At 42.3% G+C, this 236371-nt stretch overlaps 14 protein-coding genes across 20 annotated transcripts; 1 reads left to right on the plus strand and 13 right to left on the minus strand.

Moving 5' to 3' along the window:
* The first annotated feature begins 101676 nt into the window (after window positions 1–101676).
* On the plus strand, window positions 101677–128654 carry WRNIP1 (WRN helicase interacting protein 1). Its single transcript, XM_058036082.1, has 7 exons — window positions 101677–102387; window positions 111248–111439; window positions 112453–112697; window positions 119361–119593; window positions 124644–124799; window positions 125687–125766; window positions 126231–128654. The coding sequence occupies exons 1-7, from the start codon at window positions 101677–101679 to the stop codon at window positions 126504–126506; spliced, it is 1893 nt and encodes a 630-aa protein (XP_057892065.1). The 3' UTR covers window positions 126507–128654.
* Window positions 128655–131345: 2691 nt separating this feature from the next.
* Window positions 131346–139641, minus strand: LOC131084150 (leukocyte elastase inhibitor-like). 2 transcript variants are annotated; one of them, XM_058025336.1, is made up of 7 exons: window positions 139619–139641; window positions 138113–138288; window positions 136047–136184; window positions 135137–135254; window positions 134385–134527; window positions 133534–133701; window positions 131346–132806 (listed from the first exon to the last, which is right to left on the minus strand). In XM_058025336.1, exons 2-7 carry the CDS (start codon window positions 138278–138280, stop codon window positions 132405–132407), a joined length of 1137 nt encoding a protein of 378 aa, XP_057881319.1. In that variant the 5' UTR covers window positions 138281–138288; window positions 139619–139641; the 3' UTR covers window positions 131346–132404. The 2 variants fall into 2 exon arrangements, with proteins under 2 accessions (XP_057881319.1, XP_057881311.1); XM_058025328.1 differs by lacking the exon at window positions 139619–139641 and adding an exon at window positions 139340–139401.
* A 1648-nt stretch (window positions 139642–141289) lies between these two features.
* LOC131093346 (serpin B6-like) lies at window positions 141290–146995 on the minus strand. Its single transcript, XM_058040527.1, has 7 exons — window positions 146276–146995; window positions 145722–145899; window positions 144711–144848; window positions 143975–144092; window positions 143596–143738; window positions 142398–142565; window positions 141290–141721 (listed from the first exon to the last, which is right to left on the minus strand). The coding sequence occupies exons 2-7, from the start codon at window positions 145887–145889 to the stop codon at window positions 141320–141322; spliced, it is 1137 nt and encodes a 378-aa protein (XP_057896510.1). The 5' UTR covers window positions 145890–145899; window positions 146276–146995; the 3' UTR covers window positions 141290–141319.
* A 559-nt stretch (window positions 146996–147554) lies between these two features.
* LOC131093262 (serpin B6-like) lies at window positions 147555–153163 on the minus strand. The gene is made up of 7 exons (XM_058040437.1): window positions 153128–153163; window positions 152571–152748; window positions 151567–151704; window positions 150883–151000; window positions 150510–150652; window positions 149378–149545; window positions 147555–148703 (listed from the first exon to the last, which is right to left on the minus strand). Exons 2-7 carry the CDS (start codon window positions 152736–152738, stop codon window positions 148281–148283), a joined length of 1158 nt encoding a protein of 385 aa, XP_057896420.1. The 5' UTR covers window positions 152739–152748; window positions 153128–153163; the 3' UTR covers window positions 147555–148280.
* Window positions 153164–154520: 1357 nt separating this feature from the next.
* On the minus strand, window positions 154521–159659 carry LOC131093436 (serpin B6-like). Its single transcript, XM_058040628.1, has 6 exons — window positions 159492–159659; window positions 158492–158629; window positions 157809–157926; window positions 157436–157578; window positions 156253–156420; window positions 154521–155576 (listed from the first exon to the last, which is right to left on the minus strand). The coding sequence occupies exons 1-6, from the start codon at window positions 159657–159659 to the stop codon at window positions 155160–155162; spliced, it is 1152 nt and encodes a 383-aa protein (XP_057896611.1). The 3' UTR covers window positions 154521–155159.
* Window positions 159660–161218: 1559 nt separating this feature from the next.
* On the minus strand, window positions 161219–166535 carry LOC131093521 (serpin B6-like). Its single transcript, XM_058040749.1, has 6 exons — window positions 166368–166535; window positions 165358–165495; window positions 164675–164792; window positions 164302–164444; window positions 163107–163274; window positions 161219–162430 (listed from the first exon to the last, which is right to left on the minus strand). Exons 1-6 carry the CDS (start codon window positions 166533–166535, stop codon window positions 162014–162016), a joined length of 1152 nt encoding a protein of 383 aa, XP_057896732.1. The 3' UTR covers window positions 161219–162013.
* A 2352-nt stretch (window positions 166536–168887) lies between these two features.
* On the minus strand, window positions 168888–174452 carry LOC131093680 (serpin B6-like). Its single transcript, XM_058040990.1, has 8 exons — window positions 174384–174452; window positions 173879–173988; window positions 173311–173488; window positions 172300–172437; window positions 171564–171681; window positions 171185–171327; window positions 169987–170154; window positions 168888–169310 (listed from the first exon to the last, which is right to left on the minus strand). The coding sequence occupies exons 3-8, from the start codon at window positions 173476–173478 to the stop codon at window positions 168888–168890; spliced, it is 1158 nt and encodes a 385-aa protein (XP_057896973.1). The 5' UTR covers window positions 173479–173488; window positions 173879–173988; window positions 174384–174452.
* A 1160-nt stretch (window positions 174453–175612) lies between these two features.
* Window positions 175613–181371, minus strand: LOC131093595 (serpin B6-like). Its single transcript, XM_058040871.1, has 7 exons — window positions 181339–181371; window positions 180770–180947; window positions 179767–179904; window positions 179031–179148; window positions 178659–178801; window positions 177464–177631; window positions 175613–176787 (listed from the first exon to the last, which is right to left on the minus strand). Exons 2-7 carry the CDS (start codon window positions 180935–180937, stop codon window positions 176377–176379), a joined length of 1146 nt encoding a protein of 381 aa, XP_057896854.1. The 5' UTR covers window positions 180938–180947; window positions 181339–181371; the 3' UTR covers window positions 175613–176376.
* A 1942-nt stretch (window positions 181372–183313) lies between these two features.
* Window positions 183314–188262, minus strand: LOC131093757 (serpin B6-like). Its single transcript, XM_058041116.1, has 7 exons — window positions 188238–188262; window positions 187677–187854; window positions 186669–186806; window positions 185986–186103; window positions 185607–185749; window positions 184412–184579; window positions 183314–183736 (listed from the first exon to the last, which is right to left on the minus strand). Exons 2-7 carry the CDS (start codon window positions 187842–187844, stop codon window positions 183314–183316), a joined length of 1158 nt encoding a protein of 385 aa, XP_057897099.1. The 5' UTR covers window positions 187845–187854; window positions 188238–188262.
* Window positions 188263–189532: 1270 nt separating this feature from the next.
* Window positions 189533–220485, minus strand: LOC131093844 (serpin B6-like). 4 transcript variants are annotated; one of them, XR_009115638.1, is made up of 9 exons: window positions 220357–220485; window positions 218089–218201; window positions 217523–217700; window positions 216499–216636; window positions 215814–215931; window positions 215442–215584; window positions 213695–213862; window positions 211677–212752; window positions 189533–189556 (listed from the first exon to the last, which is right to left on the minus strand). XR_009115638.1 is itself a non-coding variant. In XM_058041276.1 (8 exons), the coding sequence occupies exons 3-8, from the start codon at window positions 217688–217690 to the stop codon at window positions 212348–212350; spliced, it is 1140 nt and encodes a 379-aa protein (XP_057897259.1). In that variant the 5' UTR covers window positions 217691–217700; window positions 218089–218201; window positions 220357–220485; the 3' UTR covers window positions 211474–212347. The 4 variants fall into 4 exon arrangements, 1 of the variants encoding a protein (XP_057897259.1); XR_009115641.1 differs by lacking the exon at window positions 189533–189556 and adding an exon at window positions 204692–204747 and having other exon boundaries at window positions 218108–218201; XR_009115625.1 differs by lacking the exon at window positions 189533–189556 and adding an exon at window positions 204692–204747.
* On the minus strand, window positions 189777–196077 carry LOC131093980 (serpin B6-like). The gene is made up of 7 exons (XM_058041477.1): window positions 195974–196077; window positions 195420–195597; window positions 194409–194546; window positions 193674–193791; window positions 193302–193444; window positions 191556–191723; window positions 189777–190605 (listed from the first exon to the last, which is right to left on the minus strand). The coding sequence occupies exons 2-7, from the start codon at window positions 195585–195587 to the stop codon at window positions 190201–190203; spliced, it is 1140 nt and encodes a 379-aa protein (XP_057897460.1). The 5' UTR covers window positions 195588–195597; window positions 195974–196077; the 3' UTR covers window positions 189777–190200.
* On the minus strand, window positions 198009–203970 carry LOC131094156 (serpin B6-like). The gene is made up of 8 exons (XM_058041683.1): window positions 203868–203970; window positions 203419–203528; window positions 202865–203042; window positions 201854–201991; window positions 201123–201240; window positions 200755–200897; window positions 199557–199724; window positions 198009–198880 (listed from the first exon to the last, which is right to left on the minus strand). Exons 3-8 carry the CDS (start codon window positions 203030–203032, stop codon window positions 198470–198472), a joined length of 1146 nt encoding a protein of 381 aa, XP_057897666.1. The 5' UTR covers window positions 203033–203042; window positions 203419–203528; window positions 203868–203970; the 3' UTR covers window positions 198009–198469.
* On the minus strand, window positions 205394–210916 carry LOC131094072 (serpin B6-like). Its single transcript, XM_058041566.1, has 8 exons — window positions 210817–210916; window positions 210378–210486; window positions 209810–209987; window positions 208798–208935; window positions 208062–208179; window positions 207690–207832; window positions 206492–206659; window positions 205394–205816 (listed from the first exon to the last, which is right to left on the minus strand). Exons 3-8 carry the CDS (start codon window positions 209975–209977, stop codon window positions 205394–205396), a joined length of 1158 nt encoding a protein of 385 aa, XP_057897549.1. The 5' UTR covers window positions 209978–209987; window positions 210378–210486; window positions 210817–210916.
* Window positions 220486–221429: 944 nt separating the features above from the next.
* On the minus strand, window positions 221430–231232 carry LOC131085567 (heterochromatin-associated protein MENT-like). Of its 3 annotated transcripts, XM_058027938.1 has the most exons (7): window positions 231065–231232; window positions 229926–230012; window positions 228160–228297; window positions 226091–226208; window positions 225180–225322; window positions 222690–222857; window positions 221430–221831 (listed from the first exon to the last, which is right to left on the minus strand). In XM_058027938.1, the coding sequence occupies exons 1-7, from the start codon at window positions 231230–231232 to the stop codon at window positions 221430–221432; spliced, it is 1224 nt and encodes a 407-aa protein (XP_057883921.1). The 3 variants fall into 3 exon arrangements, with proteins under 3 accessions (XP_057883921.1, XP_057883937.1, XP_057883929.1); XM_058027954.1 differs by lacking the exon at window positions 229926–230012; XM_058027946.1 differs by lacking the exon at window positions 229926–230012 and having other exon boundaries at window positions 228160–228282; window positions 231044–231232.
* Window positions 231233–236371: the final 5139 nt, after the last annotated feature.

The following is a 236371-nucleotide window of genomic DNA, read 5'->3' on the forward strand; positions in this document are numbered from 1 at the left end:
CCAATCATTCTTCCTTGCAGCGGCATCTCTTATGTCTCATTTTATAAGAAGTTTCACCTGCAATGAAGATTAACAAATTACATTTGTGACTCATATTTGTCATTCCATCTAAATGTAGATAGCCTTACCTTAACAAAATTAACCAATTGTCTTTGGATAAAATAATAATCCTCACAGAGATATCTTTAAATTGCATCAAAGCAACTCCCTAACCTAGATCTGAAAAAATGAATAAAAGAATGATACTGTTGGCATTTCTCATAAGTATTTCTACGTATTTTCCAAAACTATAATGATATAAAACATCTGTATATTTTCTTGCAAAAAGGGTGTCTTACTTGAGGAAAAAAATTACTGAATTTCCCTTAGAATGTTTAATATGTTAGCATGTAGAAAAAAAAAAGCTGAATGTTCCCTCTCCTAAACCTATAACACAAGAGAACTGTCTGCTTTCTGATATGAAAGGTCAAGAAAATGCTAATAGCTATGACCACCCATTTCCTCCAATATTCAATAGCTAATTTTTAACACACTAATTCATGTGCTCTTTGGGGTTCTCAAAAGAGACACCCTATTTGCAGGCTCCATCTGTGTACTCCTGAGAGGAATTCACTTTTGAAGTGCTGTGCAATGTAGATATCACACCTTACCATTCTGACTGCTCCTGTGGAGCGAGCATTTCCCACTGTTCCCGGCTGCATGAGAGACCTCCTGACAAAGGATGCTGGCATGAACACTGGCCATAAATCAGAGCAGCTCAATGCTAAAGCCAAAGTCTTTCTGTCCATCCAAACCAATTATTTTGGGAGCTATTTCTGTGAGTGTCACATTCTCAGGCAAGCCGAGGGAGATGGAAAGCCATGGAGTATTTTTGTTTCTCCTTCAGTCACTTCTAGGGCCCTTGGGTGCTTTAGAGCATCTGAAGAACCTCTTGTCAGGGTCTGCACAGATTTATGGGGTTTCCTCTGTTTGACAAATGGAGTCTCTGACGTCTTTGTGGGATCCTCAGCCTCCTAAATGCAATTTCCTGTGGATGAGAGTAAGGCATGGGCTCCCATCTGTAGGATGGCAAGAATCATGACAGCATTCTTTGTGACTGGTAGTACAAAACTGATTGCTGATCTCTACACTTGCTGCTCTGAATGCCTCCTCCCAGTTGTTCCTCAGACTTCCAGTCCAACTTTCCCAAAGTCTAAGCAAATGCAGCTTCTTATCTTTCACCCACTTCTGACATCCTGCCTTGCCTTTGCACCCGACCTATCGAGATTCTCCTCATTCTTGCGGTGTTTCTCTAGGCTGCGAATCACAGAAAAGAATGGGAAAAATCGAAAAAGAAAACAGTCCTAAGTCCTACTGGTGGGATGCTCCCCTCCACCCACACTGGGCCTGTTTAGGTGGCTGTGCACACAGCAAGGCTCTTTCTAAGCTGACGAAGTTCGCACAGGGTAGCAAAGCCAGCTCACCACAAGGTCACCGTCAAATTCGCATCACCAGTGTTCCTTGGCCCCTCTGCATGATCTTTAGGGAATAGTCAGAGCAAAGAGAAAATCATCCAGTTTGCTGATTTTTGCCTTCCAAGTCATGGGTACAAGTGTCCCTGGCTGAAGAGCAGCAGGGGGAAGATCAGAGCATTGGTCACCGTGGGCAGGCTGTGGACACAAGGAAAGGATAAAGCCCTGCAAGCAAGTCCGTGCCCCTACACTGTGGGATCTGGGGATCACGGCAGCAGAGTAACATGGGGTGGTTCGTTCAGCCTTTGTGCTGCAGCTGACACAACTCCACCATCCACAGTTTGTCACCTGCCTTCTCTCATTCTAATGCTCACATCGGTTCAGAACTATTTTTCCTAACTCCTTTCTGTTTTCTCAGCTAACTTATAAGAAGTCAGAACTCATTTAAAAACCAAAATCTCAGTACTTCGCTGTTTTTTCAGTAAGCTGTTTTACAGCGATGTATGCTTTTCCTCTTTACCTTTCTCATCTTTCTTTCCACCAAATATTTTCCAACAGCCACAGTCTAAAAACAAAGGCAAAATATTTAAAGTACCAAGTAAAAATCCCCAGCTCAACTTATTTAAACTGGTTGAAATAGATCACATCCACAGATAGGACCTATAAGCAGTAAGAACATAAAAACTTCAGTAGAAACACACTTTAAAAACTAAAGAATTGAACAGGTTGGAAGAAAGTCTTTTTTAGAGGTTCTGTTTTCTAGGGCTTCTCTCTACGAAATAGTGTGCTGTTATCTTTTGCTCTTTATATATGACACAAGTTTTTGTGTGTAATTCTGTCAATTTTGAATATATATATTATTTTATATATATTACTTTTTATTTTGTACACATTTTTTGTTCAATAAAATCAAAACCGGAAAAGAAAAAAATCTGGTTTAATACATCAGAAAGATAATGGAAACGGCAGGATACATGATAAGTGCAGAAAGAGTGAAAAATATATTTGCTTATTCTATGGAGGAATCCATGTCAGTAGTATTACACAGATGTTTTTTGAGTAGTTTTAATTCCACAAAGTGGAAAAAACCTCCTTTCTTTAGAAAAATTCCTTCTCTCCCCCCCTCCCCCGAAAATCCACAGAATTTAAACCTCCACAGTGATTTTACTCCATTTTTAAAACAGAACTTTAGGGTAAACACAAACATAATTACTTTTTGAAATAGGATTGGTGTTCAAGGGATTTATAATATTTAAAAGGTATGAAGTAAATCAGAAGTGAGTTTTGGGAAGAAATTACCTATTTGTACAACACTAGATTGCTAGAAAGTCAGAATATGATTGTTTGTTTACCATACATCTCTTTCTGTAGAAAAAATGGCAATGAATAATTTCATATTTTTAAGTTAGACAACACTGCTACAACAAAAAGCACTTATTCAAAAGGTAGCAAATTTTAAGGTATAACAGAGAAGAAAAACCTGGAAGGAAACGGATTTTAGAATGCATTTTGTTTGGTTTTTTCAAGAATGGTGCAATCTTGTGGTCTGAGGAATTTCACAATCTGTCAGCTGATTTAATTGCCTATTTCCTTTTCTTAAACCTCAAATCACCACAGACTGTGATTCAGTATGTATTTTGTTTATGGATTATGGTAGAAAATATCATCCTATCACTTCTAGAGACTTTTATTAGTATAGATCCCTTTTTTGTCCAAACCAGGTCATCTTCACAAATGTTTGGTTTTTGCCATTGACCTGGATAAGATGCACAGCCAATTAGCAACCTTGGTCCCCTAGTTTTGTGCTCAGAAACAGCTACCATTGCTGGAGAGCTCTGTGAAAAAATTGTTAAGACTGTTCAGGTATTTGACTGATCCATATGAATACACTAAATCAGAAATGTTTGTGTGAGATACTGAGCTATTTATCACCACTTCTCATAAAGGGGAGCAGCCTTATCAACCTGAGAAGCATAGGTGAGAGTGAAACCAGGGTATCCCAATCTCTCCTATGTTCTTTGTGAAAGGCATGGAAAAGATGCACTGCAGATACACAAATATTATCCAGTTCCTAACACTGACCCCTGCTTTAGTCCTTTCTTGCTGTTGCTTTGACTTAAAAGATATATATGTGTGTATTTTTCTCCCTACTCTGTCCTTTGCATGCCCTCTATTCTATCTGTGCTGAAGTATTCCATGAAAGCCCCAACCAAAACCAGGCTTCCTCTCTGAGGACTCACAGATTACCTGGAGTAAGCTCCTGGGTATTGGTGTGAGATTTTTTTTCCACACTTGGGAATGTGCATCATTCAGAGAAACCATCAAGGAACATCTGCATATTTACCCTGTAAGCTACATCTGAAGGTTTCACTGGTCAGCCTTGGGACTCTAATTCACGTAGGGCTGGCATGCCTGTTGCAAATGAGAAGAAAATAATCTCAGAATGTTTTTGTCATCCTATGTGCTGGGTGGGGTTTGTCTTTGCACAAGCAAACTTTCTAGAGGGGCACTGAAAGGCAAAGTGGGATTGGTGAGGGTTTACCTTAAAATACCATGCTGTAAAGTGTTCAGCATCTCCTCCATCTGCCAGGCAGAGGGTGAATGGAGGATTCAGCCTCTCCCAGTCTGAAAGCCCCATCTCCACTTTGTGAATCAGGACACAGGAAAATTTATAAATCCCAGATTTAAAGCCAGACAGAACATCGCTGCCGTTGTAGCCTGACCTTATATTTATGTCACAGGACAACCTGACTCAGCAGAGTTACTACAATGAACAATTACTCTTTTTCATTACATCTAGGACACTCCTCCCTCCCCTCCAGAAGAAAGTTAAGCACATTGAAATGGCTGGTGCTCTCACAAGTCCTTACACTGAGCGCACAGAGTAAAGTGCAGTACAGGCTGGAGAGAGTTATAGATAGAGAAGTTTCTTACCATTCATGTGTTCAAACAAAAAATATCTGCTGATGCTTTTTTTGTGGCACTCAGCTCTTTACACTGTCATTTTTGCAATCTCAAAGTGCTACAAAAATCAAGCATAGAGAGACCAATAGTGAAAATAGTCAGTGACATACATACTTTGAAGCAATAAAGAGCCCCTTGAAGTTAGTGACTTGAGTAAGCCCAGAGATATAGCAACTGAGGGTTTAAAGTTGAAAACTTAGTCCTAAGAAAGTTTGGTAGATTTTAAATCCAAACCAGTTCCAACCAGATTCCAACCAACCAATCTACAAAAACCTGACTATCATCTGGAGGCAGCCAGAAGAGGAGTAGTGGAATAGTTTAATTTGTGCCCTATAAACCTGTCTGGGTATTTCTGGCACTATTGATAAATTAAATTTATATTAAAATGAAACACTTCACCATTTAGCTTTCTGTCTGCCTGGCAGGTTTTGCACAATAAACCCAGTTGGAGAAAATTGGCCCGTTTAAATTGGTCATTGGATATGGCATTTCTGCACCATCAAGAAAATGGCTGCACATTTTTTTAATTGTTTCCCTTGCATATAATTTTTAAGCAGTCTTGTAAAAATGTTTTCCTTGTTTCACTCTCCGCTGAATTAAGAATGCAGATGAATCGCTGCCAGTTGGCCTATGTGATAGTCATTCCAGCAGGCCGCAGTGAGAAAGTATGAAGTGGTTTTTGGAAGAACTACCTTTTTTTGCAAAATGCACTAGACTGCATAGCTTGAAAGAGATGCCTCTTATTCCCTGCAGACCACTTCCTCCAGTTTGGGAAGAAGAATTTCCTAACTGATGAGCATAAAGGATAAACAATGCGACATCTTGCATGTACTCTTGTGATCTGCTCTGCAAGTAAAAAAATTTTGCTATTTTGTTGGAATTTAAGTGACTTAAGTTCTCCAAAACCCTTAGCTGTGCAGTAAGACAGAAGTCTCTTGTTGCTGCAGGCATGTATGGTATTTAATCCTCTCCCCATCCCCTCCAAATTCTGCCTGCCTCACCAGCACACACTTGCTCACACAAATACATTAAGATAATGATGATTGCCATGTCACTGCTTGGTTGTAGTATTTTCTTAGGGGACCGAGGGGAGTCACAGCTTCCTGGAAGACTTCATCATGCTGACACACACAAAAAGGTATGAGATGTATGGAAAGTAAGAACAGCAACCAAAACACTTTGTGCTGCCAGTTTATCAGATAAAATCTGCACGAAAAGGTACCAGTGCTTCTGTTCTGTCGCTGGAAGAGAAAGAAGGGAATTACATTTCCACTGGAACTGCACTCCCTGCTGATGTCTCTAGAGCTGTAGAAAGTGAACAGATAAGGAGACAGCTATTTTATTGTTTTATTAAAACTAAATAGTTTTCAAAATGCAAAGTTAAAAAAAAAGTTTTGTCAGATGAAACCGAGAATTTTAAAAAAAAGGATGACCAGAAGTGAGTGGAAGCAGGACAGTGACACAGTGTGACTGAAGGCAGTGCCTTTAGAAAGGGGGGTGCAGGAGCCCCTGCCCTGCTCCACCCACCCCCTGCCTGTGGGGCACAGAGGCTCCCTGGGGCCCCCAGGGCCACCAAACAATTGCTGGCTTGTTGCAGGGAATGGCTGCTCAGGCTGCCAGGCCCAGCTGGATCAACACTCCCCGCTCCCAGACTGGCCTGGTGAGCTCCTCTGCTGGGTAACACCAGGCAAACCTACAGGAAACATGAATAAATGAAGGGTTTAGCAAAAAAAAAAAAAAAAAAAAAAAAAAAGCCTCACAACTAGCTTTCCACTGTGGTGCTCGCTCAATGCTTTCAGCTCTCAGCCAGCCCAAAAGTCGCACACCTGGGAATCTCAATCCTGACCCCAGCAGAAAAGCAGAGACCTCAAACTGAGTTTTAGGAGACACTACCACATAGGAATGTCTCCCTGCTCTGCCCAGCTCCTTCCCCAGTGAAGTGGATGGATTGGTGGGCAGCACACCAGGGTGAGCACAGAGGACACCTCTGTCCCAGGGCTCTGGCTGGACTTTGCTCAGGAACTCCCAGCCTGTGGAATAGGCACTCTCAATTTGATCCACATTTCATGAACTCTCACATTGCAGTTGCAAGAGGTTCCGCAGAAACACCAGGGAAATCTGGAAAAGACACCTTTTTATAACAATCTTCTCTTGCTTCTGCTTTTGAGGATTAGGTTTCTTTTAGTGTGCTCTGGACTGTGTCATCTGGCAAAAGCTGGCTTTATCTAGATCTAATTGTTTTCTCAATCAAGCCCAGAGAGAGAGACTTTGCCTCTTGGATTACCAGGCTCATTTTAAGAAGATAATTTAGTGGCTTAATTTGGTGACATTAAAATTAAATTTTAACTTCAGTTTTTGCCCCCATGCTGAGTCGTGTAATTAGTAAGTTGCCTCCTGGGAGGAGTAAATTTCTCTCCTGCTTTTCCTTAGTGGAAAAGACACTAGGGAGAAGGGAAGTAAGAGGTGAGTTGAAAAAAATTAATCTTTTTATCTTTGGACTCTAATTTATAGAATTAAGACTAGGCTAAGAAAAATACAGGGTAGTCTTGACACCCCAGCATGTAATCAAGTGCAAGATCTTCCTGCTACCACCAGGCTTCTAGTGCCCAAAGAGTGCTGTGAGGAATAAAACAAGTGGTGAAGGTATCTCTTACCAGTTTGGGAAACACAGCAGCCTGGAACCCTTATAGGGTTAAATTAGGTAGACTGAGGCATGGGCAGCACATTCCCCTTCCCTGGCTTCACCTTTGAAGGTCCAAGAGGAAAGGCAGGTCTGCTTGCTCCCTGTCACACCAATGGCCTCCAAACACAGAATAACATCAGTTAGCTGCCTTGGGGTATTCAGCTTTACCTCATTCTTCTTTATGTCCTGTCACCTGCTCTCCTTGCAGGCTCTCCTCCCTCCCTTTCAGTGTTCTCAGAATTGCCAGCTTCCCAGCAAGCCTCCACACAGCAGAAAACAGAGAAGTCCTGCCCCCAGCATCCCTACCACTACAGAGAAATCCCATGGGCAACTGGGCAGCCTTGCACAAATTCTGCTCCTCCAGACAGGCCTGGTCAGTAGTCATTTGAAGTTAATAATTCCACTTTGCATGATGTCCTGGAAGTTTCCAGTCTCAAGATGCTGCTAAGCATCCAAATCTTATGTTAATCTCTGCTGTGGTAGATGGGTTTTAACCTTTCTGAAAATCAGGGTCTGGGTGAGGCAGGCAGAGGTCTGGGGGAGCAAGCCAAGAGAGCAGCAGACCCATCTGCTTTTCACAGAGTGTTTTAAGGGGACTTATCCTCTTATAAGTCACTTTTCTGGATCTAATTTAGAGCCCATTCCTTGTGCTTTTCACAGAAACGTCTGTTGACAGCAGCTGAAGTCAATATGAAATTTGTTTCACAAGAATGTTAGGAATATTGAATAGGGCCTTTTGTTCTCATATTAATTTTTATTTTTCAAGACATACAGTGATATTTTATAAAAAAAAAGACAATTTATCTTTAGAAAAAGCTGGTGAAGTGCCAAAAAAATTTGTTGAAACCTCTTAAAGAATGGCAATTACCTCAATAAAACTAACACCTGAAATTAAGTAATGTGTTTCTATTAGCACTGCTATCAAAGGATTAGTAAACATGGAAGAGATAATTACTCTATGAAGCACACATTGTTCTCCAAGTTTGTAAATAGAAGATTGGAGCAATGATAGATTGGGGAATGATAATTTTTTTAAAAGCAATTCAGAAAGTTTAAATTATTCACTTCTTTCCTATTCCTAGCTGAATATTTACATATATTTTTAAAATAATAAGACTACTCTCGATGCCTGCCTTACAGAACTACTAGCAATTTTGTCTTCCTAAAAAGCTTTGCCTTTAAAATATGTGCCTTATCACATACTCATTTATTCCTCACTCTCAGTCATACACAAATGTTCCTTTTCACACCTCATGTCTCCTATAAGCAACCCCTCACTTGTAACTCAGACATTGATACAGAGAACAACAGAGCAATGACAAAGCAGGTTTTTCTTGATGTCAAGAGCAAAAAGCATTTTAAAAATTCCATGTGACGAATATAATAAATTTGGTCATTTATATGTTCTAATATTTTAGAAATAAAGACAATTAATATATTCACATTTATGTGAATATCTGAATACTAACTGAGATTTTTAGTATTTTCTAGTTGAATAATTCAAAAATGAAATCTTTCAGGACAAAATCTATTTTTTTTTACTAAGATGTTAAGACTTTCCTTCATATTTCTGCATCTCATCCTCGTCCTACTTAGGACCAATTGTACTTTTTCCCTAGGCATGCTTCTAGAAATTATACCCATAAACGCAAAAGTTACCCTTTAAAACTGAGAGTCTGATGCTCTTTGCTAATTTAAGGCTTCACTGTGTAGGCTGAGCCCTTTTCATGTTGAGTGCTGCACAGAAAAAAAGCAGGCAAAAATTTCATCTCGGGTGTGAGTCTTCAAAGGAGCCCCAAAATGATTCTGTCCCATAAGTGCGGCTGTCGAATCAGTGTTGGTGGTTGAGAGGTGCAGTGAGGCCTCTGAAATGCTTTTCAAATATTTTTACAAGAAATGGAGAGATTATGTCCTTAAGAATTCCATGTGCCTTGCGGAGGGCTCATAAATAAACAGCTTTCAGGATAATGTTTCACACTTCAGCAAACTCAAGAAAGGAGAATATGTTACTCCAATGATTTCTATGGAAAAGTGTTCCTCACAGAGTCCTTTAAAATACAGCAGTGCTTTCTGTCAAATTTTGCCTCCATATGGCTGTGTTTCCTTTGGTGTGGATTAATTATCTGTATTTTTCTGTCTCTTCGGCCACTCTAGACACATATGTACCTATGATTTTATTACTGAGTTTTCAGTGCTTGCTGGTTTCACCCTCAATCTTCTCCCAAAGTGTTTCTCAAAACTCTCAACACTTCTTTTCTGGTTTTTGCTTGGTTTGGGGATTTTTTGGCTTTTTGGATTTGTGTTTTTTAAAAACATTTACGATTTTTCTCAAGTTTGAATTTGCAGCTCCATCAGAGGCAAAATATGCACCATAGACTTGCAGATATCTGTTCCCACTGGGTATGAACAGGAATATTCCAATGAAATTGGTACCTTCTTGTTAACCTAGTTTAAGCAGCATTTACAGCGAACACCACAGAATCTGCCGATTGTCTGCTTAGGTTTTGTCCCAGCTATTTGATTTATCCAGTAACAAGATAAAAAGGGTTTAAGTCTCACCTTGCTGTATAATTTGAGAAACTTCTGTGCTGGGCATGATGATCTCTTTCAGTGCAGTGGGGGCTCTTCTTAGGGCTCTCAGCTATGACTTCTGAGTGACTTCTATCAACTTTATCAGACTCTAAATCAGGTTGAAGTTATGAGTCCTGCTTTTCTTCGCTGCATACTGCTGCTCCTAAGTGGGATTTCCTGACAGCTTCTCAGCTCCTCATTCAGGCTACCTGTGAAACACACGAAAGCATGCAGTAGGGATCAGCTGGCCTCTCTTTCCCCTTAAGATGAAAATTAGCAAAAAATATGAACATTTCCAACTGAAACCAAATGCTTCATCTATAAAGAGGAAAGTCCACAGCAAATAAATGTGACAACATGTGACAATATGCTGTTTTGTCTTAGTCTCTCTCTTCTGCGCTTCCAGTTTTACCTCCTAGAATTTCAAATCTAGTTAAACTATGCTGTCCCATTCCTGTGCCTGTGTCATAGGGTGATAAATGCATATTACAAGCATCTGCTTACTTCTTTACATTAAGGTACAAATTTTTGATTCATACTTATGCTAGTGCAGATATAACAATCCTAATTAACAAGGAATGATAGAGCTATTTGGTTTTTCAGATCATTGGTAAAATACAGTACTTCTTTCATCATTTTCACCGTATCCTGAAAATGGCCTTGTGCCCATTGAAATTCAATTTCAGTAAAATGTATCTTGAAATAGTTTTATTTTTAAAAGAAAAACTGAGCTGTTTTAGTTCAAGAGTGCCAACTCAGTGTTATAAAGTTCATTTATATTCTATAGAGGATTTTGGATTTTTCCCAGTCAAGATCCTTCACCAATATCAGGAAACAGACTGAACACCAAGGATGTGGAACTTGAACACAGAAGTACTTTTAAGTTGTGGTTAAACTATCCTGCAAGATTTTTTGCAGTACTCCTGCCTCTATAATTCTTAGTGCTTGTGAGTTGAAAGAAGAATATTAGAAGAAAGAAAAAATTGTTTGAATTGAAGAACAAAATTACAAAACCACTGGCATCTCAGAGGGATGGAGTGGGGCATTGCAGGGATGACAGCAATGACAGTGAATATTAAAATTGAAATGGTGATTTTAGTAACCTGTCAGCTTGCCTGGCTGTTTTCTAAATGACAGCTATATCCATAGGTCATTTTGCAGGCGTGATAAGATTGCTTGCAAGCACCAAGCCTGCAGCAGAATTTGGAAAACCTTCCTGAAGCTCCGTTTCTCCCTTAACCTGCAGGCGCGGCACTTGGGAAGGAGCTGGGGACACTGGGGACTGTGCGGTGGCAGATGTGGCCGTCACTTGTCCCAAGGCATGGAGAAGGCCTGCTGGAGCTGCAGTGGCCTCGGCTGGCTGGCTGACCTCCCCCTGACTCGGGGCAGGCAGAAACAGAAAGATTTTGTGCTCCGGCGGAGCTGGGCCTTCCCGTGACCCAGGCGAAACCCTCCAGCCGCTTTCCCACAACGCCGCGCCGAAGCCTGGCTGCAGCTCTCTGTTTATTTTTTCAGGTGAGTAGAGGCTGTATCAAGTACTGGTTTCTCAGTTGCTTTTAATTAGGCTTCTGGAAGCCGCTCTTTCATCTCAGGCGAAGCCTGCGTCACTTCGCTCCAGCTATTTTCAGTCCTAAAGCCGCGGGTTCACTTTCATGCGGCTAATTGAAGGCACACGGGAAAGCAGAAAAGGGCTAATCCCAATGATTGGAGATATTTTATGGTTAGGGTGAAACCACACGTTTTTTAGCTGCAGAGAACCACTCTCTAAATTTTAACCTCCCAACTGCTTCCCTGAGGGCAAGGAGGTGGCTCCCAGGAGACACCGGCTGTAATGACACAAGATCCCCACCGGGTCCCCCACACTGTGAGGGGAGGTTCAGCAGGTGATGGAGACCTGATGTGCCATAATAGACTGTCTTTGATTTTAGACTCCTGCCCCTCTGGTCTTCTCCTCATCTCCCAGGTACGCTGTTGAAGTCCAACAAATTGCCAACCAAACTTCCAAGGCATAGAGGAGTTCAAGGCATGTGACTGCCATTAACATTGGCTGGATTCCTACCATGGGAGTGAGTTTGAAAATGAAGCAATTAAAGGCATTTCATGGTCTCACAGGGGAAATTCATAATTACTGTCTAGGATTGTCCACTACAATGGCTGTGCCTGGGCATGCATCAGTCTGTCCTGCTCAAATCTGCTGCATGACAACATCACCTTAAGGTGGCAGAAGGACATCAGGACTCCATAGCTGGTCTGTGTTGTGGTGTGTTGCTGCATGTGTTGCTGTCTGTGTTGTGTGCTGCTGGTATTCCCCCACTCCTGCCTGCCTGCTCCCTCACACCATCCCTGCTGCAGCTGCCAGCGACTGCTCTGCTGCTGAAGTGCTGCATGCAGCCCACCTTATGGACTGCTATCAGAACAAGGTGTCTCACAATCTCTGTGTTTCTCAACACATGAAGAAATCACTGCAACGACAGCTTTGGAGCCATGCTTATAGACACATACACTTTAGAGGCAACTGGGTGAGAGCTGGTGCAAATTCAATGAAAATGACTGTACTGGTAAGTGATTTTATCTGCTGTGAACCCAGCCCACGGTGTGATATACCTGAAATACTTTCTCAACCAAAACACTGTTTGCAATAAAGGTCTTTGACCCCATGATAAAGTCACTCCTTTTCTCAGTAGTGCCACTGAAGTGTGTGAGAGTCAGGTATTTCTCATGTAATATCAGTGTCTGACACTTAACACCTTATTGAATTTTTAGGTAGATAACCCAGAGCAATCCTCTTGCATTGATTTTTGAAGACATACACCCTGTATATATATGTGTGTGTATATATATACATTTATATACATTTATACACACACACCAGCTTGCAATCATCTATTTTCCTGAATGTGTAGCAGTGTGTTTGTGCAGCAGTTGAATGAATAGCACAATCAGAGTTAGGAGCAGAAATCCTTTCACCCCAAAATATGGCACTGCAATTGTCAGACCCACAAAAGGTTGAAGAAACAACCCTTTTCTGCCCTGGCTGTTCCATAGGCCTTTGATAGCTTTTTTGTCTTTCATATTCTTGAATTTTCTTTTCCTGACTACTCAGTTCAGTGCTCAACACATCAAGCATGTGAGCAGCAGTGAAGAAACGTGATGAACCAGAGAGATCAAGAACACCACTGGTGTGCTGGGCTGTCCTAAGGACTCCAGGTCTGGCCACCTTTCCTCTTCTGGCAGTTCAGAAACCTGTAGGGATTAATTTAAAAAGGAAAAAAGTTTTTGGTCCTTGCACCTTGATTAAGTTATCCAGGTGAATGGACAAAGCCTTGCTGCTTGTTTAATTTATCTGTGTACTCCCCACATATCATAAGACAGTTTTCCTCCCCAGAACATGGGTGTAACCTCTTGATTCATGGTGCTGTGTGCCAGTATCTGGTGGAAATACAGTTGTCTGCTCAGACATTGGTGCTGGGAATACCCGTGGAGTGATGGTTGTGCTCTGGGCTGACGAAACCAGCACAACCCCAAAGGGTGCAAATGGGTGGATGGTGCAGGGCAGAAAGACAGCAAGGAGGCAGAGGGGTCAGAGTAATAGATGGCAGCAAACACAGTGCTCTACTTTTGGTCTTTTCTTTCTTCTTCTGGAATAGAGTTTGGATAAAAAAATGCATTTCTGGGGAAAAAAAAATAATGTGCTTATGGGAAGATTTTAAATTCATGAAGAAGTTTGCCCTGATAATGTTATAAAGCAATAAGTTTGGGAAGCCAAACTTCTCTGTTTGAAGGCTGAAGTGACACCGTGACTTTTCACTCTGAAATGACGTTTTTCATTTCACAGGCAATCTACAGCTTCTAAAGCATTTTAAAGGGATTAAGTAATTTGAAACAGAAAATAAATAATTCTTGTCTTACATTTCAAGAAAATCTGAAAAATTCTGCTTTGGTTTTAACCAAATGTTTTTCCTCTGATAATTCTGTTCAGCAACTGAACTGAAAACCCACTATTCATTCAGTCCCTACACAGGTAATTGCAGTTTGAAAATGTGAAAGGTTACATAAATTATGCTCAGCAGTCCTTCTACTTAATTATTTGCTGGCTATTTTCTCATAGCTTCAAAGCACAAGTGGTTCTCTAAGCAAGATTTGAACGATGTGAAGGTAGAGAGCTAGCTTACAGTGGTTATGGCTTCATATTTTGCATATGGAGCCATTATTCCAACTAATAGATCACCACCGAGAGAAGCCATTTAAAATATCTTTATGGCCTATATCCTGACAGGGAAGGAGTTGTAAAAAGGTCATAAACTGTGCCAAGAACCATAAAAAGAAGTTGGTGTTCTGCATTACAAGAAATGCAAGATAAGGTACTTGCACGTTCCAGGCATGGTGGGTGGGTGGGCACGGGGCCTAACAATATCCAGATGGAGCAGGGACTGCAGGAAGGCTCTGCAGGGCCGATCCTTCTCATCTGCCATTTCTTACCCATGTCACTACTGGGTTTCAGCCTTTGCCTTGTGTAGCCTGCAGGCTCTTAGCCCTGCTGGGCTCTCTGCCTCGTGTCCCTCGAGCTCCTGCTCGGGTGCCCGTGCCTCTCCTCTCCATGCCCACCTAGCCAGAAGGTTGCACCCTCCAGGGCCCTGCTCCTCTGGCTGTGCTGTGCTGAAAAAAGCATCACAATCTCAGTCAGCCTTGTCAGAGGAGGCTCCTGCTGTTCAGGGATTCCTTCAGGGGTGGGATAGGGGCGCAGGAAGATAAATGGATTGTCTGGTTCTGCCGGAGTTTCCAGTGTCCAGTCTTGTCCCCTGACAGCAGTGGGGTCAGGGATTCAGTAACTCTGTCTAAATCTTTTGCCCACATCCTCTCCCACTTTCCCCAGGGAGCCTTTTGTGAAGAATGTGGTTGCTGGGGGCTGGATGGGGCTTGTCTGCTGTCCACAGATTTCCAGGCAGGACACACTTAGGTCCGTGCAGGATTTAGCTCTTATGCATGCTGTCTTGTGCATTCCTGCTTTGAATCTTGCCCTCTCTCCTTCAAACAGAATCTCAGTTTTGAGATTCTGAGCTGACTAATATTCGGATGTTTGGAGAAAGCTTCAGTGCCCTTAAAATTATTTTTTATTTCCCTGAAGGAATATTCTTTTTCCTGTCTTCTTAACTAAATCTATGAAAAAAAATAAACCTGCAAAGGAACAGAACGTCATTTATGCTATGCCTGTTTTATCTTATGCTGTTATATATATATATATATATATATATATGTGTGTGTTTGTGTGTGTGTGTGTGTGTGTGTGAATGATATCTGTAGATCTACCATATGCAGAGTAAGTTGGGTCCCAGCTTCTTCTGAGGTATCACAACTATGGAAAAGACTATTAGTGCAAATATAAGGAACAGGCTGTAACAACCAAACGGTTGGGTACTAATTCAGTCTTTGGCAAAAGTCTCCCATTGCCTTCACTGGGAATTTCCATACATGAGAACAGAGTGGATGCTATATTCCAGTTTTCATAACCTTTGTACATGCTCATGGTCACTTATGGAGATGCTTAGTCACACTGGGATGAGTGTGATGAGGGACTGCCAACCTATCTTGCTGTTGGTGGCACAGTCCGCTGCTGAGGAAAACCCACAAAGACCTTTAACTCAGAAATAACATTTCCATGACTGGGGACACTCAGGGCTTCCCTGAGAAATTTGGTCTCCTATAGATAGCTACAGCAGATCTCTGATTATAGCTGTGTTTGCATAACTCCTGCAACTAAAATTCACTGAATCCAAAGTTGTCAGCATTATGCTGGCACATCACATGTTAACCCTGTGCTGCAAACAGACTCACAAACCCACTGGTGCTAATAATCACTCCCTTTCAGTCTCTTCCCTTGCACCACTCCTTGCCAGACTCAGAAGAGGTGCCTTAGCCAGCCTTGAACTCTGCAGGAGAGCAGGAGCCTCAATACCAACATTTGTTTCTGACAGACCTCAGCCAATGCACCTCTCTTTTTCCATCAGGAGGGAAAAACATACTTTACTGCTTCTGGTTCTGCTCCCTGCTATGCTGCCTTATGAGCTCTTTGTCTAGCCTGTATATTATGTAGCTATCATCCTTAGGTAATGGCTCTAATGAAACCAGGGTCAGACTAAGCTAATCCAGGGATTTAGGTTCGTTATGGTACGGGATTGCCTGGAGCCTCTCCTTTCACTTGCAGCAGAGATGGCCAGAAAATTCCCTCACTCCAGAAAAGGTGGGCATCGTAGCCAGAACAACAGCCTTTCTCCAAATGCACACCAAACATTGCTAACTTCACTTGTGAAGCGGATCTTGGCCAATCCAACTGGATTGGTGCCTACAGAAAACACAGCCAGGGAAGGTGATGCCCCTTCACCAACTTCCCCCAGGGGCTGAAAGGTTAAAGTACTCACAAGGAGACCTGGGAGACCTTGGTTCAGATCTTTCCTCTGTCTGCAGTAATTTGAACCTGCATAAATAGCCAGTGTGCCCGAAGGAGTGTGAGTGATAGTGTCACAGGCCACACACAAAGCCTCCCCTTGGGATGAATGATGCAGATCTCCGTATTCCCACAAAAATGCTCTGACCTCAAGATTTCACCTTCTCCAATCTGGTGAAGAGTTATTACCAACAAAGCAAAACAACCTCACTGGTGAGAAAGTCTGGGCCTGGGACACCGTGTACAGCCTGCTCATGACTCAAATACACCTTCATGGGAGGTACACTCAGATCCCCTCAAACAGAAGCAAGAATTAAGCTGAGATTTGACATACCCCAGAGTGCTCCTCAGTGATGATATCTGTACCTCCAGACCATGGCTGGGACACTCATCACAACTTTTTTTGTCAAGGATGCCCATAGAAGCCATGTAACAAATGCCCTGGCTCACCAGCCATTGACTGCCCAACAAGCAGGCAGGTACAGCCACTCTCACAGCTGTAAGGAAATCCTGGCTTAGGTAGCTGTGGTCACACCTGCAAATCTCAAACAGGAGGAACATGCTTTTCTAGACTGCATGAAATGTAAATTTTACTGTCCTGAATGCTATGGCAAGGAAATCTTTTGGAGGATCCTTTGGATGTACCAAGAACACAAAAGGAAACAGTTTCTGGAAGGTCCTCTTATAGAAAAGGAAGAAGTAAAAAGGTGGAGCCATTTACATTTCTGATCCTCTTCAAATTTTCCTCTTTTGTGTGTGTGATCCTAGAAATACTGTTACCCCAGTCTGAGTCTTCTGTGCATGCCTATGCCCAGCTATATCCATTCTGTGTGAGCATCCAGCACCTCCTGATGAGGGGCAGATCTCAATAAAGCCATAGACCTTCCTGATTATGAGGAAAACCCTGTAGTTCAAGAGTGTTTGTCCATAATTTTATGGATGAATGCAAAATAACAAACAAATTCCCACATGAAAACAGGTAACCTGAGTGAACTTCAACAAACTGAAATCCAAAGGCTTGAGTTTTACTTCAAATTTTTCTCCTAAAAATTTTTGCTCCTTTTGTGTTTGCTGTTCCTGGTAAGCAAGGTAGCTCTCAGCAAACAGAAAAGGTTAATGGTTTCCCTGAGCTAATTACCAGCTGTGAGTTCCAACCTCAGAATCCTTAACTTTCATCCAATTTAGCTACAATACCTTCAGAGCAAGAAGACTGCACTAGCAAGTGCAGCCATTCTTTACCCTTCATCTCCTTAGGCACCCTCTAAAGAACCAAACTTAGGCCAAACTCCAAGGAACATAGTCCCAGAGACTGCAGTCAGTGAAAAAAAGGATCAAACAAACACTGAGAACAACCTCCAGGACCAATCCATCAAGTCAGACATCACAGTTGTATCAGGGACTACATTTGCGCTCTCCAGATGGAAGCACATTCCTGTATAGCAAGATGTAGGAGCAAGCAAAGGGTCTCATTCCTGCCTTCATACCAGCACATGTTCCTTGAAGAGAGTGCCTATGGCAAATATATGGGTAAAACAGCACCCTAATGTTGCTGAGGCAGTTCAGAGCCCTGGAAATTAGATTGTGGATGAGCAGTAACAGGGTGTTAAACTTCGTGGTCATGGAGAGTTAATCTAATGTCTCTTCAATAATCTGTAACTACTTTCTATTCCTGACAATATTCCTGAGACTTCATGCACCTCCAGAAGAATGACCTACGGTCGTGACCTACGGAACATCATCTGGTTCTTACATCACCAACAGAATTTCCACGTTCAGTCAAAAAGACCAAACTGCTCCTTCAGTTATCTTTGGAATTGGAGGATGTAACAGAAAACAGAGTGCAGAAGTTGATTTTCAGAATCTGTTTTATTAATAGTGTCTTAGAAACCAGCAAGAGCTTACTTTGATTTTTTTTAGATCTAAAGGTGAAGCTAAAGCAAATTAACTTCCTATTTGTTCATCAATACACTTAATTCCACATTTATTTCAGCTTTCAGTGTGCAAAGCCACGTCTTACTTTTCAGGGTATAATTGTGCTTTCCAAATCCTTAGAAACATGCCTTTTCTTTTACTGTCACCCCAGTGCATTAAGTAACAGTTTTCAGGCAGAGAAAATGCCATAAAATATAGCATTCTGTTCTGCTAAATATTTTGGTGATTATCTCAGATCTAAAAGCAGCTTTGGCTTCAAGCTTTAGTTATAGACTGCTCTCTATTGCCTGTGTTGTAGAAACAACATTTGCACTGTTCCCTAGATAAATAGCAGTTTCTGTAGTTTTGTCCCATTGCATTTTAACCATTTGCAGGTTATAGAGTTAGCAGAAATGACTGAGAAAGGAACATTTCTTAAGAGCTTCTTATATGACAGACTTGGAAAATAACTCTTCACATGTTGCCAAGACTGGAAGGTAAAGAGAGAAAGGGCATGTTTTGGGCAAGCTCCTTCAGCAGGATGGGAATATTTTGTGGTAAACTGTCATTTTAATCTGAGGTATTTTAGGCCAGACAGCTACAGCTGCTGTCAAAGAGAACAGCTCCTCATTTCTGCTGGTCTTGCAACTTTGGAAAACATGCATTTTCTGCTGCCAGTAAAGCCAAGGGTTCTTCCAGAGGGCACTGCTGATCCAGAGGGCAAAGCTATATATAATGTTTTTTGGTATGTCATGATATGTTGGTCCTAAGGGAACCCAAGCATCCAGGAAAGACTGAAGTTAGAAACGTGGGTGGAAGCTTTGCAGCCCACAGATATTTGTAAGTCCAAACGACATCCTGAGGAAGTGAGTCTGGAAAGGGGCTTTCTCATGCTGTTCTCTTTCTCAGCTATTAACAGCATTATGTACTTCGCAGTACCATTCATGCACCAGAAATGCAATCACTTATCAGAGATGAAGGCTATTTAATCTACTAAGGAATGCAGCCTTCGGATTAATGCACAGCACGCTGCTGATACTCCCTCTCCAAACATAATGTATTGCTGCCATAAATGGTGAAATTGGACAAGACAGATTGAGACGTGCAGCGTAACTCCTGCCAGACGGGTTTGGGGTTTGTGTAGCCACCCACACTGAAAAGAGCATCCTTGGCCCCTCAGATGTTTTAGGTACAGTTGGAGCAGTCAAAACTTGAAAGAAATAATCCGTTTGCAAGAGGTACTGACGAAATTGGGCACTTAGAATGAGATATGCAAAAGTATAAGGAATATGCTTTTATGGTGTCCTGTGCGTGCTGTTTGTGCATTTCTCATCACAGTTTTGACCCAAGCCTACTCTACTAGAAATTGGGCTGCCCGAAATACATGTTAATAAGCTGGCTGGAGCAGCAGTCATTTGGCTGTTTGGTGGAAATTTCTTTGGGACTCTCTTTCTTTAGTCAACACCAGTCTGTCCAAATGACAACATCTCTGTCATTGTTCCAGATATCCTAGACGTGGGACCATTTACAGATTTGTATGTTATTGTCTCATGTCTCTGCCCACCAGGGAGATGAATGAACAGTTGAAAGTAACAAAATGAGGGAAAAGGCAAAAATAGCATCGGCAGCAGAATGAGTGGTGAAACATACTCATACCCTTTTTAAAGTTACTGTGTTGAGAGGGGTCTGCAGCTATGCAGTTCCAGTCTGCAGAGGAGTGGACCTGTGAGACTACGAGAAAAACATGGCTAGCACACATTCTACCTGGAAGACTTGGAATTATTTCAGATTAAAAGATTCAGAGCCAGTAACCCTGGTGAACTGGGGGCAGGTTAACATAAGAGGGCTGGGTCTGAACACCTCACCAACAACTGTGGTGAGGTACTCAGACATCTACAAAGCTGAGTCTTTTTGCAGCCCAGATAACACCTGTCCTAATTCACTGCTGACAGCTTCATTAGAAAGAGTAAGGACTTAAGAAAACTGGAAAATAAACTATCCCTTCTCCATTTTAGAGACCTCCAAAACTGAGATGAAACCTCTTGGAAGGGCAGATGTATATGATGCTACGTGAGTTTTATTAAGATTTTTTCAGTGCTTACATTTTTCTCAGCAGGGTTGTATCTTCAAAGAAAGGATCATCTGCAAATGACTTAGTAACCTGTAAAAAATTAGCACTTCAGAAACTCTTGTAGGAAAAGGGCAGATTTTCTGATATCACAAAGAGAAACTCTGTATCAGAACAGCATCTTGTCATTACAGATGCTTTGTGACAAGTAGCTCACTCAGCTGCTGCAGATTTCAAAATGTTCTGACCATAAATTGTGTATCTTTTAAAAGGTTATCCAGCTGGTGCATTAACCCTTTACATTCCTTTAGGTGCACTATTCTCCCACCTATTGTGGTCATTCTCCATCCTCCTGTTATCCTATGGTAGCATCTGCTGGTGGGAAAGTCTCTACTACAGCAAGCGATTCTCAAATACCAAGCAACCGCTGAGCAACATCTAGAGTCAAGTTTAGCAAGCTACTTTAAAAAATAGTTCTACTAAATGCTTTTAGGTAGTGTAGATTTCAAACAAAAAATTAGTTCAGATCATACAAATAAACAACAGGGTAGGAAGGTCAGTATGTTCCAGCAGAGGGACAGAATTTATTTCCCCAGCCTCAGAGTTACAATAATATTCAGGGTTCAAAAGATTTTTCTTATCAAATATTAAAACTCTCCTCTTTACAAAGCAGAATAGGCCTTTTTTTTTTTTTTTTTCTTTAAATAATGTACAGGAGCAAGGCTAGAGACCTGGGAAGAAAGGAGAGTGGCATGTTAGTGCTGGAGCTGGGTGGCCAGGAAATTTCTTTCGGGACACACGATTTTCTATTTCTCACAAATGTGCCATTCTAGAAGGTGATGCTCACAGAAACAACTTTGTGGATGTAAGTGTGTCAGTATGAAATCCAGATTTCTTGCATCTGAAATTCAGACATATGTATGACTTAAGACATGAAGGGCTGTGTTCAGGTCAGGTACCTTTGCAATTCAGAAAACATCAAACTGTGTAAAAACAGAGGGTCCATGAATTTCCCTTCAGCAGACCTCATGCCAAGGAGTACACTAAGGAACAAACCTGTAAGGAGCAGAAGTGATTTCTGGACATGATGCAGACCTCTCCATCAGGCAAGGTGTGGCTCGGCTGCAGACCAGTTTCTCCAGCTTGTCTTTGCTCAGGCTTTTCTGGCAGCCAAACTGAGGTGGCATCAAAGGGCTCTTTCACACATCAGCACCTGCAGCTCTGAAGGCAGTGGGGATTATTTCTTTTCTTCCCACATGCATCAGACCCTCAGTGCCTCTGGTGCATCCCAAAGTCCCCAGGGGATTATTTCCCATGCCTCCTACAAGTAGCTTTAAACGGAAAAAGAAGGAAAGCATTTTTCTGTGTTGCAGAAATGACAAAGGGAGCAGCTCTCACACGTGCCCAAGGGCTCCTACTGTAAAGACTGATTTGGTACTATCTCCCAGCCACAGGTGTGGGTGGGTCTTTAGCAGAGAGGTGAGGCAGGGGGAACTCAACAAACTCATCTGACTTCCTTTGGTTCAAACATTTCTTGTCAGGACTTACTGAGGGAAAAATAAGTATTAAAAGAGCAAAAGCAGGAAAGGGCCATTTGGCTTATCTTGTTCACTTCCTGAAATCCAAACAAACTTTCAAAAAAATCCATATCACACCCTATCCATTCACCCTGTTTCCCTCCACTGAGGATGGGAGAGTCTAGACAAATCTGGGCTTTGGAAAACCTTTGGAACTCTTTGGAAAATAGGTTCCAAATGTTTTGTTAAAGGCTGCGAACATGTTGGAAAACACTTGCTGGGGGGTTGAGGGAGGTTTTTTTGGATTGTTTGTTTGTTTTCACTCCGAGCACCATTGCCAAGAGCACAGGAGAGAGAGCCTGGGAGGTCTGAGCTGACAAGTGATTACTCACACGAGGCAGTCTCAGTGACCTCCCTGGGACACCATTTGTCAGCAGTGACTCAGACAGTGTCACCAAAAGCCAGGAGCCAGCCCCAGTTGTTTGTGGTAGCTCTGCTGGCTCTTCCATGTCAGGTGCTTTGCAGGAGCTCCTGCCCTTGTAACTCTCACTCCAAGGTCAGGAGCGTGGTGTTCCGGTGTTTACCCACCTGGCTGTGCCCCGTGGCTTCTTGTTTACTGTGAAGTTCATCTGTGTGGCTTCACTTTTTGGCAGGAGATGTCTGGTCCCTGGGTGAGGAGCAGCAGCTCCCATGTCTGCTTGCACTGCCTGGAAGCCAGCTCTGCAGGCACACACAGGTACTTCATTTTAAAAGAGATGCCTCAAAGCCTGTGTGAACCCGGGATTTACTCTCTGGTGACCCAGGGTGCATTTAATTAGTGGATGGCAGTTTCTAAACCAGTGAGCATCCAATTCTTCTTTACAATTCAGATTAAACAACAACAACAACAGCAAAAACATTAAAAAAAAAAGGAAATAAAAAAAAGAATCCATGTCAGAGTTATCCACAGCAATACTGGAGAGGTGAATTTCCTCAGAGTGTATGCCAAGCTCCTCTCCCTGCTCACTCCTCTGGCCTTCTGCTGTGGTTGCCAGCTAATAAATATATTTTCCTCTTCTTGAATCCCGCCCTTCACAAATATTCTGTTCTTTCTCATGGCCTGAGGGAAGAAATGCTTCAGAATGAGCCTGCCTTGTTGGGTCTCCTGGAACACTTGTGGCTGCTAACTTTATGCCATAAAGTAGAAGCAATCAGGGGAGTCCCTTCAGTGCATGGAGATTTAATTGACAGTTCATGTAGGCAAGTGATGAAAGCTGGGAGCGTTCGTCACAGCTCTGACTTGTTAATGTCTTAAGCCCTTCTTGCAAGAACCAGGCAATGACCATGTTCAATCCTAGCTGGTTTAGATGCTTTATCTAATCAGTCTTTTTTGGTTAAACACCACAAAAATGAATAGGAGGATTTCAGAACACTATTACTCCTTGTAAAACTTGCAAATCCTGATGCTGTAAGACATTTTTTGACCAGCTCCATAAGGTAATTCACAACTTGAGAAAAACTATCAGAAAAAACTCATGAAGCAGTATATCTGGGAGGCCGCCAGGATTTAAGGGAAAGTGTCACCAAAAGGCAACATGAAGGAAGTTTTGAGCAGTTTCCAGTTAATATGAAAATCAACAATCAAAACACCACATTGTGAGACCCTGAAGAAGCCCAACTCCTTCTTCTACATTGTTTAGCCAAGGCTAGATGGCTTTGTGGAAAAGTTAGCTTACGTGTTCCCCTGGAATACAGGCTGGGCTTTGGGAAAGTGTGGGAAATGCATGTAAATGTTTTTCACACACCAGCATCTTTTACATTTAGAAGTGGAAGAAGAGAGAGTGAAACCACAGTGGGTGAATAGATTTTGCTGGATCTGTGCTTCTCAGAGATCCAAAACCAAGGCATCCTGGGGAACTTGCAAGGAATCTCTTTCTCCAAAGAAACAAGGCCTAATATCTAGTTTGGTCGTACAAAGTAACAAGTTTGGCCAATTGCCCAAAAGTTTTGATTAAACTGTTAATAAATTAAGCCTAAAGAGCAGCCAAAAATCACATCTTGCTGCTGAAATTCATATTTGATTGAAAAATCCTGTGGTTTGAAAGAGAAAGGAATGCTGTGCCAATTTAACGTTGTTCTTTGGAGTGACACTTAATTGTCTCTTCAGGTGAGCGTTTTCTGTCACCTGCCCCTCACTAGGGCAGAGTGGAAGGGGACACAGAGCTCCCTGTCCTCCCCCAGCCCCTCACCTGGCTCGTGCCCTGCCACTTTTTTCATTAGCAAGCCACAACCCCGAGTGGACCATGCCTCATTTCAGACAGAGGAGGACAAATCCAAGGCTCTCAGCCAGTTTCTAGGGATTAACAGGCATAAATAGCCCTGGAAATGCCTGAAGCTCAACTGACTCCTAAAAAGGAATGAAAAAATGCAATCAAAGTCCCAATCCACCCTGTAAATTGCAGCACTAGCACAGAACTTACTTCAAGTTTCAAATTTGTGGTCCTCGTGTTTAAAAAGAGGTCTTCCACTGAGCAAAAAATATAGGAGAAGTTTTTCACATCTTGTAATATATTCTTGACAGGAACAGAGATAGGATTATAGAACAGAGCAGTCCAATACAAACTGTGGTCTCCAAAAAACCAAATCCCCAAACCTTGCACTGTGGGCCTTTCCTCTTTCCTGGCCAAAAATCCCTTTAGATGGATTAGCTTCTGAATGCCCTTCATCTGGTAACAGAGATTTGGTCAGGTAGAGCTCACGGAACACCACAGAGACAGAGGTGCCTTTTGACCTTTTGACAGTTTAAGAAAGAGAGGGCTGGGGGAAAAGGGAAAAACCCAGTTTTTGCAAGCTGGCAGAGGCAACCTGCCCCCTTCTGTACACCACCACTTTTCACCTCTGAGCCAATCCTCTTGCATAAATATGACCATCCAAAAAAAGGTCAGGCTGGCAGAGCTTTAACGTTGGGACAAAGCGACACACTGGCGTTATGTTTTGCTGTTTTCTTTGGTTTCTTTGTTGAGAGGGTGGGTTATTTTGTTCCTCCTAGTTTGAGCTCCAGTGATTCATCCATCTCCAAATGTTGACATTTTAACCTGATACAAATCCCCCTGCCTAGCTTTCTGTCTTTTCCATTTTCAGTTCAGATTTCCCTTGTGGACTTGCAGTTCACTCTCAGATCATTAATATCCTCTGCTGGCAAATCCCTCTCTATGTACAGAGCAGGAGCATTTGCTGCCAACTGATCTTCCTTCACCTTTTACTTCCAATGAGGAATGTAACCTCAGCTGCCTTTCAACATTTCCGGCTTCTATTTTTCTACCTATCATTCCTAGTTGCATAATGACCACTTTACCTCAGTTATCAAGGTTCTTTATTGCTGCTCACTCATTGCTGATGCTTGTCTGTAACCTCACTTTTCTAGAGGGTTTGCAGACAGGAGGCAAGACAGGCTCAGGCCGCTGAGCACAGGCTTTTCTGAGGATCCAGGATGTGGCATAAGCCAAGAAAGCTCCCCCTCCTTCTGAAGAAATACGGACGGGGGGAAAAAGGAAAAAAAATGAAGCAGCAAGCGACTCTCAAGACCAATTTAAGCAGAATGAATAGGTCTTTGTTCTCTAGGGCAGGGTTTGCATTTATATTTGCTGTGTTAGCCACGGTTGTGATTTAATTGCACATCTTAATGACTTTTGGTGTTTCCCTTAAAGACCCAGAAGCTGGAATCAAGGGACTCCATAAGGCCCTTTGCATTCATTCAGAGCAGAAGGTAAACCTTACTTTTACAACAAAGAGGAAGAAAATTCTCCCCAAAAGGCTCCAAAACCCAAAGGAAAATAAAAGGAAATTGACATTTGTTGTTTTTAAGAAGTCTCAGGATCTTTAGGCCACTCTGAGGATTTTGGAAGGCATGATGCTTTGATGCTCAAGGTTGACAATGCTGCCTTTATATTGAGTGTGCCACCATGCACAAATTTGCTCAAGAAATTAGGAGTAAAGGCTCATTCCATATGCTACACCAGCCCTTTCAACTTGTTCCTTGTTCTCTTGATGCAAGTGGCAGCAAGGAGAAAAAAACACTGCCCATCTCACCTTTGCTGCCTTTGGCAACTTTGCTAGTCAGACCTGCATGACCTCTCACCACATACAAGAGAGCTGGTGTAAGCACACGCTGTATAGTGTGAGATGTTTTAGCATTTAAATAGGAAGACACAACACAGGGCTGGGGTTCACAGGAGAATGAGGCCGATGTCCCTGGGCGAGATCCTTCCCTGCAAACCAGTGCAGCCAAAGGCCCTGACCCTGTTGAGGCGAATCACCAGAAATGCTGCTGTAATTTCAGTGGTGATCACTGGGGCAGGAAGCAGAGTGTAAGTGGATCACCTGTGTCCCCCACCTTCTGCATCTAGTTTGGCACATTTGTAACTATCTTCATCCTTTTGCTGTCCTTTTCCCATTAATCTTCAACCAGATTCACCCCTGACCCACTGGGTTGCTGGGAAAAAGGCTCACATTCACCTTTTTCCAGGGAACTGGTCTCATTCCCTGTCCATGCCACAGATTTATGGTGGTCTCTGCCAGCTTGAGCTGGATTGGCAGTGACCTACTGCCCAAGATCAGGTTCTGCTTGGAAAAGGATGGGAAATGCTCACAGTGGTGATGAAGCAGCACACCTGGCAGGTGTGGCAGGGGCATGTGACAGTGTAGATGTGTTGTGGTCAGCATCAGGGAATGTAGATTGTTGAGACAGGACTGGAGAGGAGATGTGTGACCAAATCTGCAAGAGGAGCGGACTCAGGTCAAGAACTTTGCGCGTCTGCTCTCCTGCTGCCTTTGGCTTGTTTGGAAGACCAGAATGAATGACAGCAGATGAATTTGATCTCAGTTCTTTTATGATCTTACTTCTAAAAATTCTGCTAAATCCTCAGGGCAAATATGATACTGGTGGGAGTCTTTGCTCATACCTCCATCAGCATTATGTGCCAAAGTCAGATTACTTTAGCTGACACTGAAGTGACAGTCCTGGTTGGCTATATTGCATTAGTGCCTGCAGAATATAAATGGTTTTGGAAAACCAGCATACACATAACATAGAGACTTATGAGAACACATTTTATGTTCTGTGATGAAGGACACAAAGAGGCAACCCTATGTTTTGTAAAGAGAAGGTGGAGTGAGGGCTTGGACAGTCAGTCTAGAAGTACAAAGGTGAGGAGGCATTTGCTAGCAGGGATTTGTTCAGTCTGGCAAATGTAAAGCAAGAACCAATGGCTAGAAGGTGAACAAAATCAGACAAGAAGTAAGATTTTTTTTTTTTAATGTGCCGTAGTGCAAGAAGAAATTGATTGGGGGGGGTCTTATGTCACTGAAGATCAGATGAATCCATCACAAAGATCTCTGACCATGTAATTTCTGGTTCTAATTAATGAATAATCATTCTGCTTCCATATGAATAAAAAAATGGTAACATTATGGAATTTGGGACCTCCATTCTTGCTTTTTCAAGACAGAAACAGGACTTCTGTGCACAGGCCAAAGAAGAAATGAGTATTTTAGTACACAGAGAACTAACCCTAGTAGTTGCCTAATTCTCTCACACCCCATTCAAGGCAGCAGAGAAGTATCCATGGTCTCACTTGATGTGTTCAGCTTCTTAGGAAGGATCTCTTTCAGGATCTCTTTCTCAACACAGAAATAAAATCCTATGTAAATTTCTATTTATAGCAGAAGTGTGCAAGTTTCTTCATGTTTCTCTTCTCCTGTCTGCTGATTTACAGGCAAATCCTGAACCACACCAATTTTCTGTTTGTGTTCTGGAAGCGACCTGAAGCAGTGCTATTGCCAGAGGGAGAATGATGTGAAATGGCAGCAAGGAAGGAGCACTCCCAGCTGCCCTGTGCATTTGCCCACAGTCCCCACGGCCAGCCTCACATGGTGCAAGCTCTCCAACCTTTTCCCGATACCCTACCTCAGGCACTTCCCTGTGTCCTTCTGCTTGGCGTGCTAAGGGCAGGCTAAGGATGGGGAGAGGTTAAAAGCTATGTTTAGCGCAGTTTTCCCCTGCAAATAAATAGCGGTTTATTAGTCAGAGGTGTTTTAAAGGTCACCCGCCCCCGCACGCGTTGGTTGGCACGGTGGTCCCTGGGTGGGATTTGGGAGCGCCACTGCGCTGCATGACGCAGCCGGCAGCTCGGCGTGTCACTCTCCTTCCCAAAGCATCCCCTCCCGAGACGGGGCAGGGGCCGCTGTCGCAGCTCCCGAACGGCAATGCTGGCCTCTGGTGGCCGTGCCCGCCCTGCGCAGCGCCGTGTCCCCAGCCCGGCACGGCCACCGCCAGCCCCCAGCTCCCGGGCCTGGGCACGGCTGCCTGCAACAGGCGCCAGAGCCACACAGCATCCCTGCAAACGCTCCCCGTGATGGGGACATCGCCCTCCCACTGGTACCGGCTCCCCCCGGTGGTACTGGGGGCTGACTGACTGACTGACTGACTGACGGACTGACGGACTGACAGCTGTGACCCCAGCTCAGGAAGGCGTCCACGATCAGGACACAACTCGCTGCTGTTGCAGCAGTCGCTATTGCTTTTTGCTCTGACCACAAATGTTAGACTAAGTCTAACATTTCAGGCCTGAATAGCTCTGGGACAGCACTTTCACTGGGGCAAAAAAAGAAAAAAAATCAACAAACTGCTACTATTAGAAAGCTTCTTCCAGTCCATGGAACATGGGCATCAGCAGGGATTAAGAGCAGAGTAGATGAAAGCTCCTTGCAATGGTTATTTCTTAAGTCTGCACAAGTGAACCATAACAAAAAAAAATAAAGCTAAAAGCAAAATGAAGAAACTTAGCAAATGTCAGGGCCAGTTAAATATCTCCTTTCAGCAATCTGGTGGTTTGGCTTCCCCAGTGTTATCCATGACATGAGCTTTGTCAATGAGGGATTAAAAACCCATTATGGACTGCCTGACAAAGCAGAGGGGTACAAGCAGCAGGTGACACAGCAATACAGCAGGAATGCTCAGTTGACATAATGGGGCCACCGCATTTTTACGAGGCAAGACCCTGCCACCTGTCTCTAAATTATCCCCGACCCCTGAGACCACACAGACTGAAATGGGGTGAAGACATTCAAGGTTCAGAGCAGGGGTGTCTCAGTACCCTCTCCATGAAAGTATTCCTGGGATTCCTCTTATTATGGGAGGACTGAGGTCATCCTGAAAGTTGTTTGCCCTGATCTGTTTACAGCGGTCAGATGTCACACCTACATAAGTCACAGAGATGGACAAGGATCAGAGCTCATGGAACAGTGACTGGGCACCTAAAACAAAGAGAGGAGAGATCAGCTGGTGAGGAGTGGACAGCTCTGGAAAAGAATAACTTTCACCCTCCCTTCCTCATCTCTGCCACAGTCACAGCTCTGTGTCCCCAAGAGGGGACAGTATGCTGAGCCCCGGGGACAGCCTGACATCTGTGCTGGCAGTGCAGGTGTTCACAGTGCAGCCACTGAAGATGGGCACAGGCTGGAAGCCTGGGGTGGACACAGCCCACCCAGCTCAGGAGAGGTGCTGGCACAAGCTGGAAGCCTGGGGGTGGACACAGCCCACCCAGCACAGGAGAGGTGCTGCTGGGGCTGGTGGCCCTGCTGTTGCACCCAGAAGAGCCTGCACTCCAAATACAAGATGGCTCTGCTCCTGGATGAATTCCCACTTGCATGCAAGAGATGTGAGTCACCAGATGAAGTGATTTCCCCCCGCCCACTTCTTTTTGGATGAGGAGGCTTCAAGAGAGGAATTTTGAAATATCCAGTCCCTTTTCCAAAAGCTTTCATTAAAACAGCCCATAAAGTTTCTCTGGAAAGTTTAGGAGGCCTTTAAAGAAAAAAAAAAATTAAAATTAAAATTCAGTTTTATGGAATGAATGGGCAGCACTGAAAATATTCAGAAAATTAAAATTAATTTGAAAATAATTAAAAATAAGAGAAGCTTAGTGTATGTTTCCAAGTTCTGGGTAATATTAAAATAGCATTAAAAAACTGCAAAGGAAATTTACTGTGAGCAGGTGTTTGAAATAATTGGGGGAGAAAAAGGGTTGACTATTAATTAATGAAGAATTATGAATGTCCCTTGTTGGATTTTTTTCCTATAGTCAACATATTTTTAACCACATGAACTTAGGGAACACATTTTTAAAGTGTGGAGCTGCTTTGCAGACACATATAGGGAGCTGAGCCCCATTTATTTTATTTTTGCCAGCGGCATGCATTTAGCAGGAGCTGTTGAGAGGACCAAGGTACAACAGCAAAGTCTTCCTCATCAGTTTTAAGGCTCAGATGTTAATATTTTCTGAACAAAACTCCTATATCAGGGTCAAAGGCACTGAAAACTAAAACACAGCAACGGGTTTCAAGACAGGCACATGAAGAGCAAAGGTGTAAGGCCTGGTCATGCACAGGAGCTCACCCTGGGTTGTCACCCTGAAAGACTTTCAGACACCTACTGAACTCGCCAGGGTCCTTTGTGGACAGATGCCACAGCACAGGTTGTGCCTGGGCTCACCAGCCAGCCTGGGCTCCTGTTGAAATGGCTGGGGCTGCCTTGGGCAGCTGTAAAGGGGCAGCAGCTGCATGTCCTGTGCTTGGCTACTGTAAAATTGTTCTCTTGTTGAGTCCTTCAGCCCCCAAGCGCTGCCAGCCGGATGGTGATGGCTTTGTTCCACATCACCCAGCTCTCTGGGGAACAAATGCAACCCTTTGGTTGATTTAACGCACAGCTTCATCAGGAGGGTGTACACTTAAATCTTATATCTGAAAACCTCAGGTTTATCAAATACAGGCTGGTGTTAAATGAGAATCTTCCAGTGTAAGAAGCCAAAGTTGTTTCTCAAGTATGGTGCATGTCTCAAGTGCTGCAACCAGAGCTGTGGGTGAACCAGCCAGAAACATTTCTACTTACTGAATACAGGCCAGTGTTCACCAGAGGTTGCTTTCTGATTTCTTACCCTGTAACCTTTTTCTCAGTTTTTACTCTCGCTCTTTATTTTTTCACTAGCTAGCCCACTTGAAGTTTGATTTAACTCTGCAGGAAACAATAATTCTGATTCCAGACTGTTTTAGTAGTCGATGAACTCCTAGATGGAGTAAGGTTAAAGTGCAGCTCCCAGACGGCAACACTGAATAGGCCAGTGGTGCAAGTGTGACAAATTAGGGAGAAAAGTACACCAGGTCTCTGGAGTGACCGAACACAAGAAATTTCAGTAATTTCTAATTTCCTCCTTAGTAACCTGGTCTGAAGGACTTCCAGCAAGACTGCAGTCAAAAGCACCTCAAGTCCCAGTTACTTCCAGAGAGCACTGAGCTTTTCTTACAAGGAGTGAGTACAAACTGTGAGCCTGAGTCAACCTTTGACGTAGGCACATTTCTTTCAATGGAAATTACTTTTCTCTTCATGTATCTAGAGGCAGCAGTTGGGAAAAAGGCCGTACTTCTTTCTGTCACTAATATAAATGACAGGCACATTAAATACAGCAAACAAAAACCCTGGAGTAAACAAAATCAGCATTTATTCCTTATTCATCTTTTTACAAGATTGCTTCATGGTTTTCACAAAAGAACACATACCAGAGATACATGAGTTAATCTACAAAACCAGATAGGCAAACCAAAGTGATAAGGTACATGAAAATCCGCATGCTTAATGATTTAGTTGCCACATGCCTGTCCTCTAAATTCAAGGGAAGTTGCTGTGGGGTACACAAACATTAGTTCTGCCACACCAAAATGAGATCGCCAACTCTACAGATGCAGCTACACAACATATTTACAAAGCACCATCTCTACCAGTCTTCATCTAAGTTTGAAACAGGTAGTTAGTTGTTCAGCTACCAAGCCTTCATGGAAGGTGAAACAGTCTAGCATTCCTAAACAGATCCATGCAGTGCTTAGTTTTATTCACAGGAGACACAAGAACAAGTATGTGTCAGTGATAAAAGTAGTATGTGAAGATGCATCATCCTCCTGGAAGGAGTTTGGAGCAACAGTGCTCATTCATTCATCCATTCTCTGGGTGCAGAACTGCATCCATTACCGCATAGCAGAAGTCCAAATGCTAAGAATTGCCCTGCTCACTGGATCCAGAGGAATGGAATCCAATGTTTCCAGGTTTCCATTAGTGTAGGAGAGCTGACAAACACCTTTATTTCTCACAGCTTCTGGTGGGGGCCATTTTGCTGAAAGAGGCTGTCAGTGATTTATAGTGTCAGCATTAAACTGAAAATGCTAAAATAACCTGACTTTTACTGCAGCAATTTAACAACTGCAGAAAACCTGTTTCTTGATTGAGATTCCTTCACTGTTAAAAAGATTAAGATTCCTTTCATTTTTACTGATCAGGACTGGTGCAAAATAGACACTTTTGGCAGGAAGGCGGAGTGGTTAAAACTGGGCTCTTCTACTACTCACATCACAAAAGGTGGATCTAGCACTTCCCTCATTTATTTCTGTGACCTACCCTGTCATTCCTGGTTAGAATCAAGAATTTAGCTTGGCTTTAACTTTATTCATCTCCTGATATTAGAGGTAATATAAAAACAAAATTAAAAATCAGCTGCTCTTGTAATCTCCAGAGTGGATTGTCCAGGTTTCCAACTGCTTATGCTGCGAGGGTACCCAGAGGAGTGACTAGCTGCAGGTGTATACAAACATGGACATGATAGCATGGAGATCTTTCTGCATAACTTTTTACCCATTTCATAACCTTCAAGATGTACAACATATAAAAGCAGTTGGAAAACCACTGGTGTCCCATATTGTGCCAAGTATATTTGCTTCTAATCTTGATGTCAGACTACTCCAGTATATCTGGCATCCAGTTTACCTGCTGCATCTATAGGAGTGGGAATGACAGTGTCCTGATTCTTACGAGTGTCAGGTGATACTTGTCATGTTCCCAGGATTTCATTTTTTAATTTTTACATTGTCAGGAAGAATGCACAAGACAAGTACTGCATCTGGGCACTTCATCCCTCCCACTGCAACTGATGTTTCTATACCACTGTTGAGGTACCTGCAGTCACCCCTGTCTGTCCATGAAAATACAGTGAAATGGAATAAAAGCAGCTAGAACAGTGCTTTTCACAACCAAACCTGCTCATAAGCACAGCAATTCACAGTTTCCAAATGCAGTCACATAAGCCAATATGGAGCAAAAATTATAAGCAGACTCACACGGATATAGGTGGCTTATTAGACCCTAGTAGCCTTGGTATTATTATGACCTAGTAGAAAATAAATGATTGATGTGTCAAAATAATGATTTAACACAGCAGGACTTAGCTATTAGTCATTACAGAGCATACTTAAATCATAAAATCATAGAATCATAGTATAGTTTGAGTTGGACTGAACCTTTAAAGGTCACCTAGTCCAACCTTCCAGCAATGAGGTCTCCCACTTGACCAGGTTGATTACAAGCCTGTCCAACTCTCCCTAGAATGTTTCCAGAGGTAGGGCAAAGTAAAACAGAATGCAAATCAAACTTGCATATGTGAGCACACACACAAAACAGCATGCTGCTCAACGTGAAATGAGACACAATTAGGAAGCCACTGAAAAGAATCTGTCTCAAGCTATTATTTACTAAAATTACAACATCCAGGAAAGATCCCAGAATCACAGAATTACATAATTTTTAGGGTTGAAAGGGACTTCTGGAGATCATCCAGTCCAACCCCCTTGCCAAGGCAGGGTCACCTAAGGCAGATGACACAGGAACACATCAAGGGGGGTTTGGAACATCTCCAGAGGGAGACCCCATGATCTCCCTGGGCAGCCTGTTCCAGTGCTCTGCCACCCTCAGTGTAAAGAAGCTCTTTCTCATGTTGAGGTGGATACAAGACACAAAGGAACACCTCTGAGACATTTTTCTCAGGCACATTGCTATACACAGCAGTGATGATTACACAGCAGTATAATTTTTTACCCTTGGTGACAGTGAGGCCCTAGGTAAAGCACCTCCCTTTTGACTCGGTGCTGCAGATCCAGCACCACTGGAGCAAAAAGCAGAAGTGCACTTGGGATTCTTTCCTCCTCCACTGAACACCTGCAGGCCCACTTGGGGTTAACCCTGGGCACCAAATGGCACCTTCAGTCACTGCAGAGACTTGCTCAGTCCAACCTCCTCTGACTGGCCCTCCCTCAAATTCAGCCCCTACTGCAGGAGCTGTTCTAAGAATGAAACAGTGGGACAATTTACAGACAGGACTCCAGCTTGGGACCACCACTATCAAGAAGAATGGAAGATAAATGCCTTGTGTTAGCACACTGCCCAGTAGCACAAGCCAAAGACTGCTGAGGTGTCCCCTCCTCAACTCATGCCTAAATTCTAAAAGGAGGGGAAATATGTCCAGCTCTTCTATCCTCCCATGCGTTCCTATTTCTGACAGAGCAGTGTACAAATGAACTTGGGGGATGTGCTCAACAGAGGCCACATTTTCCTACAGCTCCTGGAGGATTTGTGGTTCATTCAGTGCAACACACTCTAACACTGGGCTAATCTTCATGGCACTAGGCTCTTAATTAATACTCAGATGGATATATCAACAAATAATAAATCCTCTTAATTCAACTGAGCAACAAAGCAGAAAAGACTGTAGTCACACTATTATTTTAGTATAGTTAATAAGATTCTAAATTACATGCAATTTATCCATGTAAAATCTACCAAAGGAAAAACAAAACCCTGATCCAATTCTACAGTGGCACTAAAGTGCATAATGAGATCCTGTCATTCCAAACGGAATTGCATTTTATTCTGATCATTGAGTTGTGTGCTGTACAAGAAGCTACAATATCTTGAAGACAGTCAGAACAGGAGTGGGAACTCCAACCCTAACAGAAAGGAAACTTTTCTATTCATTTTGACCAGACAAATATAAATGGTGACTGAAAACAAGCCCAGCTTCTACCTAGAAGTCATATGCTCATTTTCCTACTTTGAGACCACTCAGTCTTTTCCCAAAGAAACTTCCATTTCTGCTTGGCAAAGTTTACTTTAGTAAAGACTACAAATGAGGATTTGAAGGTGGCAGTGCTCTATATCATATAAAATCTACATGGTGTGTCAGTGTGTGATAGCAGTATTTGCAACCTCTGGTGCAACACATCAGTATTCCTAAGATGTCCCAGTTTTAAGAAGCCCAGTTCATTTACAGGAGCAGTCTTAAGGGATGTCCTACAATAATTTTAAAACATTGGATCAAACTGACTGCAGAGAGTGTGATGGCCATGATGTCCCATTAATGGGCCCCTTCTCATTTCAAAATTAATGCCATCCAGAAAGGACAAAGGTGTGAGAAGCAATTCATTGCGTGGTGGCGATAATATTGTTTTGTCTTTATGTTGATCCCTTTTTTAAAAAGACAGAACTTAAATATATGAACATATGAAATGCATAGATAAATATATACCTATGTTAATATGTGGTTTGATCAGAACTGGATTAAGCAAAGACAATGTAAAGACACCACAACAGCATGATTAAATAAAATACTCATTACAATTTGCATTTCTGTAGTTCTGAAACAAAGCAGTAAGAAAGCCATATACAGCAGAAAGTCTCATTATTTTAAGTTCAGAGCCTTGGCAACTTAGATTCATTCAATGATGAGCCATAATCAAAAAAATTTAGTTGAAGAATTCAACTATTCTGACTCCTTTTTTTTTTTTTTACCTAGTTAAGAATCAGAAAGGTTTGGGAGCAAGATAAGAAAACTAGAAATACAGAGGATTTTTACTTGAGCCTGTACTCAGAGGTTATAATGAGCAAAGCACTGACTCCCCTCTTTGCCAGTGGTCCTAATCAGTTAAATTAGCATTAAACAGATTAGCTGATATAAAATCACTCTCTGTTAAAATAACTCTGAATTATATTTGCATTTTGGAGAACAGGGTCTGCACGGGTACAAGTGAATAGTGCCTTGTTCTCTTTCTTGTTTAATTAATCCAAGTGTATTTACAGCGAGCAGTAATTCATCAGGCCAAAAAATCCTGAAATGTACTGTACCACAGTCACAGCAAATTCACCTGTACACAAGGAAAGCCACATTTCTCCCTTCCACTGGTGTTACATTAACATGGCTTTAACATGGGCTGAGCTAATCTTTAACTCATTTTAGTGTGACAGGAAAAACAAACTTCAAATCTTCTACCAAAGGCAGTTTTCAATTTGCTGCAATTTTTTGGGGTTGGTTTTTATTTTTTTTTAATTATTTGACTCTAGTGTCAAATGAACCTTGGCTAGAGATATAACATAGTGACAGATTGCCTTCTGGGCTCAAATGAGAAACAGTTAATTTTTCATGATAATTTAAACTTCAAGGAGCCTTTCATAAGTAAATGAGGACATAAGACTAGATAGAGAAAAGTTCATTATGAAACCAAGCTAATGTAGCACTTGCAGGCATGGAGAACATGCTGCTTCAGAAGAAACACGTTCCTGCAACACGGAGAAATACTTTCCTTCTTTTAACAGCTGAATAGAGAAGAAGCAGCTCCACAATGCTGGGACTTGTCCTGCAACTAAAGTGCTGTTGGTCCATTTAGTAGAAGTCTCAGTCATGGCAGGGGGTTAAAGCACCGAGACCACTGATATTTTCAAATCTCTTAGCAGCAGTAACCACACAGCAGCTTTTCTGCAAAATAAACAAAACAAGAATCCAGTTAATTCAGCAATATATTTTTTTCATTTGGTTAAGTGTTCTGGGATGACCACAGGGTGGTTTCTTTGTGCAAAAAAGCAGCACTGAAGCCTCTTGCTTACAAAGGATTCTTGCAGTCACCTTTTCTGTGAAATGTTTTATACAATATTAAAAAGACAAGGCTTCTTTGTTAAGTGGAGAATTGATCCTGGAGGTATCTCTTTAAATGCAGCTACTCTGCTTTTTTTACCTCTCTTGTCATACAGATCATGGTATGCAAAGGCATGCTGCAAACCTCTCCATTTATTTGTGTTACCACTGCAAGCATTTATAATGCCAGGTTTAAATCAACTGGCACTTGAGTGCATTATTTTGGGTTAAATGTGGTAACCATACCACTTGCCTGATAAAAATAGCTAAAGGGATTCTTTAAAAATAAAGCACAGCTATGACTTTAGATCCACTCATTAAGTAAACTCAAATAAACTCCAAAAAGAAAAACACACTCAGAGGAAATAACACTGCAAAAGCCAAAACCAGATTTTCCTGCAAGTTAGATCATGGGTAGGTTACTATGTTACAAAGCTATTAAAAGTTTATTTAAAAATAATTTTGACTGCTGTTGGACAGTCAATTTATCTTAAAGTTGACTTTGGTTGTAACAGAGAATTGTGTAATGCAGCGCTTCCTGCATTACAGAGGGAGAATTTTCACCATTTTGTTGTTGTGTTTGTTGCTGCAAGTTAGTGGCTTGAAATGGGAAACCCAGATACAAGCACTAATCTTGCAACAGGGCTGGAAAACCTGTATAGAAATGTACTGTGTAGAAGCACACAGGTGAGTGGACCAAAGCTCCATGAAATCTGTCTCAGCACCAGTAAAGTGAGGGTGCATACTGAGGATCACAAAGAAGTATAAATTCCCACTGGATTTCTTCTCCAGAAGCTGATGTTCAGATATTACCATGTCAGGAAGTTACATGGCTTCAGAGGGCAAGTGGGATGTGATAATGGTACCTTAGTGCTTATTGGCTTCCACTGTATGCACTGAAAGGCATCTTCATGTTTTTGAAATAGCTCATGTAAAGATCATTACCTTCTGTGTTATTCCACTACGCTGTATAAAATCCGCTCTAATCTTACTTAGAACAAAAATTTCAACCTCTCACAATACTCTGTTTTCAACATGTTCCTGGAAAAAACTTGTTGCAAAAAAAGCCAGTATATCACTTGTCCTACCAAGCAGATGATGGATGATGGCACCATTAAAAACTTGCCTTTTGGCAAGTGGTGAAAGGTGGACTACTTTTATTTTGGCATCCTGTTGTTACTTATGACGCACTACTAAAAGGAAGTGGTTTTACAGTGTATGTGTGTGTTCTCAGCCTAATTCACATCTTGGACCTCCACTGAGTTTTGCCCAGAGATGGCCTCCAGAACCTTTGAGCAGTTCCCCTGGTCCCTGAACAGAGGCACCAATTTTTGTGGTAATTGGTGAAAGTGGCGGTGGGAATTGGAGTACTGGTTTATGGAGACACTGCAGCGCCTGAGGCAGCGCGATTTCAAAGTGGCCGAGTGAGTCAAAGACCAGGGACAGAAAAAGAGAGCAGACTTGAGTCTGCCTCATCCCCCAGGGAGGCAACCAAGCCAGCCTGAGAACCACTAATGAACTGTTTGTTAATGAAAGGGCAAAGACAAGGAGCCAGGGAGAAAGGACAGAGAGATGCTCTGTCAGACTCGTTTGGGTTGCTAAAAGGGGAGGTAAGTGCCCTGTCAGAACTGCGTCCTCAGACGTGTGGAGCAGCTTCTTTTAGGGGTCACCTTGCTTTGATTTCACTGCAGTTAGTCCAGCTGCCCTGAGGGTCTGGCCCGTGCCTCTGCTAAAAAGTTATTATTTTTCATATTTCTACCCTTTTTAAAATTGTACTTATAACCACAGCATGAAAACCCGAAAGCTTTCAGCACTGAAAAATTATTGGGTGAAATCCCTGCCCCATGAGAGCCAGTGGGAGCATAACCATTCCCTCTAAAATGGCCAGGGTTTGCAACACATATGGCTCCATACCCATTAATTATTTTGCACATTGCTGTTACTTGGTATAAGTAATAGAAACAGTTTACATTTTGAATGCTTTCCAGACAGCAGCAGGGATGGTGGTGGTGAATACAGTTTGGACCACGCACTTTGTACTACCCAAGGTTTTCAGCTGTCCACTGATCCCTTCCACAGGGGCTACAGCTTTTACATTTGAGGGGACATTTGGGACCTGAAACAAACCTTCTGTTTGGCAGCTCTTTCCGAGAGGTTATTTAGCCAGGGGTGCTTGAGACATGCAGTCACCTTTAGCCTTTCTCTAAGGGGAAAAAAAAGAAAAGACACCGTTATTGGAGCACTAATTGAAGATCAATCACATCTTACTTCTACTTAAGGTAATGGCAGAAGAACACTGCAACATCAGCATGTTTAGTGAAGCTATTTTGCAAAGCACACGTATGAATAAAAAATATTGGGGAAGAAGATGCAAAGGACAACATAAGCTGTAAATTTTGCATTAGGGTAGGGTTTCCTGAGGGAAAAAAAAATGGTGATAGGAAGGACAGCAGTTTGTGTTCTTGCAGCATTTGGAAAAGACTGTCTGTTCTCCAGATTGCAGAAATCAGAGCCTCACTGGAGCCCAACTAAAGGAGTCAAATTATATCCTAAAAACCTCTGAAGATAACCATGACAAACTCCCATTTTTACTGTGCACACTAACTTACAAATCTTCTAATAATCTCATGGGGATTGCTGTTCTGGGAAATTACAACAAAAACTAAATTTAAGTGAAAATTAGAGTAATTTATTTGATTTTTTTGTTTCCTATTTTATATTAATTCTGGTATCCTTAGTCTATAATGGGAACATCTTGCAAGGACAGAGCTGACAAGATGCTGTTCAGTCCATCCCACTGCCTTACGAGTAGGGCTACCTCTGCTTGATTAGCATCATATTTTTTTATTGTAATAACATTATTTTGTTAATAATTAATATCATCTATTAATTCTTAATGATGGCTGTATATGAAAATGCATCTTGACATATACATCCTAGGCAATACTGCAGTCATTTTATTTAACACAGAAGTGCTTTGCCTTCAAAGGAAGAAGTGAATATTGCACTTTAAATGCTGTAAAAATTCTGAAAACTGCTTAAAATTATCCCCTTGTGAACCACTGAACCACAGAGTGGACTCACTTAGAAATAGCCAACAGAGGTGTCACCAACAGCATGAATCTCCAAAAATTACTGACACAGGAAAACCAAAATGATTTTAAATCTTGTTGCTCTTCCAACTCAGCCCAACTGAATTGTTTGCTTGAGCAAACAACTTATTTTGTGTTGGCCACTAAACTGGCTACCACTGAAGGGCAAGAAGGTGTTTAAGTACCAAGGTATGCACCAGGTGAAGTTCCAAGCTCTGTTGGGAAAGGTATCTCTTTGGAAGAGGTAGGATGAAACAGCACTCTTCAGGAGAGCCTGAAACAGATCTTCAGGAGAGCCTGAAAGGGTTTTCAAAGCAGGAACAAGAATCATCCCTAGCTGAAAAATTCTTTTCATATGGTGATTCAGTGCTCATTTTGTAAATACTTTCCTTTTGATGAGAAATTGATCCACCCAGAAACACACAGCATTGCAGGATCTTTTATTTCTTCCCAGACATGCAAGAACTGATGACCAAACGTGAGCATGCAAATTCTAACAGCTTAAAAAAAAGCAAAGGGACACACATGGCTCACAGTGGCAAGAAATGAATCAGCAGCAAAGACTCAAATGAAGTTAAGAAAAATGTCAAAGCAAAGTAATGTGGCAGCACAAGAGGGCAACAGTAGATGCACAAGGATATTTAAATGTAGGGACCTGGAGTCTGCAGTGGAGCCTGTGGTCTGTTAACCATGGGTGTTTTAAGGCAGCAGTTGCACTTAATCTCCAGCTAGAGGAAAACCAGAATGCTATTAAGAGTTTTTCCCAGAATCTTACAATTCAGCAATTATCTGCTACAGGTCATGTGTTCTGCCATCTTGCAACACTGTCATTTCAGAACAGTATGACAGACAGCAGACTAATTAAGTTTTGTTTCACAGCAAAAATGTATTCAGGTAATTTCAGAGCATTTGATGGATACAATGAACAACATCAATGAAGTGTCATTATAATACTGTATGTGGGTATAAAAATCTTATAAGTCATATTAGTTCTGCAGTGGAGCAGCACAAGTGACACAGATGTGTCATGATGGCATGAAATACACATTTCAAAGATACAGGATTATATACCATTTTTCCTTGATGAGAAGCTTTGATATGAAATCTTTGGCTTCATCAGAAACATCTCGAAATTCCTCATCTTCAAAATCCCAGTTACAGGCCAGGATGTTGTTGAGGGTCTCATTGTCATCATCACCCAAAAAAGGAGACAATCCAGTGAGGCTGAAATAAAAAGGAATATGTTCAGTCCTCCTGTCTTTCCCTCTTCCTGTACATGGTTCTCCAATATGCCAGCTAAGATTGTTCTGTCACTCTGGCCTAACTTACAAAATATTACTCTCTAAGAAGGTCTCCAGACCATTCCCATTTTCTCATCTATTTACATGTTTAATCACCCCTCTTCTCTAACACACCAAGCATTATTGTCTTTCATGGAAATACTGTCTTTCATATTTTCTAGACCTCTGACCAGTCTTGTACTAACCACTGGGAATTTACCAAGCAGCTTACATTATTCTGGAAGTGTGATGCCCAAACACTCCTGAGATATGTGCAAAAAAACCAAGACAAAAAGTTCATGGCAATTGGAAAAGAGGAGAGATTTCTCAATATGGAACTTGGAAAGAAGTCTAAATTTCCTATTTTGGGTACACAGTTTTTCACTCTTCCAGTATAACACCAAACTTGGATGACTGACACAGTTCAACCCAGAAACAGCTTCCAAAGCAGATACTGAATCCTACTTACAGCATATAAGCAATGACTCCTAAACTCCACATGTCTGTAGGAAAAGAGACAAACTCATAATTCACAACTTCAGGAGCAAGAAATTCTGGAGTCCCAAAGTTAACTCGAAGTTTTTCCCTGGGTTTATATCTAGGAAATGGAAACATTAACAAAGGACATCAATTCTAGTTCTTATTAAAGTTGCATCATCAATTGTCTAGCACTTAGAGGAATTCCAGAAGCATACAGAAAATTCAGTAGGAAAACAAGGACAGACAGAGGCACAAACTAAAAAAAATATATACCCACATATAGAACAAAAAGTATTTTCAAGCTTTGTATCCTACTAGGACAAAATGCAATTGCTACAAAAAGGAAGAAATTTGTAATTCAAGGACTTCTCAGAGCCTGTCTTACCATCCTTTTGGGACTTCTCCATATCATAGGCATGAAATTTTTAACCAGTAAATCCTTCACTGAGGTTATAGCACCTAATTAAACTAGAAAGGGTTATAGCATTGGATATACTGTAAGAGCCCTCAATGGTATCTTACACTCTCTTTTGAAGAATCTCATAATACTGGAGAAAAGAGACTAGAAAAGATGCTCCACTGGTTTTGTCCATTTTAGCTGTTCCAAGATACTTATAAGCATTCTTAGTAAAAATCAGCCCCCTTTCAACCATCCACCTGAAAAGAAGGTTTCAGGACAAATCTTTTTCATTCAGCTCCAAACATTCCATATTATAAGATATCCCTGGTTAAAAGAAACAAATTTGTCCTAAGAACAGTAGAAGACCATTACGTATCAAATACATCATTGCAGGGGTGCAACACTCTTTTCATTGTTTCCTAATTCATTTATGGTTAGTGAGAACACATGCTTGTACCTTCTTGCCAATCCAAAATCAATAATTTTTATTTGATTTGCCTCTCGATTCACACACAGGATATTCTCAGGCTGCCAAGAGAAACAAAAAAAGGAAAAAAAAAAAAAAACTTGAATGAGAAACAAATATGAAAAACTGGGCTTTCAGTAACTATAGGGAGAAAAACACTAATAACAGTGCAAATATCTCATAACCACCTTCTGCTTTCCTCCTTGTTCAGATCTCTCTGCATGGATACCCCTCTTGCTGCCACACACAGCAATCAGAGCCATGCACTTTGTGCCTTCCAACTGCTTTTTATACTCCACAGCTTTTCACTTTGACATAAGGCAGCAGTTCAGATAAAGAACTAACTAGGGGGAGGGGGACAGGGAACGCAGACTTCCAAGAAGGGGTTTCAGGATGCTTTCACTGTGACTTTACAGACCTTAATAAGCTCACACTGATTTTTTTTTTTTAAATTAAATTTCTTGGGCTATGAAATTTATCTTGCAGCTTTACATTTCTGAGTGCTCAAATGTTCTGTCAGATTGAACATTAATATATTAAGCCAGTCACATCAACTTTATGTTTTTTTCAGATGTTTTAGCAAAAAATAGGATTCACAGGTTAAATCTCTCTGGATTTTCATAGGGCCAAATGTTACTCTTCACTTTCCTGGCAGGAATACATTAACTTCCAAGAATTACTCCAAATTCTTACAGAAGGAACTGAGAGAAGGATTTGGCCAATTGTCTTTGAAATGTAAATACCTAAAGCACAGTCCTATATTCACTGCCAGCACTTTTATAGCTACTCTGTCTTGTTGCTCAGTGAGTCCTCTTTGAAACAAAACAGCCCTCAACACTTAAAACATTAGTTAACCTTTGTCACCATTACTAATTCATTTTACATGTAGGACTTTTAAACACCATCTGTCCATAGTTTCTGAGGTCCTGGATGATTATGGTCAAGATGATTTTCTTTCAATTTCAAGCTTTCTTTCCCAAACTCATTTGTTACTGACAGCAACCTATGAACAAGCAAAACAGAAGGGAGAAGCCATAGCTGGCGAGCACATGAAAAGAGGTCTTTGGGATTAATTTCTTGGATTGTATATGTATCTTTTTGTCAGCAGTTTGACCTCATATTAAAACTGTGCCATCTCAAGATCATAATTAATGTGTCCCAAAGAACTGTGTGAACTTCTGTTTGACAGGTTTCTAGGTAACTGGATGTTTATAGAGAAAGAGAAAAGTAAGTCTGGTCATTGATCGGCTACAGAAGCAGGTCCCAACAAGCATCTGCTCATTTCCTTAACCACTGCAATAATATGCATGCTAACAACATTAAAGATGTACTATATTAACTCAGTCATTACAAGCCAAAACCAGCAGCTGTTATAAAAATCTCAATGAAGAGAAAACCATCTTGTGCACTCCCTGCTTCTTTTTATTGTATTGTAAAGCTCAGGGATCACTAGGAAGATTTCTAAAACTAAAGACATCATCCCATTTTATTCCTGACCTAATTAGAGGTAAGAAACAAGTCCATTATTTAATAAAAAAAATTGGGCTGAGGGAAAAGGATCCAGCTCAAGTGTACACTTTAATGAAAAACAATAACAAATGTTTTCTAAGGGGTAGCAGTTGACCATTTGCAGTTGACCAGAGTGAGAATGTGCAAGTCCATGGTAGAGAATCTGCCACCTTTCTCTGGGCTTTCAGCTACACTAGCCATATTTGTTGCATTAACCACTGACTTTTTTTATTCCTTTCATTTCAGAAAGTACTTTTTAATGTACTTTCCCTTAATCTGGCTATCTATTGATGCCTTTTCATGTCAACAGCAGTTGAGTGTAGTCCTCATAATATTGTGTGGGCTTACATTGATCTTGAATGACTCTTGAATTTAGTTCTACTCACTCATGCCTTTCTGCATAGTAAAAAACAGGGACAATTGCTACCCCTCAGCTGATGTGTAAAACATGCATCTTGTGCAGATGAATTAAATAATATTTGCACAATACCTTGGGATCTAAGTATTGAAATTAAAAATAGAAACATATTTGTAGTCAACTGCTGGTTTTCTATGAAATCACTCTGTGGAAAATTTAAGCACTATGAAGCTTGATGACATATGACCACAATTTTCATCTAATTTACTTAGTCCTGTAGTAATTTAACTGATCTCAATGTGGTTAAAGTAAATATGCATTGAAATAAGGAAAGCAGAATAAGGCTCTTTGTTGTTTCTGCCACGGGAATCTGCTAAGCTTTATGTCCTACCATTAAGAATGGAATTTCCACATCTGTCATTGCACAAAACATATATCTCAAAACTCTACCTTGAGATCCAAATGAAGAATGTACATTTGGTGCATGTACTGAATTCCCTTGCAGATCTGTTTTATGAACGAGATTGTATCCATCTCTGTCAAATTGTAGTTCTCATCAATAATTCGGTCAAATAACTCTCCTCCTTCCACGCTGAGGAGAAAAAGACAATAAAGCAGTGGCCAAGTTCAAATCCCATCCCATACAGTAAGACTAATGCAGAAAATACACTATTGACTATTTTTATCATTCACAGTCAGGTTCAGTAAGATGAGCTTGTACTTTAATCTGAACTTTCTGAAATCTGAGTTCTGATGCATACTGGCCTGAACCTCTTCAAGGCCTAAGAGTTCAGTGTCTCATCCACTGAAAACCATGAACATCTTGAAATTTAATATTATGCTGTCTTGAGTTCTCATCTTGGACCAGTGAAATTAATGACGTTCCACGGAAAACCAAGACAACATGATGGAGAATCTGCATTTAAATCTGTGGTCTCTCCCCTCTGAGTTTAAGAGGGACAGGATCCAAAAGGTCTATCTCAAACAATCTAAAGTCAACAAAATTTACTTAATTTATCTTCACATTTCAGTATGCCTCTAGCTTATCTGTTCATAGGTGCACAGATACTTTTCTGATATGTTAATCATATAGACCAAATTCAGAGTACTATCTGAGAATGTCCAGAATAGTCAAATTCACCTAACATTGAACCCTTCTGCCACACATTTCAATGTTTTAGTTTTGGCCTTTTTGGCTTCCTTAAGACAACATCTGTTTAACCTGAGCTTAAGGCAGGTATTTTGTGCCTAATTAGCCTGATAACCCAGCATAAAAAGCAGGTTTATCCTTTCAGGCACCCAATAGAAGGACTAGGGATACATCTGGCTCCTCTTTGGTGCAAGATGTCTTCTTCTTTGCCTCCCAGAATAGGAGATATTCTAAGAGGTTTGTTTCTTGGCTGACACAAATTAAAGTATTAAATTAAAGATATGTAACACAGCTCTATCTTCAATTGGAGCAGCTGCTTTACAGCACCAGGAGTGTGGCAGACTCCTAGAAAAAAATGGCTGCATGGGAAAACTTTTCTCTTAAAATCCCTTTTTTTCCTGTTGTTCATGAGAACATATATATGTTTTCTATCTGTAAGAAGTTCTATTTCTCATTTCAGGAGAAAGCAAGGAAATTGACAATTCTAGCTAAAGTAGTAAACACAGAAAGGAAAAGAACACACTTACTATTCCATGACAAGTACAATATCATTTTTAGATTCAAAGGCATCATATAGCTGGATGAGGTTGACGTGATTCAGCTGGTTCATGACATTGATTTCATTTTTTACTTCATCCTGTAAAGAGCCATGAATATTGCTTCAGATACTATTTTCCTGAGAAAGCTACATTTGAAGCAAATCTACATTATCTTCACGTTTTCTCTTGTGGCAACCAAACTCAGGGCTCCTGCAGCAGTAGATGTCAAAGCTATAGGAACTAACAGACTGAACTCAGAGCTTGATTGGGGTGTTTCCTAAGGTATTTAGGTATCCTAACGTATTTACTGGAAAAGGAAGAACAGAGCCCACATGGACAAGAGGCAGGCTCCCAGAGATGTAAAGGAAAAAAGAAGCAGAAGACAATTTTGTTCCAACAGCTGTAGGTGTACAAAATCAAGCTGAGAAAAGTCCAGGACAGCTCTCAAAACCTAACTTTACAGTCAGAGGACAGAGACTGGTACTTCCATTCAGCCCAACTATTTTAGACATGCTGAATGATGATGTCAGTCTCTCTCTATTCACCATAAAGGGATTCTTAGAGATCAGCTTGGCCACAGCTATGCCTTAGCAACCCCAGTTACCTGAGACAAATCCCACTCTTGAATGCCCTTGATGACACCCATGTCACACAAAGGATGTCATGCATGTCTTTCCAGTGAAATCCAGTCCCAGATGGCCAAGAGGTTTGCAAAACAGCCCAGACTAATTCCTCTCATCTGTATTTGTGTTGATGTCACGTGCCCACATCATGTCTGCTATCAGCATCGCCCCCACTGACATCAAGTCATTGCAGCAAAGGCCTCATTGTGCTTGGGAGGGAGCACACTATGTCACAGGCCTGACAAATGCTTTTAGCATTAAAGAAAACACTAATAGAATTAGCAACAGAAAGGAAAAAAATAATATCATATTTAAAAGAAGCAGAAAACACTCCCAAAATAGTACTTTCATGAGTCATTGGAAGTTTTGGAGGAGAAGGGAAATAGAACTGGAATTAATGGTATTGAAGCAGGTCCTATGAGTGTGATGGCTTGTGAGATACTTGGTCATGGCCTGATGTGTAGCTGAAGAACAGTGTGTGATCCACTGGGGAACAAAAGACTAATATCATTCTCCACCAACCTTCTGTTTTGGACCTTGTGCTTTTATAATTTTGGCCGCCAGCTTGAGACCTGTTGCTTTCTCTTCACATTTGTGCACTTGCCCAAAACGCCCTCTAGAAAAAAAGGAGAAACAAACATCATTCAGTGGTACAGGTATCAACTCCGAGTGTAAACTTCACTATAAACAACCATAAATCTTCCTCTCCCTACTGGCTTTCATTTCAATCACTCTGTTGTTGCTATTTTGTTGTGTAGATTGTACTTACTACTACTCATTTAGGCACATCAGCATCACACAGTGTTCTATCTGGTACTACTCCACTTGTATATGATTCACTATACTCACATCATAACCTGCAACTACTAATCCCAGGAAAGTTAAGGATATACTGTAAGGATAATGGCTCACTTCTATGCACCATCTGCCCCTCTCCATCGCATCATTCTCCTCCTCCATGGGAGGGTTGTGTTTTCTTGATGATACAAAGCCTTATCCAAGAATATGCTGCCATGAAAATTACAATATCCCACTCTCCTAAAAAATGACAGCACAAGAGATAAGTAACTCCTGCTAATCTATGTGAAAATAAGAATGCGTTTTCAAGGATGAGACTCACTGAGAGGAAGAAGACTACAATATTTGTCTACATACTGCGGTCTGTAATTTGAGGTAAAGTATTTCAGCATCCTGGGAGCCCTGTCATAGAGCCTGAGGGCATCTGGCTGGCCTAGAACAATGCCAAATGCAGGCCAAGACTGCTGGTGCCAAATAGCAAGCCAAAATTCACTCTCACTATAAAACCAGCCTCCTCTTTTCATCCCTCTATAAAGCACTTTAAGAGCTTAGACTTTCATGACTTCAGCTCTAGTGGGGCATGTTGACTCCATTCACCTCCCAGGGTTCTTGGCTGTAAATTTGTGCCTTGCTTTCCAAGCTGATTTACTACACCTGACTTACCCTCCCAGAATTTCATCCTCGTTGACATTATAGTAATTGCTGATCCCCACCCTTTTGGCTGAGACAATCCGGTGATCAAACGGTGCTGGTGGAGTAGGAATATCATCTAAAAAAGACAAAACCGACAGAGAGCATATGAGCGGTCACAGACAGTCCTTGTCTATCCCATATTTTAGTTCCTCTTTTCCCCAGATAAGTTCATTTAAGAACTGAATACACTTACTGTAAGCTTTATAGAGAGGTCTTTCTCTGTTATTGAACAAGGGTTTTATTCCATAAGCTCTGGCTCAGAAATGAGGTGGTTGTTGGGGAGCTACATCACCGAGACAGGGACTCTTTTTTTAAGTTATCATGTTTCATACAACAGTTGGGAGAGGCAAAGTGAAGACCACTAGACTATACCAACGTAGCTTCATACCCACAAGGGGCCTCTGCAATTCAGCCTAATCTCTGATTTTTTTAAATATTATTTCCTCCTCAGGGGCTGTTAATAGATAAGTATGCACTGTAACTCTCTGGTGGAGTAGGAAGAGAAGCAATTGTCCTGCAGGCCCAGGTAAGAGAGGCTATTTCCTGGCTTTTGGTGTTGACAGTGATTCCCCTTCTCAACTGACTGACAAAACTCACAAAACTGACAAAACTCTCCACAGTCTGGTCATCACCTTTAAAGATTACATTTAGAGCTTGTGCACATGAGGGAGTTTCACCCTGGTGGACACTTGGGGTTTCCAGTATGCCTCAGGACACAAGGAAACTCTCATATGCTGCTCTGAAGAATTTCTGCCCTTAAAAAAAGATGGCAGATAAAAGGTAAAGAGGAGCACAGAGGAGGGATGGTTCCCAACATTGCACTGCAGCAGCTATGGAGTTTTGGCAGGTCTCGGGTGTGACTTTCTGGACCTCCACATGCTGGACCTTTCTACCATCCTGATGTCAAAATCCCTGCTGGAGACCGGCCCTCCATGCCTAATTTGGACTTTTTGCAGGCAGTTGTGACTTCAATTTCATACCCAAGTTGTTTTTCATTTGATTGATACTCCTGAGAGTGACCTTTGGCTGACCAAGGTGACAAATACTTCTTCAACCATTTGGGAGGGCTACAGCCCCAGTGTTTCAATATGAGCTCTCTGGTTTGGAATGCCAGCTCCTTTTTGTGTGAGGCTTGTTGAGCAATTTTGAAACCATTCATTACTCGAGTGAAAATGATCAAAAACACAAACAAGAAACCCCATGACAGCATGTAGCTGGCAGGAACACTTTGGTCATTAATGTGGCAGTAGATTGTCCTTATTCACAGTGAATGTCCATTTTTCCAGGACACCAGCTGTGTACCTAGATTTTTTCTTGACAGTGTTAATAACTTACATGGTCAGGAAGTTAGTTCATGGTCAAGGAATTGTGAAAAGCTGGGGCTTCTGGAAGTTTGCCACCTGCTTGGGATTCTGCAGAGTTTGACTTGCACTACTGTAAGTATGGGTCTTTGCACGTTACTGAGACCCAAAAAATGCCAAGAAAACCTCTAACCTAAGGCAAAATTTGACTCTAACAACACAAACTCCATCAGCACCAGCGTGTAAGTGACAGAAGAAAATGTAGTTCTGAAAGCTCAGCTAAAAACATTACCAAACTTTGGGCAAGGAAATATTCTTTTAAAGACTCCAGACTGCTTTTCCAAACTATGTTTGAGTTTTTGCCTTCAAGATGTTCCCTATGACAGACACTCTATTATTCTTTTCCTGCAAACCAAAGATGTTTCCCTGTTCAAGAACAATTTCCTATTGCAGATCAAAGATGCTCCAACAGAGATACTATAACCTTAACATCATCCATAAAAATCTCCCAGATCTCACAACAGTTTATGGATTTTAAAGTTTTAGTGTGTTATGTCCTGTTTTCTGCTACAAAAACCTAGCATAAACCTGTAATAAATGTTTCCCTCCCACACTCTCCCCCCTTTCCCAAAGCAGATAAATTCATCTTGAGTCTTGTGTATGCACATGGACACTCATATATTTCAAAGTCTTTCAGGCCACCTCCTCAACATGCCACAATTTCATTTACAGGAATAGCCACTGAAATTCTCAAGATGGAGGTCTAATATTAGAAATCTCTGCCTCACCATGGTGAGCACTGCTTCAAAGATTGGTGCATGAGCACCATTTATCTGACTGTTTAACTGCATAATTCAGGCTCACACAGAAAAGTCTACATTTCTTTACTTTGTAGCCTGCAGTTGTTCTCACTTCAGATTACAATGGTATGAAAATGAGCAAGCTGGTTTTTCAGGCTATGTCCATAGCATTGCAGATTCCCTGTAAACATACATTCTCAACACTTCCTCAGGCTGACCAAGTTTGCCACACCTGATATAATTTCTCCCTCCACTCTACACTTAGGGATTTTAGCTCTTTTGTTAAAAGAAGAGGGAGAGACAATAGTGTTAGTGGAGTAGTTGTGGCGGAAGCAAATTAATTTTGAATAATTTCTGACAGAGCAGAAGCCTCTAATATGAAAGCAAGCAGAATCATGTTACTTCTCATCAGCTTAAGATGCAGCCCATGAAAAACTTTTTCCCATCAGAGCTATCACACACATCTTTTTCTCCTACTAATTAGAATCACAAAATCCTTCTTTTCTACAGATCTCTGTCTCTGTTCATCGCTGTAATACCAGGGGAATCAAATGCTTTGCCTTTAAGATACTTCCTTTAAGAGCTTTTTTTAGTTTTACATATGCCATCAGCGCTTTCTGCAACTACTCTGCTCTTTTTGTTGTCATCCTTGACAAGACTTTCATCATGCACTTGATGCTCACTTCTACTACTATGCTCAAACTAGCAGGTCTGCCCAGGGATTGAACTAGAATTTCCTGTACCTTTTTCGCAGCGTTTACACCTGCAAGGACAAAACATGGTATTAGTGCAGAGTACACTTAAAGCAGAGCAACTTTAGAAACATAGGTGAAAAATGCCTACACAGATATTGCATTCAAATAACATTAAGCTATTTTGTTTCATGGTGTAAAATTAACTGGTTTAATATTCATGTTGAGAAATAAAAATGGCCCTTAAATTAATCATGACAGCAAAATGTTTCTCAGCTACTGAAAACCTCACCTGAGGTCTTCTAAACTTGACATTAGGCTATCAATCTTGCCTTTAAAGGAAAGGGAGAGCACTGAAATTCCCCTTTGTTCATACAGGTTCCTGAGGGCTTAAACCTGTTTTTCCATGAAAGGCTATATATTGAACCCAGCAAAGATAGAATTGCAGTACACAAATTTATCAGGTCAATTGCCTGGGCAAATTTTAATTTTTTTTTTTATTTAAACATTTTTATGCTGTCCTTTATATTACTACGTTTGCAGTAAGTTAATTCCCAGTTGGCACATGGCCTGATCTATTTTGCTGATGTTACATGACATTGCAGTACATAAACATAACCATGGGAGAATTCTCAGAGAAAAAGAATAGCATAATGTAATTCTAGTGTTCCTAACATATTCCCCAAGCAAACAACCACAGCACAATGCTAATACCATGTGTGGTGGATTGTTTGCCTGGCTTTTTTAAGAGTATAATTTCACTTAGATCAGAGACATAAACAAATTTTTCACTTTTGTATTAGGCTAAATTTTCACCAATATTTGTATTAATTAGCCACTTTGACTTGAAACTTGAACTACACATTTTTCTGAAGCAAAAGTCTCTTAGAATGTGTAGTTTCAGTTTCAGGCCTTACCTTCCCTCTGATACCTCTTCATCATAAATTTGTTCTGCCTCATCTTCCTTTTGGGAAGGAGCTGGTGGTTCCTCAGCACCTTTTTCACTCTTATCAGCATTTTCCTTCCCTTCACTCTCTTTCTCCTCTTGTTGTTCCTCAAGTGTATCTTCAGGCACCTGAAGTTCCTTCTTCTCCTCAGCTGCTGGGGACTCACTCTCTGTCTCCTGCACAGTTATTTTTTGACAAGCATCATCAACAGCATCTTCTTCCTGCTGCTTTTCTGGAGTGAAGGATTCCTGAAAAGAGTTTCTCCTATATTCATAATGGCTTTCTAAAGACAAACTTTCTTGTTTCTCCTCTGACTCTTCAGGATAAAATTTGGGAGGATCCACTTCAAGCAGAAGGGAACTTTCCCTCTTGGCATTTTCCTTGTTGAGTTTATCAACTTCTTCTTCCTGAGGGCAGGATTGACTCTGCTGGATGTCCCCATCTATAAGAGATTGCAAAGTAATATGTCAGTGGTTTTCTGATAGTCAGTAACAGTATTAAAGTAGGGCTGCACACTTAGCATAAAATCTGTTGAATTTTGAACTAGGTATTTGTTTTCCTCTCTGACTTTCAAGGTCAGTACAAGTGTCTCCTAAGCAAGAGAAGACTACTTATTTAAAACTGGGATTTCATGTGTCCCAAATGCTTTCTTTGAGACACAGCACTAGAAAATGTTTCTCTCACTCGAAGTTATTGTCAGCCAAGTCAAGGTTAATGAACTCCTCATGCAAAGCACCTTATTGAGCAGTTGGATACCCTGTGCTCACTCATGCTGATGAACACACGCATAAGCCAAGCAACTTCACTGCAGTTGCTCAGGAAAAGTCATGGTTATTTCTGTGTTATTTCTTAGGAACTAGAAGCTGATCAGAGAAAAAAAATAGTCTAACCTGTTGAATCTGGTGGCTTCTTTTCTTTTGTTTCTGTTTCATTGAAATGTGACTTTTCTTTGATGACCTGTGAAAAAGGCAATTGACACATTAGTCAATTTATACAGTGCACATGTTGTATTAGTCCTCATAAAATTGCAGCCTGATTTTTTTTTTTTATCAAATGCAAATACTCTGTGTTCTAACTCACACATTTCCTATAAATGATTGTCCTTATTTTAATCACTACAAGCTAATTGAATTGATACCAGTGCAAAGCAAGAGAAATTATCTTGGTTGTAATCAGCATCAGTGTTGCCATAAAACAGCCTAGAAAGGATTAGCACTGAACCTCAGAGACTAAACCAAAGAAGCACCCTGGAATCAGCTGGATGCTTCAGGCATCACCTGCCCTAGCTTTTGTTGTTAAAAAACTAGGTTAAACCAAATCTCAGAAAATTTAATATTCTAGGAAGATGCTCAGTAACAATCTTACTGGCACTTATCAAAAAGTTCCTTGCTGTTTAATCAACATCTGGTAATGACTTCTTTAATGATGCAACGATTTATTAAGGGATGACTGAGACAGTAACCAGGAATATAAAAGCCGTAACTTCAGCTTTGTGGCCTTCATTTACTTACATTTTACAATGTTGCAGTGACATCTAGAGGTGCTTCATACCAATCCAGGTCCTCATAAAACCTCGGCAATTCCTGTTACCTTTGTGGATATTAACTCCTGTTTCTGTGCTATGTGCTCCATGTGTTTTTGTCCTGGCCACTCCTAGCCTTGCCAGAAGGTGACCACAGTACAACATGGTAGCTGCTGTTGCTCGGTGCTCCTTTTTTCACCTTCTTCCTCTCACACTGCTATGAAACTGCCACCGTTATTACTATGATTAGATCCACATGGTGTGAAAAATGCTTTCACCTCAAAATATTTTCCAGAGGGGCTACCAGCTAAAGCAGTATTGTATATATCCCAACAAAATATACAAGTTCAGGCATTTAATTTTGAGTGTCAACCATGTGATCAGTCCCACAGCCCTGGGCACCAACCAGTCATATTACTAAACATTTGTTCTGGTAGGTCCTCCACATTTTTAATGCTTTATTTTTTTATTTTAATTTCATCAGGCTATATAGAAAATAGGCATGAAATCAAAGCAATGTGTAACCTCTATAAACAGAGTTAAAGGGAAAGGAAATTCCACGAGAAGCCAAAAGAGTTGAGACAAACTGTATGTAACTGCATGGAGGGATTTCAACAGGGATTGTTCAGAAAATCTTGATTCACAAGGGACAAGGAAAATGTAATACAAGCAGAAGACCTGAGACCGACAAGTATTTTGGATGCAGTTTGTCCCAGGAAGTTGCAGGCCATAAAATGAGTAAGGCCACAATACAACAAGGTAAATACCTTTGAAATATAAATCAGAGCCTTGTTCCCACAGAACTTAAATATAATGTAATGCTGCCAGATGGCACACAGGGAATCAACCAATGCTCTAAAAAGCACTAAAAAAAAATAAAATAGGGAAAAGCCGCAGACTTATTTATTCTGCACTGTGTTGGCAATTAGCAATGCACTCGCATTCCTGTAAGTATGTCAGCCTCTCTGTGCCACTGAGAACATCAGCTCTGATCAAACACAGTCAGCTGAGCAAATAACCAGAGAAATGGCCTCCAAGCTCTTTGATGCATGAGGCCAGATTTCACTTCTGCATTCAGAATTAATTGCAGACACACAGCACTTCCAACTAAATATTGCTGTAGTTTGCAGGTGTGAAATACAGAAGCCAGCTTTTGAAAATCCATCTAGTGGAAGGAACACTGGACAGTGCTGAATACCTGAGACTGCCAAGGCATTACATAAATTACTGCTGTGTTTATTCAAGCACCATTTTTGATCTCCAACATTTCAAAAGCAGATGGGGACTTCATACTAATTTAAATTTTTAAAAAATAATACAAATTAAATATTTACTGATATCCGTCAGAATCAATTTGCAATAAATATGGGGGCAAGAGTGCTCTAGAGTAAGAAATACAGATATAAGGACTAGATATTGAAATAACTAAATACATGAGCAGTCTATACATGAACAACCCAATTTTCTCCACATTTTGCCCTTTGTAGAAACATGTGACTTCAACTTGTCAAATCTTGACCTGGCAATAAAAACAAGACCTTTTGCCCATTATTTCTTCCCTCTAAACGGTGGGGGCTCACCAAGTTCTCTGGAGCTGCCAGAAGTCAATGTATCCTTCCTATGCCAGCCACAGGCTGTACAAAGACCTCCTTGTGGTTTGTCAGGGGCGTGCGTGACGTCCAGCCCCAGGCAGCTGAGCAGCTGCTCCGAGAGCCCACAATTCCCAAAGGCCATCACACTCTTTGAAAATCTCATCTGAAAGGTGTGGTGGCTTGTTAAAGACATCTATCCCACCTAATTACTCTTCATACCATGCCTCATCCCTCAGTCTGTTAGAACTTTCTTAAGGGTCTTTATAACTTCATCCCTAATAATATTGTATTTATTTATGCATTATTCTTTGCAAACTTATGTTACATGACTGTTTTTCAGTCTGTAATTTCTAAAATTACAGTAATCAATATTTCTTAGTAGAAAACATTTTTCCCTTTCTTTAATGACTTGAATATGCAAAATCAGGTAAATGGCACTACAGTAATTTTTCCAAGTCATACAAGCCAAAAGCTTCAAGAAAAGATTTGTGAAGTACACTTTTTTTTTGTAGGGGGGAGGAATAAGCTTTTATTTCACAAAAGCTTAAACATCAAAGTTAGTGTTGTGACCCTGTAAAGTATACCACAGCAAAAATGTGTCTGTATCTACATAATTTTGTATTGTGTCTTCAAAAATATGTTTTCTAGACTTAAACATATTATTTCATAGAGTATTGCCAGACCCTAAGTAAGAGAGACAGAATAAAAGCCCAGGTGAAGATACAGAACAATGTGAGATAGTCCAGAGGCTGAAATTTCAGTACAGACCATTGGGGAAAAAAAAAAAAAAAAGCATTTGGAAATTATTTAAATTGACTTTAGAAACCTGCAGAAATCAAGAAAAAGCAGTAATATATATAAATATAATATATTCTAATTGAAATTTCAAATGCAGCAAGAAATTAATGTCTTTTATAGACATCTGACTCCTTTTTAATGAGCCCTACATGGTTAAATTCCTTCTTTATACTGCAGCAGTCCCACCTTTGGAATGTTTTTTTAGCTAACTTTCAGATTTTTTTATTCACCTAATAAAACTCTTCGATTCTTTTTTTCCTACTGCAAAAATTTTTGTAATGAATGGCCTCATAAAGCAACCCCAACCATTCAGTTAGAGGTCCTTTATCACCCCACCACATTTCATTTTATACCAAGACATTATCCTCAGCTTCCATCTCCCAATACCAAGACACAAACCTTTGCATGAGCCTAAACTACATTTTAACTGTGTCACTTTCTCATATTTTGGATAGTTTGCAGAGCTGTATTAAGGCTAGATAACCTGGTTTGGTGTAAGATCTGATCACCATTCATTTATCAAATGAACTTGAGGTTTGCAATTAATCAGTTTCCTTAACAGCCAGAACTCAGCCATGGGTTTTGCCTCTAAAGGTGCTCCCAGTATCTCTGAGGGTGCTCCCAGTATCTCCTCACCAGTTCCCAGGAGAGTGCAGAACACAACACAGAGACCTTGGGACCACCACGAGCGTGGTGATGCCTCCTGTGCCATCCATCAAAGCTGGAGTCCATCCCCACCTGCCCTTTCATGTTCCTCTTCAATACACAGAATTTCCTCCCCCCAGCAGTGTAAAATGTTCAGTGAGAGCATTTTTGAAACAAACTTATAAATGCTAAAAACCACACACATGGGAATTCCGCTTGTATTGGCAGGTGGTGCATCTGCTTCCATGTCACTATATTTTTGGTACACAATAACAACTGCTGGCACCTGCAGGCAAAGATTTTGACTCTTGCATGATTTTTATAGAGCTCCTTGAACTAGATAAAGAAATTATTATTCTGTAAAATCTAAACTCACTCTACAAGCACCTTCTAATCACACACACACAAAAAAAAACTGTGAACCATGAGAATCATGATTCCTTCAATATGAAATACAAGAGAAGTTTTATGTGACCTGCTGCTTTGAAAATACAAAGGTAATGAGGCAACAACCTCTGCATGAAAAAATCCCTCAGAATAACATAATCCTAGAGAGGGAAGAAACTGAAAATCAGTGAAGACAAAGTGTTGCCCATTTCCCACTAAAGTTTGCTGAGTTCCCACCCACTGTGCTGGAGAAGCTGCAGCTATCCTGTTTCAAATGGATGCTTACTCCTGCCAGGCCATTCTTCTCAAAACAGGGGATCTTACACTGAGGAGGAGAAAAGGTTTTCATGCAACCAGGCTCCCAACAGAGCCTGTGGCCTCAGTGAAGATGCAACAGGTTGCACTAACAGTGACAGGCTGATTTCAAACGTCTTCACTTTTGTCTTGAGGTCCAGCCACAGTCACTTAACAGAGTCATTTTCAGGCCTAAGAAGGCCCTTGGAGGTAGATTGTTTAACTCAAATTGACTGGTTTACTTTTAATGTCTCTGGAATGCACAGAAGCCTGTAATAATCACCAACAAATCTGAGGCTACCAAGACACCCTTTAGGACCAGAGCACACAGCATTACCTGGCTATCAACCAGTCACTGCTGGTTTTGAGTTTTTCATCTGAAAAAAAAAGGGGCAACATCAGGCAAGCACAAGCACTGGAGAATTCAGTTGCTTTCCTCACCTGTGTGATGATTGAAAGGGTGCACATGTGCCTCATATGCACCTGTGCCATAACCCTAAAAGGCTTCCACACGCTACGCTTCACATTTTTACCATTACCGTGAAATAGGACACCCTCCTAAGTGGGTTCCACTATTGTCACAGTGTGACACAGGAGAAAAAATATCCATTTTGAAAGCCAAATCACTGGCAGATCTTTTTAACTGTGGGGATAAATCACCCACTTGTCAAACTACTCAGGCAATTTTTTAAAATTACAGTATCAGTTAAGTAGCCTCATTGTAAAAGGAGTATTTCTCAACTAACCCAGCTGATCTAAGCAGGCCTTGTATGGATGGCAAACACTTTCAGACTCCGTGAACTGCCCTTCCTAAGCTTTTCTCCAAAATCACACAGCTGGGAGATTTCCATCCAAAGGGTTATAAACTTAAGAAATCATCTCCTACAGCTTTGATGACTCACTTCGGACTCAAGAAATGCAAGTTTCCTAAAATTCATTTAACAAGAAAGGAGTTTGGGTTGTGGAGAAAGACCTGGATGGGGCTGTTTTTCATTTTCCCTTTATAGACAGACCATGGTTCTGTGGCACCTCACCATGCAGAACCCCGCTATTGGAATGTGGTGGGGCTCATTCCAGGCTCTGCTGGGGCTGCTGTCCAGCCACCCATCTCTGCTCCTTCTCACTGCTGCATGTGTATGTAAAACCCAGGGCGCTGCCAGGATGGCGCCAAATTAGTTGTGTTTCAGAGCAGTCACCCTTGTAATTAACACTCAGTGTGGTGCAGACCCCACATGTATTTGCAATGGCACTCTCCTGCCAGAGGAAACAGTCAGGTGTGGTACCCCTACACCTTCTGAAAGGGGCTGAGAGGAGTCATTACCAGAAAACTGCTTAAATGTCTAGGACATCTGATGACAAAAGGTGAATTTTAGATGGCTGCAGTGGACAAAGAATTCCTCCCTGAGCAACCCCTCCTACCACAGTCTCACCTCTTTGAGGAACTTTCTGCTTTTCCAGGACTGCTCTCTGATGAGATACCTTGCTTTGCTTCCCTGCACTTATCAGTTGTCTCTTTATCTTCATCTGAGGTCTCTCTAGTTTTGCAAAGGAATTGTAATGGATTCCTACAATGGTCACTCTAACATTTAGATTTAGGCATTCATGTCATACCCCAAAAGCTATCCAATGTGGCATGTAGTTATCTAGAAATTAGCTGTGTCTACTTGGATTTCACACATTTTCAGGGTTGTAGAGCAAAATCCCGGCAGTGTTCAGGGAGGGATCCTACACAGGGAACATTGTACAGCAGATAGCAAGTTCTGAGGGTAAATGGAAACAAAGTTAAACAGCATTATGAATTGAAAAGGCATGAAACAACTCCTGTGGCTGTCAGCAAGGGAGAGAAGAGGACAAAACAAGACGAAAACATTGTTCTAAGAAAACATGCCAGTTTTATGACTGGTACACAGACAGAGAGAGAATTTTAACTCTGATATACTGCAGTTCACTCAGAAGCTGAAAATCTTCTACCAAGAACATATTTAAGTAAAGGCATCAGTCCTGAGGGAAAGAAGAGCATTCCCAAGTGTAATGGCACCTGTGGGTGCTGACCAGCTGCATTGCCCAAGCGACAGACAACCCATCTGTTGAGATTCTGCAGAAATCTCTACCCTTGAAACCACCAGCCCAGCAGAAACTCTTTCAAATAAAGAAAAGAAAAGAAAAGAAAAGAAAAGAAAAGAAAAGAAAAGAAAAGAAAAGAAAAGAAAAGAAAAGAAAAGAAAAGAAAAGAAAAGAAAAGAAAAGAAAAGAAAAGAAAAGAAAAGAAAAGAAAAGAAAAGAAAAGAAAAACAAGAAAAGAAACATTTCCCACCTATTTGGCTGAAAGATGAAAAATACACAGAACATGGCCATTTTGGAGAGAATTTAAATAATACATAAGGGACCTGTTAGCATTTGTAGGCAAAATGAAGGAATCAGAACAGTTATAGACTGAGGCTGAATAGATCTTAAAACACATGTGGCAAACAGCAGTTTCATTGTGGGCTAAAGCAGCCAGAGACTTCAATTGCAGTGTGATACCTGCACAGGAGGTACAGAGGGTTCAAGCAGAAAACACAGCTCCCACCACTGGCGTGTCTTTAGTGTGGGAAACAGCCCCAAACTGCTGAAAGTTGTTATTCCTACAGCAAAGCCTGTAGAAATGTCAGGAAATCAAAGCTACAGTCACCTGCAGGCAACTGCAGGAAGTTCAACACTACTTTACGATGGCAAGAAAATGGACTTTCTGACTCTCCAGATAAGTATTTACAGGTTAATAGCATAGAATCTCTAAAGTCTTTAATTTGGAGGAAATAAGTGAAGTATTATTTTACCCTCTTTCTTTATAAGTGGAAGAAGTAGGACTGAAAATGGAGTTATAGACAGGAACATTTTGCAACAGGATTATCACAGGCTACTTAAAATGGTGAATTTGAGGAAAACCTCAAGGCTTTTAAAGGCGCTTACTGTAGAACTGCTGATTTCCCTGAGCTGCAATAGTGACAAAATAACTTGTAATTACTTGTGACAAGTAATACACACTACTCCTCTCAGCCATGTGGTGATAAGGTCACGCTGCCCTCAGTGGAAAACGGCTGGGAGACTTTTGGCAGCATTGACAAAGCATGAAGTGTCTCCAAGCTAGGCCGTATTATAACTTCAACCCAAACCAGAAATAAACTAAGCTCCTGTACGAGGCAGTGGAGGTATTTCAGGATGGCAATAAAAGGCAGGAAAGCAGAAATTTGCTTCAGAAGAGAGCAATCCCTACATTTTGCAAGAGCACAAAATGTGCCTGTGGAGCCTGTGATTAGCAAACTGTTACATCTGCTGCTGATGCTGGGAGAGCAATTACACACCCCAGCTGCTCATATCCCTTCTTTATCTCTCTCTCATTCCCCCTCTTCCCCTCTCTGTTCTGCCTCTTTCACAGCTCTCTACATAATATGGTTCTGTAAAAAGAGGCAGTTAGGAAAAATTTTTAAAAAATTACTACATTAGGCAAAGAGCAGCACCTCTCTAGAGAAGGAAGGATGGAAAGGCAGGTAAGCAGCACGTCAACACCATTCCCTGCCTTATCCAGTTGTACCCACGGCCACCTACTGCAGCACCTCCTAGTAATTCATTCATAAGTTGTGGCTGGATTATTTTGCAGAACCAGGCTGGGGACAGACAAACATTTTGCAGACTGCTCAGCTATTAGAATCAAGAGATGGCATCTACTCATAGCTGCAGTAGGGTGGATAACAAATAGGAACATCTTTCAAAATATCTGATCACCTCCAGCAGTGCATAGAAGTGGGTTCTGTCCTTCTGAGCTAACTGCAGTGAATGGATTGCCTTGTTCATGGCTGTACAAAAACAGAATAGGATTGTGCATGTCTAATGGGATTGAAGGGTTGCTCAGTGTTGCCACAAAAATTCCATCTATGATACAAGAGATGATGTTCTTGCTGCCTGGCAGCTTGCACTTCTACAGGGTCAGCACTGTTTAAAACTATCATTGTGTGGGACTAGAGATGGGAACAAAGATTCTGTTGAGAGAAGCAAGGATTGGTATGTTCACATTTGAATAAATGTGTTCATTGCTATATCACCAGATATTAGTGGTGCATTTCAGGTGTAAAACTCTGCAAGGGTGAAATCCCCTCTTTTTTTATTACTTTGCTTTTCTTTAATCACAACTATAGAAAACAGATAGATAAATATGTAGATCTAATTCAAATATGGAGGCATAAGCAACCAATGTCACAGTGTCTCATGCACCAGTATTTTGATGAACCTGCTCAGAGATTCTGTTCCTTCCCTCTCACCCAGAGGAGAGTCTGTTTGCCCTAAATGCTGGTACACACTGTCTCCTGCTAAGCTGATAGCTAAGCTCAGCAGTCTCTGCTGAAGGGTATCATTCCATGTTCTGTTACTCCTAATGCAGGGCTGACTTCAAGTCTGTTTTTACTTAAACCTAAGATGACTAAGTGTTTACCATAGCCATCTGTTGTTCATAGGATAGCTTGGTAATTTTATGATGGCCCTTTTCTAATAAATCACAGAGAGAGGAGGTAATGACAAGCTAACATATGTATGCTATCTCATAAAACAAACAAAATATAAACAACATAATAGTATCATCAGCACGATTCCAGACATGCTCATGCTGCCTTTCCTAAGCCCACATGCTAGGCAAGTTCCTACCAAGTCCACTCAACATCGCCAAGTGTCTGCCTAAACGAAAATGAATCAGTGAGGGAATTACAAATGTAGCTGCTGTTGGAAAAAAGACAGAGACTACACTTGCTCCTCTCTTTATTGGATCCTTGTCAGTAGGCTACCTGTGTTTCCATCATGTTCAAGGCCCCTTGCCTCTAATTCCAGGTATTTTATAGCCCTGAACTCTCCATGGGGGGCACGTGCATCTCTGCCATCCTGTCTCCCCTCTGACCTGTCATGAGAACAAGTTCCTCCTGTTCTGCTACACCTGTTGGTTCCCACAAAATCACTAGCAAAGCCCGCAAGGTCCTCTCCCTTCTCCAGCCCTGTGTTTCTACTGCAGAGGGCCTTGCACCTACTCCAGTCTCCAGGAGGTGCCCGTTCATTAATGTGCCAGGGCTGATTCAGTTTACATTTATAAATAGTTTAGATGAGTATGTACTTTCACTGAGATAAGTAGGTCTCTACCACAAACTGCAGTGACAGCAGCATTCCAGAGATGACCTGTGGGTCTCCCTCCAATGGGGCTTTTACAACAGATGTTTACATTGATGTTTTGAAAAGTAAAAGAAGCCCTTAACTCAGATGCTCAAAATAACTAATCTTTTCTTATCAAAGTAATCATATAAAACAAGAAAACTTCTCTCCTGTTGAAATTCCTTTTTTTAAACCAGTCCAGCCTGATGTATAAGAAGGGCCTGTAATGACAATTTTTGTTATCAGTCTTCTCTAGCAAGGAAAGTATTTTTCTCTTCAGTTAATGATGGTCTGGAAACAAGGTTGCACAATTTATATCCTTACATAGCAACAGATCAGTCAGTTCAGCTGATTGAGCTTTACAAGATGCTCCTCTGCTGCTACTCAGCACAGACTGATATTTTTATAGTTTCCTTTGAAGGCTCAAATGCTTCTTGTCTATCTATGAAGTGGGGTTGCTTTAGGGTAACCAAGCTGAAAAGCACATGGTTTGCTGACCAGGCCATTCTGAGTAATATTGGCCACAGAGCTTTTTTTCTTCAAGATATGCTGTTTTCAGTAACACCTTCACACGATGTTTTTCCTGGTCAAAAACTTTAGAAAAACAAACTGAAGAACTAGTCTTTAAATTATCAAAGGGTAAAGCCTGCATGTGACTTTTTGGGAAAAAAAAAATCAAGCAAAATGGAACAAAATATGAAAAGCAGCCTTTTTGGTTCACTGTGGTGAATTAAATACCAACATACTTTGTCAGAAGAAATTCCTTAATTTCCTTCCCCAAAAAAGAATATTCAAACTACCTTACAAAAACTTATTAGAGTCAAGAGAGTCCTTCATGAGATTTTGGCGTCTTTTCATCTGAACTTTAAAGAATATGATGAAACTCTCATTATGGTAACAGAGGCATTTTTTACCCAGGGAAGTTTACACAAGCCACAGCTCCAGTTACAGTAACCCTACCTCAGATCCCAGTTTAGAAGTGCCCTAGTCCTCACCAATGGAGAGAAATACCAGATAGGAAGAGCACACTTAAGATGTTCCTTGAAATTAAGAACAAACATATGTACATGCCCTGACCCAAGGAGGCTTTTTACCAGTTCCACTAATCTCTAGACCCTGGTGCTCATATCATGACTGATGCAACTTGATTCCCCCAGATAATTATAAATCCAGAAAAGATCATTGTAAAATTCATGGCCAGGACCCAAGACTCCTAAAGTCTGTCAATCTTTTTTATGTTCTTTGTTGTTATGTTTTACAGCTGCGAAGTAAAAATTAGGGAAAAAATGAATGTCTGTATAACAAGTAGATTTTTCTATATTTTTTCCACATAATTTGCTCAGCTTGTTCTTATACTTTTCGCTTTTAGAGCACATTGGCTATTCTTTCTTAAATGTCAACAAAACAAAAAAGCTGAGCATGTAGCAGAACGTATCCGTAGCTTGCAATGATTCCTGCCAAGATGAAACACAAACCTGGGCTCACCTTTTCATTTTTCTTCTTAAGCAGATCACCAGCTGTTGTCTCCGAGAAAATGTGCATCCTAAAGGGATGTCCAGCTCCTGCCTTGCAAACTTTACGTTTTTTAACATGATGTTTTACACTTGAATTATGAATTATTAATGTTTTCACCCTTTCTACCAGAGGTCCTACAAGTTTCTGTAGTCCAGAAACACTTTGTTCAAGTCCATCTAGCCTTTTAACCTGCTGCTCAGCTTTCTTGTTTATATCAGAAAGAGATTTTTTCATTTTAAGGCAAAGTCTCTTCATTTCATTATTTCTCATTTTTTTGTTTCTTTCCGTCTTTGATCCAGGTTCAGATGTTTCCGCCTTTACCATCTCCATGTCTTTTTCAATGAAACAGATTTCTTGGGAAAAACTGTTAAGCTTCTTAAGGACACTGTCTTGCAGAGTCAACAGTTTATCAATTTTCTCTTCAAGGGAGGCAAACTTCACATCCATGATGTTGAAACTTTCAGATGTGCTGACATCACTTCTCTCAACGTGAAGAATTTGAGGAGGTTCCATTCCATTACCTGGCCCTTGGTTTTGCAAAGTGTTTGGATCAAATCTTTTGGCCAAGTTGTTGACCATAGACGTAGAAGAGCTCTGCCTGCTGGATGTGGTCATTTTGCTGGCTTGGGTATGGGAAGGAAATGCTCTGATGATCAGCTGCTTGAGGACAATATCAGTTGCAAAGGCTTTCCATCCAGTCTGCTCAGATATACAGCCAAGTTTGGCAACTCCAGCTCAACTAATTTATAAACTACTCTCATGTATTTGACTAAAACAGAGAGAAGAGACACCCAAATTATTTAGCAGAAAAAAGCCTTTCATCCATTCTTTTCTTTACATCTATATTTAAATATCTATTTCCAAATGAAGTGAATATAGAGATGCATATCCTAAATGCACTCAGTTCAGTGACATCAGCCCTAGCAAGGACCAAACTATTTGCACTCCAATGGCATTTGACAGCAAAAAGGCTACACGACACATGAGAAGTCATTAAGGGTAGTGAGACTTTGGCAGTGGTGTTGCTGCTTTTCAAAAGCCTAGTATGTAATGTGATCCCTGCTCTGAAGAGAATAAGGGTCCTTACAGGGAACTTAAATGTGGCTGCTTGAAATTACTGTTTTAAGATAAACTTTTGAGACGAAAATTTCTATTCCTTGAAAAGCCTGTTATGCCAGGCAGGAAGTCAATAGAGTGGTTAAAAAACAAATACATTAAAGAAAATAAGAAGGAGATGCTGGAATGCAAATATTTTGAAAAAAAAATAGAGCCCTATCCAATGTCTCAGCTGCCACATAGCCACTATATGCACAATTAGTTCCATAGCTAATATCTTCATTTTGTTCTGTATTTAGTTCTGTACTTATCAAGACTGTTCTAATTTGTCACAAATTAAGAGGCTTATGTTTTACTATGATCTGGTCATCCAAATACAAAAATAGAACATTTGATAGAGACTCAGCTCTTTTCTTTGTTTGCCTGACAGTAAAAGTCTCATGATCAGTGATTAATATTCCTAGCTCAAATAGTACATTTAAGTTTTGCTTTTGCAAAAAAACTTTGTTTCTTTCAGAAAGACAACATTGAACAAAAAAGAAAGTTCATTACTGGGAACAGGTTTCTCCTAAGGGTAGGTCAGAATTGTTGAACATCTTTCATGCTGGTTAGAAAAATAAAAACAGAATTTAAAAGACAGTGTAAAACCAGAATTTCTCAAGTCAGCTATACTCCACAGGAGCAAGAAGTAAACCAGTATGAATCAGCTTGATGGAGACAGGCTGCCTGTGAAACAAAGAAAGAGCACCTCTTGACAAATGACTATCATAGATTGACAACACATAGGTCAGTCTGCACTGCTGCCACATCTTTTATAGAAATAAATGTATGAAGTTGGCCAGCTGGTTGAAAAACAGCCAGACTGTTGCTCTGCTCAAAGGATCAAGAGCTTCTTTTGTGATCCCTGTGAACTATTTCTTTTGCCAACCTCAGTTTCTTCATCCTTTAAACAAGGAGCATGAGGGATAATTAGGTAAGGGACATAGTGAGTTCTGAATACCTAACACACTAGATAGTCTTTCAAAATTGCATGGTCTTCTCTTCAGTTTTAGGTGGTAAACATGTCTTTTAGAGTCAGTCACAGCTGCAATTTCCAAAAGCTTCCAAAGGCATTCTCCCATAACCATTTGTGATTCAACATTTAGTCAGTGTTGATAAGGATAAGCTAATTCAGGAGCTTCTTCTCTGGTTACTGCAGGTTCATAAGCACATTTGTCACCTTCTGGGATCAGCATGTTACTGCAAGTGAAAGTGAACTGTGTTCATGCATGACCCTAAAATATGGACTGAAATCCCTTCTTTAAATAACAGACATTACCAAGAGGTGGCCATCATGTGTTACTGTGCACAGCATATTCACTGAGAAGGTTAACTATTTTTAAAATAGGAAACAGGATTTAAAAAAAAACAAAAGTGTTTAAAGATCTCTGTTTCATGGAGAGAATAATAATACAGGATAGTGGTTAAAAAAAGAGGAAGTAATAACAAAACAAAGAACATCACATCAGTACCAGCAAAGTAGTTATGTTTGAAGCCCTTTTTCTTACTCTGTTCATCTCTGCTAAAAACATGAACTAAACTCTCCTGACAGTTTCATATCTGCAGAAGCCCCTGCTAGACACAAACTTCCAGAAGCACTTGCATGTTGGTTAACTAGCCAGGTTTGAAAAGCCATTTATCTTGGATGAAACATCCTGCAGGAGTTCATGATCAGCTTCCCCCTGTCCCCTGCCCTCCCTGCACACACAAAAAAAATAGTTAAAGGTTTATTAGACCTTGCCACCCATTCAGCTAGGACTCCTGGTCTGGGGAATTTCATAGGCAAAGACAGGCACAAGGATCCTATTCAAAAGGAACACTTTGTTAAAGCAAGAAATTATTAAAAGAAAAAAGAAAAGGACATACAGATAACAATGGTAAAATCATGTGTTACATTACTGTGCACAGCCACATATGTTAAACATTAAAATCTCTCCTAACAGTTGCCCAGGGAAATACTATGTGAAATACCTCAAACCAGTACTATAAACACTAATAAAAATTTTAAGCTCTGTGAGGTAAGATCCTATTATCAAGTATCATCTATAAAGTCCTACTGATTTAATCTTTTACCATGACATACACTGAAAGGGTAGAAAGCAAACTATAAAAAAATGCTTCATTAAAAGCTCATCAGTATGTTAGCACTACTGTCTGAAGCTGAAGTGGAAGAGAGAACGCCTATGTAGAGGCTTGAAAATAGGAATAAATGAAAGAAAACTAACATCAGCTTGCTTTCTAGGCTCTGAAAGCTCTTGCTCAGAAAGCTTCTTCACAGCTGGGAATGGGTGATACCTGCCTCTAGGACTGTAAACTGCAAATAACCTTACACATCCAGATGCTTTTCAAGAGTCCAGTAAGAATTAATTACTTAAGGGAAATTGTTCTGTAAAAAATAGTGTGATTTAAAGTATTTGAATATTTCCTTCTTAGTGCTGTGAATTATTACTGCTAGATTATGAAATTCAATAATACTATATGCAAATAATTTGAGCCATTTATAATAAATACCTGAATTTCGTTTTCCTAGTAACTAAGATAATCTTTTAGAACCTGTACCTATCATTAATGCACAAAATAAGCCCATATAAGAGCATTCTTATTTTTATCTCACAAGTTTTAGTGATGACTGATTACTGGATTTGCACAGCACCAAAGATGCTTAAAAGTCTGTTCGAAATTAAGAGTATGAGCTGCAGGAATATTTACTTTTCTGTAATTGAAAAATTTTCTGTGAATTGAAAACAAAGAAACACAACTGATTGAAATACATTAGAAAGAAAGCAATTCCACTAGTTTTAAAGATGACATGATTCCCCATGTTCTCAATATTGCATAATGCTACAATTCAGAATATTAATACTAAGTCGCTTCACCATGGCAGTGACAATGTCAGCTCAAAGGCTGACACTGAACCCTGGGAATTTTGCATACAGGTGTAACAAACACCTGCAAATCAAATGAGAAAATGTATGGTTTTATTTTACTAAATCTGCCATACAGATTAATTTCTTCTATAGAATTGCTGCCCTGTTGATGATGAATTCTTTTGAGTGGCTTTTACATAAAAGAAAATTAACCTGCAGCTCTCTTTTACTTCAAGGTAAGTTGGAAAAGGCCTTAAAGCAGCATATACAATTTTCCAAGTTCATGGCACTGAAAATTTGAAAGAAATATCAATGAAGTACCAATGGATACATTGCTGCTACTGTGACTTTCACTTTTTTAACATGTCTGTGGACATGATACAATGAGCCTGTAAGAGATGCCATAAAATTCTGTACCTTACATAGACATAGTTAAACAGGCTATAGGTGAAGATTCGACAGACCAGAGAAGTAAATTTTTCCTTCTGATTTCTCTCTTGAACTCAAATTTCAGCCAGGGTTTTTTTCTCTGCACACACATATGTGGAAAGCTGGCTACCATTAGGAGATTATCGCAGCATCAAAGCTCTATTAGCTGTCTGCTTCTGAACAGCGATCCTCTAATTCAGAGATGCCCAGACCAAGCTTTCAGCACATTCTGCCCCAGAGCCTGTAAAAGGCAGGAGTGTAGCCACATTTCTCTTCACAGAGAAAAGCAAGGCACAATTCGTCCCAAGAATATTTCTGGGTTTCACATTCTCTGAACCTCAGAGAAAGAAAAAACAATCTTATCTTATTTACTGTGCCTTTGTGCCAAAATAGAATGCAATATGGAGATTGTTTACCCAAAGTGATGGTGTTTTGTTTCCTTGGCCTGTCAGGGCCAAGTGTGTGTGTGTGTCAGGACTGTCGGCTGACAGTCACGAGATGCTGTGCAGTTGTGTGCAGTTAAGTGCTTAGCAGATTCAGTTTAGATGTAATGTAATATAGTGTAATATAGTATAAAATAATACAGTATAATAAAGTAGTTAATTAGCCTTGTAACAAGATGGAGTCAGATACATCATTCCTCGTCCGTCAGGGGCAAAAATATCCACTATACAGGAGGACCTCAGTTCCACAGTGTTTGGCTCTCAGACTCATAGGCATTGGAGAATAAAACATTTAAAAAAAAATCATAGCCACAAAAAATGTAATATTTGTGGTTCTTTTAATTTCACATGACAACTTATCAGTCCAAAGAAAGCCTGCTTTCTGCCTAACAAAGTTGTTCACTAAGTTTTGATCAATTCTTGGTCCTCTGATCATACAGCCAAGCTGCTATTTACCCTGTCTTATCTTATCTTGTTCTGCTGGACCCAAGTTACCAGGAGTTACCCTCTTCCTCCATGCCTTTTTAGACTGAGTTTTCTCAATTTAGTTCAGTTCAGTTCTTCATTTTTCCTAACAATTAGAGGTCCAGACAGTCCACCTCATAAATTTATGTCTGCTGGCATCAAACATTATAAACAAAAACACAAGTGGAAATGTTTTACTTGTAGACTCTGATTCCAACTTTTTTGGGCTGTAAGCCATGTATCAGGGTATGGCATATTTTGTGGAAGACTGCTACAACTGAACTTCATCTGGAGAACACGGTACACCTTCAAAAATATTGACTTGTTCTAAACAAGGTATCTCCAAAACTCCCATGTCCAGTTTAATATTTTATTGCAATGGAGGATTGGGGTGTTCTTCCCTCAGAAATAACATGGGGCCACCTGCCATGCATGAGTTTGCAGCACGTGTGTGATGCATGCTCCACGTTCCAGCCATTCCTCACTCATGTTCTCCTCACATTTGTGTCTGTATCCTGGCAAGGATTGGGTTTACACAGGGAATATATTAAGGGGAGTGGGCTGCAGGTATGTGAACAATTAGCTCTGACTGACTTTTTGAGTTTCCAAAAAATATGATCTAAATTTCCCTTAGTGCAACTGAAGTTGATTTCTTCCTGTGCCTAGAATATTCTGTTCTCTTCTCTTTTACAAATACATTTGATGCATTTGAAGTTTATTATTACACCTCCTTCCCAGTGTTCTCTCAAATATATAGTTACATTGAACACAAAAATGTATTGCCATTTCCTGGAAGTGATCTGTATTGAGAAAAAATGGGGGGATTTTTTTCTTGAGTATTTTTCTGGAGAAGTTGCCTTCCTAGATGAAAAGAAATCAAAGATATTCTGTGTTTGTGGATTTTTAATAAATTCATTTGTGAAATTTGTACAGTTAACATTTTATGCTGTATCTCCCAGAAAATGTAAGATTTTGCTTTCCTTAGAAGATATGAACCTTCTTCTCTATTAAAAAAAAAAAGCTTAAATCTTTAAAATAAAACCTCAAGACAGAGAAGAGAAAAACTTCATAAACATACAGCTGGATGCTCTTCAGGACCCTACATAAAAAAATTATTATCCATTGTTTTACATTTCAATGAGTTAAAATAAGATCCTTGTAAGATTATCTACAATTATCTTACTTTTCTGCTGATTCTTCATTTATTTCTATTCTTTTAAATGTCTAGTTCATCCCTTATATATCCCTGCCCTACGTATCTGGAATTTCCATATTCTTTTTCCCTCCTTAAAATTAATTATCTTCTGCCATCCTGAACACTGTTTCGTCTTCAGCATTTATCCTATGGTTGATCTGAATTCACATTATGAAAACCCATTCATAAATTAATCAAGGTCAGGGAATATTTGTTATCCTACTTTTATAAAGTTCTAGTTCAAACTAACTATTCTAATGATCTATCTTCTACAAATTTTAAAAACAAATACCAAACACAACCAATTAACCACTCCTTTTTCTGAAACTCTGATCAAGAGAAATGCAGACCTTGTTCTTGGATTTTCACCAGCAATGCAGTTTGTGGCTGGACTGTCTACAGCACATACCAGAGGCGTTCCAATAGTATCTTTTATACCTGAATCACCAATTTTGCTTTAGAGATAAATCATATCTTTGTATTTTTCCCTATTGTGATAGTGGTCATAAATTGTAGACATCCCTAGCAAAAAAGTCTGTCTCCTTTAATCATTTGTAGATAAGGTGTCTTGAACAAGACCCTTATATCATGCACAGAATATTTGTGTAGAAGTCTCAGTAAGATCCATATCTCAGTAAGTCTCAAAGAAGGAACAACTTGAGACTTTGGGGAACAGGAAAGCCACTGTCCCAAATACTCAAAGATTTCTATGTGCTAGTGACAAAGCTGAGAATGCCTGTACACAGTAATGCACGTGAGAGCCAAAGCATGTCTGCTCTTTCTCTAGTGCACAAAAACATCTCCCTGAGAAACAGTATAAACTTACAGCTGCCCAGCTCTGAAACAGATTAGAAAGCAAGCATGAAAGCTATGAACCAGATTCAGAAAGTCATGCTGTTTACTGAAAGTTCACAGATGCCCCTGATGGTAGAACAGAAAAACCATTCTCTTCCCTCTGCCCCCATTTCTCCCACCCTTCCCAATCAAAAAAGATCCATCAAGATAGATGAAGAAATTTATCCAAGAGGATGCATTTCTACAATCAGCAGTCATGTTGGACTCCTTCACCATGGGGGCTGAAATAACTGCATGTCTAAGATAAGGTGACATACTGTATCATAAGTGATATACCTTTGTGGCTCCTCTGGGGCCTGCCCAAAACACTTGTTTGCAGCTCTGCTCAGGGTCAGAAAAGGAAACAGCTTCATACAGTGCAGGAGCATACAGCAGGAAAAGTCTGGCACTGAACTTCATGAGGTAGGACTAGGGATTTACTGCTCCACAGGGCTCTCTGCATGCAACTGCTCTACGACCTGTTAATTAATTATGAATTCTGACTTCCTGTGCTGTAATGACTCTGGTAACTAAGTACCCTGGAATATCCTAGGGATAAATGATGAGAGCAAGCCTCTGAAACAAACTACAGAGATCCCAACACAGTTCAGTGATCAATCTGCAGATATCTGGTACTGGTCTTTCAGATACACTACCACCTTCAAATTTTGAGCCTCTCTGTAAGAATTTATGTGACCTACTTTTGCAGAAAAATAAGTGTTAATTGACCTGTATATCCTTCTGTAGAAAATATCTCTGAAGATGAAAATGATAGCAGAAGGCACAATGCATATTCTTGGGGTGAAATCTCTTGTACTCTGTAACTCTGAAGATCTCCTTCATGTGGAAAAGCATTTTCACAGGAAATATAGTGCAACTGCAAGTTGCATGGTGCAGCATGCAACATTTATCCAGGTGAAGAACAACTAACTCATACATGGCATCCCAGTGTAATGGGTTTCTTTGGATTAATAAGAACTGCACAGCACATAAAAAAATGCCACCAAAATCAGCATCTGTCTGCTTAGCAGCAAAAGTTCAAAGCACTTCACCATCAAAGTGCACAGTGTTCTTTCGCTGAGGCTTGGTCTCCACTATCATCTCCTGCTGTCAAGATATCACATCAGGAGTCTCACCTTTGCTTAGCTGTCCCCAATTAGCTACACTAAAAACAAAACAAACCTCAAAACCCAGAGTTTCTTAAGGCTGAAAAATACTGTGTGATAAATTACCCATTAATAGCCTAAAACTCTATTTCCAGGAAGCCTGTTTAAAGGAAAATTCCTGACTTTCTGAGGCTAAAGCAGAGGTGTCATAACTCTGAAACAGAGCAATGAAAGAAGTACTGTCTCCAGGTGCAGCAGGAGCTATACCTCATTTCATCTGCTGGGTAGACTGGTTAAAATCTTTGGTTTCAGTCCAAAACTTTCTGGCAGCTAGCATCCTGTATTAAAATTTATAAACTACAAAAGGCCTTTTCTTACAAAAAAGTTAATTCAGGATGGATAGGCTGAAAAGACTTGAAAGGGACAGTCATCAGAAGTGGTTATATGGAAAATTGGATGTAAGTAACACCTTCTGCTTCATCAGAACATACTAAAAATACAGTGAATGCAATTTCAGTGAGAAAGGGAAAGTGTACTGATTAAAAGATCTTTAAAAGAGCTGCAGAGAAGAGTCCCATGTGTGCCTTGGGCTGACACTCTGTGGTCAGCCGGCTTCACAAGCTAACCCTTACAATGCAGAGTCAATCATCTTCTGATTCCCTCAGAGTTAACCCATGTTCTCTGCTCTAAGAACACTCCAAAAGATAACACCAGCAGCCTAGTGGAGATCCCAGTGTGGCAAAGAGGGGAACGTAGTGCTCTTCTGGTGAATTACTAGTGATACATTTTCACTCGTGGTGGTTTGTTCCCTGCTGCCTTCTCCTGTGAGACCTGCTATGGCAGTGCAGAAGTGGGAAGGAAATTTTATGGATTTTTGCTTGTTTGTATCTTTAACATAACACTAAACACTACCCACAACTACTATTAGCCCAATTCTGTATCATACACTTACTGCACCAAAAACCAGGAATTCACTCACTCTGTAAGCAAGCCAGGGCACTCATTATTTATCCAAGCAGACTCTGCTGAAGCAAACATTTTTTTACCAGTATGATTGCAGCCAGATTTTGAATTAAACAGACTTTAACTAGGTAAATCAGCATAAAAAGCTGCATGCAGAAAATGCCTTGAATCATCTCCTGAAAATCTAGCATCAGAAAAGGTGAAATAAATGACACATTCATATTAGGCATGGATTTCAGAATCCAGGACTGTGTAGAAGCAAAAAGAAAAAGCACCATAAGATGCATATAGTGGTGACCAGTGTTTTCAGGAAAAGGGCAATTTGAGCTTATTTTATCTCTAGAGTTGGCTAATTCTGGTCAATGTTGATATTGTAGCCTGATCCTGGCAAGTTTCCATAGCATTACTTTATGCTTTAGGGATGAAGAATTCAAAGGAAGGGTGTTACCTAAAATTTAACTTCTGATTTATATTAAAAAGCTCTAAAATCCAGGAAGCTAAGTATTAAAGTATTTCTGCCCTTTGATCTATTTACATCAATACAAATTACCCATTCTGCTCAATTTCAGGATAGATTGAATGGACATGAGGTAAATAAAGGTCACAGAAATCTTTTGCCTTGTCTTTCTGTCCTGCCCAGGGTGCACATGCTAATACCATTTTTCACAAGTGGATATTTTCAGCATCAGAAATGCCTTTTAGCAATGTCTTCTTTTTTAGCTATTTTCACCCCTAAATTGTTGATTCCAAAATGAAACATGGCAAGTTCCCAGCCTTACAGCTGAACTTTGAAAGCCATCAAAATCATCACCTATTTTTGTCTCCTTTAAACCCCACATATTTTGACTAAATGATCATTCCAGATGCCTGGCCACCTGGCTGCAAAGATTAGCCACATTCAGTGCCCAACCAAAGACATTCAGCAAATTAAGAATATCAACAGCTGTTAGAGAGACCCTGTGTGTCACTTCTTCAATTTTGCATTACTTGGTGAGTTCTAAAAGGTTCTCTGGTAGCTGGTAGGACACTGATATATAAAGAAAGCTGAGATTCACCAAATATCTTATATAATAAAGCTTTTTGATTTTAATTAGTCAGGTTTTGTTCAGCTTGAGAACTTCCAAATAAGAATATCAATCTTGGCCTTATTGTTCTGAGAAACTTCAAATTAAATTATATCCAAGGATAAAAATTTAAAAGATGCTTTGTGTGTACTAAATATACACTTATGATCATTTACACAAAATCCTAGGAGAGGACTCTCGCTGCCAAGTGTTTGCCTTTGCTAACAGAGGAGGACTTTCCTGGCAGATGCATGGAGTTTGAGCAGGATTTACCTTGCAGATGCTTCTTTCACATTCAAAACCCACAGTGGCCCTGGCAAATGCATCCCTGAGCACTGCTATTTTTTCTTCCCATGCTTTCACTTCTGTCTGTGACACCTTTCAGGCATTCTAGGGTAAGTAAAGAACCTGTTTAAATGGAGAAAAGTGAGTATCACAGGGAAGGATGCACTAAATAAGAAGAAACAAAAGTTCTGAAAGTCAAGTTGTTGTAAACAGGTTTCTGTTTACCATCCAGAAGGTCTCCAGAAAAGTAGTATGCTTCCAGATGTTAAGACAGTCCCTAAGAATTGGGGGAGAAACTCTGAGGCTGCACATTTGCCATTTTTCAACTTCAAGTGCTTTTCTTGGGAAGCAGTGTTCCCTAAGGCAGGCCAGAAATAAAGTAACAGCTGTGTCATTCAGGAAAGAAGAGCTAAGGTTTTAATTTGTGGTGATGCTGCAGGAAAACTGCTTTCAAAGGTCAGTTTGGACATCTGATGAGCACAGTGACCCAAAGCAAACAGAGCTGGATCACAGTGCCCACAACTGAAATGCTATTTCCCCACCTTAATGTACAGGTTAAGTAAAATCATGTCATAATTAAAGTGCTTGGCCTTTGGGCCAACTACCTAAGCAAAAACAGCACTTCCTTTGGCCAGCTGTAGCTTTTCCCAGACAGAAGTTTCTTTTCACAGAAGTTTTATCAATGTGTAACACTGGATAAGTCTGCTGTTTGAGTAAATAATAAAGTACACCAGTGCTACAGAAGCTGGCTAATTAAACAGAGGGTGCTATTACTCATTTATTAATGTTCCTTAATATTAATGTGTTTCAGCCTGTAAATACTGAGGAAATACTGTTTTTTTTCTTTTTAGGAAAAAAATATTTTATTAGTTCTGTGCTGCCTGATGAGAAGCCTCATCTTCGTACCACATTGTATCACTTCCACGCTTGCAGTCCTACCTCTTAAATCCCTGACCTCATGCAACTATCAGAGTTTAGTCTTTTTTCTTCCAGAAAGTCCGATGCAGTCTTTCATTAACCTTTCAAGAGCTCAGTAGTCAGATTATTAAGCTAGAGTCCAAAACGAAAGCCTTGTGTTAACAGAATGGCTTAAGTCAGAGCACAAGTGCTGAGGGCCAGATATTTTCTCTCAGTGAATTCAGAAGAACCAAACCAATGAACTCACCCCGTCTACCAAAGCTCAGCAGTTGTATTGCTTCTTTGCCAAAATGCACACATTGTGCTTTCCTGTTGACACCTGCTCCAAATTAAAACTCTCTCACAGTACACACCTGCAGGCCACCAAAGTGGAGGCTTTAAGCCATTGCTTGGTCCTTGCTGTGGGATTTACAATTAGTTTTATGAGGACAATTTTAAGCTACAGACACCAGAACTGAAGTATGAACCATTTAGGAGGGCCCATGTACGCAGGTGGTCAGAACAGGTGCAAGGTCACCTTTGCTGACAGAAGCCATGTTTCAGAGTTTCACCATCTGATGTCATCAGGTGCATCCAGAAGCATTTCTGACTGCTCTTTGAAAAGCCTTTGGGGAGAAGCTCTGCTTACTGTTCATACTTACTTGTATGAACTTCTGAATTCTAAAGCCTTCTGGAGTGTTCAGGTGGAAACAACTGTACTGCTGTGTGATAGGAGTGGGAACCCTTCAGAAGAAGAAAGGAGCATTCTGAACAATTCATGCAGGACACCAGCCACATGTACTGGTAAACAGGCCTGGCTTCTTAGTGAAGCAGAAGGTCAGAGCAGTGCTCTCCTAGAAACTTGACCAGCAAAAGGAAAGACAGGTGAGGACTTTGTACCCTTATTTTTCCCCACTTGCTCCATGTAGTTGCCCAATTACTATGTGGATTTCTTATGCTATCTGAGAACACAAAAGGGGTGATGATGTTTAGACAGCACAGTTTTCTTGCACCTGTAACTTCCCCACTTCTGCATAAGAGGGGCTATAGGCTCTCTAAATTTGAATGATTAAAATGCAAAGAAACACCAGCCAGAAAAGTCTGGGCTTTTGCTGCATTGCACAATTGACCATGGTGAACATCCTATGTTATGTAGGAGTATAATAGTTAATAAACCTCACAAATAGGAAATTCTGACTTGAAAATACAGCAGGAGTAAGAAACATCATACCTATGCACTACAAGAAAACTAACTCCTAGGAGCCAGACCTATTGCATTTTTCAGTGTTTTCAGGCTAATTTGTTACGGATTTTTGTATTGAAAAAAAGGAAACATAATATTACTTAGAATAGGTTTGTTGTATTTATGTTAATGAAAGATCAGATCTGGATTCCTGAGTGTCTAGTGACTGCTTCTGGGACAGAGAAACACGAGAAGAGCAGTCATGTTATGAAACAAACTCTCCTCTTACCTCAAAGTCACTTTCCTCTCTTCTCCTGACCTATCCTCATCTGTTCTCTGCTTCTATTTACAGAACTCCATTAATGTTACACACTCTAATTTGATCACAAGTTTTTGGGTTCCATACAGAAACCCCCTGGCCAATTTCCATGGCCTCTACAGCATGGAAGGGCAGACTGAGAGATAAAAATGGTCCTTTCTAATTTCATGCAACTGATGAAATCCTATGTTATGGGCTTTTTTACCTGTTAAACTCTGTGATATTTCTGGGATCACAGATACAAGTAGCATCCTCTTTCTCTCTCCTATTTGAAAGGAAAGCAGAGATAGATAAAGCCCTACTGATACCCTATGTGGCTTTCCTCCTCTCCTCAGCAGGATAGCCAGCTATTACACGGGTTAAAGCTGAGTATAAACACAAGGACAATGAAGTTACAGAACCTCTAAACCCTATAATATAACTCTAGTCATTTCAAAGATGTTTAGACTATGTTTAGCATTTTGTACAGTCAAGGCAGAGAAAAAGTGAGCAATGTCTAAGGACGTAACCCCAGATTACGATGGAGGACAAATGGAAAATGTCCTAGGTGGTATTACTCCCCTTCCTGACTTAAGGGGGAGACCTGCTACTGTTTCAAGGACTAGATGCAGAGAAAACTAATCTCTTTTGTCCTCACTTCCACAAAGCTCAGAAAAATGTCTGTCATCACAGTAACTTGAATCATGGCTTTCAGCATTGTTTAAGTTTTGTCTCTCCCTTTCCTGGGCAAGAGCCAGCCTTGTAACCTTCCTTCTACTGCACTGTTGTGTTAGGCTCTAATGAGAGAGCACAAAGAAACAGAACAGTCATTCTGAGTTCTCATCTCAGAACATCAAATAGTGGGTGTTTGATTTGGTGAGAAGATGGGGCAGATGGTATTTTTATCATGACTTCTATCATGTAACTCATGAATGTTGCTTGGAAAAATGTCATTGGCAGGAATCGTGGATTAACTCTTTTCCTAAGGGTAGGAAATACATGAGAACTGATCAGAAACCAAACATTAATTCATCACTCTGCCCACACAATAAAGAGCAGCACTGCAAAAAGGATTGTTCTTCTCAAAATACTAGATTTTCACTCTTTGGAAAGGCAATTTTTACAAGCAGGAAAAAAATCCACAGTCTTTGGAAAGGTGGGGCAATTTCACAGAGCAATCTCACTTCACAGTTAGGTTATATTGTTCAGTTTTTTATTAATCTGCTTAGCTGGTTTAATAGCTTCATAAAATAGTTTGTTCTTCTCTCAGTTGCTCTTTCTTCCCCCCTTTTTATTAATAAATACATGGTTTCTAACTAATCCTTATGCCTTCACTTCAGTACTCACTGAAGAGTCATACATCCACCTGTAAGAAGTACCATAGCTCTAGAAAATCATGATTGTAGTGACAAGATGAATAGGGAATGACTGACTGCCATTTCTCCCAGTGCAAGAGGATAAAGACACTCAAAACAAGTACTGCACATCAGTTTCAAATCAGAAACAGATTATCACACTAATTAATTGTGGAGGAGCTTACTGATGCAGGATATTAATGGGGTGGTGGAATAAGGGCAGGTAAAAAGGAATTGAACAAAATTATGGAGGACAGTTGCATTAGGGGCAATATTAAAGATTAACTACTGGCCATGGTCTGATGTCTGACTGAAGCTCACAAGGTCTCCCCAGGTAAGAATTTCATTTCATGTTCCCCAGTTTAGACACTGCTACTAGTCACCGGCAGCTGGGACGCTAGCCAACCTCTAACTCAAAAATACTCACATGAAAACCCCTGCTTTATTGCTTGTAAGCCTTTCTTTCTGCCTCTAGAACATAGTGCTTGCACCTGGAAACATTTGGAAGCCTTGCCATGACCTCACTCACCTTTCTGCCTCTGGGATTCAATTTCGTGACTGCTGCATTTGTTTTTACCTAAATTTTTCATCTGACACTATGGAAAATGAACTGTGATTACCCAGAGCACAAGCCTCTATTCCCTGACCAATTCATATGATCCAACATGAGAATTAAAAATAGTTGTCACTGGAGCTAAGCAAAGAGTTTTGAAACAAAACACTGGAATGTGTTGGAAAATGATGGCTCATGAAAACAGAAGACTGATCTACACATGATGTGCTAAGTAAAATTAACTAGGGAAGAAGGCAGAGCAATACTTGGAACCCTGCTGGAATGAAGCATGTCCATTTTTCATTTCAGTGCAGTTTTTCTTTTGCAGCCTTCTCTTCAAGGGTGTGAAATTATTACAATGAAATTCAAAACCTTATGAAATGAGCCAGATTATAAATTTCTTTGCAAACTAATTTCAGTCAGCTTGCTTAGTCAAAGGCTTTTTCTGTCTTCTGGAGACCCACTGAATTAACTGAAATGTACTTACTGTGAAATAGAATCAACTAGGCTTGACATAAAAAGACAATTTTACACAAACCTGAAGGAAGCTAATTTTGGTTTTAGATACTGCTAGTCTGAACACAGCATACAAAGACAGAGCATGAAGCCCTGACAACAGGTAGAAGTGCTGAGATCAGCACTGATTTTTTAATATTTCTTCTCCATTTTCTCCTTTTAACCTGCATCACTATTTCCTGCTATTTTCCTTAAAAGATGGCATTTCTTGAAATCAAGTTTCATCCATAGTATCTGCAGAGCACAGCAAAATTCTTCAATTCTTTGGTTCTGCTGTACTTGCTGGTTTGAGTTTACTTTCAGTGGTAAACATGCCACAATGGGGAACATCACCATATATCAAGTAGCTGTAATTGGGCAGATCAGGTACCAGTAATTTTCCTAATAGAGACCCAGTGTCAGAGATCAAGCACGAAGGCTCAGATGTCTGCACTGCCACCATCCAGAATCAAGTGTCAGGGATCAGGACTGTAACTGCCAGGAATGAAGAGTCACGTGTGGCAGAGCAGAGAGCAGATCCCACCCCAGACCTCAGTGGGAAGGCTGTGTCTCCAAAGCTTCATCACTGGGAGTTGAGGACTAATGCAGCAAAGGCAATGGAGATTAAATGCTTGTTCTCCGAGGGGAACCCAGTGCTTCTTTGCCAAGCATTGATTCGTTCATGCAGGTGTCTCTCTGGGCATGCAGCACCTGCAATTCTGTGTGTGCAGTTAATCTTTCCAGACACTGCTCTTTCTATGTTCAATACTTGTATGTTTTCTTAAGGAATACACCCTGAATGCATGTACTGTCAGGGGAACATCCCAAACTAGCACAGCACTGCTCCTGAAGGGAGCTGAAGAGGCATGATTTCTTGAAAAGGTCCATTTTCAATCTCAAGGACCTGTCAGTGCCCTCTACTCCTCTTGAACATATTATCAGTATGCCCAGTGCTGTAGGACTTAGCCAAAACTGTAGTAGAACATGAAATAAATAAGAAAAATAGGAAGGAAAAAAACCTAGGATTTTTTAAAAATAAAATATTTCCTCTCATTTTTATTATGTTTCAGGTTCAGATTTTTGAGATAAAGAGAAAATAACAGGGAACTAAAATTAGTCATTACTTACTTGCTTGCATCTCCCTAAGAAAGTTGTGTAATACCTTTCTGACTCAGTTTCTCCTTTTTTTCAAACAGAAACAATAATACAGAAATGTCATTCAGAGGACTCATAACATGTTGAGAGCTTTGAGATTGGAAGGAGCATCCAGCCACTAAAATGCACAGACTGTTACTCTGAAAGTTCTCCACAGGAGCAACTTCAACTGTCATAGACATAATTAGAGCTGGAGTGGAGTGGATAAGCATCACACCAACAGAAAGAATAATTATGCCTCTTTTGAGTAATAATAGTTAAAGTAAGCAACCTCTTTTAACCTTTCCATTTTATGAAGATGTGCTCAAATGTTTGCCTACTACTGTGGACACAAAGCAATAAGTAACAGACAAAGAGACATGATTCTTTGAAATTTCAAGACATTATTCTAACTTGAATATCAAGGACCAGTCAGCCATCTGCCCCTCTCAAACACATCATCACTGTGTTCATGTTGCTGTTTAAAAGTATTTTGTGCAAACGTGTTGAATCCTGTAACCTGGGTGTTTGGACATGACAGAACATCCACCAGCAGCATGCTCCCTGCCTCTCACTAACTCCATACACAGCAACACTTAGGTTCTCAAAGTATGCAGAAACATTCAAAGAATCATTGCCTTAATCCATGTCTTAATACTAGATATGTGAAGATTAAGCAGGGAGATCCTAGTAGGTTCTAAATCCACATCATTTCAGTGCACTAACACATGTTCACCTGCTTGAACACACTAATTCAAATCAAGGAAAAATTTCACCGTGCAGGGGCACTGAGGGAGCATGCAAGAAGCAATTTACATGAACCTTGAATACCCTACTCCACTGTGAGGTACAATAATTTATATGTCCCAAACAGAGACTTAGAGGTCTGTTTTAATATGAATAAACAATGCAATTTGTTCCTTGGGGTTTCAGAATTCATTAGAAATTGGAGAGACAGAGTTAAACCTGGTAGCAAAGTAAAAGTTTCAGATGTTTAATTAGTTCTGCAGTCCCTCCCACGGCACTGTAAGTTGGTCTGCCTAAGTTCAGGACAGACTATTTGAGTACAATTGTTTTAAAATTTAGTTTGTTTTTTTAAATACTTAGCAAAAGAATCTGAGGCAACAATGTACAAAGAAGAAAGATGGGGGTAGAATGAAAATTTAAATTTGAAAAAATTCCCTCTTTCATCTCTCCCCACCTCACCTCCCCCAACTAAGGGTAATATAATTGTCATTTGAAACATGAAACCCTGCAAATGCCTTCACATTGCAAACAGCTTCAGTGGCTTGCATCCCAGCTTTCCTTTATCCAAGGTGGGATAGATACAAGTTTCTAAGGAAGACATCAGAAATACTGTTTAGAGTGATATCATTCATTTCTTATCTGGAAGCACAAATCTTATTTCTGCCCTGCTTCATCTTGTGCTGGGAAGTAACATTGGTGCATGCAAGCAGCTTTACCTTATTTTTCCTTAAGCTAATACACAAAGCCACAGATCTGTAGATTTTAAGATAGGATGGGCAGCTTATAATTGTGTATTCTAATTAGTTTGCATTAGTTCTTAAAGATTATCTTGTGATTCTCAAGAATCACTCTGAAAACAATTCATTGTCAAGATGCCTACCACTGCTGAACCAAAAGAGGAAACACCATTGTCCTCAGGAAGCACTTCTGGAAAGTACTGGCACAAGTAGGTTCATGGAGAATATCCAAAAATATGGTTTGAAGCTATGACACATTTTCATAGTGCTCGGTATTAAGTCCTGGGCATATGAGCCATCTGTAAATCCCATCTATTATTAGCAGGGATAAAGAAATATGACTGGAACCATTTAAGGAACAGAAACAATTGAGGAGAGGTGGACTCATTATAGTTAACATTCATAGCACTGAACACCACAATTAGAAAGTCTCATAAGGCCACGGGATTCATCACCATCTGCAGGTACTTCAGTTCCCAATTTGTTTGATGTAAATGACTTATAAGCCAGAAGAGCAGAGCCAGCTACAGCCATTGCACCACCACGTTTCATGGCATAGGTCGGAACCTTTGTCACTACAACACCTGCTGTTCTGCTGACAACTACAGTCCTCTAACTTTTCAAGCCGCTGTGACACCATCAGCATCTCTTCAGCAGTCCATGTTCTCTCAGAAAGGCATGAAACCTGATGTCTGTGTTCCACTGCCCAGAGATTACCAGTGAAAAGTTACAGGGGGAGCAGCACATGCCTGCCACAGCAGAACTGTCCATTATTATGTCTATCACCAATTCTTCATCTCAACTCCAATCTGAGCCTTGCTTTTTTGCTGGCCTGGACAATAAGATGAATGGACTATTTTTATACATGTTTACTCCATAGCTATGAGAAATGTGCACTCCAATTCTAGGCATTTACAGGGCACATGAGGAGGAGGCTACAGGGAGATTCCCAGGAAGCTAGGAAGCACCTTGCCAGCATGACACCCAACCTCCTGCCCTACAGGATTTAAATATTCCCATGTACACATGGGAATATTTAAACAACATGTGCATAGTTGCCCCCTTGCAGCCCAGAGTAAGGAGTGCAGAAATGTGGTCAACACAACCTTTTCTTTTAAAATAACAACAGGATCTTTCACTGTCAGTCACTGGCGTTGTGGCAAAGGTACAGCAAACCTCTGTAAAGGAAATACAACAGCACCCAACTGATCTGTTTGGAAAGGATTTAGAAAAGACTTAGCTCAAGCACAGTTTGTAGTAGAATATTTTGTGCTCTATCGTTCAGTGACCTGCTCTGCTGTTTTATTGTTCAGTTTGTTTTCCAAATTCTATCCTATCCAGAGAAAGACAAGGAACTCCAACAACATCTCAAATACCATCTCAGAGTTCCAAAGAAAGTCCATGAGAATAAAAGATCCATAATAATCAGCAAAACTTGGTTCAGAAAATTAGCAAACAAGACTGTGCAAATTCTGAAACCTGATCTTCATGCCTGTTTGGGTTTTATTCTGTTTATATAGAAATTCCCAGGAAAAAGCAACTCCCAGTATAACCATATTGGCAACTCAGAATATGTCCACTCAAGTAATGCACATGTGGATTTACATTCACTGCAGCTGTCTTAGGCCTGCTGCAGTGATGGTGATTTCTGATCCCTTGCGTGTCTGGTACGGAGCACATTTACTTGGCATACAAAGCGCAAAAGAATAGAAATCATCTGGGAAAGGCAAGTGATTCCTGTGTCATATTAACTCTAAAAATTTCTTCCCCACCCCTGTAAAACCACAAATTACCTGACATCTTGACTGCTCTTTGTAGAATCCAGCTCCATTTTCATTCCTGAATATAGCTGTCTATTTTCTACAGGGAAAGGTCAGTAATGCTGAGAAGCAGAAGTAAAGAATTCAGGTTATTCTGTGCTGCCCATAGTACAGAAGCCGGTGTAGGCAAAGACAAATATTCCTCTATTAAAATTGCTATGAGGGACTCTAAAGCAAAAAGGTATATTCTGCCTTGAAAAATATGGAAATATTTTCCCTTCACTCTCAATGGCACATTCCAGCATCATCAATTCCAAAAATTTATTCCTTCATACTATTTGTGGGGTCTAGGCTATCCAGATGACTAAACCTTTGCAGAATCAACTCATAACAGGCCACTGAAGAAACCACCTTACACAAAATGGAAAAAGTCCTCCATGAATAACATATGTAAATACATGGAAAAGACAGAAAGAAAGATGTAGAAGAAGCTTTAATGAAATTAAGTGCAAGAGAAGACTATTTAAAAAAATCAAGATTTCTGAAGGAAAAAAGAACAGAACTGATCTCATGCCATTATACCAGGAGATACCTAATCAAGCAAAGCTTCATAGCTCATGTACAATATGGCTCCAGTAGGACCATTGTCAACTATTGTCAACCCAAAAAGTAAAAAGATTCTGAAACCAGAAAGAGAAGAAGGAAGAAAATTCCAAGGTTATTTTTTTTAAAAAGCAACAACAGAAACACAGCATAAAACATGATAAATCAGAATGTATTATGCTATATAGAAGTTGCATCACCTAAAACCTCTGAAGAATGACTTTCTGACAAAATTGGGTATTAGCTCTGTTCTTCTTCCAGAAGAGGGTTTTCACCACTGGAGGTCACTGTGAACTGTAGTTGCTCTTTATCAGCCTCTCAAAAGAAAAAAATACTGCAGGCAAGTTATCTAGAATGCAGGACCTGGGGAGAGACAGAAATGGAAGATCACTTGTAGAGTATTTTAAAAACACCCACAGCTAATTGGTGAGGAGGACTTGTCCTTGCTGGAGACAAACTTAGTCTTGTTTCAGCTCATTCCAAGCAGAGCAACTGGCAGGCTGCTGAGAGTTTAGACATGAGCCTGCCTACACACAAGAGCCTCATTTTGCATGTCAGCTTTCCTCTCTTACTGGTCTTGCCGACACTCCCTGAGCACTGGCAAGCTAATAAAAGCTATGGTGATAAGCACACAAAGGGAGACCCATCACTGCAACTCATGAAAATCCCAGGATTTTTTAGAAAACAAGGGTAGGATTACCTGCATTAGTATTAGGACCTGTTAAAATAGACAGAGGTTTGGCAAGGGTTCCTAATAAAAACAAAAGCCTCTAGGTCTGAAGGCTCACATCCTATGTAACCCATTAATCACCACTCATCTGAATGTAATTTTCTTCTCTCACTTCATTGCATTCAGAGAACCATTACTGGGAAAAATCTTTCAAACATTTTCTAGCCCACCACATTCAATCAGATAGCAGGGCATATATACTGTATTCATTGCTGATTTTAAACTGATGCTCAGACAGTGGAGGGATGTTTGTCTGAGTTCCTGTCTCCCATACTGTAGGAGTCCTACTGATATGAATATCAGAAGGACCAGCCAATGCTCACAAAACAGTGGTGGTGGGCCACTTTTGGGGGAAACAAGTATGAAAGCACTGGAAAAGAATAAACATAAATGAGCTCAGCTAATTCCCAATGTATTACAAAAAAATTTACCAGCTTCATAAACTAAAGAATTTACATTTCAAGTACACATCTGAGACTCCCACTTGACCACAATTTTGACAAAGAATCAGTGACAGCTGGGCAAGTTTTATCTGAAATACACCATTTTATACACTGAAGTTTTGTTTTTTTTGATATGGAAGGGGAATCATCCCAGTGGAGATTTCTGTATTTTCTGGTCAGTGAAACACAGCAGACCAATTCTTGGCTTGTATCAACCAGAATAACACCAAAGGAGTTTGGCCTTGTTTGACTCAAATTGAGAACTTCTGCAAAAGACAAGTAATAGAAGTGTCTGAGAAATTGAAAATAAATTGAAAAGGGACCAGCTTTTATTCACTTCTCTGATTTATCTTTTACTTTTCCCTTCATTCTCATGCAGTTTAACCTATTTCAAGGAATCAGCAATTGAAGGCTTATCAACACAATCCACGGTACAGCAAAATCCTAACAAAGACCAAACCCTGCAGAATGAAGATTGAAAAAATCCTCTGATATGATTAAAGCATCACCCTTGTCAAGCACAGGCCAGCTACAAAAACAAGTTCACTGAACAATAATGTACTGCGGTGTTGTGCCATTCTTTCATTTGCCTTTACACATAGAATATGAGCTCCTTGAAAATGCAACTTTTCTGTGGGTATATGCTCAGACAACCTCAATGTACATGAATACATGGTGCTGATTTAACAAATCATTTCAGCACATGCTTAACTTCAAGTATGTGAAGAGACTCACTGAAAATAATGTGTAATCTGAGACCACCCACTTAGTGAAGCATCTCTGGCTTTATCCTTCAGCATGTCATTTTAGCTTACTGGAAGGTAGAAAATCCCATCTTTCCTCTGGAACAAACAGTACTTGCTTATTTGCAATTATAATTGACAAACATAGAACAGGACATTAAATGTCTTACATAGTTCAGAAATCTATGCTTTAATTTCAGTTAGTTCTTTCTAATACTGGAGGAATCTTCTAAGCTACATGGAGTACCACAAATACCAAACAAAGCATTATTTTAAAAGTTGAGGGAAAAAGAAAACAAGGACAGATACTAAATAATAGATAAACAAATGCTCCAAGCAATGATTTTTGTAGGGTTTTTTTTGCAGAAAACATTTTTTTGGCATAAACTTCAGTGCTTCCTTTGACAAATTAATTCTCATTCTAAATTTATGCTGATAAAAGTTGTAACACTATAGAATCCCATTTTTCTTCTTCTTCACTTCTCTGGCATTGACGGGTCTTTATAAATTATTATGATTTCCAAGGTAAAGGATAAAATGCAGTTTCTAAAGTCAAATGTTATCAAAAGATAATGCCAAGGGGTGGTTAATTTTGAGAGTCTATTTTTTTTCTTTGGTGTCCGCTAAACATTTTGGAAAATTCATAGCTCCAGACACGGCATACATTAAAATTATGATTCCAGATGCAGGATTATTCTGGGAACTATAGGAGGATTGGCAGACATGGAAATAGAACTTAAATCATTATTACCAACCCATATTCCTTCAATTATGCATTCCACTGATTCTGGAAGTCAGAGACAGCTAAGAAGCCAATACTCTCTACCGCAGTCACATGATGCTGAAATGGAGATGACTGGATAATTCCTGAGGAAAAAAGAATCTCCCACATACTTGGCAAATGCTAGCTGACAACAGGAAGGCTTTCATACAATGCGTCTCAGAGAATACAGCTCCAAATATAAGAAACAGGTGTGATAAACAAGACATTTCTTTTATTGCAAGGGGGTCCTGCTGCAGTAGCAGCATGACTTGGGCCGCAGTCTGGAAGTCAGAAAGTCTGACTTTCAGCCCTGCCTCTGTAACAGATCTGTTGGGTGACCTTGGATGCTTATTTCCATCCTTCTAAGCCCCTGCTTCTCCAGTCAGTTTCATAACAGCCTGTCTGCTTAGACTGTTGTGCTTCTGATGTGACAACTGTCACTCACAGTGTCCATAAATAATCTCTGATACATTTAAACTTTGTGTTGTCTGGGGACATAAGGAGCAAATTCTCATCCTGAGCTGGCTTCTGAAATATCTAACCATCCATGAAGTTACTGCTAACAAAGCAGGGGGACCTTGTAAAGCACAGTGTGAGCCAGGAACAGTGCATGGCGCAAGCTTTCCTTACAAGTCCCATGCTGGCCCTCACACACTTTGAATCAATCTGTTGGCAGTCAGTGGCAGATAGAATTCCAGGCTAAAGATTTTCATGCCAATTCTCTGGAGTAGCTGCCTGATGAAAAAATCGTAGTGCAATTTTCATACAGCCTTTAGTATACAAGGTGTTTTCCTTAACTAAGAAAAGTGGTGCAAATACTGTGTTTAACAAGCCAAATAACTAAAAATGGCAGGAGAGGCAGTAGTTGCATGTGGAATCAGTAAAAGGAAGAGAAAATGCTTTCAAAACCTGCTCAGTTTAAGCTTTTGGATAAATTCATGCCTTTCCATGTTTCTCTATTTTAACAGACAGTGAATTATTCTACAACTCAAAATAAGTGCACACACAAGGGAGATTAAAGATACAGATCTTGGCTATAGTGCTGGAAAGATGCATTTTAGGGGCTAGAATATTGTCTTGAAAAAAAGGACAGCTTAAAGGATTAGAAGTGACTAAAACAGAAAATAAACTAATCATTTTAGTCAATTTTTCCTATTCATTTGTCCTAATCTTCTGAATTTTGTTCATTCTTCTGTTTTAGTAGTGCCATATGAAATTATGTTTAGATCCCCAAGCTCTTTAAAAACTCTCATCATCGAGTTATATTTCTATTCTTATAGAACAGGTTTCTTATGAAAGCATTATAAAATCCTGCTAAGATATGAGTTGGAGGAAATACATAGGGTAGGTATAAATAGGAGAATATAGGATTCCTCCATTATGGTCTAAAACATGCAGGATCAAGATGCTTTAGGCAATTGCTCCAGATTTAGAATTACCAAACATGGGTCTACTACGAGTTTCAGAAAGACAGCAGAATATGTTTGAGTTGATAAAAGCAGTAATTCCTTAAGTGAACATGTCCCTTAAAATGTAGTTATGATAATGACAGCTATGACAGCATCAAAGGTCAAGACAAAATCACCCCACAACTTGTTGTCTCCCTGCAAAATAGTTAACTTTAAAGGCTGAGATTTTCTCTATCATCTTCAACTCCAGTCCCTATTTAAGATGTGAGGTAAACTAGAGAGAGTCATAACTAGGTGGGATCATAACTGAAATTAAACCTATCTGCCCTCATATCTGCTCTATCACTGTTTAGTCCAGGCATGGTGTAGGGAGATCTCATGTACCAGAATGTCTGCTTAGTTAGCCTTGAAGACAGGGAATGATGGAAAAATACTCTTTTTCTATCGTCAATAACAAAATAAATTACGTGTATTATAACCACATCCCATGCATTTTCTTTAGCATGAAGTCATATTTTAAAGCCTCATTTTCATTTCTCTAAAGAATTTAATTTGCAAATGGCAAATAAGCACTTAAAAGTACCTGCCTACATAGCACTTGAAAAAATCCTCCCTTACATACTGTACAATGCATGTTTTCAATATAAGTAGTTCAGCAAATTCTTTAACTCGGGAGAGTTAAAAAAACATTTTCAGCAAACACAGAAGGATCAAACAGCAGGAATTACATCTGGTTGTCCATATAAGTGGAAAAATAAAGATACTGAACCCCTTAAAATGCTCCTTACATGTGAGGTTTCCGTTCAAGGTAACAGAAATGTGCCTCTCCCACGCAAGGGCCCTTGTTTGGAATTCTCACTCCACATTCAGTGCTGGAAAGTCACTTTTACTGCACCGTGACTTCTGCTACATGTGTCCACAAGACATTGCACAAGGATGCCAGAAGAGAAAGGTCACAGGGACAGGCTGAATGCCTCTCCCCGGACCTTCGTGTATATTACAAATTGGTTGGGTGGGTAATCTGTAACATGACACCTCTGAACAATCATGGCCAAAAGAATTCTTTGCTAAGCTGTGCACCCAGGGTCAAAAAGTTTTCAAGGGAAGATAGACAAGATGCAACATCTTTTACACAGAAATAAATATGTATGCCTTTGCTGTACTGAAACTGATCTTTCAGATGTTTTAACAATCATGTTTTCCAAAGGTTCAAATAAGACTTTAACCATGACATTCATAGGATCTAAATAAAAATCAAGCAGAATTAACAGGGAAAGGACAAAGTAAATTGTACGTAAATGAACACCAGAAAAATAAAGATATCTAGAAGATGCCATAGATTTTTGAAATGTTAGATCCTGGACCAAATGATGTATAGGAGCTTTGCAAAGTAATCAGCACTCACGAAATGGCTGGGATCCAGGAGGCTGAGGGTTCAGAGGCATGCCTCCCCTCAGATCTCAGCATATAGCCACGTAAAGAGGACACTGGACACTAGACAAAGAGTCAGCAATTTCATTTCCACATTGCAGATGTCTCTGCACAGATGTCACTGACTGAGAGCATGACCTTAGCACAGTCTTCATCCATGTCTGTACCTGTTTCTCATTTCACTTCTCCCTTATCCAGCTGTTCAGACAACGAATTCTGTGGAGTAGATCCAACCTGTGCTAAGCCTCGCACAGTCCCAGTTAGGGACTCTGCTTGCTCATAATAACACACTTTGGCAATTATTACCAAAGGCCCTTCACAACCTCCTGAACAAACACAGGGTCACCAACAGTCCAGCTACCTCCCACTGGCAGTAGTGTTCTGCTTTAGTATCACACGCAGAAACAAAATGGATTTGCTGCTAGTTATTTGCTATAATTCTAAACCTTATTTCTCAATTAGCACTTCTATGGGGAAGGAGTATCATGATCAAAGGGTAGAACTGTTCCCTTAAACTCTCTTAGGAAGCCAAACTCACATTTTCACCAGAACTGCAGAAAAATGAGCAAGACCCATAGAGTTCTCTTGATCCAATTCCCATTTTTCCTCATTTTGGGAGTTCCCTCTCCACAGGTCTGAGAGCCACGGGACACATATCAGCATGCACAGGGACAAGGGAGCTCGAGGAACTGCTTTCTTGCAGTTGACAACAATGCTTCTCCAGAAAGGAAGAGGGAAGGAATGGACATGCCATGGGGTCCTGAGATGACAACACAACAGTCTTGGTTTCAGGCAGCTGTTGCCTCATTTGCTCCCAAAGCTAAGGATTCCAATTACCCAGGAATCTCTGCATGAGCACAGCCCTACTGCCAGTTCCTGGAGAGGACACTCGCCCTGCCCTTGAAATACTTGTGAGTCCATGCCACCTTTCTATGTACGAGGACTTAGGAGACAGCCTGGGAAACTTGCACTTTATGAAGGACCTTTCAACTCAAAAGAACAAATGCAACATACACAGAGCAATAAAAAAAAGGGGGGGGAAGTCTGACAGATATTACCACTCTGAATTTCAAAAGTGAGTTAATTATGTGCAAGAAAACTGGCAAAGAGCTCTGACTTATGCAAAATTCAGGAAAAAACACTTTAATGCTAATAAGGACTAGAAAACAATCTCTGGTAGTCTTAATACAGGTTATTTTAAAATCTGTTTTCTTCACAGTGCAATGGATACAATTCTCTTGCTACCAAATACCATGTATTTTGTTGGCCTTAAGTCTTAAAAACTGAAAAATAGATTGACAGTAGCAAAACAGTAGAAGTGTAATACAAATTGAATGAAATTAAAAAGAACGACATTGGAATGAAACTAATTTCTTTTTAATTTCAAATTACAATTCACTCAAGAGAAAATGCAAAATTTTAATGAGCTAGGCATAAAGAAAAGAGTGGATCCTTTTCAAGCCCAGGTGCGAGTGCAGGAACAGTTTCAGACAAAATGCAAACTATGAACAACAGATTTGATTTTTTTATTTGCCAGGTGATTTCTTTGTGAATCGCATTAATCTTGCGTGCTGATATATGTAGCAATATTTCAATTGTTCTCCTTATCACTATTGTGTGAGGTCCTTATACTATGTGTGAAAAATTCTGTTATAAATTCACACAATATGTCATGACTCTTTTGGCTGATAACACTAGAAGAACATACAAGTGTAAGGTTGCAGACTTTTCAGACCTCAAACCTTTGTCATGAAAACACTTTTGAGATTCTGGAAGTGGCTGTATTCAAGGAAAGAAAAAAAAAATTCATTTGTAGCAAACTAATCAAAATCCTGAGCATTTTGGCAACCTACATCCTTGGGAATACTTTAGGAAAAAAGAGTCTTCCTTTTAGCCTTCCTAAACTCATCTATTTTTTTTAAGTAATGTTTTCTGTTAGGAATTCTGAAAACTCTCGAGTTACCACATGATGGGTAATACTTGCATTACTTTCTGGGAAACCACAGCAAATACGCATATTATCTTCGCCACGTGATGTAATAACAAGTGATGCCAATTCTTTGGGGAGATAACACCACATTCACTTGACCACAAATAAGGGGCTTACTAGGGATCTCTGAGTCCCTCAGGAAGAAGGGCTGGCAACCTTGCTCCCACCGTGGCCACGGAAAGTAACCTTGAGGCTCTCCCTTGTGCTGCACCCAGCAGAGGTCACTAGAGGATGTTTTAATGGCAAGACAAAGCCCTCCGAACGCAAGGGAAGAAGAGATGCACCTTCCTGAAAAGCACATCATCTGCCTAGGATTTACTGCCGTCCAGACCTAGACACTGCCAGTATGAAAGAGAGAAATAAATGCTGCTCCAGGAAAAAAAACAAAGAGGTTTAACCGGTTACATCCGAACACAAGCAGCATTCATCCAGTTAAACAATACTGACACTGAGCAGTGAAATGTATCTAATTTATTAAAAGTATATCTACTACCTGTGCATTTCCAGGTGCAGGGATCCCTTTCTTTCTTCCACAGCTTAACACAGTCCACAAGGTGTGCCAGAGATATGAAGCTAAAAGGCAGAAATTATCTACAATCCAGGCAGCATTTCTTTGCAGGATTAGATCCATCCCTTTAATTTTAATCATCTGATTAACTTGGTTCTCCTGCTCTAGCAGATGCAATTTGGCAGACACCCTCAAAACCCTCCCCAGCTCTCTAAGTACCACCTAGCTAGACAAAGTTCCGACACGCTGCAGGATCCCATCTCACACTTCAACGCATTCCCTGAACCTATAAGGAAAAGAAGTGATGGATCACTGACAAGCATGAAACAGGTGCAGGCATCTACACGGGATGTGTATTGCACGCACTTGAAGGCAATTACTCTGACATTCCAAAACTACTCCAATGAAAGCAAACTCTTAGCACAATCCATTTGCAGTTAATATTTCAGGCAATTGAGAATCTTTTTTTTTCCCCTTTCAATAGGCAAGAAATGGGGAAAAAGTTCAAAGCAATAACCTAACACGTGTCACGGTGCGTGTGCATAGAAAGGTCAGTTTGAAATGCCATAGTTTTACTGTCTTCAGTGCCTTCTGTTCCTGTCCTTGCAGTGTATTTCCATTGCTCCTATATCCAGACCAACACTGTGCAGAAAGGGAGTCCTAGCTGTCTGCCCTTTCATATCCAGCATCTGCTCACCTGCCGACCATCAATTCCTTGATCCAAAGGATGGAAGGTGCCAAATTATTTCAGTGACATGGATGTGAAACACTCAATATTATCATAAAAGTATCTTCTTTCCCCTAAAATTCCCAGAAGCTGATAGATTGTTTGAGTTGAATTTTCCCAAGCAATTCAAGGTGATGAAAAGTCTGCATGAAAAATATTTTCTTGAGCAGAATAAACCTAGGAAATTTCTAAACAACCAAAAAGAAGGTATTAAAACTGGAAATGGTAAGTAACTTTAACAACAACAACAAAAAAAGTCCTGCTACTAGGCCCATTGTAAGCCCTGAGATTTATTTCTAGAGATTAAAAAATGAAAATCTGAGCAACAAAGCATGTTTTAGCTTATTGTCTAATAAATAAACATACAAGGATATATGTAAGGATTGTGGAGAACCATTACATAAGGTCTCAGGTCTATATTTATGGAAGGAATCCTTATATATAAGGATCATACTTATTCCGTGCAATTCCTGCCCATAATTACAGTGCACTAAGAGTCATTGAAGAAGTAAGAAGAAATGGTGTAATTTCTTCTCTGCTTGGGTATTTACCTGATCAGAGGTGAATAAGCAAAAAATATTAACACCGTAAATCTCAACTGCTCAAAATTCACAAATCAACTTACAAATATCATGACATCATTGGGGAATAAAAGTCATGAGATTTAAAAAATTTAATGACTGTTGCCCTTTCCTTAGTCAGCTTCTGACTTCTGTGACTCCAGAGCGCTCTCAAGCCACTTTTGAGTTTGTACATAGCTGTTTATGCTAGGAAGGGTCAGTGTAATGATAGAGGCTTAATATTCCCTTCTTTCTTTCTAAGAAAGACAGGAAAATACTCTAACAAGCATGGGAGCCAGGAGCATTAGGTAAAACGAAGCTGCCTGAAGTCACAGAATCACACACACATTGCCACATGACAGGAGCACGCCATGAACTTGGGACGTGAAGAGGGCACCACAAAAAGGATACTCCATAAAGCTGCGCCAGGCTGAGCTTGGCAGCGCGGTATCTCATGACAGCATTCCAAGCAAGCTGAAAAGGTGCTTGGTAAAACAAAATGGACCCAAACTTGGCTAAAGGCCACTTCCAATTTCCTGACCATACCAAGGCAAGCTTTAGACGTGGTGCTTCAATTTCAAGGCTAAAGAAAGCCTTGAGAGTTTAAGAAGTTTTACTCCAAATGTACTGAGTCCCTTACAGGGTTTTGTTGAAAAGCCATTCTTCACTAAAACTGTAAAATCAGAAATAGGTTTCCGTCAAAATATATAGCTCGGTATCTTGAACAGTGTTAGGTGCCAGAGGAGAGCTATTTGGAGTTCATTGTGTGACAGTGATCATTTTTTCTCTGTACAAAATATTGCCATGACTCTGGTCTCCCCTGGAAAAAGGAACTTGTAAAAGTATCGTTACCACCACAGTCATTTCCAGCACAGAACCTGCAAGGAAACTAACTGCTAGATAAATGGTGATGGTGGTGAAGAAGGAGGTGACAGAAGGCTCAAAGGATAGGCTCATAGGGAATTAGAGGACAATTAGTTATCCCCAGGCCTAGTTTAACTGAACATCAAATACCAAGGGCATCCAACAGCTCTAGCTGAACTAAATACTTATAAATGAGTCCTTACACTGTTTACAGAATATCAGCAAAAGGACAGCTTTGTATAGAAAATGCTGTAAAAATATCTTCTTCAGGGTCAGTGACTTGTGTTTAAACCCCAGCTCCATGATTCACGAGTGCAACTTGGTTGTTTCACAATAGCGATGTTCAGAACTATAGAAGCTCCCAGGCTCCTCTTTACCCAATTAACTCACCCACACTTGATAATAATTTCATGGCCACTTTTTACAGATAACTCAAGATCAAACAACTTGAATTGCATTCTGACACCAAATATTACCCAAGTAAGAGCAGAGGGAAGAGACAGCAGGTTTGTGACCAACAGCACAAAGCTTTGGCTGGGCCATCAAAAGCAGTCCAGGTATAAAACATGGAGCTCATTGGGATCTAATACAGCTGGGTCAATTGTGTGGCAGTTTCACAATCAATTTACATTTGCATAAGCTGGTGCTGTTGTCAAAAGGAATTATTTCACCTTCTCACACCTGCTTGCTGATACCCTGCACCTTGGACCAGCACCTTCAGATATTTCCATGTGTCTGTTCAGTGTAATGGGTCAAGGACAGGTCTGCATTTTCAGTCTTTTTTTAATTTGGTCCTCACACATGAAAACAAAATGTCTCTTACTTGGCAATGTCTAACCTGAAGCAAAACTTCACAAAGTTCACTGAAGACAGAACCTAGCCAAGGTACAAAGACATGTGCTGCCAACAGTACAAATGGGGAACAGGAGGGCATTCTGAACAAAGCACAAGTAAAACACTGAGGGAGCAGTTTTATCACGAACTGTTTTGCCATCCTGTCCAAGAGGGAAGTGGTCAATGGAGAGCTGGAGTGGCAAAGGGTGCCATCTAGGGGGCACCGACAGCAGAACACTACATTGTGTTTGGGATTGAGCTTTTTTTACAAAAACATACTGTACCAAAAGACAAAAATTGTGTTTGCTTCTTTTATTAAAAAATAAAACCGAAAAGTAGAGAAATAGTTGTTTTAAGGAAGTAGATAATTTTCTTCTTTAGTTATAATTCAGTAGTTTCAGACAGAATTCTTTACTCCAGCAAGTACAGGCTTGACCACTGTCCTCTATTCAGTCTCTTGAGTTCCAACACACTCCCATTTAAGTGAATGGATGTGTTGTCATTGCTTTCACCTTCACCCACAGAAATTACATTCACAAGGAAATACATCTGGGTAAGGTTTACCACGTGTCCTGCCACCACACTCTTCTTTCCATCCTTTCCTGATCAATATAATAAAACTGTTAATCAGGCCAGCAGACTACACTAAGACCTTTTAAGGGAAGGTCTTGGTTTTCCTTTTATCAGTATTAACAGACAGTTAGGGCCCAGTTTTTTATCCCACTGAGAAATTAAAAAAAAAAAAAAAAACAAAAACAAAAACAAACAAAACCCCCCAAAACAAACAAACCAAAAAGCTGTGTGACAGGGAAATTTTAAAAGCCTAGGAGAAATATAACTAATGTTTATGTATCTGGAAGGTTCACTCTGGTGAGGTATATTACCAGAGTTCATTTAGATTGTCTTTCACCTTTGAAGTCTTGTTCCCAGGAGACTGACAAGCTAAAATGGGAATACAGAGCTATTTCTCCAGCTTGCAACTAGCCACCAGCTGTTCATCTTCTAAATGTATTCCTTTCTCCTCTACTGCACCACCAAAACCTCCCCACCCTTTCTTACAGCACTCTTAGCAAAGGGCCAGTTCCAACCATCAGACTAAAGAAGCAAACACCAAGACAATGAATTAAGAGACTCTGCAGCACAAACTAGCAAAAAAATCCCACCACCTTCAGTTACTATCTGCAACTCAGCATCAAACTAAGATACATTAATACAGGGAAAGCAGCACTCAGTCCTTTTGCTGATCTTTTGGATCACTGGAGAGTTACAGGGTAGAAACAGCAGTTTTTGCTGTCTCACTCATGCAACTTATTTTCACACTGGAAGTATACTCTCTTAAAAGAGCCAATAACATCTTCCAAACCCCAAACACCCAATTGTAGGGGATTTTTTTAGTTCTCATTTTCACTGTAACGCTAAATGAAACTCTCTAAAATAAACACGTCCTACTTATATATGATTTGTTTGTTTCAATATTAAGTCCTCTTTCTATGTCTACAAAGTAAAAAATTGCAGTACCTTCCTCAAGACTGGAATAATTTTGAACAAAAGTGACTCAACAGATTAAGGAGTTTCAAAAATTCAGTTTCTTGATTTGAAAATACAAATGGAAACTTTAATGGAAAAATACAAATGGAATTACTTTACACCAATGATCCAGGGTATCATCTGAATACAAAAATATTCAGAACCCTTAAAAAACTGCTCTGCCATATCAGCACAATCAGCATACAAACAACCACAGCATAATTTTTTCAAGTATTTTCACAAACTGGTATGTAAAATTAATCTCTCATTCTTCTACTGCAAGTGGATTTTCTCAGTTCTTATCTAAATGATGTGTCAGGAAAAATACTGCTTCCTTTAGATTCTTGCATAGGAAAAACCCATAACACAAGGAAATGTGATGTTATTTTTAAATATATTTTGGCTGATCACTGAGCCATTTTCCTACCAGAGACCCCATACCATGATGCCTAACACCATTTTTACTGGAGACAGGGGGAGAAAAGAGCCACACTGATAACACTCAGCCCTGCGAGTGTTACCACACTCTGCTCGCCAGGTAGTGGGGAGCAAAGCACAAAGCTGCCTCCGTTCCTCTGGAGAATCTGCTCTTTCCATGGGATTCATTCAGTCCCCACTAATTCCAGAGCTGTTAGACAGGACAGATGCTTCCAAAACATGAATCCAACAAAATCCATGTTTACCTTCTGATTTCGAAGGGTGTTAGAGCCACACAACCCTTTTACAATTTCTGAATTTTAAGTCCAGTAGTAATTAAACCCCAGAATAACAACACATGCTTGCTTCTGTGAACACAAAAGATTAAAAGATGCTAACCAGTCTGTAAGAACCCAAAGATCACAGCTGCCTGTCCCAAATCTGTTAGGGCCACAGAAGGACTTTGCCACAAGACAAGCACAGAACGGAGCAACAGTGTGGCACTAACTCCAGACCTAATGGAGGCGAGATCTGGTTAGCACACACTTGGTAATTCATCCAGACAAAAATTCCCAGCGTGGCAAACTCTGTAAAGAAGCAACTGCTTGTATGTATATCACCCCAAGTCAAAGACCACCCCAAGTTATGGGACAGATGGCATCTGCTACCACCATAGCCCTCCCCCAAATAGTTAAGCCACTGTGACAAGAACTTAAAATAAGATAACGATGTTACTCTTGTCCAGGTGTTATCTCAGACTGAGGAGGAGGTTAACAAAGCCGGAGGAGAAGAATGTATCACTGAAAATGGACACAAAGAATGCAGAATTTATGGGCCATGAGGAAAGCTTACTCAGCAACTGTGCTGAAATCAGCTCCAACTGGGTAAAAATTCGTTCCAGCAGGGGGAGATTGAAACCACCCACAACTCAAGAAACCCACGGATCCATAAGAAAAGACTCAGCATGTGCACTAATTAGTATTAAAAGTGAGACAATCATTTAACCGGTAGAATAAGAGAACTGTGTAGCCAATGAACATTAATTCCTTTTTCTGCTAAGAAATATAAATAGTGAAAAGTCTTGAATGACCTCAGGACCTCCACCACTGAGAAGCCATGGGTGAAAAAGGACCAGTGGGACATTATTTGATCCACAGGTAGTGACTAGCTTCTTCTTAGCCTCTCTCTCTCCCTCCTCTTTTCCATTTCTATCTCTCTACCTCAAATTAATTGTTAACCAAAATCCATACTTATTGACTTCGGCATGTGGTCTCATTTGCACCTTAATTTGGGCAGAGGAATCTCTCAATAATCAGATTTTAACACAGTCAGTCTCTCACAGCTGCAATACATTTTTGCAGATGAATGAAAAATTCAAGTTTACTGAGAAATAACACAAAGTAAACTCCTCAACTAGCTGAAAAAAAGAAAGAGGCAGTGCTTTTGGGAAAACAAAATTAATTATGCAGTTAGTTAGTTACCTTTTTCTCTTCTGTTCCAGGATCTGATTCACTGAATTTTTCTTCCTGAAAGCTTCTAGTCATCTTCATTTTCTCCACACTCTGAAAAAAGGCTGTTTTTTCTAGTCTGCTTGTGCTGAATTGTGTATTTATTTCTTCCAGCCTGTTAATCTTAAGTAGCTTCATACTATGTCCAGTTAATTTACTGTCTGTTCTCCTCTCCACCTTAGATTCATAAACCAGGGAACACTCGTAACTTCTGATTTCTCCTCTTTCTTGGCTGCACAAAAGAAAGACAAATAAGAAGTCTTAGTGTTATTCATGCATTTTAGCTTAGAAAATTACCATTGCAACACTTTATATTTCAACTCTCTCTCCTTATACTTGCTGAACCAAAACTCAGAGTATACAGCACTGCCTGTTCAAAGAGACCGTTCTACACTGAGCACCAGAGACAGTTCAAGAAGACTACAAGACCAATTATTGAATTTGTTCATAGAAACTATTTAGCTCAATGAAATCAAAACCTGCTGCTGTTGCTGCACACCTTGCTTATGGAGCACTCCTCACTATTTAGGCATCTCAGTGGTTCCCTGCTGCTCAACATGTTCTCCTTTCTGTTGCAGTTCCGGCAAATTGATATGCAAGGACCCTGATATTAAGTCCAGAAAGATTTTAGATACTAAAAAAGTAGTACAGGCCTGAACACAGGCCTTTTCTCTCTCTTACCACCATCCTGTACCACAAAAATAGGTAGTTGCCAAAATGGTGGCAATTTCTGGCCCTCTGTTGAAGGTTGCAGAAGAGCATAGTCCTCAGCTGGGTTCTTCTCTGCAGGCGCTTGTGATGTGCCTGGCAGGTACAGGATGTATGATCACCGAGGCTTGTTTAACAGTAGGATTGGTTGGAAGGCCACTGCAAGCCAAGCCTTCTCTCTAGAAGGCTTTTATTCCACAGCAAGGTCATGGGTTCCCACTTCAAGTAAGCACTTGGCTACACTCGGAATATATGTCCTTCTGAACAACTAATTTTTTTTAAGAGTACTCTAAAATTTCTGTTTTTGCAACCCTTCCTTCACTGTACTGGAAACCCAGCTACAAAAGAACAATGCTAATGCCTTAGCTCTAGAAGGCTGAATCTGTTAAATCTCATTACACAGCTCATAGTTCAACTTAACTTGCATAAGCACCATAAATTATACAGTGTAATTAAGAACTTATATACAACCTTACAGTCACTGGCAGCACAGAGAAACAGCTTTCAGAGCACAATCAAAGACCCAATTAAATCAGTTATTTTTTACCCAAACACCTTCCAGCAGAAAATGTTCCTCAGTGTTTTGATCCCACATCTGTGCACATGCAGCAGATCAAATGTGTACCTATACCAAGTAACTGCTCTGCCCACAGTTAGCCCTCCAAACTTCCCACATGGGAAAGATACCACATGCTATCCCATGTGACACAAGAGATGGTTGGATAATGGTGACATTTAAGGATGATGGACAGCAAAGAACCATGTAAGCTTGTCGTTTTGAAAAGAGCCTTCCAAAGAGATTCCTGCTACCACGTTGTTGTAGACTATGTTGTTAATATGGGAGATGCAGGCACACCACTGTGGCCCTGCAAGGCATTTGTCATCTGAAGAAGTCGTGCATCCAGTATGTAAAAATGTCCAGTCTGCTGCATCTAGCATCTCTCAACAACTTTCACAGCTCTGACATCCCTCCCTTTCCATCACCATCAGCTGAAAGAACACTTTATGAGATTTTTTTCCTCCATCTCTCAAAAGCAGGTTTGTGGGTTTTCTGAAAGGTTCTGACAATGGTAGGTGAAATACCCAACAGCTCAGTCTGACCTTTGAGCCATTATTCCATGGATCGTCTGATCTACTCCACAGCAAGGGATGATAGGATGTAATTGAAAGCTGTCAGGAAAAAACAGGACATGTTTCCAGATGCCCTTCTGCTACCTCCATGTCTACAGCTACTCAAATTCTACAGTGATTTAGAGTGGCCTGGCTGTGAAGACCTTGTGGCCTGACAGGACTTCAACCAAGGAAAGCTGATTCAGGCTCTCCATAGAGCACATCATCCTCTAAGCTTTGATCACCAAATGTGGCCATCTATCTTATGAAAATGACATGTCCTAATTAAAGGACATGTTTCTTCAAGCTAAACAGTGAGTTAGTTATCTGGGAAAATATTAATGGGATGGCAAACTCAAATGTCTTACTGGGCTCTGTTACCAAGCAGAGACTAGGATTGAGTCCAAACGTGATTGTGCTCTCCACCATTATTATCTTAATACATCCCTGAAATAAAAAGCTGAATAATAGAATGTGAAATTTGTTTGCAAGTGCCTCCACCAAAGTCCTAGAGAAGAAATCTCACCCTGGTCATGTGTCACTGAGCAATGGGAAACTGTGACCTTCACATGGTGTGAAGTTCCATTTTCCCCCAGACATCTACATTTCCCAGCTCTGGCCTGGGAGATACTTTCTTCTACTTTCTGGGTCATCTTTGGCAAGCCAATCACTCACTCCAAGCAAAATACCTTGCTTCATGAACCACAGCTTCACTTGCACACTCGGAGACCACACATGCCATAAAAGCACTGCTTAGCTGTAAGCACAGGCAGTGCACACCTATGGTCCTGCTGCTTTTTCTACCCTACAGCAGCAAATCATCAATATATTTGCATTATAAAAATATAAACAATATAGTAATTGTTTCTAATTCTGATCAGGAAAAGAAATGGGCAGACAAATAGGTATTAGCCGAAAAGTGGAACCCACAAACACCTCATTTCACTTTCAACATACGGGTTTAGATTGTAATCCCTTTAGTAAAAACTAGGTTTACATGATAGGCTGTAAAGTCCTTTGGTTTTCCATCATCAGTTCAAATACAAATTTTATTTCTGACCTGCTGGCCACTTTCTAACTAGCCACTTTCAAATTTTAAGCCTGGGGGTACTGTTAGCCAGTAGCCAGACTTGTTTACCTCCTAATACAGCTGACATTAGACTGACCTGAATTTTACAAGCTGGGAACTATTATGTCACAGTGTATAATTACAACTAAACATATACTTTAAGAAAGAAAACAAGATGTAATATGGAAAGAATTACCAGTGGGTCAAGTTCGGGTCGTAATTTAGGATGCGAATGGTACCGCTTACTGTGCCCATCTTTGAAATACAACCTGCCCTACATTCTGCACAATACAAGAGCTCGTTTTTGAACCTACTTTTTTAAAAAATAGCAATTTATTGATGGTTTTTCCCCAGAGAATGACGTTTTCACATATTTCAATGAAAAACCAGGTGGATCCCAAATCCAGAGCGCTCGGCGATGTTGCTCAGCAGCCGAGGGGCAGCAAAGCCCGGCTGCTGGGGCGGGGAGCGGGCCCTGGCGGACTACAGCTCCCGAAGGGCTGCGGGCGGCTCCGCTTCCTGCCCGGGCCGCGGGAGCCCATGGAGCCGACGGAGGGCGCCGAGGGGGAGCGGGTGGTGCAGTGCCCGGTGTGCCTGCGGGAGCTGCCGGGCGCCGACATCAACGCGCACCTGGACCGCTGCCTGCAGGCCGGCGGCGCCGAGGCCGAGCCCCCCAGCAAGCGGCCGCGCCTCGCCGCCGCCCCGCCGGGCGGCCAGGCCGAGGGGCAGCCGGAGGAGGCCCGCCCGCCCGCCGGGTCCCCCGTCTTCTCCCTCTTCCACAAGGGCCGCGGCGGCGGGCAGAGCCCGGCAGCCGCCGGTGAGAGGAGCGGCGCGGGGCGGGACGAGGCCGCCGTGCCGGGGGGCCATGGATGCGCGGCCGCGCTGTGCGGGGAGAGCCTGGCGCAGAAGCTGGAGGGGAAGCCCCTGGCCGAGCGGCTGCGGCCGGACACGCTGGGGAACTACGTGGGGCAGGAGCGGGTGCTGGGGGCGCAGACCCTGCTGCGGTCCCTGCTGGAGTCCCACGAAATCCCCTCGCTCATCCTCTGGGGGCCGCCGGGCTGCGGGAAGGTGAGTGCGGGCGGCCCCCTCGCAGCCGGCGGGGTCGGGCCGCCGCTGCTTCACGTGGCTTTTGAGGCCGCTGTACCTAAAACCTGCTAATTTTCGGACTCTCTCTTTTCTTCGCCCTTCTGTCTTCTTGGTTTCTTTTGTAGCTTCCTTACGTTGGCTGATGTCCATTAGTTTTCACTTAAGATTACAAAAAAAACACAACCTGCCTCGTGAATAAAATAGAATTGGTCCACCCCCATCAGCCCTGCTCCATGCAATTTGCTCTTTGGTTACACAAGGCCTCTCTTGCTTTCAGATAATTCAGATCTCATAACTCCAAAGTCTGTACCTAAAACATAAGCTATGGTTTAGTTAATGGCTGAGAAGCTGAAAAACAGCCACAACACAGAATCTCTAAATACGTCTAGGAAACCAGCAGGTTAATACAGCACAGTTTGCGAGTACTAGGTTTGTTTTAGCCAACGAATTCTTGCCCCTTAGAGAAGGCAGCACAGGTTTGGAAGCCAGGTAGCTTATGGCTAAGCACTCATCCACATTCAACCACTTTTAGGCTGGTGGGTCTTTGTGGGATCTGACCACTGCATCTTCATGTCCTGCCTCCTTTAGCGTACCAGGGGCCATCATGAATCCCCAGAGACCGTCCAGCACAGCAGTGAAGGGATTCACAGTTGTTGTGAGGGAAGGATCAAAGGAATGCCTCAGGTGTGGTTGAGCAGTGTTTAAGATCTCGCCTGAATTTTGTCCTGTTGTTCCACGTATTTCAGATTTGAGGTGTGGCAGGGCAAACAAAATACAGTTTTCTCTGTCAGTCTAATGTGTTCACAACATTTAGTTTCATGTATTATGTATTTATATAATTTGGTGTGTTGGCTGTGTGAGAGTATGTTTGAGAAATCTGGGATAGGGGAAGCAATTGATGCTTAGCAGAGAAGTTAAGGACAGAGCAGCAGCTTGCTCTTGTCAGCATACTTAATTGAAAATAAAAGAGACTTGCTGTGTGGTGGTTGAATAATAATGCTAGTCAATCACAGTAAATAAGGAGCGGGTGTTAGAATGAGATGAATACCATTAGCAGTGATGCAGCAGGTTTCTTAGGCTAGGTAACATACACCTCAAGAGAACCAACTACTGAACTTCAATAATTGCCACTTCCTTTAAAATAACAAAGTAATAGCAGAAAGTAAGAGCTCAGAATAGATGGGATGAAGAAGGGCTGTCTCTGAAAACTGATTAAAGGGGAGGTGGATTGACTGAAGTAAGATGGCCAGAGAGAGAAGTGGAATTCAGTTCTTTAATAAATAGGAATTCTTTCTGAATAACACATTCAGGGGCTTGCTTCTATATTTTTTGTGGCCTCCTGCCTTTTGTTTCTTGTTATCTCTGTCAGCAGCTTGCTTTTTCTTGAAGCCCTCTTTGCTCAGGAAAAAAAAGCTGTACAAGTGCAGTGGTGGCAATGCAAAGGCTGCAGAACAGTCTCTGCAAACTGGCACTGCTTCAGTGGTCTTTGAGTTGGGATCTGATGAATGCACCTGGCTTTGACCATGGAAGTGCTTTTTCATGAGCTTGTGAGAGCCTAACAGTTGTGTTCCAGGTCTCCTTTAGGAACCTTCTGTGGTAAGTGTCTTTGAGTAAAGGGTGATCTGTTTTATGCCTGTAATGTCACAGCTTTCGTTCTCCTTTCATACGGCACATCGTCCTCACCCATATGCTTTATGCGTAATTGTATTTAGTAAGCTTGCTTTTCACAGAGTTTAAATTCTGTTGTTCGTCAATTGTCTAACAGTTCCACTACTCATCTGTTACATTTTTACTCACTGAGCAAAAATACTATTGGGTAACTCTTCTGCTTTCTAGGTTATTCCTTCTCAGCAGAGTTTTGAGTCTATCTGCTTTCAGCTGGCTCCTGATGAAACACCCATTATTGGCTGAACCAGAAATTCCTTCTGCAAAAAGTTGAACTTTGCCCCTTCACCCATGTTTATCAATTTCTAGGATGGTGCTAGAGTAGAGTTTTATCTCAGGCCTTCTTCCCCATAAATCATAATGTCTGTCTGAGTTAAATAGCTAAAAGTTCTGTTCTTTTCTTGGATATGTCCTTATAAAATTCCTCTCCTGACAAAAGTAGTCGACCTGAAGATGAAAAAGGAGATCTGTTCTTGCCTGCCTATCCCTCTCACTGTTGGAGTTGGTTGTATATAATGTGTCTAAGAAGACATTCCATGAGAAAGCAATATTTGGCTTGAAAGCTTGAAAGATCTTGTAGAGGAGAAGTAAGCTCACTGCCTCAGGACCTGGTTGGACTGATCAGCAAAAACTGCTTCCATTAAGTACAGTGCTTTTCAGCAGTAACAAGGCCATAGGCTAAGCTCTGCCCATCAAAGAGCTAAAATAGCAGCATAATTAGATATGTTGGTCTAAATTCAGAAGTGCTGTGTAAGGTGGTCATACATTTCTTAAACCTCTACAGGCTCTTGCTACCCATGGAATCTGGTTGTTGCAGCCCATCTATGCCTTCTTCCATTTCTACAGCCAAATGCCATGGTAACTGATACTTTAGAAAGGGTAGAGCAGGACTAAGTAAAAAAACAAAAACTGAACATGGAATAAATCATTAGGGCCAAATTTCAAATCAATTTACATATTTTTCAGTCTGGATGTTTATGAAAAATTGTAGTTCAACAGCCTTTTTCTAAGCAAGAAGAAAATAATCTTGCTTGTTAAAGTGCTATAAATGTAATATTTCTTATTGTAGGTCAAGAGTATTTTTGGAGACTTTTTATCATGAGACAATAAAGCTAGGTACTAGAATAAAAACATGTGTGCTATGTAACTGCTCTGCCCAAGTCGATTTTGGCCTCAGCTGCACTTGAATATTGAAGGAAACATCCTCAAAATTGAAAAGACAAAATTGGGGTATTTCCGTTGCGATCCTTTTTTCTTTTGAGTTTCCATCTGTACTGAGTCCTCTTACTTTAAGGGAACATGATCTTTGTACCTTGAATCTGTCATCCTAATTACGTAGGAAGCCAAGGTGCTCTGATGAAAAGACTTTGACTTTTTGTTTGCACTTTTGTCACTCTGAAGTGTTGAACAGAAGAGCCAGTTTTCTTCTTTTAAGAAGCTGACCAGACTCAGGCCAGAAGAAACAGTGCTTCAAAGAGATGCCGTGGTTATTAACTTAGGAACAGTTAGCTTGTTCATACTGACTATGCAAATTTTTAAAGGCCTGTATAAATCCGAGTGTAATGTGAGTAAGCTGTGCTGTGATTTATGGCATCTTAATACAGGGATTTAGATTTTTGCATGTCTGCCATTGGGGCACCAATTTTAGTAAAGAGTTAGCGGGGGGACACAGCGTAACTTGAGCACCGAATAATTTTGCTGCCACAGATGAAGTTTAAGCCTTATAAACCTGAACATTCCGTATTTAAGTACAGTAAACATTCCCTCTTATGGCTGCCGTGTAACAAGAAAAAAATAGGTAGCAAGTGGCATGAACCCACTCCTTACAGAAGATAAGACAAAGAGCGTTCATGGATGATTTTTTGAGGTTCATGTGTGCACTCCTGTAATAAGATAAAATATGCAATGTTGGTATGAGTGCAAAACATTAAAAACCCCAGTAAGTGGTCTTTGAAGTTTCTATCAAATCTTCTCTGACATTATATTTTATTTCTAGGACTGCCTGTGTTTCTTTTCTTTCTTTACATTCGATAAATCACCTATTGAAACACAGAAAGTCCAGCACCTGTTTTGGTGCCCGCATATTTATCATCACTTCTCAGTGCTTCCTATTTTGCTGATTCAAGTGGTTACCTAATGGGCTGTTTGATTGCCTGAGTGTATTTTGTCTTCTCTTATTCATGCAGCTTGGGATGTGATTTGAACCATTTGAACTAATGAGTTCCTTCAATTGATTACCATGAAATTTTAAACTGAAAATGCATCATGTTTTTTACGGTAGTGTAAACTCAAAGTCCAGGACAGCTCTGAAAAATGGGTTAGCCATTGCAGTTACCTGTGTTTGCAACACTTCCTTTGCAGGGACCAGTGTTGTAATGCAGTGAGCTTGGTTTTGCTTATGCCAATCTAAATCAGGAATAACTTGGGGTGGCTCTCTAGGAAGAGAACGCTGGAAGAGAAAATACCATGGTATCCATAAAGCAGTTGGAATTTAAGTACACGATTCAGAATACAGCAAATGGAGATACAGCTCCATTTCAACAAACATTATGCAATGACCTTGCATCTGTTTATGCTTGGTTGGGCTTGGATTCTGGAAGTGCTGTAAAGCACATACTGTGTCTCTTGTTCAGTGACACTTACTCCTCCAGTAGTATCTCAGTGGGCTATTTGGGGTTTGAGGAACCAAACAAGATGGGTAAGAATAGCATCTGCCCTTATATAAACACCAACTGCTGCTACTTTTGATTGTGTTTATCTCTATAGACAGTGTCCCCGGGCCATGTTCACCTGCTGTGCTGCCAATTTCCTTTAGACACGGCCTGGCTTATCTCCTGTGACGCAGTGTGGCACAGAGAACATCCACAGAGCTACATCCCAGAGAGCTGCTGCCCTGTGTGGCATCCAAGGATGCTGTTGGTGTCTCCCTCAAGGCAGTGAAACAGAGCACGGCCTTTCATGATTGCTTGGCAGCCACAGTGTGGCCCTGCTGCCAGCAGAGGGAGGGTTGAAGGTGAGGGGAGACCATTGATGGCAACACCATGTAAACAAAGATTTGGAAATCCTAGCCAGAATAGAAGAAGAGCAAAAAATAGCTGCAAAGTCATGGTTAAACAGCAGCAAAGAAAATCAGGGTGCTAGTTCAGCACTCTGATAACATGGCTTAGACCCTACAGGTCTGTAGGTGTAACTAGCCTGTTGTGTTTTGCACTGGGCTTACCAGTCTCTTTTCATCCCTGCCACAAACATAATAAACATTGTGGTTTGCTCTGGAACAAACCAGCAAAGTCACTTGTTGGGGAAACCTACATGCCAACTAGATTATCCGTGCTCAGGAATAATCCATGCTGTGCTGCACTTGTGCTAGTCTGTGCCAGATCTGCTTTGGTCACCTAAACATGGCCTGGCAGAGCCTACAGCCTTCCAGACTTCCTGGGAGAACTGTGTAGGACCTTGGGTTTCACAGTATTCTTGATATGGTCTAATCCTGTGTTCTAAGCCCTTCCCAGGTTTTTCCAATTCCACTTGCTGAAGTGAGCTAGGCAGTACCACTCTTCATTCTTGTTAGGAACTTTGGTGAGCTAATGTGGTGAGCATAGTTTAATGGCCTGGTACAGGGCTGCAAAAATCAATAAGACCATCTTACTTCTGAGCAGGTAGCACTTGAACATCAGCATCAATAAGACTGGCTTAGCTTGTATGAGCTTTTAACTCTTTCTTCCAGCCGTGGATGTGAGGGAGCTTTGACTAGTGGCAGTGCAGAGAGGAGAGAAATACTTCATACTTAGGAGTGTTGCCCAGTCAGGGAAACTTCTGAGTATACAGAAAATTGTTGTCTCCTAGTACAAACACCCAGCTTACCAAACAACAAATCTGATTGACTTTTCTGCTCTGACAGTAGGAGGTGTGTGGAGCCAAGCATGCTTTGTGGGTTGCTTTTTTTCATCCATAACTTGTATCAAAGCCTTGAAAAATGAGTAGCATAGTTGCTGTGAGTGAGCTTGCTTGTTTGGGTTGGTTTTTCTTGGTTGGTTGGTTGCTGGCTATTTGTAAATCTGAGATAGTTTCAGCTGCTGGGAAAAGATATTCTCATTTGGGCTGACACAAAGCAATAGGTACAGGATGGTGAAGGAGAGTTTCAGTAGTTGAGTGCTTTTTCTGTGTGCAGTGGGTCAGGAAATAAATGGGCTGAAGTTAAGTGTTATTCATTGGAGAATAGCAGTTCGGAAGTTTCTTGGTAAATCTGTGTTTCAGAACAGCTTTTTATGATGTCACTGCTTTAGCTTGTCTAAACAGGTAGGTCAGTAAAGCCTCACAATATTCAGCATAAAAGTTGAGGTAATAGGTATGAGTTTGAATAGTTTGGTGTCATAGTAGAAGAGAACTAAGAATGGTTTCTGGAAGGGGCAAGGAGCTGTGAGCTCCTTGTAAGGTGTTATTTTTAGTGAAGTTAGCAAAACGTTAGTTTGCAGAATCACTGGATCACTCCTATTCTTAATTTGTGGGAAACAATATTCCTGCTCCTGCCCATAAAGAAAGAAACATGAACTAAATAAGAAACACCTGTATAATAAAAGGAGTATTACCAATTTTTTTAAATTTTCCTTTTGTGCCTGTTATGCAGGTTCTGATTCAGGGGTACTCACAGTAAATTGCAACATCAGTGTCACTATTTAAAAAGATTTGTTTTCCAGTGTAAGAATCAAACATCAAAATTTATTTTAGATTATGAAGGATAATCAGTGTATTTTCTACTGCCTTATTTCCATATCAGATTTCTAATTTTCTTCTTGTTCCTTAAATACATTGCCCATGGGGGAAAACTAGGAAATTAGATGTGAGTTATAGGTGTTTTGTGCTACTGCCTTCATACTTAAGCTACTTTGCTTACATGAATTCTCTACTAGGTTTTGTGTTCCTTTAGGTTGTAACCTGAAGTAACAAAGAGGGAGAAAACTGTAGCTTGTTCCTGACTTTTGCTTGAGATGGTGGGAAAAAAGCAGCATAAAAATCCTGAACTCATGGGAAGTCTTTCAGAGGACCAGGGAAAGTTTTGCATCTGTGTGATAGGCAGTTTGACTTGCTGAATGATTGATTGTGCAGAACAGAAGGAAGAGGCTGTGAACATGCCTGTCCTAGTCAAGCATTGCATTTGAAAAGCAATGTATGTTATTCTTATTGCAACCTTTGGTGACCCACAAGTTGGCAGAGGGAGAGAGGTATCTGCTGGCTGGGATCCGTGCAGCAGATTTCAAGTAGATTCTTGGTCTAACAGTAACTTTCACACAAATCTCTTTGATTTTTTTCCCTAAATTAGAGTTAAAAATATGGACTCCTGTGCATGTGTATAAAACAAAGTCTTTACTGCTTTTTTTATAAATAACAAAACTCTCTGAGTTACAGCCAGGGTGCAATGTGAGCTACCAGCCCAGGTGAAGCTACAAGAAGAATAGCTGCTTTATTTTTTTTTTCTTTGTTGTCTCACCACTGCCACTTTTAGAGAAGGAAAAGGTACGTTTTCCTTTTTCATCCTCAGATTTGATGTATTGGATGTTTGTGTGCTTTCAGAGATTTTTAAGGCATGGATATATCCTCTGAAGTTACATTCTGATTCAAGGCCCTTTTGTAAGGAAACATGAATTTTGGTTTTAACTTGATAACTCAGTTTCAAAGATATTTTTCTTTTGGTTTTGATGGGGTGGGGGTGGAATTTGATTGTTTATTTTCTCAGATCTTGCTAATATCTGTAGGCTTTGCTGCAAACACTTTCCAAGTGTTTTTCCAGTCTTGTCCTCTGCAATGATACAGCTTGGGGACGGGCTGGTGGATTGAGCTCCAGGAATCGAGGAAGGATCTGACATGGGATGTGAGTCTTATGTCAGGACCTGAAATGACACTGCTTCTGAAGGCAATCAGGAAGCCCTTACTAAAACTGAAGCAAGAATAAATAACAATATATCCTTCTCCTTAGCCTCCCGTTTTCTAACTTGGGCTGGTTGCGGTTTCAGGGACAAGGAAATCCATTAAATGGACAGAGCAGGGTACTGCAACACCGTTGGTAGCCAAGTGGTAGGTGCTTGTTTCTGCAGCCTCCCTGCAAGAGGATCAGGTTGACACCACCTGCTGCTTTAACCTCAGCACTTAGAATATCTTCTGAGGTGGTTTTGTTGGCACCTGTCCCTGTCCTCATCTGCTGAGGCTCTCCTGTCTTCGGTCTGCTTTGGATTCTTCTCTACTAGAACCGTGAGCTTGATGGAAGAATCACCTGTTTTCTCTAGCAGTACTTTCAAATAGAGATACACTCTCTTTGGGGCATACACCTGTGTTAACGAAGGGTTGTGAAGGAAAGTCTCAAAACCATGTCTGTGATATGTTCTGGTGTAGTAAATCTACCCAGGTTGGTGGAGGTTGTGTCTGTGCTTTGGTAGGCTAAGTGAAATTATAAATAAATTTAGATTTGAAGGGGTTGTTCATAAGGACAGAAAAACAACATAGCTGCTTACTAAAAACAGCCAGTTTGTTCAGTCAGCTACCTTTTGCTTCTCTGGGTCAGCATTTGATTACTGTTAACTATTTAGATTTAAGAGTTACATTTTTTGAAGTACACATGTCAATTTTTAATGCTATTGTTCTCATGCTTTTGTAGAAACTGCAGTCTGATTAATTTCATTTTTATGTGTATTTGAAATATAAAAGGGTTTAGTTAAAAACATTGTAGCTTTTTATTTCTCACATGCAGTTGCAGTGTAAGCTCTTAGGCAGGTGTCTTGGGGTAGTCCAGCATCTTTATCCACATGCTCCACAAAATAACTGCACAGGGAATTGCAGTCAGCCCGTCTTCTGTGACAGAAATGTATTTGGCAGAGAGTTCTTCCGTGACAAAGGAGACAGCTGTCAATGCTGTCCTTTTCAGTACTGAGGCTCACAGGGTCTGGTATGGAAAAGTGCAGGCATTGGAAATGCAGCAGAGGAATTGGCAGCTACCTCTAGCAGGAAGTTTTTAAGTCTTCTGTGCCCTAGAATAACGTGAGCTAAAAGCTAAATATTAACTCTGTAAACTGTCAACACTGCCCCTATGTCCAAAATCTATAGCTTTGTTCTTGACATATTTCCTTTAAATTGGTACTTTCTGTATCTGAAATGATTTTTACAAAGCTTTCTCCTATTGCTGTTTCAGACTACACTGGCACACATCATAGCCAACAGCAGCAAAAAGAATGGCATGAGGTTTGTGACGCTGTCAGCCACAAGTGCCAAGACAAATGATGTTCGAGATGTCATCAGCCAAGCCCAGAATGAAAAAAGACTCTTCAAGAGAAAAACTATCCTCTTTATTGATGAGATCCATCGTTTCAATAAATCTCAGCAGGTATTGTACTACACTGATTTTTTAAAGGAGCTTTTGTCAGCACTTCTGTAAAATCTCCCACTTTGCGTTAAGGTGATACCTTCCTCTGGGCTTTTGATTTCAGTGTTAATACTTGTAGTAGATGAATTTGGCAGAAACATAAAAATTAAATTCCTTAGCTGACTTCCAACCAACATTTAATTATTGTGATTCAGGGATTTAAATAAAAGACTGAGTTATATATAAATATGCCAGTCTTTATATGATACTTTTATGAAATTTTATTTTTTGCAAAGTCATGTTTGTAGTGTTTGCTGCACAAATCTTCATTTTAGCCTCCATCTGGGGGGATAGCATTCTGTATTACCTTTACAAAGGTCTGGAATGTGAATGTGCCAAAGGTGGGTATTTTAATGTTGTCCTCTCTTCTATGTAAGAAAAAAATAAGTCGTGGCATGGTACTTCAGGATAACACTGCAGCCATCACTTGGGCTTTTTTTCTTTTTTCTTTCCTAGGTATAAGGTTTTTCCAGTTGTGCCATGGAAAGCTTGAATTCTGTATGCTTGAATACTACAGGTTGCAGTTATTAAATTGAATTGTTCTGTAATCTTCCTGTAGTTTGCTGCATACAGAATTAAGCAGGGAATTGTAGCCCTAAAGGTTGATTCAATGTATTTAGGAGTAGCGTCACTATTTGTTATCCTTGATAAGGCAATTTCTTGATTTCTTGTGTTGCCATGCAATAAACCAAAGTCACACAAACCCAAAATTTGCAGATTTCTTTACCCTATTTCTTTTCACCTGGTAGGGTCATTCTCAGTGCAGTCATTTATTATTAAGGTGTTGTGTGCATGAAATTAAATCATTTCAATATCTGCAGATTAACTGCCTTGCCAGTGTGGTTATTTGTCTTATCAACAGGGAACCCAAAGTCTCACAAGACGCAAAAAAAAAAAAGGTAGCCTACTCACATGGGATGTTTCAGGTTGTCATTGATCGAGATCAGCTTTTTCTGCTTCCCTCCCATGCTCAGGACACTTTCCTTCCGCACGTCGAGTGTGGGACGGTGACCCTGATAGGAGCGACCACAGAAAACCCTTCCTTCCAAGTGAACGCCGCTCTCCTGAGCCGGTGCCGGGTGATCGTCCTGGAGAAGCTCTCGGCCGAAGCGATGGAGGCAATTCTGATGAGGGCTGTCAGGTTCTTAGGGCTCCAGGTTGTGGGCCAGGGCGACCAGCACGGCACCCCTGCCACTGGCAGCAGCAGCAAGAGCTCGGAGTGAGTACTTTATGGGCTGCGGGGTGTTAACGTGCACAGCCCGAGGAGCTGACTGCCTGCCAGGGAGAGAATGAAGCAGTTGGGGGTGGGAAGAGAAACCCTAGCCACTTCTGATAGTAAAGAAAAGAAGTGGCAGCATATGGCAGGGGCGGGGGTGACAGGAGAGAGAGAATTCAGAGCATTGGCTCTCTCCATCCAAAACATAATCTCACCGTCTGGATTAGGACAGAATTTTATACTTGGATCCATAACTCCTGACTCACCCTCTCAGGATATTTAAATCTGTTCTGCTGCTGAGGATTTGCTGTGGAAGCCTGTATCTGGGTCTTTGTCATGTCTTAATGTGTGTTGCTTCTTGCTATTGATTGTAAAAGCATCATGTTACCGTTAAGTGCTGAATGGGCTATCCCCTCTTAATTTGGAAGTGCCTGCCAGAAGTTTGTTGTTTTCCGAGAATTTGTTTTTAATGAGATCAGGGAGGGTGATGCTGCTTCTGTTCTTTGGTTGCGGGATAAGTCCTGTGCTGTGTTTTACGATACCCAGTGATGAGAGGAACTGTTGCTGTGAGACATTAATAGATTGTTTTAAGAGAGACTTTGTTTTTCTCTGCCCCTTGATGTCCAGACAGATAAATTCATATTAAACGCTTTCTAAAGTTTTGGAAAAAACAACATCCAGATTTGTCTACAAGAGATGTTATCTGCCTTCTGAAACAGGAGGCTGGCAAATAAGAGTAATGCGTGGTACTGTGGTACTCACATGCAAGCTACTACACTTCCTTCGTGTTGGTTCTTGGCTGCACTCCTCATGATTTACAGTGCATTGGCGTGGTGGTGATTGACAGACTATGAAATAAATGAGAGGGAACCCACTTGAACTTTGTCACAGAATGTAAGCACAAATAATTGCCAACCTGAATGCTGAGGTCAGGACAGGTAAGGAAAGGTATTCATTTTTTATTTTTAGGTTACCCGCCTCATAGTTTATTCATCTGTAGCTTTTATGTGTTGTAGTAATGTGAATTTTAGAAGAGAAGGCAGTACTGCATGTCAGCATTAATGTAGTGGCACAGCTGTGGTTGTGGCTACACCCTGACTGGGGTTCAGAGGCTTTCCTTTCTGTACAGGATTAAAGTACAAGGCATAGTTTCAGCTGCAGTTGTTTGGGTTTGGGTTTCACTGGACTCTCCATGTCTGTAACCTTCCAATAGCTATGGATGATTTAAACAGCGCGGTGCTTCATCAAACTGAAAGAAGTCTGGCAGGCAGACTGTCAGACTAACACAGTTTCAGAAATCTCTCCCTGGGGAGAGACGGCCACACTCCAAAGGCAGTCATGGGAGCCAAGCCTTTAAAAATAAAAATGGGGTTTGAATTGAGGAGGTTTTGTTGCAGCTGTGTCTTTCTTATCTTTCATTATGCAGTCTGGTGCTGAGCTACAATTCCTACACTCTGTTGCTGATAAGTTCAGATTTTAAGCCATCCACCCTCCCGTGGTTCTGGTTTGGATTTCTCATTGATTCCTGCTTCTTGCTTCAGTGTCCATACCATTTCCGCTTCTTCATTTCCTCTCCACTGCTCTGCAGGAGCAGCTGTCTCAGCTTTTTATGCCCTTGCCTCTATGGAACAGGACTGTCATTAGATGCAGGCAGATAACTGTTCATGCTGTCCTGAAGAATAAATGGAAATCACCAATTACAATTTATTTTATTGTTAATGGTGCTCACCTTTATACCAGAGTGAGAAAAGGAGCTGTAAGGCAGCATGTCCCCAAACTATGGGGTGTACCCACTTTGAAAATGCTGCAGGGGTCTAGCAGGAAGGCACAAGAGATGTGTACATTGAATTTTGGGTTTCATTTCCCATGTTAGTCTCGCTTTCCAAGCCACAGCAGTGTAGTATGAAGTACTACACTGCTGTGTAGTACTTGGCCACAGTTAATCAGATGGTTTTGTATCACATCAGTTGTCTGACAGGATGGCTTACCTAGGAGATTTTGAAGGAGAGGATGATTCTTTGTGGTCCCTCTTGTTACCTTGAGGAATATGGTGAGGGTGAATCTTCCTTAGCCTTTACAAGCATCTTATGTGCTTGGCAAGGATGCAGCCATCCCCTAGTGATTCAATGGATTTCATCATCTGCACTCCACAAGGAAAGTGTGCTCTATCCAAAACTGTTCCCTTAGATTTTCTTTGTGGATTTTTCTTATCTTACTTCCACCATTGGTGCAGGTTTCTGATAAGGTTAGATCACCTGGATTCTCTTTCACTCCACTGTGGCCTTTTTTTGCTCTAAAGCTGGAGCAACTAGCAGTGAGTTTTACTTCTTGGATGTCTTTCTGTTTGTTGTGTCATCATGGCTCACAAAGGTTCTTTGACAGTTTTTATGTTTATTACTGGATTTCTTTAGGATAATATGTGCTTTTTGTTACATTTGCATCAGCATTACTGCCATCAAACTGTGCCTCTGAAGTCTTGAGTAAATCTGAAGACTGTACTTTATTGAAGTCTTTACAATCTGAAGACTGTACTGAAGTATAGTCTTCAGTATACTGAAGATGGAGAAATGAGAAAGGAAGAAACATACTCATGATGAAGAAAAGTAAGAAGTCAATGTTAAAGATGTTTTTTATTGCTGCAACTGCTTGTGCTTTCTGCAGTTTATGCTGTGTCAGTAGTAGCACCAGCTGTTCCAGGTGTGCACTGATACATTACACTTGTACTGTGTCAGTGGTGGAAGAAACCAAATTCTTCTCTTGGCTCTTTATTTTTGCTATTCAAGTGCTGCCCTCAGAATGGTATCTCTAATTGAAGTCAGACAGTAAACTGGATGGTTGATTAATGTGTCTGAAGCTAGATAGCACAGAAGGCACACAGCTGAGGGAAATGGAAGGAACCCCAGGTTCCTGTTGGCAAGCCCAGACATCATGCAGTTCAGCTTGCTACTGGCTGTATTACAAAGTTCTGGCGTGTTTCGAATTCACTGGTTCGTAAATCACAACACTGAAGGTGGAATTCCTTTGGATCTTCAGTGTTCAATACTTTCTTGAAAATTTTTCCTTAGTTGAAATATCCATTCAATTTCCTTGCAGGAAATGAGTTGCTGAGGTGAGACAATGCTGCAAGGTAGTGAGAAGTGCATAACACACTGCAGTAGTTCAGTTGAAGAACTATATTTGCCTGTAAAAGTGTTGCAATCTGCCAAGGAGCGAACATAGTTTGAATAATTGCACTGAGAAAGTAAGGAAGTACTGATTTATGTGGGAAAGAAGCAATGAGTGCTTTATCTCGTTTTGCTCAGTAATTTTTTAAATCTTTGATCACACAGGTTCTCCTTGCTTGGGCTTCCTTATATTTACTCCCTGATACTGCTTATTCTCTCTTGTCATTGGCTCAAGTGCCGTGGTGCTGTGTAGGTTTAATGGGTTGTTCATCAGACATTTCATGTTGGTTCTTGGCACAAACTGTCTCAAGGGAATAGTGATAAAGTGGACCTGGAAGAAGGATTTATTATCTTGTAGTGGTAGTTTTCCATTCCTTGAGCTAGTATATCACCTTCAGCCCAGTGAGTGATGGATCCCAGCACGTCCCTTTTGGCTTGTTTATGTTTTGGTCTCCGTATCATTGGTTACAAGGTACCAACATTGACCATTGGCATCCAGTGGGTGTTCGGTGTTAATTTTGGAAGTTGAATAAAATATGGGATTGCCCTGCATATCAGGAGCTTGGAAAGAAGTCAGAAAGCATGGCAGTTATTCTGCCTTGTGGTTCTGATGGGTGCAGAAGTTGGATAAACTGGAGGGAGTAGGGCACTTGAGCTTCTGAAGACAGGATAGGCTTAAAAATGTAAAACACAACAGTGGGTTTTGGAAGCCAAGGTATTGAAATAATTGCCATCCTGATTTTGAAATTAGACTCCTGCCTAGTTTCCATCAGAAAATGGAATTTAATTGCTCAGAAAAAAAATCTCAATTCAGTTGTTCTGAGTATAACATTTTATTATTTTGAAATACCAAATGTGTATGGAGCTGAGATTATGCAACAGGAAAGCATTGTGTTATTTCCAGTCAGTGATTCTCATCAATGTGCTGTGCAAGCAGCTCGTATGTGGAAGTTTTCTCCATTCATTGTTGTTCTTTATCACATCCTGCATGTCATGCTATTGTAGGCATGGACTGCATCAGCCAATACATAATGCATTATTTGGATTGGAATTGCCATTACCCTTAGATTACAACTGAATTTCACCATGGAAATGGACAAAGCCACTGCTTGTAACCAGCTTTTTCATACTTTCTTGTGAATATTTGTTTCACTTCCTGTAATATAAATTGCTTACATTGAGTCAACAGGGCAGTTAGAGTCCTATAGTGAAACAAGAGACAGGAATTCAACTCAGCTTTAAATTAGCAGGCAAATGGCAAAAGTGCTCTTGAGGCCTCAGCTTTTTTTGGGAAAGACTGTACTTAACTTCTTCCAAGGTAGTACCTGCCTTTTACTGCTCTCAATGCTTCCCCTTTACTGGCATCACTGTCTGCAGTTGTGGTGTCTGTGCGAGGAAGCCTCAAGCACAGGATGTGTTTCTTTGTAACCAGCAGGCAAAGAGCTTCGTCCTTGAAGGTGAAATCTTCTCTCAAGTGTGCCCTGCTGGTGTGTGAGAAGTGTTTGCTCATCATGTTGTATATTTGGGGTTGTTTCTGCTGAAGGAAGCCTTAGCAGCAGGATGTCTGTGTGTAGTGCCTGCTGGTTTTTTAAAAAGAGCATTTGCTTTCCTTGCTGGCTTTTTTAATTTAATGCTTATGAGAGATATGGTACCCATCTGTAGTGCTGAAGGATGAATGTTGCTTCCTGGTTTTCAAGGAATTTGATGCTTGAGATAATTGACTAAGTCTCTGTGCACTTGCATTGTTCTGCTTCCTTGTTCAAAGATGGCGTTTGAAACACCCTGGCAAAAGTGCCACTCTGTGTGTGTTAATATTTTTTACTAGATTCATCAAATGCATGGGAAATAAGGAGGTGGAAAAAAGTCATGACGAGATGCATGTGATGCGTCTGTTTTTGCCAGGATGTCATTCCTACTGTCTACTCTCTGCAGCATGGGGTTTGCCCCTAGAAGACATTTGTCAGCTTTCACTTGCAGTGGTTGATTAGGATTGCAGCTCTACTAGTTCTTCCTTTTTATGTGTGGCCATGAGAGGACTCAAATATGAACTGCTAAATTTTTTCCAGAACCTACAGTCTCTTTCTTTTGTGTGACAAGTGCAGAGTGGGTTTCCAAGGAGGAGGAGATGGCAAGTAAAGAAAATCAATGGACACATCTGTCTGGGAATCCTGATGCTGCCTTTTTCTACACGACTGGTAGTAATAGTAACACATCTTTTGGTAAATGAAGATGCAGGGCTGTTGTGAATCCTTAATTATTTGACACACAAGAGCTTCATAAGAAACAGCCTCTCACACCAAGCCCTATGTGCTAATCCTACTGATACCTGTCACTCTTGATTTACAGTGCAGCTACTACAAGTGGCTCAGTTAGGGCCATTAATGTCATGTTTTAATTCCATTAGCTGCTGTCTCAAAATCAGATCAGTTACACCTTCTGCCTTAGATGTTACCTTTTCTACATAACTGACATTTGAGGGTTAAATCCCGAACTGGTTTGGATGTGTCCCAACAGTGAGGACTGCAGCCTAGCGGGTGAAGACCTAGAGACAAAACTTGAGGACTTCATTGTTCTCACAGATTTTTCATGGACTCACTAGAAGATCTCAAGAGATCCTGCTGGTGCATTTCTCAGGTCTTCTCATCTTCATAGAATCACTGAATATTCTGAGCTGGAAGGGACTCACAAGGATCATCAAATTCAACTCTTAACTGAATGGCCAATACAGGGATCAAACCTTTGATGTTATCAACACCGTGCTCCAACCAACTGAGCTAGTCTCAGTGATTTGTTAATTTAGAACGTGATTTCACTAGAATTTGGCCTTTTTCACATTTGTGAAACACTTGGAGCAGTAGATGGCAAGAAGAGTGATGGACATGTATTGGGATGCAGCTTCTTTCTAGTAAGATTTTTTTTTTACCCCAGTGACTAAGTTGCAATACGAAAAAAGTAGGATGCACTGTGTTTTACATTGTAAACAGCCTTTCCAGTTGTTGTTTTCTAAAGAACAACTGATAGCACCTCTTGCTGTTTTAGTAGTTAGTTCTAAACATCATGCTAATGACTTTATAACTCACTATATTCTCTTACCTGCATTTGGATAGCTTGCTGCCTTTTCACTGTTCTTCCACCAAGGAATTTGAACTGCCACCAGTGAAATGCTGATGGAGTAAAACCTTGTAAAGTTCAGCTAGCTGTATCAGAACTGGGCTGTGGTGAAAACCTAAACCTAGTTTTTGTTGAATTTATTGAGGTGAGGAAAAATAAGGGGGTTAAATAGATGAGAGCTCCCGCCCTACATTTTTTGTGTGCAATTGTATTTAGCAGGCACTGGAGCAGGAGGAAGAGGGTGGGCCCCTGGTTCTGCAGGACAAGTTAAGGCAGCTCTTAAACCCAGCTGTGCATCAAGAATCTTTGTAAAGAAACATCATTTCCCCAGCACAACAGGCAGGGAGAGGAGTGCCGTGGGGGCTAAGGGTGTGTGGTTATTCTGTTGCAGATTCCCGGTGTGCATAGAGGAGAAAGCTCTGAGCACGCTTGCCTATCTTTGTGATGGGGATGCCAGGACTGGGCTGAACGGACTCCAGCTGGCAGTTCAGGCCAGAGTAGCAGCGGGAAAGAACGCTCCTTTGAACACCTCTGCCAAAGGTGGTGCTGCACATAGCATTCTGGTAACAGAAGAGCATGTAAAGGAGGGGCTCCAGCGGTCTCACATCCTGTATGACCGAGCAGGTGAGTCACAGATGCAGTTTCTGAGATGCAATGTTCTCCAAATGTGATAGCTTCTCTAATTCCTCTTTCTTCTCCCTTTTTTGTTCCAGCTGCTCTACTGAAACAGTGGTTGTACTGAAGTTTGTCCCAAAAGTTACTTTTCCTCTACAGTGCAGTTCAGCTTGAAATTACTTCTCAACCAGGAAGTGTAGATTAGCTGAAAGACCCATTTGCTGTCCTGAGAACAGTTAGTTGCACGGTGAAATTATTTGTTATTTAAGGTCTATGAGGGTTTCAGTGAAAGGGGCAGAAGAATTTCATGAGGACATTTTTCTTGGAGGGCTGGATATCTTCCATTGCACTTTTACTCCTTTGAAAGTCTTGGGAGTGCTCAGATCCACAGCAATATGTTATGTCAAAACCTGAGCAGTTTGCTTTATTTTTAGAGTTGCTTTTTAAGGTAATGAATTCTGTAGCTTGCTTAGGGCAGGCCACATAAATCGCATTGCACTTAATGCTTCCTAGAGTGATAACCACTCTTGCTAAATTTGTGACTTGGCAATCTTAGGCATCACAGTAGCTGGCCACTAAACCATTTTATGTTAGAGGGTTAAAAATCAGTGAGTGTCAGATTAGGTGAATCCCCTTAAATGAATATGCTGGTTCTTCAGCAACACTTGAATGACTGTGCAAAATAGTATGAAATGATTATGCCAAGCAGTATTTGAAGAACTCATTTATTTTCTTTTTTATTTTTTTTTAGGCCATTGTTTCTGATATGCTGCATTAACTGCCACTATTCAAAATCTGTGATGAGAGCTTTCTTGAGGCTGGTTATAACATATGCCCGCCTGCAGCCTTCTTGCTACAAAGAAATAATGATGACTCACTGTCAGGGGAGAGGCAGCTGGGCAGATACTGATCTAATGGCAGCTGAGAAGTCGAGGGCAGGCAGGGGGAGGGAGAAGAAACATTTTATAGGGTCTGTGGCAGGAAGAGGTCATGATTAGAAGGAAGTGGAAAATCTGACTGGTTCACTGGTACAAGTCTCTTGCACAGCATAGGTCCCTTGTGTGTTTGCTGTCGCCTTGTGGTCACTGTCACACAGAACTCTTGGCTGTGTCACCTTCTTGCTCTGGTAGAGATGGCATCTTCCTGAGGCTTGCATCAAGTCTGGGTAGAGTGTGTCAGGCCCTTCTTTGTTTCAGTAATCTTTGTTGTGGTTTATTGTGGGGTTTTTGGTTAGAGATTTCAGAATGGTGAAAGCAGTGAAAACTGTTTTTCTGGGTTGTATAAATGCCAGAAATCCTGACACCGATATTGTCACAGTAGCAGGTTGCCCAAATACATGTCTTTTCAGAATTTCTTTTATGGAATGGTCTGTGTTGTCCACTGACTGTTGGCTGCAGGTTGACCACTTTTGTCCATAGTAGAGGTAGCCATTTGTCCTAAATACAAAAGACTTTCAGATGGCGGCTACTGCATAAATTTTATATTTTTTTTGGTAGCATGTTTTAGCTAACACCTTTTGAATCACAGCTGTGGTGGTGGGATCTACAGTCCTCTAAAATGAAATGCTTCAGTCTTTTAAAGTGGAGGGTCTAATCATGATAGAAACAACACACATGTGTTGCATGTTCATGTAGAAAACACAAAATAATTTATTAGTGTTCAAAGAGTAAATATGGACTTTTTATTTTACATTCTTTTTTGTTAACCTTCTGCAAAATTTGCCAAATACATGTAATTCGGCATTCTCTTCTGTATTTTCATCAAGTAATCTAGGAAAGAAATCATTCATAATGCAGTTGTTATGCTGTTGTTCTAATCTATGTGCAGACATATAAAGAAAAGGTTTTTGTGCAGATAGTTTATGCATTTTAGCTGGAAGGACAAAGAAACAACTTTAATCAAATTTCACTGCCAGCAGCTGCCTGAAACCCTTGCAGTTGGAGAGGAGACAAAAACTGTTAGTAATATTTTTGCTTTTAATTGCAGTTGGTAAAATTTTGATCCTTTTAGAAAAATGATGTGGCAACCAAATTCATTGAAGTTTACCAGCAGATGGGCAGTGACTAGATCTTTAAAATAGAGTTGTACTGTTGCCCCTTCCTTTTACAGATTGTATCACTCTGCTAGCACTGATTTAATAAGATAAATCAGTAATTTCACTGCCTCTGTGGTGACATAAGTTCATGTATGGTAAACACTGGGAATGTGTTATGCTGAAGTTAATTTATTCTGCAGTCTGGAACACAGTTTTTCATTTACCTTCTCAGGAGGAGAAAAGAGAAGGTATCTCACTCTCCTGGGTTTGCTGTCAGGGCAGAGCTTAGAGCCACGTGGGCAGGAATAAGTTGCTATTCCATACCATGCACATCATTGCTGGGGTAGGGGAGTGGCTTATTTGGAGTTGGATTCCTAACTGGTGTTAAATCACCTCATTTGCACCATAATGGTTTTTTCCAGCTCAGTTTTTTTCTGGTGGATCAGAATGAGAAGTCTTCTCATCCATGCTCTTGGTCTACTCTTACTTCCAAGGCTTTATTCTTTCCTTTATCAGTGAGCAGTTTGATGTTTACCTTTGCCTAAGATAAGAAATAATTTGAGATGGGGACTGATTTTAGTTTTGCCCACTGCTTTGTGAATAGAAATGGTTTAAGAAGCTCAAATATTAATTATGGTCAGTGAACAAGACCTTTTCCCATATCTTCTACCAATATGACTTGAGTTAAATCAGCACTTTAAACTAGCCTGAAAACTCCTCATGAGCACATAAAGCAATCTGTGGGCATATGTCAACAAGATTTATATATCGGTATATGTCAGACACTAGAAAAGCTCTCTCTTCCACAAAGCCTCTTGTGCAGTGTCTTATTTCAGAGAGGTATTTGCCTTTGTGGGAACTGCATAGAGAAAATTTAATTTGATTCCAAAAATTCTTCATAGTTTTGATTTCAAGAGGCATCTGAGATACAGCAGAGATAGATAAACTGGTATGTGAATGTCTCTCAACTGAATTGATAAGGCCCAAACCTATATGTTAGCTAACCAGCATGAGAAGGCTAATAAATAAAGGTCTACTAAAAGTTCTAGGTTTTTTTAAGCTGCTTTTGGTATCTCAGGCTATCTATAAACTGTATTTTTAGACAGTTTAGAAATGTATTTTTAGACATTTTAGAAATGAAAAATCTCTCTCCAATGCACATCACTGTATTTTGTCTTTACTTGATAGTGCAACGTGACTATACTTGAAGTATTGTCATTGTAGCTCTGTCACCAACACGAATTTTGTAAGGAAGGAAATAAGAAGCAAAAACTAATTCCCTTCTCAGCCTGAAGTGTGAAATTCCCTGCAGGTTTATATATCTAAACCAAACCTATCTGCTGGATTCCTTCTGCCTCTCCAGCTGAAATCCTCACATATGGCATTTTACAGTAGCCCAAACAGCACATAAAAGCCTCCAGCAGAAAACTCTGGATGAGTGCAACCTCTGGAGATATTTAAAGGCCATCTTCCTTACTTTTAAGAGACCAAGAGACGCCTCTTGCAAGAGGATGATGCGAGTTCAGCTGCTCGGGGTTACTGCTCCTGACTCAAGTGTTTTGGTGGAGCACGGACATGCTGTTTGTGTTGGCTCCAGTGAGGGCTGCATACCAGGGCTCTTTGTGTGGAGTCCTAGCAAAAATAGCTGTCTGACTGCCTGTGCTCACCAGCAGCCTCTTGAATTCCCCACAGAATCACACTCCAGCAGGAGCAGAGATGAGGGCAATGGACCTGGGAGGTGGAGGTCTTGCTGACTACAAAAGGAACAACTACAGCAGCGTGGTGATGTTGGTTCCCAAACTCACTCAGGCAGCCCTTTTATTTTTCAGGGCCTACAAGTCACTGCTGTGTTCTGATTTGGCCCTCAGGCCGTAAATCCTTTTAGCCTTAGGAAGAAGAGGAATATTAACAGATGGCTGTGCATGCAGCCAGTTGCCTTTACAACACATACTTAGCTGTGAGCCAAGGAATGCTAGGCACTTGAAAAAATAAAAAAAGCAGATAACATGGAAATATTGCAGCAAAATACTCTTACAAGTTTGATTAAAAGACATGCATAAGAATCAAAACCAGTTGAACAGAGGAAAATTGTAAGCAGGAAGGGTCTCATTCAGTGTTTGTAATACTGACTCCCTATTTTTAATTGTAGCCCTAGAATATCTGTGGGATAGCTCTGTTTCTCCTTGGAGTCCAAATCTAATAATATATTAAGCTGAAATATAAAAAAAAAAAAATCCTTGCAATTCTTTCAGTCTTCCCACTTTTTACTTAGAAGCCTGGCATTTCAAGTGTTGTTGCAGTAGGGCAAGTGTCCACACTTGAACTCAGCATTTCTTAGGGGTTTCCCAGGGTTGTGCACTGCAATTCTGTTTTTTCTAAATTGTATGGTGTTCCATCATTGTATATCCATGGCATTTCCTTTTTTCTCACCCCTATAGAGCACATCAAACTCGTGTTTTACTGCGCACTTCATTTTCAAGTTTTAGATGATATGAAATGTCGCTTTTCTAAAATACAGTAATACTGTATTACTGTATCCAGTGGTGTCTTGTATTGCTGGATTTCTCTTGTTGTCTTCTCAGAGCTCTGTGTGTGTCCAAAAACAATGATCAGCTATTTCTATGTGCTTGTACTTTTTGGCAATTACAAACTATTTATGTAGAGTTTTCTTCCTAACTGCTTAAGATATCTGGGGTTATCTTTTTTTTTTTTTCTTTTGAAGGGAAGGCACTTAGTTTACAAAATCCAAATTGTTTGCCTAGCAATGTTTACAAAAAAACAACTTCCTTTTCATCAGCAGTTGCTCTGATTTGCTTATGTAGTTAGGGAATGATTCACATGGGAAACCATGAAGGCACTGAAAACAATAATGAACGCTGTAACCACATATCCCTAAAAAGAGCTTGAAAAAGCACCTTATGTTTACTGATGTAATCGAGTAAAATATATTCTGTTCCCTTAAAGGCATTTCACTTAATTTCCTCCTAACAGCTTTGTGTATTGCTTCTCCCCCATCCTGAACAGGAGAAGAACATTACAACTGCATCTCTGCCCTGCACAAGTCTATGAGAGGCTCTGATGAAAACGCCTCCCTTTACTGGCTTGCTCGAATGCTTGAGGGCGGTGAGGATCCACTCTATGTGGCAAGGAGGCTGGTGAGGTTTGCAAGTGAAGATATAGGTCAGTATTTGCACTATTTCACATGGGAAAATCATGTTGAATGAAGATCTGCCGGGCTTCTCTGGTTTCTAAAAGCTGGCTTCTGAAAAACAAATGCAAAATATGCAGAATAGGTACAAAATACTGAAATGCTGCACATGGCATAAAAAACTTTGTGTATGCAGGCAGAGACCTACATGAGGTATCATTGTGATGATTACCTATTTCAGGAAAGACAAATGTGTTTGAGGTCAGGGTTGGTGTGTATTAATATGGATTCTTTTAAGCCCTGCTGGTTAGTAGGTCACCAGTAAACTTGTGCCAGCACAGAGTGTGTATTTCAGGCATATCTGATTTTCTAATAAGTCTGGCACATGAATACCTACCATGACCTGCATTCCTTAGGTTTAATAGCTGTAAGGCATGTTTATTTACTTATCCAAAGTAGTATATCCAGCAACACTTTTAGCACATATGTGATGGGTGAAGAGTTAGGAGACCTGTGAAGCTATGTCTGTATAGCAATATTTCCCCATTTCTTTATTAATTTCAAAAGGTAGGAGAATCGTATGTGGTCAGCTACTGCTCAGTCTGCCACTGTGTGGCAGCAGATTCAGTCTAAATCATACACACAGCTTAGACTTTTTTTCCTTTTTGTTTTTGTTTTTTTTTTTCCTTTTTTTTTTTCTTTTTTTTTTTTTTTTTGTGGGAGGAGGAAAGCTTGTGGAAGGAGAGAGTGTATCTTATGTATGATTTTGTATTGTACCAGGAATTCCAATATCTGAGAAAGTAACTCTGAAATGTGCATGGATACCTTACAGGAAAGGGAAAAAATAGTTTTTTAAAAAGAAAGACATTAAGTGAAGTAAATAGACTCTAACCTGCTTTTATCTGATCCCTTTCTGTAGGACTGGCAGATCCTCTGGCTTTAACACAAGCAGTTGCTGCTTATCAAGGCTGTCACTTCATTGGAATGCCTGAGTGTGAGGTAAATACTTCATTAATTCACTGATTTGAAAGTTCTGCAAACTGTAAAACCTATCTGTAACTATAAAAAGAAGCAGATTGCAAGGACAGGACAGGCTTAGTTACTTGTTCATTCTGCATGTCCCCTCTTTGACCAGAGAACATTGTAGCTCTTAAAATAGATGCTGTAGTTTAAAAAGAAGTCACTGCATATTTATTGTTAAAATGTGATGCATGAACATATATAATTTTTCTCTGTTTTTTTTAATATGATAGATAAAGTAGCTGTTATTTTCTAGTAGTGAAAACCATGGAGCTATGGTATTGTTAAATAATTCATCTTGTTTTAAGTATTCATATTATAGTAGCAGGCAGAGGTCAGTTTAAAAACAATCCCTGCCATGCTGTACAACCAACCTGAATAACAGGCCTTTTCCCAAAGGGCTTAAAAGAGGTAATTTAACCTTTCACTCTGCTTGTTTGCAGGTGATTCTAGCACAGTGTGTAGTGTACTTTGCCAGAGCCCCAAAGTCTATAGAGGTGTACAGGGCATACGGCAACGTCAAGGAATGCCTGAGGATGCACACAGGACCACTGCCCCCTGTTCCTCTGCACCTGAGAAACGCCCCAACAAGGCTCATGAAGAACCTGGGCTATGGAAAGGGCTACAAATACAACCCCATGTACAAGGGACCTGTGGAGCAGGACTATCTACCAGAAGAGTTGAAAGGAACAGACTTCTTCAAGGAACGAAAAACGTGACTGCTGTGCTCAGAATCAGTTTTGATTTTATGACTCATACATTTCTACTGGGATCAAAATTCCCCTTACAGTGTCAGCTGCCTGTTACCCTGGTTAAAAGGATTAAACCACCAAGCCTTATAGATACTTTTTTATCCTTCTGCTTTTATTGCTACTGTTCAGAAGATATTTTGTAAAGGGTTGCAGTTAGGCAGTGTAGAGATGCAAAATGAGCTGTATCCATATAGTGCTGTCACTGGTTTAAATGAAATTAAGAAAACAACGAGACTTGTGTTTCTGGCTCTTGCTGTGAGACAAGAAATATTACTGTGCTGCTTTTTAAAATCAGTGACTATTTCAGATTTTGAGAACATTATTTTCCAGAAAAATAGTAAATTGTACCTGCTCTGCTAAAATACTGTACAAAATATAGTTACAGAGTAATTTTTGCTGTTATGATCTTTCAGAGACCAATTTTGTACAACAGTTATTAAACCAATAAAGCTGTTACAAATAGTGTCTATGCATTTGTTTAAATACTCCTATGACAACAGTGTGGTTTTGAAAGTTTGATCTCCCTTTAATTTTATTATCCCTTCCTTCCAGAGCAAGTTAAATTCATTTTGTAAGCAGAATAGTCATGAACATGACCACTGGAGTGATACCAAGCTCTTGGCACCTCTCTCCAGCTGTGATATGACCCAGCCACCTGCAGGTCAGCTGTCCGGACCACACCAGTTGCAGGTGAGTGTTTCTTGACACAGAGGTATTTGTGCTGTGTGGTGTTTAGATCAGAGGGGTTGCCGCAGCCACATGTCTGGAGCTCATTCAGAGCAATGTTCACAAGCCAGGAGGCCTGTGGGCTGAGAACGCAGTGCCAAGTCCAGAAGCCAACTTTATTCTGCTTATTCCTCTTAATTCTCAAGACAGATTGCTGACCTTTGGCCTTGATCAAAAGTTTTGGATATACAGCTCCAAAGTTTTGTGATTCGTATTGGAGATTAATTTTGTTGTGAGATTGCCTTCATATGAAGTTCTGTGTGATGTAGGGGTCAAGCCAAAGATCCTGGTGTAACTGAAATGTTTCAGAAATGAACCTTTTGCATGACTATGTACTGTTAGAGGGTTTCACTCATATTCTTTAAACATTTCTATGTTCTGCTACCTTAAATAAGTAGTTTTTGAATGGGCAAAATGTTGTTCTAAAGACAAGCAAGTATTTCAACAAGCTTTATTTATGTACATTTGCATGCTTTTCTTTTTAACACAATTCACTTTGTTGTTGTTTGGTTGGAACTTCTTGTTGCATAAATTAAGGCGTTGATTAATTAGATTAGTATTTTTATCCTGATGGTCCTCCGAAATGCCTTTGGAGGAATAAACAAGGTGTGGTCTTTTCTGAGCTGAACCAGCATGTGCTCACCTTCAGAGGGCAGCACAGGTTGGCAAAGGGTTCAGATGTGGTGCTTCATTCCTCAGCCTCCAATGGAGGCAGAAATCGTGTCCCTCAGGGCAGATCCATCAGACAGTGCTGTTTAATTGGCTACCAAAATATTGGTAACAAGAAGTTAATGTTTCAAAGCCATTGTGTTGCATGGCTGCTCTTCAAGCCAAGGATTATTTACCTTTTCCCTTCCTCCCTGTGGTAATTAGCACTGGAGAGTGGCTGCTTCCTGCTCTCTCCATGCTGCTGATGTGCATCTCTTTTATATCCCCTTATGGAGGGTCATCTCCTCTCTTTGAAGAACTCCACACTCCATTAGAAAGTCCATCAGGATCAGATGTACTCAGAGGTGAACATTTCCCATCCCTCCAAAACAGACCCAAGGCAAAAACATCCCTTTCTGCTCTCGGCAATTTATGCAGTCTCCATATGGGATTGAAAATGCTGCTTTCATAAGCCAGTCTAGTGAAACTGCTTCAAAAGCACAAGATGAAAGAATGAAATTAAAATATCACAGAACACATTTTCTTTTTTGTTTTCCGGCTTTTGACTACCTGAAGTTTACCCTGAGAAGCTTGCTGAAGGGCAAAAATGGATATGAATTATATGCTGATATAGTGGTGTATTTATTTACTCTTCAGAGTGTAGAGCTTTAAGGAAATGCCAAATATTGCAGTGTCACTAGAAAATTTGGATTCCATCAGGCAACAGTTGCTTCTGCTGTAAGGAACACCATCAAAAATTACCTAATGAATATTGTTTCCAGCATTTAGCTTGTTTGACTCTCACAGATAAAAATTTGGATGATACAGCTGGCAAGGAGTTGTTTTATACTAAATATTTATCTGAAATCATTACTTGAATTTTATTTTTCTTGTCCTGTTTTCTCTGCACAAAAAGTCGAAACCCTCAGTTTAACCTCTGGACTGCATTTTTTTCCCTTTTCTGTGAGCATTTTCTCTCATGTTGAGAGAAAAGCACTTGACCAAAATGACTGCATACCATTCTCCATGAAATTACTTTAAAATATAAGTGTTTATACAAGCTGGTTGTTTGAATTCCCATCTATCCTGAAGATACATTTTCTGGCTGCTGTGATGAGTTCATTATCTGAATTGCCAGCAGCTACCCTGCCATGTTCAGCATGTTTCCAGACAGGATGTGCTCTCCAGGATTTTGGCTGTGGTTTTTGTCTTCTTTTGTTGCTAAGTAGTCTGGGGTTGCGTAGGACTCTTAATGAATGTTATGCTAATAGCCTGCATTTAGATGGTACCACAAGATAATGGGACAGAACTAGCGGTTCACTACAGTAAAAAAAACCACAAAAACAAATAAAGGAAACCCAAACCAAAAGTGAGGTTCTGATTTCAATTGTACCTTTTTATCTCAATAGGTGCAAACTGGTCTTATTTGTGTACTAAACCATAGTACAATCAAATCAACTCAACCATCTATCTCCAAGACTTGATCAGGTTTATGAACTTTACAAGGATTTTGGTCATACGTAGACGTGTACAAACATTTAACAGCAAAAGTGTAGCTACACATGCTTTGAATTAACTCATCTGTGTAAATTTATCATGTAAATTTATCTGTACTATAAAGTGACGTAAAATGCAGAGATAACTGTCTTCCTTATCCACACTATGGTATGTACTTCCTAGGATGAGCAATTTCAACTGTATGAATCAGACAAAAAGCAGACAGACAATTTGCGGTGGGTGGTGGTGGTTTTTCTGTTTAAATGACAAAACCAAAAAGCTTTCCTAGGAAGTCTGTTAGCAGAAGAACAAAGTCTGGATTACTCATCAAAGCACAGTGAACAAATGTTTCTCAGAGTTTTGTCTTGTTATATAAAGGCTGGTCTGCTTGGGAGAGGCCAAATTGGAGGGGCAAATCCAGCTACTGTAATCCTCTATTTCACTGGAAGAAACTCACATGTTGTCTACTCAAACCAGCAGCCTGTTGCATATTGGTTTTGAACAGGGTACCCAAGTACTCAAGAATTTGGCAATACCCTCCTACGAAGTTTAACTGCAGGCAGGCTGACTTTTAATGTTGCATTCCTAAGGGTAATATAAACCAAAGATTTTGCAAGCAGAATTTTTTTAATGTGGTGCATGTGGATTTATGAATGCTGCTTTGCTAAGACTAAGTTCCTGATTTTATATTGAGACTTCTGATGTTTCAGTCTCTCATCTTGTATCTCTTTAACTCATTAAAATTACATTTTCTACCATTTTACTCAGTTAAAACATCTTCTCAAAATTACTCTGCTGTGAACTTAGTGAGGCCTGTGTTCAATCAGTAGTTCTACAAACAAATCCTTCTCAAGAGGATAGTTGAAGCAGCGTATTTTTATTTAGAAATGTGAATACAGACAGCATGCCAGTTTTCTCTGTTGGAGTCAGCCCTTGCCAGTCATTTGTTCTGACAAGAGCACAGGAAAAAAAAAACATGGAGTATTAAGGAAAAACACAACTGTCTTATTGTGGAACATAAATTATGGGAGGGGAATATTGGCCAGTAGGGTTGCTGGGTTTTTTGAAATGTTCTAGTGTGAAGCTGATTTTGAGATTCTTATTGCTGAGATTTTGTTTTGTACACCCTGTCTGTAGAAAACCAAACTTGTCTCATTGTAATTGAGTTACAATTCAGTTACTGAATGCTGATACCAACACAATAAATACAGACAGACATCAGTATCCTCATAAAGCTGATTTGTACTATTATGTGAGGTTTTATCTTTCTTCTGAATTGCTGCCCTAAAAGCCTTCAGTCATGTATCTTGCCTTGACTGAGTTTGTGCAAATAAAGATAAGAATGTAATTAAAATAGAGTTTTTGAGCCTTGCTTTGGCAAACCCCATCTACAGCAGCACCAGCTTCTTTTGCTAAAATGCTGAAACAAAGCCCAGAAACTCAGAACAAACACAATATCAAAGTGTTCCAAACTTTTGCATGGGTTTTGTGCTAGTATTTTTAGTTTGCAAGGCATTGGGTTTTCGAAGCACTGGGTGCAGGGAGTATTGCATTCACAACTGCAGACTGCAATACACACTCTCCTCCCCAAACCTACCACAGCCTTTGCAACCAGGTATTGCAGACCAAGATCTTGTGCCATTTCATAAAACCATGACTCTCCCTGTTCCCTGTGGGGGTGAGCAGCTCAGCTTACACTTCCAGGGAAAGCTGCTGGTTCATGCAATCATCTCTTCCATTGAGTAAGTTGGTATTCAGTATTTTCACCTACTCTGAACGACTTCAGACAGCCAGTTGCACCTCTTGTGCCAGTGGTTTTCCGTTGGCTCTACTCTTCACACAGTTATTTTGGCACTCTGAAATACTAAATTGCATGCAAAAAAAAATGCCATTTTGAACAAAAGTTTAGGTTAAAGACTTTTATTTGTTGCTTAAAGACAAGATTAAAATACAGTTTGCAATTATATAAATTATTGTGCCCCATTCAGAGCTTAGGTTGTACAGGTAAATGTTACAGTACCAAAGATACAAGCAAATAACCTCCAAAAGTAAACACAGAACATAACAGTATGTAACTGGCTACCAGGAATAAGGCTGTGGTACAGTAACAGAGGTTTCTGCATAAAGAGGTAGTGGAAGTCAGCTCAGTAAATGCAGAATCATTGTACATAAAGAGAAACATCAGGTATTTCTTGCAGATCCTCCTCTGGGAAACTGAAGTATCTTTTGGGAATGACAGAGGTACTGGCCGGAATCTAATGTCATATTGGCAGCTTCTCAACTTTCAAAAAGGCACCTAAAATCTCTAATCCCTGAAACATTTTAACATTTAATTGAAATTTTAAAAATTCTCTTTAACTATGTCGCCTAAAGTCTTACTCATTTTTTCATTCTCATTCAAAAGCTGTGTTGCAATTTTTCTGGCTACTAGCTTCAAGGGGTTACTTTTGTTTAAATAGCTTAATCCATTCTCTATTAATAGACCTCTCTAAACAAATGTTATCTGACCTTCTATTTCATGACAGAACTGGTTATACCCAGCTGTTTGAGACATGCCTTTTGGTGCCCAGAACAATTTTATTACAGTAGTTTTGTAAAGCAAGGTTTTAGTGAAGGGATAGCTCTGCAAGAACAACCTAGTATTTATGCATAAGGAGTGACTGGATTATTAAGGAGTGACTGTGCATCGCAGTGGGGAGCTGTAGACACACAAAAACCCATGTGAGGATGCAAAAGGCCAATACTGTGCTTTGAGAAATATGCATTTCTTCCAAGAAAATTTATTTCTACTCCAAGATTTTCCTTGTTCAATTAAAGATGATGTGAATCTCAAGAAAGAAAAATAAATTACTCCTCATTTTCTCTGGGGCTGTTTAAATGGAAGGGCAGAATCTCAGTCAAATTACTAGGAACTCACAACAGGAGGATTAACTTGTTCAGGAACAAAACTTTCATTAACAACAGCAGGAACTGCTGCAAATGCTAAGTTTTCTTTTATGGGGAAGCATATCTGCCCAAGAAAAGTATGCTCTGTGTTGGGTTGTGGCGAATAAAGAAAAGGAAAGGATGGTCAGCGTTGAAATCCTCTTCTATGACCATGCAGAGCATAGCAATGCCAGCAGTGGCAGCTGCAGCTTCCGTGCCTTCCTCATTCACTTCCACAAAAGCCTTGTGGACAACTGCAGAGAGGAAGAGGTCACGTGCCCCTGACATTCCCGACAGGTCAGCCTTGCCACTGTCAAATACATCCAGCAGGCCCATAGCAGCTAAATCTGATTTAAGGTCATAGCTTTCCTCCAGCTTAAACTTTGGCAAACGCACGTGAACGTCAGCGGAATACAGATGCTCTGGACGCGTCCATTCCTGGAGCTTCTCTAAGGTAAGCTGCTTTTCCATCTAGAATTAAAAGGACAGAGAGCATTACTTATCACCAGTGTAGTATTTCATTTTCAGTAACATTTATGAGGCTTTATTTATAGAACATTATACGAGGGTAAAGCAGCTATGCAAAAATGAACATATGCATATCTTTGATAGCCAAATAGAGATTAAACAAATACTATTTAAATTAGGTGGAGTCAGTGCAGTTTTTACTTTACAAAGTAAGGCAGATATTTGCTTCTTGCTGCAGTGTACAGAAGGGAAAATCATGCGCTGATAGCAAGCAAATCTTCTTACTGTTTCATCTAACTAAATGGAATTACCTAATTAAAAACACATAACAAAAATCATAATCAGAAAGCTCAAAGAAGCTGGTCATTTAATGGAAAACAGTCTCACTACTTTATGGTTAAGAAAAGGAAGACTTTCAAAGCTACTGAAAGACAGTCATTAAAAACAAACGAACGAGGCAAGGTAATTCTCACAGTTAACTCTGTTTTCAGTCTCCATCATAGTTCATTCAGTTCAGCAGAGGACACATGAACACAAGCTACAAAATTAGAACACAACCTCTCTTCCTGATGCAGTACATCCATTTATTCTTTATTGCTGTACTAGTAGAGAGTTGTCTAAAAATACACCAGATAGATCTGGTGCCCTGAGAACATGGTTCACCAAGGCTTTCATTTTGAATGGCCAAACTTAAAAATAATGAACAACTGCATTGGCTTAGATGGGTCACCTTCTGCAGCCCAGTGGAGTCCTCTTCAGTATCATCAGGTAACAGGATGATCATACTAAGTTCTCTTCCATCATAAGGCAGCTCTAAAACACGGATCTTCTCTTCAGGGATGTATCCAAAATTAAATTTATTTTTCTGATACATCATTTTTACTGTCCTTCTTTCATTCTGAATGGATAAAAGGCACCAAAAGTAACAGTTAAGGAAATACTCATTTAAAGAACCAACAGAAGACAAGTAAGTTAAAACTGCACTTATGTAAACACTTATCCTCCTTTATAGAACTTTCTTCAAACTTGTGACTGCCTGTTTAATAATGATTTCTTCTGAAGAAATAATGAGTTTGTATTATATTGGTTCTCCTCTGGCTTCTACAGCACAGTCCTCCCAGAAAACGAAACAGTTTCTTCAGACTGTTGTATGAAAATGTAAAGCCAACAAAGATCAACTCTGTTTAGCATAAAGCAGATGCCTGCATACAGTAACTTGTAAAGCTGTTAACATAAGCAGAATATAGAACAAGAAGATGGGGCTTAATCAAAATGTCCTGTCATTTTAAGACTGCTTACCTATCATCACAGACAGTTCATAGCTGCTGATCTGCTGCAGACAGAAACCCTGCTAGGTCCTAAACCACTGGTGAGAATTGTCTCTAACACTTTTCTGGTAAGTAAGACAACAAATAGCTTGCTGAATATGGAAAATTACTAAAACCCATAAAAAATAATTTAAATATTAATAAATTACTTTGTATTTTTAAAGTATTTCATTTGCAAGCAATGCTTCACATGACCACCTATATTATTAGACCTTTTCATTAGATATGTCCTACCAACACGTATCTGTATTACCTTATTTAATCGAAATGGTGCATCAGTGGTGTCAGCTTCTTGAAATTTCTCTGCCCAGTTTGCTTTGAAATAAATAGCATTCACCAGTACCAGCTTGGTCATGCTGTCAACTGAGCCTTCAGCCAGCAGATCAGGGATTTTGCCTTCAGAGGCAGCAGAAAATAGGGTCACAACAGAAGCATGGAATAAGTTGATGGCATATAAAATATACATTGAGAAACTGATGCCATAGAAATACTACAAATATAAAACCAATCCTGTAAAAATGTGTATTTCAGTACCTGTCTCACTACTTCACCATACTTTTTCTTAACACACACTACTATAGCTTTTGATATACAGTGATTTGATGAAAATGTAATATTGTTAGTCTAAACTGTCACATGCAACTTATCTACTCCTCATACAAGAGATACAGAATGCCCACATTAAGGAATACTGAATTTAGAAATACATATACAATATATATATGTGGATCAAGACAGACTAAGACAAATTCTCCAGTTCATGTGTACATCTCCATGTTTAGCCATCTCTCCTGCATTCATGGCCTGAACACAAAAACAGAATGGAAAACTCTCAGGACTTATGGAACTGTTAAATGTCTTGCTTATGTAATTCCTGGTTCTGTCCATGCATCAAATGAGAGTCCCAGGGCAGAATTAAACTGTTTGAAAGTCAGCACAGAATAAAGCTCATTCCTTCTCCCAGTACATCAAACCCTGCCAGTTATTAACAAAAAATGAATTTACCTTCCGTTTTCTCCTCAACCCACTGATTAATTTCTTTCCTGGCTTTATCACAAGCCTGAAGAAAATCAACTGTTGCCAAGTCAGCTCCATATAATTTCCGTGTATTAGTCAGGAAATCCTAGATTTTGGAATGATAAGAATAGCTTTCACTGCATGCAGATAAGAAAACATCTAATTACTAGGTAGATAAGGTGTGCTCAGATTGTCACCAACTCTGAGGTGGGGTTCTAACAGTGTGTTGCTTGGGGGAATTCTGAAGTTAACAGGTTTTTTTCCCCACTCTTAGAACAAGCCTCATAGTACACCAGCCATGTCTAGAGCTGATGTGGTGCTTACTACAGATGTTGCAATATTTACCTATCATTGTCCTGAAACAGGCTCAAGCACAGCTGGGATAAAACAAAACTTTCCAAAACAGCTGAAGAAGGACAAAAATATCACACAAAGTTGTAATTCACTAGCAAAGAGCCATGTTGTTAAACCATTTTGGAGATCTCCTCCCAAATAAATAAGTGTTTTCAAAAAGATGGAAGTTATGCGGTACTACTCCGATGAAAATCCTAAAAAGCTGATTGCAACAGTAACAGAACTGGCTGCAACCTAAAAAGGTGGTTGCAACAGAGTGGGATGTCATGACAGTTACTGTAAACTAAGAAAATAGACCAGTGATTCTTCTCTTGAGGACAAGAACAGCAGAAGTGAACAGGAACAGAAAAGGGTTTGCTGTGTTACACCTTCAGGTGAGAGGCACACAGCTATGGAAATGCACACAGCAAGTATTAAGCACTTTTGTCAACTTCCCAGAAAAATTTAGAAATAGGCTTGGAAATAGTTCTACTTCATAAATACTCAAGTAGCTGCACTTTCCCCCCAGATCCCAGCATGTGCCATCCTGATGTGCACCACGTACCTGCAGAAAGCTATAGGACTTCTCTCCAAAGAGCCGACTGGCCAGCCGTAAGAGATAGGGAGCATTGCTTCTGTTTATCTCCGCTGTCAGAGCCTGGAATCCTGAATGAACATTTTCAACTTTGTCAAGGTGAAGCGTCTGAAATAAAAAGTAGTGAACTAGCTGCTGTTAATACTGTCTTAAAAGAACATACTGTGAATCTGTAGGATAGGCCTGATGCAGCAGGGTAGGATCCAGTAGGTAGGCTGAAGAAAGAGAAAATAAAAGCTGGAAGCTGTGAAGAGACTTCTGTAAATCTCAAAGAATGAGTCAAACTGTCCCTCAGTGCTATGCTGAAAATGTCAGCCACTTGTATTGTGATCCTGGTTTATACACAGTCAGAGCTCAAGCTCTTGATCACAACCCCAAGTCCTGTCTGCATTTCTGTGGGCCTCTCCTCTGCGGGCTCAAGAACTTGTTCCCAGGTGAGGAATCAAAAAGAGAGATGATGCCATGGAGACTCTTGCTTTCTCGATTCCCCCTTTGGCTCAAGGAGATGTGGGGTTGTATATTTTCATAATATACACAAGTGAGGTATTAAGAAAACTTAGAGCAATTATCTTTTATAATTTTTTTGAAAATGTAACTTCATAAATACATATACATCTCATATATACCTTTATATACATGGCATATATATATATATATATGCATACCTCCTCTTCCAGAGGCAAGCTGACTGGCCAGGGCTTGAAGATATGAGAGCAGAAGCTGCCAGACCTCATGGACAGGGATGGCTACACCAAAGCAGGGAAATTAATATTCAAATTTAACCCATGTGTTTGTTTCCCAGGAGTGATTGTGATTGTGCTGTGAAGGAGTGATTGGAATCAAAGGAAAGCCTTCTCTCTCTCACTGGGTTTTTGGTCAGGCTTTGCCAACCACCTCAGTACAAGCTGTGCTGTACAGGTGCATGGCTGAGCAAGAACAACAGAGGCAACCTTACAAAAGAATTATGATCCCGGAAATAAATTTTTTTGTCCCTGCAAACAGCCCTTGACAATCGCTAATCGCTCCCTCTTTAATTAGCACTGGGTTCATAAGTGAAGTATTATGGTACAGAAACATGCCCTGTTGAGGATGACTGGGCTGAAAGACATTTATATTCCCCCCAAGTTCCTTTTGCATGATTTGTGCTGTCAGTAGGTTTATCCTAGGTGGGGCTGTCAGTCTGATTACATGAAATATGTTCAAAGTCTGTTTGAACAAGTAGTGGGGAAGTAATTCTATTGAGTAAGCCCAGCAACTCAACAGTATAAAACAGGGCCTCCTAAAGTCCAGAATACAAAGGTGAAATTATTCATAGGCAAATGCATGAGGATGACTGCAATGAGGAGACTCCCACACCTTTCTGCAGGCGTAACCAGGGTGCAAAAATAACAGTGACTGAGTCCCTTCCATGACAGAGGTTTCAGGAGAAACTGGCATATGCCTATGTGCACCATTTTTGCAATTTTTAAGGTTTTTTAAACTATCCTACCTACCCTAAAGCTATGGTAAGGATAACCAGGGAGACTTAGCTCCTTTGAGATATCTGAGTGCCTGTTAGTGAGAGATTGATGCTTAGCATCACCAAGTATCATCATAGCTTTAGATATAAAATTATAGAATGCTACTGTGTTTTTTACAAAAACACACAGAATTATTGAAATTGAACATACCATTGGTGATCTTGTGTTGTAAAGTAATAGTCTGTCAAAATGTCTCATGAAAACTCATAGATCCCTGCTGCTGGAAATTATGATAAATTTAAAAGGAGACTGACTAATGTAATTAGTCTCTTCTGTCAATAATTAACTACTGAAATTAAATTAACAACAAGGGCAGTAGAAAATAGAGACAGAGGGCTCTAGAGCAGGGTAGGCAGAGGGTAACTAGCTGCATAGTCTGAGGAAAACTGAGTGTGCATGACAGAAATCTTGTCCTGAACAAACAAAAACACCCTCATTTCATCTTCTCTCCTCTAAAACACAATCCTTTTTAATGTAAATAAAATAAAAAATTAATGACCATTTTATTTTACTAACCTTCAACACCTGGGCTTCTGTATTACCTTTGGCCCCCAAAAGGACCATGGCCAGAGCAGCAGAGATACTGACAGGAGAAAAGAAGACATTTCCGGTTGGGTTGGCCTCACTAAATCTTCTGAGCAGGTCGAGTGCAAATCTGCTGTTGGCAATGGACAGGTTCTCCATGGTTATAGCTGAAAAATAAAACAGCTGATAAGGACCCTGGGAAACATTCTTCAAACATCTTGCCTAACCTTGTGTGACTCACAGAGTAAAGACTGAATTGAACTGGATGCAGCTGCTTACAGAAACAGCAAGAATATCGTCGTCAGTGTACCTTATTCTTAAATAAAAAATCAGTCACATTGAAAAAGCAGGGGATTTTTCCCATGTTAGTTGTGTGTTCCGACCTTCCTTTACATACTAACTTTATAGACATTACTTCTAAAAAATTCCTTTCATGCAGATCTGAAATTGAAAGTATATGTGCTTTCATATAAATTGAAAGTAGGGTTGCAAAAAACCCTCAGCCTCACAGACCCAGCACAGGCCAGGGCTCTCCCTCCTGCAGCATTCCCTTTGCTCCTCTATAACGCACAGAGGACATTCAAAGTATCTGCTCAGGAACGTGCAGACACCTCTCAGTGACCCGCCTGCCTTCATGCCACAAATCCATGTCCCTGAGCGGTGCCAACCCTGCCAAAGGCTTCCGTGCACGCTTTCAGCAATGGAGAGCAGAGCACCGCCGTCCCCTGCGCTGCCGGGATCACGGAGCTGCCTGCCCGCCGCCTCCAGCACCACCGGGGCTGGGCGGCCCCAGGGGCTCGGGCAGGGAGCCTGGGTCCCGGGCTGCAGGTGACCTGAGGGGACCCGAGCGATGCACACAACAGGCGCAGCGGCAGGGCCGGCTCTGAGCAGCGATGGGAGATGCTCGGGAGCAGGCTGAAAGGCGCAAGGGCCGCGTCAGGCACCAAACCCCAGCCAAGGGCCAGCGGCGGCACCGCTGGATGCTGCTCCAGCTTCCTGCCCGCCCAGCTCAGAGCCCGGCTGCTCTGTGCTCGCTCGCAGCCCGAGCCCCGGTTTGTTTCTTCCTCTCCTCCGGACGCAACTGCGTGGAGGAGTTTACACTAAAATTTGGATGTTTCCCGCACAGACTTTCTACAGCAACTGCAAATCATCACTATCGGCTTCCTCCATGCCAGACAGATAAACACTGTCTGGCAGGCAGCTTTGCGACGTACTTACCGAGCTGTAGGATAAAGACAGACCACCGACACCCCTAAAAACACCCAGCCCCGAGTCCCCAGGCGTACTTTCACTTTCGCTTACCCACCCCTCACTGCGCACACCTTCCCCTGACCCAGCTGTCCGACAGTGCCCACCGCGCTGCCCCGCGCAGACCCCGCCGGCCGAGGCGGACAGGAAACATTTCCCCTTCTCGTCCCGTTCCCGTCCCTTTCCCGTGGCAGGGCGGAGGCAGCCCCGCGGAGCCCCAGCGCAGCCCAGGGCCGCCTGGCCGCCTACCTGCCGGGCCGCGATGGGACGGGACGGGCCGGGATGGATCGGAAGGAGCCGAGCGGCGCAGTGACAGCGCAGCGGTGACAGCGCAGCGGTGACACCGCGGGGACCCCGCCGGGGCGGGGAGAGGGCGGGGCGGGCCGGCAGGTGTCACCCCGCGGCCGCTCCCGCCCGGGTGTCCCCGATCCTCCGGCGGAGAGAAGAGGCAGCTTCGGGAGAGGGATTGACCGACAGCCCCCACCCTGCGCCAGCGGTAAGAGATCCAGGTGTTTTAGAGCCATGGGGAAAGCGCACCCCTGCTGCCCAGGAGGCTCCTCTCTGCCTTACCATCCCCTGTCTCTCTTTACACTCATCTTTTATAAAGTTACTTCACTTTTTTCTTTTTTCTTTTCAATTTCAAAGAAAGTAACTGCATTGGGGAGATTTCTGTGGTTTATCACGATCTTTGTTCTCCATCAGTAGTTGGGACATCCCCAACTATACTGCCCATATTGGCTTCAGGTGCACAGCCCTTCAACTGCAGTGTATGGCATGTGTCCCAGTGACAAAAGTGTTGGGTCTCATCCCTCTCCCCTGCACATAATGCTTTTGTTTGCTTCACCTGAGACAGCTGGGTTGCTGTGCATTGAATAAAGGATAGGCCCATCTAGCACCTTTTGGATAATGACCACCAAGCCTTGACGTCAACCTATGCAAAAAAACAAGAAGCAGCAATGCAGTGCTGGCCAGAAAAAAAATTGTTATCTAGGGAACCCCTTGGTATCCTTTGAAATACCTTGAAATCCTTTCAAGGCCAACCACTAATTCATGGCAAGCCAAGTAAGCACCTTGTGTTTCATTATCCAGAAAAAATCTTCTGTTTTAGAAAAGAATTCCAAACAAGCTACATAGAAGTGAGTATTACAAGAAATAATTTTCAGAAAAATGGTTTTAAAATGCACTGTTAATACCAGCAAAAAGAAACAGACATCTGCAGCACTTAGAGTTCTTGCAGTATTTCAAAAAAAAGAACGTGCAAAAAACATCCATGTGTCACAAATGCTGTTTCAGCTTTGTCTTTGGTATTCCACAGTTAGAGTACATTCTTGTTAAAGGACTAGAACCAGGTGAACGGTAAAAAAAATCTCCTGTGGTGATGGTTCTTACGATAAACACCTTCTAAGGACATCTGCTGCAAAATTGTTCTTTACTAAGTGCTGGTCCAGTTGTTGGCCAAAACCACACATCTACACAAGAAACACAGCTAGAACCTGGAACAGGCTGCCAAAAACTCCTTTCAGCTTCAGGCAATGCACCAAGGCACTAAATTGATGAGTCTAGAAGATAAAAGGCAAGGGCAGCTACAAATGTGCTCCAGCCTTGTCACAAGCAAACGTAACTTCACTCCCATGGGCTCTCACTGCCTGACTCTCCCTCCTGGGTATCAAAAGTGAACTCAAGCACAGAAAAAGCGCTCACAGAGCAAGTGGGATGGTTCTTGTGTCAGCAAGAATCTGGAGACCTCAGCACACAGGCACAGGACGGGATGGACATGGCACGTGCTCTGTTTGTCTAAGCAGCTCACTCAATCCTGTCAAAACCGACATAAATAGCATGAAACTTCAGGCACAGCTGAAAGAGACAATTAGTACAAAAAGGAGTTGCTCTGTTCCAGGGAAATATAAATTTATTCTGTGAGGGCACCTATGCCGCCAAGACATCTCCTCCTTAGGGACAGCAAAATCTGCCACAGAACAAAATGCTGCAAGTTTTGTTGTGCCGGATGAAGAAGAAGAAGGGATGATCAGCAATGAATTCTGGAATTCTCATTGCACAAAAATTCATGACCAGCCCAGTGACAGCAGCTGCTTCAGTGCCTTCTTCATTGACTTCCACGAAGGATTTGTGAATCACTTCAGAGAGCACCAGCTCATTACCAGGTGAGATTCCTGAAAAGTCTGCCTTCCCTGACTCAAATGCATCAGGCATTCCCATGCTTCTTAAAATAGGTTTCAGATCATAATCTTCTTCCAGTTTAAATCTGGGTAAATACACCTTCACCTCCGTAGATTTCATCATTTCAGGGCTGATCCAACCCATCAGCTTCTCATGTGTAAGTTCTCTTTCCAGCTGAAGAAAAATTCCAAATTTACTTAATTACAATGAGAATTGAGACCATATTACATAGCCAAAGTAGTGATTTCTGTGTGTTTATTCACATAGCACAAAACATGCATGGGGTTTTTCCCTTTGTTATGCATGAAGACTCTGGAGGTTTTCATTTCGTTTTTAATTGGGGAATAAATGACTCAAGAAGCCTTGGTAATAAACTCCTGGTCCAGAGTTCCAAAGAGCACAAACTCTCATGCTACCCTCAGCACAAAGGAGATCCTGCCCTTTCCTCTGAGCCTCTTGCCAGCCAGTGAGCCACACACCACCTGCCAGCTGCTCAGCACACAACACCTACAGGACAAGCCACAGCACTTCCAAAGAGCCCACCCAACATCCCCTCTCCACATTCCATCATCACCACACTGTGCCTTCCCCACAACCACAGCTGACCTCTGCCCCTGAGCAGGGCCAGCTCTGCTTCCACAGCCTCTGCCTAAGGGAGCAGCACACAGCCTGAGCAGCACTGACATGGCAGGGGCTGTCCCTTTGGGGACAGCCAGGAGAGGGACATTTCTGCTGGCCTGGAGCACCAGGGACACAATTGCGCTGGAACTCAACTGCACGTCTCTGTGCAATTCAGACTTTCTTCCCTGGAAGGATTCAGCCTCTCTTTGCACTCAGCTCAACTACTTACTCTTTCCAAGCCTGTGGAGCCATCCTGGATTGCATCAGGGAGCAGGATGATCATGCTCAGCTCATTTCCCACATAGGGCAGCTCCAGGATTTTGGTCTGCAAGTCTCCAATGTAGGTCATGTTAAAAGTTGCCTCCTTGAACATCATCTGCACAGGTTTGGTCTCGTTCTAGAAATCAAGAGATGCCAACAGTTAGTGCTGAGCTTCTCTGCTGCTCTCACACTACATAGCAGGCAGCAAATTACTCATGGCCTTTTAGGATTTGACCAAATGGAACTGATCACACACCACAGAGGGCAGCCCTACCACTGTCTTTTGGAGAGCATGAGGTGCATACAGTGCATGATATTCCACCACAACTCAAAAGCAGATTATTCATCAGCCCTATATTCTTTCGGTGATGCATCTTGATATCTGGTTCTAAGCTTGCACAGCTGCAGGGAACAGAAAATGCAACAGTGTCTCTGCATACTCCTGCCAGCTTTTTCAACACATTCCTATAGGAAGAGACCAAGGTGGCAGGAGCCTAGTCATTCCAGCAGTCTCTGAAATGCTGTTGGAGGTACTCTTGGGGTAAGCAGCAACATTCCCTTATTTAGAAGTTATATCAGCACTTTCAAATATTCCTGGATTCATTTCACCACTGCACACTGAGAGACAGTTTCCAGACAGGCAGGAGATCTTCCATTTTCCACAATGGCTGCTGCAAGCAGCTGAGTTAAGGAAGGCACATCACCAGAGTCTTGTTCGTGACTCCTGGAGGCCAACCCAGGGCTGCAAGGAATCCAGAGGGGCAGCCACGGCCTGCCCATGCCAGGGGCCAAGTCCTCCTCAGGAGCACTGATCTGCTTCTAATAACAAGGCTGCAGAGAACACAGGTCTTCAGAGGAAATTTGTTTTCCATTTCACATGGATTGGCTCAGGGGCAGGAATGCAGCAAGGAAGCTCTGACTGAAGAAGACTGAAATTTGCAAACTTTCACATCTCACTTTGTGCTATATCAGAAGTTCTAGTAATGATGTGAAAGTTGAGAGAAAGTCAGCAAAGAGAGACCTCCAGGGAAAGGGAGGGGGAATAAGGAATCTCACACAGCCTATGCAAGGGAACCCTGATTGAAAGATCTCATTTCTTCTTAAAGGTGATCATTTCAGACAACATCCACCTAACAGGGCACTGTCAGCATTTCAGCACATCATACCTTATTAATGTGGAATGGCCACTCTCTGGTACTCTGTTTGTTGAACTGCTCTTCCCAGTTGCCTTTGAAATAGATGGCATTCACCAACACAAGCCTGGTCAGGGAATTAAGAGTCCCCTCTGCCAACAGGTTCTGAATTTTACCTTTAAGACACAAAGAAAAAACATACATTAATTAAGAGGTTGACATGGATCTAATTATTCTCCAAGATAGTATCATATCTCCATTTGTTACACAACAGAGAAGAGAATCATGTACCAGGTACATCAACAGCTCACTATTTGAGTTGTTTGAATTCACAATCCTATATCCTGAGCTAGGTGTTTACCCACACAATGGCATCCATTAAACACAACTGAGCCCTGGGAAAAGCACTCACCTTCAGTCCTTTCCTCCACCCAGCCATTGATTTGTTTCCTGGAATCCTCCCAAGCATGCAGGAAGTCCATCTGTTCCAGGCCAGCATGGTAGGATTTCTGACTGGACTCTATAAATGACTAACAGGGACATTCACAACAGATTTTCAGCAAGAGATTTACTCTCCTTCAGACACAAGTGATTCTTGCATTCTCCAAGGAAATCTGCCAGCTTTCCTTCCCTGCTTCATACAGAGACATTAATGTTCAGGCTGACATGATCCTACTAGCAGTTATTCCACTTCTTTAAACAAATAATCAATATTGTTATGGCTTATGCACTGTACTACAAACTCCTACACTTCACAGACAAGGATGGTGGGGAGGGTGTTCTTGTTTTTATTTTCTGCTTCATGGAAATCACTTATAATTTTATAAATTACTTTAAGAGATTTCTGCTAAGGGATACATCAACCATTTGTCCCACAGCCAAAGAGATTAATGGATCACAGAACCCTCAAGAGAAAAGACTGATGGATTTTACCCTGCTTAGCATCACTTGTCCATGCAGAACACAAATAATTTAAAAAGAGGTTCTCTACAAGATTTACATACCAGGCTCTGGCAGAATCTATTACACTCTTCCATCTCATCACAGAAACATTGGAAATCAAACCCCAAAGCCTGCCTTGACGTCCAAAGGATAGAGGCACTAACTACATTATGCTAAGACATGCCACAAATTTAATGGCTACTTACTGGAAGAAACTCCAAGGTCTTTTCTCCATAGAGCCGGTTCGCAGTTCTCAGGATGTATTTGGTGTTTGGATCATTAATTTCAGAGAGAAGGGACTGATACCCATTGTGAGCATCCTGGGCATTCTTCAGACAAAGCACCTGCACAAAGACAGCATCTGCAGGGCTTGTACAAGTCATAAATTAGGGAACAGCAGAGTCAGCAGTCCTGATTTTCCTTCCCTCAAGGCAAGCGCTACAGCATCACAGAATGGCTCAGTCTGGAAGGGACCTGTGGGGACAATCTGCTACAAAGCCCTGCCCAAGCAAGGACAACTAGAGTTGGTAGCTTAGACTGTGTCCATGGACTTTGAGCATCTATAACTACAGCAACAGCACAGGTTTCCGAGAAAAATTTTATAAAGTACATGGAAACAAGATCTTAGTTTATACTCCTCTCCTACTTTGCAAAGGAAGCAAACATCCAAACCAAAAGGACTGGTCCTGCGTTTAATATTATTACATCCTGCATAAAACACAAGCCAATTGATAATTGCTACCTGAAGAACTTTTTAAAAAGAAATAAATCAAATTGCAGTTTCTAGTTTAAATATAGACAGTTCGATGTTTAATATATTTTTATATGCCTGGCTTCCTTTTCAGAACATGTATCATCTGGTAATAAACCCAAGCAAGGAAGGAAAAGAAAATAACTTATGTAGCCACCTACTGATCCATAAACACAATTCCAGGAACATTCTAATTACATATTAAAGAAGATCGCTCTTAAAAACCACAAAGAAAACTGCACACACAAAATCCAGAAACTTCTTCATTTGTTACTGAACAAAGCTCACACTAAAAAGTCAAAGAAAACAGGTTCTGTATACACACACACCCCAGAGGAAGAGCTCTGCTCTCTCACACCACAGTGACAATCACTGTTTAGCACAAGTGCATGTCACAGACTGGAAGACACATCTCTTCCTCAAATGATCCCATCAAATGCAATCCACCAAGTGTATTTTGACTTACCTTACTTATTTGGGCTTCTGTGCTACCTCTTGAACCCAGCAAAACCATGGACAAAGCAGAAGAAATACTAAATGGTGAAAAGAACACATTCTGCCCACTGTTCTTCTCACACAGCCTTCTTAACAGGTCCACAGCAAAAGTGCTGTTTGCTGCACAGAGGCTTTCCATGCTTCCAAGCCTGGGACATCAAACACAGAATGATTCAAATTTATTAGAATACAAATCAGTTATTTCTACCTTCTACGCTTCCCAGCATAAACTAGGCAGCAAAGGCTGGAAATTTCTCAGCTCACGGGAGACTGATTTGGTGCCACAAGCACCTGAAAATTTAAACTACAGATTAGAGTTAATTTACAAATTTAGAGGCTACTTCTAAATTTCAATCCCATACCCACACTTTTTATGACTTCTTTTGTGGTGGTCAGGCTCAACAGCATTTTCATCAGGACATACAGAAGGAAGTTTCTCGAGACTACACATAGCAAATAATTTCCATTTATTGGACCACCAGAGCCAAAGTTAGACATCAGAACAGCAGAATTACCAACTCTTACCTTCCCTAAGTCTGCAGACCTTCAGTGGTAGCTGCAGCTTGCTCTTGGGTATGCACGCTGGGTTTTAAACCTGCCAGCCAGGCTGGGAGAAGTCAGCAGAAGGACTTTGCCTAAAAGCAAGAAAACTTGCAAGAATTTCATTGTCACTAAAATATTCTTTACCGAAAAATAAGAAAAAAATCCCCACAAACAAACCGAAAAAAAGCACAAGAAGAAATCCCAAACAAACTGAAATCTCCAACCATACTAAGTAAATATAAATCACAATAAAACAGGATATTTGCTCTGCACATTACCAACAACTTCGCTTATCGCTCCAAGTTTGTGGCACTACATATAAAAGAAAAATTCATTGCATTATAACTGGAAATTGGAACGATTCGTGCTGGCAAATCCACGTTTAAGCTCTTCTGACTGACACACCCCGCATCCCCACACATTTCACTCACACAGCAGCTCTCCCCACACTTCTTGAAGCAGAACTGGCAGATTTGCTGCTTCCTTTTATACCCGCCCAACTGGGGGGAGGAGTTTTCATCAGAATTTGGGGATTTCCTTCACTGCCCTCCCACAGCAATTCCTGATATCGCTGCCAGCTCTCTCCGGCAAACACGCAATCGGCACGGCAGCCCTGCAATGGTCTTTTAGCAAGCTCTGTGCTAAAAAAACCACCGGCACCTCCCGAGCCAACAGCTAAAGCAATGCCCCGGTGGCGCTTTCGCTTTCCTTCCCCTTCCCTGCACCGCCCGTGCGAGCCCCGCAGCCCTCGCAGCCCGAGAAGCGCCGCGCTTTCGGCAGCCCAGCAAACATCGCCGCCTGTGCCCCGACACCGCCCCGTTCCCGCAGGATGCCCCGCGGGCGGGGACAGCGCGGAGCTGCCCCGGGCCCCGCCCGCCCCGCGCAGCCCCAGCGCGGCCGAGGCCGCTGCGCCGCGTCCCTGCCCCTGCCCGGCCCGCGACAGCCGCGAGAGGAGACAGCGCCCGCCGGGCCGGGCCGGGCCGGGCACAGCGAACCCCGCCGGGCCTGCCGGGAGCGCCTCTGTCACAGACAGCCCGACACGGACGTGCATCGTGTGCAACCGAAAAAGGACAAACAGACCCGTGCAGAGCTTACACTTCTTTTATTGTGCCAGCAACAGGACCCACAACATACATCCCCGTGTAAGGAAAGCGGTTACATCTCTGTCTTTGGTATTATACAGGGAAACTATGGGGTCTCAGAGAATATTAGTAGGATAAACATAAAACAGTAGCACAAAAAAAAATATTTTGAAATTAAAACTTTCTCCTTCAAATAGTCCATAGGCACCATGTGCCCTTTTATTCCACTCTTTTTTAAAGGACCAGAACCAGGGGACAGGGAATAAACCCAAGTGTCCTGGAGTGAAGAAATAAAAGTACTCGCCCCAAATACCACCCAGGACAGCTCTGATAACAGCACACTTTCAATCCCACTCGTGCCTAAGTGCGGCTCCAGGTGTTAGCCAAAAGCCCCCATCTATGCAGGATGTTCAGCAATACCTGGAACAGGCTGCCAAAAACTCCTTTCAGCTCCAGGCAATGTATCAAGGCACTCACTCAATGCAGGAGACTGGAAGGTAAAGGGAAAGGGCAGCTACAAATGTGCTCCAGCCTTGTCACAAGCAAAGGTAACAATCCCATGGGCTCTCACTGCCTGACTCTGCCTGCTGGACACCACAAGTGAACTCAAGCACAGAAAAAGCGCTCACAGAGCAAGTGGGATGGTTCTTGTGTCAGCAAGAACCTGGAGACCTCAGCACACAGGCACAGGAGGGGTTGGACATGGCACGTGCTCTGTTTTCCTAAGCAGATCTGTTATTCCTGCCAAACCTAAGATGAAAACTAGAGAAGAAGTGCTGGCACAGCTGAAAGAAAAAATTGCTGCAGAATGAGCACCAATTAGTGCAGAATGAGCACCAATTCCCAATCTAGGGAAATATAAATTTATTGTCTGAAGGCACCTATAACGCCAAGACATCTCCTCCTTAGGGACAGCAAAATCTGCCACAGAACAAAATGCTGCAAGTTTTGTTGTGCCGGATGAAGAAGAGGAAGGGATGATCAGCAGTAAATTCTGGAATGGACATTATTATTTCAGAGCCCTCACAGAATAGCATAGCTGTGGCAGCAGCTGCTTCAGTGCCATCTTCATTGACTTCCACAAAGGATTTGTGAACAACTTTAGAGAGCACCAGCTCATTACGAGGAGAGATGACAGGTGACATTCCTGAAAAGTCTGCCTTCCCTGACTCAAATGCATCAGGCATTCCCATGCTTCTTAAAATAGGTTTCAGATCATAACCTTCTTCCAGTTTAAATCTGGGTAAATACACCTTCACCTCTGTAGATTTCATCATTTCGGGACTGATCCAACCCATCAGCTTCTCAAGTGTAAGTTCTCTTTCCAGCTGAAGAAAAATTCCAAATTTACTTAATTACAATGAGAATTGAGACCATATCACATAGCCAAAGTAGTGATTTCTGTGTGTTTATTCACATAGCGCGTAACATGCATCTTTCTTTTCCTGTGGATTAAGCATGAAGACTGGGGGTTTTCATTTCGTTTTTAATTGGGGAATAAATGACTCAAGAAGCCTTGGTAATAAACTCCTGGTCCAGAGTTCCAAAGAGCCCAAACTCTCATGCTACCCTCAGCACAAAGGAGATCCTGCCCTTTCCTCTGAGCCTCTTGCCAGCCAGTGAGCCACACACCACCTGCCAGCTGCTCAGCACACAACACCTACAGGACAAGCCACAGCATTCCAAAGAGCCCACCCAACATCCCCTCTCCACATTCCATCATCACCACACTGTGCCTTCCCCACAACCACAGCTGACCTCTGCCCCTGAGCAGGGCCAGCTCTGCTTCCAGAGCCTCTGCCCAAGGGAGCAGCACACAGCCCGAGCAGCACTGACATGGCAGGGGCTGTCCCTTTGGGGACAGCCAGGAGAGGGACATTTCTGCTGGCCTGGAGCACCAGGGACACAATTGCGCTGGAACTCAACTGCAGGTCTCTGTGCAATTCAGACTTTCTTCCCTGGAAGGATTCAGCCTCTCTTTGCACTCAGCTCAACTACTTACTCTTTCCAAGCCTGTGGAGCCATCCTGGATTGCATCAGGGAGCAGAATGATCATGCTCAGCTCATTTCCCACATAGGGCAGCTCCAGGATTTTGGTCTGCAAGTCTCCAATGTAGGTCATGTTAAAATTTGCCTCCTTGAACATCATCTGCACAGGTTTGGTCTCGTTCTAGAAATCAAGAGATGCCAACAGTTAGTGCTGAGCTTCTCTGCTGGTCTCACACTACAAAGCAGGCAGCCAGTCACTCATGGCCTTTTAGGATTTTTGGAGAGCATGAGGTGCATACAGTGCATGATATTCCACCACAACTCAAAAGCAGATTATTCATCAGCCCTATATCCTTTTGGTGATGCATCTTGAAAGCTGGTTCTAAGCTTGCACAGCTGCAGGGAATACAAAATGCAACAGTGTTTCTGGATTCTCCTGCCAGCTTTTTCAACACATTCCAGCAGGGAGAGACCAAGGTGGCAGGAGCCTAGTCATTCCAACAGTCTCTGAAATGCTGTTGGAGGTACTCTTGGTGTAAGCAGCAACATTCCCTTCTTTAGAAGTTATATCAGCACTTTCAAATATTCCTGGATTCATTTCACCACTGCAGGGAGGGACAGTTTCCAGACAGGCAGGAGATCTTCCATTTTCCACAATGGCTGCTTCAAGCAGCTGAGTTAAGCAAGGCACATCACCAGGTCTTGTTTGTGACTCCTGGAGGCCAACCCAGGGCTGCAAGGAATCCTGAGGGGCAGCCACGGCCTGCCCATGCCAGGGGCCAAGTCCTCCTCAGGAGCAATTCTAAAAAGAAGACTGCAGAGCAGGTCTTCAAAGTAAATTTGTTTTCCATTTCACATGGATTGGCTCAGGGGCAGGAATGTAGCAAGGAAGCTCTGACTGAAGAAGACTGAAATTCACAAACTTTCACATCTCACTTTGTGCTATATCACAAGTTCTAGCAATGATGTGAAAGTTCAGAGAAACTCAGCAAAGAGAGACCTCCAGGGAAAGGGAGGGGGAATAAGGAATCTCACACAGCCTATCCAAGGGAACCGTGATTGAAAGATGTCATTTCTTCTTAAATGTGGTCTTTTCAGACAACATCCACCTAACAGGGCATTGTCAGCATTTTAGCCCATCATACCTTATTAATGTGGAATGGCCACTCTCTGGTACTCTGTTTGTTGAACTGCTCTTCCCAGTTGCCTTTGAAATAGATGGCATTCACCAACACAAGCCTGGTCAGGGTATCCAGAATCCCCTCTGCCAACAGGTTCTGAATTTTACCTGTAAGACACAAAGAAAAAAACACACATTAATTAAAAGGTTGACATGGATCTAATTATTCTCCAAGATAGTATCATGTCTCCATTTTATACACATCAGAGAAGAGAATCATGTACCAGGTACATCAACAGCTCACTATTTGAGTTGTTTGAATTCACAATCCTATATCCTGAACTAGGTGTTTACCCATACAATGGCATCCATTAAACACAACTTGGAAAAGCACTCACCTTCAGTCCTTTCCTCCACCCAGACATTGATTTGTTTCCTGGAATCCTCCCAAGCATGCAGGAAGTCCATCTGTTCCAGGCCAGCATGGTAGGATTTCTGACTGGACTCTATAAATGACTAACAGGGACATTCACAACAGATTTTCAGCAAGAGATTTACTCTCCTTCAGACACAAGTGATTCTTGTATACTCCAAGGAAATCAGCCAGCTTTCCTTCCCCAGCTTCACTTAGCTTAAACTTCTCACTGAGAGGTTCCTTCTAGGATCTATACCACTTCTTTGAATTAGGAAATTTTATTAAATGGCTCATTCACCGCAGTACGGTTATTTTTTTTCCCCTGTATCTATTTTATGATTCAGGTACATAAGATTTAATAAGTTGGTTTATCAGAGTTTTGCTAGAAGATACATCAACCATTTGTCCCACAGCCAAATAGAGGAATGGATCGCAGAAGCCTCAAGTGTAGACACTGATGGACTTTACCCTGCTTTGCCATATTCAGAGCACGTGTTATTTAAAGGAGATTCTCCACCAAGTTCAGACTCTGGCAGAATCTATTGCACCCCTGCATCTCAGCACAGAAACACTGGAAATCAAACCCCAAAGCCTGCCTTGACCTCCAGAGGATAGAGGCACTAACTACATTTTGCTAAGACATGCCACAAATTTAATGGCTACTTACTGGAAGAAACTCAAAGGTCTTTTCTCCATAGAGGCGGTTCGCAGTTCTCAGGATGTATTTGGTGTTTGGATCATTAATTTCAGAGAGAAGGGACTGATACCCACTGTGAGCATCCTGGGCATTCTTCAGACAAAGCACCTGCACAAAGACAGCATCTGCAGGGCTTGTACAAGTCATAAATTGGGGAGCAGCAGAATCGGGAGCCCTGATTTTCCTTCCCTCAAGGCAAGCGCTACAGGATCACAGAATGGCTCAGTCTGGAAGGGACCTGTGGGGACAATCTGCTACAAAGCCCTGCCCAAGCTGGGACACCTAGAGCTGGAAGCTCAGAATGTGTCCAGATGGATTTGGAGTATCTAAAACTATAGCAACAGCACAGGTTTCCCAGAAATTTTTATAAAGTACATGGAAACATGATATGAGATTATACTTCACTCCCACTTTCTAAAGGAAGCAAACATCCAAACCAACAGGACTGGTCCTGCATTTAATATTGTTACATCCTACATAAAACACAAGCCAAGAGATAATTGCTACCTGAGCTATTTTTAAAAAGGAATAAATCAAGTTGCAGTTACCAGTCTGAAATGTAGACTGTGGGATTTTAAAAATATTTGATTGTTCCTGGCTTCATTTTCAGAAAGTGTATCATATGATAATAAGCCCAAGAGAGCAAGGATAAGAAAATAATTTATGTAGCCACCTATTGGTCAATAAACACAATTCCCAGTACATTCTAATTACATTTTAAAGAACATCAGTCTGAAATATGACAGAAGAAACTCGCCCATATTAAATCCAGAAACCTCTTTATTACGTACTTAACAAAGCTCACAGGAAAAGCCCAAAGAAAACGGGTCCACACACCCCACAGGAAGAGCTCTGCTCTCTCACACCACAGTGACAATCACTGTTTAGCACAAGTGCATGTCACAGACTGGAAGACACATCTCTTCCTCAAATGATCCCATCAAATGCAATCCAATCACTTTATTTTGACCTACCTTACGAATCTGAGCTTCAGTGCTACCTCTTGAACCCAGCAAAACCATGGACAAAGCAGAAGAAATACTAAATGGTGAAAAGAACACATTCTGCCCACTGTTCTTCTCACACAGCCTTCTTAACAGGTCCACAGCAAAAGCTGTGTTTGCTGCACAGAGGCTTTCCATGCTTCCAAGCCTGGGACATCAAACACAGAACGAGAACTATTCAAATTTATTTAAATACAAATTAGTTATTTCTACCTTCTACACTCCCACCATAAACTAGGCAGCAAAGGCTGGAAAATTATCAGCTCACTGGAGACTGATTTGGCACCACAAGGACCTGAAATTGCATACTACAGACTTGAATTACTTTATCAGTTTAGCACCTTCTTCTAAATTTCAATCCCACACCTACACAGGGTGACATCTTTTGAGGCGATCAGGCACAACAGCTTTTTGGTCAGGACATACAGAAAGAAGGTTCTCTTGACTTCACATAGCAAATAATTTCCATTTATTGCAGAACCAGTGTCAAAATAGGAATTCAGACCAGCAGAATTACCAACTCTTACCTTCTCAAAGTCTGCAGACTTTCAGTGGTACCTGCAGCTTGCTTCTAGTGGGCACGCTGGGTTTAAAACCTGCTAGCCAGGCTGGGAGAAGTCAGCAGAAGGACTTTCCCTAAAAGCAAGAGAACGAGCAAGATTTTCATTGTCACTAAAACATTCTTATACTTAAAAAAAAACCCAAAAAAAACAAAAAAAAAACCAACCAACCAACCAACCAAACAAACAAAAAAAAAACCCCACCATATCAGATGGAAAAGAACCAGAATAGGAACCCCAAAAAAACTAAAATCCCTAACCATACCAAGCATACATCAGTCACATTATAATACGATATTTGCTCCACACATTACCAACAACTTCACTTACCACACCAAGTCTATGGCCCTACATATAAAAGAAAAATTCATTGCATTATAACTGGAAATTGGAAGGATTTGTGCCGGCAAAGCCACGTTTAAGCTCTTCTGACTGACACACCCCGCAGTCCCACACATTTCACTCACACAGCAGCTCTCCCCACACTTCTTGAAGCAGAACTGGCACATTTGCTGCTTCCTTTTATACCCGCCCAACTGGGGGGAGGAGTTTTCATCAAAATTTGGGGATTTCCTTCACTGCCCTCCCACAGCAATTCCTGATATCGCTGCCAGCTCTCTCCGGCAAACACGCAATCGGCACGGCAGCTCTGCAATGGTCTTTTAGCAAGCTCTGTGCTAAAAAAACCACCGGCACCTCCCGAGCCAACAGCTAAAGCAATGCCCCGGTGGCGCTTTCGCTTTCACTTCCCCTTCCCTGCACCGCCCGTGCGAGCCCCGCAGCCCTCGCAGCCCGAGAAGCGCCGCGCTTTCGGCAGCCCAGCAAACATCGCCGCCTCTGCCCCGACACCGCCCCGTTCCCGCAGGATGCCCCGCGGGCGGGGACAGCGCGGAGCTGCCCCGGGCCCCGCCCGCCCCGCGCAGCCCCAGCGCGGCCGAGGCCGCTGCGCCGCGTCCCTGCCCCTGCCCGGCCCGCGACAGCCGCGAGAGGAGACAGCGCCCGCCGGGCCGGGCCGGGCCGGGCACAGCGAACCCCGCCGGGCCTGCCGGGAGCGCCTCTGTCACAGACAGCCCGACACGGACGTGCATCGTGTGCAACCGAAAAAGGACAAACAGACCCGTGCAGAGCTTACACTTCTTTTATTGTGCCAGCAACAGGACCCACAACATACAACCCCGTGGAAGGAAAGCGGTTACATCTCTGTCTTTGGTGTTATACAGGTAAACTATGGTGTCTCAGAGAATATTAGTAGGATAAACATAGAACAGTAGCAAAAAAAAAAAAAAAATTTTGCAATTAAGACTTTCTCCTTCAAATAGTCCATAGGCACCATCTGCCCTTTTATTTCATTCTTTGTTAAAGGACCAGAACCATTGGACAGGGAATAAACCCAAGTGTCCTGGAGTGATGTAAAAAAGGTATTCGCCTCAAATACCACCCAGGACAGCTCTGATAACAGCACACTTTCAATCCCACTCGTGCCTAAGTGCGGCTCCAGGTGTTAGCCAAAAGCCCCCATCTATGCAGGATGTTCAGCAATACCTGGAACAGGCTGCCAAAAACTCCTTTCACCTCCAGGCAATGTATCAAGGCACTCAATGCAGGAGACTGGAAGGTAAAAGGCAAGGGCAGCTACAAATGTGCTCCAGCCTTGTCACAAGCAAAAGTAACAATCCCATGGGCTCTCACTGCCTGACTCGGCCTGCTGGACACCACAAGTGAACTCAAGCACAGAAAAAGCGCTCACAGAGCAAGTGGGATGGTTCTTGTGTCAGCAAGAACCTGGAGACCTCAAGCACACAGGCACAGGAGTGGGTGGACATGGCACGTGCTCTGTTTGTCTAAGCAGATCTGTTATTCCTGCCAAGCCTAAGATCCAGACTACAGAAGAAAATCAGGCACAGCTGAAAGAAACAATTAGTGCAGAATGAGTCACCTTGTTCTAGGGAAATATAAATTTATTGTCTGAAGGCACCTATGCTGCCAAGACATCTCCACTTTAGGGACAGCAAAATCTGCCACAGAACAAAATGCTGCAAGTTTTGTTGTGCCGGATGAAGAAGAGGAAGGGATGATCAGCAGTAAATTTTAAAGATCTTTTTGCACCTAATGTAATTCTTACTACAGCTGTGGCAGCAGCTGCTTCAGTGCCTTCTTCATCGACTACCACAAAGGATTTGTGAACCACTTCAGAGAGCACCAGCTCATTACCAGGAGAGATGACAAGTGACATTCCTGAAAAGTCTGCCTTCCCTGACTCAAATGCATCAGGCATTCCCATTCTTCTTAAAATAGGTTTCAGATCATAATTTTCTTCCAGTTTAAATTTGGGTAAATACACCTCCACCTCTGTAGATTTCATCATTTCGGGACTGATCCAACCCATCAGCTTCTCATGTGTAAGTTCTCTTTCCAGCTGAAGAAAAATTCCAAATTTACTTAATTACAGTGAGAACAGAGTCAATATTACATAGCCAAAGTAGGGATTTCTGTGTCTTTATTCACACAGCACATAACATGAATGGGGTTTTTCCCTTTGTTATGCATGAAGACTCTGGAGGTTTTCATTTCGTTTTTAATTGGGGAATAAATGACTCAAGAAGCCTTGGTAATAAACTCCTGGTCCAGAGTTCCAAAGAGCCCAAACTCGTATCCTACCCTCAGCACAAAGGAGATCCTGCCCTTTCCTCTGAGCCTCCTGCCAGCCAGTGAGCCACACACCACCTGCCAGCTGCTCAGCACACAACACCTACAGGACAAGCCACAGCACTTCCAAAGAGCCCACCCAACATCCCCTCTCCACATTCCATCATCACCACACTGTGCCTTCCCCACAACCACAGCTGACCTCTGCCCCTGAGCAGGGCCAGCTCTGCTTCCACAGCCTCTGCCCAAGGGAGCAGCACACAGCCTGAGCAGCACTGACATGGCAGGGGCTGTCCCTTTGGGGACAGCCAGGAGAGGGACATTTCTGCTGGCCTGGAGCACCAGGGACACAATTGCGCTGGAACTCAACTGCACGTCTCTGTGCAATTCAGACTTTCTTCCCTGGAAGGATTCAGCCTCTCTTTGCACTCAGCTCAACTACTTACTCTTTCCAAGCCTGTGGAGCCATCCTGGATTGCATCAGGGAGCAGGATGATCATGCTCAGTTCTTTTCCCACATAGGGCAGCTCCAGGATTTTGGTCTGCAAGTCCCCAGCGTAGGTCCATTTAAAAGTTGCTTCCTTGAACATCATCTGCACAGGTTTGGTCTCTTTCTAGAAATCAAGAGATGCCAACAGTTAGTGCTGAGCTTCTCTGCTGCTCTCACACTACATAGCAGGCAGCAAGTCACTCATGGCCTTTTAGGATTTGACCAAAGGGAACTGATCACACACCACAGAGGGCAGCCCTATCACTGCCTTTTGGAGAGCATGAGGTGCATACAGTGCATGATATTCCACCACAACTCAAAAGCAGATTATTCATCAGCCCTATATCCTTTTGGTGATGCATCTTGAAAGCTGGTTCTAAGCTTGCACAGCTGCAGGGAATAGAAAATGCAACACTGTTTCTGGATTCTCCTGCCAGCTTTTTCAACACATTCCTATAGGAAGAGACCAAGGTGGCAGCAGCCTAGTCATTCCAGCAGTCTCTGAAATGCTGTTGGAGGTACTCTTGGGGTAAGCAGCAACATTCCCTTATTTAGAAGTTATATCAGCACATTCAAATTTTCCTGGATTTATTTCACCACTGCAGGGAGGGACAGTTTCCAGACAGGCAGGAGATCTTCCATTTTCCACAATGGCTGCTTCAAGCAGCTGAGTTAAGCAAGGCACATCACCAGGTCTTGTTCGTGACTCCTGGAGGCCAACCCAGGGCTGCAAGGAATCCTGAGGGGCAGCCACGGCCTGTCCATGCCAGGGGCCAAGTCCTCCTCAGGAGCAATTCTAAAAAGAAGACTGCAGAGCAGGTCTTCAGAGGAAATTTGTTTTCCATTTCACATGGATTGGCTCAGGGGCAGAAATGCAGCAAGGAAGCTCTGACTGAAGAAGACTGAAATTCGCAAACTTTCACATCTCACTTTGTGCTATATCAGAAGTTCTAGTAATGATGTGAAAGTTCAGAGAAACTCAGCAAAGAGAGACCTCCAGGAAAAGGGAGGGGGAATAAGGAATCTCACACAGCCTATGCAATGGAACCCTGATTGAAAGATCTCATTTCTTCTTAAAGGTGATCATTTCAGACAACATCCACCTAACAGGGCATTGTCAGCATTTTAGCCCATCATACCTTATTAATGTGGAATGGCCTTTCTGTGGTACTTGCTTTGTTGAACTGCTTTTCCCAGTTGCCTTTGAAATAGATGGCATTCACCAACACAAGCGTGGTCAGGGAATTAAGAGTCCCCTCTGCCAACAGGTTCTGAATTTTGCCTTTAAGACACAAAGAAAAAAACACACATTAATTAAAAGGTTGACATGGATCTAATTATTCTCCAAGATAGTATCATGTCTCCATTTGTTACACAACAGAGAAGAGAATCATGTACCAGGTACATCAACAGCTCACTATTTGAGTAGTGTAAATTCACAATCCTATATCCTGAACTAGGTGTTTACCCACACAATGGCATCCATTAAACACAACTTGGAAAAGCACTCACCTTCAGTCCTTTCCTCCACCCAGACATTGATTTGTTTCCTGGAATCCTCCCAAGCATGCAGGAAGTCCATCTGTTCCAGGCCAGCATGGTAGGATTTCTGACTGGACTCTATAAATGACTAACAGGGACATTCACAACAGATTTTCAGCAAGAGATTTACTCCCCTTCAGACACAAGTGATTCTTGCATACTCCAAGGAAATCAGCCAGCTTTCCTTCCCTAGCTTCATTTAGCTTAAACTTCTCACTGACAAGCTCCTTCGAGGATCTATACCACTTCTTTGAATTAGGAAATTTTATTGAATGGCTCATTCACTGTAGTACGGTTATTTTTTTTCCCTGTATGTATTTTATGCTTCAGGTACATATGATTTTATAAGTTGGTTTATCAGAGTTTTGCTAGAAGATACATCAACCATTTGTCCCACAGCCAAAGAGAGGAATGCATCGCAGAAGCCTCATGTGTAGACACTGATGGATTTTACCCTGCTTTGCCATATTCAGAGCACGTGTTATTTAAAGGAGATAATCCACCAAGTTCAGACTCTGGCAGAATCTATTGCACTCCTGCATCTCAGCACAGAAACATTGGAAATCAAACCCCAAAGCCTGCCTTGACCTCCAGAGGATAGAGGCACTAACTACATTTTGCTAAGACATGCCACAAATTTAATGGCTACTTACTGGAAGAAACTCCAATGTCTTTTCTCCATAGAGCCGGTTCGCAGTTCTCAGGATGTATTTGGTGTTTGGATCATTAATTTCAGAGAGAAGGGACTGATACCCATTGTGAGCATCCTGGGCATTCTTCAGACAAAGCACCTGCACAAAGACAGCATCTGCAGGGCTTGTACAAGTCATAAATTGGGGAGCAGCAGAATCGGGAGCCCTGATTTTCCTTCCCTCAAGGCAAGCGCTACAGGATCACAGAATGGCTCAGTCTGGAAGGGACCTGTGGGGACAATCTGCTACAAAGCCCTGCCCAAGCAGGGACACCTAGAGCTGGAAGCTCAGAATGTGTCCAGATGGATTTGGAGTATCTAAATCTATAGCAACAACATAGATTTCCCAGATATTTTTATAAAGTACATGGAAACATGATATGAGTTTACACTCCTCTCCTACTTTGCAATGGAAGCAAACATCCAAACCAACAGGTTCTGTACTTAATATTGTCACTTTCTACATAACAGACAAGTCAAGAGATATTTGCTACCTGAAGAACTTTTTAAAAAGAAATAAATCAAGATGCAGTTACCAGTCTGAAATATAGACTGTGGGATATTGTAAATATTTTATTGTGCTTGGCTCCATTTTCAGAATGTGTATCACATGATAATAAGCCCAAGCAAGCAAGGAAAAAAAATTATGTAGCCACCTCTGGATCAAGTAAAAAAAACTCCAGGTACATTTTAATTACATATTAAAGAACATCAGTCTCAAACATGACAGAAAAAACTCACTCAAATCCAGAAACTTCTTCATTATGTACTTAACATTGCTCACATAAAAAAACCAAAGAAAACAGGTCCTGTTTACACAAACACCCCAGAGGAAGAGCTCTGCTCTCTCACACCACAGTGACAATCACTGTTTAGCACAAGTGCATGTCACAGACTGGAAGACACATCTCTTCCTCAAATGATCCCATCAAATGCAATCTAGTGACTTTATTTTGACCTACCTTACGAATCTGGGCTTCTGTGCTACCTCTTGAACCCAGCAAAACCATGGACAAAGCAGAAGAAATACTAAATGGTGAAAAGAACACATTCTGCCCACTGTTCTTCTCACACAGCCTTCTTAACAGGTCCACAGCAAAAGCTGTGTTTGCTGCACAGAGGCTTTCCATGCTTCCAAGCCTGGGACATCAAACACAGAATGATTCAAATTTATTTGAATACAAATCAGTTATTTGTTATTTGTATACCTTCTACACTTCCCAGCATAAACTAGGCAGCAAAGGCTGGAAATTTCTCAGCTCACTGGAGACTGATTTTGTTCCACAAGCACCTGAGATCCCATACCACACATTTGAATTATTTTACCAGTTTAGTGTCTGCTTCTAAATTTCAATCCCATACCTACACAGTGTGACTCCTTTTGACGTGATCAGGCACAACAGCATTTTCTGCAGGACTTCCTGAAAGAAGTTCCTCTTGACTTCACAGAGAAAATAATTTCCTTTCATTGGGCCCCCAGAGCCAAAGTTCGACATCAGACCAGCAGAATTACCAACTCTTACCTTCTCTAAGTCTGCAGACCTTCAGTGGTATCTGCAGCTTGCTTCTACGTGTGCACAGAGAGATTTAAATCTGCCAACCAGGCTGGCAGGAGTCAGCAGAGGGACTTTGCCTAAAAGCAATAGAACGAGCAAGAATTTGTCACAAAAACATTCTTTACCGAAAAATAAGAAACAGAAGCCCCACAACAATCAGACTGAAAAGAACCAGAATAGGAACCCCAAAAGAACCAAAATCCTCCACCAAGCATATCTGAATGACAATACAATAGGATACTTCTTCCCCTACAACTGTTCTTATCACTCTATGGATATGTTAACGAACTATATATAAAATGAAAATTCTTTGCATTATAGCTGGAAATTGGAACGATTTGTGCCGGCAAATTCACGTTTAAATTCTTCAGACTCACAGACCCGCATCCCCACACATTTCACTCACACAGCAGCTCTCCCCACACTTCTTGAAGCAAAACTGGCAGATTTGCTGCTTCCTCTTATACCCACCCAAATCTTGGGAGGAATTTTCAACAGAATTTGGAGATTTCCTTCACTGCCCTCCCACAGCAATTCCTGATATCGCTGCCAGCTCTCTCCGGCAAACACGCAATCGGCACGGCAGCCCTGCAATGGTCTTCTAGCAAGTTCGCTGCTAAAGAAAACGCCGGCACCTCCAGGACCAACCGCTAAAAAAAGGCCCCGGTGGCGCTTTCGCTTTCACTTCCCCTTCCCTGCACCGCCCGTGCGAGCCCCGCAGCCCTCGCAGCCCGAGAAGCGCCGCGCTTTCGGCAGCCCAGCAAACATCGCCGCCTCTGCCCCGACACCGCCCCGTTCCCGCAGGATGCCCCGCGGGCGGGGACAGCGCGGAGCTGCCCCGGGCCCCGCCCGCCCCGCGCAGCCCCAGCGCGGCCGAGGCCGCTGCGCCGCGTCCCTGCCCCTGCCCGGCCCGCGACAGCCGCGAGAGGAGACAGCGCCCGCCGGGCCGGGCCGGGCCGGGCACAGCGAACCCCGCCGGGCCTGCCGGGAGCGCCTCTGTCACAGACAGCCCGACACGGACGTGCATCGTGTGCAACCGAAAAAGGACAAACAGACCCGTGCAGAGCTTGCACTTCTTTTATTGTGCCAGCAACAGGACCCACAACATACATCCCCGTGTAAGGAAAGCGGTTACATCTCTGTCTTTGGTATTATACAGGTAAACTATGGTGTCTCAGAGAATATTATAATGATAAACATAAAACAGTAGCAAAAAAAATTATATTTTGAAATTAAAACTTTCTCCTTCAAATAGTCCATAGGCACCATCTGCCCTTCTATTTCACTCTTTGTTACATGACCAGAACCAGGGGACAGGGAATAAACCCAAGTGTCCTGGGGTGATGTAAAAAAGGTACTCGGCCGAAATACCACCATGGGACATCTCTTATAACAGCGAACGTTCATTCCCACTCGTGCCCCGCTGTTAGCCAAAAGCCCCCATCTATGCAGGATGTTCAGCAATACCTGGAACAGGCTGCCAAAAACTCCTTTCAGCTCCAGGCAATGTATCAAGGCACTCACTCAATGCAGGAGACTGGAAGGTAAAAGGCAAGGGCAGCTACAAATGTGCTCCAGCCTTGTCACAAGCAAAAGTAACAATCCCATGGGCTCTCACTGCCTGACTCGGCCTGCTGGACACCACAAGTGAACTCAAGCACAGAAAAAGCGCTCACAGAGCAAGTGGGATGGTTCTTGTGTCAGCAAGAACCTGGAGACCTCAAGCACACAGGCACAGGAGTGGGTGGACATGGCACGTGCTCTGTTTGTCTAAGCAGATCTGTTATTCCTGCCAAGCCTAAGATCCAGACTACAGAAGAAAATCAGGCACAGCTGAAAGAAACAATTAGTGCAGAATGAGTCACCTTGTTCTAGGGAAATATAAATTTATTGTCTGAAGGCACCTATGCCGCCAAGACATCTCCTCCTTAGGGACAGCAAAATCTGCCACAGAACAAAATGCTGCAAGTTTTGTTGTGCCGGATGAAGAAGAGGAAGGGATGATCAGCAGTAAATTTTAAAGATCTTTTTGCACCTAATGTAATTCTTACTACAGCTGTGGCAGCAGCTGCTTCAGTGCCTTCTTCATCGACTACCACAAAGGATTTGTGAACCACTTCAGAGAGCACCAGCTCATTACCAGGAGAGATGACAAGTGACATTCCTGAAAAGTCTGCCTTCCCTGACTCAAATGCATCAGGCATTCCCATTCTTCTTAAAATAGGTTTCAGATCATAATTTTCTTCCAGTTTAAATTTGGGTAAATACACCTCCACCTCTGTAGATTTCATCATTTCGGGACTGATCCAACCCATCAGCTTCTCATGTGTAAGTTCTCTTTCCAGCTGAAGAAAAATTCCAAATTTACTTAATTACAGTGAGAACAGAGTCAATATTACATAGCCAAAGTAGGGATTTCTGTGTCTTTATTCACACAGCACATAACATGAATGGGGTTTTTCCCTTTGTTATGCATGAAGACTCTGGAGGTTTTCATTTCGTTTTTAATTGGGGAATAAATGACTCAAGAAGCCTTGGTAATAAACTCCTGGTCCAGAGTTCCAAAGAGCCCAAACTCGTATCCTACCCTCAGCACAAAGGAGATCCTGCCCTTTCCTCTGAGCCTCCTGCCAACCAGTGAGCCACACACCACCTGCCAGCTGCTCAGCACACAACACCTACAGGACAAGCCACAGCACTTCCAAAGAGCCCACCCAACATCCCCTCTCCACATTCCATCATCACCACACTGTGCCTTCCCCACAACCACAGCTGACCTCTGCCCCTGAGCAGGGCCAGCTCTGCTTCCACAGCCTCTGCCCAAGGGAGCAGCACACAGCCTGAGCAGCACTGACATGGCAGGGGCTGTCCCTTTGGGGACAGCCAGGAGAGGGACATTTCTGCTGGCCTGGAGCACCAGGGACACAATTGCGCTGGAACTCAACTGCAGGTCTCTGTGCAATTCAGACTTTCTTCCCTGGAAGGATTCAGCCTCTCTTTGCACTCAGCTCAACTACTTACTCTTTCCAAGCCTGTGGAGCCATCCTGGATTGCATCAGGGAGCAGGATGATCATGCTCAGTTCTTTTCCCACATAGGGCAGCTCCAGGATTTTGGTCTGCAAGTCCCCAGCGTAGGTCCATTTAAAAGTTGCTTCCTTGAACATCATCTGCACAGGTTTGGTCTCTTTCTAGAAATCAAGAGATGCCAACAGTTAGTGCTGAGCTTCTCTGCTGCTCTCACACTACATAGCAGGCAGCAAGTCACTCATGGCCTTTTAGGATTTGACCAAAGGGAACTGATCACACACCATAGAGGGCAGCCCTATCACTGCCATTTGGAGAGCATGAGGTGCATACAGTGCATGATATTCCACCACAACTCAAAAGCAGATTATTCATCAGCCCTATATCCTTTTGGTGATGCATCTTGAAAGCTGGTTCTAAGCTTGCACAGCTGCAGGGAATAGAAAATGCAACACTGTTTCTGGATTCTCCTGCCAGCTTTTTCAACACATTCCTATAGGAAGAGACCAAGGTGGCAGCAGCCTAGTCATTCCAGCAGTCTCTGAAATGCTGTTGGAGGTACTCTTGGTGTAAGCAGCAACATTCCCTTATTTAGAAGTTATATCAGCACATTCAAATTTTCCTGGATTTATTTCACCACTGCAGGGAGGGACAGTTTCCAGACTGGCAGGAGATCTTCCATTTTCCACAATGGCTGCTTCAAGCAGCTGAGTTAAGCAAGGCACATCACCAGGTCTTGTTCGTGACTCCTGGAGGCCAACCCAGGGCTGCAAGGAATCCTGAGGGGCAGCCACGGCCTGTCCATGCCAGGGGCCAAGTCCTCCTCAGGAGCACTGATCTACTTCTAATAACAAGGCTGCACAGAACACAGGTCTTCAGAGGAAATTTGTTTTCCATTTCACATGGATTGGCTCAGGGGCAGAAATGCAGCAAGGAAGCTCTGACTGAAGAAGACTGAAATTCACAAACTTTCACATCTCACTTTGTGCTATATCAGAAGTTCTAGTAATGATGTGAAAGTTCAGAGAAACTCAGCAAAGAGAGACCTCCAGGAAAAGGGAGGGGGAATAAGGAATCTCACACAGCCTATGCAATGGAACCCTGATTGAAAGATGTCATTTCTTCTTAAAGGTGGTCATTTCAGACAACATCCACCTAACAGGGCATTGTCAGCATTTTAGCCCATCATACCTTATTAATGTGGAATGGCCTTTCTGTGGTACTTGCTTTGTTGAACTGCTTTTCCCAGTTGCCTTTGAAATAGATGGCATTCACCAACACAAGCCTGGTCAGGGAATTAAGAGTCCCCTCTGCCAACAGGTTCTGAATTTTGCCTTTAAGACACAAAGAAAAAAACACACATTAATTAAAAGGTTGACATGGATCTAATTATTCTCCAAGATAGTATCATGTCTCCATTTGTTACACAACAGAGAAGAGAATCATGTACCAGGTACATCAACAGCTCACTATTTGAGTAGTGTAAATTCACAATCCTATATCCTGAACTAGGTGTTTACCCACACAATGGCATCCATTAAACACAACTTGGAAAAGCACTCACCTTCAGTCCTTTCCTCCACCCAGACATTGATTTGTTTCCTGGAATCCTCCCAAGCATGCAGGAAGTCCATCTGTTCCAGGCCAGCATGGTAGGATTTCTGACTGGACTCTATAAATGACTAACAGGGACATTCACAACAGATTTTCAGCAAGAGATTTACTCCCCTTCAGACACAAGTGATTCTTGCATACTCCAAGGAAATCAGCCAGCTTTCCTTCCCTAGCTTCATTTAGCTTAAACTTCTCACTGACAAGCTCCTTCGAGGATCTATACCACTTCTTTGAATTAGGAAATTTTATTGAATGGCTCATTCACTGTAGTACGGTTATTTTTTTTCCCTGTATGTATTTTATGCTTCAGGTACATATGATTTAATAAGTTGGTTTATCAGAGTTTTGCTAGAAGATACATCAACCATTTGTCCCACAGCCAAAGAGAGGAATGCATCGCAGAAGCCTCATGTGTAGACACTGATGGATTTTACCCTGCTTTGCCATATTCAGAGCACGTGTTATTTAAAGGAGATAATCCACCAAGTTCAGACTCTGGCAGAATCTATTGCACTCCTGCATCTCAGCACAGAAACATTGGAAATCAAACCCCAAAGCCTGCCTTGACCTCCAGAGGATAGAGGCACTAACTACATTATGCTAAGACATGCCACAAATTTAATGGCTACTTACTGGAAGAAACTCCAAGGTCTTTTCTCCATAGAGGCGGTTCGCAGTTCTCAGGATGTATTTGGTGTTTGGATCATTAATTTCAGAGAGAAGGGACTGATACCCTTTGTGAGCATCCTGGGCATTCTTCAGACAAAGCACCTGCACAAAGACAGCATCTGCAGGGCTTGTACAAGTCATAAATTGGGGAGCAGCAGAATCGGGAGCCCTGATTTTCCTTCCCTCAAGGCAAGCACTACAGGATCACAGAATGGCTCAGTCTGGAAGGGACCTGTGGGGACAATCTGCTACAAAGCCCTGCCCAAGCAGGGACACCTAGAGCTGGAAGCTCAGAATGTGTCCAGATGGATTTGGAGTATCTAAAACTATAGCAACAACATAGATTTCCCAGATATTTTTATAAAGTACATGGAAACATGATATGAGCTTACACTCCTCTCCTACTTTGCAATGGAAGCAAACATCCAAACCAACAGGACTGGTTCTGTACTTAATATTGTCACTTTCTACATAACACACAAGTCAAGAGATATCTGCTACCTGAAGAACTTTTTAAAAAGAAATAAATCAAGATGCAGTTACCAGTCTGAAATATAGACTGTGGGTTATTGAAAATATTTTATTGTGCTTGGCTCCATTTTCAGATTGTGTATCACATGATAATAAGCCCAAGCAAGCAAGGAAAAAAAATTATGTAGCCACCTCTGGATCAAGTAAAAAAAACTCCAGGTACATTTTAATTACATATTAAAGAACATCAGTCTCAAACATGACAGAAAAAACTCGCCCATATTAAATCCAGAAACTTCTTCATTATGTACTTAACAAAGCTCACATTAAAAAACCAAAGAAAACAGGTCCTGTTTACACAAACACCCCAGAGGAAGAGCTCTGCTCTCTCACACCACAGTGACAATCACTTTTTAGCACAAGTGCATGTCACAGACTGGAAGACACATCTCTTCCTCAAATGATCCCATCAAATGCAATCCAGTGACTTTATTTTGACCTACCTTACGAATCTGGGCTTCTGTGCTACCTCTTGAACCCAGCAAAACCATGGACAAAGCAGAAGAAATACTAAATGGTGAAAAGAACACATTCTGCCCACTGTTCTTCTCACACAGCCTTCTTAACAGGTCCACAGCAAAAGCTGTGTTTGCTGCACAGAGGCTTTCCATGCTTCCAAGCCTGGGACATCAAACACAGAATGATTCAAATTTATTTGAACACAAATCAGTTATTTGTTATTTGTATACGTTTTACACTTCCCAGCATAAACTAGGCAGCAAAGGCTGGAAATTTCTCAGCTCACTGGAGACTGATTTTATTCCACAAGCACCTGAGATCCCATACCACACATTTGAATTATTTTACCAGTTTAGTGTCTGCTTCTAAATTTCAATCCCATACGTACACAGTGTGACTTCTTTTGACGTGATCAGGCACAACAGCATTTTCTGCAGGACTTCCTGAAAGAAGTTCCTCTTGACTTCACAGAGAAAATAATTTCCTTTCATTGGGCCCCCAGAGCCAGAGTTCGACATCAGACCAGCAGAATTACCAACTCTTACCTTCTCTAAGTCTGCAGACCTTCAGTGGTATCTGCAGCTTGCTTCTACGTGTGCACAGAGAGATTTAAATCTGCCAACCAGGCTGGCAGGAGTCAGCAGAGGGACTTTGCCTAAAAGCAACAGAACGAGCAAGAATTTGTCACAAAAACATTCTCTACCGAAAAATAAGAAACAGAAGCCCCACAACAATCAGACTGAAAAGAACCAGAATAGGAACCCCAAAAGAACCAAAATCCTCCACCAAGCATATCTGAATGACAATACAATAGGATACTTCTTCCCCTACAACTGTTCTTATCACTCTATGGATATGTTAACGAACTATATATAAAATGAAAATTCTTTGCATTATAACTGGAAATTGGAACGATTTGTGCCGGCAAATTCACGTTTAAATTCTTCAGACTCACAGACCCGCATCCCCACACATTTCACTCACACGGCAGCTCTCCCCACACTTCTTGAAGCAAAACTGGCAGATTTGCTGCTTACTCTTATACTCACCCAAATCTGGGGAGGAATTTTCAACAGAATTTCGGGATTTCCTTCACTGACCTCCCACAGCAATTCCTGATATCGCTGCCAGCTCTCTCCGGCAAACACGCAATCGGCACGGCAGCCCTGCAATGGTCTTTTAGCAAGCTCTGTGCTAAAAAAACCACCGGCACCTCCCGAGCCAACAGCTAAAGCAATGCCCCGGTGGCGCTTTCGCTTTCCTTCCCCTTCCCTGCACCGCCCGTGCGAGCCCCGCAGCCCTCGCAGCCCGAGAAGCGCCGCGCTTTCGGCAGCCCAGCAAACATCGCCGCCTGTGCCCCGACACCGCCCCGTTCCCGCAGGATGCCCCGCGGGCGGGGACAGCGCGGAGCTGCCCCGGGCCCCGCCCGCCCCGCGCAGCCCCAGCGCGGCCGAGGCCGCTGCGCCGCGTCCCTGCCCCTGCCCGGCCCGCGACAGCCGCGAGAGGAGACAGCGCCCGCCGGGCCGGGCCGGGCCGGGCACAGCGAACCCCGCCGGGCCTGCCGGGAGCGCCTCTGTCACAGACAGCCCGACACGGACGTGCATCGTGTGCAACCGAAAAAGGACAAACAGACCCGTGCAGAGCTTACACTTCTTTTATTGTGCCAGCAACAGGACCCACAACATACATCCCCGTGTAAGGAAAGCGGTTACATCTCTGTCTTTGGTGTTATACAGGTAAACTATGGTGTCTCAGAGAATATTATAATGATAAACATAAAACAGTAGCAAAAAAAATTATATTTTGAAATTAAAACTTTCTCCTTCAAATAGTCCATAGGCACCATCTGCCCTTTTATTTCACTCTTTGTTAAAGGACCAGAACCAGGGGACAGGGAATAAACGCAAGTGTCCTGGGGTGATGCAAAAAAGGTACTCGGCCCAAATACCACCATGGGACATCTCTTATAACAGTGAACGTTCATTCCCACTCGTGCCCCGCTGTTAGCCAAAAGCCCCCATCTATGCAGGATGTTCAGCAATACCTGGAACAGGCTGCCAAAAACTCCTTTCAGCTCCAGGCAATGTATCAAGGCACTCACTCAATGCAGGAGACTGGAAGGTAAAAGGCAAGGGCAGCTACAAATGTGCTCCAGCCTTGTCACAAGCAAAAGTAACAATCCCATGGGCTCTCACAGCCTGACTCGGCCTGCTGACACCACAAGTGAACTCATGCACAGAAAAAGCACTCACAGAGCAAGTGGGATGGTTCTTGTGTCAGCAAGAACCTGGAGACCTCAAGCACACAGGCACAGGAGGGGTTGGACATGGCACGTGCTCTGTTTGTCTAAGCAGATCTGTTATTCCTGCCAAAACTAAGATCAAGACTACAGAAGAAAATCAGGCACAGCGGAAAGAAACAATTAGTGCAGAATGAGTCACCTTGTTCTAGGGAAATATAAATTTATTGTCTGAAGGCACCTATGCTGCCAAGACATCTCCACTTTAGGGACAGCAAAATCTGCCACAGAACAAAATGCTGCAAGTTTTGTTGTGCCGGATGAAGAAGAGGAAGGGATGATCAGCAATGAATTTTGGAGTGGACATTATTGCACCGGAAAACGCACACATTAGCATAGCTGTGGCAGCAGCTGCTTCAGTGCCTTCTTCATTGACTTCCACAAAGGATTTGTGAACCACTTCAGAGAGCACCAGCTCATTACCAGGAGAGATGACAAGTGACATTCCTGAAAAGTCTGCCTTCCCTGACTCAAATGCATCAGGCATTCCTATGCTTTTTAGAATAGGTTTCAGATCATAACCTTCTTCCAGTTTAAATCTGGGTAAATACACCTCCACCTCTGTAGAACTCATCATTTCGGGACTGATCCAACCCATCAGCTTCTCAAGTGTAAGTTCTCTTTCCAGCTGAAGAAAAATTCCAAATTTACTTAATTACAATGAGAATTGAGACCATATTACATAGCCAAAGTAGTGATTTCTGTGTGTTTATTCACATAGCACAAAACATGCATGGGGTTTTTCCCTTTGTTATGCATGAAGACTCTGGGGATTTTCTTTTTATTTTTAATTGGGGAATAAATGACTCAAGAAGCCTTGGTAATAAACTCCTGGTCCAGAGTTCCAAAGAGCCCAAACTCTCATGCTACCCTCAGCACAAAAGAGATCCTGCCCTTTCCTCTGAGCCTCTTGCCAGCCAGTGAGCCACACACCACCTGCCAGCTGCTCAGCACACAACACCTACAGGACAAGCCACAGCACTTCCAAAGAGCCCACCCAACATCCCCTCTCCACATTCCATCATCACCACACTGTGCCTTCCCCACAACCACAGCTGACCTCTGCCCCTGAGCAGGGCCAGCTCTGCTTCCACAGCCTCTGCCTAAGGGAGCAGCACACAGCCTGAGCAGCACTGACATGGCAGGGGCTGTCCCTTTGGGGACAGCCAGGAGAGGGACATTTCTGCTGGCCTGGAGCACCAGGGACACAATTGCGCTGGAACTCAACTGCACGTCTCTGTGCAATTCAGACTTTCTTCCCTGGAAGGATTCAGCCTCTCTTTGCACTCAGCTCAACTACTTACTCTTTCCAAGCCTGTGGAGCCATCCTGGATTGCATCAGGGAGCAGGATGATCATGCTCAGCTCATTTCCCACATAGGGCAGCTCCAGGATTTTGGTCTGCAAGTCCCCAACGTAAGTCATGTTGAAAGTTGCCTCCTTGAACATCATCTGCACAGGTTTGGTCTCGTTCTAGAAATCAAGAGATGCCAACAGTTAGTGCTGAGCTTCTCTGCTGGTCTCACACTACAAAGCAGGCAGCAAATAACTCATGGCCTTTTAGGATTTGACCAAATGGAACTGATCACACACCATAGAGGGCAGCCCTATCACTGCCATTTGGAGAGCATGAGGTGCATACAGTGCATGATATTCCACCACAACTCAAAAGCAGATTATTCATCAGCCCTATATCCTTTTGGTGATGCATCTTGAAAGCTGGTTCTAAGCTTGCACAGCTGCAGGGAACAGAAAATGCAACAGTGTCTCTGCATACTCCTGCCAGCTTTTTCAACACATTCCAGCAGGGAGAGACCAAGGTGGCAGGAGCCTAGTCATTCCAACAACAGTCTCTGAAATGCTGTTGGAAGTACTCTTGGGGTAAGCAGCAACATTCCCTTATTTAGAAGTTATCTCAGCACATTCAAATATTCCTGGATTCATTTCACCACTGCAGGGAGGGACAGTTTCCAGACTGGCAGGAGATCTTCCATTTTCCACAATGGCTGCTTCAAGCAGGTGAGTTAAGGAAGGCACATTACCAGGTCTTGTTCGTGACTCCTGGAGGCCAACCCAGGGCTGCAAGGAATCCTGAGGGGCAGCCACAGCCTGCCCATGCCAGGGGCCAAGTCCTCCTCAGGAGCACTGATCTACTTCTAATAACAAGGCTGCACAGAACACAGGTCTTCAAAGTAAATTTGTTTTCCATTTCACATGGATTGGCTCAGGGGCAGAAAAGTTGCAGCGAAATTCTGACTGAAGAAGATTTAAATGCACAAACTTTCACATCTCTCTTTGTGCTACATGAAAGGTTCTAATAAGGATGTGAAAGTTCAGAGAAACTCAGCAAAGAGAAACTTCCTGTGAAAGGGAGGGGGAATAAGGAATCTCACACAGCCTATCCCAGGGAACCCTGATTGAAAGATGTCATTTCTTCTTAAAGGTGGTCATTTCAGACAACATCCACCTAACAGGGCATTGTCAGCATTTCAGCCCATCATACCTTATTAATGTGGAATGGCCACTCTCTGGTACTCTGTTTGTTGAACTGCTCTTTCCAGTTGCCTTTGAAATAGATGGCATTCACCAACACAAGCCTGGTCAGGGAATTAAGAGTCCCCTCTGCCAACAGGTTCTGAATTTTACCTTTAAGACACAAAGAAAAAACACACATTACTTAAGAGGTTGACATGGATCTAATTATTCTCCAAGATAGTATCATGTCTCCATTTTATACACAACAGAGAAGAGAATCATGTACCAGGCACAGCAACAGCTCACTATTTGAGGTGTTTGAATTCACAATCCTATATCCTGAACTAGGTGTTTACCCACACAATGGCATCCATTAAACACAACTGAGCCCTGGGAAAAGCACTCACCTTCAGTCCTTTCCTCCACCCAGCCATTGATTTGTTTCCTGGAATCCTCCCAAGCATGCAGGAAGTCCATCTGTTCCAGGCCTGCATGGTAGGATTTCTGAGTGGACTCTATAAATGACTAACAGGGACATTCACAACAGATTTTCAGCAAGAGATTTACTCCCCTTCAGACACAAGTGATTCTTGCATGCTCCAGGGAAATCAGCCAGCTTTCCTTCCCTGCTTCATACAGAGCCATTAATGTTCAGGCTGACATGATCCTACTAGGAGTTATTCCACTTCTTTAAACAAATAATCAATATTGTTATGGCTTATGCACTGTACTACAAACTCCTACACTTCATAGACAAGGATGGTGGGGAGGGTGTTCTTGTTTTTATTTTGTGCTTTATGGAAATCACTTATAATTTTATAAATTACTTTAAGAGAGTTCTGCTAAGGGATACATCAACCATTTGTCCCACAGCCAAAGAGATTAATGGATCACAGAACCCTCAAGAGAAAAGACTGATGGATTTCACCCTGCTTAGCATCACTTGTCCATACAGAACACAAATAATTTAAAATGAGATTCTCTACAAGATTTACTTACCAGGCTCTGGCAGAATCTATTACACTCTTCCATCTCATCACAGAAACATGTGAAATCAAACCCCAAAGCCTGCCTTGACCTCCAGAGGAATGAGGCACTAACTACATTATGCTAAGACATGCCACAAATTTAATGGCTACTTACTGGAAGAAACTCCAAGGTCTTTTCTCCATAGAGGCGGTTCGCAGTTCTCAGGATGTATTTGGTGTTTGGATCATTAATTTCAGAGAGAAGGGACTGATACCCATTGTGAGCATCCTGGGCATTCTTCAGAGAAAGCACCTGCACAAAGACAGCATCTGCAGGGCTTGTACAAGTCATAAATTGGGGAGCAGCAGAATCGGGAGCCCTGATTTTCCTTCCCTCAAGGCAAGCACTACAGGATCACAGAATGGCTCAGTCTGGAAGGGACCTGTGGGGACAATCTGCTACAAAGCCCTGCCCAAGCTGGGACACCTAGAGCTGGAAGCTCAGAATGTGTCCAGATGGATTTGGAGTATCTAAAACTATAGCAACAACATAGATTTCCCAGATATTTTTATAAAGTACATGGAAACATGATATGAGTTTACACTCCTCTCCTACTTTGCAATGGAAGCAAACATCCAAACCAACAGGACTGGTTCTGTACTTAATATTGTCACTTTCTACATAACACACAAGTCAAGAGATATCTGCTACCTGAAGAACTTTTTAAAAAGAAATAAATCAAGATGCAGTTACTGTCTGAAATATAGACTGTGGGATATTGAAAATATTTTATTGTGCTTGGCTCCATTTTCAGAATGTGTATCACATGATAATAAGCCCAAGCAAGCAAGGAAAAAAGAAATTATGTAGCCACCTCTGGATCAAGTAAAAAAAATTCCAGGTACATTTTAATTACATATTAAAGAACATCAGTCTCAAACATGACAGAAAAAACTCGCCCATATTAAATCCAGAAACTTCTTCATTATGTACTTAACATTGCTCACATAAAAAAACCAAAGAAAACAGGTCCTGTTTACACAAACACCCCAGAGGAAGAGCTCTGCTCTCTCACACCACAGTGACAATCACTGTTTAGCACAAGTGCATGTCACAGACTGGAAGACACATCTCTTCCTCAAATGATCCCATCAAATGCAATCCACCAAGTGTATTTTGACCTACCTTACGAATCTGGGCTTCTGTGCTACCTCTTGAACCCAGCAAAACCATGGACAAAGCAGAAGAAATACTAAATGGTGAAAAGAACACATTCTGCCCACTGTTCTTCTCACACAGCCTTCTTAACAGGTCCACAGCAAAAGTGCTGTTTGCTGCACAGAGGCTTTCCATGCTTCCAAGCCTGGGACATCAAACACAGAACAACAATGATCAAATTTATTTGAATACAAATCAGTTATTTGTTATTTGTATACCTTCTACACTTCCCAGCAAAAACTAGGCAGCAAAGGCTGGAAATTTCTCAGCTCACTGGAGACTGATGTGGTGCTACAAGCATCTAAAATTCGATACTACAGATTTAAGTTACTTTATCAGTTTAGTGCCTGCTTCTAAATTTCAATCCCATACCTACACTTTTTATGACTTCTTTTCAGGTGGTCAGACACAACAGCATTTTCATCAGGACATACAGAAGGAAGTTTCTCTTGACTTCACAAAGCAAATAATTTCCATTTATTGGACCACCAGAGCCAAAGTTAGACATCAGAACAGCAGAATTACCAACTCTTACCTTTTCTAAGTCTGTAGAGCTTCAGTGGTAGCTGCAGCTTGCTCTTGGGTATGCACGCTGGGTTTTAAACCTGCCAGCCAGGCTGGGAGAAGTCAGCAGAAGGACTTTGCCTAAAAGCAAGAAAACTTGCAAGAATTTCATTGTCACTAAAACATTCTTTACTGAAAAATAAGAAAAAGAAACCCCACAAACAAATCGATAAAAAGCACAAGAAGAAATCCCAAACAAACTGAAATCTCCAACAATACTAAGCAAATAGAAATCACATTAAAAAAGGATATTTGCTCCGCACAACTTCATTTATTGCTCCAACTTTATGGCATTAATATAAAAGAAAAATTCATTGCATTATAGCTGGAAATTGGAAGGATTCGTGCTGGCAAATCCACGTTTAACCTCTTCTGACTGACACACCCCGCATCCCCACACATTTCACTCACACGGCAGCTCTCCCTACACTTCTTGAAGCAAAACTGGCAGATTTGCTGCTTCCTTTTATACCCACCCAACTGGGGGGAGGAGTTTTCATCAGAATTACGGGATTTCCTGACCTGCCCTCCCACAGCAATTCCTGATATCGCTGCCAGCTCTCTCCGGCAAACACGCAATCGGCACGGCAGCTCTGCAATGGTCTTCTAGCAAGCTCTGTGCTAAAAAAACCACCGGCACCTCCCGAGCCAACAGCTAAAGCAATGCCCCGGTGGCGCTTTCGCTTTCCTTCCCCTTCCCTGCACCGCCCGTGCGAGCCCCGCAGCCCTCGCAGCCCGAGAAGCGCCGCGCTTTCGGCAGCCCAGCAAACATCGCCGCCTCTGCCCCGACACCGCCCCGTTCCCGCAGGATGCCCCGCGGGCGGGGACAGCGCGGAGCTGCCCCGGGCCCCGCCCGCCCCGCGCAGCCCCAGCGCGGCCGAGGCCGCTGCGCCGCGTCCCTGCCCCTGCCCGGCCCGCGACAGCCGCGAGAGGAGACAGCGCCCGCCGGGCCGGGCCGGGCCGGGCACAGCGAACCCCGCCGGGCCTGCCGGGAGCGCCTCTGTCACAGACAGCCCGACACGGACGTGCATCGTGTGCAACCGAAAAAGGACAAACAGACCCGTGCAGAGCTTACACTTCTTTTATTGTGCCAGCAACAGGACCCACAACATACATCCCCGTGGAAGGAAAGCGGTTACCTCCCTGTCTTTGGTATTAAACAGGAAAACTATGGTGTCTCAGAGAATATTAATATGATAAACATAAAACAGTAGCAAAAAAGATAATATTTTGCAATTAAGACTTTCTCCTTCAAATAGTCCATAGGCACCATCTGCCCTTTTATTTCATTCTTTGTTACATGACCAGAACCAGGGGACAGGGAATAAACCCACGTCCTGGAGTGATGTAACTAAGGTACTCGGCCCAAATACCACCATGGGACATCTCTTATAACAGCGAATGTTCATTCCCACTCGTGTCCAGCTGTTAGCCAAAAGCCTCCATCTATGCAGGATGTTACGGATACGAACGAGACCAAACTTTCTCCAGAGAAAGAGGTTCTCGTTTATTAAAATAGCTACAAGGAACGGAGTGCCCAGGATAAGCCCAGGTACCCACACAGCGAGCCAAAAACGAAAACAGTGCGCTCACCCCAAGTGCACTGGGTTCTCCCAAACAACAAGTACCCCAAAAGAAGAAGAACCCTGACCCAAACGAATTCCCCACATTTATAGTACCCGTGGAGTGCAGGACTGGTGCACTTTGGATCCTAATGATGACTGCTCCATTTCCAGGCTTCTCATTGGTCTTTACCGCCGTTCATTCTGGACCAATCGTTTCTGTAGGGCTTCAAATGATTGGTCAGATGTTTCATCCAATCTCTCTTCGACCTTGCCTAGCCCCATCAGACCCCTGTTTCACCAAACACTGGACCCTTCTAGCATATTCTTATAAGCCCCCCCTTTAACATAATACAAATAATATAACATAATTAATACAATATAATTGAACTATATACTATTTTAACTTAACTTAACTTTTACCTATAACAGGACGTTCAGCAATACCTGGAACAGGCTGCCAAAAACTCCTTTCAGCTCCAGGCAATGCATCAAGGCACTCAATGGAGGAGACTGGAAGGTAAAAGGCAAGGGCAGCTGCAAATGTGCTCCAGCCTTGTCACAAGCAAAGGTAACAATCCCATGGGCTCTCACTGCCTGACTCTGCCTGCTGACACCAAAAGTGAACTCAAGCACAGAAAAAGCGCTCACAGAGCAAGTGGGATGGTTCTTGTGTCAGCAAGAACCTGGGGACCTCAGCACACAGGTTCAGGAGGGGTTGGACATGGCACGTGCTCTGTTTGTCTAAGCAGATCTGTTATTCCTGCCAAGCCTAAGATCCAGACTACAGAAGAAAATCAGGCACAGCTGAAAGAGACAATTAGTGCAGAATGAGTCACCTCGTTCTAGGGAAACATAAATTTATTTGTCCGAAGGCACCTGCCAGTGCTGCCAAGACATCTCCTCCTTAGGGACAGCAAAATCTGCCACAGAACAAAATGCTGCAAGTTTTGTTGTGCCGGATGAAGAAGAGGAAGGGATGATCAGCAATGAATTTTGGAGTGGACATTATTGCACCGGAACACGCACACATTAGCATAGCTGTGGCAGCAGCTGCTTCAGTGCCTTCTTCATTGACTTCCACAAAGGATTTGTGAACCACTTCAGAGAGCACCAGCTCATTACCAGGTGAGATTCCTGAAAAGTCTGCCTTCCCTGACTCAAATGCATCAGGCATTCCCATGCTTTTTAGAATAGGTTTCAGATCATAACCTTCTTCCAGTTTAAATCTGGGTAAATACACCTTCACCTCTGTAGAACTCATCATTTCGGGACTGATCCAACCCATCAGCTTCTCATGTGTAAGTTCTCTTTCCAGCTGAAGAAAAATTCCAAATTTACTTAATTACAATGAGAATTGAGACCATATTACATAGCCAAAGTAGTGATTTCTGTGTGTTTATTCACATAGCACAAAACATGCATGGGGTTTTTCCCTTTGTTATGCATGAAGACTCTGGGGATTTTCTTTTTATTTTTAATTGGGGAATAAATGACTCAAGAAGCCTTGGTAATAAACTCCTGGTCCAGAGGTCCAAAGAGCCCAAACTCTCACGCTACCCTCAGCACAAAGGAGATCCTGCCCTTTCCTCTGAGCCTCTTGCCAGCCAGTGAGCCACACACCACCTGCCAGCTGCTCAGCACACAACACCTACAGGACAAGCCACAGCACTTCCAAAGAGCCCACCCAACATCCCCTCTCCACATTCCATCATCACCACACTGTGCCTTCCCCACAACCACAGCTGACCTCTGCCCCTGAGCAGGGCAAGCTCTGCTTCCAGAGCCTCTGCCTAAGGGAGCAGCACACAGCCTGAGCAGCACTGACATGGCAGGGGCTGTCCCTTTGGGGACAGCCAGGAGAGGGACATTTCTGCTGGCCTGGAGCACCAGGGACACAATTGCGCTGGAACTCAACTGCAGGTCTCTGTGCAATTCAGACTTTCTTCCCTGGAAGGATTCAGCCTCTCTTTGCACTCAGCTCAACTACTTACTCTTTCCAAGCCTGTGGAGCCATCCTGGATTGCATCAGGGAGCAGGATGATCATGCTCAGTTCTTTTCCCACATAGGGCAGCTCCAGGATTTTGGTCTGCAAGTCTCCAACGTAGGTCATGTTAAAAGTTGCCTCCTTGAACATCATCTGCACAGGTTTGGTCTCTTTCTAGAAATCAAGAAATGCCAACAGTTAGTGCTGAGCTTCTCTGCTGCTCTCACACTACATAGCAGGCAGCAAGTCACTCATGGCCTTTTAGGATTTGACCAAAGGGAACTGATCACACACCATAGAGGGCAGCCCTATCACTGCCTTTTGGAGAGCATGAGGTGCATACAGTGCATGATATTCCACCACAACTCAAAAGCAGATTATTCATCAGCCCTATATCCTTTTGGTGATGCATCTTGAAAGCTGGTTCTAAGCTTGCATAGCTGCAGGGAATAGAAAATGCAACAGTGTTTCTGGATTCTCCTGCCAGCTTTTTCAACACATTCCTATAGGAAGAGACCAAGGCGGCAGGAGCCTAGTCATTCCAGCAGTCTCTGAAATGCTATTGGAGGTACTCTTGGTGTAAGCAGCAACATTCCCTTATTTAGAAGTTATATCAGCACATTCAAATTTTCCTGGATTCATTTCACCACTGCAGGGAGGGACAGTTTCCAGACAGGCAGGAGATCTTCCATTTTCCACAATGGCTGCTTCAAGCAGGTGAGTTAAGGAAGGCACATTACCAGGTCTTGTTCGTGACTCCTGGAGGCCAACCCAGGGCTGCAAGGAATCCAGAGGGGCAGCCACGGCCTGCCCATGCCAGGGGCCAAGTCCTCCACAGGAGCACTGATCTACTTCTAATAACAAGGCTGCAGAGAACACAGGTCTTCAGAGGAAATTTGTTTTCCATTTCACATGGATTGGCTCAGGGGCAGAAAAGTTGCAGGGAAGTTCTGACTGAAGAAGATTTAAATGCACAAGCTTTCACATCTCTCTTTGTGCTACATGAAAGTTTCTAATAAGGATGTGAAAGTTCAGAGAAACTCAGCAAAGAGAAACTTCCTGTGAAAGGGAGGGGGAATAAGGAATCTCACACAGCCTATCCCAGGGAACCCTGATTGAAAGATCTCATTTCTTCTTAAAGGTGATCATTTCAGACAACATCCACCTAACAGGGCACTGTCAGCATTTCAGCCCATCATACCTTATTAATGTGGAATGGCCACTCTCTGGTACTCTGTTTGTTGAACTGCTCTTCCCAGTTGCCTTTGAAATAGATGGCATTCACCAACACAAGCCTGGTCAGGGAATTAAGAGTCCCCTCTGCCAACAGGTTCTGAATTTTACCTTTAAGACACAAAGAAAAAACACACATTACTTAAGAGGTTGACATGGATCTAATTGTTCTCCAAGATAGTATCATGTCTCCATTTGTTACACAACAGAGAAGAGAATTATGTACCAGGCACAGCAACAGCTCACTATTTGAGGTGTTTGAATTCACAATCCTATATCCTGAACTAGGTGTTTACCCACACAATGGCATCCATTAAACACAACTTGGAAAAGCACTCACCTTCAGTCCTTTCCTCCACCCAGACATTGATTTGTTTCCTGGAATCCTCCCAAGCATGCAGGAAGTCCATCTGTTCCAGGCCAGCATGGTAGGATTTCTGACTGGACTCTATAAAAGACTAAAAGGGACATTCACAACAGATTTTCAGCAAGAGATTTACTCCCCTTCAGACACAGATGACTCTTGCAAGCTCCAAGGAAATCAGCCAGCTTTCCTTCCCTGCTTCATACAGAGACATTAATGTTCAGGCTGACATGATCCTACTAGGAGTTATTCCACTTCTTGAAACAAATAATCAATATTGTTATGGCTTATGCACTGTACTACAAACTCCTACACTTCATAGACAAGGATGTTGGGGAGGGTGTTCTTGTTTTTATTTTCTGCTTCATGGAAATCACTTATAATTTTATAAATTACTTTAAGATATTTCTGCTAAGGGATACATCGACCATTTGTCCCACAGCCAAAGAGATTAATGGATCACAGAACCCTCAAGAGAAAAGACTGATGGATTTTACCCTGCTTAGCATCACTTGTCCATACAGAACACAAATAATTTAAAAAGAGCTTCTCTACAAGATTTACATACCAGGCTCTGGCAGAATCTATTGCACTCCTGCATCTCAGCACAGAAACATTGGAAATCAAACCCCAAAGCCTGCCTTGACCTCCAGAGGATAGAGGCACTAACTACATTATGCTAAGACATGCCACGAATTTAATGGCTACTTACTGGAAGAAACTCCAAGGTCTTTTCTCCATAGAGGCGGTTCGCAGTTCTCAGGATGTATTTGGTGTTTAGATCATTAATTTCAGAGAGAAGGGACTGATACCCATTGTGAGCATCCTGGGCATTCTTCAGACAAAGCACCTGCACAAAGACAGCATCTGCAGGGCTTGTACAAGTCATAAATTGGGGAGCAGCAGAATCGGGTGCCCTGATTTTCCTTCCCTCAAGGCAAGCACTACAGGATCACAGAATGGCTCAGTCTGGAAGGGACCTGTGGGGACAATCTGCTACAAAGCCCTGCCCAAGCTGGGACACCTAGAGCTCATAGCTCAGAATGTGTCCAGATGGATTTGGAGTATCTAAAACTATAGCAACAACATAGATTTCCTAGATATTTTTATAAAGTACATGGAAACATGATATGAGTTTACACTCCTCTCCTACTTTGCAATAGAAGCAAACATCCAAACCAACAGGACTGGTTCTGTACTTAATATTGTCACTTTCTACATAACAGACAAGTCAAGAGATATTTGCTACCTGAAGAACTTTTTAAAAAGAAATAAATCAAGATGCAGTTACTGTCTGAAATATAGACTGTGGGATTTTGAAAATATTTTATTGTGCTTGGCTCCATTTTCAGAATGTGTATCACATGATAATAAGCCCAAGCAAGCAAGGAAAAAAAAAATTATGTAGCCACCTCTGGATCAAGTAAAAAAAACTCCAGGTACATTTTAATTACATATTAAAGAACATCAGTCTCAAAAAAACTCGCCCATATTAAATCCAGAAACCTCTTCATTATGTACTTAACATTGCTCACACAAAAAAACCCAAAGAAAACAGGTCCTGTTTACACACACACCCCAGAGGAAGAGCTCTGCTCTCTCACACCACAGTGACAATCACAGTTTAGCACAAGTGCATGTCACAGACTGGAAGACACATCTCTTCCTCAAATGATCCCATCAAATGCAATCCAATCAACTTTATTTTGACCTACCTTACGAATCTGGGCTTCAGTGCTACCTCTTGAACCCAGCAAAACCATGGACAAAGCAGAAGAAATACTAAATGGTGAAAAGAACACATTCTGCCCACTTTTCTTCTCACACAGCCTTCTTAACAGGTCCACAGCAAAAGTGCTGTTTGCTGCACAGAGGCTTTCCATGCTTCCAAGCCTGGGACATCAAACACAGAACAACAATGATCAAATTTATTTGAATACAAATCAGTTATTTGTTATTTGTATACCTTCTACACTTCCCAGCATAAACTAGGCAGCAAAGGCTGGAAAATTATCGGCTCACTGGAGACTGATTTGGTGCCACAAGCACCTGAAATTCCATACTACAGATTTGAGTTACTTTATCAGTTTAGTGCCTGCTTCTAAATTTCAATCCCATACCTACACTTTTTGTGACTTCTTTTGAGGTGGTCAGGCACTACAGGATTTTCGGTCAGGACATACAGAAGGAAGTTTCTCTTGACTTCACATAGCAAATAATTTCCATTTATTGGACCACCAGAGGCAAAGTTAGACATCACAACAGCAGAATTACCTACTCTTACCTTCTCTAAGTCTGCAGACCTTCAGTGGTACCTGCACAGTGGTAGCAGTGGTATGCACGCTGGGTTTTAAACCTGCCAGCCAGGCTGGGAGAAGTCAGCAGAAGGACTTTGCCTAAAAGCAAGAAAACTTGCAAGAATTTCATTGTGACTAAAACATCCTTTACTGAAAAATAAGAAAAAGAAACCCCACAAACAAATCGATAAAAAGCACAAGAAGAAATCCCAAACAAACTGAAATCTCCAACAATACTAAGCAAATAGAAATCACATTAAAACAGGATATTTGCTCCGCACAACTTCACTTATTGCTACAAGTTTATGGCACTAAATATAAAAGAAAAATTCATTGCATTATAGCTGGAAATTGGAAGGATTCGTGCTGGCAAATCCACGTTTAACCTCTTCTGACTGACACACCCCGCAGTCCCACACATTTCACTCACACGGCAGCTCTCCCTACACTTCTTGAAGCAGAACTGGCACATTTGCTGCTTCCTTTTATACCCACCCAACTGGGGGGAGGAGTTTTCATCAGAATTACGGGATTTCCTGACCTGCCCTCCCACAGCAATTCCTGGTATCGCTGCCAGCTCTCTCCGGCAAACACGCAATCGGCACGGCAGCTCTGCAATGGTCTTTTAGCAAGCTCTGTGCTAAAAAAACCACCGGCACCTCCCGAGCCAACAGCTAAAGCAATGCCCCGGTGGCGCTTTCGCTTTCCTTCCCCTTCCCTGCACCGCCCGTGCGAGCCCCGCAGCCCTCGCAGCCCGAGAAGCGCCGCGCTTTCGGCAGCCCAGCAAACATCGCCGCCTCTGCCCCGACACCGCCCCGTTCCCGCAGGATGCCCCGCGGGCGGGGACAGCGCGGAGCTGCCCCGGGCCCCGCCCGCCCCGCGCAGCCCCAGCGCGGCCGAGGCCGCTGCGCCGCGTCCCTGCCCCTGCCCGGCCCGCGACAGCCGCGAGAGGAGACAGCGCCCGCCGGGCCGGGCCGGGCCGGGCACAGCGAACCCCGCCGGGCCTGCCGGGAGCGCCTCTGTCACAGACAGCCCGACACGGACGTGCATCGTGTGCAACCGAAAAAGGACAAACAGACCCGTGCAGAGCTTACACTTCTTTTATTGTGCCAGCAACAGGACCCACAACATACATCCCCGTGGAAGGAAAGCGGTTACATCTCTGTCTTTGGTGTTATACAGGTAAACTATGGTGTCTCAGAGAATATTAATATGATAAACATAAAACAGTAGCAAAAAAAATTATATTTTGAAATTAAAACTTTCTCCTTCAAATATTCCATAGCCACCATCTGCCCTTTTATTTCATTCTTTGTTACATGACCAGAACCAGGGGACAGGAATAAACCCAAGTCTCCTGGGGTGATGTAACAAAGGTACTTGCCCCAAATACCACCATGGGACATCTCTTATAACAGCGAACGTTCATTCCCACCCTTGCCTAAGTGCGGCTCCAGCTGTTAGCCAAAAGCCACCATCTATGCAGGATGTTCAGCAATACCTGGAACAGGCTGCCAAAAACTCCTTTCAGCTCCAGGCAATGTATCAAGGCACTCAATGCAGGAGACTGGAAGGTAAAAGGCAAGGGCAGCTACAAATGTGCTCCAGCCTTGTCACAAGCAAAAGTAACAATCCCATGGGCTCTCACTGCCTGACTCTCCCTCCTGGGTATCAAAAGTGAACTCAAGCACAGAAAAAGCACTCACAGAGCAAGTGGGATGGTTCTTGTGTCAGCAAGAACCTGGAGACCTCAGCACACAGGTACAGGAGGGGTTGGACATGGCACGTGCTCTGTTTTCCTAAGCAGATCTGGTATTCCTGCCAAGCCTAAGATGAAAACTATAGAAGAAGAGCAGGCATAGCTGAAAGAAACAATTGGTGCAGAATGAGCCACCTTGTTCTAGGGAAATATAAATTTATTTGTCTGAAGGCACCTGCCAGTGCTGCCAAGACATCTCCTCCTTAGGGACAGCAAAATCTGCCACAGAACAAAATGCTGCAAGTTTTGTTGTGCCGGATGAAGAAGAGGAAGGGATGATCAGCAGTAAATTCTGGAATGGACATTATTATTTCAGAGCCCTCACAGAACAGCATAGCTGTGGCAGCAGCTGCTTCAGTGCCTTCTTCATTGACTTCCACAAAGGATTTGTGAACCACTTCAGAGAGCACCAGCTCATTACCAGGAGAGATGACAAGTGACATTCCTGAAAAGTCTGCCTTCCCTGACTCAAATGCATCAGGCATTCCCATGCTTCTTAAAATAGGTTTCAGATCATAATTTTCTTCCAGTTTAAATCTGGGTAAATACACCTTCACCTCTGTAGAACTCATCATTTCTGGACTGATCCAACCCATCAGCTTCTCAAGTGTAAGTTCTCTTTCCAGCTGAAGAAAAATTCCAAATTTACTTAATTACAATGACAATTGAGACCATATTACATAGCCAAAGTAGTGATTTCTGTGTCTTTATTCACACAGCACATAACATGCATCTTTCTTTTCCTGTGGATTAAGCATGAAGACTGGGGGTTTTCATTTCGTTTTTAATTGGGGAATAAATGACTCAAGAAGCCTTGGTAATAAACTCCTGGTCCAGAGTTCCAAAGAGCCCAAACTCTCATGCTACCCTCAGCACAAAAGAGATCCTGCCCTTTCCTCTGAGCCTCTTGCCAGCCAGTGAGCCACACACCACCTGCCAGCTGCTCAGCACACAACACCTACAGGACAAGCCACAGCACTTCCAAAGAGCCCACCCAACATCCCCTCTCCACATTCCATCATCACCACACTGTGCCTTCCCCACAACCACAGCTGACCTCTGCCCCTGAGCAGGGCCAGCTCTGCTTCCAGAGCCTCTGCCCAAGGGAGCAGCACACAGCCCGAGCAGCACTGACATGGCAGGGGCTGTCCCTTTGGGGACAGCCAGGAGAGGGACATTTCTGCTGGCCTGGAGCACCAGGGACACAATTGCACTGGAACTCAACTGCACGTCTCTGTGCAATTCAGACTTTCTTCCCTGGAAGGATTCAGCCTCTCTTTGCACTCAGCTCAACTACTTACTCTTTCCAAGCCTGTGGAGCCATCCTGGATTGCATCAGGGAGCAGGATGATCATGCTCAGTTCTTTTCCCACATAGGGCAGCTCCAGGATTTTGGTCTGCAAGTCTCCAATGTAGGTCATGTTAAAAGTTGCCTCCTTGAACATCATCTGCACAGGTTTGGTCTCGTTCTAGAAATCAAGAAATGCCAACAGTTAGTGCTGAGCTTCTCTGCTGCTCTCACACTACAAAGCAGGCAGCAAATTACTCATGGCCTTTTAGGATTTGACCAAATGGAACTGATCACACACCACAGAGGGCAGCCCTATCACTGCCATTTGGAGAGCATGAGGTGCATACAGTGCATGATATTCCACCACAACTCAAAAGCAGATTATTCATCAGCCCTATATCCTTTTGGTGATGCATCTTGAAAGCTGGTTCTAAGCTTGCACAGCTGCAGGGAACAGAAAATGCAACAGTGTCTCTGCATACTCCTGCCAGCTTTTTCAACACATTCCAGCAGGGAGAGACCAAGGTGGCAGGAGCCTAGTCATTCCAGCAGTCTCTGAAATGCTATTGGAGGTACTCTTGGTGTAAGCAGCAACATTCCCTTATTTAGAAGTTATATCAGCACATTCAAATTTTCCTGGATTCATTTCACCACTGCAGGGAGGGACAGTTTCCAGACTGGCAGGAGATCTTCCATTTTCCACAATGGCTGCTTCAAGCAGCTGAGTTAAGGAAGGCACATTACCAGGTCTTGTTCGTGACTCCTGGAGGCCAACCCAGGGCTGCAAGGAATCCTGAGGGGCAGCCACAGCCTGCCCATGCCAGGGGCCAAGTCCTCCACAGGAGCACTGATCTACTTCTAATAACAAGGCTGCAGAGAACACAGGTCTTCAGAGGAAATTTGTTTTCCATTTCACATGGATTGGCTCAGGGGCAGAAAAGTTGCAGGGAAGTTCTGACTGAAGAAGACTTAAATGCACAAGCTTTCACATCTCTCTTTGTGCTACATGAAAGTTTCTAATAAGGATGTGAAAGTTCAGAGAAACTCAGCAAAGAGAAACTTTCTGTGAAAGGGAGGGGGAATAAGGAATCTCACACAGCCTATCCAAGGGACCCCTGATTGAAAGATGTCATTTCTTCTTAAAGGTGGTCATTTCAGACAACATCCACCTAACAGGGCATTGTCAGCATTTTAGCCCATCATACCTTATTAATGTGGAATGGCCACTCTCTGGTACTTGCTTTGTTGAACTGCTCTTCCCAGTTGCCTTTGAAATAGATGGCATTCACCAACACAAGCCTGGTCAGGGAATTAAGAGTCCCCTCTGCCAACAGGTTCTGAATTTTACCTTTAAGACACAAAGAAAAAACATACATTACTTAAGAGGTTGACATGGATCTAATTATTCTCCAAGATAGCATCATGTCTCCATTTTATACACAACAGAGAAGAGAATCATGTACCAGGCACAGCAACAGCTCACTATTTGAGGTGTTTGAATTCACAATCCTATATCCTGAACTAGGTGTTTACCCACACAATGGCATCCATTAAACACAACTGAGCCCTGGGAAAAGCACTCACCTTCAGTCCTTTCCTCCACCCAGCCATTGATTTGTTTCCTGGAATCCTCCCAAGCATGCAGGAAGTCCATCTGTTCCAGGCCAGCATGGTAGGATTTCTGACTGGACTCTATAAATGACTAACAGGGACATTCACAACAGATTTTCAGCAAGAGATTTACTCTCCTTCAGACACAAGTGATTCTTGCATACTCCAAGGAAATAAGCCAGCTTTCCTTCCCCAGCTTCATTTAGCTTAAACTTCTCACTGACAAGTTCCTTCTAGGATCTATACCACTACTTTGAATTAGGAAATTTTATTAAATGGCTTATCCACCACAGTACGGTTAATTTTTTTCCCTGTATCTGTTTTATGCTTCAGGTACATATGATTTTATAAGTTGGTTTATCAGAGTTTTGCTAGAAGATACATCAACCATTTGTCCCACAGCCAAAGAGAGGAATGGATCGCAGAAGCCTCAAGTGTAGACACTGATGGACTTTACCCTGCTTTGCCATATTCAGAGCACGTGTTATTTAAAGGAGATTCTCCACCAAGTTCAGACTCTGGCAGAATCTATTGCACTCCTGCATCTCATCACAGAAACATTGGAAATCAAACCCCAAAGCCTGCCTTGACCTCCAGAGGATAGAGGCACTAACTACATTATGCTAAGACATGCCACGAATTTAATGGCTACTTACTGGAAGAAACTCAAAGGTCTTTTCTCCATAGAGCCGGTTCGCAGTTCTCAGGATGTATTTGGTGTTTGGATCATTAATTTCAGAGAGAAGGGACTGATACCCATTGTGAGCATCCTGGGCATTCTTCAGACAAAGCACCTGCACAAAGACAGCATCTGCAGGGCTTGTACAAGTCATAAATTGGGGAGCAGCAGAATCGGGAGCCCTGATTTTCCATCCCTCAAGGCAAGCGCTACAGGATCACAGAATGGCTCAGTCTGGAAGGGACCTGTGGACAATCTGCTACAAAGCCCTGCCCAAGCAGGGACACCTAGAGCTGGAAGCTCAGAATGTGTCCAGATGGATTTTGACTATCTAAAACTATAGCAACAACATAGATTTCCCAGATATTTTTATAAAGTACATGGAAACATGATATGAGTTTACACTCCTCTCCTACTTTGCAATGGAAGCAAACATCCAAACCAACAGGACTGGTTCTGTACTTAATATTGTCACTTTCTACATAACACACAAGTCAAGAGATATTTGCTACCTGAAGAACTTTTTAAAAAGAAATAAATCAAGATGCAGTTACCAGTCTGAAATATAGACTGTGGGATATTGAAAATATTTTATTGTGCTTGGCTCCATTTTCAGAATGTGTATCACATGATAATAAGCCCAAGCAAGCAAGGAAAAAAAATTATGTAGCCACCTCTGGATCAAGTAAAAAAAACTCCAGGTACATTTTAATTACATATTAAAGAACATCAGTCTCAAACATGACAGAAAAAACTCGCCCATATTAAATCCAGAAACTTCTTCATTATGTACTTAACAAAGCTCACATTAAAAAACCAAAGAAAACAGGTCCTGTTTACACAAACACCCCAGAGGAAGAGCTCTGCTCTCTCACACCACAGTGACAATCACTTTTTAGCACAAGTGCATGTCACAGACTGGAAGACACATCTCTTCCTCAAATGATCCCATCAAATGCAATCCAGTGACTTTATTTTGACCTACCTTACGAATCTGGGCTTCTGTGCTACCTCTTGAACCCAGCAAAACCATGGACAAAGCAGAAGAAATACTAAATGGTGAAAAGAACACATTCTGCCCACTGTTCTTCTCACACAGCCTTCTTAACAGGTCCACAGCAAAAGTGCTGTTTGCTGCACAGAGGCTTTCCATGCTTCCAAGCCTGGGACATCAAACACAGAATGATTCAAATTTATTTGAATACAAATCAGTTATTTGTTATTTGTATACGTTTTACACTTCCCAGCATAAACTAGGCAGCAAAGGCTGGAAATTTCTCAGCTCACTGGAGACTGATTTTATTCCACAAGCACCTGAGATCCCATACCACACATTTGAATTATTTTACCAGTTTAGTGTCTGCTTCTAAATTTCAATCCCATACGTACACAGTGTGACTTCTTTTGACGTGATCAGGCACAACAGCATTTTCTGCAGGACTTCCTGAAAGAAGTTCCTCTTGACTTCACAGAGAAAATAATTTCCTTTCATTGGGCCCCCAGAGCCATAGTTCGACATCAGACCAGCAGAATTACCAACTCTTACCTTCTCTAAGTCTGCAGACCTTCAGTGGTATCTGCAGCTTGCTTCTACGTGTGCACAGAGAGATTTAAATCTGCCAACCAGGCTGGCAGGAGTCAGCAGAGGGACTTTGCCTAAAAGCAATAGAACGAGCAAGAATTTGTCACAAAAACATTCTCTACCGAAAAATAAGAAACAGAAGCCCCACAACAATCAAACTGAAAAGAACCAGAATAGGAACCCCAAAAGAACCAAAATCCTCCACCAAGCATATCTGAATGACAATACAATAGGATACTTCTTGCCCTACAACTGTTCTTATCACTCTATGGATATGTTTACGAACTATATATAAAATGAAAATTCTTTGCATTATAACTGGAAATTGGAACGATTTGTGCCGGCAAATCCACGTTTAAATTCTTCAGACTCACAGACCCGCATCCCCACACATTTCACTCACACGGCAGCTCTCCCCACACTTCTTGAAGCAGAACTGGCAGATTTGCTGCTTCCTTTTATACCCACCCAAATCTGGGGAGGAATTTTCAACAGAATTTGGGGATTTCCTTCACTGCCCTCCCACAGCAATTCCTGATATCGCTGCCAGCTCTCTCCGGCAAACACGCAATCGGCACGGCAGCCCTGCAATGGTCTTTTAGCAAGCTCTGTGCTAAAAAAACCACCGGCACCTCCCGAGCCAACAGCTAAAGCAATGCCCCGGTGGCGCTTTCGCTTTCCTTCCCCTTCCCTGCACCGCCCGTGCGAGCCCCGCAGCCCTCGCAGCCCGAGAAGCGCCGCGCTTTCGGCAGCCCAGCAAACATCGCCGCCTCTGCCCCGACACCGCCCCGTTCCCGCAGGATGCCCCGCGGGCGGGGACAGCGCGGAGCTGCCCCGGGCCCCGCCCGCCCCGCGCAGCCCCAGCGCGGCCGAGGCCGCTGCGCCGCGTCCCTGCCCCTGCCCGGCCCGCGACAGCCGCGAGAGGAGACAGCGCCCGCCGGGCCGGGCCGGGCCGGGCACAGCGAACCCCGCCGGGGCTGCCGGGAGCGCCTCTGTCACAGACAGCCCGACACGGACGTGCATCGTGTGCAACCGAAAAAGGACAAACAGACCCGTGCAGAGCTTACACTTCTTTTATTGTTCCAGCAACAGGACCCACAACATACATCCCCGTGGAAGGAAAGCGGTTACATCCCTGTCTTTGGTGTTATACAGGTAAACTATGGTGTCTCAGAGAATATTAATATGATAAACATAAAACAGTAGCAAAAAAAATAATATTTTGAAATTAAAACTTTCTCCTTCAAATACTCCATAGGCACCATCTGCCCTTTTATTTCACTCTTTGTTACACGACCAGAACCAGGGGACAGGGAATAAACGCAAGTGTCCTGGGGTGATGTAAAAAAGGTACTCGGCCCAAATACCACCATGGGACATCTCTTATAACAGCGAACGTTCATTCCCACTCGTGCCCCGCTGTTAGCCAAAAGCCCCCATCTATGCCGGATGTTCAGCAATACCTGGAACAGGCTGCCAAAAACTCCTTTCAGCTCCAGGCAATGTATCAAGGCACTCACTCAATGCAGGAGACTGGAAGGTAAAGGGCAAGGGCAGCTACAAATGTGCTCCAGCCTTGTCACAAGCAAAGGTAACAATCCCATGGGCTCTCACTGCCTGACTCTGCCTGCTGGACACCACAAGTGAACTCAAGCACAGAAAAAGCGCTCACAGAGCAAGTGGGATGGTTCTTGTGTCAGCAAGAACCTGGAGACCTCAGCACACAGGCACAGGAGGGGCTGGACATGGCACGTGCTCTGTTTTCCTAAGCAGATCTGTTATTCCTGCCAAGCCTAAGATCAAGACTACAGAAGAAAATCAGGCACAGCTGAAAGAGACAATTAGTGCAGAATGAGTCACCTCGTTCTAGGGAAACATAAATTTATTGTCTGAAGGCACCTGCCAGTGCTGCCAAGACATCTCCTCCTTAGGGACAGCAAAATCTGCCACAGAACAAAATGCTGCAAGTTTTGTTGTGCCGGATGAAGAAGAGGAAGGGATGATCAGCAGTAAATTCTGGAACTCTCATTGCACAGCGCTTCTTCCTCACTGCTGCTGTGGCAGCAGCTGCTTCAGTGCCTTCTTCATTGACTTCCACAAAGGATTTGTGAACCACTTCAGAGAGCACCAGCTCATTACCAGATGAGATTCCTGAGAAGTCTGCCTTCTCCAAATCAAATGCATCAGGCATTCCCATGCTGCTCAGAAGCGGTTTCAGATCATAATTTTCTTCTAGTTTAAACCGGGGTAAAGACACCCTCACTTTTGTAGAGTCCATCATTTCAGGATTGATCCAATCTATTAGCTTCTCATGTGTAAGTTCTTTTTCCAGCTGAAGAAAAATTTCAAATTTACTTAATAACTATGAGAATTGAATCAGTGTTACACTTGCAAAAGAACTGATTCTGTGATTTGTTTACATATTTCATAACATGCATCTTTTTATTACGTAATTAGGGTTTCTCAAGCCAAAACTGCAAATTTTACCTCTCACTAGAGCATACTGCCCCTGCCAAGATCATTACCTACTCACTTTTCTGATTTTTCTCTCCTGTAACAGGGATCAATCTTCTCCACCTAATTTTTACTTCTACAGAACATGTTAAAATTGTTCAGGGATTTTTTTTTTTAATTTTTACTTATGGGACAGAAAGGCACAGAATAGCTAACAAGAACACAAAGAATCCAAACCCTGTTCTTTAAGCACTTAACCAAAGGTTCAACCTGCAGGTCAGTTAGTAGCAATACAAAAACAGTGTGTTCACAAAGGCCCTTTGCAGTCAATCTTAGACAACTTTATGAATAAGCTCCTGGACGAGATTTCCAAAGAACCCAAACTCTCATGCTACCCTCAGCACAAAAGAGATCCTGCCCTTTCCTCTGAGCCTCTTGCCAGCCAGTGAGCCACACACCACCTGCCAGCTGCTCAGCACACAACACCTACAGGACAAGCCACAGCACTTCCAAAGAGCCCACCCAACATCCCCTCTCCACATTCCATCATCACCACACTCTGCCTTCCCCACAACCACAGCTGACCTCTGCCCCTGAGCAGGGCCAGCTCTGCTTCCAGAGCCTCTGCCTAAGGGAGCAGCACACAGCCTGAGCAGCACTGACATGGCAGGGGCTGTCCCTTTGGGGACAGCCAGGAGAGGGACATTTCTGCTGGCCTGGAGCACCAGGACACAATTGCGCTGGAACTCAACTGCAGGTCTCTGTGCAATTCAGACTTTCTTCCCTGGAAGGATTCAGCCTCTCTTTGCACTCAGCTCAACTACTTACTCTTTCCAAGCCTGTGGAGCCATCCTGGATTGCATCAGGGAGCAGGATGATCATGCTCAGTTCTTTTCCCACATAGGGCAGCTCCAGGATTTTGGTCTGCAAGTCCCCAACGTAGGTCATGTTAAAAGTTGCCTCCTTGAACATCATCTGCACAGGTTTGGTCTCTTTCTAGAAATCAAGAGATGCCAACAGTTAGTGCTGAGCTTCTCTGCTGCTCTCACACTACATAGCAGGCAGCAATTCACTCATGATGGCCTTTTAGGATTTGACCAAAAGGAACTGATCACACACCACAGAACACAGACACCACTCTGTTCTTTGTTAATAACTAAAAATCCTGAGATTTTCTTTTAAAATAGTAACACAAAAATGCTTGGGAAGATTCCTTTAAGATAAATTGATGTTCTCACTCTTTTGTTAACTGAAGAACTAGTGACAAGCACTAAAATACGTTAGTAATAAGCAGAGGCATTGTTTTTTGCAATAAACGAATAAGTTATTTCACTCTATGTATTGTTAGTCCATGTGGTTCTGTGTGGCTATAAACAAGACATAAAATATTTTTAAATATATACTAAAACTGCCAAGAAAGAGTATTATTATGAATTCCTAAAAATCACGAGGATAGTAATAAGGGGAGAGATTCTATTCTCATTTTCATTTTCTGCCATCTTATTCCATTTCCACATGGAGCATCAGCTACTATTGTTTACATCATTATTTTCCTTCTCAGTTTCATTGCTTTCTCTCTTCCCTTCATGAGATTTTCACATAAGCAGCTTTTTGCAATTAAAGTAATGCCCATTGGAATAATGCCCAGAGAAAATATGGCAGAAATCATTTTGCAACACCAGTGACACATAAAAAGGCTCGATAAGCAAAAGGAAAGCCACAAAGCAATAGAAAATCATCCAGTGACTCATAAGAAGTGCCAAAGTCACAGAAATAATTTCACAAGATGTTGGAAATGTTCCTGGGATGTCAAAGTAACTCGTTGTTACTGAAGAGCATGTAAAATAACTAGCTTAATGTTTCAGCTTACACCTTGCATTTCCAAATGTTCACGGAGGACAAGGTGTCAGGAACCAAACCTGTCCCTGAAGTTCTTGTACAGAGTATGGGGTGAACAGTAACACTCCCTAATTTAAAAGTGCTAGTAGCACTTAAAAGCCTTCCTGGATTTACTTCACCACTGCACACTGAGAGACAGTTTCCAGACTGGCAGGAGATCTTCCATTTTCCACAATGGCTGCTTCAAGCAGGTGAGTTAAGGAAGGCACATCACCAGGTCTTGTTCGTGACTCCTGGAGGCCAACCCAGGGCTGCAAGGAATCCTGAGGGGCAGCCACGGCCTGCCCATGCCAGGGGCCAAGTCCTCCTCAGGAGCACTGATCTACTTCTAATAACAAGGCTGCAGAGAACACAGGTCTTCAGAGGAAATTTGTTTTCCTTTTCACATGGATTGGCTCAGGGGCAGAAAAGTTGCAGGGAAGTTCTGACTGAAGGAGACTTAAAGGCACAAGCTTTCACACCTCTCTTTGTGCTACATGAAAGGTTCTAATAAGGATGTGAAAGTTCAGAGAAACTCAGCAAAGATGGTATTCATATGAAAGGGAGGGGACAGAAAGAATCTCATATATCCCACCCAAGGCAACCCTGACTGAAGGATTTAATTTCTTCTTAAACGTGGTCATTTCAGGCTACTTCAGATTAACAGTCGATTGGCAGCATTTCAGCCCATCATACCTTATTAATGTGGAATGGCCACTCTCTGGTACTCTGTTTGTTGAACTGCTCTTCCCAGTTGCCTTTGAAATAGATGGCATTCACCAACACAAGCCTGGTCAGGGAATCCAGAATCCCCTCTGCCAACAGGTTCTGAATTTTGCCTTTAAGACACAAAGAAAAAACACACATTAATTAAGAGGCTGAAGTGGATCTAATTATTCTCCAAGATAGTTTCTGGTCTGCAGTTAATAGAGAAGAGAATCATGTACCAGGCACAGCAACAGCTCACTATTTGAGGTGTTTGAATTCACAATCCTATATCCTGAACTAGGTGTTTACCCACACAATGGCATCCATTAAACACAACTGAGCCCTGGGAAAAGCACTCACCTTCAGTCCTTTCCTCCACCCAGCCATTGATTTGTTTCCTGGAATCCTCCCAAGCATGCAGGAAGTCCATCTGTTCCAGGCCAGCATGGTAGGATTTCTGACTGGACTCTATAAATGACTAACAGGGACATTCACAACAGATTTTCAGCAAGAGATTTACTCTCCTTCAGACACAGATGATTCTTGCATTCTCCAAGGAAATTAGTAAGCTTTCCTTCCCCAGCTTCATACAGAGCCATTAAAGTTCTGGCTGACATGTTCCTACAAGTATTTATACTACTTCTTTGAGCAAGTAATCAGTATTGTTACAGTTTATGCACTGTACTACAAACTTCTACCCTTCATTCACAAGGATTGGGGGGGGTGGGTCATGTTTTTATTTTCTACTTCATGAACATGACATATAATTTTATAAATTACTTTATAAGACTTTTGCTAAGAAATACATCAATAACTTGTCACACATCGAAACTGATGAATGCATCACAGCACCGTCAAGATGAAAGACGGATGGATTTTACCCTGCTTAGCATCACCTCTCCATGCAGAACACAAATTATTTAAAGGAGATTCTCCACCAATTTCAGACACTGGGCTCTGGCAGAATCTATTGCACTCCTGCATCTCAGCACAGAAAATGTGTCAGGCAAACCCCAAAGCCTGCCTTGACCTCCAGAGGATAGAGGCACTAACTACATTTTGCTAAGACATGCCACAAATTTAATGGCTACTTACTGGAAGAAACTCCAAGGTCTTTTCTCCATAGAGCCGGTTCGCAGTTCTCAGGATGTATTTGGTGTTTGGATCATTAATTTCAGAGAGAAGGGACTGATACCCATTGTGAGCATCCTGGGCATTCTTCAGACAAAGCACCTGCACAAAGACAGCATCTGCAGGGCTTGTACAAGTCTTAAATTGGGGAGCAGCAGAGTCAGCAGTCCTGATTTTCCTTCCCTCAAGGCAAGCACTACAGGATCACAGAATGGCTCAGTCTGGAAGGGACCTGTGGGGACAATCTGCTACAAAGCCCTGCCCAAGCAAGGACAACTAGAGTTGGTAGCTCAGACTGTGTCCATGGACTTTGAGCATCTATAACTACAGCAACAGCACAGGTTTCCGAGAAAAATTTTATAAAGTACATGGAAACAAGATCTTAGTTTATACTCCTCTCCTACTTTGCAAAGGAAGGAAACATCCAAACCAAAAGGACTGGTCCTGCCTTTAATATTATTACATCCTGCATAAAACACAAGCCAATTGATAATTGCTACCTGAGCACATTTTTAAAAAGGAATTAATCAAATTGCAGTTTCCAGTTTAAATATAGACAGTTGGATGTTTAATATATTTTTATATGCCTGGCTTCCTTTTCAGAACATGTATCATCTGATAATAAACCCAAGCAAAGAAGGAAAAGAAAATAACTTATGTAGCCACCTACTGATCCATAAACACAATTCCAGGAACATTCTAATTACATATTAAAGAAGATCGCTCTTAAAAACCACAAAGAAAACTGCACACACGAAATCCAGAAATTTCTTCATTTGTTACTGAACAAAGCTCACACTAAAAAGTCAAAGAAAACAGGTTCTGTATACACACACACCCCAGAGGAAGAGCTCTGCTCTCTCACACCACAGTGACAATCACTGTTTAGCACAAGTGCATGTCACAGACTGGAAGACACATCTCTTCCTCAAATGATCCCATCAAATGCAATCCAGTGACTTTATTTTGACCTACCTTACGAATCTGGGCTTCTGTGCTACCTCTTGAACCCAGCAAAACCATGGACAAAGCAGAAGAAATACTAAATGGTGAAAAGAACACATTCTGCCCACTGTTCTTCTCACACAGCCTTCTTAACAGGTCCACAGCAAAAGTGCTGTTTGCTGCACAGAGGCTTTCCATGCTTCCAAGCCTGGGACATCAAACACAGAACGATTCAAATGTATTAGAATACAAATCAGTTATTTCTACCTTCTACGCTTCCCAGCATAAACTAGGCAGCAAAGGCTGGAAATTTCTCAGCTCACGGGAGACTGATTTGGTGCCACAAGCACCTGAAAATTTAAACTACAGATTAGAGTTAATTTACAAATTTAGAGGCTACTTCTAAATTTCAATCCCATACCTACACTTTTTATGACTTCTTTTGTGGTGGTCAGGCTCAACAGCATTTTCATCAGGACATACAGAAGGAAGTTTCTCGAGACTACACATAGCAAATAATTTCCATTTATTGGACCACCAGAGGCAAAGTTAGACATCAGAACAGCAGAATTACCAACTCTTACCTTCTCTAAGTCTGCAGACCTTCAGTGGTAGCTGCAGCTTGCTCCTGGGTATGCACGCTGGGTTTTAAACCTGCCAGCCAGGCTGGGAGAAGTCAGCAGAAGGACTTTGCCTAAAAGCAAGAAAACTTGCAAGAATTTCATTGTCACAAAAATATTCTTTACCGAAAAATAAGAAAAAAATCCCCACAAACAAACCGAAAAAAAGCACAAGAAGAAATCCCAAACAAACTGAAATCTCCAACCATACTAATTAATTTTAAATCACAATAAAACAGGATATTTGCTCTGCACATTACCAACAACTTCGCTTATTGCTCCAAGTTTGTGGCACTACATATAAAAGAAAAATTCATTGCATTATAACTGGAAATTGGAACGATTTGTGCCGGCAAATCCACGTTTAAGCTCTTCTGACTGACACACCCCGCACTCCCACGCATTTCACTCACACAGCAGCTCTCCCTACACTTCTTGAAGCAGAACTGGCAGATTTGCTGCTTCCTTTTATACCCGCCCAAATCTGGGGAGGAGTTTTCATCAGAATTTGGGGATTTCCTTCACTGCCCTCCCACAGCAATTCCTGATATCGCTGCCAGCTCTCTCCGGCAAACACGCAATCGGCACGGCAGCTCTGCAATGGTCTTTTAGCAAGCTCTGTGCTAAAAAAACCACCGGCACCTCCCGAGCCAACAGCTAAAGCAATGCCCCGGTGGCGCTTTCGCTTTCACTTCCCCTTCCCTGCACCGCCCGTGCGAGCCCCGCAGCCCTCGCAGCCCGAGAAGCGCCGCGCTTTCGGCAGCCCAGCAAACATCGCCGCCTCTGCCCCGACACCGCCCCGTTCCCGCAGGATGCCCCGCGGGCGGGGACAGCGCGGAGCTGCCCCGGGCCCCGCCCGCCCCGCGCAGCCCCAGCGCGGCCGAGGCCGCTGCGCCGCGTCCCTGCCCCTGCCCGGCCCGCGACAGCCGCGAGAGGAGACAGCGCCCGCCGGGCCGGGCCGGGCCGGGCACAGCGAACCCCGCCGGGCCTGCCGGGAGCGCCTCTGTCACAGACAGCCCGACACGGACGTGCATCGTGTGCAACCGAAAAAGGACAAACAGACCCGTGCAGAGCTTACACTTCTTTTATTGTGCCAGCAACAGGACCCACAACATACATCCCCGTGTAAGGAAAGCGGTTACATCTCTGTCTTTGGTGTTATACAGGTAAACTATGGTGTCTCAGAGAATATTAATATGATAAACATAAAACAGTAGCAAAAAAGATAATATTTTGCAATTAAGACTTTCTCCTTCAAATAGTCCATAGGCACCATCTGCCCTTTTATTTCATTCTTTGTTACATGACCAGAACCAGGGGACAGGGAATAAACCCACGTCCTGGAGTGATGTAACTAAGGTACTCGGCCCAAATACCACCATGGGACATCTCTTATAACAGCGAACGTTCATTCCCACTCGTGTCCAGCCAAAAGCCTCCATCTATGCAGGATGTTACGGATACGAACGAGACCAAACTTTCTCCAGAGAAAGAGGTTCTCGTTTATTAAAATAGCTACAAGGAACGGAGTGCCCAGGATAAGCCCAGGTACCCACACAGCGAGCCAAAAACGAAAACAGTGCGCTCACCCCAAGTGCACTGGGTTCTCCCAAACAACAAGTACCCCAAAAGAAGAAGAACCCTGACCCAAACGAACTCCCCACATTTATAGTACCCCTGGAGTCCAGGACTGGTGCACTTTGGATCCTAATGATGACTGCTCCATTTCCAGGCTTCTCATCGGTCTTTACCGCCGTTCATTCTGGACCAATTGTTTCTGCAGGGCTTCGAATGATTGGTCAGATGTTTCATCCAATCTCTCTTCGACCTTGCCTAGCCCCATCAGACCCCTGTTTCACCAAACACTGGACCCTTCTAGCATATTCTTATAAGCCCCCCCTTTAACATAATACAAATAATATAACATAATTAATACAATATAAGTGAACTATATACTATTTTAACTTAACTTAACTTTTACCTATAACAGGACGTTCAGCAATACCTGGAACAGGCTGCCAAAAACTCCTTTCAGCTCCAGGCAATGCATCAAGGCACTCAATGGAGGAGACTGGAAGGTAAAAGGCAAGGGCAGCTGCAAATGTGCTCCAGCCTTGTCACAAGCAAAGGTAACAATCCCATGGGCTCTCACTGCCTGACTCTGCCTGCTGACACCACAAGTGAACTCAAGCACAGAAAAAGCACTCACAGAGCAAGTGGGATGGTTCTTGTGTCAGCAAGAACCTGGGGACCTCAGCACACAGGTACAGGAGGGGTTGGACATGGCACGTGCTCTGTTTTCCTAAGCAGATCTGTTATTCCTGCCAAGCCTAAGATCCAGACTACAGAAGAAAATCAGGCACAGCTGAAAGAAACAATTAGTGCAGAATGAGTCACCTTGTTCTAGGGAAACATAAATTTATTGTCTGAAGGCACCTATGCTGCCAAGACATCTCCTCCTTAGGGACAGCAAAATCTGCCACAGAACAAAATGCTGCAAGTTTTGTTGTGCCGGATGAAGAAGAGGAAGGGATGATCAGCAATGAATTTTGGAGTGGACATTATTGCACCGGAACACGCACACATTAGCATAGCTGTGGCAGCAGCTGCTTCAGTGCCTTCTTCATTGACTTCCACAAAGGATTTGTGAACCACTTCAGAGAGCACCAGCTCATTACCAGGTGAGATTCCTGAGAAGTCTGCCTTCCCTGACTCAAATGCATCAGGCATTCCCATGCTTTTTAGAATAGGTTTCAGATCATAACCTTCTTCCAGTTTAAATCTGGGTAAATACACCTTCACCTCTGTAGAACTCATCATTTCGGGACTGATCCAACCCATCAGCTTCTCAAGTGTAAGTTCTCTTTCCAGCTGAAGAAAAATTCCAAATTTACTTAATTACAATGAGAACTGAGACCATATTACATAGCCAAAGTAGTGATTTCTGTGTGTTTATTCACATAGCACAAAACATGCATGGGGTTTTTCCCTTTGTTATGCATGAAGACTCTGGGGATTTTCTTTTTATTTTTAATTGGGGAATAAATGACTCAAGAAGCCTTGGTAATAAACTCCTGGTCCAGAGTTCCAAAGAGCCCAAACTCTCATGCTACCCTCAGCACAAAAGAGATCCTGCCCTTTCCCCTGAGCCTCTTGCCAGCCAGTGAGCCACACACCACCTGCCAGCTGCTCAGCACACAACACCTACAGGACAAGCCACAGCACTTCCAAAGAGCCCACCCAACATCCCCTCTCCACATTCCATCATCACCACACTGTGCCTTCCCCACAACCACAGCTGACCTCTGCCCCTGAGCAGGGCCAGCTCTGCTTCCAGAGACTCTGCCCAAGGGAGCAGCACACAGCCTGAGCAGCACTGACATGGCAGGGGCTGTCCCTTTGGGGACAGCCAGGAGAGGGACATTTCTGCTGGCCTGGAGCACCAGGGACACAATTGCGCTGGAACTCAACTGCAGGTCTCTGTGCAATTCAGACTTTCTTCCCTGGAAGGATTCAGCCTCTCTTTGCACTCAGCTCAACTACTTACTCTTTCCAAGCCTGTGGAGCCATCCTGGATTGCATCAGGGAGCAGGATGATCATGCTCAGCTCATTTCCCACATAGGGCAGCTCCAGGATTTTGGTCTGCAAGTCTCCAGTGTAGGTCATGTTAAAAGTTGCCTCCTTGAACATCATCTGCACAGGTTTGGTCTCGTTCTAGAAATCAAGAGATGCCAACAGTTAGTGCTGAGCTTCTCTGCTGGTCTCACACTACAAAGCAGGCAGCAAATTACTCATGGCCTTTTAGGATTTGACCAAAGGGAACTGATCACACACCATAGAGGGCAGCCCTATCACTGCCATTTGGAGAGCATGAGGTGCATACAGTGCATGATATTCCACCACAACTCAAAAGCAGATTATTCATCAGCCCTATATCCTTTTGGTGATGCATCTTGAAAGCTGGTTCTAAGCTTGCACAGCTGCAGGGAACAGAAAATGCAACAGTGTCTCTGCATACTCCTGCCAGCTTTTTCAACACATTCCAGCAGGGAGAGACCAAGGTGGCAGGAGCCTAGTCATTCCAACAACAGTCTCTGAAATGCTGTTGGAAGTACTCTTGGGGTAAGCAGCAACATTCCCTTATTTAGAAGTTATCTCAGCACATTCAAATATTCCTGGATTCATTTCACCACTGCAGGGAGGGACAGTTTCCAGACTGGCAGGAGATCTTCCATTTTCCTCAATGGCTGCTTCAAGCAGCTGAGTTAAGGAAGGCACATTACCAGGTCTTGTTCGTGACTCCTGGAGGCCAACCCAGGGCTGCAAGGAATCCTGAGGGGCAGCCACGGCCTGCCCATGCCAGGGGCCAAGTCCTCCTCAGGAGCACTGATCTGCTTCTAAAAACAAGGCTGCAGAGAACACAGGTCTTCAGAGGAAATTTGTTTTCCATTTCACATGGATTGGCTCAGGGGCAGAAAAGTTGCAGGGAAATTCTGACTGAAGAAGATTTAAATGCACAAACTTTCACATCTCTCTTTGTGCTACATGAAAGGTTCTAATAAGGATGTGAAAGTTCAGAGAAACTCAGCAAAGAGAAACTTCCTGTGAAAGGGAGGGGGAATAAGGAATCTCACACAGCCTATCCCAGGGAACCCTGATTGAAAGATGTCATTTCTTCTTAAAGGTGGTCATTTCAGACAACATCCACCTAACAGGGCATTGTCAGCATTTCAGCCCATCATACCTTATTGATGTGGAATGGCCACTCTCTGGTACTCGCTTTCCGGAAAGGCTTTCCCCAGTTGCCTTTGAAATAGATGGCATTCACCAACACAAGCCTGGTTAGGGAATCAAGAGTCCCCTCTGCCAACAGGTTCTGAATTTTACCTTTAGGATACAAAGAAAAAACCACACAATAATGAAAATGTGGACATGGATCTAATTATTCTCCAAGATAGTATCAAGTCACCATTTAATACACAACAGAGAATTATGTACTAGGCACAGCAATATCTCACTATTTGAGTTGTTTGAATTCACAATCCTATATCCTGAACTAGGTGTTTACCCACACAATGGCATCCATTAAACACAACTTGGAAAAGCACTCACCTTCAGTACTTTCCTCCACCCAGACATTGATTTGTTTCCTGGAATCCTCCCAAGCATGCAGGAAGTCCATCTGTTCCAGGCCTGCATGGTAGGATTTCTGACTGGACTCTATAAATGACTAACAGGGACATTCACAACAGATTTTCAGCAAGAGATTTACTCCCCTCAGGCACAGATGATTCTTGCATCCTCCAAGGAAATCAGCCAGCTTTCCTTCCCCAGCTTCATACAGAGCCATTAAAGTTCTGGCTGATATGTTCCTACAAGGATTTATACTACTTCTTTGAGCAAGGAATCAATATTGTTACAGTTTATGCACTGTAGTACAAACTTCTACCCTTCATTCACAAGGATTGGGGGGAGGTCATGTTTTTATTTTCTACTTCATGAACATGACATATAATTTTATAAATTACTTTATAAGACTTTTGCTAAGAAATACATCAATCAATTGTCACACAAGGAAAGTGATGAATGCATCTCAGCACCGTCAAGATGATAGACGGATGGATTTTACCCTGCTTAGCATCACCTGTCCATGCAGAACACAAATTATTTAAAGGAGATTCTCCACCAATTTCAGACACTGGGCTCTGGCAGAATCTATTGCACTCCTGCATCTCAGCACAGAAAATGTGTCAGGCAAACCCCAAAGCCTGCCTTGACCTCCAGAGGAATGAGGCACTAACTACATTATGCTAAGACATGCCACAAATTTAATGGCTACTTACTGGAAGAAACTCAAAGGTCTTTTCTCCATAGAGGCGGTTTGCAGTTCTCAGGATGTATTTGGTGTTTGGATCATTAATTTCAGAGAGAAGGGACTGATACCCATTGTGAGCATCCTGGGCATTCTTCAGACAAAGCACCTGCACAAAGACAGCATCTGCAGGGCTTGTACAAGTCATAAATTGGGGAGCAGCAGAATCGGGAGCCCTGATTTTCCTTCCCTCAAGGCAAGCACTACAGGATCACAGAATGGCCCAGTCTGGAAGGGACCTGTGGGGACAATCTGCTACAAAGCCCTGCCCAAGGAAGGACAACTAGAGTTGGTAGCTCAGACTGTGTCCATGGACTTTGAGCATCTATAACTACAGCAACAGCACAGGTTTCCGAGAAAAATTTTATAAAGTACATGGAAACAAGATCTTAGTTTATACTCCTCTCCTACTTTGCAAAGGAAGCAAACATCCAAACCAAAAGGACTGGTCCTCCCTTTAATATTATTACATCCTGCATAAAACACAAGCCAATTGATAATTGCTACCTGAAGAACTTTTTAAAAAGAAATAAATCAAATTGCAGTTTCTAGTTTAAATATAGACAGTTGGATGTTTAATATATTTTTATATGCCTGGCTTCCTTTTCAGAACATGTATCATCTGATAATAAACCCAAGCAAGGAAGGAAAAGAAAATAACTTATGTAGCCACCTACTGATCAATAAACACAATTCCAGGAACATTCTAATTACATATTAAAGAAGATCGCTCTTAAAAACCACAAAGAAAACTGCACACACAAAATCCAGAAACTTCTTCATTTGTTACTGAACAAAGCGCACACTAAAAAGTCAAAGAAAACAGGTTCTGTATACACACACACCCCACAGGAAGAGCTCTGCTCTCTCACACCACAGTGACAATCACAGTTTAGCACAAGTGCATGTCACAGACTGGAAGACACATCTCTTCCTCAAATGATCCCATCAAATGCAATCCAGTGACTTTATTTTGACCTACCTTACGAATCTGAGCTTCAGTGTTACCTCTTGAACCCAGCAAAACCATGGACAAAGCAGAAGAAATACTAAATGGTGAAAAGAACACATTCTGCCCACTGTTCTTCTCACACAGCTTTCTTAACAGGTCCACAGCAAAAGTGCTGTTTGCTGCACAGAGGCTTTCCATGCTTCCAAGCCTGGGACATCAAACACAGAATGATTCAAATTTATTTGAATACAAATCAGTTATTTCTACCTTCTACACTTCCCAGCATAAACTAGGCAGCAAAGGCTGGAAAATTATCAGCTCACTGGAGACTGATTTGGTGCCACAAGCACCTGAAAATTTAAACTACACATTAGAGTTAATTTACAAATTTAGAGGCTACTTCTAAATTTCAATCCCATACCTACACTTTTTATGACTTCTTTTGTGGTGGTCAGGCACAACAGCATTTTCATCAGGACATACAGAAGGAAGTTTCTCGTGACTACACATAGCAAATAATTTCCATTTATTGGACCACCAGAGCCAGAGTTCGACATCAGACCAGCAGAATTACCAACTCTTACCTTTTCTAAGTCTGCAGACCTTCAGTGGTAGCTGCAGCTTGCTCCTGGGTATGCACGCTGGGTTTTAAACCTGCCAGCCAGGCTGGGAGAAGTCAGCAGAAGGACTTTGCCTAAAAGCAAGAAAACTTGCAAGAATTTCATTGTCACTAAAACATTCTTTACCGAAAAATAAGAAAAAAACCCCCACAAACAAACCGAAAAAAAGCACAAGAAGAAATCCCAAACAAACTGAAATCTCCAACCATACTAAGTAAATATAAATCACAATAAAACAGGATATTTGCTCTGCACATTACCAACAACTTCGCTTATCGCTCCAAGTTTGTGGCACTACATATAAAAGAAAAATTCATTGCATTATAACTGGAAATTGGAAGGATTCGTGCTGGCAAATCCACGTTTAAGCTCTTCTGACTGACACACCCCGCAGTCCCACACGTTTCACTCACACAGCAGCTCTCCCCACACTTCTTGAAGCAGAACTGGCAGATTTGCTGCTTCCTTTTATACCCGCCCAACTGGAGGGAGGAGTGTCCATCAGAATTACGGGATTTCCTGACCTGCCCTCCCACAGCAATTCCTGATATCGCTGCCAGCTCTCTCCGGCAAACACGCAATCGGCACGGCAGCTCTGCAATGGTCTTTTAGCAAGCTCTGTGCTAAAAAAACCACCGGCACCTCCCGAGCCAACAGCTAAAGCAATGCCCCGGTGGCGCTTTCGCTTTCCTTCCCCTTCCCTGCACCGCCCGTGCGAGCCCCGCAGCCCTCGCAGCCCGAGAAGCGCCGCGCTTTCGGCAGCCCAGCAAACATCGCCGCCTGTGCCCCGACACCGCCCCGTTCCCGCAGGATGCCCCGCGGGCGGGGACAGCGCGGAGCTGCCCCGGGCCCCGCCCGCCCCGCGCAGCCCCAGCGCGGCCGAGGCCGCTGCGCCGCGTCCCTGCCCCTGCCCGGCCCGCGACAGCCGCGAGAGGAGACAGCGCCCGCCGGGCCGGGCCGGGCCGGGCACAGCGAACCCCGCCGGGCCTGCCGGGAGCGCCTCTGTCACAGACAGCCCGACACGGACGTGCATCGTGTGCAACCGAAAAAGGACAAACAGACCCGTGCAGAGCTTACACTTCTTTTATTGTTCCAGCAACAGGACCCACAACATACATCCCCGTGGAAGGAAAGCGGTTACATCTCTGTCTTTGGTGTTATACAGGTAAACTATGGTGTCTCAGAGAATATTATAATGATAAACATAAAACAGTAGCAAAAAAAATTATATTTTGAAATTAAAACTTTCTCCTTCAAATATTCCATAGCCACCATCTGCCCTTTTATTTCATTCTTTGTTACATGACCAGAACCAGGGGACAGGAATAAACCCAAGTCTCCTGGGGTGATGTAACAAAGGTACTTGCCCCAAATACCACCATGGGACATCTTTTATAACAGCGAACGTTCATTCCCACCCTTGCCTAAGTGCGGCTCCAGCTGTTAGCCAAAAGCCACCATCTATGCAGGATGTTCAGCAATACCTGGAACAGGCTGCCAAAAACTCCTTTCACCTCCAGGCAATGTATCAAGGCACTCAATGCAGGAGACTGGAAGGTAAAAGGCAAGGGCAGCTACAAATGTGCTCCAGCCTTGTCACAAGCAAAAGTAACAATCCCATGGGCTCTCACTGCCTGACTCGGCCTGCTGACACCACAAGTGAACTCATGCACAGAAAAAGCACTCACAGAGCAAGTGGGATGGTTCTTGTGTCAGCAAGAACCTGGAGACCTCAGCACACAGGTACAGGAGGGGTTGGACATGGCACGTGCTCTGTTTTCCTAAGCAGATCTGTTATTCCAGCCAAGCCTAAGATGAAAACTATGGAAGAAGAGCAGGCATAGCTGAAAGAAACAATTGGTGCAGAATGAGCCACCTTGTTCTAGGGAAATATAAATTTATTGTCTGAAGGCACCTATGCCGTCAAGACATCTCCTCCTTAGGGACAGCAAAATCTGCCACAGAATAAAATGCTGCAAGTTTTGTTGTGTCGGATGAAGAAGAGGAAGGGATGATCAGCAGTAAATTCTGGAATGGACATTATTATTTCAGAGCCCTCACAGAACAGCATAGCTGTGGCAGCAGCTGCTTCAGTGCCTTCTTCATTGACTTCCACAAAGGATTTGTGAACCACTTCAGAGAGCACCAGCTCATTACCAGGAGAGATGACAAGTGACATTCCTGAAAAGTCTGCCTTCCCTGACTCAAATGCATCAGGCATTCCCATGCTTCTTAAAATAGGTTTCAGATCATAATTTTCTTCCAGTTTAAATCTGGGTAAATACACCTTCACCTCTGTAGAACTCATCATTTCTGGACTGATCCAACCCATCAGCTTCTCAAGTGTAAGTTCTCTTTCCAGCTGAAGAAAAATTCCAAATTTACTTAATTACAATGACAATTGAGACCATATTACAGAGCCAAAGTAGTGATTTCTGTGTCTTTATTCACACAGCACATAACATGCATCTTTCTTTTCCTGTGGATTAAGCATGAAGACTGGGGGTTTTCATTTCGTTTTTAATTGGGGAATAAATGACTCAAGAAGCCTTGGTAATAAACTCCTGGTCCAGAGGTCCAAAGAGTCCAAACTCTCATGCTACCCTCAGCACAAAGGAGATCCTGCCCTTTCCCCTGAGCCTCTTGCCAGCCAGTGAGCCACACACCACCTGCCAGCTGCTCAGCACACAACACCTACAGGACAAGCCACAGCACTTCCAAAGAGCCCACCCAACATCCCCTCTCCACATTCCATCATCACCACACTGTGCCTTCCCCACAACCACAGCTGACCTCTGCCCCTGAGCAGGGCCAGCTCTGCTTCCAGAGCCTCTGCCCAAGGGAGCAGCACACAGCCTGAGCAGCACTGACATGGCAGGGGCTGTCCCTTTGGGGACAGCCAGGAGAGGGACATTTCTGCTGGCCTGGAGCACCAGGGACACAATTGCGCTGGAACTCAACTGCAGGTCTCTGTGCAATTCAGACTTTCTTCCCTGGAAGGATTCAGCCTCTCTTTGCACTCAGCTCAACTACTTACTCTTTCCAAGCCTGTGGAGCCATCCTGGATTGCATCAGGGAGCAGGATGATCATGCTCAGCTCATTTCCCACATAGGGCAGCTCCAGGATTTTGGTCTGCAAGTCTCCAATGTAGGTCATGTTAAAAGTTGCCTCCTTGAACATCATCTGCACAGGTTTGGTCTCGTTCTAGAAATCAAGAGATGCCAACAGTTAGTGCTGAGCTTCTCTGCTGGTCTCACACTACAAAGCAGGCAGCAAATTACTCATGGCCTTTTAGGATTTGACCAAATGGAACTGATCACACACCACAGAGGGCAGCCCTACCACTGTCTTTTGGAGAGCATGAGGTGCATACAGTGCATGATATTCCACCACAACTCAAAAGCAGATTATTCATCAGCCCTATATCCTTTTGGTGATGCGTCTTGAAAGCTAGTTCTAAGCTTGCACAGCTGCAGGGAATACAAAATGCAACAGTGTTTCTGGATTCTCCTGCCATCTTTTTCAACACATTCCAGCAGGGAGAGACCAAGGTGGCAGGAGCCTAGTCATTCCAACAACAGTCTCTGAAATGCTGTTGGAGGTACTCTTGGGGTAAGCAGCAACATTCCCTTATTTAGAAGTTATCTCAGCACATTCAAATATTCCTGGATTCATTTCACCACTGCAGGGAGGGACAGTTTCCAGACTGGCAGGAGATCTTCCATTTTCCACAATGGCTGCTTCAAGCAGGTGAGTTAAGCAAGGCACATCACCAGGTCTTGTTCGTGACTCCTGGAGGCCAACCCAGGGCTGCAAGGAATCCTGAGGGGCAGCCACGGCCTGCCCATGCCAGGGGCCAAGTCCTCCACAGGAGCACTGATCTGCTTCTAAAAACAAGGCTGCAGAGAACACAGGTCTTCAGAGGAAATTTGTTTTCCATTTCACATGGATTGGCTCAGGGGCAGAAAAGTTGAAGGGAAGTTCCGACTGAAGTAGATTTAAATGCACAAGCTTTCACATCTCTCTTTGTGCTACATGAAAGTTTCTAATAAGGATGTGAAAGTTCAGAGAAACTCAGCAAAGAGAAACTTCCTGTGAAAGGGAGGGGGAATAAGGAATCTCACACAGCCTATCCAAGGGACCCCTGATTGAAAGATGTCATTTCTTCTTAAAGGTGGTCATTTCAGACAACATCCACCTAACAGGGCACTGTCAGCATTTTAGCCCATCATACCTTATTAATGTGGAATGGCCACTCTCTGGTACTTGCTTTGTTGAACTGCTCTTCCCAGTTGCCTTTGAAATAGATGGCATTCACCAACACAAGCCTGGTCAGGGAATTAAGAGTCCCCTCTGCCAACAGGTTCTGAATTTTACCTTTAAGACACAAAGAAAAAACACACATTAATTAAGAGGTTGACATGGATCTAATTGTTCTCCAAGATAGTATCATGTCTCCATTTGTTACACAACAGAGAAGAGAATTATGTACCAGGCACAGCAACAGCTCACTATTTGAGGTGTTTGAATTCACAATCCTATATCCTGAACTAGGTGTTTACCCACACAATGGCATCCATTAAACACAACTTGGAAAAGCACTCACCTTCAGTACTTTCCTCCACCCAGACATTGATTTGTTTCCTGGAATCCTCCCAAGCATGCAGGAAGTCCATCTGTTCCAGGCCAGCATGGTAGGATTTCTGACTGGACTCTATAAAAGACTAACAGGGACATTCACAACAGATTTTCAGCAAGAGATTTACTCCCCTTCAGACACAGATGATTCTTGCATGCTCCAAGGAAATCAGCCAGCTTTCCTTCCCTGCTTCATACAGAGCCACTAATGTTCAGGCTGACATGATCCTACTAGGAGTTATTCCACTTCTTTAAACAAATAATCAATATTGTTATGGCTTATGCACTGTACTACAAACTCCTACACTTCATAGACAAGGATGGTGGGAAGGGTGTTCTTGTTTTTATTTTCTGCTTCATGGAAATCACTTATAATTTTATAAATTACTTTAAGAGATTTCTGCTAAGGGATACATCGACCATTTGTCCCACAGCCAAAGAGATTAATGGATCACAGAACCCTCAAGAGAAAAGACTGATGGATTTTACCCTGCTTAGCATCACTTGTCCATACAGAACACAAATAATTTAAAAAGAGCTTCTCTACAAGATTTACATACCAGGCTCTGGCAGAATCTATTGCACTCCTGCATCTCAGCACAGAAACATTGGAAATCAAACCCCAAAGCCTGCCTTGACCTCCAGAGGATAGAGGCACTAACTACATTATGCTAAGACATGCCACGAATTTAATGGCTACTTACTGGAAGAAACTCCAAGGTCTTTTCTCCATAGAGGCGGTTCGCAGTTCTCAGGATGTATTTGGTGTTTGGATCATTAATTTCAGAGAGAAGGGACTGATACCCATTGTGAGCATCCTGGGCATTCTTCAGACAAAGCACCTGCACAAAGACAGCATCTGCAGGGCTTGTACAAGTCATAAATTGGGGAGCAGCAGAATCGGGAGCCCTGATTTTCCATCCCTCAAGGCAAGCGCTACAGGATCACAGAATGGCCCAGTCTGGAAGGGACCTGTGGACAATCTGCTACAAAGCCCTGCCCAAGCAGGGACACCTAGAGCTGGAAGCTCAGAATGTGTCCAGATGGATTTGGAGTATCTAAAACTATAGCAACAACATAGATTTCCCAGATATTTTTATAAAGTACATGGAAACATGATATGAGTTTACAGTCCTCTCCTACTTTGCAATGGAAGCAAACATCCAAACCAACAGGACTGGTTCTGTACTTAATATTGTCACTTTCTACATAACAGACAAGTCAAGAGATATTTGCTACCTGAAGAACTTTTTAAAAAGAAATAAATCAAGATGCACTTACTGTCTGAAATATAGACTGTGGGATTTTGAAAATATTTTATTGTGCTTGGCTCCATTTTCAGAATGTGTATCACATGATAATAAGCCCAAGAGAGCAAGGATAAGAAAATAATTTATGTAGCCACCTATTGGGCAATAAACACAATTCCCAGTACATTCTAATTACATTTTAAAGAACATCAGTCTGAAATATGACAGAAAAAACTCGCCCATATTAAATCCAGAAACTTCTTCATTATGTACTTAACAAAGCTCACATTAAAAAACCAAAGAAAACAGGTCCTCTTTGCACACACACCCCAGAGGAAGAGCTCTGCTCTCTCACACCACAGTGACAATCACTGTTTAGCACAAGTGCATGTCACAGACTGGAAGATACATCTCTTCCTCAAATGATCCCATCAAATGCAATCCAATCAACTTGATTTTGACCTACCTTACGAATTTGAGCTTCAGTGCTACCTCTTGAACCCAGCAAAACCATGGACAAAGCAGAAGAAATACTAAATGGTGAAAAGGACACATTCTGCCCATTGTTCTTCTCACACAGCCTTCTTAACAGGTCCACAGCAAAAGTGCTGTTTGCTGCACAGAGGCTTTCCATGCTTCCAAGCCTGGGACATCAAACACAGAACAACAATGATCAAATTTATTTGAATACAAATCTGTTATTTGTTATTTGCATACCTTCTACACTTCCCAGCATAAACCAGGCAGCAAAGGCTGGAAAATTATCGGCTCACTGGAGACTGATGTGGTGCTACAAGCACCTGAAATTGCATACTACAGATTTGAGTTACTTTATCAGTTTAGTGCCTGCTTCTAAATTTCAATCCCATACCTACACTTTTTGTGACTTCTTTTGAGGTGATCAGGCACTACAGCTTTTTGGTGAGGACATACAGAAGGAAGTTTCTCTTGACATCACATACCAAATAATTTCCATTTATTGGACCACCAGAGCCAAAGTTAGACATCAGAACAGCAGAATTACCAACTCTTACCTTCTCTAAGTCTGCAGACTTTCAGTGGTACCTGCAGCTTGCTTCTAGTGGGCACGCTGGATTTTAAACCTGCCAGCCAGGCTGGGAGAAGTCAGCAGAAGGACTTTGCCTAAAAGCAAGAAAACTTGCAAGAATTTCATTGTCACTAAAACATCCTTTACTGAAAAATAAGAAAAAGAAACCCCACAAACAAATCGATAAAAAGCACAAGAAGAAATCCCAAACAAACTGAAATCTCCAACAATACTAAGCAAATAGAAATCACATTAAGAAAGGATATTTGCTCCGCACAACTTCATTTATTGCTCCAACTTTATGGCATTAATATAAAAGAAAAATTCATTGCATTATAGCTGGAAATTGGAAGGATTCGTGCTGGCAAATCCACGTTTAACCTCTTCTGACTGACACACCCCGCACTCCCACACATTTCACTCACACAGCAGCTCTCCCCACACTTCTTGAAGCAGAACTGGCACATTTGCTGCTGCCTTTTATACCCGCCCAACTGGGGGGAGGAGTTTACATCAGAATTTGGGGATTTCCTTCACTGCCCTCCCACAGCAATTCCTGATATCGCTGCCAGCTCTCTCCGGCAAACACGCAATGGGCACGGCAGCCCTGCAATGGTCTTTTAGCAAGCTCTGTGCTAAAAAAACCACCGGCACCTCCCGAGCCAACAGCTAAAGCAATGCCCCGGTGGCGCTTTCGCTTTCCTTCCCCTTCCCTGCACCGCCCGTGCGAGCCCCGCAGCCCTCGCAGCCCGAGAAGCGCCGCGCTTTCGGCAGCCCAGCAAACATCGCCGCCTCTGCCCCGACACCGCCCCGTTCCCGCAGGATGCCCCGCGGGCGGGGACAGCGCGGAGCTGCCCCGGGCCCCGCCCGCCCCGCGCAGCCCCAGCGCGGCCGAGGCCGCTGCGCCGCGTCCCTGCCCCTGCCCGGCCCGCGACAGCCGCGAGAGGAGACAGCGCCCGCCGGGCCGGGCCGGGCCGGGCACAGCGAACCCCGCCGGGCCTGCCGGGAGCGCCTCTGTCACAGACAGCCCGACACGGACGTGCATCGTGTGCAACCGAAAAAGGACAAACAGACCCGTGCAGAGCTTACACTTCTTTTATTGTGCCAGCAACAGGACCCACAGCATACATCCCCGTGGAAGGAAAGCGGTTACATCTCTGTCTTTGGTGTTATACAGGTAAACTATGGTGTCTCAGAGAATATTAATATGATAAACATAAAACAGTAGCAAAAAAAAAAAATATTTTGCAATTAAGACTTTCTCCTTCAAATACTCCATAGGCACCATGTGCCCTTTTATTTCATTCTTTTTTAAAGGACCAGAACCAGGGGACAGGGAATAAACCCAAGTGTCCTGGAGTGAAGGAATAAAAGTACTCGCCCCAATACCACCCAGGACAGCTCAGATAACAGCACACTTTCAATCCCACTCGTGCCTAAGTGCAGCTCCAGGTGTTAGCCAAAAGACCCCATCTATGCAGGATGTTCAGCAATACCTGGAACAGGCTGCCAAAAACTCCTTTCAGCTCCAGGCAATGTATCAAGGCACTCACTCAATGCAGGAGACTGGAAGGTAAAGGGAAAGGGCAGCTACAAATGTGCTCCAGCCTTGTCACAAGCAAAGGTAACAATCCCATGGGCTCTCACTGCCTGACTCTGCCTGCTGGACACCACAAGTGAACTCAAGCACAGAAAAAGCGCTCACAGAGCAAGTGGGATGGTTCTTGTGTCAGCAAGAACCTGGAGACCTCAGCACACAGGCACAGGAGTGGGTGGACATGGCACGTGCTCTGTTTTCCTAAGCAGATCTGTTATTCCAGCCAAGCCTAAGATCCAGACTACAGAAGAAAATCAGGCACAGCTGAAAGAGACAATTAGTGCAGAATGAGTCACCTTGTTCTAGGGAAATATAAATTTATTGTCTGAAGGCACCTATGCTGCCAAGACATCTCCTCCTTAGGGACAGCAAAATCTGCCACAGAACAAAATGCTGCAAGTTTTGTTGTGCCGGATGAAGAAGAGGAAGGGATGATCAGCAGTAAAATCTGGAACTATCATTGCACAGCGCATCATCATCACTGCTGCTGTGGCAGCAGCTGCTTCAGTGCCTTCTTCATTGACTTCCACAAAGGATTTGTGAACCACTTCAGAGAGCACCAGCTCATTACCAGATGAGATTCCTGAGAAGTCTGCCTTCTCCAAATCAAATGCATCAGGCATTCCCATGCTGCTCAGAAGCGGTTTCAGATCATAATTTTCTTCTAGTTTAAACCGGGGTAAAGACACCCTCACTTTTGTAGAGTCCATCATTTCAGGATTGATCCAATCTATTAGCTTCTCATATGTAAGTTCTCTTTCCAGCTGAAGAAAAATTCCAAATTAACTTAATTACAATGTGAATTGAATCAGAGTTATACTTGCAAATGAACTGATTATGTGATTTGTTTACATATTGCATAAGATGCATCTTTTTTAACCTGGTTAGTGTTTCTCAAGCCAAAACTTCAAGTTTTACCTCTCACTAGTGCATTCTGCCCCTGCCAAGATCATTTTCTACTGTTTTTTCTGATAGCTATAATAGGGATCAATCTCCTCCATGTAATGTTTGCTTCTACAGAACATGTTAAATTGTCCATGGATTTTTTTTTTTAATTTTTACTTATGGGACAGAAAGGCACAGAACGGTTAACAAGAACACAAATAATCTGAACCCAGTTCTTCTATCACTTTACAAAAGGCTCATCCCACAGGTCATTCAGCAGCATCATGAAAACAGTGAGTTCACAAAGGCCCTTTGCAGTCAGTCTTAGAGAACTTTATTCATAAACTCCTGGTCCAGAGTTCCAAAGAGCACAAACTCTCATGCTACCCTCAGCACAAAGGAGATCCTGCCCTTTCCTCTGAGCCTCTTGCCAGCCAGTGAGCCACACACCACCTGCCAGCTGCTCAGCACACAACACCTACAGGACAAGCCACAGCACTTCCAAAGAGCCCACCCAACATCCCCTCTCCACATTCCATCATCACCACACTGTGCCTTCCCCACAACCACAGCTGACCTCTGCCCCTGAGCAGGGCCAGCTCTGCTTCCAGAGCCTCTGCCTAAGGGAGCAGCACACAGCCTGAGCAGCACTGACATGGCAGGGGCTGTCCCTTTGGGGACAGCCAGGAGAGGGACATTTCTGCTGGCCTGGAGCACCAGGGACACAATTGCGCTGGAACTCAACTGCAGGTCTCTGTGCAATTCAGACTTTCTTCCCTGGAAGGATTCAGCCTCTCTTTGCACTCAGCTCAACTACTTACTCTTTCCAAGCCTGTGGAGCCATCCTGGATTGCATCAGGGAGCAGGATGATCATGCTCAGCTCATTTCCCACATAGGGCAGCTCCAGGATTTTGGTCTGCAAGTCTCCAATGTAGGTCATGTTAAAAGTTGCCTCCTTGAACATCATCTGCACAGGTTTGGTCTCGTTCTAGAAATCAAGAGATGCCAACAGTTAGTGCTGAGCTTCTCTGCTGGTCTCACATTACAAAGCAGGCAGCAAGTCACTCATGGCCTTTTAGGATTTGACCAAATGGAACTGATCACACACCACAGAACACAGACACCACTCTCTTCTTTGTTAATAACTAAAAATCCTGAGATTTCCTTTTTAATTTTTAACGTAAAAATGTTTGGGAATATTCCTTTAAGGTAAATTGATGTTCTCACTCTTTTGTTAACTTAAGAACTAGTGACAAGTAGTAAAGTGAGGTAGTAATAAGCAGGGGCATTGTTCTTTGCAATACATGAATAAGTTATTTCAGTGTATGTATTGTTAGTCCATATGGTTCTGTGTGACCATAAAAACGACAAAATATTTTTAAATGTATCTACTTTAAACTATCCAGAAAGAGTATTATTATGAATTCTTAAAAGTCATGAGGATAGTAGTAAGGGGAGAGATTCTATTCTCATTTTCATTTCCTGCTATCTTATTCCATTTCCACATGGAGTATCAGCTACTATCGTTTACATCATTATCTTCCTTCTTCTCAGTTTCATTGCTTTCTCTCTTCCCTTCATGATATTTTCACATAAGCAGCTTTTTGCAATTAAAGTAATGTCCATTGGAATAATGCCCAGAGAGAATATGGCAGAAATTATTTTGCAACAGCAGTGACACATAAAAAGGATCGATAAGCAAAAGGAAAGCCATAAAGCAATACAAAATCATCCAGTGACCCATAATAAGTGCCAAAGTCACAGAAATAATTTCACAAGATGTTGGAAATGTTCCTGGGATGTCAAAGTAACTCTTTGTTACTGAACAGCATGTAAAATAACTAGCTTAATGTTTCAGCTTACACCTTGCATTTCCAAATGTTCACGGAGGACAAGGTGTCAGGAACCAAACCTGTCCCTGAAGTTCTTGTACAGAGTATGGGGTGAACAGTAACACTCCCTAATTTAAAAGTGCTAGTAGCACTTAAAAGCCTTCCTGGATTTATTTCACCACTGCACACTGAGAGACAGTTTCCAGACTGGCAGGAGATCTTCCATTTTCCTCAATGGCTGCTTCAAGCAGGTGAGTTAAGGAAGGCACATTACCAGGTCTTGTTCGTGACTCCTGGAGGCCAACCCAGGGCTGCAAGGAATCCTGAGTGGCAGCCACGGCATGCCCATGCCAGGGGCCAAGTCCTCCTCAGGAGCACTGATCTACTTCTAATAACAAGGCTGCAGAGAACACAGGTCTTCAGAGGAAATTTGTTTTCCATTTCACATGGATTGGCTCAGGGGCAGAAAAGTTGAAGGGAAGTTCTGACTGAAGAAGACTTAAATGCACAAGCTTTCACACCTCTCTTTGTGCTACATGAAAGGTTCTAATAAGGATGTGAAAGTTCAGAGAAACTCAGCAAAGATGGTATTCATATGAAAGGGAGGGGACAGAAAGAATCTCATATATCCCACCCAAGGCAACCCTGACTGAAGGATTTAATTTCTTCCTAAACGTGGTCATTTCAGGCTACTTCAGATTAACAGTCGATTGGCAGCATTTCAGCCCATCATACCTTATTAATGTGGAATGGCCTTTCTGTGGTACTCTGTTTGTTGAACTGCTCTTCCCAGTTGCCTTTGAAGTAGATGGCATTCACTAATACAAGCCTGGTCAGGGAATCCAGAATCCCCTCTGCCAACAGGTTCTGAATTTTGCCTTTAAGACACAAAGAAAAAACACACATTAATTAAGAGGCTGAAGTGGATCTAATTATTCTCCAAGATAGTTTCTGGTCTGCAGTTAATAAACAATAGAGAAGAGAATCATGTAGCAGGTACAGCAACAGCTCACTATTTGAGGTGTTTGAATTCACAATCCTATATCCTGAACTAGGTGTTTACCCACACAATGGCATCCATTAAACACAACTTGGAAAAGCACTCACCTTCAGTCCTTTCCTCCACCCAGACATTGATTTGTTTCCTGGAATCCTCCCAAGCATGCAGGAAGTCCATCTGTTCCAGGCCAGCATGGTAGGATTTCTGACTGGACTCTATAAATGACTAACAGGGACATTCACAACAGATTTTCAGCAAGAGATTTACTCCCCTTCAGACACAAGTGATTCTTGCATTCTCCAAGGAAATCAGCCAGCTTTCCTTCCCCAGCTTCATTTAGCTTAAACTTCTCACTGACAAGTTCCTTCTAGGATCTATACCACTTCTTTGAATTAGGAAATTTTATTAAATGGCTCATTCACTGTAGTACGGTTATTTTTTTTTTCCCTGTATCTATTTTATGCTTCAGGTACATATGATTTAATAAGTTGGTTTATCAGAGTTTTGCTAGAAAATACATCAACCATTTGTCCCACAGCCAAAGAGAGGAATGCATCGCAGAAGCCTCAAGTGTAGACACTGATGGACTTTACCCTGCTTTGCCATATTCAGAGCACGTGTTATTTAAAGGAGATTCTCCACCAAGTTCAGACTCTGGCAGAATCTATTGCACTCCTGCATCTCAGCACAGAAACATTGGAAATCAAACCCCAAAGCCTGCCTTGACCTCCAGAGGATAGAGGCACTAACTACATTATGCTAAGACATGCCACAAATTTAATGGCTACTTACTGGAAGAAACTCAAAGGTCTTTTCTCCATAGAGGCGGTTCGCAGTTCTCAGGATGTATTTGGTGTTTGGATCATTAATTTCAGAGAGAAGGGACTGATACCCACTGTGAGCATCCTGGGCATTCTTCAGACAAAGCACCTGCACAAAGACAGCATCTGCAGTGCTTGTACAAGTCATAAATTATGGAGCAGCAGAGTCAGCAGTTCTGATTTTCCTTCCCTCAAGGCAAGCACTACAGGATCACAGAATGGCTCAGTCTGGAAGGGACCTGTGGGGACAATCTGCTACAAAGCCCTGCCCATGGTGGGACATCTACTGCCCATAGTCCAGGACTGTGTTCAGATGGATTTTGAGTATTTCCAACTATGGCAACAAAAGTTTTTGAGAAACTTTTATTAATAGTAAATACTTTTTTTAAAATACAGGTTTTTACTCATCTCTCACTTTGTAAAAGAGCCCAATAACAGAACCAAAAGGACTGATTCTGTACTTAACTTTTTCTGGTCATATGTAAAATACATGACAAGTACTATCTGCTACCTAAGCAAGTTTAAATCAAAAAAGCGTAAACCATGCTTACAGTTTGACATTCAGTCACTGTGGATTTCATTTTTATGTCTCTGGCTATGTTTTGAAAACATATGTTGTCTGATATTAAGCCCAAAGAAAGAAGTAGAACATAATATTTTATGGAGCTGTAAATTGATCAAGCTAAACTAAAAAAAAAAAAGCAAACAAAACACATATCTCTCAATTACAGATTAAAGATTATGTGTCTCAAAAAAACCCACAAAATCCCCACACAACAAAACCCAGGAAACTCTTATTTCATAATGAAGGAAGGTCCCCTTTCAAAATCAATGAAAACTGATTGTCCTTATACAAACACTAGAGGAAGAGCTCTGCTCTCTCACACCACAGTGACAATCACAGTTTAGCACAAGTGCATGTCACAGACTGGAAGACACATCTCTTCCTCAAATGATCCCATCAAACGCAATCCACCAAGTGTATTTTGACTTACCTTACTTATTTGGGCTTCTGTGCTACCTCTTGAACCCAGCAAAACCATGGACAAAGCAGAAGAAATACTAAATGGTGAAAAGAACACATTCTGCCCACTGTTCTTCTCACACAGCCTTCTTAACAGGTCCACAGCAAAAGTGCTGTTTGCTGCACAGAGGCTTTCCATGCTTCCAAGCCTGGGACATCAAACACAGAACAACAATGATCAAATTTATTAGAATACAAATCAGTTATTTGTTATTTGTATACCTTCTACACTTCCCAGCATAAACCAGGCAGCAAAGGCTGGAAAATTATCGGCTCACTGGAGACTGGTGTGGTGCCACAAGCACCTGAAAATCTATACTACAGATTTGAGTTATTTTACTAATTTAGAGGCTACTTCTAAATTTCCATCCCTTAACTACCCAGTGTGACTTCTTTTGAGGTGATCAGGCACAACGTCTTTTTGTTCAGGACTTCTTGAAAGAACTTTCTCTTGACTTCACACAGTAAATAATTCCCCTTCATTGGACCATCAGAGACAAAGTTAGACATCAGAACAGCAGAATTACCAACTCTTACCTTCTCTAAGTCTACAGACCTTCAGTGGTACCTGCAGCTTGCTCCTGGGTATGCACGCTGGGTTTTAAACCTGCCAGCCAGGCTGGGAGAAATCAGCAGAATGACTTGGCTTGCTAGATAAAAGGAGGAAATAAAAAAAATTATGTTGCCAGCATGACTGGTAACTGCAATTTCCTGCTGTATTACAAAGAAAAAAAAAATCAAAGTTCATTTTAGTTCCATTTTATTGCCTGCAACATGGCAACGCACACAATCATAAACTGTCATACTCTATTCATCTGCTACAGGCAGTGAATCTGAGATTAAACACCACACCTATTAAATGAGCAACAGGTACTAGAACACTGAGTTAACCACAGTGTCATAAATCATCATAAGATAAATGCTGATAGGATTTACTATCTCTCTTTTCTTTTTCTCATTAGGCAGGGCCTAGTGTTGACATGTTGCTACCATATACAAAACCACCACCCAATTCATACTGCTGATTCATCATCTTAGAGAGTTGAGAAGAGCAAGTTTCCACATGCATGCTTTTCAAACCAAGAAAATTCCTTGCTAGCAGCTTTACTATAAACAGTAGAAAATTAATCTCATTTCTCTTCTCCCATAACTTGAAAATTTTCGAGTACAACCAAAAAACAGGCATGCTTAGATGGAAACAATCCTCCAATTGTGTCTGAATGGGTAATTTATGCACTGCACAGAATAAAGAAGAGACACATAGCATTCACATTGGTTACAATGTAGACCAGAATTTTCCTACTATCTCAGTATCTGCAGATTGCTAGCAATACGGTTTTTTAACCTCCGGGTCAAAACACAAAGGAATAGTGACACCAAGAGGCAGAAATTTACATTTAAATTTCTATTTTCTAGAAAGCGTCTGTAGGACTTCCACAAAAGGCAAGAATTTACAGACAAAAGGATGCAACTGACACTATTTGCCTGCCTGAAAATCAGGGGCATTTAAATAATAAATACTATTCATAAATATAATAAACAACATTCAACAGCTTGGACACAAAGCTAGGAGTTACATCTGCACAGTCAACTATGCTTTCTCTGCAGCTCAGGAGTAGCAACATAACTACAGTCACCCTTCTCATCAGACACAATGCACAATTTGGAATCCACAGTTTCAGAGACAATATACAATGACCACACTTTAAGGAACAAAAAACCTCATGCTGCAAGTATATATTTGTCATGATACAAATTTGTTACTCAATTGTAAACTGCTGCAGAGCCCTCAGTGGTCAAAGGGTTTGCTGACAGCAACTCATTCCTTACTCTGCTCTCCCCATGCTCTGCAGGTCAGCACTGAGACACTTGTGCGGAGGTTTTGTGTTCCTAACACTGAATTTGAAGCGTATATTCTCAGCAGTCAACACCTATGCTTCAGGACAGTCTTTACGGACCGAAAGGCTGTATGTAAATCAATTCGTAGACAACCACTGCAGGGCCTCGCCATGGGGAAACCACAGCAGGCTGCAGCTCTCCTCCAGCCCGCAACCCCAGAGACACTTCCCACAAAACCTACGATGTGGATCAATGTCCGGCAAACAAGGACACTTCCCCACGGCGAGTCAGCTACATCAGAGGAGTCTCCACCTGACTCTTTCAACTCCAGAGGGAACTCGGGGCAATGAGCACCAGGCCATGTCCATCTCCACGGACAAAGCCCTGTCCGTGCCACAGACACCCCTTTTCCCCATGCACTGAACCAAAGCAGGCTTCCTTATAGGATAAAGCTTCGTTTAGGATTTGGAGAGTTGGGAGCGATGTTAAAACACCTGCAGGGCCTTGGCATCGCAGCTCTCCCTGCGACGCAGGGAACGTCATGACCCCGCTAGTGCCGGGCTCCTGACCCCCGTGCCTCTGCAGGGGCGGGGAGGGGCAGGGAGGAGCCTGGCACTGTCCCAGCAAGCTGAGGCACAAAAAGCCAAAGCTTTGGCCCTCCCTGGAGCGACGAGTTCCTCTTCCGCCCCCGCCCCGGGCTTGGCCCCGCGGTGCTCCCGGCGCTCCCACACGAAGCGCTCCAGGCGCACCGCCGCGGCTCCAGCTGGCACGAAGCAGCTGCAGTTTAGGGAATGTCATGAAAGAGGGAAGAAAAAGAAACAAAATAGAAAACACAGTAAAAACAACGCCATTCAGCTCAACTTCCAAAAAACCCGCCAAACAAGAAAACCCTAAAAAACACAGGCACAGGCTTCCCAGTAGAGAACCTTTAGGATAACGCAGCAGCAACGCGGCCGCCGCACTCACCCCGCCGGCCGCCGCCTTCCCTGTTCCCGGAAGCGCAGCCGAGCAGAGGGAAGGGACGGGCGCCCGGCCCCTCCCGGGATTTAGCCAGAGGCTGAGGTGCTTCACCCTTGGGCGCCGGGAACAGGAGGCGCCGCAGCCCCTCCCCGAAAAATGGCGGCCCCCCGCCTCAGGGAATCCCGGCAGCCGCCTCTCCCCGCCCCTTTGAGCTCCGCCGGCCACGGCCCGTGTTTGTCCACCTCTGCCTCCCTCTCGTGGCCGAGCTGACAGAAAGCACCCCCGGTCCATGAGGCGCTAGTAATTACTCATTCCTGAAGCTGGGATCGCTTTCAGCCAAATTGATCTGTAGCCAGACACCGTACGGGTTTAACCCTTCCTCGCATGCCTGAGGGTTTGAGTGAGGCAAATAGCCCTAAGAGAAGTGTAATTTTTTAATTTTTTTTTTTATTTTATTACAAGGAATCTGTGGAGCAATACAGGGTTATTGGGGGCTGATGAAGACTTGCCGCTGAGATGTGGAAGGAAAGCAAGGGGATGGCCACAGGGTGAAGGTTGGGAGGATCTGCCTCCAGTGTTAACTCCAGGGCTTAGTCTAGGGCTAAAAAGCAGGAGCTGGGTCTGATTGCTGCAGGCTGGGGGTACATGCTAGGACCCCATCAGGATAAGTGGCCCTCATGTTAGGGTAAGGAGAAAGACTCTGGCAAAATATATTTGTGCAGTGATTGTGAGAGATATATTGAGATATATTTGTACAGTGCTATGGGTGGGAGAGATAGAAATACCATGGTGGTATAAAGTGATAAGGACAGGGCTACCCGTGATGACCTGATCCAAATGATAGCCAGGATTGCTCTGGGGGTGCAAGGCATCGCATACTGCCCGTGGCACTGCCATGGTTGTCCCTTCAGCTTAGGAAGGAAACATTGGAGAAGCTGTGCCTCAGGCACCAGAGTGTGTGATCTAATGAGGAAGGGGTTCAAGTCCTGCTCCCCTGGTTGCAGAGAGCCTCAGGTTTGGGGTTTGCCTCTGTGCTAGCAAGCAAGCATCTTCTGCTCTTCAGGGCAAGGACTCACTGACTAGGGTGAGCAAAACCTGCCAAAGAAGAGGATGGTTTGTGATTTGTTGTGTCTGATAAAGAAGATAAAAGGGTGGTCCACTTTGAAAGTCATTGTTGGGATTCTTGATCTCATCATCAAGACACCTGTGGCAGCTGCTGCCTCTGTACCTTCTTCATTGACCTCCACAAAAGCTTTGTGAATAACTTCTGAGATGAAAAGATCCTTCTTCACTGACATTCCTGTGAAATCAGCCTGACCTGGGTTAAAAGCGTTTCGTATCCCCATGCTGCTCAGAGGGGATTTAAGGTCATAATTTTCTTCCAACTTCAACTTGGGCAGGTATAGATCCACTTCAGCTTTCATCATATTGTCTGATTTGGTCCATTCAGACAGTTTCTCATATGTCAGCTCTCTTTCCACCTGCAATGAGTTGAGGAAGAAAGCAATTGGAATGTGAAGGACAGAGATAAGACATGCACAGACCAGTGTCTTATTGCTCATCGAGAACATGTAAAGCAAGACCCAGCTACCAGCAGTGACTACAGATGGAATGTGCATCATATTTAGAGGGCATGATCTGACAAAGTGCTGAGTGACTTATACTCCTGTTTATTTTCTTAAAGGTGGGGAGGCCTCAGAGTAGGTTATAATTTTTTCCTCTGGTGTGAAGAACATTGCTTTTTTTCAATGTATTACTTATAACAATAATAATCGGTGCTTGATGTGTGTGTATATGGATATATTTTCTCTTAGTAGTGATAAATAAATGGGATGCATGGGAACTGAGGTACAAATAAATGTATTTGCCCTGCTCTGTTTAGAATCTGAAACTGATCCTGGTGTAGTCATGAGTTGCTGTGGGCACCTTCTGGGTCAGGGTAGTCAGCACTTAGTTTGAGAAACCCCACCACAAACCATCAGCTGGAAATCCAGACTGAAAATAACATAAAAATTCATTAATACAGCCCTCAGGAGAAGATAACTCTAGGGCATGATGATTCAGAGGTGATCCTTGCTTTCTTTATGCTATACTGGTGATAGCAAAGAGGGTACAAAATAGTCTAAGACTGTTGTGTGGACATAGGTTTTAGATGTACTATGTTTGCAAAGTTACCGCATGTCCTGAATTCTAAGCGGAAAATTATGGTGTTACAGTTTCTGAAACAAACACATCAGAACTATTCTACTGCGATTTTGTAGCTTGTTCTTCCTCACTCTTTTCATCTGTTTCTGTTACTGTTTCATAGTGTATATGATGCAACAGTAGGTCAGCTTTACCAGCTCCAGGCCAGAAGTGTTATCATTGATGTCATCTGGAAGGAGAAGGAACATGCTGAGTTCATTTTCCACATATGGCAGCTCAATGATTTTGAATTTCATGGTGGTTTCATGGAGTATGAAAAATGTATCTTTCAAAAACATCATGTGTACAGGTTTAGTCTTGGTCTGGAAAAAATTTCAGACATAAAAATTACCTTACACATTAAAAGGATGATAAAATTTGCTTGCTTCGTTGAACTGAAAACAAGTACAAGATTCAGCAGTATCTGGATACCAGACCCTTTTCTTTGGACAGGATCACATACACTCCCTTTTCAAAGTCTTTGAGATCTTTATAAAAAATGAGTATAAACACACAAGCTAAATACCTATGAACTGAATCCCATGTAATGTATTTCTAAATTTAAAATAAAGATTAAGCTTTGATAATTAAGTAACTCTCTGCAGGCCTTGGTACTCACCCTGTGAATTAAACCCTTTCTGGCACCGATATATTCAGTTTGCATGGTAGTGGAGAAGCTGCAGGGATGGCTTCTGTGAGGAGACCTCAGAAGATGCCTCTGTCAGGCAGAGCCAGTTTCAGCTGGCTCCAGGACAGACCTGCTACTGTCCAACTGAGCCAGTCAGTGACATTGGTAGTGCCTCTGTGATTACATGTTAAAGAAAGGCTAAAATCTGCTGCACAAAAGCAGCTGGGAGAGCTGAGAGAGATGATGTGGGAGAAACTGCCCTGAAGACACCTAGGTCAGTAAGGAAGGAGGGGGAGAAGGTGCTCCAGGCTCTGGAGCTGAGATTCCCCTGCAGCCCATGGTGAAAACAATGGTGGTGCAAATATCCACCCTGCAACCCCTGGAGATCCCATGCTGGAGCAAGCTCCTGGCAGGACCCGTCATGCTGTGGAGAGCAGCCCTTTTCTGGCATCACCTATAACCCTGCAGTGGACTCACACTGGAGCAGTTCTTGCAAAACTGCACACAGTGGGAAGGACCCACATTGAATGTGAAGGACTTTGAATAAATAGGACCCCGTGGGGGGATAGAATGTAAGAAAATAAACATAGTGCAGAAGGTAGTCTCACACCTGAGGAGTTGCAGCTGTGCTAATCACCAAAGATTAGGAACAGGCCTGCCCTTAATAGGCCACAGCTGTGTCCAATAAGAAGAAGAGTGCCACAAAAGAGTGGGGTAGCTGGCTGAGGAGGGAGTTGGAGTTTGTTGGCTGTGCTGTGGAGAAGAAGGACTCAGTGCTGCAAGGAGCTGTCCATGAGCAATCACTGAGAAGGTATAGGACTTTTGTAATAAGATAACAACAGGACCCCACACTTGAGCAGAGGAAAAGTGTGAGGAGGAAGGAGCTGTGGAGGCAATGTACAATGAACTGACTACAACATTAGCCCGTTCCCAGTCTCCTGCACTGCTTTGGGGCACAGGTGAGTTGTAAGTAAAGTTGAGCCTGGGAGGAAGGGTGGGTGGGGGGAGGCACTTTATGCTTGGTTTACTTCACTAACTTACTTTGAGAATTGGCAGTAAATTAATTTCTTGAAGTTGAACTTGTTCCTCCTGCCTGTTATGGCAATTGGTAAATTCTCTCCCTGTTCTTTCCCTGACCCATACATGATCTTTTCATCCTATTTTTTTCCCCTATCCTGTTGACAAGGGGCAGTGATAGGGAGTCTCAGTTGGCATCTGGTGGCTGGCCAAGGTCACCCACCACAACTATCTGCTGTGACAGATCCTAAAACTGCACATGTAGTGTAGTAGGTTTCAAGTACACAGTCACATCAATTGCTTCACACTGCCTGGCATACAAAAGGTATTTGCACCCTTAATCTATGTCAAACAAAATTTTTGTTTCCATTGACAAATAGTTTTGCTTGCTTTTGACACAGTCCAAAAATATGCGTGCAGTCAGCTACTGGGAATTGTCGGTGCATGATCATTTAAAAACTGTTAGCTCAATGAATAGATCATCTGAATAGATCACCCTCACACACTCAGCTAAAATGACAAACCTCATGAAAGTTCCCTGTGTGGTTTGGTGCAATACCTAGGGTACGTGTGGGAAGAACAGCTGGATTAGATCCCATGATCTCAGGGTCCCAAGAGCAGAAGTGAGCCCTAGGTGTGCAAACATTGCTCTCCAAAGCAACATGCTCCTGTTTGGAAGTGGCACTTACAGAAATTTCTTCTTGTCCTCAAACTACTTTTCTTAACTTACTTTGCTTAGCTTACTTTTAAAAAAAATTAACTTTAACTGTTCCCAAGTATTTTGATACTGAGGAGTTATAAATTGAAAATCCGGTTCTCATGGATATGCATAAACAAGACAATGCTGAGTTCTTTTCACAGTTGGTATTCTCCCTGAGTTTATAGCACTTTGTCAGCTATATGTAATGTTGCAGTGGCATATGAAATACAGGGGAAGTATTTTCTCCTCAGTGATAGACATATTGACATAGGACAACAGGCATATTGACAAGGAATTTACCTTGCTTATTCTGAAGGGCATCTCAGAAGTATTTTTCTCCAGAAATTTCTTCTCCCACTTTCCTTTGAAATAAATGGCATTTACTAAGACCAGCACAGTGCGAGAATGGAGTGATCCTGCAGGCAGCAGACTCTGTATTTTCCCTTCAAAATCGGGCAAAGAGACTGTTATTCCAGTGTGACTGCACAACTTGCCAATTTTAATTGCTCCTTATCTGTGCCTACCTCTCTTTCAAAAATGTTTGCATTTGGGAGGGGTTTTTATATGTATTTATCTTGTACATATGCTAAAAATGATCTTTTGAAGTATCTCTGTATCCTTTGTCCAGAGAAGTTGTGGCTGCCTCATCCCTGGAAGTGTTCAAGGCCGGGTTGGATGGGACTTTGAGCAGCCTGGTCTAGTGGAAGATGTCCCTGTCCATGGCAGGGGGGTTGGAATGAGATGATCCTTAAGGTCCCTACCAACCTAAACCATTCTATGAATTCTCTGGGATATTTTTTTAAATTATATTTGTTGGAGTTTTGGTAGTAAATGGCATTTGGAAGTGGGTAAAGCAGAATATCTTGGACGTTCTGTGAAGTTGGTTGCAAGCAGCTGAAGAATGCAGAAGTAAAACCCTCACTAATCATTGTGTAGCCACACAGTATGTACCTGTGCATGCCTTTGAACAGCAATGGCTCAGAGGAGGCTACAGCATAAAGAATTCAGGGAAGGACCTTGTAAGGAGCAGCAGTTAGGCTGGAGAAAGACATTCTTCAGACTATTTAAATGTTATTTGCTCATCACCTCCCTGCCCTGAGTTTCCACCTTTTATGGATTCTTGGCTGCAAGAGCAATAAATGTGGAAAGTTTAAAATACAAAACATTTGAAAGTTAGACAAGGAAAAAAAAGCCATCAGAGTGATACTTACTCTCAGTTTTATTTTCTACCCATGAATTGATCTGTGTTCTGACTTGTTCTGCAGCTCTCTTAAAGTTTACAGCTTGTGGCTTTGCATTGTAATAGCTTGTAAGGAGTTGTAAGAACTTCTGAAAGATAGGATTAAAGAATGTGTGGTTATTTAGTTAAACTTGAGTTATAAAAATATTAGTTACAATCAGTTTAACAGATTATACATTCTGCTAATACATAATTTAAGAAAACTTGGTTTACATGCAGTAACCTTTATAATAAGGCCTGATACATTCTATTCTAAATATTAAGTAAGGACTGAACAAACTTCAGTCTCAAGGAAACTGATACTTCAAATTTTTGTGTTTGAAATCAAAGGTGGAAATTTTTAGTTTTGAAATATCCATGAAACCTTTACATTTTTTTTAATTTCTCAAAATGACATTTTAATATAATTGAAATACTTTTTTTCCCCTGTGTTCACTACAAGATGGAAGAATAGTCTCATATAAAGTTAAACAAATGCTTTTAGTTTGCTTCAAAGGTGGAGAACCTGCCAAAAATTTATGAGGACAATAAAAGGAATGTTTTGGTAGAATAAAGTCATGACAGAAAAGCAGGATTAATGTTTCCATTGCTGTCTGCTGTGAAATCATTAATGGAGATTCCCAGCAGGAAATTCCCTTGATTCCCTGTAAAGCAAATGCACATGAGATTATGGAGAAAATGAGCAATACACATTCAGAAAGACAAATTGCTGATTACTCAGGAAACCAAACAAACGCCAAAATCAAAGAACAGTAATCTCATTTAAAATCCCTTTCCAGGGACCTGGAAGATGATTAATACAACATCAGTCTGGAAAAGATTTCAGAGATAAAGATAATTACAAACTCATGAGTTGGTGTGGGGCAAATGAGTAGAATAGGCGTAGTGGGTGTATGGGTTCATGTGACTTATTGGAGACGTGTCAACAACATTTTGTAATAGGAAATCAAAAGTCACAGATATGTTGGAGTTTTCTGAAGGTGTTAGGGAGCATATGGGTAAAAGGACTGAGCTGTTACAGTCATTTTGGATTACCAAAATGCATTTTGTAGGGCTTGTCACCAAAGACTGAGCATCCATTGGACTACAGAGATACATCTTATTTGTTTAAAAGACTAGAAACCAAGAGTAGGAGGAAAAACCATTCACAATGAAGGGTTATTACTGCTGGAGTGCCACAAGGATATGCGTACTGGCATCTGTGTTACAGTATTTTTTTCTATAAAACCAAAGTTTAGATGTTTACATTAAAATATATATAATAACATATTTATAGGTGATCCAGTAAAGTGTAAGATACAGGAAGTGATTGTTATGGTTTAGGAATGAGGTATTGAAGCTGTAATGGACAGGTGCATGAAAAAAAACTGCCTAATCATGGCCAAAGATGCAAATGAAAATTTAGGAACTATGAAGGAAAGAGTAGACAACAAAAGAGAAGTTTCTATAATGGCACTTTATAATACTGTAGTGTGTCCACTGTCTGAGTTTGCAATGCAGCTGTGGCCTCCCCAGTCTCAGAAATGCTACAGTATAAAAAATACAGACATTGGGGATGAGGGTGACCAGAGATGTGGAGAAATGTCCTTCAGAACGGAGATGAACCAACAGCAATGCCAACAGGCAGCAAGCTCAGAAAGCACAGGGGCTTCCTGCAGAGTGTAGCCCAGCTGTGGAAATCCTGGTGCTGAGGGCTGAAATAGATTCAAAAGACAAAAATCCTGAAAAATCCTGTGCAAAATCCTGAAACAACAGCTCATCAGGGTCACTGAAGTAGACATGCCCTCTGGTTCAAGAAGTCCCTGAGCTGCAGATCAGGTGGTGGCCACAGCAGATTCTGGAGAAGAATCACTACAGAGTTTTCTCATGCACTTGCCAAACTATTGCCCACTGCTGAAAACAGATGGACCTCTTGCCTGTCCAAGACTAGCCCTCTGTGGCTGTCCTCATGCCCAGTGTTATAATTTGGATTTTTTCACCATCTCTATTGATAATCACTCTTAATGTCAGCATATTCCCACATAAAGATGTTCAACTCACAGGCAGTAATGGGTAGGTCTTTTCTTCATACAGTCGGTTGGCACTCTTCAGCAAGTAAGTGCTTTTACGTTTGTTGATGTCAGACAGGAGCTTTTTGAAGCCAGAGTGAATGTTTTCTGCTCCCTCATGCTCAGGATCCTTGGAAAGAGACACCAATTAATATGGGTTTTTAATTTTTTTTTTTCTGATGCACCTGCTTTATTTAAATTGTTCATGTTCTTTTAATTAAAAAGGAGTTTCAGGGAATTAAACGTTTTTGAGAAACTTTTTATATGTTTGCAGCACTGTGTATAACTAGAAAAATGGGGTTCTACCTGCAGGGCAATGATTTATTTCTGCAGTGCTTTGTTGGCATTTGGGGGCATCATATGATGGTGCAACAAGGAAGCTGAATCTCCTCATGTTTGTAATTTTCAGGCCTGATTTTCAGTTTCACAAGACCTTTCAGTTTCACAAGGATCCATCAATGCAGCCTGGCAGCCTTTGAGAAGGTGTTCTACCGACACAGAAACTAATGTCAGGGCATGGACTTGCCAACTATTCAAATTTTCCTGTTTCACATGGGTGTTTTCTGTTGCTATTTGGATTTTGGAGAGAGCTTGTTCTGGATGTCAGTGTTGATGGTTTTAGGGAGGATGAGGTTGCTTGCCAGCTGTTTCCAGCTGTTGCTTTGCAAATGGAGGAATGAGCTGCTACCTGCCAGCTGCTCCCCACCAGCTGCCTGGATGCAGTGTCCCCTGCCATGTCCTGTACGGTGCCCTGCACGTGAGACACCGAGAGTCTCTGCCACTGACTCAGGGTGACTTGTCTGTCATTCCTTGCTGTGGTCTTTTCTCACTCATGCTGAGATGTGGGCTGCCAGGAAGCACACCTGGGAAAGAATTTAGTAGCTAGAGGACCCAGGATAGCAGAGGCTGGTTTTTTTTTTTTTTTTTTCAATGGGATGGGAACAGAACAAAGAGGCAATAGGGGGAAATATCTGAAGGAAAAGATTAGACAGACTTTGGTACAATTTATGAAGTCCGTGAGTTGCTAAAATGAATGTGAGTGCAGTGATTTGTCTTGAAGAACCATCTCACACCATCAAGGGAGAGAATGATATAATCCCCTTGCCCTTTTTATTTGAAGTTAATCTAATTTAATTTTTTTCAGCTCTCTTTTAGTTTCTATGCTGAAAAAACTATGACTTGATTGAGTTTAATGCATTTCATTGATTAGGGAGTTCATTTGTTGAAAAAGATCTGGGCCATTTCTCCTGCTGGCAAGTCTCTGGGGAGCTGATGAGCAAGGGTGAGTCAACAGACATTACCTTAAAGGGGAATTTTGTCTGCCTGATGTGTCTGTGCATACAAAAGGAGGAAGGGACTTTATTGGGTAGGGCTGGAGACAGGTGAGAAGGCAGTGTTTGTTTATCACTGCAGAAAAAATATCCCAACCAAGGGACTAAGAAATGGAATTGTCCAAAGCATATTAGGACCAATGTTTTTTTGACATTTCTACAGCCCAGCTAAAACCAAGTGAGTCAGTATTATGGCCAATCAAGATGCTGTTAGTGTTTCAGTTCTGCTTTTGAAAGACTGAATTAATAAGTTTTATCACCATATTACTTCCTTGTTCACTTTTTCTGTATGTAGTTCTTACTGAACTTAGACAGTAAATAATAGACTGAAAACAAGCAGATGTTAAAAGCCTAAAAGCAGTGGTTGCATTAGACTTATCCCATTCTCAGAGATTTTTATCTCAGAATATTTTGTTGTAATAAATACCATCTTTCTTTTCTTTGGTCTTGCAGGAGAAGGCCTTGTTGTCTCAGATGAACCTTCTTCTCTTGCAGTCTGGTTAAAATGAAGAACCTGTGATGATGATGATAAATGTTCATAAAGACAGTTTGTTTGTTTGAGATTAACATGCCCAAGGGTTGTATATATCTTAGTTTTCTATGGTAATCCACCAGCCATGCCTAATGATAGTCTGTTGAAATTGTTGAGGACAATTATATGTAATTGAGGACATTGATTAAATCTCTGTAACTGTATCATTGCTAGATAGATTTTGGCCACATGGGCTCCTTAATAATGGATCAGTATTGTGACTGGAACAGGCTCCCCAGGGAGGTGGCCACAGCACCAAACCTGGCAGAGTTCAAGAAGTGTTTGGACAACACTCTCAGGCACATGGTGTGACTCCTGTGCAGGGCCATGAGTTGGATTCAGTGATCCTCGTGGGTGCCTTACAACTCAGTATATTCTATAGCTCTCTGATATTTTCAGTGCTTACATATCTCCATTATTCTTTGAAGAATTACAGTTTTTATGGACTAACTGTGTCACAAACAAAGATTTCTGCCTCTCCTGTGTAGCCAAACACATGTTCAGGCGAGTTTGCTTTACTGTCTGCAGTATGAAAAAGCAGATATACTCCTGCCAGAACCAGCTGAGATCTAGAAGCAGTGATATCTTGCTCAAGAGATTATCTCCAGATTTCCTTTCTCTAGCATACCATAGTGCCATATTAATTTTTTAATAAAGGTGTGTCCTCATTACTTTTTGGGCCTTATGTTAGTTTATTATTCTGTTCATAAAGCAGTTAAAATGGAACAGAGAGCTCCAAGCAAGACCAAGAGCAGCCTCTAAATGTTGATAACTGCTCTTTGGCAGATCACTTGCAATGCTCTGTGAACTGTAAGTGTAAGCTAAATGTAGGGTTGGTGCAGAGCAGAGATCATGGAAATAAAGTGGAAGTGAGCTTCCATAATGTTGGTACAGAAAATAGCCCTACTCATGCTGTCAGCATTGCAGATCACTGTCCTCCCATGTTGTTCCTTGCTGTTCTCCATAGGCAGAATAACAGTGCAACTTATATAGGAGCACCCCAAAGGTGGTACATGGCTAATTTCAGAGCTTACCTCAGCCATCTGGCTTGCAGTGTCACCTTTTGCACCCAGGTGGACCATGGCAAGAGCAGTTGCAATACTCCAAGGAGAAAAGAAAATGTTTTGGCCTTTGGAAGTTTCATTCAGCTTTTTGTAAAGGTCCAGAGTGAAGCTGTTGGTTGACACTGAGAGAGATTCCATTGGTACACCTGAGACAAACAAGTGTCAGAGAGGGGTGGTGGCTGCTCCTTCACTTGTTTTAAAAAATACAAAACTGCCAGTATTTTAAAAAATTCAAAACTATCAAGTGGGAGACTGCCTGCCCCTCTCAAAAACAGTGTGAAGGTTTTTACTGGGGTAAAATACTGCACAGAGACCAAGTACAGTCAGCTAGCAGGTTTCTTTCTAAGACCTGTACTATTTTTTCCTTCCTCATCACTTTCAGTGTCCTTGCCAGGTTTGTTTGGTTTTCATCAGTTGAGTATGATTTTAGCTAGAAATATTATCAGAGTTTAGACTTGTTTCAGAAACTTATTTGCTATTTCCCGTATTTTCATAGAGTTATTATTTGATTCTGAGAGACTGAAAAAGAATAATTTCTCACTGTGCTACTTTGGGCTTTTTTTCTATTTGTTTAAACTTCCTGTTCAGTTATTTTCTGCTGAAAAAAAGCTGAAATCAGGTGATTTACTACAGATATATCCTGAAGACTACTAGAGAGATACAGATTATTATATGTTCTTGGTGTAGATAAACCCATATTTGGAAGCTGTGTCTGGATTTGCTAATTTATGTTTTTCAAGAAAATTATTTTATCTTACATGCAACCCCAAATAGTTCCTCTTTTAACCAACAACAAATTTTCTTTGGTTTCCTGCTGGTTTATCCAGCATATTTTCCATCCCTCTTCTGCTTCTTTCCTTAGCTATGTTTTTGCAGGACAAAACCAAAGAAAACAAATAACCACAACCCCAGGATTAAATTGATTTTTCATGCATGGTTCTGGAATAAACCTGTGCATCCTATTAGCATTTTTTGACCCATCTAATACTTTGATAAATATTGGGACAAACTCAGACTTTTCCATTGTCTTCTTCAGAATAAAGACTAATAAAACATTTGGTGAAGTCAGTGTAAGATGGCATCAAGTAAAATTTAAGCATTAGATCAACAACAGCAACTGGGCATTTAAAACCATATTCACCCACAACTTGTGTGGTTAAATCAAAACCTGCAGTCTTCAAAGCAGGGCTGCTTCTATGAAGTGTCCAAGATGCCTGGAGCCTCTGAGGTCCTCAAGTTATGTTTTTAAAGCTTTCCTAGAGAGCTTCCTAAAGCTTCTAGCAAGAGCTTTGAAGCATTTCCAGGAGCGCTTCAGAGGTGAATGCTATGCAGCCTAGCTCACACCTAAGCATTTTTAGGTCCTTCAAATCACATATCCTACTGCTGTTCCTGGAGATGCTGATACTCCCTGGTCATTAAGGCAGCCTTCCTACAGATCAGGAAATTTTCTGCCCTCCCCAGGCTCTGAAGGTTTTGCCCAACCCTGATTTGCATTCTGCCCACTCTGCATCAGCAGAGAGTTTTCCTAAGGGCTACACTTCATAGTAAAAAAATAAACACTCCCTTCCCCTAAATTAATTTTGTGCCATCATTTAACCACTCAGTTCCAAAGAATTTAAAGTGGATTTTTAAGACTTTCAAATAAAAGCTAGTTATTTTGATAGGAATGTCTAATTACCTGAAATCCTGAGAGAAAGGAGTTAAGATCTGTCTTCAGTCAGGCTCTGTGGCAGTCTGTGGGGCAATGAGTCCTTTTGGAAGTGTAGAAATATTTGCACCTCCCTTTTCTATCTACATCCTCTTCTGGTTTTTAACAATGTGCACGTTCCCTCATTTATTCCTAGTTTTCCTCTCTGTCACTTGCTTTCAGAACTTAGAGACCTCCTCAATTCAAGGTCACTGCTAGTACATGTATATCCTGGAACATGAAGGCCAGTATTGCAGTTCCCTTCAGGTGTCCTCCGCAACTGTGGAGTTTGGCCTGCAAAAAAAAGTAGGAATTGCAGAAAATAATTCAACCACTCTGCATTGCCAACAGATATGGTGAAATGATTTTACAGCTTCCTTTTCTCTATACTCTACCAGCGGGAGAAACTAATATAAACTGATCTCAAAGCTATGGCTAAAAGGGAATATTGAAATAGACTGTAAATTTCATTGATCCTCTTAAAATTTGAGGGGAAGCATCTAAATACTTGTAGACCTCAGGTCACATAAAGACATAAAGCCCTTATTTTGTACAAGGATATTTTGCACTTTTGCTTTTTTTTTTTTTTTTTTTTTTTTTTAAGAAAACATATTGCAAAGGAAGTTCAGATGGTATTTATGCAGTCACCTAAAATAAGTGATGAAATAAGAGTGAGTTCTGGGCTCGTTTGAACTGGTAGATGTTGTTTTGAAAGACTTCTGGTCCTAGCAAAGTCAGTGAAGGTGCTTTAAATACCTACAGGCCCTGCATTGTACTGAGCTTTTTATCCCTCTGTGGTGGACTTAGGGAGTTTGAATCATCCACCAAAAGCTGAAAAGCTACTTGGAAGCTCTGCTTGTAATGATTCCTTTTACTGAAAATGTCATATAAGAGCAGGGATCAAAAACAGGAGAATGTGTAAAACTGGATATCAGCAAAGATGTAATGTAACATGTAATCAAATGTTTTACTTTAAACCAGTGTAATTCTGATCCTAATCTTTGTAACTCAGATTAAAATGTATTGATGAATTTCAATTGTGATCGTGATCTGTCTTTTCTGCTACATTCAACCTTGGTAAAGAACAGCCCCTGCCCACCAGTATGGCACGTGCAGAGTAAACAAATTATCTGCATGCTGACAACCTGTATGGAAAAAGCATCAGTATGAAGTTCATCTTTTGAACAAGGATTATATTTTAGTCCTTCTGTACACTTAAAATCTGACTGCTACATATGCCATGCAAGGTTTCTAGAGAGATATGTGTGCCTTGCTTTTTTCATACCTTTTGTTTTTAAGTGCAGTTTTTGTGCCTTGCATGTTCATCTTAATTTCTTGCTTCAGAAATGTATTGCTGTATTTACTTATGAGCTTAAGAAATGTTTCTGCTTGTATCTTAATATGCTGTTGCTTGTTTTTTAGATAAATTCATAGAAGAAAAACCCCCAAGCAGTTAGTGGTACTACAAGCTCCAAAGATTGGCCAAAAATACAGGAAGATGAAGAAAGGGCGCTCCAACTGTGTAGACACACTTTGTGGTATGCACCAGCTGCTGCAAGATCCTGTTTGGTAAGAGACATCGGAGTTACATAAGGAAACACCTTAGGCAAGTAAGTGCTCTTGGTTTTACAGTGCCAGATGTAAACAGTGAGAACAAGTCATGAATTGATGCAGACAGAATGGTAAAAAAAGGTTTCCCTGCATCACAATGCCTGACCTATTGACTCCAAGTGGACTGACCTTTGATAAATGGTCATAAAAATGTTTTTCAATAAAACCAGTCGTTTTTCCCTGTCATACTGATGAAGAAATTTGGTCTTTTTTGAAGCCATCTTTCATTCCTATCTGGCTCAGCAGGAAGGTTGTATCTTTCTGCCTGATTAACTAACATATTCCTATATCTGTACTTTGTAAATTATCCACTCTGAGTGGGCCTTTTGGGCATTTGTTTAAGATGAGTTCACTTGCAGTTAGTGCTAGTAATAAGCAGCAGAACTTAAAATCAGTGTTAGACTAAGTCTAATTATGGATTTTTGCTCTGCAAAAAATCCTATTCAGCTATGTTGCTTGGGAAGAAAATGAGACCAAGTGTCACATCTCTTACAATAGAACTGCAAAGACAGGACTATAAATAACACCTGAAAAGCGGGGTTCTTGTGCCTGTTTCTGTTGAAAAAATAAAACCTTTAAAATATGGATGCATTTGCATTGCAGTTAGAGTGGGGTTTTATATGTCCTTGTCTTGTATACTAACAGTACACCAACACTGTAAATTTTCTTGGCTTTATTAATGCAACTTATGTCTACCATTTCTGCTTTTCATTAATTCTGTCTACTACAGAGGTGTCAGGGATTATTTTATGAATCTGACATTGGTACTGGAACACAAAACCCCCATGTTTCATTGTAGGATAAACTGAAAGCATGTTAATATGCTGGGTTTTGACAAGCGTGGAATCACTAAGTGACAAGTGGTCTGTGCTCACAATGTGTTTGTGTTGAGTCTTGCTTTGCAAAGTTACTGTGGCTTTTCAAAGAGGAGTTTGTGGACCTGAAGTGGCAAATTTTGATGATACAGAACAAACCCAAGGCTTCTTGAAAACAGTTATTTGGAAATGCAGTCACCTTGCACCTGTTACTTGACTAATGCCTTACAGGTGTAACAAAGAAGGAACTAGGCTCTTCTCAGAGGTTCCCAGAGTTTTGCATGGCCTGGTTTTTGGTAGCAAGGGGGCCACAAAGGTGGTTCCTGTGAGAAGCTGCCAGCAGCTTCCACCATGCCCAACAGAGCCATTCCCTGATCCTCTGAAGATGGACATGCTGCTGGCCAAAGCTGAGAAAGGTTGGTAACGCCTCTATGATAAAAAATTTAAGAAGAAAATAAAAACACACAGTGTTTTTCTAACCAGAGAAAAGGAGGAGGTGAGAACATGTGAGGAAAACGACATGGAGACACCAAGGTCAGTGGAGAAGGAGCGAAGGAGGCGCTCCAGGTGCAAGAATTGAGATTACTCTGCAGGCCATGGTGAGGTCATGATGAAACAGCTGTGCCCCTGCAGCCCATGGGGATCCATGGGGGATGCAGAAATCCACCCATAGCCCGTGGGGGAGGTGCTCATGCTGGAGTGAGTGGATGTCTGGAGGAGGCTGCAATCTGGTGGGAGACTGGGTGGGGAGAGGAGGCCCTTGCTCCCAGGCTGGAGCAGCCTGGCCTTGGAGGACTGCACCTCATGAAAGAATGATCCACACCACAGCAGTTTTGGGAGGATTTCTGCTTGTGAGAATGGACCCATACAGGAGAAGTTAATGGAGAACTGTCTCCCGTGGGAGGGCCCCATGGTCTCACAAGGGAAGGACTCCTCTCCCTGTGCTGCAGAAGGAAACCCCAGGTGATGAACTGACCGAAATCCCCATGCCCTGTTTCTGCACTGTTGATGGGAAGGAGAGAGGGGTTGGGAGAAGGAAAGGTGTTTAAGGGCTTATTTTATTTCCTATTATCCTCCTCTAATTTGGTTTGTAATAAATTCACTTTGTTCCTCTAATTCACTTTGTACCTCCACTGCCCTTGGAATGTTTTCTGCCTTCATGAC

The sequence above is a fragment of the Melospiza georgiana genome, chromosome 1 (genome assembly GCF_028018845.1).
Source record: "Melospiza georgiana isolate bMelGeo1 chromosome 1, bMelGeo1.pri, whole genome shotgun sequence".
NCBI lineage: Eukaryota > Metazoa > Chordata > Aves > Passeriformes > Passerellidae > Melospiza > Melospiza georgiana.

What these genes read in the sequence shown, in the direction of transcription:
- WRNIP1 (XM_058036082.1), top strand. Translation starts at nt 101,677, where the DNA reads ATGACGTTTTCACATATTTCAATGAAAAACCAGGTGGATCCCAAATCC. An exon ending in CATCCTGTATGACCGAGCAG is followed by an intron (nt 119,594 to 124,643) that starts GTGAGTCACAGA and finishes CATCCTGAACAG; the next exon opens with GAGAAGAACATTACAACTGC. An exon ending in GTTTGCAAGTGAAGATATAG is followed by an intron (nt 124,800 to 125,686) that starts GTCAGTATTTGC and finishes CCCTTTCTGTAG; the next exon opens with GACTGGCAGATCCTCTGGCT.
- LOC131084150 (XM_058025336.1), bottom strand. Translation starts at nt 138,280, where the DNA reads ATGGAGAACCTGTCCATTGCCAACAGCAGATTTGCACTCGACCTGCTC. An exon ending in CAGAAGCCCAGGTGTTGAAG is followed by an intron (nt 136,185 to 138,112) that starts GTTAGTAAAATA and finishes TTTTTATTTCAG; the next exon opens with ACGCTTCACCTTGACAAAGT. An exon ending in GGTTGAGGAGAAAACGGAAG is followed by an intron (nt 134,528 to 135,136) that starts GTAAATTCATTT and finishes CTGCCTCTGAAG; the next exon opens with GCAAAATCCCTGATCTGCTG.
- LOC131093346 (XM_058040527.1), bottom strand. Translation starts at nt 145,889, where the DNA reads ATGGAAAGCCTCTGTGCAGCAAACAGCACTTTTGCTGTGGACCTGTTA. An exon ending in CAGAAGCCCAAATAAGTAAG is followed by an intron (nt 144,849 to 145,721) that starts GTAAGTCAAAAT and finishes GTCTTTGTGCAG; the next exon opens with GTGCTTTGTCTGAAGAATGC. An exon ending in GGTGGAGGAAAGGACTGAAG is followed by an intron (nt 143,739 to 143,974) that starts GTGAGTGCTTTT and finishes TGTGTCTTAAAG; the next exon opens with GTAAAATTCAGAACCTGTTG.
- LOC131093262 (XM_058040437.1), bottom strand. Translation starts at nt 152,738, where the DNA reads ATGGAAAGCCTCTGTGCAGCAAACACAGCTTTTGCTGTGGACCTGTTA. An exon ending in AGACCTTTGAGTTTCTTCCA is followed by an intron (nt 151,001 to 151,566) that starts GTAAGTAGCCAT and finishes TGTCCCTGTTAG; the next exon opens with TCATTTATAGAGTCCAGTCA. An exon ending in GCTCCACAGGCTTGGAAAGA is followed by an intron (nt 148,704 to 149,377) that starts GTAAGTAGTTGA and finishes ATTTTTCTTCAG; the next exon opens with CTGGAAAGAGAACTTACACT.
- LOC131093436 (XM_058040628.1), bottom strand. Translation starts at nt 159,659, where the DNA reads ATGGAAAGCCTCTGTGCAGCAAACACAGCTTTTGCTGTGGACCTGTTA. An exon ending in GGCCATTCCACATTAATAAG is followed by an intron (nt 156,421 to 157,435) that starts GTATGATGGGCT and finishes CTTGATTTCTAG; the next exon opens with AAAGAGACCAAACCTGTGCA. An exon ending in GCTCCACAGGCTTGGAAAGA is followed by an intron (nt 155,577 to 156,252) that starts GTAAGTAGTTGA and finishes ATTTTTCTTCAG; the next exon opens with CTGGAAAGAGAACTTACACA.
- LOC131093521 (XM_058040749.1), bottom strand. Translation starts at nt 166,535, where the DNA reads ATGGAAAGCCTCTGTGCAGCAAACACAGCTTTTGCTGTGGACCTGTTA. An exon ending in AGACCTTGGAGTTTCTTCCA is followed by an intron (nt 164,793 to 165,357) that starts GTAAGTAGCCAT and finishes TGTCCCTGTTAG; the next exon opens with TCATTTATAGAGTCCAGTCA. An exon ending in GCTCCACAGGCTTGGAAAGA is followed by an intron (nt 162,431 to 163,106) that starts GTAAGTAGTTGA and finishes ATTTTTCTTCAG; the next exon opens with CTGGAAAGAGAACTTACACA.
- LOC131093680 (XM_058040990.1), bottom strand. Translation starts at nt 173,478, where the DNA reads ATGGAAAGCCTCTGTGCAGCAAACAGCACTTTTGCTGTGGACCTGTTA. An exon ending in CAGAAGCCCAGATTCGTAAG is followed by an intron (nt 172,438 to 173,310) that starts GTAGGTCAAAAT and finishes GTCTTTGTGCAG; the next exon opens with GTGCTTTCTCTGAAGAATGC. An exon ending in GGCCATTCCACATTAATAAG is followed by an intron (nt 170,155 to 171,184) that starts GTATGATGGGCT and finishes CTTGATTTCTAG; the next exon opens with AACGAGACCAAACCTGTGCA.
- LOC131093595 (XM_058040871.1), bottom strand. Translation starts at nt 180,937, where the DNA reads ATGGAAAGCCTCTGTGCAGCAAACAGCACTTTTGCTGTGGACCTGTTA. An exon ending in GGCCATTCCACATTAATAAG is followed by an intron (nt 177,632 to 178,658) that starts GTATGATGGGCT and finishes CTTGATTTCTAG; the next exon opens with AAAGAGACCAAACCTGTGCA. An exon ending in GCTCCACAGGCTTGGAAAGA is followed by an intron (nt 176,788 to 177,463) that starts GTAAGTAGTTGA and finishes ATTTTTCTTCAG; the next exon opens with CTGGAAAGAGAACTTACACA.
- LOC131093757 (XM_058041116.1), bottom strand. Translation starts at nt 187,844, where the DNA reads ATGGAAAGCCTCTGTGCAGCAAACAGCACTTTTGCTGTGGACCTGTTA. An exon ending in CAGAAGCCCAGATTCGTAAG is followed by an intron (nt 186,807 to 187,676) that starts GTAGGTCAAAAT and finishes GTCTTTGTGCAG; the next exon opens with GTGCTTTGTCTGAAGAATGC. An exon ending in GCTCCACAGGCTTGGAAAGA is followed by an intron (nt 183,737 to 184,411) that starts GTAAGTAGTTGA and finishes ATTTTTCTTCAG; the next exon opens with CTGGAAAGAGAACTTACACT.
- LOC131093980 (XM_058041477.1), bottom strand. Translation starts at nt 195,587, where the DNA reads ATGGAAAGCCTCTGTGCAGCAAACAGCACTTTTGCTGTGGACCTGTTA. An exon ending in AGACCTTGGAGTTTCTTCCA is followed by an intron (nt 193,792 to 194,408) that starts GTAAGTAGCCAT and finishes TGTCCCTGTTAG; the next exon opens with TCATTTATAGAGTCCAGTCA. An exon ending in GCTCCACAGGCTTGGAAAGA is followed by an intron (nt 190,606 to 191,555) that starts GTAAGTAGTTGA and finishes ATTTTTCTTCAG; the next exon opens with CTGGAAAAAGAACTTACACA.
- LOC131094156 (XM_058041683.1), bottom strand. Translation starts at nt 203,032, where the DNA reads ATGGAAAGCCTCTGTGCAGCAAACAGCACTTTTGCTGTGGACCTGTTA. An exon ending in GGTGGAGGAAAGTACTGAAG is followed by an intron (nt 200,898 to 201,122) that starts GTGAGTGCTTTT and finishes TGTATCCTAAAG; the next exon opens with GTAAAATTCAGAACCTGTTG. An exon ending in GCTCCACAGGCTTGGAAAGA is followed by an intron (nt 198,881 to 199,556) that starts GTAAGTAGTTGA and finishes ATTTTTCTTCAG; the next exon opens with CTGGAAAGAGAACTTACACT.
- LOC131094072 (XM_058041566.1), bottom strand. Translation starts at nt 209,977, where the DNA reads ATGGAAAGCCTCTGTGCAGCAAACAGCACTTTTGCTGTGGACCTGTTA. An exon ending in CTGAAGCTCAAATTCGTAAG is followed by an intron (nt 208,936 to 209,809) that starts GTAGGTCAAAAT and finishes GTCTTTGTGCAG; the next exon opens with GTGCTTTGTCTGAAGAATGC. An exon ending in AGACCTTGGAGTTTCTTCCA is followed by an intron (nt 208,180 to 208,797) that starts GTAAGTAGCCAT and finishes TGTCCCTGTTAG; the next exon opens with TCTTTTATAGAGTCCAGTCA.
- LOC131093844 (XM_058041276.1), bottom strand. Translation starts at nt 217,690, where the DNA reads ATGGAAAGCCTCTGTGCAGCAAACAGCACTTTTGCTGTGGACCTGTTA. An exon ending in CAGAAGCCCAAATAAGTAAG is followed by an intron (nt 216,637 to 217,522) that starts GTAAGTCAAAAT and finishes GTCTTTGTGCAG; the next exon opens with GTGCTTTGTCTGAAGAATGC. An exon ending in GGTGGAGGAAAGGACTGAAG is followed by an intron (nt 215,585 to 215,813) that starts GTGAGTGCTTTT and finishes TGTGTCTTAAAG; the next exon opens with GCAAAATTCAGAACCTGTTG.
- LOC131085567 (XM_058027938.1), bottom strand. Translation starts at nt 231,232, where the DNA reads ATGGAATCTCTCTCAGTGTCAACCAACAGCTTCACTCTGGACCTTTAC. An exon ending in GACCAAAGAAAAGAAAGATG is followed by an intron (nt 228,298 to 229,925) that starts GTATTTATTACA and finishes TCTCTTTCCAAG; the next exon opens with GATCCTGAGCATGAGGGAGC. An exon ending in ACACTTCTGGCCTGGAGCTG is followed by an intron (nt 221,832 to 222,689) that starts GTAAAGCTGACC and finishes AACTCATTGCAG; the next exon opens with GTGGAAAGAGAGCTGACATA.